This window comes from Chanos chanos, chromosome 5, assembly GCF_902362185.1.
Source record: "Chanos chanos chromosome 5, fChaCha1.1, whole genome shotgun sequence".
NCBI classification, from domain to species: Eukaryota; Metazoa; Chordata; class Actinopteri; order Gonorynchiformes; family Chanidae; genus Chanos; species Chanos chanos.
Genome location: NC_044499.1, coordinates 33,805,869 through 34,094,226, shown reverse-complemented (window position 1 = coordinate 34,094,226; position 288,358 = coordinate 33,805,869). Strand labels below are relative to the sequence as shown.

General features: G+C 39.5%; 11 protein-coding genes across 14 annotated transcripts in view; 5 read left to right on the top strand and 6 right to left on the bottom strand.

The window, feature by feature from the left end:
* The window catches only part of LOC115811530 (A disintegrin and metalloproteinase with thrombospondin motifs 20), an 81,157-nt gene extending 68,121 nt beyond the window's left edge, over positions 1-13,036 (bottom strand). The window contains exons 1-3 of the mRNA XM_030773772.1: positions 12,946-13,036; positions 12,278-12,636; positions 8,003-8,168 (exon numbers count right to left, since the gene is read on the bottom strand). Of these exons, the coding sequence (XP_030629632.1) occupies positions 8,003-8,168; positions 12,278-12,636; positions 12,946-13,036 (616 nt within the window). The remainder of the gene's footprint in view (positions 1-8,002; positions 8,169-12,277; positions 12,637-12,945) is intronic.
* Positions 13,037-45,459: 32,423 nt separating this feature from the next.
* irak4 (interleukin-1 receptor-associated kinase 4) lies at positions 45,460-52,562 on the top strand. Its single transcript, XM_030773891.1, has 11 exons — positions 45,460-45,623; positions 45,755-45,900; positions 46,082-46,243; positions 46,424-46,584; positions 46,729-46,793; positions 47,283-47,397; positions 47,612-47,721; positions 48,102-48,288; positions 48,712-48,774; positions 49,523-49,681; positions 52,468-52,562. Exons 1-11 carry the CDS (start codon positions 45,460-45,462, stop codon positions 52,537-52,539), a joined length of 1,404 nt encoding a protein of 467 aa, XP_030629751.1. The 3' UTR covers positions 52,540-52,562.
* Positions 51,993-59,744, bottom strand: twf1a (twinfilin actin-binding protein 1a). Of its 2 annotated transcripts, XM_030773893.1 has the most exons (10): positions 59,692-59,744; positions 58,646-58,723; positions 57,958-58,136; positions 57,217-57,312; positions 56,733-56,856; positions 55,716-55,741; positions 55,151-55,276; positions 54,806-54,956; positions 54,559-54,680; positions 51,993-54,100 (listed from the first exon to the last, which is right to left on the bottom strand). In XM_030773893.1, exons 1-10 carry the CDS (start codon positions 59,714-59,716, stop codon positions 53,930-53,932), a joined length of 1,098 nt encoding a protein of 365 aa, XP_030629753.1. In that variant the 5' UTR covers positions 59,717-59,744; the 3' UTR covers positions 51,993-53,929. The 2 variants fall into 2 exon arrangements, with proteins under 2 accessions (XP_030629753.1, XP_030629754.1); XM_030773894.1 differs by lacking the exon at positions 55,716-55,741 and having other exon boundaries at positions 56,752-56,856.
* A 3,184-nt stretch (positions 59,745-62,928) lies between these two features.
* Positions 62,929-99,955, top strand: tmem117 (transmembrane protein 117). Its single transcript, XM_030775878.1, has 7 exons — positions 62,929-63,208; positions 78,767-78,899; positions 91,235-91,334; positions 92,902-92,999; positions 94,926-95,085; positions 97,945-98,074; positions 99,306-99,955. Exons 1-7 carry the CDS (start codon positions 62,929-62,931, stop codon positions 99,953-99,955), a joined length of 1,551 nt encoding a protein of 516 aa, XP_030631738.1.
* Positions 99,956-107,260: 7,305 nt separating this feature from the next.
* nell2a (neural EGFL like 2a) lies at positions 107,261-167,879 on the bottom strand. 2 transcript variants are annotated; one of them, XM_030773967.1, is made up of 20 exons: positions 167,800-167,879; positions 167,364-167,492; positions 159,826-159,976; positions 157,385-157,558; positions 156,915-157,011; positions 153,788-153,860; positions 153,605-153,687; positions 152,841-152,969; positions 151,306-151,408; positions 148,825-148,916; positions 147,508-147,610; positions 146,941-147,069; positions 138,505-138,630; positions 129,987-130,109; positions 129,190-129,285; positions 118,487-118,627; positions 116,280-116,473; positions 114,326-114,502; positions 108,214-108,438; positions 107,261-107,467 (listed from the first exon to the last, which is right to left on the bottom strand). In XM_030773967.1, exons 1-20 carry the CDS (start codon positions 167,849-167,851, stop codon positions 107,426-107,428), a joined length of 2,439 nt encoding a protein of 812 aa, XP_030629827.1. In that variant the 5' UTR covers positions 167,852-167,879; the 3' UTR covers positions 107,261-107,425. The 2 variants fall into 2 exon arrangements, with proteins under 2 accessions (XP_030629827.1, XP_030629828.1); XM_030773968.1 differs by having other exon boundaries at positions 167,364-167,486; positions 167,800-167,851.
* Positions 167,880-179,009: 11,130 nt separating this feature from the next.
* On the top strand, positions 179,010-187,750 carry unk (unk zinc finger). Its single transcript, XM_030775254.1, has 15 exons — positions 179,010-179,161; positions 179,711-179,920; positions 180,660-180,836; positions 181,098-181,231; positions 181,363-181,498; positions 181,763-181,880; positions 182,061-182,145; positions 182,489-182,709; positions 182,845-182,907; positions 183,056-183,239; positions 183,373-183,474; positions 184,315-184,494; positions 185,123-185,289; positions 185,433-185,693; positions 187,441-187,750. The coding sequence occupies exons 1-15, from the start codon at positions 179,010-179,012 to the stop codon at positions 187,597-187,599; spliced, it is 2,349 nt and encodes a 782-aa protein (XP_030631114.1). The 3' UTR covers positions 187,600-187,750.
* A 2,093-nt stretch (positions 187,751-189,843) lies between these two features.
* unc13d (unc-13 homolog D (C. elegans)) lies at positions 189,844-202,288 on the bottom strand. Its single transcript, XM_030774898.1, has 34 exons — positions 202,226-202,288; positions 201,449-201,493; positions 201,284-201,334; positions 201,110-201,166; positions 200,745-200,852; positions 200,344-200,403; positions 200,170-200,236; positions 199,698-199,878; positions 199,290-199,334; positions 198,734-198,805; positions 198,539-198,608; positions 198,298-198,402; positions 197,836-197,928; positions 197,141-197,241; positions 196,895-197,012; positions 196,526-196,647; positions 196,249-196,339; positions 195,944-196,000; positions 195,747-195,844; positions 195,588-195,639; positions 195,249-195,379; positions 194,874-194,994; positions 194,538-194,690; positions 194,053-194,148; positions 193,639-193,845; positions 192,953-193,027; positions 192,763-192,842; positions 192,264-192,369; positions 192,022-192,093; positions 191,694-191,777; positions 191,452-191,572; positions 190,933-191,056; positions 190,322-190,521; positions 189,844-189,947 (listed from the first exon to the last, which is right to left on the bottom strand). Exons 1-34 carry the CDS (start codon positions 202,286-202,288, stop codon positions 189,844-189,846), a joined length of 3,330 nt encoding a protein of 1,109 aa, XP_030630758.1.
* A 1,678-nt stretch (positions 202,289-203,966) lies between these two features.
* wbp2 (WW domain binding protein 2) lies at positions 203,967-209,241 on the top strand. Of its 2 annotated transcripts, none has more exons than XM_030773836.1 (8): positions 203,967-204,133; positions 204,929-205,037; positions 205,479-205,614; positions 205,847-205,939; positions 206,235-206,381; positions 206,539-206,655; positions 207,563-207,639; positions 208,322-209,241. In XM_030773836.1, exons 1-8 carry the CDS (start codon positions 204,075-204,077, stop codon positions 208,367-208,369), a joined length of 786 nt encoding a protein of 261 aa, XP_030629696.1. In that variant the 5' UTR covers positions 203,967-204,074; the 3' UTR covers positions 208,370-209,241. The 2 variants fall into 2 exon arrangements, with proteins under 2 accessions (XP_030629696.1, XP_030629695.1); XM_030773835.1 differs by having other exon boundaries at positions 206,536-206,655.
* Positions 209,242-209,420: 179 nt separating this feature from the next.
* Positions 209,421-212,513, bottom strand: trim65 (tripartite motif containing 65). Its single transcript, XM_030775466.1, has 6 exons — positions 212,088-212,513; positions 211,867-211,962; positions 211,150-211,380; positions 210,619-210,787; positions 210,439-210,528; positions 209,421-210,300 (listed from the first exon to the last, which is right to left on the bottom strand). Exons 1-6 carry the CDS (start codon positions 212,511-212,513, stop codon positions 209,762-209,764), a joined length of 1,551 nt encoding a protein of 516 aa, XP_030631326.1. The 3' UTR covers positions 209,421-209,761.
* Positions 212,514-213,147: 634 nt separating this feature from the next.
* mrpl38 (mitochondrial ribosomal protein L38) lies at positions 213,148-217,759 on the top strand. Its single transcript, XM_030773927.1, is given in 10 exon segments — positions 213,148-213,204; positions 213,207-213,234; positions 213,419-213,607; positions 213,849-213,980; positions 214,484-214,686; positions 214,887-214,959; positions 215,232-215,277; positions 216,002-216,160; positions 216,292-216,428; positions 217,105-217,759. Coding segments are annotated over 10 exon segments (1,161 nt in total). The 3' UTR covers positions 217,242-217,759.
* Positions 217,760-218,125: 366 nt separating this feature from the next.
* Positions 218,126-232,446, bottom strand: fdxr (ferredoxin reductase). Its single transcript, XM_030773281.1, has 12 exons — positions 231,516-232,446; positions 231,047-231,153; positions 229,459-229,554; positions 228,530-228,652; positions 228,287-228,397; positions 225,608-225,712; positions 225,170-225,277; positions 224,045-224,126; positions 223,200-223,381; positions 222,374-222,545; positions 221,774-221,947; positions 218,126-219,058 (listed from the first exon to the last, which is right to left on the bottom strand). Exons 1-12 carry the CDS (start codon positions 231,595-231,597, stop codon positions 218,928-218,930), a joined length of 1,473 nt encoding a protein of 490 aa, XP_030629141.1. The 5' UTR covers positions 231,598-232,446; the 3' UTR covers positions 218,126-218,927.
* Between the last annotated feature and the right edge of the window lie 55,912 nt (positions 232,447-288,358).

The window sequence follows — 288,358 nt, the reverse complement described above, 5'->3', positions numbered from 1 at the left end:
GTAAACTAGACTCTCGATAAATTTTACGAGACCACATGTTAGGTGATGGAAACATCGAAGTACAACTGGGCAATTTTATAATTCATTGAAAAAAAAAAACAACAACATTATGAATGACTATTGAAACAAAAACTCAAAGGGAGATCGAAAAAGATTTATAACACCAGGAACTGAATCAAGCTGCAAAAGCTGAATAATCATCAAATGTTGAGATGCAAAACCTGAAATGCACTTCTTTTTCCTACTCACAAGAAGCATCAGCACCAGACAACTAACAATAGCCAACAACGATTTCATCACTGGGCTAATTAACATTCTTTTACAATGGCCTACTGAGACAAAAAGAACTATGCCACTTGGGTGCCAATTACACTGACAGCCTACCTTACATAAAGCACAGGTAGCCTATCTCTTACCCTCGTAAAAGGTCAGACTGCTATAGCACTTTAATTGACAGTACAACACGTCAAGGAGAAAATTATCCAGACTTGCAATTATGTGCAATCTATGGCTAGACATAGAAAAATGATACTATACTAATTGCAGCAATGAATGTTTACAATGTAAGGAGACTGAAAAACCTTAAAACTTGCTGTCTTCTTCTTCTCTCTCTCTCTCTCTCTCTCTCTCCCTCTCACACACACACACACACACACTCACATACACACACACGCACGCATGCACACACACTCATGCACGCACACTCACATTCCAGACAGAGATTGGTATTGTCCAGACCTGGTTCACAGCAGGTGGAGACTGTGAGTACCAGGTCTGTTTGGTGGAATCACTTCCCTCTGAGAAGAGTTTGAAAACAATGACGCAAGCACCCCCTGACCTTAGCCCCTCTGGTCTGCTATGGCACAAACGCCATGTAAAAGCTCTCTCCCATTTCTTTCAAATGAGGGAAATCACTTGGCAAAGCATCTCAGCACACTACAAGACTGAGTTTATATCCCTAAAACAATACTGCTTTCAACAGTAGCGGTACAGTAGCACTCAACCCACTTCAGTTGTAACCGTGAAGAAGGCTACTAATATTGAATAATATCCAATGAGATATCTACCTATTTTGAGTCATTTGAAACTTAATCACACCACACAACCATGCCAACCTATTTGCACTTAAAACTGTCAAAAATACACAAGTTCAATGCTGAAATGTTTCACATCAGTTCTGGTATCAGTATCAGTATTTAACCCACAGAGCAAATATGGCTTTGGGAGGGCATTTAAGAGGTTAAGTGGGAGAGGGGAAGCTGAGACAGTGATTAATGATCACTGACAACATGCAAACACAAGGTTTCGACTAGGTTACAGGTAGTGACTCTTCACCTGTCATCACCTGTCATGTGAGACCATTCAGTATACGGCCTGTCGCGACACTGGGTCCAAAATACTATGAGACAAAATGCCACTATAACACAGGGAGCAATAAATAGCTGCAGGAACTGTGACTGAAATTTGCCCCCAAATTCTGTACAGTGAGTTCACTAGGTCTGCACCTATGTCAGCGAAGTACCTTCAGCAATGACTGAAATCTAAATTTTGCCTTGTGCAGTCAGCTCATTTATCAAGGGGAGGTCAGAGTGACAACACATGGACCAGTTTGTATTATCCTTGCCAAATATGACACTAAACTACCAAACACTGTAACAATCCAGTTACAGAAAAGGGTGGCCACAGTTCAATGTCTTTCTCAAGGATCTTTAAGTGATGATGTCTGCAGTACATCTGTTAGCAGATCAATGGTGTTTAAAGTAGGCAAAAAAAAAATCACTCAGGAGATTCTGTGGCAACATGTTTATTGGTCTGACAAAACTAGTGGATCTTTTTTGTTGTTGCTGAAGGTTCAAATTCAAAGCACATGAAGCAAAAGGATGACATCCGTGTTATGAAGCGTGGTAATGGTGGCATCGTTTCATGGGTACTCTTCTCTCGATAACAGAGATTAATGCACCTCTCAGAATAAAAGTGGAATTCGGTGCAGTAAACTACAGAAAAAAAATTCCTTGCTGACCTCTTAAAAGAGCTAAGAACTCTCCTTTTTCCATGACAGCAAATCAAAGGACACAACCAAAGCTATACATGACTTGAATATTGTAGTTTGTGGACACTCTGCCTCACTGAAATGCATGAAAGTTGTCCGACTGTTTCATATAAATAAAAGTTGAGTTCAAAGTTCAACTGTATGAAATGACTGAGCTGTGGTGATTATGAAGGAGAAAATCCACAAATCGCTTGTAAGAGAAATGAGTGGAATTCCGTTCACCTTCCTAACTGGCCAATTCCTTGACATATCTGATGTCAGTGTTAGTGAGCACTCGAGTATTCTGACTGGTAGATAGACCTTTATGTTCTATAAACAGATAAGCATCCTCACACTTTGTCAATCAAGCTCCTTTGTGGATCTTTTGAATGGTTTAAAGGGAAAGCTGAAGATCTTCTTGTCTTTGAAATCCACTGGCATCTTTTCACCAAAAAGTGCAATAAATTAAAAAGTGAGAAAGCGAGTGTTGACACATTCAGCTCTGTTCATAAGGCTCTTCCAATCAATATCTGTACTGAATATAACATTGAGAGGAAATATGAAAGCCAGAAGAGAACTTGAGGCCATAAATAAAGAGCATCGTCACAACATTATGAGTACAAAATATTCATTGGAGTTGTTGGCAACAAGTATTTTTAATGAGGGTACTGCAAAGCACCTAGGTGAGGCCCTTTTAAGGCAGAGGGATAAACTAGCAGTTAAAAAGGAGGGTCCTAAACTCTTGGAAATATGACACAAAAGGTTGCATCCTATAACGCAATGCAATGAGTGACCCCAAAACAAAAGGGGAGGGTCAGGTCAAAATCAAACGACCGCTCCTATTCACTAACATGAAAGGCTCCGGAACTGTCAGCAATTGGCCAACTCGGTCCGGGGGCTGGACAACGTGAGAGGGCATTTTCCATGTAAACGAACCTATTGAGGTCAACTTGCTCTGGAAGCAAATCCTGTCCTAGAAATTCCCACAGAAAGCGTGTTTGGAGGACGACCTCAGTGAGGTAGCAGAGACATCAAGGCGCGGCTGTCACCACTGTCATCACTGTCTGGGAGTGTCTATGACTGATGACTTACCCAACCACCAAGGCACTTATCAACAGTGTGTCTAAACCAGTAACAGGAAAATACAGAGGTGTCTGTTAGTGTTATCAGTTCAGCCTGAAATATTAGGTTTGATCATTATAATGGATCTGTCTCAATAAAAATGCAGGAGAGATATCTATAGTACGAGTGAGTAGGTATTGCAATTGGCAAAGTTAGCTCAATTGGCACTGAAAATTTCTGACGAAATAGACTCCCTGAAAATCGAAAGTACACACCAAACAGGTTCTGCCTGGTTCTGTTTAGTGCCTTTGTAAGGTAAAGAGAACTCTGTTACCCCTTGTTAACCAGACACACACATATACATTCTCATACATTCCAACTCAAAGATGCACTGAACTGTGTAAAGAATCCACCCCTATCTTAAGCTGCCCTCATCCTTCTACCTATCTTCACTTCAACGCAACAAAGAGATTAGCATGTTCACCAAAAAAGAGATAACCTTTAGTGTAATTCTTTAGGATCTGTGGGCTTGTGTTCTCAGTCTGCTGGGCCTGTTTGCTGCTATTAAATGCTTTTAAAGCAATGCTGGCATGATGAGATCCATAGCTTTTAAAAGTTAATCAGCCACTCAACAGCCCCTGATGGTGCGTCTATCAAAGGCAGTGGCCAAAACCACCCAAGGTGTCTGATATAAAAGTGGTCTATATAAAGTGATGGAGGTTGCAGTAGATACCAGATATACATTAATGGGTTTGGCCCTACATCAGCATATAGAATTCATATTTAAGGGGTCTCATATCACCACAGACGGAATCCATGAAGAAAACCTTCCAATTTCACCTAAATGCAATGTGTGCAAAATACTGCTGAAGCACTTCTACCAGAGAGGCGATAACTGGTAAAAGAGGCTCTAAGACAGCTAACTTCATAGAGGTCAAGATGTGCACTGAAGCATTCACTTTAAAAGCCTTTCATATTGGAACATGTCATTCAACACAAGCACTATGGATGAGGCAAAGTGAGACATATATGTTAACAGATTGCTGAGGAACTGCCACATGACCAAAAGTGACAGTTTTCCTCACCAAGAAGTCCTGAAAGTTTAAAACTGTAAATTAACATCTAAATTCAACTAGCTATGGCATTATAAAAGGTAACTGTATTTGCGCACAATGGTCAATATGTGCAGTATTATTACACTGCAATTAGATTCTAGGAAGGTTAGTAATAAACCGTATTAGTATTGAAAAGGCTAAAACTGAGGTCTTATATATGAGGGGCATATTCTTTGATCCCTCAGAGAAGATTTCTGTAGAGTTCTGCAGTGGTGTTGGGATGATTCCACCTAGCACCCCAAACACAGGGAAGCAATGAAGGGTGTTGGGATCCAGTGTATGATGCCTAATGTCAACCTTTCTACAACCTAGAATGCTTAGTGCCTATTGTGTTACTCCATGGTGGGGCAGGTGAAGTCACTTCTGGGATGCACTAGCACACAGAGGGCAAGGGTTATGGTAATGGTATGCTCCTCCATCTTTCATTGTTCTGCCTGCACTTCCAGCAAATGTTAGAAAAGTGAAGGCAAAGAAATCATACAGGCAATATACAGTATGCAAAAGTGCTAACTGCTATAAAAAAAAAAACAGGCTGAATATTAAATATCTTTCTCACTGAACTTTATCTCAGGGATGCTATCTTAGTGATACAATTTATTTGTGTACTGATGCCATCCATTTCAAAAGAGCTCGCTCTCGCTCTCTCTCTCTCTCCCCCTTTCTCTTTCTCTCTCTCTGTGTTTTACAGGAAAAAAACATGTGAAAATGACTTTCAGAATGAGACAAAGCAGCAAAAAATAAGACAAAAAGGATCCTTCAAATGAACACAAGAGAATTACTGCCAGCCAAGGCCACCAAAAGCCGTTTGGCATTTTCGTGCATTCTGACCAACTGGGACAGTTGGCAGGTTGAGCGTGCACTCTGCTTCTCTTTCCCCCCTCCTCCCTCTTCCCCCTTTCCCTCCTTCTTTCACTCTCTCAGCAATCAAACTCCAGCCAGAAAACTTTGATTTAAGACAAGACTCCTCTTTCAGAAAGGGGCACATAAAGAGTGAAGAGCATGGACCATGAGATCACTGACCCTTCACAAAGAGCGCTTTCATGCTTCCCCCACAAACCTGGTACGGACAGTTGAAGAAACAGAAATCTACTTCCTACTATGGGTCAGGTTTGTTAGCCATGCATAACTTTGATCGAGGTTAGACCATTCTTTACCATGTTGTGAAAAAACGTGTAATAGTGATAAATCTTAAGTAAAAGGCAAGACACAGTGATGGAAAAAAAAACTTGGTTTTTAAAGCCAAAAATAAATTATTGAGCCAACAGCATTTCTCATTGTGTTGGGCTCTATGCTCTATGAGAGGTGCATCTCTGTACATTGCTTCCTTTGTGCACTGGGAAATCATGCAATGTATGCTGTGAACTACACTGAGAGCACTCCTGGGCATGAAATGTTTGTGGTAGACTTCTATATCAAGACTCACCTCCAAGGTACAAATATTAAACAAGGAGTAAACCAACATCAGACCATTTTTTCGAGATATTCTTCATAATGATTGCAAGAATCCTGCAAAAGTTAGCTTTGTCTCCTTAAGACTGACAAATAGGTTCTGATTCCTGTCTACCAAAAACATACATATCCAAGAATTTTTCTCTCTGTCAACAATCATCCTTGAGGGCCACGTACTGTCCAGGCTCACTGTAATAAAGCGCTAGGCAGGTCCTCATCTCAGCAGGCTGGGTGCACGGTGCAAGCGTGCCACCTCCCCACTGCCCAGCATGGACCCAGCGTGCTGTCAGTCTCATGTGCTTAAAAGTCTGGCATCAAGCACTGGCGTGAATTCAGAGTGAGGATACAGGAGGGACAGCACACTGTCTGTTCAGAATTAAGGTATGTATGTTTTTTTTTTTTTTTTTCTACACGTGATCCCTAAGCACAACAACAAACAAGCAACACCCAGGTAAAGGGGAGCCAGTCAGAAATAATGAGACAGATGTACGCATGGACTCTTTTGACTGTCTTTTAGATGGATTAGCCTGAAAACAGATAGTTGGGGTGGCTCCATTTAGTTTTGTTTCTCCAAGCAAGAGGAGAAGGGCACTTGAATTTATGACTGATGACACCAACCTATTCCTTGAGACAGATCCATGTTAGTGAGATCTACAATATTTCAGGCATTCAAGCATATACTGACTACTGGAGATATCTAAAGTACTTTAAGTAAGCATTGTTCAAATGCTGTATAGCCTGCTCTTTCCAGATATTTCAGATAAACCTCTGTTTCCTCTGGTTCACTCTCTCCCTGCAGGAGGAAACTAGCTCTGATAATAGTCCCTGGATCTTTCAAAAAGGTCATATTATACATAATGCATGCAGTTTCTATGTTGCTTTTTGAGCAGGTGAATGAGCAACTACCATAGCGGCAGGACCTACTAAGCAGACACTAGCAGGTCTCACATGTTGCAGTTCTAAGACGAGCAGAAGCAGTCGCATACCCTTCAAAGTATGTGTTTATCTCAGTATCTGTTGGAGCACTGCTCTTATCTGATAGAGGTCGGAACCCACCGCCTAGGACACTGCCAGGTTCATCTCTTTTAATCCTCTTTCATTGTCTGGCTGCTACTCTTTGATGCTGCCAGCCGGGCCTTCCTCTCCTCTCCTTATATTCTATAAAACAGAAAAATCCACCAGTACCATATATTTGTCTCATTTCTAGACGTTTGCCTCTCTCCCTGTGTTCTTTTTAAACTTCTGAAAGTTTCAGAAAACTTAAAATAAGAAAAGAAAGAAACCTAGTGTTGATGTTGAAAAGACCCAGAACTTTGGGACAAAAAAAAAATGCACCATCAAAGATCGTGGGCTAGGCTATGCATTTTAAGAAACTCCACCCCCATGGTCTATACAGGCGGCACAATTCAAAAGCTTGAAAAGCTCCACAAAGAGACAATCCAGATTGTTTTGTACCACACACAGACTCCCACAGTGAATGGAGAGCATATTAAGAAGATATCAGGCTGGCCCATGGGGTCACTCAAACCACTCTCCACTCTAATGTGGACAATAGACTCAGTGGGGACCACAATGGCTGAGTTCAGACAACAAGCAAATGAAGCAGCCTGCACATAGCAGATTTATAGCAAACTAAACAAAGGCCGCCCACAGGGACCGCCATGAGTGATCCTTTAGGTTTCTATGAAGGTGAACTCTGCAGGGTCACCACCCCTTAGGTGAGGCCTCTCCACTACCAAAAAGGCCCAGGTCATAAAAATTGAAACGCAAAGAAAGGATTAAAAAAAAAAGCCTAGTTAAAAGCAATGCCACTATTTTCTTCAGGGAAAACTTAAATGCCATATTTTTTCCACTCTAACTTGTTAACGCTTAAAAAACTGTTTCTCTGAATGCCAGCAGTCCTGGAAAAGTTTCGCTTTCATTAAAGGAAGAATTTCAACGATCTCTCATTACGCTCAAATCCTCTGGCTGATATTGCTGCCAAGGCTCGTGCCAGCATAAAGTCCGTGGATTTGTGCAACTTCTACCTACCACGTCTATATAGATAAATGAGTCCAGATCAGATGAAGATCAGACAAGGCCTGAAAACAGCTCATAGGTTAAAACCATTTCACTATAATGACACTAAAAATAAAAAAATGGGCCATCATTGATGAAGTCAACTGACAAAGCACCACTGAACTTTGCAAAACATCTGAACCTATTTTTACGATTCTGTTTCTCAATAACCATATTATATCAGGAGCTTTTTCTGTAACACATTTACAACAGCACAGTATAGACAGTGCTGGATATTAGCAGCTTAAAATTGTTCGGTATGTATTATTGAAGTTAATTCAGCCCTTACCTGCAGCTGCACAGGGTTGAGGGTGAGCGCTATGATGGCCCATCCCACGTCTGTCATGGCGGTAAACCAGATGAGGTTTGTTATGCTCTTCCTCAAACTCCTCACCATCTGCTTTCATTAAAGGCTCCAAGAAATATTCTCCAGTGTGGGTCGTAAATGTTCCAATCTGCAGGTCAAGGAACACACAGAAATATTCAAATGAGAGAAGAGAGCATTGTCAACAGTATCAAAATGGCAGAAGATTGGTCAAGATTCACTTAGATCTCAGCTGACTGAACTCCACAACCTTATGTGATTGCCGTGGAAACCTGGCTAAATAAGAATCTAAATTATAAGGATAAAAGATCTGAGAACTTCCTTTGAGTCTTCTCTGATCTGTGTCAGGTTGTTGCGTGTTGAGCGTGTTAGAGAAACAAGGAGTTGACTGTAAAAAGAGAAAAGTGTGACAACTAAGATCAGTATCATGTCAAACAGGATCAAAACTGAGTTGCATTTTCCACGGAAATGGCAATGACTATGTCACATTCCTGAATGTACTTGTGGAGAAACTAAAACAATGGTTAGAGAGTAGAAAATATCCCTCGAAGCACAAAAGAATATTATTACAAACAATTTTTGGCCGATGGAAATAAAAGATGTTTAGTGGAAATATAGTTTAAAGGCACTTCTGGGTGGTAAAGGGAGAAAATTAACATCAAGCTTGCACAAGCAAAATCCTCTGTCACTATCCTTACGTCAATCAAAAAGTGCGTCATGGGCCTGGTATTCTGTCTATGCTGAAAAAGAGTGCTATGAATGTCATCTCCCACACCATGACTATATGACATTTATTCAGTCCAAATTCCTCCTTTTATTACTTATCAATGAGTCTGTCATTGTTCTGATGTTGCCCAATGCTCACATACCCATATATCCTTTGTGCTATTATTTGTGTACCTTGTGTGATGACTAGAAGCTGTCTTTGTAGTGCGGTATTATCATGTCACTAAACTATACCCACACTGTTTGAAAAGCATCATGAAAGTTCCACATATTGACAAGGTTTCTCTGCTTAGAGTGGCATTTCGCTGGAAAACTTACATCATGGCAAGAAATCAGAGGAATGCAAACATTGTTCTGCTCAGCACGTCTCCCAATAAAGCTGCTTAGCTCAACCTGTGCTCACTCAGCACCTCTGTACAATGGTGTTTATTTGGTAATTTCATATGGACAACTTGACAGGATATTGTATTCTGGAATGCTGTCTGATGAGGGATATTTCCGTGACTAACTCAAAAATTAAGGAGAATTTGTCAAAGGAATATAACCGGATGCACCCTTGGGGATGGAAAGATGACATAACTAATGCCGGCAGTACACGAGTATGGAAAAATAAAAACAAAAAGTCCTCTCCCTCAGTGTGCTTGGATCCTATTGAGATTGACAGCCAAGCATGCCTCACTCTCGTGGAACATAGTGGAGAAAATAGGGAGTTACTCTGCCCTGCCTGGGGCACTGACAAATAAGCTTGGAGAAAGTTATTCAGGTCCCTGCTTGACGGTCTTTGGGGGAAAAAAATGGGTAGGTTCAATAGGGAGTGAATGAGTGGACAAAGCTGGCATGAAAGCAGCCTTTGGATTATGATAGGGTCCTGTTACAATGCATCCCAGTATGGTATGATAGTGAGCTATCACATACAAGGCCATCAGCAAACATTTTGTGCTCAAGGACGTTATTATATTAGGATGCAGAACGGCTTGTTCAGCTAGTGGTCAGATCTCTGATGTCAATGTCTGAGAGACTGTTTAGTTTACAGTGTTAGTTGTGCCATCAGATGTACTTTAGATTCACTAATCAATCCATTATGAATCATTAAAAAACAAACATGGTGCAATAACACCAATTTTTCAATTACAAGTTTCTGTAGTGAAGAAAGAAAATGCTTAATGTGCAAAGCCAAGGACCTCTTTATTGCATGCTGAGAACAGTAACCTCAGAGTCGGCATGAGAGTTCAATTTTTTATCTGTTGCTCAGTATCAGGAACAGAATTTGAACGAGTGATGGCCGCTGTTCGGTATTAAGTGCTGAAATGTATTTTTGACCGCAACCCCACCGAAAGGAATTTTCTCAAATTAGAGAAGCTTCATAAATAAAGAAACCCTCCTGACTCCAGCAGAAGTCACTGTCGTGGATACACTATGCTATATATACACTGGAAATATATAAATCCCTGCATTCAAACAGAGTATGCAGTCAGCCGTCTGCTCTTTACATAGATGTCCATCACTTTGCTGCTATGACCCGTGATGCATCAAAGATATCTTTCCCATGCAAGCAGCCAGTAAATGTATAGTTAACCACATAGTTACCAACCCTACTTTTGTCCACAAGAGATCTGCCTGAAAAGATCCTAACCATAGTCATTCACCATAGTTGTTTGTTTTTAACAGATAATTTAAGAGCAAACCTCCTTCTTTAATTAGAAAGGCTGAAAGTAGGGGAGCCTATCATGGCAGAGACACATCCTTTACACCCAAAGTTCTCAATCGCTTCCTTGACAACTCTGTACCATTCAGCAGTTCTGTTATATGGTACCACTGTATACCATATAAAAATAATTTAGAGCCTCATGACTCGCTGAATATTTTGATTAACCAGATTAATGGTGGAATTGTACAAATATGCCACCTACGAAGAGGTCCGGAAAGCCCTGCAATTCCTGAGCATTGTGTTAGCCTCCCCACCTATGCTGTGCAACTTAATTATCTCCCAATCTCCGAAGAGCAGTGGCTTTTATGACTAAACCACCAATATAATCATCAGTTGGGTAACAGATTTAATCATATGTCTTTAAATCTGACAAGAAAAAGATCTCCACTTTGATTTAACCCTTATCATTCATAAAATACACCACGTATACCATGTTCCCTTTCTTTCTAACTTGCCAAATGACCCCATGATTTATGGCTTGATGACTGCCTAATGGCCTAATCACACTGAAATGAGCGTGACTATTAGGACTCCATGTACAAAAGCGACACTTTTATAACCCAATAGCCTAAAGCAAAGGGAGGGTGCACCGCTCCCATTTTCCTGTCAGTTTCCCATGAATGATCATACAGCTAAGACAACTAATTAACAAATGTACGGATGCAAACAGGTCACGAGGTCCACCTCTGAAGGCTTCATCAAAGCAAGGTCAGAGCTCGCTCTCTGATGGCCAATTAATTAGAAGCCTGGTGCATCTGCCTCACTGACATTTCAAAACCATTGGAGACATTAAGCTTACAAGAATGCTCCAAAAGGAAAGGATGGATTACATTGGCAAAGTTAAATGGAAATGAGATATGCTAGTGGCATGTATGAGCTATGACACACGTTCTTAACAGCGCATTCAATCCGGAGGCCCCTGTTCATACTCCCCTTCAAAGTGTGCGTATCTTAAAATAAGCGTGAGGTCACAGATAGCACACTTTCAGTCACAGATACCATACGACACTGTATATCTACCAAGTGTTGTTAAGGCTAGCTTTCCGTCTGTATAGTACAGAGACGATGTCTAAGTCAAACTAGAAATGAATAGCTACACTCTTTCCCTGTCCTCAGTCAAGTAACCTTATCTGAACTGTGATGTCATCCTTTCAACTCTGTCTGTGTCACTCACTGAATACTATGGGCCATACCCAAATTACCGTCTAATAACAGTGAATGTTAGATCACACACTACAGATTAAAAAAACAAAAAAAAAACAAAACTTGGATTATGCTGATGAGTGAATAGTGTACTCCTACAATGACTCAGACCTTCTTGATCTGAATGACTACAGATTAGGGCACACTCTCAGATTAATGACCTCATCAATGGGGTAACCCAGACAAGAAAAAAAAAAAGAAAAAGCCTGTAAATTCTGATTCTCCACGAGCATTCCTAGCCTGTTGCCGACTAAAACACCCAGAGCAATGCACTTCCCATCACTAATTCCAAGCATTTAAGTGTCCACTCAGTCATTCTCTTTAGACATGTCTACCTTTCGCATGGCCTTCATTCACAAAACTCAGACTAGGCAAATATTTACAGAAACCAACCCATGGACTTCAGCTAATACTGCAAAGAGCTGTCCAACTGGCACAGATCATCCTTATGAAACGTCATTTAGAGTGACACAACACAGTCTCCGCACGCTGGCATGGACAAGGCAAGGTTTGGGAGTAGCTGCTGTGTTATCAGCGACAGATCTGTTACTGAGAGTTCATAAACTACCTCTACGTTTTAAAGACATAAGTCATATACTTACCAGCCCAGTGCACAGACTGAAGATTGCCGGATATTCACGTTTTGCGTTGACATGCCCGCTAAAAAAACAGTGCCGCATGTCACTGAGGTCTCGATGAGAGTCATTCAGGTTACTGCTCTCCGCTCCTAAGTGTGTCACCGTATACGAAGGGGCGATAAATCCCGAGTCAGCTGTTAAATTGAGATGAAAGCGTTCTCCGAACGCGTCGATTCTGTAGTGAGCCCGTAAACCCGAAATTTCGGTATCCACACTTCTCCGTTTCCGTCTGTAGTGCCGGTTGTGAGGGAAGGATTCTCCAAAATCATTTATGCGAAGTGGCGTTACAATTTCGTAAGATGACAATTGTTTAATGAAACCCTCTAGGAGGCAAATGAGAGAAATACATTAGAAAAGTTTGTTCTGCGACATCTTGATTTTCATAATGAGTTTCAAATGAAAACCACACTAAGTAGATATATGTGATTAATATAAATTCAGAGTTTTTCTTTTATATATATATATATATATATATATATATATATATATATATATATACATATACATATATACTCCACAGATTTAAGTAATCGGCCCCCTCTGTGAATTATCAATAGCGCCAAATCACCAGTACTTGATAATCTTCCAAATTTTCTGCAAGCAGTAGCCGCACAGCTCAGGAAGATAATTACCTTGCTTGGGATGCAATCGATATGCTAGCGAGTTCCGCACGAGTGCTGAGAGATGACACGTTAGTCCAACCAGCCAGATTGCAAACTGCATGATTTCCTCCGCAAAGAAGCCCCAGCTCTCTTCCCCAGGGCAGTACCTTCTCAGGCGGCTCTCCCCCTCCTTCTCCCGGCTTGTCAGCAACAGGTCGTGGGATCTGCGGAGGCTCTCTGCAGCGCAAGACTTGCAAAGTGCACTGGCCTCATCGCATTACAGAACATGCATCCGCTACACCCTGTAAACACGAAGCTTACTATTTACAATACATTCCCAAAGAAATGGTGCCTATGTGTGCTACCTCTAGGGCAGAGGAGGGACTGGTGCCAACTAAACTTTTTTTTTCACTAAGCCATCCATAGGACACCCCCTCTACTCAAAGCTCTCGCCAACCTCAGACACAAGAAACGCCCCTGAGTCTCGGAGCCAATAACGAGTTAGCTCGACCATCGCACATCTCAGCGCTTACTTATTCTGGTCTTGAAGAGACGTTTTTAGGTGTAAGAAGCAAGCAGTGGGAGGCCGTGCATCCAAAACTACAACTCATGTAAACTTCCCAATCATCTTTCAAAAAACGTTGTGACTGCGCTGTATATGGTACCTAATGGTCATTGCCATGACACAAATTGTCGTCTCTCCTGAACAGTGTCTAAGTTTGTCGTGAAGTGGTCCCACAAGCTGAATGCAATGCCTGCTGATAATACAGATGAGAAAGAGTGTAAGAACTCATGGTTTCGCAGAGTAGAGCAAGGCAGTTTCAAATTACGTGAAGTAGAATAAATTGAATCAAAATAAATGTATTAAATTTATACGAAAAGAAAACAATGGAATTAAAATATAATGATAAAATAATCAACTGGATGGATGCATCAGCATGGCTGAAACAAGTGAAATGCCCTGCAAAGAATGTTGGCCGCAAAACTTAAAAATGTCAGTGACCGCATATGACATCTGACGAACAACACGTTTCTGTTTTGGCATACGATGACAATAATATTTAAATACTGTCAGGGAAGTCTACTGCAGACACTGATTTGAGGGTTTTCATTTACTCAGAGAGATATTGAAACAAATGGTTATGGAACAGTCATGCAATTTTACTGTGACTCTTAACTCCTGGTAAGCATTCTTTTATATCACATTTTTCTTTCAATATGCTAAGCCAGAAATCTTTAGAACTATTACATTAATGGGGCTTTGTAGCTAGAAGTCAAGAATGCCATAATTCAAAGTAATAACCAAAACAAACAAACAAACAAACAAAAAACCACGTAAAACTAAATTGGCTTAATCCCACCGTTTTGGGGGTCTAGCCTAATGTGCTATGGTCTGTTATGTGACAGAATAATAAAAACGCTGTAGTAAAGAACTCATTACTTGCACAAGTCGCACTTTCATAGCACTTCATAAAAATGAATCTCTCACATAATTCATATTCACTCTCAGGAAAAATGCTTGTCTAAACTCTTTTGTAAGAACATCAGCTGATGTTTTCTGAGATTGCATGCTTACTTTCACTTCTGTACTGATGTGTAATACTTTTACATCAAGCTTATCTAAAGTAATTTTAAAACCAGCCCATTTCTTTTACTCTTGCTTTGATGGGAGGTTCACTACCTGCAGCCCATTCAAGTTGTAAAATCATTATTTCAGGTTCAGTCTGTTTGATTAAACAGGCACAATACCCCATTTATCTTCGTTATTCGGCTGATTCAGGTTTCTCCTCAATGCTGCATCATACAGCTGGCATTCAGCTCCTCATATGCTGTCTACAAAACTTCATGTATAGCAACATACCATAAATTTTGCAATATTAGATTACCGAATTGTAACAAAACATCACACAACACAGGTTAGCAAGAGAGATAAAAGAACCGCTCTTCCAGAAATGTGTGCCTTTTCCTGTATGCTCTAATGAGTTCTTATGGCATGGACTTAGTTATTCATTATTTAGATCTACGAAAGATCAATTGTTAATCAAATGAAGCAGTGCAGTACTGTGTTCATTCCTGCTCTGATGGTGCCTCTCACGTGCAACTAAAACTAAACCGGTTTTTGTTTGTTTATTTGTTGTTAACTACATTCATATTCCTCTATGCAGGTGCCAAAGATGCTGTCCAGCCAACCCTTGACTTGTTCAGCTCTCAGAAGTTTTATGCTCCCCTACTGTCTTAATAAATGAGCATAGCATCCACAGATGCAGTAAATTCCTGTTAATTTTGTACATATGCACAGGTTCATTTGAACAATGTCTGATGACATTTAAGGGAAACTCATCACTTCCAGATTTAAGCACCAACATGAGTCCAATCGTTACTCCTGGAACTGCCCAGAAAATTCCCATTGGACCTTCAGAGATAACCCACAAGATTATAGGATTTGGATCGTGACCAAAGCTCTAACTGACTAAAGCCTATTTGTGAGTAATATTTTTCACTTCTTTGATCCAACTAAAACAAAAGACACAACAACCCTAATCCTTGCAAGGTTCATTAGGGAGATTACACGGTAGATGTTAAACGTGTCTGAGTGGCACTTCTTCAACAGTAGCAACTGCATCTCCTCCTTTACATTTCTTTCTTTCTTTCTTTCTTTCTTTCTTTCTTTCTTTCTTTCTTTCTTTCTTTCTTTCTTCATAAGCAAATAATAAGAAGTTGTGCCCTTGGCCACCTTTAAATTGTCTGCATGCAGAGGTCGTTGTAATCATTTCTGAACTGATTGAATGACAATGACATGAACAAAGTGTCTTTTTGTGCCTACGAGCTGCACATGATTAGGGTTTTGTTGTTGTATGACGGAAAACCCTTGAGCTTCCGTCTTCCTGTCAGGCCCCTTGACCCAAGGACCCCATGGTGACCCCAGAACATTCCTGGGCAGGACCACTGGAGGAAGAGACAGAGCAGTGGGAAAGGTGAAGTTTCTGTGAGGACTGTGACTGCGAGCACCTGTGAAATGCTGAGTAGCCTTCTGGTTTTAGATCAGATGTCACTCACATCACCTCTAAGACCAGGCTAACTGAATGGCACGTAATGAGAAGTACTTTTAATGTGGGTGACCTCATTACAGAAGCATTAAATGACTGAGCTGATTATAAATTAAGGCATTTTATTTTTGCATGCTGATAATTACACCTGTTATCATGCATGACATCAACTTCATGTTTGCATTTACAAGCCATATTTCCTCATTTTATCTTATCATAGCGGCATACGGCACTGATGCTGACCTGTTTTTTTTTTTTTTGCCTGTTTGTTTGTCTATTAATGTCACTGATACACTTTATGTTTTGTTAGTCTTTAAGATATGAATACATGTGCTTTACTTTTGTGAAACGTCTATGTCTGTAGCAACACAACTTGAATGTAGTGCTGATTCCACATGAGTAGAAGCACTACCACTGGAAGAGTAAACATTAGTAATTATTAATTACACAGCAAAGATTCTTGTGTAAAGAATTTATAGACTTTGATGCATTCCAGCGGTTCAGTAGTAGTTACAGTATGTTAAGAGAATCAAATCCGGCAGTGTGAATGTTAGAGGGCGTACGGTTTGATTTTAGGTGATAATAATTCATGCTTTGAAGCGACAGGTACTATCAGATGTACCTTGCAATACATCTTGGCTTAATTTGGTTTTCAGAGAAGACAAACCATGAATATGTCTATGTCTTTTTCTTTTAGGGTCTCCTGTCTAGAAAGAAAAGTGCGCTTCTAATGAATCTTCAGCCCTACTCTCACATTCTCCAACGCTGAGGAAACTTGTTGAAAGCTATCTAAAGTTTTGAAAAAAAAGAAAAAATATTGAGGCACCCCTAATAGCCTGTTGGAATGAACTTGTTAGGAAATTTGCCCCTGAACCTTGCAAGCAGTTTGAATAGTGTGTTCAAATTTCAGTTCTAGCCTTTCTTTCTTGCTTTTCATCTTTTAAACTGAGTTAATCATTAACCCAGCTCAGTGTGACAGCACTGCTATATAGTACCCAGATATGTGATTTATGAAGCTAGTGCTGCAAAAAAGACAGGTGAATTTATCCTTTTTAAACCCAGAAAACAGCCTATAACACTCCCAGTGGTGTCACTCAAGAGAAACCCAAAGACAGATCTTTGTAGTATCTGGCATTTCTCATCCAGTGACTGGGAAAGTTCACACGAGAGTACAGTTTTAATCTAACTTCTGATCTAATGCAGATGTAATTCAATTAGCAGGCCCTTTTTCAAGGGAAAACAGTATCACCTGTGGTACATGAATGGCAGTGTTGGCCATATGCCACAGAGGCTGGAGATCTGAGGAGCATGAAGACCTGCTCAGTAATTCCTACTGTACTGCATGACTAAAGGGTGCAGTGGGAGCCTTTCAACTGGCAGTCTGTTGATTTATCTCCAGGCGGGAGTGACCCCCACTATCTTCCCACAGCTTGAGCAGGGCTCGTCCTTGAACGTTCCAACAGGTACACTCCCCTCCCAGGTACGGGTCAGTGGGTTTGAACTTGGTGGTCGTAACAGTGATCTATACTCAGAGATACGGATCAATAACAAACGACGCAAAATACTCACACTAATGTTCGAAGTGAATGCAAAGAAGACTAAGCTTCACGTGAATTATAAGTCATATAATTTGATTATGTCTTATGGTATATGTCTCATGTAATGTCACAGAAATATTTTAAGGTACTGAGGGTTTGGACCATCCACAATTGTTACTAAAGCTAATTAATTAAATGAATTAATAAAGTGTATTAATTGTTAATAAAGTTATTTTAAACTGAAAATATTGATTGAAGAATTTAAATGTACATATGTATTTGAGAAGTGCATTTTACACTCCTCATTCAGCAGTCATATACTGTACACTTTACATAACACCCATATTTATTTATAAATTATTAGGTTAACATTTTATTTAGAAATATTATACACCTCACATGTTTTGTTATATTCAGGAATAATATGAACTTTGTATTTTGTATTGAGGAGCAGTCTGATAATGACCTTGTATTCTTTCTGAGATGTTTGCACAGAATATGGGGAGTTTGTGACAAAGGAGACAATCTGTTATCAAACTGTGGCTCTTTTACTCCTTTTATTCTTATGAGAAAACGGGGGATAGGAGACAATCCTCTGCTCTTCGTATAATTTTGAACTTACTATATGTTCAGGAGTTTGTTCAGCAATATTTTTATATTATTATTATCTTGAGACCAGCTGAGGAGAATAAAAAAACACTCATTGATTGAGTCAGTACTTGAGTTGATTGAGTTGACTTTTGAATGTTATTGATGCTAAAAAAGAAAAAGAGGAAGAACATAAATATGCACACTTCTGCACTGCTTTGCATTCCGTCACTTTTGTTGATCGTTTTCATCGCAACTATTGGGAAACAAGAATGTTGTGTAAATACTTGACACAGTTTTCACAAAGAGTATTCAGCAAGAGAATTTTTTCTGATATAGTCACAAATTGACAAATTTGGAGGAACAAATCCATGACAACGTTCAGACTTAGGCCTCCATTTAGCACACAGTGCACAAAAAAATCCCTTCTCACTGCACATAAAACAATCAATCACACTCTGCATTCACTTAGTGAAATTACTCCTTTACTTCAAGCTTAGCAGCAATCGATAGTCTGCGCTCTCTTAATTCAATTGCTTCCTGACTTGAGTAACTGCACAACTATGTATCACCAGAAAAGAGCTGCGATGAGGAAAGCAACAAGACGACAGAAAAGGATCCCTAAAGAAAATACTCTGTTACCCAAGGAGAGGTTAAGGGCAGGTGATGTCCATCCCCCAGTCATGGCCCCCAACCCCCTTACTCACTCAGGTGCCTAGTTTCTCATGGTGTGTGATCAAGGCTTTTGGTCACCTGAGACCTGTGTTGGCTTGCTCACCAGATTAAGCCCCTCTCAGCTTCCGCCCCCTTTTCTCCATACTGAAGCTTGGTAAACTGCAAATTCCGTGGCCCTTAAAACACAGCAGCTTGTCAGTCCTCTTCCTGCCTGACGGAGACGCGCATTGTTAGTTTTAGCCCTGGAGACAGCTTTTAAAGAACACTGTCAAAACAGCTCTTGCAAATTCTCACCAGGCTTTGTCCTCTACAATTCCAGTACAACATTGTGCAAAAAATTCTACAATATAAAACAGCACTTGAAACAGCTGGTCTATAGATACATATCCTAGTTGCCTTAAAATGTATTTATCTAATGCTTTTTTTTTTGTTTGTTTGTTTCTAATTTATAATCCTGTCATTTCCTGTATATACACAGAAGGGATGAGTTGAATGACTCAAAAAGAAAGGTGGAATGGGCTCTTATTCATCATTGTGTTGTGGACCAAATAAATTACAGGCAACAACTTGTTGAGAGAGCCATTAATATTAAAGCCTTTACAGGAGGCACTGGTTCTTTCAGAAGAACTGTCAAAAGCTAATATGAGGCCACAATATTATCTACTCCTCAGTTATTTTTCAAGATTAATGGACAATAGGGGCTCTTGAAGTTAAAGCAGTTCCAAGTTTCTATAAAACGAGACTAAATTCACTGATTTGGCACTCCTTAACAGTCTGTGGGACTGGCCTTTTTTAAGCCCAGAGGGGGGAAAAAATGTGGTTGCACCTTATTCTGTTCTGATGACAAAAATCATCCTCATGTAATGGAATGCTGAGTGCTTTTCAAGAACCTTTAACTGTGACTGTCCTGAAATGGAGTATTTAATATTGTAAAAATCAGTGCTTATGCAGCACATTCAAATTATACCATTTCCCCACTCCTTGCCTGTCTTTTCTTAATCCAAGCAAAACTTGTTCCATATGTGTGTGGAACTTCTAAGAGGGTTGACCTGGAAAAAAAGCCCCATTGAATTAAGCCTTTCCTTTCCAAATATGCAAACTCCAGTTGGACCATTTATTGCTGTACTGGTCTTCTGTGTCCAGTTACTTTTGCTGAAAAGTTTTCAGTGAAGTCATCCTCTGGTCACCCAGTCAGCTACATCAGGAAAATAGTGAGCAGAGTTTTATGAGACAAACCGCTTTGGAAGAGATGGACAAGAAATTGCAGTGGTCACAACATGGAAATTTCTCTGAATGAAACTGACACTTTGTAAAGTATTCTTCAAAGGAGTCTTACCCTTTATGGTAATGATAAACCATGGGATGGGTTCCATGCCGAGGGAAATGTGACTGGGAGCAGTGTACTGCACGTTGGACATACCAAACGGCTCAACACCCAGCATGCAGTTAGCCACATAACCCATGTGTATGCTTCTTATCAGGTTTCATTGAGAGAGAGAGAGAGAGAGAGAGAGAGAGAGAGAGAGAGAGAGATCTGGGCATCAGCTGTCCAATTCACAGGCAATTAACAAACTTCCAAACCCCCTACACTTTATCCCAGATCTATCCAGGGTATATGGACCCTAAAGGCCTTCACTGAGGAAGTTTCTTACAACGACTTATATGTGTTATAGTTGACTTGTCACTGAATATCTGCCGGATTTCATTGTCTGTGAATTTGTTATCCTTGTTTTGCAGTCATGTGATAGCAAACAGCGTATATAAGGTTTTTAAAAGGCTATGTCAGAGATCCTCCCATGTCCCATGAGAAATATAGGCATTTTAAGTAACTGTGTCGTTTCTAGTGCTGTGTCCATTTTATACCATAAAACGAAAATGTCCTGTGGGTTCACTATCCCTCACATTCTCAATTGGCAATATTTGTAGACTGTGCAACTGTGTATAGTTCCGTTTTCAAAGGACAGACAGAGAAATTTATCATTTGTTGCTCAACACAAAGACAAAAAAAGCACAGAGTGTTTAATTTGAGGAGCTGTTTTCCGGAGCTGGTTGTCTGGTATCACATATTACACTAATCCCAAAGCAATAAGTGTCGTGCCTGGAGCCCAGAGACAGCTGCACAGCTTTTGGGTTATTAACAGCTGTGGACTTTTAGCTCAGCTGACTCATCACATCTGATGACAGTTCAACAGGGGGTCCCCGTTTTTTTTCCAAGCATTTTTAGTGTCCACAATATCACGAAAGTGGAGCCGTCAAGGATGATCTCATGCGTACAGCCCAGCTTCATTTTGCCATTGTCATTTGTGATTTTCAGGGGGAAAGAGGTCTAATGAATGTGCCAGAATAGCCTTTCATGTTCTGATGGCAAAATAACTAGGTGTAGGTTTGCTGTGGGCTTCCTCACAGAGTTTCCACTCTTATGATTATACTGTGTGTTCCAGACAACCCCTTCATGTTTTTTATGCATATTCCCTCTCTCTCTCTCTCTCTCTCTCTCTCTCTCTCTCCCTCTCTCTCTTTCTCCCTCCCTTTCTCTTTCTTTGTGCTTCCTTGTTATCTCTCCTCCTCAGTAATATCTCCCTCGCTCTCCCTTGCCTTTTCACAGTAGGTCAGGGCACACAAGTGGTGTTTGGACATGCTTCTGTTTGAAAGGAGTGAGCTGGCAGTGTGTATTTCCTCTTGGCTAACAGTTTTCTTGGTGTCAGATAAAGACAACAGCTGAAATGAGATATATAGATTGTTACGATTAGTTTTATGAATTTTTTTTTCATAAAATCAACTGCAGGCTCGGTTCTTGAAAGTTAGAGAACCTTTAAATCCAACAAGTACTACCATAAAACAAATCTTACCACTCCACAAGACTAGATTCATTTACACAGGCCTGCTGTAAAACATGCAAACACTGTGTTTTAGGGGTATTTAAAAGAAAACATTCAGATAAGTGTTATGTCTTAAAAAGCACTAACCCTAGATATAAACGTTGTCCCACTGACTGGTCATGTTCTGAGCCGAAGAGAAAGCAGAGGAATGCTTGTTAATGCCCCGAAGCCGACTGGCGAGACAACTGCTGCACTATTTGTGAACTGAAACAAAAATAACGACATAGAGTATTGGGTAGGATTGAAACAGAGTGTCCAGTGAGAACTAGAATGAGAGACTTGGTCCATTAAGAGGTCACAGACGTCACAAACTGTAGCTAATAGAATGCCCCAGAGCCCTGTGTCTGAGCACTGAGAGCCCTTCCTAATTGGCTCTATGGGCCACACAGAGGTCGAGTTCGAAAATCTTGTCTTCTTCTTGCAAAATGAAGAGGCTAAAGAAAGTAAACAAGTGGATTTGCCCTTGGGCTGCTGTGGGTGCCTGAGTTGCCATGTAATTTATATAAAATGTCTCCCAAGAAGCAAAGTCAATATATAGGAGTTAATCCAGACATTGTGCAATAAGGCTCCCTGCTTAGTTACACTATATTAAAATGTTTGGGAGTAGTTTTTTTTTTTTTTTAACTTTTGCTGAACCTCATTGGTAAAGATGAATGACAGAGCCACAAACAGACACCGAGAGGCAGAATTGACCTGATTCAGGTCAGAGTTTAGTAAGACACAAGGTTGATGAAAGCTTGACTTGTGTCTGCAACAGTTTAGCATGAGAAGATTTAAAGAGAGAAGATTCAGGTGAGAGGAAGACCTTTACTGCAACCTCTCAGTGAGAATGCAACTGACATCTTTGATTATGTAGACAGGAGCCACGGCCCTTTGAGGGTAAAAAGACACTGCTTTTTGCTTATCTTGATGGAAGCTGAAAAGAATCTAACACACACCACATCTTGAATCATTTCCAAGCTTATTATGTCTTATTTGCATTGCCCAGGAAGAATCCACACAAATAGAGAAGTTCTTGCTTAACTGTTGGCTTTGGAAACGGCTGATTCATCACTGTGTGTGTCTCATAAAGTCTCCACAGGCTAGAAGAAAAGTAAAAAGCTCTGTGGTGTAGAATGCAAATTAATGGGATGGTGGTGAACCTGGAAAAAGTGCAAAATGCTGACTCACCTCTAGACGACACAAAGACTCACTGAAGTCAGCTTTACATTCCCACGTCAAAGGTTAGATGGGGTGCCCCAGATAAAGTGTAGGAGGACCCTTTTTCATTTACTTAAGCTATTATGAAATCAATGCCTTGCTATTTAAATTTTTGTAGTTTCCTCAAACATCAACCTTAAATTGATTTTAAGGGTAAAAATTTTTAGCATGTTTGTTTGAAATACACTTCAGAGTTTAACAATGACTTTTTCCTGTCGTTTGCAAATATTGGAAGAAGTAATTAGATCAATATTTACATTTTTTTTCTTGATGCGTGTTTATTAATATTTCTTGATTCATCAACACTTGTTTAGAGAAACAAGATTTTATTACCAAAGCACAATGCCAAATCCAATCAGTGAAATGAGCCCTGGCAAACCATACCCAAACTCATGTTCCAACATAGCAAAATAAACCAGAACAAACAAAAAAATAAAAAGGTATTGTTTACAACTGATATCATTTTGGCAAATCAAGATACCAAAGCAACATACCAAAGTTTGCATACTCCAGTGGAACCTCTCTGCCTCAAGACTTGAGAACATTACAGCAAGCCATTTCTTATAAACACAAATGCCATCTAATTCAACTACCTACTGAGATTTGCTTCAATATTAAACTTATTCCTATGTTTGTATATGCTAAGGAAAGGTGCACCTCTCGGATTTTTTTTTCTTGCAGTTCTTGCAGACCTTAAAGGTGGTTGGATGTAACTGAAACAACCACAGAAATGAAAAATAAGCTCCAGAAGAACCCAATCTCTAACTTTAAAACAAAGATCAATCCCCAAACCCAAAAACCCCAATCAAACTCAAACACTGGGAGCAAACAAATCCACTCTCCTTCCCCCAGTCAAACAGAGTAGACTCGAGCAAACCCAACCCTGTCCATCTCCTAATGGCAGGATTATTCAGCTAATCCGCTCAGAGGTGTTGGGCATTCCTCTACCATGCTATCCTTCCTCTCCCTTCAAGGCAACTGTCACACAGAGGTCAGTGTGACCAGGGTGTTCCTTGATGCAGACCTGTACCATCCATGGAACATGGCAGTTCTCAGAACCTCTGTACAGATAACACAACTTTTGCCGATAAAATCATGCTAAAATTGGATAGCGAATATTTTGGTGATAAGACCCTTTGAAATTTCACGCCATATTGTGGCAGTCACTTTGTTTGGTACCTGTTCAGTATCTTTTTCTCCACTTCTGCTCTGACAGGAGGTATTACACATGTTACATTTCTGGAAAATATCCAGAATTTTCAGCCACAAGTCCAAGATTCACATCAAGGAGGATCAGTTCTCTTCACACACTGAATCAAGTGTGATCAAAGAGTACAAGCTTTTTGTGAATATTTTTAGATAGTTCCTGGGCGTAGACTCCTTATAGCAATAGGAGAAGTTTGTATTGCATTTATGTGGTGTGTATATCCCCTATATGGGCAGACCTGTGTTAGCAACAGGTCTCTAAGGAGTATTTGATCACATTACAGGGTCTGTGTGTATGCATGTGCAACATATGTGTGTGATTTAGTACTAGTGAAACAAAGCCAAGAGAAAACTTGATATTATCATCGTGTTGCAGCCGACTAGACTATGTCTCAGGGCCCTGCTTCAAAAGCTGCAACATCAGCTCAACATATCTGTACTGAATTATGCTTCTGCATTAGTGAGTGCATTAAAAAATACACCAATTTTCCATACTATTCAAACCGTAACTGATACACCAAACACTACATTTGCCATCATTACAAACAGATAATGTATAGAATTTAAGATTATGGAGCTAGCACAAGATCAACTAGGTACATATCAGTATACAGTATATTTTTACCCTAGCTGACAGCACTAAAAAGAGCTAGTATTGATCATTAAAGTGAGTAACTAATCCTCCCACTTATAAGAGTGCATCATGTCACGGTAACTGTAGAAATGAACTGTGGTCTACCCCAGAGTTCCTGACCAAAAAAAAAAAAAAAATTTGAAAAAGGGAGGGGCAAGCAGTCCCCAGAGCTGCTTCAAATCCCAAACTGTGTAAATCCAATGGCATGAATCCACAAGGCGTTTCAGAGGACGGTGTCGGGCGGGGGGATTAACCTCGGCCCAGGTGGTCTTCATTTGCACCCCCATCTGGAGGATACGTGCTTCAGATGCCCTCCTTTTGCACCCCTCTTGGTTCTGTTCTCCTGTAGCCACTGCTGCACCTTGGCTTCATTTACCTATGCACTACAGCAGTCTCCACCTGAGCTCCCGGCTCATAAAAACATGTTGAATCTCTATTTACATTCACCATGGCCTGCGTCGTATTAGGCCCTGTCACCAAAGGATTACACATCTTCTGCTGCAGCTGTGAAATCAACCCCCCCCTCCTCCCTCAAAGACAAAACACAAGGGAAGAAAAAGATAAGCAAATAAAGGACAAATGTGGCCACGCTGTCTTTTCATTTATGTTTCACATTGACTATCGGGAAAGGCCTACATGGTTAAGTAGTTAAGTAAGCAGTGCACTGATTATTTTGCTCATCCTGTTTAACACTAAATGTTGGTAATAGTCTGCCATTCTGTTATTTGTGATATTAATATAATAGTTTAACAAATAATGTTAATTCATAAATAAATAACACATAACCTATTCACTGAATAATTCACTGAATTATTATGAGCCTAGTTCAGTAAATTAATAGACTGCTAATGTAGTGATTTCAGTTCAGCTCAGATGAAGTGGTTCTGGCTGTGCTCTGTGCTACCATACAGCACTAAACAGTAGATTTGACAGAGACTTTGTTCTGGGGCAAAACTAGACTTAAGTGCCAGTGATGGGGATCTGAGGCAGGGTTTGATCAAAGGCAGGTTACTGGCACCTGGTGTTAGTTCCTCAGCAGGATGAAAGAAACGGGCACCCTTAACAGTGACATCTCTTCCAGAGAGAGTGAACTGGAGCCTCCACGGCCTGTGTTGGCACAACAAATGTAGGGTGTAAGGACATGCACACACAAACACACACACACACACATACACACACACACAAAGATGCTCACACTTAGATGAAGCATTGACATGAGAGTGAATGTGCTCAGAATTAGAAGAAGAAGAAGAAGAAGAAGAAGTAACTTACATAAATTGTATTCAAATTCAAAAGGACACTCTATAGCAACACCCTGATGTCTTAGCTGTTGGAAAAGTCGTGTATGTTTAAGTGGGATAGAAGAGTTGGAAAGTTATCACGGGAACTAAGATTGGAAAAAAACTGCTTTGAAGGTGAAGCATAATACTACTTGCTTCCTATGAGAAATCAGTGAAAAATCTTCAATGGTCCATTTAAACAGAATTAACGGCCTGTACAGGTTGGCGCACAATTACAATTCAAACTATAAGTGCATTTGTGCTGTAAGAAGGTTTATACCCAGCCAAGCGAAGCTAGTGGATATTTTATGGAATAGACTGATAAAATGTCCTGAGCAATCTCATGGCAAAGCGATTTACTTCCACATATTCAAGTTTCTGATTTAGACTAATGAAGGAAAGGCCGTGCAAGTCTGTCGAAGATCCGAAGTATGCGCGTCCTGACACCACCGAGCTAATTAGAAAAGAAGCTATCATGGGAGTGTCAGAGGAAGACATGGGTTTGTGAGGAGCTTAAATTTAAGACCTATAGGTTGGCCTTTTACTGTAAACTAGCAATACGCATTTTCAAATACTGGACACAGCCATGGATTCCAAAGAGAAACAAAAGAAAGAGTCAGTGACAACAACTAAACAAGGTGTTTCATGGAAAGTCTAAGCAGGGGTATTTTTTTTAACAAGTTATTGTTGTGAATGACAGGGCTTTGAGTATTCTTCAGCTGTGATGAGCCCATACAGTGCAATTCTGACACGCCAAGACCACCCAACAACCCCTTTCTGAGGGGAAGTCTATTCAGACTTCACGCCTATTCAAGAGACCTGTCTGTCTTCCTCCACGGGTGTCTCAGTACAATTGCCAACCAATGCACTGTGGTCCCAGGAGCAAGGGAGGTGGGGGCCCACAGAGGATGCTGTTGCCGCCAGTGGTGACCCGCATGCAAAACCCAAGCCATGACCCAGGGAGCCTGGGTAAGAGTAGCATGGCCGTGCAGACAGGAGATAGGAGTTGGGCCCACCTGAGTGGAGCTGCACGTGTCTGCTTTGGATTACTGGTAGAGATGCTGGGGCCCACAATGTGGCTCAAATTAGGGAAAGCCACGGCGCAGAGGGAAAGGAAATTGATTCCGATAGCACACATAGGGAGGAATGACTTAATTATTCATGATTCTTCTGTTTCAGAGCACCCCCTAGTTACACAGAATAAGACATGCTGAGTAATCATACAGATTTAGATTCCTAGCATTTCACTGGACACACTCCGCCCCCCCCCCCCCCCCCCCCCCCACTGTTGTAACAGAATTGTGCTGTACATTGCAGAGAGTACACACACTATTTGCTGTGCATGTTCCCAAATATACGTTCAGGATGTGGAATATTGAAATCAACTGTAAGGACAGTAAAGTTATCTTCATTTAATCTTATGTCATTTGTGTAATTGAACTATTATCTCATTGACCTAATACTGTGGTTGGCGAATCTGTGCCTGTTTAATGGATATAAAATGAGCTTTAATTCTATTTTATCGGACACATTTAATGAGGAAATTTAACACTGTATCCTGTCCCCGGGGAAAAACTTAGCTAATAAAAGGCTTCCCTCTCCTTGACATGGAAGGACCCAGGGCGCAATGGGTGACCAAGATCTTATCTGAAATAACTCACAGGAAGGAACAAAGACTTGTCCAACTAAGCAGGCGTGTGCGCACGCGCGTGCACGCACACACACACACACACACACACACACACACACACACACACAAACACACACACAAACTTTGTTCTAGGGCTGATAAGCGTCCTTGCGATACGGCAGACAACCTAACAGCAAAGTCAGGGATTTTCTACCCTAAATTAAGAAGAGTCAGAACCTATATACATTCTCTGAGGGACATCCCTACTGCTTGTTCATTCGGCTCAAGTTTCGTGGACTGAATGCCTGTTCTTGGCTTGTGTGGTGTCCCTAAGCCATGCCTAAAGATACAATGGATCTCCAAGTAGCTGAAATACATTTCTGAAAAGCACCTTCCCTCTTGGGAGGAATCCTTCAGTGCAGAGACTAGCAGCTAGATCTCAGCAGGCCATCGAACGAGCTTCAGAATGCTGATAAGCTGGGTCGTTCCCCTCCCCTCCCCTTGGTTCATATTTTTGTGGAGGTCCATTGACTTTCTCCCTTTTCAGGCCCACTCTAATCCTTTTGCTCTGTGTCCTCGCAGGCTCTCCACAGAAGAGCCATTATTCAGGGCCTTATTACTCCGCTGCTTGCAGCTTATCTCCTTCCTGGTGACAGTCTTTTCAAGCCTACACTTAATGACTTGGGGAAGCTCACATGCTCGACTTCCCAGGGCTCCAAGAACTGGTGATGTCAGCAAGCTAGAGGGGGGGACTGAAAAAAAGGATTCGGCCAAGGAGGTCCCACTGCGCTATGGGCTCCAAGATTCCTCTCAGCTCTGTCAGAGATGTGGCCCATTTGGACTTCAGGGAAACCCGGCCCTGTAATGTTTGGTACTGCCTACTGGTTCTGCTGGCATTCCACAACCAGTACCAAAGTCAAAATTATTCATGTTGACATCAGAAATATGGTTTGTCTGCTGCAGGGTAAACATTCAGTAGAGGCTATTGGCATGCACAGTTGAAACCTATTTGCAGAATTCTATTGCTATCCAAATTCTTGCTACTCTTATCTCAGTCTCCCTGTCAACCCTGGGTTTTACTGCCTTGACAATGACGGCTTTATAAGCTTCAATGAAAATGCAGGAAAACGTAAAGAAGTCTTAAGTTTATTTAGCAAATGTGTTTCTTTCTTTCTTTCTTTCTTTCTTTTTCCTATGTGATACACAAACACCTGCTACTTGAAGGAGTTAGATTTGGTTTGGTTTTTTCAGCCTAGGGGTGAGACTGAATATTCTGAAGGTGTGTCATCAAGGGTGTGCTATTTATGCTGTTCTTTCTGAGATTTTCCAGTCTCATCTTCAGATAGAAGAGTAAACACAGCCAATCCACCAGGTAATATCTGTACATGTCTTCCCTTGCATGGGCTAAAAGAGAACATGGTGCAGGTGTCACATTTGGATAGTATACAAGGGCCAACCCTGAGGGAAATGCTAGTGTATTGTGTTTCTTTTCCAACTGTAAACCACTGATGTCCTGGGAAAACACGCAAGATTGGTCCAATTAAATGAGTAATGGCTTTAGTGAAGCTATTTACAGCAAGGAGAGCAGGGGACATGCATGCCCTGAAGGACTGTTCAGCCCAACTGTGCTCCATCTGCTTTGTCTTAAGCAGAGTGAGAAAATGGCATCTTAGCAGTGCAGGAAACAATGGGGACACAAACGTTATCCTCACCTGATGCTTGCTGAAGCTTTGTTTGTTTTTTCAGCTGCAACAGTTCAATTAAATGACAAGAAAGAAAGACAGGTCGGAAAGAAAGAGAAGAGAGAGAAGACTGAAGATGAGGCAAACTGAAAGGCTTACGAAAAATGTTATCACTGCTAAATTATACTGAACTGTGACAGGGCTGAGGTAAATGTGGAAGAGGACACACTGCATAAAGTCCCTGGCACTTCATTGAACACTTTAACAACACAGTTTAACAGCACTGAAAGGCAGGAGGATTATAGAAAGGTACTAATTGGCCATCAAATTTGGTGGAAGTCCATTGAAGGAGGGCTTTATGGCCTTTGTCAGCTTATACAAACTACCTTGCCTGCTTTAGAATGTGTGAGTGCTGCATTTTAGAGCTATTAGTTCAGTCATGTGCATCAGTGAATTCATTTACAAGCGGCTCAGCACAGTAAAAGCTTTACATGTCAAATTAGCTTCTTAGACCTTGAGGGTTTTTCCAATACTCTAGACGACAATTTAATGAGTCGAATAATACATTGCACTGTAGTTCAAACATTTCCACTGATAGAGAGACAAATACAATAAACAAAATGTCTTTGTCACTGACTTTATAGTCATAGTCATAATCTTCAAACACAATAGCTTCCATGTATAAGAATGAAACAGAGTGGAAGAGCTGAGACAAGCCGCTGTACAGGACAGGCTATGGAAGATTAACAAAGAACAAAGTCTAAGCCAACAAGGAAAGATTTGTTTTCAATCTTACTAAGTCATCCTTCAGAAGATAACATAAATTTTCTGAATAATTCCAAGAGTTCTAGGGCAAAAAAAATGTTCTGTATTACCTAAGGAACATCCATTTGAACTCTGATAAAGACCATGTGCTTATGAATTCTGACAAGTCAAATAAACTATTAAAATAGTATTGTTTCATGTTATTCATATGTTGTCCTCAAAGAGGAAGGAAGAAAGAGAGAGGAAAGAGACCAGTGGAAAACTTCTGACATCTAGGGAGAGGTAATTATTGGATTTAGATAAGGGGGAAATTCCACCCCATGCTGGATTAAAAAAAAAAGAGAGAGAGAAAAAAACTTTTGCTCCATGGACGTCCCCCTCAGCTACGAGCGTTGCATGCAAAGATTACATCATTTATTCCGTCTCACTCAAAAAAGCATAAATATACTTTATAAAAAGCTATATAACACTGCCTGGGGACACACTATGGAAAATGGTCTTCAGTTTTGTTTTGCTTTTTCCCTTTGTTTTTTTTTTTGTTTGTTTTTTTTTGTTTTTGTTTTTTTGAGTCAGAGAGTCCAGGACAACCATACAATAAGCATCCTCAGATTTGTAAACTATTTCAAACCAGTCTACAAAGCCACATTTCCATCTGTAGTTAAGCCTCTCTCTGTCTGTGAGTGTCTTGTTGACACCGACCTACCCTATTTCCATACGAGTATTCGTATTGTGAGCCACAAATCTGAAAGGGATGAATGACTTCTCAAAGCATCTCAACCAGGGCACAGTCAGAGGGACCACCTGCAGAAACTGTGGCATTATTTTGCTTCTCTTAAATACTTTTCATGAGGACAAGAGTGGACCTCACGTGTGCTTTGAACAAATGAATCAAATTGAGTCTAGAATTTGGAATATTTTAAAAATCTCTTACACTCATAACAGATGACATTTTCTTGTTTTCAGCTCATTTTAGTTGTGGCTATTGTTGTTGTTGTTGTTGTTGCAAACCCATCTCATTTTGGGATTCACTGAAAAATGAAGCTATTTGTTGTTGTCAAGCTGTTTTTCTGCAGATAACTATTTTTTTCCCCAAGGAAAATCAAATCAAAACATAAAACTAAACAGAACTAAACATGTGGGTGGTATGCTGTCTTTTTATTACATTCAGTCCCAGGGAAAAAGCCCTCTGTTGTCAGACAAACTGCCCTGTGCATACATGCCACGACTGCTTTCAGAATGAGCCCTTTGTGACTGAGCCCTCTCCTTTAGGTGAAACACACCAAGGTTTGAACAAGACAGATATGCAAGCAGGTACTCTCTAAAAGAATTCAGCTTCCTTTGGAAGAGGACCAGAGCTTGAGAAGAAGTCTAAAAACATTATTTTCTTAATTTCTGAAGAAATCACATGTCATAACTACAAGTGATATACGGTGTGTGTGTTGTATGAAAAAATTCATTACTTAGTGATGAGAAATGGTGAAAAAGTTCCTCCACATCACGTAAATGGTGGGTATATTAGTTTAGTCTCTTCTTTTTTGTTTCTTGGTCTGAGTATTTTTAACAGGTAAAAATTCTTTCCACAGCCCAATGTCTGTGTAATGCAAACAAATGGAGTCAGGGGACTGATGAGTAAGTTTTTAAGCTGTGTTTAGTATAGGGGGCTATCTCTCACCGACCGAGAAACACACGGAGAACAAAGGGTAGAAAGTGATCTTTGACCTCTCCCTATGAGCTTGAGAGGATTGTAGAGGTCATATGGTAATGACACCTTCTCAGACATCAAGAGAAATTATCCTCTTTATCTGCAGACAGCACCCCTAAACATGCATGGTCACACAACGCGCACACACACACACACACACACACACACAAACACACACGCAGATACACACATGCATGCACTCACATACACACATTCATACGAATGCCTTACAAATCCCCAACCATTTGTATGGGCCTCAAATATCCACTGGCCTCATAAAAACTTTATATTGGTATCATAAACATATGTCATTACACAATGCTAACCATCATAAGCTCAAAGTAAAATCTAATCCTTGAGTTCAAAAGCAAAACAAATCCTTTGTAAATGCTTAGTGAGTACCTATGAAAAAAGGGGGCAATATCAGATCCTTACTGAAAGATTACAGCAACAACTGACAATAGTTAATAATACTCTGCATCATTCAGTTTATGAAAATGTAAAATGACAAGATCATAATAAGTGGGTAATAAGAGCTCATGGGGCCTGAGAACAGGTCTAATGACACCTTACAGTGGTAGCTCGGAGAACTAGACTTCTTCCAAGTGGAAACAAGCGACATCTGAGACTTTAGTGGTCAGGGAGGGCTTAAGGAAATATTCTCCAGTATCTTACACTCAGATCTGGCTGCAGCCAACTCCATAATGACCAGGAGAGACCTCTTACTACGTAGACAGTAAATAGAAACCCCTTTTCTGAAGATCCTCCAGCTGATAGCATCTATACACTTTTACAGGAATAATGGGAGATAGGGGCACAGCCCAGGGCAATGTGTATGGAGTTAAGAGAGAGAGAGCAAGAGAGAGAGAGAGAGAGAGAGAGAGAGAGAGAGAGAGAGAGAGGGCAACTTTAAGTGATATGTCCACAGACTGCGTTCCTCTCCAGCTGAAGATGACTGACCATTCCATTACATATCTTTGTCATGCCTCTGAGGTACTGAGATATAACAGAGGAAGAAAGTTTGTTTATTTAATATAATTGCAACCACATCCAGGGATTCCTCTAAAATATGACATTGAAACAACAAAAGGAGTGCAAATAATACTGCGGCTCAACTATGTTCATTAAAAAAAAGAGAGAGAAAAAATCTACATGCCCCACTACTACTATCCCCTCCTTCCAATCTTTCATTGAAACTCTCATTGAAACATAATGTAAATCCATTTGAAAGATATTTGTGTTTAAAAAAATTGCATTTGTATGTTCTATTACTTTTAGCCGCAACAAATTTCCATGTGTTAGGTCTGGAATAGCTAAGCATGCGACCAAATTATTGGGCTGAATGCTTTTAAGTTCAATCACCATCTTTGGAGTGGAGGGAAGATTGCTACACAGCATAATTGAAGAGTACATCAAAAGGAAGCCAGAAAGGGTCCCAGAACTGTCAGCCCAGTACACAGACTGTTCTCCAAATATGAGTGCAAGACTGCCAGGAAATATGCACAGGCTGGGCCCATAGATTACAGGTCTTTTATTATGATCCCAAAAGACTACGGATGAAACATGAGAAGCAGGGTTTTGGAAAGAAAAGAAGTCCTCGGTAATCCAGATTAGGAGTTGTGATTAAACACCATAGAATATATCACAACAATTTCATATGATTTAAATCCATTTTAGTCTTATTTTGAGTTGCTCTTCTTTACAAAATGTAATAAAGAGTTTCTTTTCCTTGATAGAATCCTTTAAAACACGGCTGTGGGTAGAGAGAGTAGCTGACTTTTAAAATTACAAGTTCTTTTTTATCCAATATACAAGGCCATTATTTACATTTAATTACCCGCACATTGATAAAAAATTATTTGAAGATGTTCCTCTAATACAAATAGTTTAGATTAAGTTTATTAATCAAACACCCAATAAAACATAATTTGCCTTTCCTCTAGCAGTACTGATTTAATTGTATCCTTGTATCCTGATATCAAAGACCTAAACTATACACATTTAAAAACATATAAGTAAAACACCACAATATAATATGTTATTACCAATGAGCAATCTAATAAGTGTTTGAAATATCATTAAGATTCACACCCACCCAATCAGCAAATCAGGAAACACGAGTTGGGTGTAGTCTAGTGGAATAATCTTTGAAAAGACATCAACTGTACCACTTACACATCAACCATTTCAGTCCTAATGACTTTGGATGTATATATCTCTATTGGCCTATACATTGACCTCTGACACAGTGGGGATGTTCTCAGTGGGGTTGCCTTCAGCCATCTGCATAGCTACAGTTCCAGCCTGTGCTGGTTTCTATTCAATTGCCCATGGGTTTCCCGACAGAATTCCAGTATATTTAGGCAGAGAAACAAGCAGCAGTCTACACAAGAATGACTCAGCGACTCTGGGCACTTGCTTGCCTTTGTAAGCGGTGCAAATGTTGTTAACGATACCACACAAGCCACTTTGTTGTTTGGGAGCGCGGGAGACATGTGGCTCAGGCCTGAGTGGACGGTTGGCCTTTGCTGAGCATTGTATTTGGCTATGTGAAAGGCCATCACAGTTTTTCTATCACACAGACAGATGGAGAGGTGGGTGGCCAAACTCTCCAGCTTCAGATTTTTGTCATTTGAAATAAGAACTGCTAAAAATGACCATACAGGTTGTCAGTTAGTACAGTCATGCGGTTTGTTCGATAGCCAGAGCTCAGCTACACCTATATTTCAAATGATGTTAATAGTTAATTAGTTCCCTAAAATCTATTTGGGTATTTGGTTTACATGAGGGAAAATCATGCTGAAAGTTCTGTTGAATAAAACGTGAATCAAGCTGTGAGGCAGATTGGTTTGTCAGCTTTTTGGTCTCTCACCAATTGTCTGCAAGCTTTGTGTACTGTTCTCAATGTCTGGCCTCATTTCTCAGAAATACTTCAGAGGTACTGCTGATTCTGAAATTAGTGGTAACTTGTGACACATGGATTAATGGTCATTTGGTTGAACGATTGCCGTCATTAGGTTAGATTAGTGCACCAGTTGGTGAGAGACCTCCGTGGTAAGAACTCCTGAGTCAATATAAATCCAAAGCTGCTTTGAACTACTTTCTAAAATTAGACTCCCTAGCACAACAAAATCTATGTTCCAAGAGTTAAAAGTCATACTTAGTCAGCATCTTGATACCCTGCCATTGTGGGGACTAACGGTATAGTGGTCAAGAATATTATAGAAATCCTCTCCAGGGATTTGGTCCTCAGTGACATCATCTTTAATCATGACCTTCTGAATCATGAGTCACAGCAGGCAACAATCACTTTAAAGGTAATAACTGCTGATTCAATGCTCTTGAAACCATCTTTAAGATGGTACAGTACTTCCATTTCTGTGTCAATTTTATTCAATGTCCATTTACACAGTTTTCCCAGTTAGAGGATTCTGAGGTCCCCTAAACTTAATAACCCCACTACATTGCAGTCAATCTAATAGTGTGTTGTACTTTGAAAGCCCAGTCCCATTTTCATAAGTCCAAACTGGTTTACATAGATGAGTGAAGGATAAAAAAAAACACTCTGAGTCATACTATTGTCAAAAGGTAAACACCCTGCCTCCAGCACTTTTGTTATCTGCATGTGGGGGACTCAATAGTACAGAACCGCTTTGAAATTTTCCACAGAGGCTGCAGGGAACTCAAACGTTACCAGTCCAAGTTCCCACAGGCCATTTACTTCGCTGGGAGGAACCAAGACAGTGTCTTGGACAATGTGTCTTTTCAGACTAACACTGCTTATATGACAATGAAAGGATCAAATCCACTGGAGAGGAAAACAGTTCAGAGGAAAGAGTGAATAACATTAAGGGAAGTCCAACCATACAAAATGTGAGAACGATCATTTCAAGCTATCTATTCAGACCATGACTGATCATTTTTGAATCAAGCTTTTAATAAATCACTACGCTGTGTAGGAACCTTACTACAGAAACACTAATTTAAAAACACAAACATACTCTGACATTTTACTCGATGCATTAATACCAGTTACAAACGCATATAGCGATAATAGCTTCTTTACTAACTAAACTTTCTCATCTTATTGCATTTCATCCTCAAGGCAAAAACTGAAAATAATACAAGATGACTATAAACTGGTAATGGGACATTACAATTGGAGTCCTCCTTCTTCAAAACCAGTCCAAAAAGACATTTTGACCGTCTCTTGAAACTATATTAAGACATCCCGGTATTAAGCCTTAAGTCCTACAAACAGGCACAAAGAATCAATATTAACCAGTATTCACCCCTGAGAAAAAAACTTCACCCCTGAGAAAAAGTGAGCATACATCAGCATGATTACTGGCCCACCATAGTGTTTGAAGCCAATACCTCTGCTGACCTGGTCCTGGTCTATAAATCCAATGACCAGCAATCTGACTTTACTTTGGTGTCCATCTGTTTGTCTCTGTGTTTATTAGTAGTGTGAGCTTAAGAGTGCCGAATGAAAAAGAAAACATCGGGGTACTTTTGTGAGGTCAGGATTAGAACTGACAAACTCTGGATTACAGCATCCCCGCTGAGAAATGGGGGGGGGGGGGGGGGGGGGGGGGGGTGTAACGCAGGCCCCCCTTCACCTTCGGCCCCAAATCAGAAAAGCATCAATTGCAGGGGTTGCGTACCATCAATGATTTGCTTAAGAAGATCAGAAAGGCCTTTAGGTGATCAAAGGTCACTACTGAAGATAAAAAGCCCACCTCCCCAATTCCCTTGGATTACAAACAAGACTATATCCTGTTTGTTTGAGACTTCACAAAAGAAATCAGTTCCTCTCAAAACAAGCATTGAAAAGTCTGCTCCTCCTTTATACTGGTTCCAATAAGTGCAAGGTCACGTTATCGAACCCTGACTGTGTTGCCAGGGGTTTTTCAATTAATGCACTGATCTGTGCAACAATACAGTTCACCATTTTTACTGCATGTGATGACCACAAGCAGGCAGCATGTTCACAGTTTAATTCAGTGATTAGTGCAGGAGATAATCCCAGTTCAGCGTCTTTCAGACAAATGCTTAGACAGTCCAGGAAAACCACCTGTTTCAGTTTCAGTTCTGGCAAATGAGCAAAGAAGGTTGAAAAAGTTTTTTTGAAGGGAAAGCTAGATTTGTAATAATGTGACAGTTGAAAATTTCAGTCAAAAGTGGAATTTTTTTTTGTTTAGGATTTTTTCCTTCACCTGCTGGACCACAGCATCTTCCTTTTCATTGGTTAACAAACATACTTGTGGTCCTGTAGTTTCTCTCCTTATCCTCTGATGTTCTCTGACAGGAAACTAGCCACAAAGCATTCAAATAATGACATAAAACTAAAACAAATCGATCAAGCACCAATTCAGTGTGTGGAATTGTTCACTAAAATACCCCAGGGATGAAGAAAGCATATAATGGAATCTTTAAAAGCTGTTTTATTGCGTTTTACTGGTTGCTTGATGCAGACATTAAAATGAATGAAGTTCTAATATAGATATATGAAAAATCCAATTCTGAAATTATTAAGAACAGTTAAGTCATTAAGTCAAACTTTCACTGGGCAGATAGTTTCTCTGGGGAACAGCACAACTGAGGACTATGAGACTTCCTCTGTCTTATTTATAAAGCAGTATACCCAGAAGAATTCAAATGAGTGTTAGGCATGTGTTAAATTACGTGAAAATTCTGCACACCCCATGTGCACCTGCCTGCGTTAATCCTTGCAAATGTGTCTGGCTTTTTACTGACGTTTGTCTTTGAACAAAATGTCCAGTCTTTGTGGTCATAATAACTTTGCTCTCCCTGTATCCTTCTAAGAAATGGACTGCAATTATGGATTCATAGCCAATTTAGTGCAGCCTAATATCAGCAAAGCAAATAAAGTGTTGTTGGTAAATCTGGAATGTTTTTACAAGCTTACTCCATCATCCTCATTTCGATCTGTTTATTGAGTGAGGAAAGAACGGAAAGTCACTATGGCATTTTCACACTTGTACTTTAACAAGTATGGGTTGGAAGAAAAGTCAGCAGACACAGAGACTCTCTGAAAAGTAAATTGATGACCTCTTCATTGCTACTTACTGTCAAATTATATTCAAATCAGAAACTGTAACTGCACATGTAAGGGATAGCATCATGCCGTCACTCAAACAGGAATGGGCTCATTTCACGGCTCTCTCTTGAAGAGGTGTGAGGAAACACAGGCTCAGCCTAGTAAACAGCTGCTCCAGATGTCCCTCCAGACAAGTAAAGAGCTTGGCACGGTGTGGATCAAGGCAAGGAAAGCAGTGTTGCAGGACAGCTCAAGCTGGTTTTACTTTGAGCCTCTGCTTACCTTAAAGTGGGCAACCTACCCAAAAAGTGCTTAACATTCGTGATCAATTCCAAACCTTTCCCTTATGTTTAGCTGCAAAGCTTGTTAGTTAATGCAAGCTGACAGTCTCAAAAAGATAGTGTAGCCAATAGTATATTTACAGGGCAAATGAAGATGCCAAATAATCACTACCTTTAAATTAAATTAACGTCATACTCACAAGATCAGTAAACAGATTAGAATAATCAGTTTAATTAGACAAAGCAAACAGAGTTAGGGAAACTGTTGAGGAAGCAAAATGAAGGGTGTTCAAACAATTCTGCTGATAAAGCAGTTCAAGGTTAAATGTACCTGCCAAACTAAAGGAAACACCAGCATAAAGTGAATTAGTAGGGCAGTGGGCTACCACAGACCACAAGAATAGTGACTCCATGTCTTGGAATAGATTCTACAATGCTTGGAACTCTGTTCTAAAAATGTGACATTATGCTTCAACAAGAAATTCCATCATTTGAAGTTTTATTTATGTTGGCAGTAAACCGCTGTAACTTTGCCCTCTAAGGGGTCGAGTGGATGTAAGCCATGCCAGGAAAATGCATCTAATACCATTACATAGCCACCAGAGCCCTTCACCTTGGGTAACAAGCACAGAGGCCTCAAGGTTTCTTTTTGGTATGCCCCACACATGCACTTCTCTACTTCTCAAGAACAGGGCAAAGGGCGATTCATCTAATCATATGACTTTTTTCCACTGCTCAGTAGACCAGCGCTTGTGCTCTTTACACCACTTTACTTGCCAATGCGCATTCTTAAGTGTGATAATCAGTTGCTGTCCGGCAGTATCCATGTGAATTGTTATAATCTAAATTGTTCTTAATTATATCGCTTGCTCACATTCTAGATTGATATATGTGATCAACTGACCCAGTGCTGCTTGTCAGTTCTGCCTCGAATCTAAAACCAACGGACAGACATCACAGTCTGAGAGTATGCACTGCTGAATACATTTGGCCATGACTGTTGATGTCTTTCTCTCAGTCTTCCATGCAACGTCACCTTATGTTGCTTTTCCACTGTATGGTACCAGCTCAACTTGACCCTACTCGCTTTTTGGTGCCTGGTACCTCGTTTATTTTCCACTGCAGTTATCACCCCCTCAATGTAGCTGGTGATGCCTCAAGAAACTGTCGTGACATCATCTTCAGCACGACAAACTATGGAGAATACTGAAGGGATGGTGTTCTCGGTATGTGGCTTTTTGTCACAGCAAGGAGACAATTTTTGTTTCAGAATCATTCAGTGAACAGAAAATTTGCAGCCGCTATAGTAGCTTGGCATTTTTAAAAATGGCGGGTTTGTGCAAGATGTCCGAGGATATCCTGTGTCGGGTGTCACGTAATAGTGACAATTCTCTCTGCAGTGTTTTCGTGTCACGTTTTGGTACTGACTGAGTTCGCCTGGAACCACAACGGAGTAGATACGAAAAATAGTACCAGGCACCAGGTACTAGGTCCTAGATTTGGCAAATGGAAGACTGAAAAAGGCAAGCAGTGTCAAGTTGAGTAGAGCCGGTACCATGTACTGGAAAAGCTACATCAGCCTCAGTTTCTTGTGAATTTTCAGTATGTTTAGCAGTCTTTCTTTGTGAAGCACCCGTCAAATGTGCCCCAACCACCAGGCCTCTTGTAATGGTAATGGGAAAATGGTATTGGGACAAAGTAATGGAAAACTGGCCATGTACAGCATATTTTTGAGACTAAACATAATTGAATGCTAATTGCTTAAACACACCTGTGTGAAATAAACTACTTTCGCAGTACATTGTATACCTCATTTATCAAAGTTCAGTTTCTTTAAGTCTGCAGATACCTCTAGCTTGGTCTGTATGTATTGTATGCTTTTTTTTTTAATAAAACCTGTGGTCTGATTATAGCATTGACAGCACTGACAACAAAAGAATGTTGGGCTATTAGATTAGTAAAGCTGTCAGATATGCAATAGTTGGACTGCACAAATCCACTTACTACAGCCTCTTTCATAGGTGTATGTAAGGACAAGTAATTACATGTGTTTTGGAAAGTTACCTGAAAGTGTGAAAGAACTGGGGACATCCCAGCAATGGACAACAAAACATTTTTCTATGATTACAAATTTCTCACACACATTCACACATCCATGCATGTACACATGTGCTTATGTGAGCACGCAAGCACTTGTAACACCCCCTGCACACACACACGCGCGCACACACACACACACACATACACATATCACACACATATACATAGAAAAATCCCACACACACACTTTAATAAGAGGCAATATTCAGATACAGCTACAGTTTCATCAATACAACAAACATTTCTAGAGTGTTTTCTCAGTGGAATCTCGCTAGCTCTCATATAACATGTCAGAAACCACTCATACAGAAAAACAGAGTGTTCTGTAATCCATTAATATGTCTACATTTGTGAAATTACTCTTCGAATGATGTTTAGCCAGACTTATACTGATTGATCCATGCTTCATGTTTTTGCTATTTTTTAATTCAAAAGACTGGTCCACTAACATCTTGAATATTTTACTTACTTACATACCTTTACTTACCAAGCTGAGTCTATGAATTTCACAGGTGAAAACATACATTTTGGATGTGTGATCACGTCCTGAGGTGAGAGGACCACATGCTCTGAGCTGCAGCCTGTATTTCTGTTGACAGGAGTATTCCTAAAAGTCACTGCTGCCCTCCACATGTTGTCATAGAAACTGCAATGGCTAAAACGAAAAAAGATAACATACTCAAGTCATCATTTAATGGATTCTCCAGAGGATAATAAAAAAAATTGTGGTGTTATTAAATTGTTAAAAAGCCTTTTTTTTTGTTAGTTTTTTAAAACACACATGCATAAAAATGATCATACGGCTTCTATAAAGCGTTGCAAATGTTTTGTTTGTGCAATCAAAGAAACGGTTAATATAAAATAATGACCATAAAATCTGTTTTCCAAATATTAGCTTGACTAAGATTCTTACCATGTGCATCAAGTTTACTTGAAAAGATTCCCACAGCAGGACAACTAAACATTTGGAAACAACGTGAATTATATTTTAATGAAAAATATAACTACAGTTCCAAAATCTCTCTACATTTGATGAATTCAGATCCACTCTAGTGTAAATCCATTCTCCTTTGGTCATTTTGTTTGAGTTAGCTGTGTTTGTTTTGTAAATGTTTATAGTTATGCTTAGCTTGATCAATGTTTGTATTGTATATAGTTTTTGCAACCCTCTTGGCTAAGTTTCCCATACCATTGAGACTGTCCACTTTCCTGAGTGAGATGAAAATGACACAAGACACAATGGGACAGTGTAGCCAAGTATAATAATGAAGTGAAGATTGAGTGTTTTGCAAAAGTGCATTGTTTACTCCACTATTTACCATACAGAATCTGCATGCAGGCTGAGTCTACAGTTCCTTCAGTCTGTGAACTAGAGAAGACAGAGAGAATAGCCCCCCTGGTGTGAACCCTGTATGTCTGTCTGTAAGAGGGGAAACAGCTTGTATAGGAGGATAGCCTGCATCCGGGGGCCATAATACCAGAGACCTCTTCTCATGGTACATCACTACTCCATCTCTCCATCTCTCTCTCTCTCTCTCTCTCTCTCTCTCTCTCTTTCTCCTCTCCTAAACTTCCCTTTTCATGATCGATTTTTCATTTAACAAAGGCTCTTTGAATGGAAACACAGAATTTTGGCCAAACCATTGAGCTATTACATCAACCTGAGGGACTTGTGCAGCCTAGCAACATGAAACTGAATTCCATGAAGTTGCCTCTGATGCTTCATAGTTACGCCAACTGAATAACATATACTTAACGGACTTCAATAGATCTGATCACATTTAAAACTATGTGCCTGGTATATACTAGAAAAATGAAAAATTAGACATATATCCTAAGGCTTGTACATATGACAATATAGCCTAGCAACTCTCCTCTTTAATTGGGCCTTGCAATGTCCAGTCCTGACCCATCCCCACGTCCCTTCTTCTTCTTCTTCCTCTTCTTTTTTTTTTTTTTTTTTCAGTGGTCATGCCCTCACATGACTTGTTACGACCAGTTCCGAGAGCCAACTGTTTTCCTGACCATGATTTAACTTAATCTGGCATATCTTTCCTCTCTCTGTTGTTCTCTCTCAGCAGGGGGGTTTCCTCCTCTTTTTCTCTCTTCCCTCTCTCTATTTCTCTCCGCCTCTCTCATTGTGTGCTTCCTTTGCCCTACTGCTTTCTCTCTTGCTTGCCCTCTTTGCATTTTTGGGAGTCTATGGCTATTTTATATTTACGTCCTTTTTTGTTCTGGTATTTTATTCCCATCTCTATCTTCTCCTTTCCCTCCCCACTATAAGTAAATATTCTACACAAAGACACACAAGCAAAACAACAAACACACATGTGGGCGCGCACACACACACACACACACACACACACACAAATACAGAATATGTGAATGCAGTCCTTCTCTGTGAGGCTTGAAAGAAAATTAATGACTTCAAAGAGGCTGTGTGTGCAGGTGTGAGGCCTGCTCGACAAAAAGAGAACTAATCTGAGGGCTGCTTGTCAGCCGCACGCCCCTGTCAAACATGCAAGTCTTTTGAAGGTCAGCACAACCCACAAGGCAATATCTTTGCCACTTATACATCACACACACTCTCTGACAACTTTAGGCACGCTCTGCTCTGTTTCTCACTCATTCACACAGATATTTGCCCAGACACACACACACACACACACAGAGAGAGAGAGAGAGAGAGAGAGAGAGAGAGAGAGAGAGAGTGTTAAAAACTAAAGCCAAAAAAAAAAAACTTTTCTTGTTGAAGAAAACAGACCCAGAGCAAAGTACTCATAAGTATAATGTGTTTGTTAGGACCTCTCTCCGACACAGACTTGGCAAGCACTCCATATTAAGGCGCACCCTCTCTGTTAATGCTTAAAATTAAAATGATTATAAACAGACTTTTTATCTCTGTATTTACACTTGTATGGCTGGACCAGTTAACTTGATCCATATGCTAGCCTTTGACAGAAAACCCATATGGAGTTTCTTAAGCGTTTTCGTAAGTAATTAGAGATGCTGACACCCAATAACAATGCTAACAGATGCCACAGTGTCATTTGTTGTTTTTAGTGGATTGGATCTTGCATAGGAAATAATAATCCTCATGGAAACATTCCTCATTATTGTCAGCCGTGTTTTGTTTTTGTTTTTGTAGTTTGTTAAGCAGTATGGATTGTACATCACAAAGACTTAAGAGGGGGTGGATTCTGTCCATAAAACAAATACCTGATAAATATTCTGATGTATCTATATTCTTATAGATATCCTTACATGCTTATATCTTTAAGCTGAGGAAAAAGATAAAACAAGCCAAGACTGCAACTTCATCTTGTCAGTTCTTTGTGGATGCAACATATGGATTTATTTTTGAAACACACAATTGTAAACTCAACCACAGAGCCAGTGTGCCTCTCAAAGATTCCAGGTGTTAACTGAAATATATGACTACAATGAATCACACCACACAGACATTATTCTCAGGTAACACCACACACAAGGAGCGCACATTTAATGTAACTTTCTTGTTATAGAGGCATGGACCATTGTCATGTAAAGGTTGACACCACTGTCATAGTGTTTGACCTGTGCGTGATCTGTGATAGGATGGTGTGTAGTATCCTGTACTGCAAGGTTTTATTTCCTCTGTGTACTATATATTCTCTGTAAACCTGGGTGATGAGTATTTTTAACTCTGGTCCTTGCACCCACTGTCATGGAGCCTCTTTTTGCAGGTGGACTTAACACAGATAAAGCCCTGGAAGTTCTCAAATTGACATCTAGATAAAATAGAGAACTTGAACCCAGTCCTCAAAAACTTAACTCGTTCCAGAGACCAAAAAAAAAAAACCATGACCTGTATAAAATAAGATATTTTATTCCAATTTGCTCTGGTCTCAATCACATGGGGCCTCAGTCCCCTCTTTTCCTCCTTTCTCTGGCCATTAGAAACTAGCATGTGGAACAAATCACCCTCTTCCTCCAAACACACTCACGCACCAAGCCAGACTCCTAATATTCCCAAACACAAATAGAGACTATGAGGCCCTAAACAAGTCAAGTGTGCCTAATAAAGACAGAAAATGATGTATTAGTCTTGCTGAGTTCCAAGAGGTGATTAATTTACTGCTGCGAAGAGAACATGCAGCACTCTGACCTGGTTACTAAAGCCAAGCTATTGATAATGAGTGAAAGCCAGACCTCACTACTTAACTCGAGTTGCTGCTTTTAATCCAGGATTAACAAGCGTGTGTATGTAATCTCTTGTACTGTTGTTCGTTTTAAGACGCTGTGACACTGCTCCTGAGGTGGGTCAGTCAAGACGATTCTGTGCCAGCACATCCATTTACTGTGGTAGGCTCTATTAGATGTATTTAGAGGAGAGCACCAAAAGAGGGCACTGTGGTGTAGGATAACTTGAGATCCTATATATTTGTATTGCTAGTAACTGCATCATCTGCAGGACAGAACAAGTTTGAATGGCCATGTCTCGGAGTTTCAGCACATAACATCTCAGTTGTACTTCTTTGCGTTTGCATCACAAATCCACTCTCCTATGTCTTTCAAAAAACTTCAACGCAAATTTAGCAAGCGATTTGCTCGGTTCTCCAGATTACAAACACCAGCTTCAGCTATTCCTTCCCTATTCTGCACTCACTTTAGTTTCACAAATGCCAGATATTCCTGTTTGTGGAAAACTACGGGGATAATGGCCGTTCAGTACCCACCTTGTGATGTTGAACGGCCATTGGCCTGTAAATCAAACACTGATACTAATCCTAACAAGTCGTAAAGACAACGAATAAGGCAAGCGAATAAAATGTTTGAGATATAAGAGAGAGAGGAAGGGAAAAAACATTTGGTTTGAAATGAGGCTTCCAGCTCTACTTTCGATATGTAATTTTCGGTCCGTCATTCCCGTCGTTAACTCAATTATTTGTAGTAGCTCGTGAAATTCTGTTTAGCCTGTTATCGCAAAACCTCAGAGTATGCCCTTAAGAGCCTACTTCCGTATTTGGTCTTGAGGGCAGTTGTAAAGGCTGTACGCTGTATTTCGAAAGTACCATTTGAGCCGACAAAAAATTAAAGGGTAAAATTATGTCAGTTTTAAGGAAGTTACTCAATTTCAGAAAACACGTAAGTTTCCCAACCGTGTTAGAGCAGCGTAAACCAAGATCGAAGTTCATTGTTCATTTCACTGTTTCATTTTCATAAACGTTGGTGTGTGAGTTAAGTTGTCATAACAAAGTAGGATATCACATGTACCAACACCCCGATCCGCTATGAGTAACGTTGTAATTACATCCAGTACATTTGTGCGGCATCTCTCCCGCTCCACACTTCGCAAATTAGCAGATTTCCTGGATCCAGGTGATACATGGAAGAGGGTTTTGGAGGAAATACACAAACCATCGGGCGAACCTCGGTACACCCAGCTTCATCTAAGGTAGCAGTTGTTAATTTCGAATTGAATTCAGCTGAGCCCCGATGCTATCTACATCACCTGTATCCAAGTACAGTACTTGATTTGTGGCAGGGTTTTCACGAATGTTCTCAATGTGTCTCTTACGTACATAGACGGTTTGAGGGATTGGTGGCTCAAGGGAAAAGTCCTACGATTGAGCTGCTGTATGACTGGGGGACTACCAACTGCACTGTGGGAGAACTTGTAGACATTCTCTTGAAACACCAGTTGTTTGCCCCAGCAAGTGTCTTACTGCCAGGTAAATGTATCTTTCTAAAAGAAAAGTTAGAGCCTTAAAGTTCAGAGGGTTAATAAGCATAGCAAGCATAAGCGGACAATGCTCCAAGTGCTTGTCTGTATATTCCTCTCAATGGAGGGCTCATCTGTATGTACATACAATTTATAACATACATTTTCATGACCCTGTCACATTCAATTAGATGTATGTACAAACCACAAAGCAAAGGTGCATCATGCTTCTCCGAGCCACCAGGAGACGGCGCAGCACCCAGGACCACTGGTTCTACAAAAAGGAGAGGAAGAGACACCTCTACCTGACAGCACCACAGATCCAGAGGAGCACTCAGAGCTTAGTGACACGGGTGATTACAAAGTTATTTGATCTCCAGAATCCATCAGTGGAAGAAAAAAAAAAAAAAACACGAAAGAGAAAAGTGAAAGACGGGAAAATGAAGCTATCAATTTCAGTCACCAAATGTAAACCGTTCCCACAGCACTGTGTGCATTTACACACAATCTCAGGTCTGCCCTTTTGTTTTCAGGATTTCTTAGGTTTACCTATCAGGAGCTAATGAAGATTACTGGGAACTGGGATGAACGGCCAGTATCACAGGGAGGATGCAGACTCGGAGAGGGTGGCTTTGGAATTGTGTTTAAAGGCATCCGCAGAGATACATACGTAGCGGTGAAGAAACTCCATGCAGTACGTGTTGACTCCCTGTTGTCTTAGATGTGACCTTACAGTGAATGTGATTTATAGTTAGAGGGAAATGTCTTCACAGAATCATTTCAGTGAGGAGAGTGAGAAAATATTCCTGTCATTTATACTTGTGTCTCTGTTTTTCAGATGGATGACATCTCTCCTGAGGAACTAAAGAATCAGTTCAGTCAAGAGATTCAGACCCTGATGGCGTATGACTTTATTTTTGATCTTTTATTAACTTCTATAATCCACTAGTAAACTTGAGCAAACTTGTAACTGCGGATATATTAAGCTTTGCGGAGTCTAAGACAGAGAATCTCTTTAAAGAACTGCACTGGAAATTAATTGCATTAGGAACCCAAATTTCATTGAGTGAACTAATGGTGAATTTATATAAAGTACAGTATAGTCATAGCAAGGCCTTTCAGACTTATCAAAAGTTAACAGGTTTGAGAACCTTGTCTTTGTGCGTCATCGTGCCTCAAATGTCAGGATTATTTTAGTCATTGCTTCAGGTTATTTACACAGTGAAAACAGAGCCATATATATCTGATGTAGGCTAAAACAAATATAACAGAGCATAACATCATCACTGATACTGTTGTTATAGCCTTTTTATGTGGTTCACCATTTGTGAGTGTTAGTAAGGTCTAATTTGCTGGAAACCCTTGTTGTTTTGATGTGTCGTTTCCCCATAGATTGAAACATGAGAATCTGGTTAATATGGTCGGGTTCTCTAGCGATGGACAACATCCTTGCTTAGTGTATGCTTACATGCCCAATGGCTCATTGCTCGATCGCCTTGCCTGTCTGGTAAGAAAGGCTCACAGTAGAGTTTAACAAAAATTTGATTATTAAAATTCAAATTAAAGCAAAATGATGATCAATCAATAATAAGTATCTGAAATTATTTCACTAGACTGCTCACCTTCTTGTTTTTGTTTCATTTCTGTCTTGATTTTGAATTTGAATTCAAGTGTCATTTGAATACAGATGTGGTCAAAGTCTCATTATAATGTCTTTGAAGGAGGGAAGCCCACCTCTGTCTTGGCGTAAAAGGTGTGAAATTGCTGTGGGAACAGCAAAGGGCTTGGAATACCTACATTGCAACCACCATGTGCATCGTGATGTGAAGAGGTTCTGATCCATGCCTATTTATGTCTGTCCTTTCTGTCTAACTAGTACCAGAACTGAATTGTTACTGGATTCCATTCCAGATTCCACTGTTCAGAGTTACAGGAAATCTTACATTTCAGCGGCTTCAAATAGATTCACAGTTCCAAATGTTGCATAATGCCTTAAGTTGCTCTATCAGAAAGGACAGTTTGAAGATGGAAAAATAAAAAATAAATTAGATTTGGAAAGTCACTGAGTTTGTACACAGCGCAAATTTACTTCTATGAACCCAGATCCTAGTCTTGTTCTGGTGACTGTAAAATCATTTAAAGACCATTTTAGCTAAACAGAACACCCAAAATTAATTTATTTTAAATCAATATCCCTGTTTCGCTTAACAGTGGAAACATCTTGCTGGACAAAATGTTTGTCCCAAAGATCTCAGATTTTGGTTTGACCCGCGCCTCAGCCAAACGCTCCTCTTCAACTGTGATGACAGAGAGAATCGTTGGGACCACAGCTTACATGGCACCAGAGGCTCTGAGAGGGGAGATCACCCCTAAATCTGATATCTTCAGTTTCGGAGTGGTACGTTCTTCTTCGCTTTAGTTTTGCAATCGGCTCCGTTTTCAGCAGACATAATACATACATGCAAGTAAGATTTCCTATTTATATCTTACAAGAAAACTAAAAGGAAAAAAAAAGTCTGTGGTAAAGTGGCTTGACGAAAAATGGAGGTTGTACAGCAAAATAATATCCCAGCATGTACTTTTACACTAGAGGTGTTTTAACTGGTAGTGTTTCTTTTTGAAATCAGCTTCAGCACAAACTGTTAGCATTCCAGAAGCACTAAGGCTGTCGGCAGTTCTTGTTTTGACCACTGGATTGAATATTTTATGACCTTTAACAGAAACATTGATCATACGTCTCACTGAAGCATTAAAAATTTGTCACATTTTGTTCTTCTCATTATGTGAAGTGTATTAACTGCCAGCTTTCTGACATTTGTAGGTGTTGTTAGAAATAATATCTGGCCTCCCACCCGTGGATGAAAACCGTGATCCACAGCTCCTGGTCAGTATCACTCAATGATTGACTTGGGTTTTTTTTTTTGCTTGATTTTTTGTTTGTTTTGTTTTGTTTTGTTTTTAATCTTCCATGGACAACACAGGGACATATCCCAATTTACATTCAGAGCTCTGGTAAAAATGACTTCAGGTTACATCACTAGGCAATAAAAAGACATGGTAAACATGGTCTTATCCCTGTAGAGTCAGGTCCAGTGCAGATAGCGTGTTTGAACACTCATGCTTAATGAAGCCCTCTAGACAGAGGTTCAGTTTCTGTAGTATGGGTTCAACTAGTGTCCAGCTACTACATGAATGTAATGTAAAAAACTCGAGACAAGAATGTCGGGTAAATGAGAACATATGAAAATGAGTCTTAGCTTAGGCTACACATGTTGTAGGAATAATGCAAAATGCCTATTCAATTCTTGCTCAACCAGAATTCTGGATATGAGGATGTTCTCAGATTGTTTCTGGGTTACAGACCAATGAGAAAATGTCAGCTCACTTCAGAATCTGTCCACTAATACATAACAATACCTTTCACCCAACGTCTGACGTCTGACCACTGCTGTGTTGTATTGTGGCGGGGGTTCAAATGTCAGAATTGTATAGCGCCCATGAGAGTTCTCTGTTGAAGAAACAAAAGAAGTTGGCCCATTTTGAATAAACTCTTCATTTATACTGTTAAGTACAATGACTTTTGACCATATCAGCTGACTGATACTTTTCTGCCCTTTTTCATACCTTCACAGATGGAGATGAGGGATGAAATAGATGAAGAAGAGATGTCTCTGGAGGAGTTTGTTGATAAGAAAATGGGGGACTGGAACTTTACAGCCATAGAAAAGATTTACAGTGTTGCCAGCCAATGTCTGAATGACAAGAAGAACAGAAGACCACTCATAAAAGAGGTGTGTGCTCATTTGTAGTCATAAGCTGTAATTGTACATCTGTTTTGTGTGTGTGTGTGTGTGTGTGTGTGTGTGTGTGTAAGTAAGTAACAGGAGGAATGTATGTAATTCAGTCATTCAAACTGAGCAGGTGACAGAGCACAATCATAATTTAAGGCCTCATCCTGACATGTTGTGTGGAAACGTTTTATTCACAGGTGTTAGTGGAACTGAATGGTGTTATCACCCTTGTCTTGCCAGTGGAGGAGAGCTAAGACCTGGAGACTGCACAATTTTTTTATAATCAGATTCTTGAAGATGTATTTGCTTGTTTATTGCATAAACTTGTTTTTAGTCGTAACCTTTGTTCTCAAACCCCTTAATGTTTATATGAATGATCTGTATAATTTTTATACAGATTTTTAGAAGAAACTTTTGACCAAAAAACTCTTAAAGGATCTGACCAGAATTTTTATGAAACTGCTCCGTAGAAGCCTGTAGCTTATAGGATCTAGCCATCCTGGTACTTACACAGGATCAGTGCAAAGAAACCAACAAGATTTTAACTACTTTATCAGTCCTGTATCGGTCCTGTAGCAAACTTTGTGCTGTATTTTGCTATACAGTCTGCCCTCCTTATCCTTGGGTTCTGCATCCGAAGATTTAACCAACCACAGATCGAAAATATTAGGGAAAAAAATACAGAAAGTCCCGAAAGGCAAAGCTTGAATTTGCAGCGTGCCGAGCACTACGCTGAATCCAAGCAAATGAAGTGCTGTGTATGCACACCCTAGCCTCCTTTAATTTTACAGATCCTCAGACTCCCTCCAGCACTCGTTGTCCGAGCATTGTTTGCCTCGCATCTCGTTCGTTTGCTACGTGTGTTTTAAAACATTTATATTTTCTCTATTTATAATTGGATTTTATATACGTACTTGTACTTTAGATATTCTGTGTTTTATTCCATGTATTTCTGTTTTAAGTCATCGAAAGTAATCCGTAAGTGTTGAAAGAAAGAACAGGTTATGTTGTTGCTGATGTGCATGTACTATGTAGTTGGGCCTACGATGGTTGTGTCTGTACTGAACATGTACGGACTTTTTTTCATGTCATTATTCCCAAAACAATGCAGTATAACAAATATTTACATAGCACTTACATTGTATTCTATATTATAAGTAATCTGTAGATGAATTAAAGTATACGGGAGGATGTGCATAGGTTACGTGCAAATACTACGCTATTTCATATAAGGGATTTGAGCATCCATGGATTTTGGTACCTGCGGGAAGTCCTGGAGCTAATCCCCCGTGGATACAGAGGGCCGACTGTATTTGAATAGGAAGTTTGATAGCTTGGACTGTGATGCTCTTTTATTGTGACCAGATACACACTAAGGTCAAAGATCAAAACTAAAGATCAAACAAATAACCTACTGACACACAAACAAACAGGAAGGAGTCTAAATTGCATATATGCTCTACTGACTCTTGGGTTTTCTGTGTTCTCTACTGTTTCAAATAAATAGCAGATGTAGCAATAAACTGCCTGTACCCCATCATCTTTTCCTGAACACTAATTTTCTTTCCTGCTGTTATCAGACAACCGCGTCCCTAGGTCAAATTCAGTATTATAATTCCATTTTTAGTTATTATAATTTCATTTGTACTACACTGAGAGGGCTATATGTTATTAAACAAGTATAAATTTAACTTTAAATTCAGTTTTTATCTATGGGAGTTGTCTGATAAGTGTTTAAACTAACTGACTGACCAGGGCTGCCTTTAGTATTATTGTACTGAAGTATGCCTTGCTTGCTGTTGTAGCTTTTTCTGCCAATTGTATAAAATTTGTCTCTAAAAACAAGGCTTATCTATCTTTCTGCCCATGTTTCTACCCAGAGCTGATGTCTTTTTGCTCAGAGCATTAAATGGATCTTTACAAACATAATTTTATTCCGAATCTGAACATCCGGTTCCAATTTTTCAATGGCTTCTAAATATAAACCCCCCCCCCGTACAATGAGGTTTGAAAATTGGTATGGAATTATAGGTCCAGTTCAGTACCAGTGGATATAACTGGTTTACTGTTACTGAGTCACTGATTAAATGACTGAGCACCAGCACTTGCTTTAAACAAAAATGTTTACTATTAGAGGTCCTCCGGGCATTTGTTGAAGGTCAATAAATACTGATGAATGTACTGAATGTACAGTACAGTACGACTGTACTGAGGGATATATTCCAGTTATTAATCAGCCCAAAACAGTTAAGATTTTACTTTTTTATTTTCCTTTTAAAAAAAAAAATCTGCTTCACAGAGAAAAGCGTTCTTTGGGCCACCCTTCTGACAACAGTTTACACCACCACAAACACAATTCTATTTGTGTGAAGAAAGGCATTGCCTTACACAGCATGAATGTTAGTTCAAAATATGGTTGTTCTTGTGGATCAGTAGATGCGTGTGTCTGTTGTGGCCCATACTTTGACAATAAGTTAGCATCTTTGACTTTTCACTCCAAGTAGGCTTCCACCTGGAGAGCTGCACTAAATACAGGATTTTTCTCAAGGCCTATGCAAACATTCTGACTTAGTACTCCACTCCAATAGCACTGACTAAGCTCTTTAATTATTTATGTTAGATTCAAGGCTTACTTTAAGTGTTTGAACGATCTGCTCCATTTCTCTTCCATGGTACAATTTCCTTGTTCCATCTTTGTTACTTAAGTTTTCACCGGACATACTTGGTCTACACTAGCCAAGGAAACATCCTTTCAGATCTATATGGAACTCATGAAGCTTCCAAAGGTACAGGAATTGTCAACAGTCAAGAGTCTTACGGCAGAACTGATTCCTGTAACATATCAAATACATATTTGACCGTGGATTGGTTGCATTAGGACCTTCATTAAAAATCCTGAGAGTGCAGCTCTACAAGAGGACACACGCAATTCACATTACAATGCATATACTCTGTGTACCCATTCCTCTCATGCATTAGCCATTGCATGTGTCAGTGATTCAGAAAGCAAGTGATTTTTCAATGGAAATGATTGGTTCTCTTTCAATTCATGCAATGGCCACCGATACTGATGCGCAATCATAACAGACAAGACCTTATTGAACAAAGAGAACACCTATGTACAGCACTTGCATAGAAAAATAAGTTTCTTGGCAAATGGGAATACATGTAAACCACCATTCTATCAAAAATTATTGTTTTGTTTTGTTTTGTGTTGTTGAAAAGAAAGTGTTAAAAGGAGTAATGAGGAGTGAACACACCTCTTTGAAAACTGTTCGTATAGCTGTGCTGGCTGGGATTAAGACATTTGTTTGTAACTTAGGCCTCATGTGTCTGGTTAAAATATGTATATAAAAAAAAAAATATTTCAAAAGCAACTGGAATGAAAGAAAGACAAACAAAAGGGTGGGAATACAAAGTGGATCTCTCATCTTTTCCCTTTTCACGTTTGTTCACACTCCTGCTTTAGTTTTAGATTTCAGTCCTGGCAATGTAACAGTGTAAAAAAACAAACAAACAAAAAAAAAACCCACACCTAATAATATTTAATTCTGCAAACATTCATATCCCTACTGAACTATATATTTTGACACTAATAAACAGGGAAAAATGATGTCATGAACCACTTATGATGCCCAAAACATGACCTTTTTGTGTATGTTTTGTACACAGTATGTGTACGGATGGGTAACCCCGCCCCCAGGAGAGCAGGGGTTTATACAGGTTTTGCTCCAATCCTTGATTCAACTAATCTGAGTGCTGAGTAAAATGCTGAATCATGGGATTTGGTGTGTAAAAACAGTCAGACCAATCAGCTGAGCAGCTCTCCTGGAGGGAGGGTCCTTACCTGACGAATAATCCATAAAAATGATTTATAACAACGTTGTGCCGCATTAATGAAGAATATACACCTACTTCATGAGGGGTTTGTGGATTGCACAGTGTATTCATTTTAACAAGTAACCTGGTCCTATACTTTAAATAATTAAGGGAACTCTCTCTTGACTCTGATTCATAAATAGCCTACCGTGCACTGTCAATTAAGCTACAAATGGAAACATATCCGAAGAAGAAACGGTTTGTGTCTTCCGAGGTGTGCATAGTTCAGAATGAGGAAGTTGGTGCCAATATAGGGAAGGGGGAAAAAAAATTACACGCTGACTTTGTTTCAATTGAGCTCTGTCTTAATTTTTCCGGGCTGTTCCGCTGCCGAGAGCAGACTGAGGCAGGAGTTGTTCATCTTTTCACCTAATCGTCACCGTTGTCCTCTTCCCCGGGGGGTCTGGTGATCCGTCGCCCACCCCTCTTCCCTGCTGGACCCTTGGGCTTTGCAAACGCTTGTTTGTGCGCGTGCTGCTTGGGATGGACTTCTTCATACAGGAAGTCAGCGGTCAGCTCATCTCCATTGTCTATTTCCAACTGTTGAGATCCAAGACAGTGGTCAGGGGGAGGAATTTTACAGTCAATGAGTGCAACAGCTCATTTAGGAATGATCAAATGAGCTTCAAATGAGGCAAATTAAAATATTACATCAAATGTGTAACAGCAACACGACCAAACCATTAAAAAGTCCAGTGGTGGTTTGCGTTCAGAGAAGCAAAACGTGTCACTGGGTAAGGCACATCAGTTTCTGACAAGGAATCTAAAATTAAGTTGTTGCAAGTAGCTACAAACAAATATCAGTGAGAATGCATAATAATCCCAGTGAAAAAAAATGGCTAACTGAAAATAAAATATCTGCTATATACATCTAATTTAAAGTGTGACTTTTTAGACTTAATCTGAATGTAGTCTGTTTTAGAAATATCTGACCCTTGTATGACTACCTTAATAATTTAACAGCAGCTGCACCATTACCAACTTTTTAACATTGTTACCTTTTTCTCTATTTCCATTTGTAGTTGACTCTCCACCATGTCTATCAGTGGGCTTTTGCAGCTAGAGTACAGCATCCTCTCTTTGATACTGCAGTTGTAGCCAGGCATGGAATAGATGAAGACTGTAACATGAAACGATTACACATTTATAACGCTGATGTGACAGACAACAGGTTAAACAGCACTGGAAATCTATGCATGTGAGACCTTGTACAAATAAAGTAGCGGTAAACAGAAGTCACTTTACCTATAGACTCCAGGTAGTCACCCTCATGTGAGTGCTTATAGAGGAAGAAATGGTAGCGTGCAGCATCTTTGGGAATCCTCTTGGGTAAATCTTTTACCTCTGTAGCATCAGTGTTGGACAAAATAATGAGCTCTTGCTCAAAATTGATTTCCTGTTGACAAATGTTAACAACAGCATTGGCAAAACTGTTTTGTGGCAAGCAAACATCACAAAATTCATTTTATTTGAGTATATACAATATACACAATTGCATTACTATACAGCAGAACTATCAAAAGCAGAGTCATTCACTATAGTTTTAAGATCCTAACAGGTCTACAGTTATAGGACATGTATGTGGCTTACAAGCTGAACGTAGTTAAATTTTTTGTCTCTGAACTTCTGAAGTGCCTCCATGGCATCAGCATGCAAAGGAAATGCCACGCCCTGAAGGGTTTGATGCTTGGTGTCCACACTGATGTCAGTCTGAACCTGTGGACAACACAGCATTCATTGAAGTCCCAGGAACTGCAAGGCTGGTCTAGTATAATTTGACAGTTTGATTGTACTGACTTGTATACGTGTTTCCTGTTAGATATGACTTTTTCATGACCATGTGTCTGACGCATTTTGCCGTCACTAAAAATAAATTAGGAACAGTAACCAAAAGAATTGTTTGACTTCAACAAGGTTTACTCAGATTCTGCTTTTAGGGGCAGGTTCCTAGTTCCTCAAAATGGCAAGCTGCAAAGCAACAGTTCAGTAGCTAATGCTAGCCTGCTACATCAAAGCAGTTGTGATTTAATTTGTTGGGTTCAATCACAGCTCCGCTGGGTGTTAAATAAACATAAACCAAAAGCCTCTTTTCTGATATTCAGATTAACACTGCATTTTCTCTTCTCAACAGCTGACCATGACACATTAATGCAACCCGCCCACTTCCTGTTTGTATTTTCCCTTTCCCCTATAGGCTGTTTATGGGACTGGTCTTAAAACCATGCCACTGAGTACATTTCCTTTTATGGTCTGAAAATGAAACCGGCTGTATTCCCACATATCATCTACAGCTCTTTATGGTTTAAATAACCAAGGGGAAAAAACTAAAAAAAAAATCAAACTTTGGTCTAAATGTTAGAAGCTTTGACCACTTTGGTGAAGTAGTCAGTGCTGGCTCTGTATATGATAAGACCATGCACAGGTAAATTCTTAGGGGTTGAGAGACTAGCACATATATTTGAATCGACTCTTATTTGACCTTCACTGTTGACTGAAAGTGATAGCATTTAAAGCACTATAGACCAAAGAGTGCTCTCCAGTGAACTACTCTGGTAACACCTGGAATGTGCTCTACTTGTGGAATAAGTAAATGAACCTAAAAAGTCACTCAGCGTCCGTTTTCGAGGGTGTTCAAGCACACACTCCCGTCCAGGTCACTGAATCATAGCTGCCCTTTCATCAGATGAGAATACAGATATCTCCAGGCCACAGTACAGTCATTATTATTATTATTATTATTATTTTGAAGTGCAAACTCCTTAAGCCAAATAATTCTGTGGCACAGGGAAGAAATGATCCAAAGTCATTTAAATAACAAAACTCTTGAAGATGTTCAATGTGATAGCTTAAAAAAAAAAAACTGTAGGTAATCATCAATTATTGAGAATCATATAAGACGTCAACACAAGCCTGATGTTTTCTTCGCACTGAACCACTGAGAAACTGCAATGAGCAATTCAGCTTTCATATTCTAGGCTCAGGTCATTCAACCTGACAATATAAATCATACATACTTTACAAATCATTTTCCATGTATATTCCATTTGTATTACTCTCAAATATCAATTATTTTTCTCCCATCAAAGCTGAAAAGATACACCCCTATTGTGATCAATCAGTTGCAGACAACAGGATTTTGCTGTACAAGGTCCATCCATTTTAGATAAAAGACAAATGATAACTGTGTATACCTCATTAAGTTTGATCTGTCTGAGCTCTTCCTCAGCAGCAGTCAGTGGCTGAGGGGCAGCCCGTGAGGTCAGGTACTTCCTGTAGCCACTCAGCGATACATCATCCTAAAGAGAGCAATCAGGACCAGAGTATGACTCTCCAAATTTCAGGCTTTATATACAACCAACAGAACACACAGCAGAGACCTCAGCTGACTACTCCATAAGTATTCCTGTTTCATGTCTGTCTGTCCTCTGTGACTAAGTCAGTTCCAAGAGAGGATTTTTATGAAACAGAAGAACCAGAAGAATCAGAATTAAGCACTATGCACTGGCTCCTCGCGGTCCAGTCTTTATAAAAATTATATATAAAAAAAGAAACCTGCAAGCAAACTTAAGGTGTTTTGTACATTTATCTTAACTCATTCATCCCAAGTGTGAATGTACTGTTCAAATGCAAATCTTGTTTGAATTGAATGTGCATACCTTGACATTGCCAAATATCTCATCCTTAATGTGGCCACCGCCAAACTCCTTCCTCAGCGTTGCTCTCGTAGCAGCATAGAGCATCTTATGTCGCACCTGTTATGTGTAAATAACGATACATTCAAAACTGATGGACTAATACAAGTATAAGCACACTTTAAAGGTCATCATCTAAATCACAGATTCAAAGAAATGAAGCTCTAATACCCATCAGAGGAGAAAGTTACTCTAAAACATTTTCTCTTTTACATTCAGCCAAATTTGTTTTGACTGACTAAGAGCCTTTTTAAAGTAGCTCACAGCTCAATTTGTAGGCGGGTACTACATGCAACCCTGCATTGTCCTGGCATGCCTAGACCTGTCACATCTTTGGACTGAGGGAGGAATGTTTAGCTCCAGCTTGTCAATCTGATGGCTGCCTGAGGAATCTTGCTTTGCTCTACAACCAATCACTGAAAGCACTGGGTGCACCAGTACTTTTCCTTTCCCACTGAACACAAAGACAAATACAAACTACTTTTCATTGGACTTCAGCAGACAGAAACCTTTTTATCCATAAATGACTGCCACCTTTAAAGCTAAATACGCTCCAGTACTAATGAAATATTAAGCATAATCAGACAAACTCCTAATAAAGAACTTTATGATATAAATGCGCTAATGAGTTACACAAAGCCAGTTTGTGTTCAAGGAAACAATGCACTGCGCTTCTGTTATGCTGTAGATCACTGAATGTCTCACAGGTGAGTTATCAGGCGACCAGAAAATGAAGATCCACTCATATCCCTGATTGTTGGAGGAGTCCAGCCTGTACAGGATGTAGCATGGCATGTCTTTCTCCAGCAGAGGTAGGACAAGGGAGTCATACTCTTGGTCCCAGTTCTGACCAGCCTCCTTGGTCTCACCAAGTACAAGCTGTTCTGTAACAGATGAGGAATAAACATTAAGACTGCAAATAGAATACCTGTGTTCTTGTTCTGTTACGAAAAAGGATCCTAAGCTTAACAGATTTTGTGAATAGACTGAACTCCAAGTTTCCAAACCTTCTTATAAGAAAATGAGTACCAATGTTTATTACAACTACGCAAACAAAAACTTGAAAAACAGACTCAGTCTTTTAAGCCATCGGTCAAGACATTATGCATTCACTTAGGTGAAGAATAAGGTGGGAAAATTTCATTATGATAGATCAACAAGTGGTCTTATTTTACCAAACTGCCAATGAATCTACATGATATGAGACCACATAACAAAAAATGAATATCACATAAAACTAGACAGATACACTCTGTAGCCTATACAACCCAGTGTTCCAACAAAAAGTATAGTTAATCTAACATACAAATATTTGTTTACATCAGACAAATACTACTGCAACTGACACAATGTAAACATACATCTTGGAGGACACAGGATGAGGCAGCCTTACCATTGTCGATCACAATCTTCAGGAGTCTGTAATCTCCATTCCTGGCACTGGCAAATATGTCTTTGACCTCCCCAGCAGCTACAAAAATAACATTCATTAACTGCACTGCTGGCACTTGCAGTTCAATTCTTTGCCATACTGCCTCCGATTTATGATATTGCTGTCAGTATTAAGGTTTGTTTTTACGTTTATAAGAGCTCATTATTTACCGTGACCACTTTCCACATCTGCATCTAATAAAATAAACAAAGTCTGTCCAAAATAACGAAAGCCTTCCGTGTCCACAGGTGATCAAGACGGCTTGCACTGTAGGCCTTCACCTACGTCAAAAAGGCAACGGAATGCAAACGGACACTGCTACAGCTTATCGCCGAGAACTGGATACAGATGGGTCCTCTATCTCAAGCGCATTAACAGCTTTAACTACCATATCTACCTTTTTACCTGGGACTACGGTGCTTTGATTAAATCACTCGCACAGGTCCTACTGAGCACTGTGCACTACTGTGCACCAACTAGCGAGCTGTGCGAACGATGAAGGCGTTGCCCGAACCAACACCTTGCATTTGCAATTCGAAGTATCGCAGTTTTCACCACAATACTGCTCAACCACTAATAGCACAGATCGAAACGGGTAATCTAAGCAGCCTTGCTTGTCTGCTTAGCAATACCGACGAACATAATGAATGACTGAAGTGTCAAACTGTGGGGTTATATTTAAGAATGAACATTTTACATTGTGACCGGCACATCAATTTGAGAGCAACCACTACCTCTCATAAGTATGTTTTTTTCATACGTTTCATAAGCATAAATAACTTGCTGATGGAGCTATTTGAAACATGACAGCAGGTTTACAACGAATAAATTAATCAGAGACACCGGGATTTCAGAGCTTGTGGAAATACACAGCTAGCTAGCAACTGAAACAGCTGTTTCTCATTGATTTATTTTCATGAATAGGTTAGACTTCAAGGATTAAGGTCTCGCCGAAATTCGCATACGAGGTTTAACAACTCAGAGATTTGGAACAAAAACGCATTTACCTTGAATACCCGTCTGATGGGACATTACTTCTTCGGATCCTGTAGCTGATATTCGAAGGCATAAAGAGTCAGGAAGGAGGAAATGAGATTAGCTACAGTAACATGACTTGGCCCTGTTGTGTGACGTCATTTCGCAATCGGCGGAAGACTGTGTCGAAGTGCGCATGTGCTCACAAATCTGTGTAAGTGCGTCTCACCTGATATCTGTAGTCTAACGAAGAAAATGGGATTTGTCTGTTTTATTTTGGCTCTGTTTTTTGTTTTGTCAAGTACATTCACAGCTCTTTGATAAACAGGGAACAGATCCTGATATGTGACATTTCTCATGCAATGTTAAAAAGACACAACTCTTAATATTTTCGCACGAGAGCAGTGTCTTATTTTGAATTTTAATACGGTTAATATTGTATACATTCAGCTCTCAGAGTAGCCCACTATATACCCCCAGTAATTGTCTTTGACTCTTGTAATATTTTCATAATGTGAAAGATACATAACTAAATTTAAGACCGGGCTGGTTAACACAAAATAGAGAAAAGAGTTGGCTAAGTGAATGCTAGTTTAAACCGTCTATAATCCCCACAAAATCACAAATATCAGTGGCTGTTCTGTCATGATGAGGCAAAATGGATACTCAGATACTCAGACAGGTTACTGTGTGCTCAACAGTCATGCCAGCAGTTTTTCTGTACATGTAAAATCCTTGGCTGATGCTGCCTGCTCAAAAATGATTATTCAGAGACTGCTACTACATAACTCTAAATAACGTTTATTGTCATATTACCCCCACTCTGCTCAGGCCAACTGTTAGTTTACATTTTGAAATGATAATGTTAATCAAATAACTAAACTGTCTAAATTACAGTTAATAAAACATATAGCATTTCTTGCCAATGTTTCCTGTCTCATTTCATTACAATTCAGTTTCCTTAAATTCATTGCAGAATTCATCTCTCTCTCTCTCTCTCTCTCTCTCTCTCTCTCTATGTGTGTGTGTGTGTGTGTGAGAGAGAGAGAGAGAGAGAGAGACAGAGAGTGAGTGAGTGTTTGTGTGTATTCACAATTTCGATGAATGTAATGATAGCAAAGCTTTCCGGGATAAAGTATAGGCTGTTTTAAATTATAGGCTGTGATGCAAACTTCTTTGTAATATGTCCTTCAGCGGGCTTTGGCTCAGAAATCAAGTTTTACTTGTTTGTTCACATGTATTTGTGTATTTATTTTTAATTGTTTATTTAGTCTCTGAAAGTCTTATTAAGTGCCTCCTGGTTTTTGTATGATTGTAATTGGATGTTTCCCTCATAAAGCGGCGAGGGAACGTCGCCGCCACTGGATAGCACTATCCGTTTGTTACATTACACTGCACCGATGGTATGCGCCCGCCTTGGGGACAGTAGAGCATCCATCACTCTCGCTCACAGCAGCTACGAGAACAGCGCGACATTCCACCGTGCTGACAAAGCAGAGCAGCGCAGACTCAGCCCCAGCGCTGTATGGACACACAGCGCAATGGTCGAGGATTTGAGGGTGTCTCAGTCTTAGCAACAACAGGTTCCGTGGCTAATCCTGCCTCCTCCTATTCTCCTCCTAAATACGATAAGAGCACCGCTCTTTGCTCGCTTGGCTTGATGAATCTGAGGAGATACGTGTGGGAGCGCGGGGCTATTTGTCCAGAAAGAGCGATTTGAGAAACGACAGCTCATCAGCGTGGAGCAGGTAGTGCGTGTGTGCGTGAACGTGTCTCAGAAAGGGTTGTGCATCTGAGATTGTGTTCGCGTTATTTCTCAGATGTTTTTGGTAAACATTCATTCTTTACTACCGATCGAGACATGATAGAGGAACTGTCTTGTTTAATCACATGATTTTAAGTATCACTTTAGCAGTTATGGGGGAGAAAGCGTAAGGAGATGTGAATAAAAACAAGTGGCATATGAGAAAGGATATTTCGGAGGAAGAGAAAGCATGCTTTGATAATGGCATCAAAGCTTTAATTTAAAAGCGAACCATTTTACAATTGCACTACGTAGCCTATAGCTTTGGGAAATGATGGAAGTTTCCAGAAGAGCAAAACCATCACGATATTGAAAAGCATTTTCTTCAGTGTTTGGGAGGATGTCTTTTCTCAGTGGTTATTAATAGCTTTCAAGAGTAGTGGAAATCTTAAGGTGGTCCAGAGAAAAACGTGTGTGAGGGGAACAGAAGCAATAAATTCAATCAACAGCCTACACCCATGTCAGAGAGTCTCAGTAAGAACATTCACTTTCTCTCTATTACTGTGCTGATTCAGCACTGTGAAAAAATAGCAGTCATTTACAACAGTTTATACCAGAGTAAACACAGGACAGAGTGTCTTATATAGCAGCACAGCTTTTTCGAGCAGTTGCTATTCTGGGAGTCCTACATAATTTCACATTCCCATACTGAAAATTTTGGGAAACTGTTCGCAGTAACATTACAGACACAGAGGTGGTTTCACTTCAGCTCTTAATTTCAAAATACAGGAGGGTGGATCACGTGGATTTTCTCCATGTAGGCTTCCCTGGCTGAGAGTAAATGCAGTCATCATGCCGTTCCCCTGGAGGTGCTTGTTTACGTTTACTATTAAGTGTGTCAATGAGGAGCAGATCTGAGAGCAGATCTGAGCAGAGTGAGAGGTAGATACTGGGTGAGAAGATAAAGTATTTGAAGAGAAGATATCTCTGAGGTGAGCTCCCAGGAGATCCTGTTTTGCAATGCAGTGTTGTTGCACTTGGTGCATCATAGCAGTGGCTTTGGCTGTAGTGTTTTGTAACTGTTTTATTAAAGTACCATTTGAAACTGAATGTCATGTATAATTAACAGTTTTCTTCAATTTGATGTCTGTACATCTGTGTAATTTAGCCATATCCTGTAATGACATTTATAGTTTTGAAAGTTGTAGCTCTTGCTTTGCACTATTAATGGTGTAATCATAATGAGTTTCTGTATTATTTACGCTCTCAGTCCAGACAGATTTTGGTGTGTTCTCGTATTAAAAATCCGGCTGTCTGAGCGTTTTTTTTTTGTTTCGTTTTTTTTCAAATTATAATCCAGATACCCCCTAGCACTGTTTGCTTTTGTTGTATAATCCCAGTCTGTCCAGTAATTACTGACACTTCTGTCCCATAATCTCAGTTGGCAAGTACTTGCTCTTTGTTTGGCAAATACTTGTTGTTCATCTTTCTTTGTTTGTGTGTTTGTTTAGGGAGGGCTATGAGGATGGAAATCGATGCCCGTTTTCGCTATTACTTCCAGCACCCATGGTCCCGTCTTGTGGTGGCCTACCTGGTCACCTTCTTCAATTTCCTCATCTTTGCAGAGGACCCAGTCTCACATAGTCAGACAGAGGCACACATGATTGTAGTGGGCAACTGCTTCTCCTTTGTGGTGAACAAGTACCCAGGCGGTGGCTGGAATGTTCTGAAAGTGCTTATGTGGCTGCTGGCTATCATCACTGGTCTGTTTGCCGGAAAGTTCCTATTCCACCGACGTCTGTTTGGTACGTGCAACATTCATGCTTGTTTGTTTGATTTGTCTCGAGTTTTTTAAGAAGATCTGTTGCTTTGTGGTTTTGGTGTCATGTGTGCATTTAGCTGGGGTTGTGAAATTGAGATGTCACACGTGCTGGAGCTCATGTTTATATACACATGCTCATACACACACATATGCACACATGTGCATCCACATGCACACACACACACATATACACACACAGTGTTTCTGATATTCTATTTGTCACCACTGTCACTCAAATATGACATAGCAGAAGTTGACATATTGAGGTCACAATAGGACAAGGGTTGTCCCACACTTTCCCTACACTAAAACCCTTTTACCCATGTAATGATCCCCCATCAGGCATCTCATTCGTTGCCCTGACCCCTCCCCCCGTGATACATTAACCCTCTAAGACAATAACACCCTTCAGGCACTCACCACATACCTATAAACTCCAACACATTGCACCAATACATATTGCTCCCATACCTCCCTGTTAATACTCCGCACTCCTCCTGTCCTGTCCTCAGACTTTAGCTGTTTCTGGTGGTTCTTCATTCCCATTGGTTATTAACTTCATTTGCAGTTTTCGTAGTTCTGATGCTGTCTGTTCCTCTAATTTCTTGTAATGTTTTTTAACCAGTTACCACCCATGATTCCTTTTCTGTCACTGTAAACGGAGAGATTTGGCAGACGATACCTTAGAGAGGGGGAGTACAGTAAATGGCTATAATTAGGCGGATCATGGTCATGTGTCTTTCCGGAGTGCCTTCATCGAGCTGAAATAAAAGTGGGGTGCGGGGTGCGGGGGGGCGCATTCTTGGGATGTGCTCAACGTAATTATAGCAGAGTGCCATCTTTTCCAGGCACACATAGAGAGTGACTAGGCTCCTGTGTCGCTTATCATAATAAACCACCTTCACATGTCACTCAGCTCTGTTTATTCAGCTCCACTCTCACTGCACTAATTTTATAGAGCTCTTCCCGTTCAGCTCAACATTTGGAGCCGGTAGTCAATTCTTCAGCTCATATTTATTTCTTTGGAAACATTTGATATGAAGTTTTCGAACCCAAAATAGGCTTAAACAAAGTAATTCCTGCAGGAAATACGCAGTGACAATGGCAAAGATTTTTTTCAGCTTACAGGCCCGGCGAGGCTTAGACAGAGGCTTACGATGGCTTTGTTTGGGCTCTTAGTAACTCTTTTTGTATTTTATTTGGTAGAACTACGATTAAAGCATAACAGAACATGAGATTTGTTATGAACAATTTGTTCTGAATTAGCTGGTTACCATTTCACTGATGAATGACTTCTAACCAGAATCTGCCAATGAATCCTTGTTGAAGTTTTGGACCAGCTCCAGGCCTTTCCTGAAATGATATAAATTATAAAAATTGTCTTTGTTATTCAACTGCATGGATTGCTCTGGTTCAGGGATTGTTCAGTCTCTCCATGTGTTTTAAATGAAACAGAAGTAATGGTCACCACTCCTGTAGTGTAGAAATGCTAGATTTAGGTCAGTGAACCTACAGTGAAGGGCCATCAACAGTGGCAAGAGAACAGAAAATGCAGTGCAGTCAGGTGATGGTTAATATCAAAATGCTGTTCAAAACAGAGAGCCAGTGAAGCAGATGGTGCATGTCAGATGGAGAGGGAGAGAGAGAGAGAGAGAGAGAGAGAGAGAGGCAAAAAGAGAGGCAAAAAGACACAAAAGAGCAACGCTGAAAGAGTCAACATGAAAAAGAGAGGGGACAGAAGGCTGAGCAGAATTTGACAAAACATTTCTCAGTAGTGTTACATAATCCTAAAATGCAGCGGTGGCAGCGGAGTGGCAAAGTGCCCCTGCTCCTTCTCCCTCCTGAGAAATGTCATTCATAATGTATCCTTAACAACAAGAATATGCCTGCCTCTACATCCTAGAGCTGAACTCAAAGCCCTCTACTAGTTAAGCAGTTTTTACTCCCCAGCTATGCACTTCAGCCAACTTGCTCTAGGTTGGGCCTCCTTATGCAATATGTCAATTATGTATTATAAATGAATAAACATGACGTTATAAGCACCGTACCTGGGCTGATCAAAAGCTTACAGGGGCTATCTGCTGTGTAACGGCTGCTGTGAGTCATGAAAGAATGCTTTTGTGTAACCCACAGCATTCCTGGTATTTGGCTTTGGTCGCTAGTCGACCATGCGCCAAATTGCGAATAAATAAATGCAGAGATTTGTTGCAGGGCTGCTTGACACATTGGCTTCTTCATTTCATGATGACCTAGAAAAATCAAATGTGTACAACCACTCAGTTTTATGGCAAATTACTCCATGATTTGCCTCCGGCTTTGTCTCCTCTCGCTCTCTCTCTAGCTGTGAATGTGTGGTTGAAGGCATGCATGCATCAAATGTTTACAAACTTGTGAGAGACTGCATGACAACCCAAATATTAACCTTCACACTGTTACTATATGTACAAATCTCTCTGGGTTTTGAGAACATTAGTGTAATCACACCTTGCATCCGTCACAAAGATTATCTGTATTTCTGTAGAGATGTTTAGAGTACACATTTGTGAAATAAAAACAGCCCGTAGAATGGCTGTTTGCTCAAAGTGTTTTGACATCTTGTGTTGGATTGTTACACTGGTTTGTTTTCACCAGTGTCACATTCTTTTGTGGTCATACAAGGCTGATGCATTGTGGTCCAGCTGTGTGTCATAATGAAGAGATGGAGCAAACCTGTCCTCTTCCAGTTCTGTGACACAGACATCAATTCCTCTCACAAATGTTCTCTGACTCTGTGGGGGTGGGGGGCTGGTGTTTTGACCCCTCCAGAGTATAGCGCAGTGCTAAGAGGATGACTGATGATAACTGACAGGCTGTGTGTGTGTGTGTGTGTGTGTGTCTGTGGGAGGAGGGGTTAAGATTGCCCTCCAGATCTGTGGTTAACCCATGAGTTCATGTCCCCGTGTTATTCAAGTCTATCAGCTCTCTTCAACAGAGCACTCTGCAGAGGTGGCATGCCTCCTAGCTGCATTGCATTCACCCCTCCTGTTATTTCAGGCCAACTTTTTTTCAGAGAAATTTTTGTCCTTTGGACCGGCTTTGTCTGTGGTGCTTGTGAGAGAAAGTGATTGAGAACAATGAGGTATTGGAATGCCTTTTTGAATACTGATGGTGGATAACACCGTGAAACAATGCTGCTGTTATTGATCTGAAAGAGTTGTGTGTTCTCTGGGTCTCTAGTTGCTGATTTTTTGTTGAATACTTCCTGTAAATTCACCGATTCAAGTGACTCGTGTGATTACCACCTGTGACATTACATATGAACTTCGTTAACATTTGTGAATGTTTGTGCATAAACTCTTTTTAATATCACACTTTACAGATTGTAGTTGCATTTAACTTTATTCTAGCAAAATTGTACCATGTATGTATGTTTGATTTTGATTTGTTTCACTGTGTGCATATGTAGGGCATTTTAGCTTGTCATGACCTAAAATATATGGATAAAGTTTCCCAAAGGAGATATCAGAGCAAGACTGGCATAAATAGCGAATGAATCTCATGAGAATGGAAAGTAGGTTTCCCACCAAATTCAGTTGGTGAATAAGACCACGGCCCAACCTGATGAAAAGAGGATTAACACATACTACTAAAAACATCCCCTTCTTTGGTATATGTACAGTATAAAAATGTCTTATTGTTGGCATAATATATAAATAAGGATATTGTGTATTTTCCTACCAGGATCTAACCGTGTGATTTAATCCAGGACATCCTGTAGTTTTCACTTGAGTAATGTCTTCCATTTCTTGGCCTTAATTGCTGACTAGTGAACTGTTGAATGGACCTCAGGTTCCCTGTGGTCCCTGTACGGGTTCCCCTTTGTCCGATATTCTTCTCTCTGTTTCACAGTTCTTGCCCTGGGCGATACCATCTGTGTTCTGTCACATTCTGTTACTGTGGTGCTGTATGGGCAGAATGCATGAGTTTGTTTTGGGTGATTTTCCAAATGTGTATGTAGGGCCTTTTCTCCCTAACTCTTAACGTTCTCTGTGTTTCTGTGTGGTATGTGTCGATGTTGAGAAAACTGTGTGTATTTTATACACAAGAGTGCTGAGAACTTTCTCTTGGCTTTATTTGGCTTTATTTGAGGATGTGATTGTGTCTTTTGATATAAAAGATTAATTGATCCTCTTCACTAAAAATGACCTTATCCTAACATATATTTTCCACTACTATGGACAAAATCTACAGCTGAATAAAGACCCACCTGCATCAAAAGACCTCATACTCTTCTTGTGATCATACTGTGAGAAAATTAATTTAGGGTAGGGTTTCCTTACCCAGTCTACACAGCACTCTCTCCTGCAAATTTTTGTGTCAAATTGTTTGTGCTTCTAGGCGCATACCTGCTTTAGATGATCTGCTGCTTGGAGTAGTTGTGAGAACTTGAGTTAAAAAAAAAAAAAGGTGAGAGAAAAAGGAACACAGATTTATGGGTACTCTCCCTGTCTGCTGTATTTCTGATCACTAGAGGGCGACATCAGAGCAAACACTCACACCGTTATGGTACTCCAACCATGACTAGCACTTGATTAACATAAACTAATTACATTCAAAGAAACTTTGTTGTATTTGAACTGATCAGTTCAGGTCTGGTGAGTGTGAATGCGCTGAAAAACACTGAACAAATGACATGATAGATAACAACATTGTGAATGAAAGTGAAAGACAACGTTGTTTAGAAAAGAAAACTCCCAGCATTTATAAGCATATTAGCTTCACATAAATGTGGTAAAACAGTGATTTGTTGCTTCTAATTGAAAATATACACCACAGCCAAAGTGCTCTCATGTACTTTCTCAAAATAAGACTCACAGGCATTCTAATGTGAAAACAGCATAATTATTGAGCTTATTCAGTATACTCAGTATCACTGGTCCATAAGTTAACTTGAACTGTCAACTGTGATGTTTGGCAACATGGTGCAGGCACTTTTCTTTCATTTTATACTGTACACAGTGTATTGCCAGATTCACTTAGCTTATTTAGCTTCACTTAGCTGCTTTTTTTCACCCCCCAATCCCCCCCCCCCCCCCCCCCCCCAACCAATTAAACATGTTTCTGTTTGATTAGAGAGAGATACTGTTGTTGTTTCTTTTGTGGTTTTTTGCCTTGTAACACCTGGCCTGATCATAGGTCCTCTCAGAATAGATGTGTGTAAGATGTAATAGAATCTTCTGTAGCCCACTGACATATTAACATGTGTAAAACTGCAGTGACTTATTGGTTAAACCATTTTAGGCTTCCAGTAGAGTATAGCTCATCCTTTTGTAGTTCTAATCGTATCTGTAACAATAATTTGATAATAATATACAAAGACATGAGCTATTTTGTGGTGACATTTCAAATGTCATTTGTATCCATATGAATTCAAGTATTTTTGAATTCACATGTAATTTTGTAAGACATTAAAAAAAAAAAAAAAACATCAAACAGCCAGTTTTGCTAAGGTCAGTAAGCAAAGCAAACAGAATAATGAGGAAATTGGCTTGTTGGTTTTTGTAAGATAAACATTGTAGCTGTTATTTGCTCTCATTCAAATTTTAGTGTATGTTCTGATCGAATACACACGCACACACACACACGAGCACACAGATGGACGCACACTGTGTTAGCTGTACATGCTCTTGTCTCTCAGAGGAAATGGATTCACTTGTGATTAATCATTAGGACTCACGGTTGCTGTGGCTACGCTCTCTAGAGACACAGCCTGGCCATGTTGGCTATTCTCTGGCGGCACTGAAACCTGCCTCTGATAAGACATGATGAATGAGAGCACACAGACACTTTTTCCCAGAGATCCTGGTATAGCTATGACTGTGCGGCGTTTGGGCAGCCTTACTAGGCTGGAGGTCCCAGAAGGCTTGTATGTAATGCAGTTTGGGCCTTTGCCATATGTTACCTACAATATGCTCCTCAAACAGAGATGAATGTGTTAAATGTTTATGGAGATTCTTTTTATACAGACGCAAGGCTCTGTGACACAAGTGTCAGTTTGTGAAAGAATGTTAAATCAATGTTAAATTTGAAAGAAATGTTTTTTTTTAAGATTCATGGTTTTGCTCATTTGAACTGTGAAAATTTAGTAACATGTAAAATAAAAAAAAAAAGTTGAGAAAAAAGGAAAAGGTAGGATATCCTCATCTTGTCTTATCTTACAATGTTTTTATGTGGAAAATTTAGTTTAGTGTTATTTATAAAAGATCCGAAAGGAAGAAAACATTAAAAAAAACATTTCTACAAGAATGAAAAAAACAAGAAACGGATCATTAGTACACCGACAGCAGTAGCCAGCAACAACGTGATTAATGATTTATGTGACATTTCTGTGCTACATATTGGACATCAAAATATTTGAACATTGAGTGTGGATTTTCCACCCTGTAACTTGTTGTTGCTATCTCTGATTCAGGCATATGTCCTAGGTCACTGTTATGTGATAATAGTGTGCCAGATGGAAAGAAAGTAAATCTGTTGATAATGATGTTAATATTTGCAGCAATTCCTCCTTTAGTTGTGTTGTTTTCATCCCAGTATGGCCTGCCTTTTATTGTGGTAGTTGGTAATCAGAGAATAGATAGCAATGCTAATAATGAATGATGTCAAAACAGAAATAAGGGTCTTGAACAGTTACAATCCAAATGAGTGAGCAAGCTTTAAGCACAAATGTGTTGATTTCCTCTCGAAGACTTTCCCTTGAATTTCCCAGCGAATAATGGAGCTTGACTATGTTCTCACCAATTCTCAGCTGAAAAGTACTTTTGAAATCCTTAGAACCACAGCTTTAAGTGCAGGTAAGCCTTTGGCATAAAAATAGATTTTTTTACTCATTTCTTTTTGTCCACAGTGATTATCCACACCACACTATGTATCGTGTTCACTTTTCAGCTAGGGACAGATTGGTTTTTTTTTTGTCTTCTCATACCTCCACTCCTACTCTCCTATTTTGCCTGCAGCACAATGCTGTGTTTCCTGTCCTCAGGGCCTGCAGGCTTCTTTGGAACCTGTCACTAGCCAGGATAAAGAGAATTGGATCTAGGCAGCAACTCAAGCTGCACAAAGCCTCCAGGAACTGGTAAGCAGCATAGAGCGAATCTGCATTGTCCATTGTCACCATCCCATGATCACGCATGATGACGAGCGTCACGATCATGATGTGATATGGCGCGAAGGATACAACGAACACCAACAGGGCTGCTGTGATCAGCAACAAAGGCTTTTCCGTGAACTTCTTTCCACCTCTAGGCAAGGTTCTGAGCACCCTGACGATACTAGCGTAGAAAGTCAGGATCACAATAAAGGGCAGCAGAAAGCCAATGAGTGTTCGTAGCAGAACGAGACATTTCACGTAGGATATGGGACCCTGGATATTGTCCATGCAGGCAGTGACGTTTTCCGGACGTGTAAAGGCGAAAGTGACAAAAAGATCGGGGATGGAACCTAACAGAAGCAGGGCCCATGCGAAGCCGGCACAGAGTTTGGCTTTGCCTGTATCCCACCAGCGTAACGAGGCTAAGGGGTACACGGTGCCTGCGTACCGGTCAAAGCTTATCAGCATAAGGAACAGGATGCTACCATACACGTTGATGTTGAAGACAACCTTCTTGAGCTGGCAGAAGATATTGATGCTGGAAGGTGGCAGGCGCTTGAGGTTGAAATAGATGGTGAAGGGCAATAGGACCAGCCACGCTGAGTCACACACTGCCAGATTGAGCAGGAAGATGGTGCCAGTCGTGCCCGTGCGACGGAAACATGTGTAGTTTAGGATGGCCGCCATGTTTCCTACAACCCCTACAGGCACAGTGATGGTAAACAGCACCAACAGCACATAACAATACCACTGCCCATCTTGGAGCTGGCCGCAGAAAGCAGTGGAGTGGTTCAGATAATTCAGGAAAGGTTCTTCAGTTCCTGTATGTGGTTATATGGAAATATGTCAGGGCAGACAAGGCAGGAACTAATCTCCAGTTTTCATAAAGCACACTTTTACTCCAGCTTAATCAAATGCACTGTTTAGTGTGTTAAAACATACATTTCTGACAAACATTTTAGAAAAGAAAATTCATCCGCTGACTTCGAAGCAATGCTTCAAAGTAACGAGTAACGAGAACCTTCATAGAAATGTAGTGGAGTGAAAAGTACAAAATTTGTATTTCAAATGTAGTGGAGTAAAAGTCATAAGTTTCCAATAAATAAATAAATAAATAAATAAATAACACTCAAGTAAAAGTACTCGAAAATGTACTTAAGTACAGTACTCATTAATGTATACATTAATATGTACATTCGATACTGTCCACCCCTGAGTGTCCATGATTATGGTCAGGATGGCTTCAAGAAGAGGCCTTAGTAACTTAACAGTGCGTGGGAAATGGGTCATCTCTCACAGTAGTCTAGACTCTAGAGAATTACAAGTGCTGTTTCATGAACAAAATACTCTTAATTGATGACATAATTAGAAAAGAGCAACTGTATGAAAAAAACTTTATCTAGGCTTATTATTTCTACATGTTAATGTAGAACACTTACAGGCGGAGTGTGGTGTAAAAAAAAAAAACATTTGCAGGTCAGTCAGCCACAAAATTTCAACCAAGGCCACAACCCCTCATTAGAATTAGAGACTGATATTTCAACAGAGTAGAAAACCAGACTGCTCATCAGACTCACACCTCAGAAAATGCATTTACAAGACTAGTAGTTCAGTAAACACATTCAGTGGACCACCAAGCAGTTGATACAAGCATGTGGTCAGCTTAATTGTCCTCAACCATAATCTGTCTTTTGCCATTTCCTGACAAACAGCAGATACATGTATGGCTAAGTAAAAAGCTCTGTTGACTCTGTTGACTGTAGCTGTGCTCTGGCTACAAAGGCCTGGGGTCATTCAATGAAGTTGTTGCTGGCATTTTCTTGGCATGCTTTGGGTTGACTCATTTTCTTAATAGGTCAGTTCAGTGTTAATGGCTGTTTATTGTGACGGGTGACAAGCCCCAGTGCATTTTACAGGAGATCTATTCTGGGACAGCTGTCAAAAATAAAAGCATTACCCCTACAGATCAACTGTCGTCACTGATGGGCATAACATTGATGCTAGCTATAATTTGCTGTTCTTCAAAGACATCAGATCCAAACAGCCAGCCATTAATGGATGCCTTGGAAAGACGCCTGAAGCCACGTCTTCTGCCTCTTTCAAGGAGGTCTGAATCGTTTTTCCTCACACATGAAAAAAATGTTCCCACAGTTTGCTGACGGACCTCAGACACTCAGACCCAGCTGCAGGATTCTGATGTAACTAACCACGCTGGCTTCTCACGGTTGTCTGGTGTCTCTGTTAAACAGTACTCTTTCCTTTGTGTTCTATGTGTACTTTTCATACAGTTACCAATGAAATAGCCATCGCTGCCCTTAGCTGAATTGATATTCTTCTTGTAATCACTTGAGGATATAGCATATGGATATTAATAGCTGGTGCTCTGTTGCATGTGCAAATATCTCAAAAACAAACCTATCCTGAAATTCTGAGGGCATGTTCAGAAAAACTTGCCGGTGTCTCCGGGAAATCCCCTTATAATTACTGTAAACCAGATGTTCCATTACTTCTACTTTCCCAGTCATGGCAGTGAATGTTTATATACAAATAAGCTCATCGTGACCTCATGAAAAGATCTTGACAAGGTTGCAACACCCATTCAGTAGCTTCAGTCGATATTTTGAAACAAATTTGCAAGATTGGCACAATGAAAATATACACTGATAATTACATTATTCTATGAAAATTATACAGCAGAAAACTCTACACCTGTCTAGTAACATACAGATCCACAATTGTTCTCACTGTCTGTGTTGGTTTTATAGTAAAGCCAGTAGTTCAGTGGAAAATATGTAGACCCACAATACCATATCTGCAAAGTTTACACAAATTTCCAGTATTACTGATCTGGCGTAATAGATTTTAACAAACTGTTTTTGCCTCATTCAGTGTAGCCTCATTAGTTTGACTTCTGACTCCCCTTTTTTTGTTCTTATTTCACAACATTTCAACCATTTCTGTAGTTTGAATTGGGGGAAAATGATTCCCTGCATTTGGTTTACGCCTTAATATTTTCTCTTTATGCTCGTGTCACATAATTATTATCATCTAATTGAGAACAAACAGCTTCACTTTCTGTGTAATTTTTACATTTTGTAGTATGAATTGTTGATCATCCCAAAAAACAATGCTAGCTCGCAGGAGTGTTTTCATTCACATTCACTCAAACTGTCGGTTTTACATAGTTTTAATGACAAAATGTTTCATCTGTTAAAAAAAAGGATCTGATATTAAAATTGTAATAGTCCACATCAAACTCTCAAACATCACCATCTTGAGCAATAAACTGAATTTCATTAACAGGGATGGCTATGCAGGTGTAGATTATGCAGACATCTGCATTAGTCTGCATTAGTTTCAGAACCATTAAAAAAAAAAAACATAAAATCTGAAAGATTGTGCTTTAATTTGTTCTTTGTTCAGCAGACAACAAAGATATGACTATACACTGAAGTATATTATGATGAGTCTTTTTTGTGAAAGGGTGTGTAGAGTTCATTGCTTACCCATTTTGTAGCGAGATTCATTGATGAAGAGAGGCATCGTGCTGGTAGCATATGGTCCTGTGATTCTTCTCTGTCAAACAACTCACTGTATCTCATCAATCACGGAGGGCGTCGCCACTGTCCGAGTGTTTGTGTGGGTACTCTTGGTACTGATGTGTATGCTGTTAAGAAGGTTTTGAATGTGTGTGTGTGTGTGTGTGTGTGTGTGTGTTTGTGTGTGTTTAAGGAAATTCTCTACTTTAGAACAGGATGTTATGCCCCTACATGCCTCACTAAATGCTTGTCATTGAAAGTGGGCCGTCACCCACTTTCTGTCATTCAGATGTGTGGCTGTTTACCTCAGACACTTTTCTCTCCTTTTTTCTTTTTCTTTTTCCTAACAGATGTGTGTGTAGTTTTAACAAATATTCCACCACTAGATGGAGGTGTCTCATAACTTTAAGAACTATCAATTTTTTTTTTTATGTGTTTGTGTGTGTGTGTGTGTGTGTGTGTGTGTGTGTGCACGCGCATGTGTGCATGTGTGTTTGTGTGAGTGTGTGATCAGTAACTGTTGCTGAAATACAGAAAGGGAGAGTATAACATATCCAACAGTCAAGATTATTACGTATATCAAACAAGAACCAGTACAATTAAGACAGTAGTCACACCTTCACAGCACACTAGCAGTAAATGGTACACATTAAACATTTATATATTAGTTTTTACAGATAAAATGTCAGTTTGAATCCATCTCAGAGGCCACTGACTATACAGGCTACTCCTCACAGACATGTCTTTTAAGGCATGAAACAATCTGGGTATGAGGGCTTTGTTTCATGAACACTTCAACCTAATTATTTAGATTGCTCCACCATTCATGACCTCTGCTGTTTTTCTTTCTATTTTTGCCTCAGAGTCAAATTACTGTGCGAGAACTCGCTGTTAGAGCATGAGATTGATTCAGATAACTCCATATCTGCTCTGAATACGTAATTGTGCCTTCCTCATCTCCCCTGACTTGATTAAACTGGGAGAAAATTCTATTCTTTCTAACTCTTACAAAGTACCCCCTGACATTTACAAACCAGCAGCGCTATAAGGACAACGGTGACCAGAATAGTAATCCACCCATGCAAATCCACTTCCTTTTTATAAAATGTGACATGTTTGCTCAAGACTAATATCTAATAAAGGTCCATTAATTTAGCCACATTACTGTCACGGCATGTTACGGTCTTCTCATACTATTGAAAAATTATGAAATGCTATTCAAAGATACCTTTAGGGAGTACATGATAGATTTTGGATGGCTCTGCTACAAAATTACTGTTATTATATGTATGCATTATTTTATGGTGTAATTGGACTTGACTTGACAGGATAAATATTTAATAATTTCAACACCACCATTTGAAGGTATATATCTGCTTTTATGGAGAGACAAAAGGTAAGCTATACAGTTTTTTTTTTTTTTAATTCATTCAAAAGGTATCAGAAAAACGAAGTGGTTTTAGAAGAACTTTTAATGCGCTACAGTTGTCGAGAAGATTGAGACAAAGATATTTATGTCAGCCACTGGAGCTGCTAATTTAGTTGCTAGGTGCTTTGTTACATTAGTATGCATTAACATGCTTATTTCTCTCTCTGCTGATAGACCAGCAATGTTCTCTGCCATATTCTGCCTTTCGCATCTGATGCCTCCATCACTCTGATGGTCTAGCTTTGTTTTATTGTCAGTTTGATATTGTTACTGTTAATCTATGAAAAGACAGAGTTTTGTCTAAACAATGTGGCAAAGATCACATTGTTCTTCAGCAACTAGCTAAGAGAGGATCTAATTGAATTTGCCCAAATCCAGTTCCATCATATTCATCATAAGTATGGATGTGTACTTGGACAGATTAGATCATTTGAAGTGCCTCTATTTATACGACTGCTCTCAACCTGAACGCCGTTAGCCAATGTGCTTAACACTGACAGATGACGGTTGCTGACCTGTTTTTTTCTTAAGCGAGTGTTTGTTTTAGTGGAACTGCCGTCTGGCTGCTGCTCTGAGTTATGGCCTGTGTGAGTTTTTCCTGATGTGGCTGTCTTGCCATCAGCGTAACACAGTCAGCCCATTTATTTCCCCATGCCTGTGGCTGGGGGCTTGTCTGACATGTTACTGTACGGTGGCTCTCTCTCCCTCAGCCGTCACCAGCTGTAAACTCAGGGCTTCACAGCAAGATAGCAGCTACGCTCAGTGTTACACAGAAATAACTGTGATATTCTGTTGATGGTAGAAATAAGTTCCTGAGGCTGATATTCATTCATTCATTTATTCGTTTGTACTTTGTCGAGTCAGTGAGTCCCAGATAGATACAAACTTCTCATGTATCACACTAAGGCCTGAAGAAATATTTTTATGATAGGTACTGCCAGTAGAGTGGTATGAATAGCTTATAAATGATAATATGATAGGTACTGCCAGTAGAGTGGTATGAAGAGTTTATAAATGTTTATATGATATGTACTGCCAGTAGAGTGGTATGAATAGTTTATAAATTATTATATGATAGGTACTGCCAATAGGGTGGTATGAATAGTTTATAAATGTTTATAAGATATTTACTGCCAACAGAGTGGTATGAATAGTTTATAAGTGTTTATAAGATAGGTACTGCCAACAGTGGTATGAATAGTTTATAAATGTTTATAAGATAGGGTACTGCCAGTAGAGTGGTATGAAGAGTTTATAAATGTTTCTGTGATAGGTACTGCCAACAGAGTGGTATGAATAGTTTATAAATGTTTATAAGATAGGTACTGCCAGTAGAGTGGTATGAATAGTTTATAAATGTTTATATGATAGGAACTGCCAATAGAGTGATATAAATAGTTTATAAATGTTCATATGATAGGCACTGCCAATGGAGTGATATTAATAGTTTATAAATGTTTACATGATAGGTACTGCCAACAGAGTGGTATGAATAGTTTATAAATGTTTTTATGATAGGTACTGCCAACAGAGTGGTATGAATAGTTTATATCAACTCCTAAAATAGCATCTGCTGATATGACAGAAAGTGAGGAACTGTTCAGGACAACTGAACTGTTTAACCTTTTTAGGAGGAATTTTTCTCTCAAGATAGCTCTGTTTGAACAAACCTTATGTACTACCCAGACTAAGCAAGTTGTCTCTGAGTTTCCTGAAACATGTGCCTGGGGGAGGGACTGTTTTGTTATTGAAAAGTTATCCTCCCTGAGCTTACAGTAATCTCCCCTGGGTTATATCATTAGCATTAGCCCTTGCCTAAGCCTTGCTCTTAGCCCAGCTACACTGAAAAAAACCTGAGAAAGTACAAAGACAGTCACTGTCTCTTAACGGTACGTGGAGGCGCCTTGAGCATCTTAAACCTCAACCGAAATGAAAAGCCTTGTTTAAGTAATTTTCTGGCATTGATAAGAGTTCAGCTTAGATAATTTCCAGTTATGGCATATATTCTTTGTGTTTTTAGGAATGTGACATTTCTGTACTTTATTGTCTATGGGAGTTTTTTCTCTGACTTTACATTTATTTTAAGGTTGGCTCTTTAGGTGGTACATCACCGCCATTTTTCAGCTTGTCAAACAGAATGAAATAGCCCGATGAATAGCCTCAGTGCTTAAAAACAATTGCCATGTTCACTTATCTTGGTTGAAACCCCACTGCTGAAGGCGTGTACAGTCAATAAGGTCCAAATGGTTTGGTGTGACGCAATGTGCACAGGTTTGTATCATTTCAGGGTTGATCTATGCTGCATAATTGAACTGATTTGCATGAATGAACTTAATTACTTTGGGTGCCAACAAGGCCTTTCCTGTCATGTAAGTGCAGGATGTATATCAGCAGATTTGGCTTTTCTGACTTTTAGGAGTTTGCTCTCCTGATTTAAGATCACTCGGGCTGTGGTTAAGTCTCAAGTGACAAAAATATTTCTGTAAAATAATGATTTGACGTCCCTTTCCCATCTATGTCCAGGGTAGCTGTGCCACCTGCTACTCTGCATTTCTGTCATTTTCAGGGCAGTTTGAGGGCATTTTCCTTTCCTCTCATGAATGTGATTTGTGTGACTAGGCTCAGTTGAAAGAGATAGCCTGTCTTTTGCCTCCGGAAAAAAAAAACCCTGCTTTTTCCTAGCAGGACACAGATGAATAATCAACTACATTGAGATATTTGACTTCCAGCTGAGGGAGCTATGAGAAGTTTTCTGTGCTTTTCAAAAGTCATACATGAAAAGCCTGTCAATAGAGCCTTTTTTTCCCTTTTAATTTTTAATTTATTTTTGACTCGCAGGCTCTTTAGCTCTAAATTTTTAAACAAATTAGGAGAGGTTAATGTGTGAAGTTTCGTTCTAAGCTATACAGCAGAGAATCATACTTGAATTCTTTGCCTAGTTCAGGTTCTTCATGTGAACTTTTTGCTAGCTCAAAGTTGCTGAAATTTTGAATATTTAAAGGCCTAAGTTTTTGCCTTAGCACTATGGTGAAAAAAACATACATGAAAACCTTTGCAGTTTGCAAATTCAACTAAAAATATGTGGCACTTCAGTGGTACATACATTAATGTGGAGCATTATCATAATATACATTCAGTCTAACGCCTGAAATAGGTAGCACAAGTGACACACAAAGTGTGTGATTTAGAGCTGCTGTCCCAGAAGCATTCAAAAAAACAGTCTCCATACAACCCAGATTGGAATGGGTCAGGATAAAAAAGCAAAGCTCCCAAGACGGCTTGAAGAGAACAATGAGAGAATCTCTAAGGAGATTCTGGTATTAACAAGTCCACAGCAGCCTTTCATCTTCCCAGTCCAAATCTATAGGGTATCTCAGACACATCGACTCTATATGCTACATTAGATTTAACGAGCACTTAACAATCCTCTCTTTCTCCTTTCAGGTCGATTCCTGCGTCTGAAGATGTTCCGCGAGGACCACGGCTCCTGGATGACTATGTTCTTCAGCACCATCCTTTTTCTCTTCATCTTCTCCCACATCTACAACCTCCTCTTGCTGATGACAGGGGGCATGGGGTGAGGTTCCTTTCATCGTTTTTTCCTTCTTCCTTTGTTCGTTTTTCTCATTCTTGTCTGGGATTGATTGATTGGGATGTCTTGCTTGAGTGGAGACGCCCTCTCCCTCCAATCAATCAGCGTGGCAACTGGAGTCAGGAGGCAGACAGTCCGAACAATCATCATCAGTTTCACTATATTTTGTAGTGCCATTAAATGAGGAGAAGCCAAGAGTGAGCAAATGCGTTTGTTTAGAGTAAACAGCAACAGGAGCTTAAAAAAAAGGAGAATCCACATTTCTTTGCCTCCAGATTATGAGTCACGACGGCCACCTGTCATACTGTAGATTCCTTTTCACACATCACTTGCTCTTGATTTTAATTGTGCATTGTCTTTCTAGTCATAGGGTCTCCTTGAGCTGATATACTTCACAGTCCAGATTTTATTGTTGCCTTGCTTTGATGAATTGAGTTTCTCTGAAATTCATTAGCTAATAGCTCAATAAACTGTTTTTTTTTTCATGGGGTGGTGTCCTCAACCTCTTGTTTATAGGACATTGTTGGGATTTATTTGTTGTTTTCTTTGTCCGGACAGTAGATCCTAAACCTGCAAACCTGCACTGCAAATTGTCAGTGGCCATTTAGACCTGTGTGTCAAGAGACAAAATGAATGGTCCACTTAAAATGCCTGGCTTCTTATTGCAGCTCTAAGCCAAAAAACTGTAAATAATCTCAAATTAATGTCCTCTGTTTTTGTTCACGCGATAGATTTTTCATGTCTCCCTCAGAGTGAATAGGTCTGGCTATTATGGATCCTCTACATCCTCTCAAGGTCATTTGGTGCTGAAAAGAAATCTCATCCTGTTAAAATGCCTGCACTAGGTCTGATATTTGTTTCAAAAGGTCTTGTCATAGGCCAACTGAGCTGAAAACAAATGGTAGAGTCTCAAGCTACTCAATGTTTCCCAGCACACAAAAAAAATAGTTCTGCCATTATGTGGTTTGCACTTTTTTTTCTCCAGATGTACCCTCTAAAAATGTTGCATATAGGAGGTTTGATAGACACTGGTCTCTGAGTCGGATGTATTAGAGCTTCAATAGAACTGATATGAGAAACATCCTAGTCCACCCTAAGGACCGAACTGGGGAATTGTAATTTACAACAAGTGGTTCCTCCCTCTGGCCCTTGTGTTTACCATATGTTGACAAGACTGTGCAGAAGCCAAGCCCAGAGGAGCTGTGGCCACAACCACCCCCCCCACCTTTTTTCTTTTTTTACAGAGTTAGGGAAATAGTTTTGTGTGAACTGCTCATCCGTCACAGCGACCTGAATCACGACACTGACATCCATCATATCTGAACAGGAAATGCATCACTGAGTGTCACTGGCCCATGTGGCCCATGGTGACAGGAAATTTCTGTGATTGAGAGTGCACAGGGATGGTGTAAAGGTTTACTGTGTGTTGCTCTTAAATGTCCTACTGGACAAGCCCCTGGATATTTTAATATTGGAGTTGATTTTTTGAAGGTATATGTACTTACAACAAGCCTGTCTTGTATGTCATTGCCTTTTAATGGACCTTTCAGGATGATGTTGAACTCTGCTCTGTTCCTGACCATTACTTCAACACAGCAAACACCACTTCAAACTGTAATTTCTCTTTAAACAACATAGATGTAAATATATACAATTATTCAAAATATAGAAGTTCACATTATATCTGTAAATTGTATCTATACATACAACATTGTTTGTTTGCAGGCTTGGCTCTCTGTGTTTGACAAAAAGTGTCACTTCTGACAGAGTAGAAAAGATGTGAGGTTTGTGTAATTCTCATTAGCACTTTTTGGAACAAATAGGTGGCGCTGTTGTACAGGGAGTGGCCGCACCACTGAGCAATGAGCCATGATTATTAAGTCCTGTCCTATCTCTTGTCCCTGTTGCAAAGCTGTGTTTTCTTCAGCCTCACAGTGTCTCTTTTTTCTGACATGTTCTTTTTTTCCCCCTCACTCATGTTGTCAGTGTGAGGACTCCGGCTCTGCCATGGACCATCAGTGTTTACATCTGTTTTGACAGCAGACCTGTGAGAGTCTTACACACTCTACAGGGACAGGATATACAGCAGAATGAATAGTGGAACAAACTGCAACAGAAACCACAAAGAGAGAGAGAGAAAGAAAGAAAAAGATAATGACAAAGGGAGGACGGAGAAAGGGGAGTTGGAAATCAAAAATGTGTATATCTGTATGACGTGAGAGAGACACAAGTAGAGAAGGAAAAAGAGAACAGACATACAGCAAAACAAAAGAGAAAATGATTAGTGTTTTCTTTGTATTTCAGACAAGCTGGCTGTTGGAGTGAAAATCAGGTCTGTCTTTACAACACACATGTCGTCCTCTGAAGCTGAGACAAGTTGCTCTCTTTTTCTCGGTGATTTTTTTTCTTTGTGAATGTGCACTGTGTAAATCTGCACTGTAGCCAGTGATCATGACCAACATAGGCTGACCAGCATAAGCAGTGATGATGACCAACATATTGCTTGTCCTTCATCAGGACATCGTGTTATTGTCATAACTAGCCTATGTGAGAAAAGAATGTATGTCTATATTTCGCTCAGAACAGTGGAGCAGGATGCTATGAAACTTCTCCTGAAACACTAGTGCACTGATAAAACTGTGACAAATTGCTTTCTTACTTTTACAGCACTGACTTGGGGCCATTTTAAATTGATGCAAAGCCCGTTTTTTTCCCTAATATGTTTGAGATTTTAGGCAATGAGAAGAAGTCAAAGAGTAAATCTAAAAATCGAAAATGAGTTAACAATGGTACTCATTATTATTAGTCCCAGAATGTTTACTATTAAAAAAAAATCACCATTTAATCTTCCCTCCTTTCTCACAATACTTGCCATACGCGCACACACACACACGCACACACACACCAGAGATCTCTCTTAGTGATTATCTCATTTGGAACACCTGCATATACACCATTCAGACTCTCAATTGGGAAAAAAATACAAAAATTTAAAAAAATGATTTATCACTGGCTTATTTGTCTGACGCTGCAAGGTTGCGTATGACCACGCGTCTCGCTCCGTCTGTCTTTGAAATGTGTCTTTGTCTGTTTTGGATACGTGCATGTGTTTCTTTGATTGCGTTTGTGTGTGTCTCAGTGTGTCTGGGTCTGTGTCTGTGACAGTGTCACCTTTTGTGACAGAGGGGGGTTGTCTCTCACCTGCTGTCTCTCTGCTTAGACTCCATCTGTTGCCTCTCATTCCATCTCATTGATATTCTTTTATCTTCTCTGACCTCTCAGAATTCAGGGCCCTCTATTCAGAGCACATTATATTCCCCATTCAGGACTACCCCCCCCCCCCCCCACCAAAAAAAAACCCCACCTTCATAGTTCAATGTACATACATACAGCGATTCCTGAAATTTCTCTGTCCCTGATTCTTATTACTTAACTAGGACTAAACTTTTATCACTGAAGGGCAGAGTTTGGATACGCTATTGAAAGAGTGCTGGAACTCATTTATAAATGAGAAACATTTGGTGTTTGCTGATAAACATACATCATCATCACAACATTTTTTGTTAAAATTGACAGTGTTGTCTGTTACACACATCAGACCGAATGCACCGTGTTTTTTGGGTTTTTTTTTTTGTCAGCATGCGTATTTGCTGTATATTTGCCACAGTTTTTCAAGGGCTTTCCTAAAATAGCAGTTACATATCTGTGGGGTGTTTGTTTATGGGTCAGCGGGAGACGGGGGACCAGTTGAATGGAAAACCCAATCCCAGTCAAACCCCGTCCGTCAAGGACGGTGTAATCTGGCAACATCACACTTGTTAGCTGAGCTCACATCTGGGTCATTTGCATTTTAATGCACCTGTCAGATTAAGAACATGTTTTTAGAGGGTTAGGGAGGAGAGAGATATGAAAGAGAGAGAGAGAGAGAGAAAGAGAGAGAAAGAGAGAAGAGCCTGGCTGCACAGGGAGTCTGTCACAGTTGCTCCACTCTACCTGCCCACCTCCCCCCTCGATCTCGCCAACCGCCGGTTCTGACATCTAAAGGCACCATTATGGGCATAAATCACCCACTAATTAAGCAATGTTATTTAATTAAGAGCGCCTGGCGTGTGGAAATCTCATTAATCATGCCCATTTTAGAGAGAGTCATCGTCTGCGGGTGAGGTGGGGGGGTTGGTGGTGGTGGGAGGTGGGTAGCTGTCTGCTGGGACACGGAGCCACAGCTGCAGGGAGAGAATGGGAAGAAGAGAAAGGGGGAGGGGAACATTTCCTTTGTCCCCAGTACCCACAGTTTGGGCGGGGGGGGGGGGGCACGAAAATAGGGCAAGGCGATGCATCTAGAGACCCATGAGCCGTTTAAAGCAGGGATAACAAGGCAGTCCCTGTTAAAATGTGTTCCCCCTCTGTTCTCCTCCATACCCACAACTGCCAGCTCAGTCTCTCTCCTGAGAGGAGTAATTCCACCAGGAGCATGCCCACAGATTACAATAGGGTTATGAAAAGGGCTGTTACGGTATTTACGTTCATCTGCCACACAAAGGCACTGTGAATGGAGAGCTCTCCCAGTGACTGCACAGGCAACAGGGAGAGGTCTGCACTTGGTTTATTTGAAAATGTCCTCTCTTCATTCATCCGTGTCTCTGAGCATGTAAAGAAACAAACTCACGCCTAAACCACACAGTCCCATATGAAACTGATATTGAATATTGTGTCTCATCTTCTCTTTCTTCTCTCTCTTTTACTCTATCTCCCTCCCTCTCTATTTCTCTCTGTTCCTCTACCCTTCTCTCTCTCCTTTCTCATTCATTCCCTCTTTCTCTCACTCCTTCTCTGTCTCTCTCTGGCCCCATACACTATCTCTTTACCCCCCCCCTCTCTCTCTGTCTTTCTCACCCATACACATATAAAATCATAAAAGACATGACCTATTGGTGTCTCAGAATTGATGTCATGTTGATGGTAACAGAGATCAGGGCTGGGATTTTTAAGTTGTTGTGTTTAGGGTCTCACACAGGATCAATACACGATGCTTGAGAAAATAAACAATGTCTGTCCTCAGCACATTACATCGACCCCACAGACCAGGCGAGCAGGAAAGGTCAAACACAAAGGTCAGACAGTGGGATCCAAAGCACTGATCTAGAGTCAGCATCCGCCATCTGAAGTCTTAATTATACCTCTTACAAAGTAAAAGGTCTCACTGACTTTAGATCAAGACTTTGAGGCTATTTCTACCAGTACTGCATCACCATTAGATGCATCAGCTAACTGGGGCAAGGGGAGGGGAAAGGGGGTATATAGAGTAGAGGTTGGATCTGCTGCACTCTCACAGGTCAGTCCCAAGTGATTAGAGCAAGACATTGGATAAGCGCTGTTATTGTGACAACTCTAGCACTCTCCAGGGAGCTGCAGACACACCAGCCAGAGTTATGAATACACTATGTATACTTGGCTATATGGCTGACATACATACATACATGTATAGATTTTCTCTTGAGGATTGGAGAGCTATCACCTGTGTGCAAGCAAAGGCATATAAGGCTTTTTTTTTTTGTGTATTTCCAATTTGTGCGTTTGTGTGTGTAGGAGAAGAGAAAGGGCAAGAAAGAGAGCGTGTGTATGCATTTTCTTGTTCGGTAAATCTCTCCGCCTCATTGTGGTTCATTAGCATACTTGAGAGCAACTCAGTGTTGTTTTGATATTGCACACTTTTTTTTTGTTGTTGTTGTTGTTGTTGTTTTTTTGTTTGTTTGTTTGTTTTTTTACCAGCACACTACTATAAATTATACTGTTTTTGCTCCACAGCCGTCAGCTTTACATAAAATATGAGTCATGAAACTCAACTTGACATTTTTAAACACTGCACTCACGTCTGAGCCAAGTCTCCCAGAGGGAGATCAACAACAAAACTCCATTTAATGAGAATTTTGCTTGAGCAAGAGTAAATGTGATTACTTCGTCTGTAATTGCGTATCATAAACAACATCAAATACTTCTTTCCATATACTTGCCTGTTAAATTTTGTTAATTTTTGGAACAGCCCATGAGGAAAATATCGCCTGAAATGCAAATATTGGTGTGAAATAGCTACATTATTCAGTGAACACTTCCTATGCTGCACTCCAGCTTCCTTCTCATTACCTAAGAGAGAAGGAGCTAAAATGTTGAGGGGTTTAGAGACCAAATTTAGCATTAAAAGAATACTGACTGCGCTAAAAGCATGGTGGCCCAACTAACTCATTCCAGCTGAATGAGGAAGAGGATCGTACACAATCCAAAGGGCCAAGGACAGCAACGATAGCACCGTTTTAATAGAGTGAGGACGTGATGGCAAGAACAGTGGCAAAAGGACACCTTACTCTATTGAATGAGAGAAGATTATATAGAGCGTTTATGTGATTAAAACATTTGTACCTTGACTCGGGGCCAAATTAACAGATCACCAAAAAGACTACTACTTCAGTGGCTAAGATGATGCTCAACAAAAATTCACACCAAAAAGGACCAGATGTGGGCATGGAGTCTGTCAGACATTGAGGTCACTTCAAATAAAGGACAGTGTGGGTTGTCATGGTGCCTCTCACAATATTGCAACCGGTGGAGAAAAATGATGTGTAAAAGCTAAATGAAGGTTTTATAAACCACAGGGGGTTTTCAGAAGAGGGGGGAGTGTTGGACCACCACAGCAGGTCTGTGTTCTTCAGTCGGAGCTTTGACACCCTGTGACACAGCTTGAAGGCTGGGCTGGCCGGTGAAGGCTGCCAGTGTGTTACATACATATTCATGCTCATGACTTCAAAACCTGGAGGCTCAGGGGCTTTTATTGCAGCACAAGTTTACTGCAGTTGTTTGTATTCAAATGTGTTGCACAGCAAGAACGTACTCTTAGGAGTGGTTCTAGGATTTTTTTTTTTTTTTTTTTTCAGCTGGTCACCAAGGGAGTACAATGGTAGTTACAGGATTGCCACCAAAGCTGAAAATGTACTGCATATGTGGAATAGTCCAATGAAATGCAAATTTCAGAAAGAGCAAGCTAACAAATCAATGTATGTATAAATCAATAAATATTATATGATTTGTACTTGTGAGGCAATACCCAGACCTTACATCAAAAGTAGTATCCAGGAAGAAAGAGCTAAATAAAGCCAGTGTGATAAAGTTATGATTCATTAAAATAAGCATTAAAAGCAAATTTAAAATGTACAAAAGTGTAACTGTTGCCCAAGATTCTGAAATAGCCAATTATTGTAGGGCTCTTGCCCTGCAATCCTGATTTTTAAAGGAGACTGGTCTGCTTTTATCGTGCAACGTGATTTGAATGGCTCATCTTGTTTACCGTGACCGGTATCTCCTCTACCGGTATTGGTATCTGATGTAATATTTCAACCTGGTTCCTCTATCTCACTGCTCTCAGCGAGTTTACAGGGCTTCTCCACCAAGAAGAAGCTCAGAATGTCTGTTTGCCTTTTAGACATGTCTTTCTTCCTTCAAAATGAAAAAAAAAGAAAAGCGAAACAGAATCACACAAACATTTAACATCTCTTTGGTGGTCAACAGCAAAAAATGCCCATGTTCAAGCAACATTACGAGCTACAGTAGCTTGTGAGCCTAGCGTGTAGGTAGACAGAGCTGAACTTCAAACCGTTAACAGCTGTTAAGTGGATACGACATGGTTGACAAGTCATCTCCTGCTAAGTATTGCATTAGCTTCTAAGAAAATAGCAGCACTTCATGTAGAAGACTTACCTGATATTGTGCAGTGAGTGATTGTGCAATCATGTTGTAGGACTTTGCCGTGTGTCTGACAAAACGCTGAATCTAATTCTTGAGTAAAAAAAAACCCCAAACCATTCCGTGTCTACATGTAGGTTTAGGCCTACGCAGTATAGCCTAAAGCAACATCATGATTACACTGCATTTGCAAGGAAAAAATCCTTTGACTAGTCACTGTATCAACACTGTTAGAAAGGCACTGGAAATAGAATTTGTTGTGGGTTGATTCGTTATGACAGAAAAAGTAGATACTTTGGTAAACATTTGAAAGTGGTACCAAGAACTCTGGGGGCATCCTGGCCCCCCGCAGACCTGCCCCTATGCAACTAAAAATAATTACTACTGTAATCACTGCAAGCTTTCAAGGCTGAGAGAGAGAAACCCAGCATGTGATCTGTTCCTTCAGCAAACCAGGACAAAGCATGTGGACTAAATAAGTCTATGTTTCTTTGTTTCTTGCATTCCATCTCAGGGCATGTGTGCTTAGTGCTGGTGACCCCATTTCTTCAAGTCTACGACTCCTTCCCTGATATAAGGTACCATTTTTCATGCAATAGACTATGATGAATTAACAAACAGGACATGGGGAAAGCTATATCTCTTGGTCTCGAGGACAGGGGGAACTGGGGGCTGTGTGTGTGTGTGTGTGTGTGTGTGTGTGTGTGTGTGTGTGTTTGGGGGGGGGGGGGCATAGCAGTGGCTTTGTGCATTTCTTTGAGCTCAAGCTCCTGCGCTTCCATAGGCTGGCAAACAGTTTTTGAACTTTAATTTCAGTGGGCTAATTGCCTGACTACGGTAATTTCTCATTATTTGATGAATGATGCATTCCTCAGTGATGAATAGCGACAGCAGGTTCCTCTTCACTAGGCCTAATTTGTACTCCAGGGTCACGGAGCAACGATCCCTTTCCCTGGAAAGCATCCTCAATCTGTCCTCTCTCAGCTTTATCATTACGGTACCTTGGTGAATTAAAACGATTGTGATGTGTGCAAGGGGAGGAAGGCTGGGTTGTTTTTGTCAGCGTTATTTTGACCCTGTCTTTCAGTAGGAGAGAATGATTGACAGGACTGAAACTAAGGTGGTAAAAGTGACCCTCTGTCTTCACTTAGCGCCCTACGCTGTGCATGAAACAAATTCACCGTCACGACTCAAGAGACGAGAGGTTGTTGCTTGGTGACGTTATTTTAACTGTGCAGAGCAGAGGTTGGCAGTCTAACAAGGTTAAATGAGGTAAACACCAAATAAAAAAATAAAAAGTGAGCACAGCTACATATTTTGAGGTGTTGCCAGGCTTCTCACTTTCACTGGTGTCATGGCAACTGGGGCCATGCTGATGTGGGCATTTTAAGGACAAAGGTGTTACCATAGCAGTGGGCACAAAGACGATACAGGTAGCAGAGACATGTTCCAGGCAGTCCTAAGATTGTTAGGTCATTATGTCCTGAGCAGCCCAGGAATTTGATTGAATTGATTTAACTAATGAATGTCTTAATGATTAAATCTGGTTCTGGGAAATGTGGTCATGATTAGGTTATGAAACCAAAAATATTACTTCACAAAAAAAAAAAAAAAAACATCTTCGTCAATAACATTAGAGCACAGACAGTCTGACCACACACTGAGAGCAGAGCTACAATACCCATAACTACTGTTTCCAGGCCAACTGGTTAGTGTTAGTTCAAATAATTTAAACCAAGCTTAAGTGAGAGGCGATCCTGAATCAGTTTGGAAATGACTGGCTACCCTGATTCAGTGGGGCATGGCTTCACACTGACTGCTGTAAAAAGCTCATCATGTTGCCCAGTGGGCAGTGTGTGCGGGCGCTGTACAGGCTTCTATTTGAGCCTTCAGAGCCATTCAGTGTTGATTATTCATGGAGCCCCTTTACTGATGTTCCAGCACACTGAACTCCTCTTCTCATTAGGTCACCCGCCTTGCAGGCCATTAAAATTTCAGTGATCATGAATAAGTCAGAAAGGACCACTGCCTTTAATCACTCTCTCTGTGTGTGTGTGTGTGTGAGAGAGAGAGAGAGAGAGAGAGAGAGAGAGAGTGAGAACCTTCTCCATTCCTTTCCTTTTGGAATAAACCCTTACCCCTGACAATCCCTCCCTGTGAACAAACTTCACCATTTCGGAAAAACACTGTTTGCCCAATTAGACACCGAAAGAGGAGGACCGTTTGCTTTGATATGAGCCACTGGTGATTTAGTGTTGCACGGAAGCCTGACAGAGTTTTCAGAGATATCGATTAAAAATTCCACAGTAAGTAAACGACTCCCTGCGGGATCTCCGTGGCAACTGGACCCCATCCAAGCCGCGGTGCATTACACTGACTTTACGCAGATATAAATCCCCATTCTAATCAAGGGGGCTTTATTTGCGGGTAAGGCAAGGTGATTTGTTAGCATGCGCCTCACATTTTCATTAATGACGGCCTGTCAAGAAGCCTTAATGAATGGAATATTGACGTAAAATTATTTATTATGCGCTGGCAATGCAGCCCTCTAATGAACAAACATACAGACATAAAGTATTTCTCAGATAAGGATGTGGATGAACGCAACAAAAAAAAAAAAAAAAAGAATGCGTTGCCATTAGGATTTCATGAATAATAGGCTACATGCAAATCCACCTCTTCCATTTCGTCTTTGAATATCGCGTAGATTTGGCAATTTGAAAGTAATACGAGTTAATGGCTAGAGGAAGGGAGGAGCAATTAGCATTCATTAAGATGAAAGCTTGTTAAACCTGTCTGTACTGACTAATAGGATAATGTGATTACCGCAGCACCATTTGTAATGAGAGCAAAAAGCCCGGGTGGCTGTATTTAGCACTCTTCAAGAGAGTTGGGCCTCATGACCGACTGTGTCTGTGCTTACAGCATATATTTAAAATACTTAGACAACTTAAACAAGCAGAATTTTCTTTCTTGTATAAATATGTGTGCATATATTAGAGAGAGAGAGAGGGAGAGAGAGTAGCGGTATGTTTAACGTTGGACAGTAGTGAATATTTTGTGAATATTCTTCCCAATTTCAAATGGTTTGTGTGAATTCTGTTCAGGTTGTAAGGCTTGTATGTGACATATATTCCCATATCATTAACATTATTCAAAACAGGTCATGTGAGAGAGACTATCAGACACAGAAATTAAAACTTTGCACCACTACACAAAGCCCTCTGATTGTCTTGTTTTCAACTACCATTTTACCATTCATTCCCACTGTTATCTGGCAAGAAGAGGTGTGGTAGTTTTGAACTAGTTACTAGTTGATATACACTTGGCCAGAGAAAACAGACAGACTGTTGTGGCTGGCACAGTCAACTCCCGTTTCTCCAAATCTGAAACTGGAGCTTTAGTTTACACCAGACTGGCCCAGATTCTTACCCACTCATCCTTGAGATGATGCATGGCCGTGGACCCTTAACAGATGAGACTCACAGAGGTCAGAATGATGGCTATTAAGAATATATGTCATTTTTCATCCAAGCAAACAGTACGTTGTGTGTCATGAATCACCTCTATACTCCAGATTTGTAGCATAGCACATGAAAAATCAAGAGAAAAATAGGTTGTTCTGATCACCCAATTGTGGTAACATTACGAATTGAGGACGCATTAAGCATGCGTTAACCAGAGCTAATTTTAAAGCCTTGATGGAAATTAAAACTCTTTTTTTATTATTCAAATGATTTCCTAGGTTGTCTTTTTAGGTGTTAACATAAGTAATCACTGTAATATTCTGAACAATTTAAATTCATCCTGTAATTTGGTTGTAATTTTAGGCTCATCGCTTGTGTATTTGGTGGATAACAGTCAAGTGCTTATAAAAAATGTCAGCAGATTTCCAAATTGAAACAAATTACACAACGACACAAATCTTCATGAAAAATTGTACACATCAGCAATACAAAATGGTCTACTTGTGAGCAATATTATATTGTAATGGGTTCTTTCTTGTTATTTGTTCAGCAATAGAGTCAATCTCAGATATTTATTATTGTAATTACTTTTCTGGAATGTGTTTGCTTTTCACTCTAATTGATGTTTTAATTAGAAACGACGAACAACATATTTTCGGATAACGAGTGACTTTGTTGCCTCGTTGTCGGTCGGCTTAGCACAGTAGTGGCATTTTCGTCATAGACACGTGCAGGGAGTCAGCCCAGGTTAAGCACTACATCCGTCATTATCAGGGTACTTGTTCCAAACTAATGGTTATCACAAACACAGATTCTAATGCTAGGGAAAAGCTAGGGAAGTGGATTGCGACTGAGAGAATGTCAAGTAAGATAAAGCCATGTCTGACTCATTCCAGGTAAAGCATTCACACTTCTTGTTTACAGAGGCAGATTGAAATTGATCTGTTCTGACAGCTACCATCATGACACTTAGCAGTGGAGCTGTGGTAACCCTTTCTCTCTCTCTCTCTCTCTCTCTCTCTCTCTCTCTCTCTCTCTCTCTCTCTCTCTTTCTCTTTCTCTCTCTCTCTCTGTCTCTGGCTTTCCTCCTCCTTCCTTTCTGTTTGTTTTTTCTTTTTACAGACCTCATATGGTGACCGAGTACATGGGCATTAGGAATGAGAGCTTTATGAAGATTGCAGCCGTTGGCACATGGATGGGCGACTTTGTCACAGCATGGATGGTTAGAAAATAACCAATACTTATGACACCGTTTTGTCCACTTAGGACAACCCTCTGAAGCGCGCAGAACCTTGAATGATTTTAGAGACCTCGCTTCTTAACCTGTGCAGAATGACACTGAGAAAGTGGAGTTCATCTCCTCCGGTGTGTGTGTGTTTACTCATGTTTCATCATATGTTTGATTGTCAAACCTTTCCCTGGAGTAATTTTAACGGTTCAAATTATCAGACATAACAATTCATACTTATTTAAACAGCTTCTTATGCAATATATCAAAATGATAAACAAATTTCCAAATAATTGCATCAAATGTGCAAATTTAAATGTCAGATGAAAGGCTAGAGTCAGAAGGTCACTAACAAGCACAGATCGGCAGGAGGTCAGAGCTATGATGAGCCAAATATCACAAACAGTGCGTACAAATCACAGGAATGTAAAATGAGCAGTAGAAATACCTGTAACTGTGTGGAAAGAGCATAATCTATATTCTAAATCTTTAAAATACAGTACTAATACTGGTGTATTCTCACCTGCTACACTGTGTAGCCTACACATCAGAAATGTCCTGCTGTGGGAAATGGCCTGATATTACATGGTTGTGTTCCCAGATACCTTTCAAGTACGCATTGATTTTGTTTTAACAGACTAGATTGACAGGTCACGAGTTTGTGACATTCAGGCTGAAGGGAGCAAAATGACAAGCCCCCCGTGCTCAGGGCGTATATTAGTATTCTGCTATACATGCGCGAGGGAGAGAACGGGCAGTGGATGCAACGAAGTGCTGAATCGTAACGTTACGGCAAGCTTTTTTACATTCCATTAATTCGACAAGGCACCTTCCGAGATGACCTCCATGTCTCCTCAACACACACTCTTTTTTTGTTTGCTTATTTGGAGAAGGAGGATGTGTCTTTGTCCTCAGACAGGTGTCTGTTTTGAGACGCTTTTGAGACAAATTTTTTCCTACCTCAGCTTGTTTTTAGCTGGAAGGGTTTTTTTTGTTTGTTTTTTTTGGGGGGAGTGAGGGGGGGGGGTGATTGGGCTTCGGCCTTAGAGAGATGAGCAGTCTACTGACAGAATAACCTTGCTCGATTGTGACACCTGATGACGTTGATTTGCATAGTGGTGCATTAAATGCCGGATCTGCATGAGAGGGAGCGCGTTCTCTTTAATTACCATTAATGATCGGCTTCGAAATTGTTCCCCAGACACTTTACAACAGTCGAGGCATGTGGGACACGAGCTTTAACAAGGGCAGGTGGGCAAATAAGCATGTAGTTATTTAGAACTTTAATACTGATGGATTGACACAAGGGAAAATTTAAGGTAGTCTAAAAAGTACAAGTTTTTGACCCTAACATATATATATATACACACACACACACACACACACACACACACACATTTTTTCCAGCTCAATGTCTGTTGTGCTTACTCCTTTATGGAGAAGCAGTCAAGTATGAAATTAAGGATTCACATTATTTTCTATATTTGCTTTGCGTAATTCAGACGTATGAATACAATGTAAATATAGTATGTGTGTTATTTTATTGATGCTTTGTTCTCAGGTGACTGACATGATGCTTCAGGACCAGCATTACCCAGACTGGGGAAAGGCAGCCAGGAGGTTTTGGAAACAGGGGAACAACAGGATAGTGCTTTTCTGGTTGGTAATCAACAGCATGTTTTTATAATTGCTGGTGTCTTTGTGTTTACAGTTGCTCTTTTTATGTATGTAAAGCCTTTGGATCAGAGCCATTTAAAGACTATCTGTATTTGTGTGTGTGTGTGTGTGTGTGTGTGTGTGTGTGTGTGTGTGTGTGTGTGTGAGCATGTGTGTCAGCTGTAAGACATTTGTCTTGGTTAAGACAGAACCTATTAATGGTCTGTGTTGTGTACTCACTACTATTTGCATTTCCTGGCTGCAGTACCTGGTCTGTTTAGCACACAGGGTTTTGCTCATGAGGAACCTCTTAGCCATGATCCTCTGTAGGGTTGCCCATGGTCAATAGCACAGTTAATCTCCCTCAACTCTATGTCAGTACCTATAATTAGTGGAACAAGAAAGGCAAAATCAATCAGCATTCCAAGGTCAGCATGCTTGCCTGACCCCAGTTTTCCCCCTTACAACACAAGCTAACCTGCATATGGCTGTACCACAAACCGGGAACAGTCATTAAGAGTCAGTTCTGGATATGAAGTAATAATACTGACTTTAAGGGATTTGAAAAGGCATTGGATATAAAAAATTAATACAGAATCCACTAGACCCTGAACATGTTGAGACCACTCTAATGTGAATGGAAGAGAGTCCTTAACCTGCTAAGCTGAGATCCCTATACAGGTTGAAACATGTCATGTTTAGTTTTGCAAGTCTCTCCTAGCATTTGCTAGCATTTCAAAATGTCCTTACCATTTTCAGCCTTGTTTGTTACGACATTCTCTAAATGGAGACTGTATTTTATAACATTTTCACCACATATGGCATTTCAATTTGATAATACTTATTCTCATACCTACAAATTGTTTTAAAAGAAAACTGAAATGAATGAGCTGTTTTTGGTCAGAACATTAGAAATTCTTTAGTCTGCTCAGCTTTTTATGTGCCGTTTTTAGTTCTCTTTAGACCATCCGTTTCCCTCTGTTCTCTGAAATATGTGTACATGTCTCCAACTCTGATTAATCTGACAGACCAAAATTCTAATTTATTTTAACCAGAGTAATCAAACTCCACGCAAGGTGCTTGAAAAAAAGCAGTTTTGCACACATAGTATTTGTGTGGTTCTTTGGAGTATCATTTTAGCATTGGCTGCTACCTTTAAACTTTGATAAGACTTTTAAAACCCATACAATATTTTAAGCAGACATATTTAATAAATCTTCTGCAGTTCTCTTACCTTTGTTAATACAGCAGCCTTGACATGAACAGTTCATTGCAATAGACAGACCATCATCTGAAACAATGGGAAAACTGAGTGAAAGTGTGGAGAAGGATATTTCCTGTGTGTCTGACGGAGGATTCCACAAATAGGAGATCACGGATATCAATACCGAGGATACTTTGAGAAAAGAAATTGTCTGCAGAGAGTGCAGAAGCATGGTTGCATGTATAAATTATGAGTTAATTTCCAAGTACTTTAGTATTTGTAGCAATACCAACTACTGATAGGACTGGCAAAATACTTGGTCTGGACTTTCTTTTTACAGTCTATTCCTGATTGTTTCTCTTGTTAGAAATGAGTTATTTATTAGTGGATCAAAGAAGGAGATCAAGAACAAAGGCTTCTGAAAGGGAACAAAGAGTGTTGAAACTCCAAATCCAGCACCAAACGAACACAAGTTTCTTTTAACATTTTGAAAAGCGGTTGGTAATTTTTCACTGTGCTCACTAAAAATTAGATTTTACATTGAAGCCTACAAGCAACTCCATTAGCATAACAGAATATCGATACAAAACATGGCCTAACATGCCCAGTTTCTCCTAATGACAGTAGAAATGAGCCATTAAGGTTTAGTCTGTTGTGTTGTTGCTCTAGGATAGAGACAGACACATGCTGGAATAGTCTCATTCGGTTCCTCTGTTCTCCCTTAGGACAGTTCTAATTTCCCTGACGTCTGTGGTGGTTCTGGTCATCAGCACTGACTGGATCAGCTGGGACAACTTGAACCGTGGTTTCTTGCCCAGTGATGAGGTCTCAAGAGCGTTCCTGGCCTCCTTCATCTTAGTCTTTGACCTGCTCATTGTCATGCAGGTAGGGCTCTCCCGATTGGCTAATTAAATTTGGCCTCCCCCCCACCCCCAGCACAGTCACATGAGCACTGCAGGCACTTAGGAGTGGGAAGGTTTTGATCGTCACATCCCAGCGGACTACCTCTGCTCCCTCCCACTTGTCTCTGTGTAGTTCTTTGTGTGCTGATGCACACCCGGATTTGTGTCTATGTTTTACTCTTTTGTTTTTTTTGTTTTCCAAAATCCTTTTTTTTCCCTCTCTTCTTTTTGATTTTTGTTTAATGTTCTCCTGCCAAGGGCTGTGCATCAGTATAGAGTGTGTCATTGAGCTCATGAATATGCAAATACCATCTGAGTGGTATTGTCTACTAAAAGCATGCTTAACAGTGTTTAATGAGGGGTATGCTATTATTCTGAGCCAACTAAAACGAAGAGCTCTTCTTCAAACCCACATTAACGTAGACTGCTGCTCCTCAATCTTAACCCCCAGAGGCCCATAAAGCTGCATGTTTTAGATCTCTCCCTACTCTAAAACACCTGACTGAACTCCACAGCTAATTGACAAAACCCTTCATCAGGTGATACAGGTGTATTAGAGTGAGGGGAGACTGAGAAAAGGCAGGGCTTGGGTCCTCCAAGGGCAGGAATAGGAAACACTAGTGTTGAGTAGTACCGCCGAAAATCATTTTAGTGTATTACTGTGCAATTATATATTTAGTAGTATTGTCAGTTGACACAATTATTAACCAGTATTACTGGCATATTTTTTTTTTAAACTTCACCTATTTCATGTAAGTCAGGCTTTATTTATGTTTGATAAGAACAGCCTCGTCCACAGTGACACATCACCTTTCCTATGCATTCATCTCCATTATTCATACCCTTTCACTGTTTCACTGTAACACATGCGATGACACAATCAACCACATGTCTCAATTCTGCACCATATCCTAGGCTTCTTTTAGATAAGCCTGACTCAGAGTGTAATTTCTCATTTGCTGGCTGGTGTACAGCAAACATGTTTATTACTTTTATTTATGTTTTCAATTAGCTCTTGCCTCCACAGCCGGAATCTCCCACTTTCCATTCGTGCTTAGCAGAGTCAATAAAATTACGCACAGGCTTCTGGAATCAAAATGGCTGCATTCACCTTCACCTGCGCTTGCACCGTGTGATGGTTGATCTCTCAGGTTTTTGTGACTGACTGATATTTTATTCACCAGTTAATTAACTTTCCCTGTGTATGACCCTAGCCATTTTGGCTCCCCCAGCTGCTGTCTCATTGTAGATTTACAAGGCCCTTTCATGTGGTATTTCTCTCTCTCTCTCTCTCTCTCCCTCTTCGTTTTATTTGCTAATTTACAGTTACTGTTCTTTGCAAGAGCTATTAGCTGACATGAACTAGTGCTTTCTTTAATCACTTTGTTTAGCTTTCTTTATTAGCTGTTAATCCTCTGAAAGCAAAATCAAGTTTGTATATCCCTCATCTAAATGGTCAAATATTTGTATGTTTTCTTCCATAGTGTTTGATATGTACACAAGGTCTCTCTCTCTCTCTCAAGCACTGGAGTCTCTCTCCTTGTCCAAGTGTGGCTGGCTGTAGCTACACCTTTAAACAGGATCCATTTAAAAGCTCATAAAAACAGAGAATACATGATGTAGTCATCTAAGGTTAAACATGCTATTTATTATTTCTCTATCTATCTATCTATCTATCTATCTATCTATCTATCTATCTATCTATCTATCTATCTATCTATCTATCTATCTATCTATCTATCTATCTATCTATCTATCTATCTATCTATGCCTGTCGTCTCTCTCGCTCTCTCTCTTTCTCTCTCTCTCTCTCTGTCTATCTAATATTCCTGTGTCATTGTATACCCACAAGGGTGAATATGTCAGGGCCATTTCTGATATTCTTACTTACAGAGACAAGCAAAAGTTATTGTTTAGTCATCTTGAGACATGTTCAGTTCTTGATGTTTTACATAAATTGTTTAAAGTTATTATTGAATTTTATTTATTTTCACCCTTCTGGTAAAATACTCTAGAGACTAGTTGGAAGCGTTATAGGAGATTTCAGATTTTTTCATTACTTATGCTTTGTGACATGAGAAACCCTCTGAGTCCACATGCTTGGAACTTTCATAAACAGACAGTCCTGCCTTTGAGCTGTAGTAAATGTCAAGTAGTCTGCTACACTGAAGTCCATCAATACCGCTATTACTGGAGAACTATATGACATCTTGAGTCCACTGAGAAATGTTTCTTTCTCTCTCTCTCTCTCTCTTTCTCTCTCTCTCTCTCTCTCTCTCTCTCACTCTCTTATGTGACTTCCCCTACCAAACTGGGGTGTTCTGAAACTCAAGATACGATCTTCTCAAATCAAGACATCAGAATAAGACCGACTTGATAGTGATGTCTGGATAAACAACACGTTGGATTTATAATCCTAGTTCGCAAATCTATTGCGTGAAAAAATTCTATTCCTTATCCAAACCCTATTATTAACCATTCAGTGCTTTTTTTTATTACACAGCTAACTTTGTGGCATGTTAAATAATGGGGTTTGTTTCTTCACCAAAATGTGTTGAATTTTTAGATCTGTCCACACATCAATATTTCATGTTTGTTTCATAAGAGACAAGCTGAGAGCAGACTGAACAAGAATTCTACAATATCTACAACATCTTTTATTGATAATGACTGTAATAAAACATAACATGGTCATTTTCAATGGATTACTGTATGACTTGTCATACATAATCCTGCACCAAAGGGTACAATAGAGCTTAAATAAAATGGAAAACACTGCAATCACTATCTTCATAACAGTAAGTACTGCATCTTGAAATGCTTTTTCTTTCTTTACCTTAAGGATTGGGAGTTTCCCCATTTCATGGGAGATCTCGACATGAACTTGCCAGGGATGCCCACTACCCATGTGAAATTGAAGCTTCCAGTTTGTAAGAGGATCTTTAAGGAGGAGTATCACATTCACATCACTGGTATGGGTCAAGAGAATCACGTAACTGTTTGCATTCAAAGTCTAATACATTCAGTCATTGTCATGGTGAGGTAACATTTGATAGTTTCCACCCCATAGTTGTCTCAAGTTATATGACATTAGCTTTCTTATCTGGCCAAAAATTAAAACACATTTAACTTATTAAACACTGGTCATTTGCGTGTGCAATGGTGCTTACAGCTAAGCCTTGAAGGTCCCTTGGTAGACAGTGTGAATCTGTCCATTATCGTAAATGTACTGCATTACATAATTGCAGTAGTCAAGTATTCTTGTATCAGTTAAGTATCAGTGTATTCTAAAAATAAACACATGTATGTTTCCCCAGGTTAATTTCCCACATTTCTTGATTCTAAATCATTTTCATGTATTTAAGCATATACTGGTTCTCACATTTTCGTATTTAGTTGTCTTTTGCATGACAAGCCAGAGGACACAGGGAAACATGGAGTCTAAGAATCAACAGTCCTGAAAGCCACTATGCTGCCTTTGCCTCACTTCATTTTGTGTTATAATGGTTGTCTTGGGGATAGCTGAGTGTTCCCGCATGGAGCATTAAACTGCTTGCACACTCGACAGTTTGCATTACCCGTTAACGCTAATGTTCTTGCATGGCTATTTGGAATTATGGGATCAATCTTACAAGAAGAGACTTATGAAGAGTTAGTCTATTAATCAAGAAGCTCATATTTCCAGATATCACCATCTGCTTCTATAAACTTTGAGTCTTATTCTAAAGCCTCATTGACCAGAAAGGTTTTTGATGAGCAAAAGATGATGTTCTAGACTAAAATGACGAAAATGCTCACAGTACACATGTGTTGCACCTGAGTCATTTTGAGTCTTGGTAATATATGTAATGAAAACCATTTTGAAAACCTTACTGCTTTTTGTGAGCTGTGAACATTTTGAAAAACTCACTTTGTTCATGTGTCTATCTATGTCTGTGTTCATACTGATTATTACATAGTACTTTCTGAATAACTACATGACCCTAAAATTTCCCAAAGTCACCAGAACAGACATTATGAGTGAAACTGACCAACTGATACGACCCTATATGTCTGCCTCATTAAAACTTTATTTTATTTATTGGTCTTGTTAGAGGTCAGTATCATTGTTAGATCGGGGCATAGTATGTCTGAATAAATGAGATCAGTTTAACAGCTAGAATTTTATCACTGCTGTATTACATCTTCCTTATTCCATCACAGGTAAATGGTTCAATTACGGCATTATTTTCTTGGTCCTAATTCTGGACCTGAACATGTGGAAGAACCAGATATTCTACAAGCCATATGAGTATGGCCAGTATGTAGGTCCCGGCCAGAAGATCTACACAGTGGAGGAGCCGGACACGCTCAGTGACTTCAACCGCAGCACGCTGACTTGGGAGTGGCGTTCTACCAATGTGGACCCACGCACCAATTGCACCTATGTGGAACAGGACATGTTTCTGCATAGCCGTTATGTGGGTGCTAGTTTGGATGTCAAGTGCCTGGCCTTCATCCCCAGCCTGGCCGCCTTTGTGCTCTTTGGCTTCTTCATCTGGCTCTTCGGACGTTTCCAGGACAGTGAGACCTTCCCGGAAAACGTGGACAAGACTTACGAACGCATCAAGCGCAAGTCACCCTCTGACCCTGGTGTTACACCCGAGGAGGTGCACGTCTCAATGAGTGAGACGCTCAAGAAGGATAGCACACCCATGCTCCTCCTAGTGGACACCCACAATTTTGGCACCTCCAACAACTCCATCTCACCCATCTCTACTGAGACACAAGAGACACATTCCAGCGTGGCTGCTGACAATCCTGCAGCAAAGGAACCTACGGTTTCCTTTGATGTTAGCAAATTGTCACCATGATCTGTGAGCAGAAATGAAAAATCTAGGAATGAGATGTCTGAGTCAGCATAGAGTCGGTTGTTGTTCCTCAAGTCATTCCTCGCCTTGGTAGTGCCTTTAGGACTAGCTAGGGCAGTTATGGCTAAGTCCCAGATTCCCACTTTGTGAACAACCAAAATGGGAATGGGGACCTTAGAAGCTGGCTTGTGGAGCTTTTGATCGGAAAAGAGACATGTCATGGGAACTCTGAAGTAACAAAATATCTCAAATTGCCTGTTTTGTTGTTTTCTTTTGTTTGAATTTACATTTTGATAAGAAACTTATATGTCCCCTTTATAGCCCTAAACTTGTGAAACTACAAACTTGGTTCCACATTCTCCCAAACTGGAAAAGGATATGTGTTTTAACGGTGCTTTACATTTTACTTTTTGTATATTAAAGATGTCTTTTCTATTGATATATTTTGGTGCCTACCTGGAGAAAAACATTTATACTCTAAATGCATGGCAAAATAGTCATGGTTATTTTGTTTTACACTATTCCAATCAAAGGCGTGCCTTGAATATTTTAGTCCATACATAGGCGCTATAGCTGTCAGCAGCCTGTTAGGACAAAGATGTCGTAATATATGCCCATCAATTATTAAATGTATTTAATTATTCTAGCTCATATAATTTAAAAATGCATATGGACCCTTTTAGACACAGATGCAGTTCTAATCCTCATTTCTGACCTCGAATAAAATTATTTTCCTCTGATATCACACCAGTTTATTAAAAGCAGGATACTGAACACATTTGCACAAAGTATTATAGTCATTTGAAATGTGTTAGCATGTGATTTGCATGTATGTGTTGTTCCTGGTGAAGAGACAACACTGATTGCTGTTTACAAATAATACTTATTATCAAGAGACAAAAATTTCACATTGCACCGTACAAAATCAATAGCTTCATAGTATTTGGTTTATTTCATAAAACTCCTCACTTAATCAGTTCATTCTGAATCCTTTCATGGTTGAATGGGCAAATGTCTTGAAAATTAACACCCATTAACATTGCTAATTATTTCTGAGCATATATGCAGCAAGGATATAACAAAAACATGCAACCACTCATCCAGTGTTTGAACGTTAATGGAGAAGCTTATGGTGTCCAATGCTTATGACTTACAGGTTCATTACCATTTCATTGCTGTGGTGGCTAATTATGGTCTGGACTCAAACAACCAAAGTTACAGAGAAATGAATAGACATCCTCCCCTGCCTAATAGCTTTGGCTTTTTAATGATTGCATTACAAAATGGCCTCTCTGGCTGAGAGGCTGTGGAACTTTACACATCACTGTCTCATTATGTTTTCCTCACAGTGTTATTCTAGTGTTATTTCCTCTTCAGTAAGAGTTATTGAAAATGTGGTGTCACTTCAGACATCAATTTAGAGAGAGAAAGACATTTTTTACTTTAATGTAATCTTAAATTGTTTTTTGGTCTCATGCCATGAGTCACCACTCCACAATTTCCTTTTTCATATATACTTTCATTGTTATTTATTGCTTTATTTAATATTCTGACTCTTTACTTGTGATGTAAAATGTCATAAATATACAAATAATTGGTTGTCCCTTTCTCTCCTCAAACTAAATATTTCTGCTCCCTCCATAAAGTAGTTTCTAACAATCTGATGGTAAGTCGCAGTCTCCAATTCTTTGTCAGTCCAGATTTGAATTGTGAGGGCTGCATTCTGGAAAATCATTCTTAGTGAAATTAGACTGAAAGAATTTCAAATAGGCTGTGATTAGAGAAGCACTATACAGCCATGAACTGGACTGTTATACTCACTTATATTGTAGTTAGTGAGTCTCAACCTTTTGTCATGAAATCAGTGCTTTTATGTGTCTCTTAATATGTTTGGAGGAAGTAGGGTAGATTTCTGTTCAGATTCTGCAAACAGGTGAAGTAGTGGATGGAAGTCACTGACTTGTGCGTGCGTGTGTGTCTGTGTGTGTGTGTGTGTTTGAGTGTGAGTTTGACATACCATATGAACATGATAAGGTATGACAGTTTACAGCTTGTATATTATTGTATCTGACACAAAGATAAACTTTTGCACACAAAGTGTAACGTGTTTTATTACTTTTCAAAGGATCAGTTGATTTCACAAAGCCATTCACCACTGTGCAACAGATCATAACAATATATTTCATTTAAAAACTTGGTGTGATTGTCCAGTGTAAATTATTTGTAATATATTGTATTACCATTACAATGAATGTCCTCAAAGCTGTTTTTACGAGTGATCAGAGAGTTGCTTTCATTTACTGATCTTTTGCCTCCTCTTGTTGTGTGTGTGTGTAATTATAATATTTTATTAAATAAGTGTGAGTAATTTACATGTCAAAATTGTTATCAATAAATTACATTTTGCTACTTGCTTATCAGTAATCGGCAGTGTTTGCTACCTTAGTGACAGAGTTTTGACTTGTTGTTGGTTTTGATAATTCGGATAAATATGTTTATCTTGATACAACCTCTGGTTTAAATTTCAAATAGCTAAGATCCACATTTTGTTGCTAAGCAACTCTTTAGTGCCAGCTTTATCTAGCTGAAAATTAAGTCATTAGGGATGAGTAAAAATATTAAAAAAAAAAAAAAAATTCCATGAAGGACATTCGTAACATTTCTATAAGATGAAAAATTATTCTAATTCATAGAGCTGGGTAAAAAGTTATTAATTGTGCCAGTTACAGTGAGTCATAATGCTTTGGTTAGTACCTGTCATGTATGCTTTATCTGTACATAGGTACATAGTGATACATGGTAGTAGTTAAATAGTCCTAAATTGCTCAGCCCTGATTTTGCTGTTTAAAGACCTGACCCCAGCTGCACTATGGTGTCAATCACACTGATAAAGGAAGAACTGGAAATGTATGTAGTCAATCTCTATTTCTGTATTCGTTTTTAAGGTTATTCCAAATGTGCCGATTAAATGGGCTTTGAAATGGGAATGTTGCAATAGAAGTAGTCTACAAATCTTCAGTCGGAAAAATCTGTGTGTTACACAGAACTCAGATAAGGAAAATTTATTTATTTCTGTCAGAGACTTATTGCATAACCGCAGCTGAATCCTCCCCATGTCTGTTATTGCAAGAAATGAGGTATTGATTTCTTTTTATCACACAGTGAGGGGGAAAACCATCAAGGCAACAGTGAGGGAAAAAATAATGCTGTAGATAGATTAAAAACTGTATAATGCCCATTGTGCCAAAAATTAGATGCACATTTAAAAACAGCAATAGCTCGCTACTCTGTTCTACAGCTGGGAATGTTATGACAATAAAATTATTGTCATAAAATGGTCTGGTTGCTAATAAAGCATCGCTAGTAAGTAGTGCTGCAATGTACGTAACAACAGAATGAGTTTGTTTACCCTGTGACTTACCCATGTTCTGGTTGTGTAAGACTGAAGGTAGACGACAAACACAGAGGGATTTGCACCCAGTAAGTTCAGAAATTAAACAGATGGGAGGAATGCATTGAGAGGAGATAAACAGAAGGAACAGAATGCTGTTTCATCTTCATATATTCATGAATACATACTCTGTATAAATCTTTTTTCCCCCACAGTTTGCTTGAATAGAAACTTAATTTGACCTATGAACTTACAGACACCTTAGTTGTCTCTGGATACAAAGCGAATTATTCTCTGACAGATGTGCGCGTTCGAGTTTCCCTGGATCAGTCACGGTGCCATTCCTTTTTTTCTCCTGTCTGCGGGATCTTAGTATTATCTGACGCCTCAGCTTGTCACTCTCCTGACAGATTTTGAACTGTGTGAAACCCTTTGAATCTGTCAATTCTCTATCATGAGTGTTCCTGGGAGACCTGAGCCAAAAGATGGTTTTCATCAGCTGTAACAGTGGAGGGGGATATGATTCATTTTGAATTCCTATACAGTCCCTGACACTCAAAACAGTGGCGCAGACCACCAGGACAAATCCCTGGGTAGAACCAGTCATTCACTCGGAAAGACAAAGCCTCAGGAGCTTTGAGATGCTCTTTTCTTCAAACTCTCTCAACCTTCTGTCCCCCTGATGTTTTGCTCACTCAAGAGAAAGATGAGACTGTCCATTTTTATCAACTAAGCCACAGGGAAACTGGACTAGTATCGCATCACATTCAGAAAGCCAAAAAAAAACAACCTTCATAAAACCACTACACAGTTAAGGTGCTTAAAGATGAACTATGCAAGGTTTTTAGAGTCTACATGATAACATTTCAATATGATTGGTTGAAAACAGTAGTAGCCTTTCATAACATTTATAAACAGATGACAAAATGTCTCAAATTCTGTTCCGTAATGATCTATGTCAGGTAATAATTACACCTTGTCCAGCTTGGCCTTGCAATGTCAGCACATTCTGAATTGCACAAGTCAATTTTAGGCCACTTCAAATAGTTTTACTTTTTGTTTGTGAGAGCAAAGAAAGACACTGGTGACAAGCAAACATTGGCTGTTCAGTAGTTGTGTAGTTCAGGATGTATTCCTTAGGACTGACATAGATGCCAGATCATATAAGTCACCGAAACATCATGGGAGATACAGGAACGTCAAAATGCCACAATAAACAACTGACTTATTTTGATGTCAAATATAAGAAAATGTTTGGAAAAATGCAGGGAGAGCCACAGCAAATGCATCATGTATAATCCAATCTGGCCCTGTTTCAACTTTATCAGGTATATGCTTTTACCTTTAGCAAATATTGGGACTGGGCTTTATCTGTAATTGATTGGAGAGGCAATAATGTGGGCTCCCTGTTGGTCGAGACATCTGTTGCCACAGGCTACTCTCCCCAATTGAAAATTGAACATTTAAGAGCCAGCTGGACAACCACCATGCCTGCTGTGACACCACTTTTGTGCTACTGGCAAGTGGCCACCATCATAGAGGAGTTGCAAAGCAAAGCTATGCCAGATGGTGTCCTTGCCAAACCTGTCCCATACACCCAGGGCCACATCCCTACAGCATTCTTCTGTCACTGAGGTACCTGGAACCATTACAAAAAACACTCTAAATTTATCTCTAAATTTCCATCTATGTTTAGTAGCATGAGTTACTGTTAAGATGCGGATGCGCTGATTACAGATTTACAGATCTGCTCAAATGCAAAAGAAACCAAGAGGAAACTTGCCATTTTGAAGGTGGAAGGAGGTTGTAATGATCATTCATTTTTAACTGTCATATGATAGTCTGATAACAGTTGAACAGTTGTCAGCTCTGAGCTCAGCCAAGCATAACCCACTGATGGGGACATGTGAATGGTCCATAGGTCAATAAATCCATAAATGAGCTCTTGATGAATTTTGACTGAGATGAAGGGGAGTTTTTTTTCCTTCCACATCTGTGTCACTCAGCGAATAATCTTTCAAATCAGCACAAGTTGTATCAGCACAACACTATCCAGGAGAGTGGAACGATTAAAGTAGGTTTTTGAACTGCTGCTCAATCCCACCATGAAACTGGAGAAGACTAAACACCAAAGCATGGGAGATAAGTGTGAGTTCTGAGAAAGGCACTTTGGTACATAGATTTCCAACTCTGAGAACTAGTGTCCATTCCAGAAAATACATGAGTGCATCTGTGCCTTTAGACAAATAGCTATTACAGTTTTCATTCAAAAATGTACTCTTAAATTAGTTATCTTTCAGACTTGAGCAATTCAAAGTAATGAGATTTTATAAAAGTGAGAAAATATTCTAGATATTGAGTTGTAGATTCACACTGAACCTAAGTTTAAACTGACAGCTCCGATCTAAAGTGTCTGATCTTGAGTGTATCGCTCCATGTAAAATAAGTCTCTGTTCAGATTCCTGTAAAAAGATTTCCATAGCACGACCGAGGCCCACGTAGCAAAATGAAAGTCAGTGCTCTCCAAATGACCTCAGACTGCATAGCAGAGCTTTGTTTCTGAATATGGATGAGGACACTGTGTTGCTTTTGCCGGAAATGTTCTTACGTTCTACTCCTTGTTCAGGAATTTGCTTAATATTCATGTGAAATTCATGCATACAAAAAGAAGCAGAGTTCACAAGGAAAGCATAAATCCACAAATATCTCCACAAAATGTAATCCTACTGCCAAGGTTAAGGTTCAGTAATAGTATCGTGTTGCAAAATATTTACAACTTTAAAAAGGTAAAATTAACGTGATCTTACTACAAACACAAACATTGTGGCAAGATTTTCTTTTGGTCACCATGTGGACTCACAAATTGTGATTCTATGTATTAAAAAAATTAGGTAAAATCCAGTTTCCCCACTGTTTACTATTTCTATAAAACTATACATGAGCAAAGAAGCCCCTCTGACCTCAAACTGTGATCTGCTGCAATACCTTGGAAATATAACTGTATCTGACTGCTAACAGTAAGTTCACAGCACAGCATGGGTCTAGGTCTACCTGGTTGAGCGCCTCATTGTAGCAAATCAGGCACATAAATGTATAATCGAATAGAAAGGTCAGACACAGAGGTGGCTGTGTTTTTGTGTATGTTTTGAACTGAAACTTACTATTCTGTGTTCTTATTCCACACAAAAATAAAAGTCTGAAAATATCTAGAGTGGACCTTATACAGTATGTCAACCGAGGGTCTCTCTTTGGACACTTATGCCTTTAATATTGAGACCTGTATTATATAACCTCACCCAACATGACCTAATTAGTCTCCAAGCTTCAGCGTTAATAGGGTTAAGGCTGCCACAATTTCCCTACTGGCCTCAGTAATTAAGCCTACATGAATCTGTAATAATATGCAACGGGTTACACACAAAACAAGCTGAAGCAGCAGCAATGTATATTAGCTTATTAATTATTAATCCGACTGTTCTGATTGCACAGAATACTTCACAAAATCTGTAAAGACCTGGAATTGTAAAATTTTGATGTTTAAAAATCATAAGGACAAAGCAACACAAGCGTTAATGGAAATGGGGGGTACTTTATTTTCACTATTACACAAGAGCAAGCCATATAATAATTTAAAATGAGCCATTAGGGAAAAAGGAAAAAAAAACAAAGAAAGAAAGTGCTACAGAATCACAAAATATTGACGACTTCCATAAAGTGATAAAGAAAAGTTCCGATATCGCTCGCTATCTAGGGCTGCTATTTCCTTTTTCCATGTTCAAAGAGTTAAAAATTCAGAGCATATGTAACATCCAGGATAGTCATGCCAGTATGTTGGTTTATAATTTTTTTTTTTTTTTTTTTTTTTTACAGAGTCATATTTTGGATGAGTTGGTGCTCTTCAATGCACAATGCTCCACATCCAGCCGCAAAAATGAACAGAGGTGAGTTGTTGATCATCAGCGTCATGGAATACACATTTTTGCATTTGGTATAAAGAAGTAGTTTTGGGGAGAGGGTGGGAAGGGTGAGTTTCTTTAGAATGAACAAGACTGTACAAATGCCTTCAGAGCTCCTGCTAGCAGCTAAAGGCACATGGGATCCACTGAACAGCAGATGTGTCCATTCTAAAAAGAAAGAGAAAAGAAGTTAAGTTTTGGGTTGTGGATGTATTTATTTATTTATTTTTCCCAAAAGTCTGAGACATGTTCAACAAGAGTGTTGTGTGACTTTAAAAAAGGAACAAATGAAAAATATCCATGACAACCCTAATCGTCGAAAGTCTTAATCACAAGTTATTTTGGGTTAGCAGGGAAAGACAAATAAGGGAAATGAGAATATAGAGAGGGAACTGAGGGAAACCATCTACACATAATATTAGACAGCTATACTAAACACTGTGGCCTGTTCTGATGTGTGTTACTTTGATCGCTTTGGTTACTTTTGATTAACTTTACTTTTAATTGATTGATTGATTGGTTGAGTGATCCTGAAACAGCGTCATATATCTGGAAAATCCTCCTGAAAAAGGATTAGAGGTATGGCCTCAGGCAGTGTGTTTTGCTTACGTGAAGAACTGAATGTCATTTAACAGTTCCCTCAGATCCACCATTCACTGATGGAGGATTATAAATGTAATTGGTCCATGAGAATACAAATACAGTGAAACAGACCTAACTTCAGTCAAAGTACAAACAAGTGGACCATGCTCAATGTGTTCTTGCAATAAACTAAACAGAAGATTTTGTATCATTTCTATCTCTTTCCTCTTTTCGTGACCAAAATTTCATTTCTGACTCTATATCAGAATGCACAGACTTCAAATCTCTTGTAAGATAAGTATGGTACGGCCGTTAGGTTTGAAGTCATGTACCTTGCACTGGCAGAGGGTGCACGTAGTGCCGTGTTTGACCCAGGAGGAGCCACTCAGGCGGGTGATGCCGTGCTCATCGGTGCACGTTTTGGTGATGTCATTGCGGATGGTGTCAGCTAGACAGGGGTCAGAGATGCATCGCGGACAGCACTCCCCCTCCGGCACTAGCGTAAACTCACAGTCCACGGGCGGGCAGGAGAGAGGCCAGCAGTCCACCTCACCTTGCTGTAGGAGAGAGTGAAGATAAGGGGCAATTTTTAATTCAAGGGAGACTCCTCTCAGTATGAATCTAACCGGAACGAAATCCTGCATATCGGTGTTAGGAATAAAAAAAAAAAGTTGCAGGTAGGATTTCAAAAGCTTGTATTTCTAAACACCAAAATCCCTTTTTCATAATACTGAGATAAATGTAGCTTTTCACAACATATGTGCATTGGAACAAAACTATTAACCTTTAGTAGGCTATTAAGTTTCCCCGATCACTTTCATTTTTATTAGTATTAAATAAAACACCGAAAGTGTGGCAGCAGGATGAAGTCACAAAAATGCACAACTTATTATACAACTCAGAATACTCATAGTTAAGCTCTGAAGGTGAACATTGTACAAGAAAGGCCAAGAGAACAGACTTCAACAAGCAAAGTCACCATCTGTACCTAGATATTTCTGGCATGCACCATTTTGTATTTCCACATTAATCATGGAAAACCCTTGGCAGAAAGACCCTTATTGGATTTCTCAAGCTATTTCAATAAACCTGCGAAATACAGGTCATATATTTTAGCCAACTTTATAGATCTTGGCTGAGCTGCGATTTAGTTCAGCACGACCTACTTCTGCTAACATTTTCATTTTTTGCACTGGTTAGTAGTAACTCTTCCCCAGCACACAGGAGACATACACAGTTACACGCACTCAAATGCAGACACAGAAAAAAAGACCATATACACTGACACACAAGCACAAAAACCCACTTAGGGGACTCAGATATTTCTAAAGAGCCTGTACTCAGAATGCTTCTTACCGCTGACGTCTAAATTTGATCTACATGTATGAAAAAAGACACTCAAAGATGTTTCAATATCTAAAAGGCCTAAGATCCTAAAAGCAGGCTATTAAAGAAGTAATTAAATTATTTTTGATGTTGCTGCATATCCAAATGATAGCTCAAGGAGGCTATTTAGTGTCATGATCATCAACAGTAAGAGTACACATTAGAGTTGGAACTTTCTTGAGGGATTACGGGTGTGTGTGTGAGTGTACGCGTGTGTGTTTGCGTGTGTGTGTGTGTTTCTGTGTGTGTGTGTGTGTTTGTGTTTCTGTGTCTATGTGTGTGTGCATGCAGAGCTGCTCATTTAGGCTTAAATTATGCAGTAAAATATTGTAATCTACATCTGATCTGATATTTTGTGATCATTATAAATACACATGGTTGGTATTCAGAATAACAAAGTAAAAGTGTTTCATTACTGTGCTTAAGTAGTATATTGGTGCATTTGAAATCTGACTGATATCAACAATACGAGCAGCTTTCACTTTCTACATGACTACATCTATAAAGAAACTATAAACTTTCAACTCCAATTCATTTCTATTGATAGCTGTTTTTACATGTGTCTTTTGCACAGTCGGTCATAAGCCACTGTTGACTGAACGCTGGTGTGAATACCACTACTTGCAGGGTATGTTAAGCATTGCTGCAGTAGGATCAAACTGATATTTATGAATCAAGATTTTCAAATGATAAACTAGGGATGTAACAAGCTGCAATAATTTGAGATAACTACAACTCAGTTGTTGTCCCTCCAATGCACTGTACATTCATAGGTTAGGACTAAAACATTTCTCCTTGTTTTGCCATCTCTCAACATTAAAGCTTGATACTTTAAGATTTTGACACAAATTGCTTTTTTAATGCATGACTTACACTTTTTCTAGAATCATTATTTTATGGTTGTATCTTTACGTTACCTCAAGTATAATATCTGAATATTTTTACCACTTCTGTTGCTATTGGTTTCCTTTGCCATTATCTAAGCAAAGATATTAAACTCGTACTTTGCGTTTATGCAGGATTTGAATTGATTTGAATTTAACTACTGTTGAACTCGTATTAACTACACAAACAAAGGATTTACTGAATGAAAGACATACAAATGCTATCGAGGTCAACTAGTCACTGGAATTCTCAAATCAGCCTTCCTCAAGTATTACACATCTTTATCTAATATCATACGGTATTTCTTTAAAATACATAAATAAAGAGGCAACGTACACATGACCCGGACCAAGTGTTTGTCTCACCGTGCATTTCAGCTGAGCTGAAGAAGAGTGTTCCCTAAACAGGTTTGTACTGTTCAGCCTTGTACAGGAAGGCCGGTGGAAAGAGGCAGACAGTAGGTCGATAAGCTGGGTTCTGGCCTTTCTGTAAGCATGAGTTTTCAAGGACAAATGCTCGAGATTTTAGTGTTTGTGGCTGCCTTTATATAATGCATTAGAATGTACTGGATCTCAGTTAAGCAGTGCACAAAAGAAGACAGCAATCCAAATCTGAGTAAGAATGGTGAAACTCAGAAGACCTGAGAAGACCTGAGAAGACTTAGTTATGTCACACCATAACTTATACTGTAATAGGATTTTTTTTTTTTATAATTGTTCTGTTTTGTTTTTCACCAAATGCCCTTGACGGGCAAGAATGATCTCCATTGTATCAAACTATATCTGCACTGATGGCAGAGAAACTCCACAGTAATTAGCCTGTAAAATGAAAATAATGTATATATCATTCAAGACCTTCAGCTTTTAGAACTGTTGATATTTTATGTTCATATTCGGGTCATAAGTCTTATGCACACTATGCACCTGCCAGTTTTCGCTCAAACAAAATTAAACCAATTAAAAGTCAACTTATTAATTTCATGATTCTAAACTACAACATTTTTTGGTAAAACAGATATGGATTTGGTGTGGATCAACAGCAGCATTCCTAAGAAATGTCCATTAAGATGTCTGTCATTACTGTGTTCACTAGCATGTCTGTCTTCATGTACAGCACATGGATATGGGAGCTTACTGTGTAATCATATCTAGTATAAAATTCAAAACAACATGCTAAATCTCTTCTTTTTTTTTTCTTTTTTTTTGCTGTTCTCAAAGATCAGTGACAATCACAAAGAAGTTTGGTAAATACATGTGATGAAAAGATAATTCTCTAAAATAAAATTGCTTTTTTGTTTCTGGTCTCTATCTGCTGTCCATTATACTACAATATTCCCTCACAAAGCCCCAAAACAGTGTCATCTATGCCATCAGAAAATGCACATAGTCCTAATTTAACTGACAAAACCAGGAAAGTGAAATGGAAATTAAAAAGAAAACATGCAATTAAACAGTTAATGCACTTAAATAGTTCGCTACACAGGGCTTATATAGGATACTATATATTTACTTAAACAGTGACTAGGCCTAAATATCTGATGTCATAACATTTCACCGTGTGAAGTCATGCAGTTACATAACTTGTTATGCATTCATTGTTTTCAAGACAGATTATCAAAAAATATCTCAAGCCTTCAGGTAAATCCTACCATCGAGACATTAACAATTATTTTATATCTGACAAAACATGGCCCTACCTCAGCCCAATCAATAAGACACGCTGTAAGCAACAACTATGCATTTCCAGCAGTTACCTAGTATTTCTTCTGTAAGAATTGGAATATCTCCTATGCCTAAACTCATGTGAAATAAGGGTGGGATGCAAAGTGTGGCTCCAGGTTTCTGTTGTATCTTAGTGCTTAGAGTAACCAACACACCTAATTGCCTTGAAAGTCATTATCTCGACTAAAAGTTCATCTTAATATCCTGTATACACAAAGTGGGAGTGGGGTGACGGTTTCTCATTAAATTGGTTCTCATTAAATTAAGTTCTCATTAAACTGTGCGCTTTAAACTGATTGGAAGGTTACTGGCTTATAAGCAACAACAATGAAATGGTATCATTCTTTGTTATGTAATCTTCTCTTAAACTTTTTCTTTGATTTGAGACTTAGGACACTTGCAATAACATTATGTCAGAGTTCATTGGATCAGAGATAGGAAAGGGAATATAGCATATTTAGCCAGGTGTAAGTGGCTTTGTAGTTTGTTTGTTTTTTCTTCCATAATGGACTCTGAACTGAACTAAGGTACCAGCCTCTACAGGAATTGAAAGAAATATCCTGTATAGTCCTCTAGCCTTTACTTTGTACAGTAAAAGAGGATGTCTGTTCAGAAATAATGTTTTACATGAATGCTAGCCATTCTTTCTTCAGGTCATTCTTAACCAAATGATCAAGCCACTTTAATATGAATCATGAAGTCACCAGTTATTAGGGCATTTATTTAATTCTGTGTCTTTCATTCATTCACTCCCTCTTGTTTTCTCATTTGCCTTCCTTGTCTTCTCCTGTCTCTTCTTATCTCATCTTTCTGTCCAACTTGTCTCTTTTCTGCCCCTCCTGTTCTCCTTTCTAATACATTCTTCCCTCCTCTACGCCTCCTTCTCCTCATCTTGAATTCCCAATACTTTTTCTTCTATGCACCTTATCTTGTCTGTATCCTTTACTTTCTTTTCCTCTCTCCATCTCATGCCTCTTCTCTCCTCCCCCTTCCATCTCCTCCCTTTCTCTCCTTTTCATCTTTTACCTCTCATCTCATTTCACTGCCCATCCTCTGAAGTCCTGTCACTGTGGAAAGAGAAACCCTTTCCTCTAGCACTGCTTCACATTTCTTCTACCACTGCCATCTACCACAACCCATCGCTCACCTTCTTAAACCTTACACCTTCCCCCACGAATACAAAGCATATCAGTATCACCCTGGTTACACCTTACATGTCTCTTTATTCTCATTAGTCCAGAGCCCAAAGATAGGCTTGTGATGTCTAGAGAAACACCTCCTGTGGGTTCATCAAATTAGCTTGGAGTAAGACCCCGCACGCTTCCAGAGGGTGGGGTTAAGTTGGCAATCGACAGCAAAGATGATTTGTGGGGAAACGCCGATTGCGGTTGCTCCAAGTGTCATTTTCCTCCATGAAACAAGAGCGCAGCCTGAATGCTAAATGTGACATTTGCATTTGATGAACATATGGATGGAGATGGGGGAAGAAGAGCTAAAATGGGTACGCCGTGGGAGAGGTGGACTCATGTCATGTTGAAAAAGACATCCCCCCAGGAACATGTTACTATATTTCTCACACAGCAGGAGGCCTGAAAGATGGAGTGAGATTGATGGAATGTGGAGATGACTGAAGTCATCACTGACAGAGTGGTGTTTTTTTTTTTATCCTTCCACAGAGAAAAGGTTCAGAAAAGTTGTTCCAGAGGGTAGTGTGTTTGTTTGTCATTCAGGGACGTTTGAAAGAAGTTTTTCCTCCACTGTAATTTCGTGCTAGAAATAAGCATTAGAAGGTCTTCCACAAAGCATCAGTTCATGCTTGTCTTTTTGAGCTCAGTATTTTCCAGCCCTGCATCATTCATGACATATTCCATACACATCACTACACACTCTAGTCCTCAGGGACCACCTCAGACATGTCACCTCTTTATTCTACTACAGCTCCTCAATCCCACATTCAACACTTAAAACGTAGAATCAGAAGCACTGTTTTCTTTTCTTTTTTTTTGAGAAAAGAACAAATGTGAAAACACGGAAAAGGGGTTGAAAACTCTGTGCTATACACAGACATCTGTGAACATCCATGATGAAGACCATAAGGGAGCATTGGATGCCTCATGTACCCAGAAGTGGAGAGGCAGTGGAAGTGTGATGGTTTGAGAACTGGTTTAATAACTGGAGAGTTGTGAATTTAAAACCCTGCTGATAGGCCATTGAGCAAGTTTGAGGTTAAACCCAACCAAAGTTGCTTGAGTGGTGTGTGAACTCTGGCATACACATTAACAGCTGTAAACTGCATTAAAATATCAGTAAAATACACTCCACTGTATATTGCTACTGACACTCACTGCCAAGCACATGATTGTTCTACATGTCCAAAATATGATGTGATCCTGACCCTAATGCTAGATACATGTAAATGTTAGGTCGTGTGGTGCTTGTACTCTTCTCTCACCACACACTGGCACTGTTGACAGTTCTCCACCCAGGTGTCTCCACTGCTGTAGGTGAGCAGCCCGTTTTGGTGCAGGCACTGGCTGCTAAGGCGTGGATCACACTCAGGACAGCAGAACAGGTCCACAGTGGGATTTTCACAGTCACACACCATCCGACGACACATCACCTGACCCGTCTGCCCAGAGAGACAGAAAGACCACACTTGAAATTAAAATGAAAGGAAAGATAAAAAGAAAAGAAAAAAGGCACTGATGCTGAGAATAGAGGCTGAGGGTGTATCTGTGAATGAACAGATGGCGGAACAAATTCTCCGCCTACCTCCCTAAAAACATGATTTTCTGCACTCTGAATCTTAGCCCCGTAATTAACATCAACCATTTCATACTGAGCAATCTTTCCGTATACTGTAGTTCACAGCGTAAATACTGTATCTAATAAATTTATTATAAAACAGTCCTGATTTGAAGCTTAAAATTCAAACATACTGAATATACTTGCTAACCTTGGCCATCCAAGAACTCTTCAAGGTCACAGTTTCAACAGGGTGAAAATTGTGTTTCGCCACACAAACACTCAATTACATGTTTATTCCTCTGTTCATTCAACCGCCAAATGCCTGATTTTGACTGACAGCTTCTTCATTTTCGAATCAATTAAAACAAGTCCTTTAATATGAAATGAATTGCACTGTCCTTCATGATGAAATGAATAATTGGAAGGATGATTATTTAATATCCAAAACTCATTTTCTCTTCCATTTCAAGACGCAAGGAAAGCTTTTAATGATGGGCTTAATTACTAACGTGACCATTAAAGTAATGAAGGTCAGTCTTTTTAATTGTTAAACACTTTAAGGTGTGGTTAATGCAAAGCACTGATCAGCTACTGAACACCAAGCTAAAACTGCATGAAAGAGAAAGAGAGTTGAGGTCCAAAGTGATGCTATATTTACACTACTGACTTATTTTTACATCACTGATTTCTGTGAGTTGTCAACGAGACATTGAATATAAACTCAGTTAACACTACCAATGATCATCAAGGAAGTAATGTCTTGAATGTGGAAGCTTCTGCTATTTATGTGTGAGAGGGATCCTTTTCTCTTGTCCTGTGCATTACTGGGAAACCTCTTAGCGCAGTTAAATTCTAAAAAAAAAAAACTGGCAAGTGACCACTGCCACTTTAAACATTAATTCACTATCAGTAAAAATGCAAATGTATGGACTACCAGGATATAGAAGTGGAACGTTTGTGGCAAAATAAACTTTGATGTGAGGACACTGGACATACAGAGGTCTGAAGACACCTAGCTATTTGTCTGTAAGCATAACCATCACCTTTTACATACTGACATGTTTCAATAGAAATAACCATCACTTTTTACATACTGACATGTTTCAATAGAAAGCTGCTTAGATCTTCCCATTTAGCTTTGGCAAAACTACAGAACTTAAGGAATAACTGACAAAAGCACTAACTTGGGAGTGATGATGTACCCCCCTCATTTTATACCCTTGTTGTAACGTCAGCACTCATCAGTGGCAACCTTTCAAGTATTTAGACTACCATTGGGGCCAAAACTTTCAACATGTGTTTTTAACAATTTGGAAAAAAGAGAAATGTCAAATCACTATTAAAGCAAAATCTACTCTTCATATCAAAGAAACTCTTTGATGAACATGAAACTCAAGGTATATTCCATAAATATACTGAAAGTATTAGTAAATAGTTGTTTTATGTTAACAAAACCTTTTCAGGTATGTTTTGCTTATTTAACTGAAAATTACCAACAGGAAATCAGATACTACTCAGAAAACTGAAAAAGCCAAAGTCTCCCGAAACCTTTCACAGGCAGTGTAATATAATTTGGATGAAAATAGGAATCAGATATTATGTCTGCTGTGCAGTTATGATAGATTTTCATGTCATATTTTCCATCATCCCCACCATACCTGGCATGAGCAAACGGAGCATCTATCATTCTCAAGCACCCAGATCTGCCCATTGTGCTTGACTTTGTTGTCATGGATACAGTCGCCGGTGCAGTTGTGCCCGTGGGGGCACCTGCAGTCGTAACCACCGTCCAGGTTAAAGCACACAGTGTCTGCATTACAGGTATGTCTACCAGTCTTACACTCATCAATATCTAAAAAACAGAATGAGAGAGAGAGAGAAAAAAATCATTGTGAAATAATATGACAGTTTGCTTGTTTCTCTTCAAAACCAACAGGCATATGAAAGAGTGCGCAAATGCTCCAGTTCAATCAAATGTCAAGTTACAAAAGTACAATCCAAATGCATCTTTGAAGGAATCATCACCTCCCAGAAAACCTGTTCAAATGCTTTGTTATCCAGTACAACAATATTTTCTTCTGAATCCACGAAAAGTGACAGCTTTTTTTTCTGCAAAGAATTTGAGTGCCACTGCCAGTAAGGATGCCAGCACAGTATCTTTGATTTTGACTCCTGTCACAATCAAGTTGGCACTCATTTCAGAACATTCCAGGAGCACGGCAGAGTCAGCTATCACCCGCCTAAAGTATGGGAAAATGTCACAGTGATGATTCTTGCCTTTAAGCACAGCTATTAGGCTATTACAAATCTCTGTCCTCTGAGATAACCTGAGATAAAGAAGAAAACGTTGCTTGAAAATGTTCTTCACCCCTAGTGCTCAGGGGGCAGAGTAGAGGTGTGTGTGTGTGTGTGTGTGAGTGTGTATATATATATATATATATATATATATATATATATATATATATATACACATATGTATAGTACACACAGGTTGAGCATCCCTAATCCAAAAATCTGAAATCTGAAATGCTCCAAAATCCGAAACTTTTGAGCGCCAATGTGACGCCACAAGTGGAAGATTCTACACCTGACCTCACTTGCCCATGTGAGGCTCTGACGCTCTGTTGGCATCTCATTATGTGTATTCAAATACAGTCATGCGCTGCATAACAATGTTTTAGTCAATGACGGACCGCATATACAATGGTAGTCCCATAAGACTATAATCGAGCTGAAAAATTCTTATCGTCTAGTGACATCGTAGCCGTCATAACATCATAACTCGCATGTTTGTGGTGATGCTGGTGTAAACAAACCTACTGCATTGCTAGTCATACAAAGTATAGCACATACAATTATGTACAGTACTTAATACTTGATAATGATAACAAACAACCATGTTACTGGTTTATGAAGCCTATATACTGTACTTTACTTTTTAATCATTATTTTAGAGTATAGTCTTTCACCTTATAAAGTTTACAGTAAAACAGTATCCGGCGTTACACCAGCAGCAGCCTCATACATCCCATGTGTACTGCGTCTCTGTACAGGTTTGTAGCCTAGGGGCAATAGGCTACACCACATAGCCTAGGTGTGTAGTAGGCTATACCATCTAGGTTTGCGTAAGTATACTCTACGATGTTCGCACAATGACAAAATCGCCTAACAACGCATTTCTCAGATTGTATCCCCATCATTAAGCGACGCATGACCGTATTCGAAAATCCGAAAAAATCCAAAATCCGAAACACTTCTGGTCCCAGGCATTTCAGATAAGGGATAATCAACCTGTATGTGTGTGTATATATATATATATATATATATATATATACACATACATATATGTGTGTACGTGTGTGTGTGTGTGATAGAACATCTTCTGAGTGAAAGACAGACAGAGACAAAGAGAGAGAAAGACACACACACACACAGACAGAGACAGAGAGACAGTGAAGAAGAATGAGAGCGAGAGGGAGAGAGGGATGTACAAGAGGTCGAGAGACTCTGAGTCCCTGATGAGACATTTGAGAAAAATATGACATGTAACAGGGTTTAGCAGGTTCAAAACAACCTAAGGCTTAGCCCTGCTGGTTTGCCCTTGACTAGAGCATGCAGCTGCTTCAGGGGACGCTGAATCAAAGTAACCTTTCTGCCTCTCTCTGTCCCCCAGCCCCAGGATACTGAGGGAAGATCATTTGTTCTCATTGTAGATCTTCTCTCCTAATAACTGACACCTATGCAAACAACGCATTTAATACAGGCACTGTCACATTGTGTGTGTGTGTGTGTGTGTGTGTGTGTGTGTGTCTGTGTGTGTGTTAGTCAGGGTGATATTACTGTGTAGACACAAGCATTGTCCCACCTTCACAGGATTCACCATTGGTGGCAAAAATCCCGTTGTCGTGGTAGCCATCTCGGCACTCGCAGTGGTACCAGCCTGGAAGGTTGACACAAGTGGCTCGACTGTCGCACTCCACAAAGCCTTCTGAACACTCATTAATATCTGAGAGAGGGACAGAAAGCGATGAGTAAGTTTAGAAATGCCTCTACCAAAAGATGCCACCAGTAGCAGACCTATCTGACTATTCAGACCTCCTCTCAGTTTGAATCATCTACAGTGTGGTCAGAATGATACAAATAGAAAGGATACGGAAGGACAGGCTTGGAATTAAATTTTAAAAAAGTTAAACAACCAATCTGGGTTTCTTGTTAATGAGTCTAACTGAGAAATGAGAAAATTCTTCAGTGGTTATTGTCCCACACGATAAAATGGGTGATTTAGCTCTACCTCCAACCATGTTTTACTAAACTAAAACAACACCTCAATTAACTGTCTAATTATCACTAATTAAACTGGCAACTGGCACACTGTGTACCTCCCTCTTAAGAGAATTACTGCCCCTAGTTTCCTTTGACAATAAGACCCTAAAACAGATTCATTTGTGTTAATTGTCTAATGACTGTTGAGAACTGAACCAGCAGCTATTGAAGTATCAGGTCAAGAGAGCTTCAATATTTCAGTTTCCACTGAACAATGTTACTCTGAACCAAAAATAATGCAACCTAATTGATTAAACAGTTATACTGATCATATGAGGATAAACACAGAAACATCCAGTGGCTATTGTCACTTTTTTTTTTCAAAAGCACACTTTTACAACACTTACACAGCTGATTTTTTTTTATAAGATTTGTTCTTTGCATTAACTTTAGAGCTTACACATGAGCTGAGTAGGATAAGTCAATGCCGTGGAGATGCTTATCAATGCAGTGGGGAACCATAACCTCTCAGTAATCATCTGAACGAATGACGCACGGCTCAGGCTCACTCACTCTACACGGACACATCCATATGACATGGTTATAATACCCCCGTGGTATAATTTTGTACATTATCTTTTATCCTCGAGGCTAAAAAACATCACTGCGTCATTTGCCTCCTCTAAACCAATTACACCCGGACTCAGCACACCACAAAATTGCAACTCATTTCTCATGAGGGGAATGGGGCCAAATTCAATATCTTCTGAAACTACAGGATTTATGATTTTGGGGGGGGGGGGGGGGGGGGGGGGGGGGGGGAGGGTAGTAATATTTAAAATAATATTTAATTAGACAGCGGTGGACAGATGAGGGAGGATAAGCTGGTGATTACACTGGGAAGGGGGGCAAACATGGCAACCGAGGGGGTTTTACAATGATTAAATATCTCCATATAGTCACTGATGGCTTCTTTCTCATTCACTCCAATGTATTATCAAGGTCCAGTCATTATGAAAATGACTCCATTCACTTGTCGGCCTGCCGTGGCAGACGAGGGCTCCAATCGAGGCGAAAACTAATTTTAGCCCGTCACATGAGGAAAAAGGATTAAGATCTATTGGCTAATGAGGCGGCGGTCATTTTTTTAAAAAAAATCATCCTGATCAGACACCGGTCATACATCACTGAAACAGTTGGAAACAAAAATCCTCACGCTGGGATCTCGTAATATCTGAGTGATACAGCTTAGATTGAGGTATCTGTAAATATGTGTAATTCAAGGCATCACCAAGAGCAAATTTAGTGTTCAGAAAAATCACAAACTTCAAGTCTGTCTTCAAAAGATCAACATGTGGCCTAGAGTAACACAGTTTGTCCTAAAAAAAAGCTTGCTTCTAAACATCTATTTTCAACCAGTTTATTTTTATAAGGGACCTTCTGTAAAATGTATTGTTATCTGTTTATTCAGGTCAATCATTTTCATCACTATTCTTTCATTTGTTTTTTCTTTCTTTTTTTTTGTCAAAGTGTACACCATCTATGATTGCCTAAGGAACTCCATGGGCTTTGAGAAAAAGCTTACAAACTCAATCCATGACACTTTATTATTCACGAAACACAATCTCAGTAGACAAGCTTCTCTTTATCCACTCAGAGAAGGAGTGAACTAGAAAACAACGAAAATGACTTCTTTTTTTTCTTTTTTTTTTAAAAGAATGTTCTCTCGCTTCAATAGGGTGAAATCTCTTATGCTTTTTGTAGCTGGTGAATTTTCAGTTGGCGGAGCAGACAGGCTTTGAAATTGAAAAGCTGTCTGGCCAGTATGCCCACTTCTCAGTATAAAGCAGTCTGAATCTGCTGATACTCCCCCCTGCCTGCATGAGACCGCCGTCAAGAAAAACAGAGAGGCATGTCCTTTCCTTACTATTTATAATAACTCCGCCACCATGAAATATTAAATATGTACAGACACAAACTATTTCCAGCTTTGTCATTCATGCTTTGGTCTGACGCAAACGATAAAAATGGACTAGGTGTTCAAATATTTTAGTGCCAGAACTCAAATCCAACTGATGAGTTAATGCTGTTCTGTGAGTTGATGATTTTCTTAGGGATGGCCTGAGCTGCTCTCAGAATAGCTCCTGTGAGAGAGAACTCATGCCATTTGTAACCTTGACCTTCTACGACCTTCTAAGCAGATTGTGAAATAGCGTGAAAGACAAATAACTACAACGATTATGTTTTTCTTTTCTTTCCAATTTGAAATGACAAAAAATATTCTGGAAAAATCTGAGAGCACAAATAACACTGTTCAACACCATATTCTCACATACAGAAAACTACATCTCATTTTTTACTGAAGTATAAAAAAAAAATATTTGCAATGAAGCACAGTCAAACGATGAACACCTTTTCACCATGTCAAATACGAAAGTCAAAGTTTTGGGACATTTCTTTTTAATCAAGGTAACAGAATGTCAAATCTCATACTACACAGACATTCATTTACAACCAAATCAGTCAAACGCTCTCCCGGACCCTGAGTAGGATATTTTATGTCGACAACACAAAAGTTTACCCGCTGAAATTCCAAGTCTAGGTTTAAAAGCAATGGTAATCTAATTTTACTGAACCTTTACACAAACACCTTTTTTTAGCCTGCACCTCTCCACGCATTGGGCCAAAGTCATCTGCTTTTCAGCATTAAGCACTGCAAAGTCCTAGAAGATGATCTCTGAGTCTGCACTGACAAAGAGAGTCAGAATGCTGCCTTACGCGTACATACAAATCTCAATATACAGTAGTCAGAATGCTTCCACTTCTGCTCAGCAATGCCATAGACTGCTTAATAGGTGAAGGGAAACCTGAATGAAAATAAACTAGAGACGAGAGAGAGAGAGTATGAAGACTGAGGATAAAGGAGATGGTCACAGCTCTGTTGTTATCTTGAACGACAAGCTAGAAACAAAGGCTTTATTAAAGATGTTCTCTGAGGACAAGGGATATGTGTGTCTTCCCTCGCTCTGCTTGTTATGGAAGCCCTCTTTCGACACGGGTGGGTGTAGGGGTTACCTCTCCCCTCACTTGAGTGACAGACAGTTCCTGAAGGCCAGCGAGCAGTTCTGTGAAATGAAGTCTCACTAGCATTTCAGAACACGCAACATTTCCATTGTAAATGCAATCGTTTCGGTTTTTGAGGCACCTTCTGCAAGGCCTTGTTAACTGACTCTGGTTCTGGTTCACATTCAGTGCTTCTAAAGTGAGGCGAAGTGAAATAAATGTGTAGTGTAAAATTCTAAACACAACCAAAACAGTCCCTCAGTCAGTTCCTCATTAAATGAGAAACTCATAAAGCTGTATTTAACAGGCTTGATTAAGCATACCATAACAGCTCTTTTACAAGTATGCTTCAATGCATTCTGGGTGAGAGTAATATAGAAATGATCACACAGTAATTAAGCAAAAACATACTTTCCAAATAACCCAGAGCTATGCTACATGCATCACTGCAGGTCCCATCTAATATTATATACAATTACAGAGTAAATATAACTTAAACTGTACAATGTAAACAGCTAATACACTGTAATACCATATTGTATTTAGTCTGTACATTTCAAAGAGACAACATGTGCTTATGCAATAATAATACATTAGTGCAGTTGTTTTTAAGGAGCAGTGCATACGTGTCTGAAAAAGAAAGGAGAGAAGAATATATATATAGGTACTGCTGTATGAATACAGAGTATATCCAGCTATGTATCAATCACTTTTGCATGTAAATATTATGCTGCTGTAGTGACGCAGCTGTGTTTTCCAGCTTCTTGTTGCATGAAAGATGTATGCTTAACTCATTGTAAATATCTCCCACCAACAAAAACGATACTCTTAACTCATTGTAAATATCTTCCACCAGCAAAAACATAAGGCTAACTCTTTCTTTCTCCACATCATGAGAGAAGATTAGTCCCTGCTGGTCCTCGGAGATGTGCCATTTACCCATAACAAGCAGCTTCTGAGAAACAACTCCAACTGCCACTAAGAGGGCTAATTAAGAGCTACTAATTAAGCGTGATGGAGGGCCTGCATCACAAGACTCTAAATAAGTAATGAAGACATGATCACTGCGCTTAAGCGGCCATGCCGGGGTTCATGGGGCATGCAGCCTCAGGCCAGAGTCTTCAAAACGGTGGCAACAGACCATTCTGAAGAAATGCATAGTGATTGGCTAGAGAGTAAGGCACCGTCTGAAACATTCACATAAATATACATATATCACGTCAAATATTCACAGTCACACTGTAAGTATATGGGAACTATAGCACCGCAATGCCCTTCCATATAATCAGCTGTTCACATTACTGAAACCAAAATGTGTAAGATATCTGATAAAAATCCGTACAAAAATGAGGTGACTGATGGTTTGAAATATAGACATATAATCATCTTGACTCTTCACAAAAAAGAGATAAAGACATTCTTCCCTTTTGCCTCTACTGGAACGTGCATTTACTCACAGGAAAAGCAGATCAACTAAATGGATATTTAATGAGAAACATTTCTGTTCTCAGAATTTCACTAATGGACTGCAGCATAATATAACAGATAATCTCTCAAATCATTTTGACATCAAGTGCTAAATAAAAAATTTAAAAAAAAATCCCTATTGTACAGCTCTCTGATTTTCTCTGTAATTAAATGTTCAAAAAAAAAAAATTCAAAAGACATTTTTGAACCATCAGCGCATTCTCTTTGAACCAGTCAAATGGAAAACCAAAACCATTTCTTAACCAGCAAATGTCAGAACCACTGCATTTCTAGTGCAGCACTGAATTACCCATTACTCTATTCATCTGAAGAAGCTGTCTCAGCAGAGAGACTTTAAAGAAAAGCATAAGGAAAGGCTAATGTGCTTTCTTTAATCTGTTTCTATTTCATGAGATCAGCGTATCAGTGTATGCTTGACTAATCAGATTACATAATATGCCTCACACACAAGACTATCTGGGATTATCTGTATATTACCAGAGGGATGTCAAAATGTCCTCTAAATTCTCTGTTGCAGCATTTGTGTGATATCATATAAAAGGCATTTAAAGGGAAAGTTCACCTTTTTAGGTTATAACCCACATAGCCGTCAGCGCCAAAGACAGCTCTTCAAACACATACTTGGATTTAATTTTGACTTATTTTATTTATTAACACCAAAACACTTAATATCTGTAATGACCTAAAAAACAAACAAACATTGATTTACTGTGCCATTAATGGGTGCAACTGAGTCTGTACAAAATTGCCACATAAACAGATTTTTGACTGTCAACTAGAGGAAAAAACCCAAAGATCTATGATCTGCAGGTGCAGGGTTTTGGGAGTGATGTGAAATGGTCTTGTTGCTGCTCTCATTAGTTTTTACAGCAGAGGTGATGAAGGGGTGTTTTCTACTGCTGGTCTCTAAGGTGCAATGCAAAGCTATTCTCACTTGGTCAGTCACATACTAATATACTGACAGAACCTCACAATGTAAACGACAACAAAAAGCAGCAGAAGTGAATCCCAGTCTATTGAAATAACAGATCAGAAAAATCATACTAAAAGACAATTAATGTCTACCCCTACTTTCCCCACTGCTGGTCTGTGTTTGAATTTGCTATATCTAGCATCAGGGGTCATGCACCATACACCAGTAAAACAAGACCGTCTGCACTGTCTCACCACTAATTATCTCCATGGGAACTGATGTTTTGCTGGCTCTGTGTTTCTGTCATTTCTCCTCAGTGTCATTGGACCCCAACAATTCTTTCTATCTTTATTTGTGCGCTATTTTTATTTCTGTTCCCATTCCGCCGTGCCCTTCCAAGAGAGTAAATTTATGTGCACGTCTCCTCTGTCAAAACTCTAAATAGAGCTAACAAATGTCACATGTCAAAGTGTATGTACTTAAACACTTGGTACTTGTTTTTCACATAATTTCATTCAAACTTCATCTTAGAGAGTCCTATTCTACATCAGAGGAGGAAAAAGAATGGAACCAGTATTTGGTGAAGAAAAAGAGAGAGTGTGTGTATCACCAGAGTGTGTTTACACAGGCAAAAAACTTTCTCTCTCTCTCCCTCACACACACACACACACACACACACACACACACACAAATGCATTGATATATCTCCTCCACTAATGTAGCATCAATATTTCTTATACTCATTCCTGGAGGAGTTACTCCTCTATTTGTTGCTGTGATGAGAAAGGCTGAGAGGCGAATAAAAAGGTGTCCCTATGCTTTAGCTACATCCTTCATCTACTCATAACCACGGAAACGATCGCCCCAGGCAACCATTAGTCATCATTAGCTTCTGATCAATCTGTAGTTAATCAGCTTGGAACAAAAAAAAAACACCAAAAAAACAAAAGGACACAAAAAAAAGAAGAAGGTGAGCAAAAAAAAAAAGAGAGAATAGATAAATGCCAAAATAAACCGGTGACTGAACAGAAATAAGATAATGATCTCTAAAGTAAATAAATAAATAATTAAAAATTAAACACAACCCTTTCTCTAACATACTAATAGCATAAAGTGAGACACTACTTGCTGGATTTTAACCAAATATCTTTTTAATGCTGTCTGATGGCTCTACAGATACTGGTCACAGCACAGTAGAGAGCATTAAAACACAATGCAAAAGCATTTAACATCCACTGTTCTCAGTGTTCATTTACTGCATTCAGCTATCCCGTGAGTCCTCAGTCTAAAGTCTTGAATAAAGCATTAAGCCATAGTAGAGGCCACACTGACAGTCACTGCACTGTGGCAAATGCTCTTTGCTTGCGTCGCTCTAGACGGTGAACAGAGATGATGTCATTGTGCTATCTTAGCTCCTCCCAGAGAGCACGGTAACGCCTACATGTGGTGGAGTCTCTTGGGCACTCGCTGTCTTTCCTGCCTCACTAACTCTCTTCAAGTTCTCTCTTTTCTCTATCCATCTGTCGCTCAAACTGTGGCCTTGTTTCCTCTCCCCTCTTCTTTTTGCTTTCTCCCAATGTGATAATCTCCTCTCTCTTTCTGGCATCTGTCATTGCCTCTCTCTTTTCTCTCTCTCTATTTCTCTCTCTCTCTCTCTCTCCCGCTCTCTCTCCTCCTACCCTCCCTCTTCTCTTTCTCTCGTTCTCCTTCCCTCCCTCCCTCCATCACTTTTTTTCCTGTGTCTCCTCAGCTGTCACTGGCCAGTCAGAACATCCCATGAGCACACCTAAAAGATGCTGCAAGAAGCAAGAGTGTGAAAGCTTTTCCATGTTCAGTGAAACCTCTCTCTTTCTCTCTCTCTCGCTCTGTCTCTCTCGCTCTCTCTCTCTATCCCTCTTTCTTTCTCTTATTCTTCTCATTCTTTACATTTCTTTGGTGCTTTTATACTCTCCTACCCTAAACTTTCACCTACCCCCATGTCTCTCCTCCTCCCTCTCTCTCTCACAGTCTCCTGAGTTCACCCTGCAACAACTCTCTCTCTCTCTCTCTCTCTCTCTCTCTCTCTCTCTCTCTCTCACGCTCTCTAGTTTAGTGTATGTCTATGTTCACCACTTTGAACTGCAGCAGAACTGACCAGAGTTTGCCAGAAGGGAGAACACATGAAAGGAAGGGGTTGTCTTAGACAAACCCTGCACTGAAACTGTAACTTGGAGAGGGATCATATGAAAGAGTTGCGTCTTCTCTGCTTTGTGAAACAGCCGGTGGCAGCTCATATGAAAAAGTAGAAGCCTGAAAACACTCTTGTGTTTGAACAAAACAAGCAAACTTGTGAAAGATTAGCTATGACTTCCACACATACAGCCAAGAGATCAAGAGCCTCTATGCATGTTGTGTACACATGTTAGCAAAAAACACTGTATTAATGAGACATCAGTCTAAATCACTTTAGTTAATTATGGCACAATTAAGAAAACAAAAAATGCTATTAAAAATTAATATCACCATCCTGTTGGACTTAAAAGTTGCTTTATGCGTGCAATAACAATACCATCTTTATGCACTGCAACAAATATCAAAAACATTTTCAGATGTCGGCATAGAAGTGATCTGTCGACATCATCAAAAATTTTGACAAGTTTAATCACAGACCACTAACTGTTTAAAATATTGTAGACACAGCAAAATGAGACTAAATTACATTAAAAGAATGAACCCCACAAAGAAATATGATTCAGATTTCTTGACATTTGCTATATAGTTTAGTCTCACTGCTTTTGAGAAATGACCTGTCTGTTCTGAAAGAGTACTCAATTTGAAGTCTGACATTTTGCAAATTAAAAATAAAAAGGACCAAGTGTAATTACATTATATTAAGGTTGAGTGAAGACAGGAACTGTCATAAAGTAGACAGGTTCATAGACAGAGAGGACCCCTGCCTTATCCCAACGGATAGAGGCAGCACCCCCCCAACCGCTGCCCCCCCCCCCCCAACTCGCCCCAAACACACACACCCCACCCCCCACCTCCCTGCAGAATAAGGCCACACACATACACACAGGCAGGGACCCTCCCTCTCCCTTGTGTCTGCACACATGGGTCTCCCCACTGAGAGTGCATATTCATGCATATATATATATATATATATATATATATATATATATATATATATATATACCACAAGTACCACCAAACCTTTTGAACCTGTGGCTCAGAGAGAGAGGGAGAGAGAGGGAGAGAGAGAGAGAGAGAGAGAGAGGAAAAAAGAGAGACAGGAAGCCTATGTAAGCTTGCACATAGTTCCTCTGTAAATGCATTTGTAAATGTCTGTCATTCCAAAATGTTCACTGTCTGAATTACAATCAAGCTTGGTGATTAACAGTTGGGAACGCGCAGACCAAAAATAGCTTAAGCCGCAGGCCAGGCATAATGACAGCTTCCCCTCATTCTCAGAATATACAGAGACAGTGAGGTTCCACAGCTCAGCAAAACATCTGTTTGTTTGTTTTGTCTTCAGGGTCTGACAGTTCTACATGAAAAAAAAGAAAAGAAAAGAAAAGAAAAACAGTCTTGGAAAAAAAAAACAGTTTCTTAAAAAAAAAGAGAGCGAGAGAGAGAGAGAGAAAAAACTCAAAAAAGTTGTTGACAAAATAAGCATTCTATCTAAAGCTATGTCTAGAACATCTCTTTGGAAAGATACAGTGACAGACTCATAGCAGCATCCATGAGCAATGACTTTCCTGAGTGAATGATCTGGAGGAGGCTGTAAAGAAAAGCAATTGAGTTTCAATCAGGCGCCAGGCAGGGACGCATCGTAAAGGATCCTTTATGTGTAATCAATACGAACAGAGATGAGTGGAATGTCTCCACATAAAGACAAACCTTGCAGACCAAAATCCCTGATATCTATTCACTTCGTCCCTGTACGCTTCTAACTCAAAAACATACAACACATGAGCAGGTTTTAATTTACAACAGTGGAAACCAGCGCTGGGGACAACAGGACTAATCTCTGTGAGTATTGCTACACTGTATCATATTGTGGGATTCGATTAGAACACCTACTGTGATTCCATTTCATTTTGATTAAAACGCCAGTGCAATTCGGTCCCTCCTAGTCCAATTTATCATAGAATTGGACAAGGGAGAACAGTAACAACTTCATTACAGCTAGTCCATAAAAACATCCACAAAACGCATTGGTTGGCGAATGAACTGACTTTGCTGTACAATAACATGATGACCAGGAGAGAATCCACCTGCCAAATGGCTGAAATTTCCGTGAATGTTTTTTTTTTTTTTTATGTCATCTTTTATGTTTCATTTGAAGCACGAATCCATATTTCGTTTCTTTAACTGTGAACATACAGGGTGCCAATGTTTGAAGCGAGATGAATGATCTGGATCAAAAATATTTCACTTGTGATGGCACTGTAGCCGTGAAAACTTCAAGCTCACTTCAAGCTCAGTTTCTTTTTTAATGTTTTGAATCTTGAACTTTTTTATCTTAAAAAAATTCTCTCAGATACTGACTACAAGTAGCAACTGAGAAAAATATTGAAAGGGGCAGTGAAAATCAACACAAGACACTATACACAAGTCCAGTACAGCATCGACTGCACATTTACTGCATACATTACAGTGAACCAATTCATATCCATAATCGGCATGGAGGCCCATTGTCCCATTACACATATGTATAACTATATGCCAACAGATACCTACAAGAGTATGGACTTCACATTAGCCATACAACAGCCTCAAATGACTTTCATTAATAATTCATAAGTCTAAACTATTGTAAATTTTCTAGAAATGCTGTAGTGAGTACAGCAGTGTCTTACCTGTCTCACATGTCTTGCCAGTGAAGCCCTGCGGACAGATACAGGTGTTTGGAGAAGCACATGTCCCTCCATTTTGACACAGTCCTTCACACAGAGCTAGGGGTCAAATAAAGGGCAGCATTGAGCACCAACTTCAGAGACTCAGATAGAAAGGCACCAATTCAAAGCACATCATCAGTCAGACAGTAAACCAATAGATGGAACAAAGGTAAGTGCTTTGATGCATTAATCACATGGTACTGCTCTTTGGAGGTTTTTTTGCTGATGAATATAGAATGTTGATGCTTCAAAACTGTGCCTAATGAAATGTTTATGATATATATAGTACGTGGGCTGCAGGGGAAAAAATGAATGAATTTTGTTTTGCATATTCCATCAAAATGGTTCTACCTCATTTTAATTGCAAAAAAGGGTTATATTTTCCAGGAGAAAATATTGCTTGCATCGAGTCAAATCAAATTCATTAAAATTCTGACTCACTCAAAGTTAAATTCAATAACAAATCATTAAAATGCTCTCCAAAAAGGTGCAAAAAGGTATGGAGGACACACAGCACATTAGAGCTTAGACGTCGATGAATGTGACGGATACGAATGAAGGTTGCGGAAACAAATTGGGCGGGGGGGGGGGGGGGTGGCAGATAACAAACAAAACTGAAGAGATGGACACCGTTATTGTGGACAATAAGAAATAAAATGCCAATGGGTCAAGAATAAACAAATGGATGACAAACGATGTTTGTTGAAGGTGGACACCACTGAAGAGGACCCTGATATTCTGCCTGAGTCATGCCTCACCTCTGCAGATGGTGCCGTTACCGGTATAGCCTGGCTTACAGGAGCAGCTGTGACCTCCCACGGTGTTGAAGCAGAGAGCGTTCTCATCGCAGCTGTGCAGACCTGACACGCATTCATCATGCTCTGAAACAGAGAGAGGCCAGACATCATGCTAAGAGCAATTCTCACCAAAAAAAAAAAAAAAAAAGAGAAAAAATGCAGCCTTGAACGCAGATGAGGAAATAATAAAAACGAACGCATAAATCAAGGCCAAACCTTTTTTTTTTTTTTTTTAGATTGAGACAAAAGAGATAACAGCTATCAACACGAGAAGTGATGAAGGAAATGAAAACGCAGAGCAATTTTGATATGCACTTTAGAGCCAACTCTCAAAGACACACGCGCGCGCACACACACACACACACACACACACCAGGAGTACTGTGTCTAGAAAGCTGAAGATGCAATTTTATGTTTGCCCTCCAACTGCCCATGGACACAGAGGGAAATCTTTATCCACCAGGGAATTGTGGAATAAATCTATTCTATTTGGAGTTCTGCAGACTTCTCAAAAATGTTGCTTTCTGAATCATTTTTGAGTTTTGGCCCTGTTTCTGTATAAAATAAATAAACTTTCTTTCCAGGCTTTTGGCAAAAAACAGAAGCTTCATGTCATGGAGCAACCTTTCACCACAACACTTCTTCCAGATTAATACAATGAATAAATAAGGCACAAAAAATGGAGAACAAGGTGAACTGGTTGTTCTGTTTCATGTATGTGTTATACCAGGGGTTTTCAACCTTTTTCGACATGTGTTCCCTCCCCCCCACTTTGTCTAGGTTTGAGGTAGCGCCCCTGCTCCCCTTGCTTTTTCATTGTACTTTCCGATTTGCGCCCAAAAATCTCCTAATCTTGTGTCCCCCTTGACAGGTCCTCGCGCACCCCCAGGAGGGCAGGCCCCACAGGTTGAAAACCCCTGTGTTATACTGTATTAAAATTCATAACTCGAGGAAGGTACGCATTCAGAGCTGTCAGTGTTTCAATTGTAGCTCATCACATATATTACCCACATAATCAAGCAGATAATAAGGTATATATTATTCAAACATACATTATTATAGCTTTTCTTAGCAGTGACCTGAATGCTGATTTGATATATGGTGAACTTTCTTTTTTTCTTTTTTCACATCACAACACACCTCAGGACAACTGATCAAGAAGTTCTTCTCTCCTGTCACAAAACAGAGGGTGAGCAACACCCGAAGATATATATTTTTTTCTTGAAGACATGAAACCAAAAAAAAAAAAAGCAGAACTGTTTTTCACCACCTACATAACACCTATGAAAAGCATCAAACGATTCCAGGGCTGGCTGATCTGACATTCTCTTTGGTTATATTTTTGGCGTGTATCTGATTTGTGTAGCAGGGGTCCAGACATAGACTCATGTAGGTGGCACTATCCAAGGTGTGTGAATCATTAGCGTCTGAGAGGTTCCTGTCTGAATACTCTTAGAAAATGCATCCACAAACTCCAAAATAGATTTCATTACTTTTGTTACAAATCGGAGGAATAGATGTAAACATTGCTGTAAAGTCAGTTTATATGATTAGACAAGGAATGAATCCTTCACCTCTGATTAGTTCAGCTAACCTCTCCAGACATTAACAATATTGTTACTTGCAATTCCAAGCCTGAATCCAAAATATTGGTTTGTATTCCTTTACTCTTCAAGATCTGTACAGCAGGCACAGACAAATAATTAGTGTATTGACGTTGGAAAATTTGGCCAGGTCAGTGCCTTTACTCTTGGTTTCCTAAACTGATCTGCAATACTGTCCTCCTGGTTTGGAATCAGAATCCCAATTCAGCTCCACCACATTCCATTAGGAGATGCGCAGAAAAAATCGATTTCTTTTTGTCATCTCCACAGGCGTTATGTCACTTGAGAAAGGCTTCCGCTCATACAAATTGAGACTGACATTTTGATGATCTCCTAGGAGCGTGCAACACATGCGACTGTTCACACCCCCTCTATACGTCTCGCACTTCTTTGCTTGAAATTAATACAAGCATCAAAATCCCCTCCATTATAACCGCGCTCGACGCAAAATCGAAATGGAATGCCGAAAAAAAGAAAGGGAGTAGAGGGAGAGAGAAAAAATGACTCAAGGTCACATCTGTGACCGCGGCTGCTGGACCTGAGCGCGGGGTGCCATCAGTTAGAAATCGATTCGGATCTCTCTGTGTGTCTGCACAGTCTCCTCCTGCCACTCAAACACAGGGCCCCGCACTTCTTCCATTGCATCTGTCGTTCATGCTCCAGACAGATAAACAATCAATTATGTACAGGCAGTCACCAGGGACGTCTGTTTTCTGCATTCCCCACCCCTTTTAACAAGAGCTTCCTGTTAAGAGATGGCAGCTAGAGCTAGACCTGAGCTTGCCATGCAAAAATGAAAAGAGGGTGGTAATTTGGACAAATCCTGTTTATCTATGGATTAAATAACGCAAGACAGGCTAGGGAACCTTTCAGTTCTTTTTAAAATGGAGGGGAGAGTCAAAACATGTTCATCGCCTGTGCTGTTGTTTCATAAGCTGGTTTGACAAGCTGTAAGGCACAAGCAATATGTTGTTAAAACATGTTGACACTGTCTGTATAGAAAGAAGACTTGTAAAACCCTCTGCCTTACCTTCCCAAATGATATTCCAGAAAATGTAATGTGCTAAGAAATTAGCATGAAGCAAACAGGCTAAGAAGAAACAGAATCCATTTACCCCAACACTCAGTGTCAACAAAGAGCTGTGACTATAAATCTCTTTCAACACTGAATAGTCACCAGGGCCTTCATCTCATTTTCTCTGAAGCAAGAACCTTTTGAGCATGAGAACATTGCCAAAAGAGCTGCTACTGAAAGACAGAGAGAAGTACAAAAAAAATTCATTCTGTTCAGACTCTCTGAGGCACCCTACAGTTGGTCTCTTTAATCATGGCTATTCGAAACTCCATGCACCTTGGCAGAGGCAGCAAGGTTTGTTATCACAGTATTAAAGGCACTGCACACACCTCAGGACAGACCTCCTGTAATAACATTCAAAGGGTAAACGTGACTAGCGCAGTTGCTTTCAGGGATTAGGGGTTAATCTTTCTGAACGGAGAGCACCTGAGGCTCCCCCTCACAGAGGCAGAGTGATGTGAATCTTGACCTTCATGTTCAAGGAGAAAATGGCAGGCTTATGGATAACAAGACAGACTGGATCCTAAAGGCAGAACTTTGGCTCCTTAGTATTTTGAATCAATAAAAATAGCCGTAAAAAGGATCGGCAGCTGTAGTTAATGCTAACAAGCTCAGCACTGGTCTTGTAAAATGCAAGTTATGTTACATATGATAGGATAATGGACTACTCCGTACGATGTGACGCGTAATGCAATGGTCTTTCAACTTCACAGTCCTCTTTGTCTAAATTAGAACCCTGATTACAATTAATAACTTGATCATTTGTCATCCAAACTCCCCAGAATGCAATAACTAACAGATCAGTACATTGGAAAAGCAGACTTTCCCAATGCAGGAGGTGGTCTAGTTCATAATAGGTTCATATTTCCATATTTCAGAACAGTGTGGATACAATCTGGACAATCAGGCAGCTATACATAAAAACATGCAACAAATATCTGGAGGTGAAGTTCCCGGCTCTAGAGATAGAGCTATGTTTTTCCATAAACATGTTTGAATGTATGCGTTCACTGTATCTGTTACGGTAAACACCCCCACAGTGATGTGCTCTAGCATTGGCTATGTTAATCAAGAAAAGCAAAGTGTGTGTGTGCATGCTACAGTTTGTCTATGCTACTGTCTTGTCAAAAACGTGCATGTCCTGTCGACCCAATGCTGACAACATAAAATGTGAAACAATAAAAACAGAATTTCACAGAACCATTTCAGTCTGACAAAAGGTTTTTTTAAGATAATAAGCAAGAACATGAGATGCAAAAACAGATATGTCCCCAAAGTTTAAATGTTAGTTTCAAATATGAAATCACCAGTGTGGTCAGAATCATGTTCTGATCTTGCGTATACAATTCCAAAAATCAAACTGAAATAACTGGTCTAACTGAAGTTTATCATCAGCACTAGTTAAAAATGGGGTGTGTAGAACAATATCTACAGGCTCCCACAAGGTGTGTAACCCCTCTTTAAATTTTTATCGACTTGCATAATGTCCATCTTCTGTAAGTCCACCAAGCCAGTTAGCTAATGGAATGTAAACTAGTGACTGCTAAGCATCAGTCTACATCACATCCAGTCACGCCTGCCTATGTGTGCAAAACTCATACAGTTACACAATTCTGCTGGATTATGGTGTTGCTTTAAACATTCACTTGGAAAAAAGATGCTGTAACCATAATTATAATCTCAACTACTCCTGCAGAGACCAGCTGTGAGGGATAAATCAAAGCATTATCAATATAACTACATTATCTCAGTCACATGGGGAAAGAAAACAAACTGCTGTGGTTTGCAATCTACACTTAATTGCTTCAGTGCCAGGGGAAAAGAAAGGAGAATCTCACACTTCATCAGATGACGGTGTACTTAAAAGAAAACTAGGATAAAGTACAACAGGACTCATGCTTTCTAGAGCAACTGTGTGTCTGAGACCACTTGGGGGATGGACAGTCCCTCATGGTTTTTCCTACAAACCAAACAGATGTCTGCTCCACATTAATTACTACACCTGTGGCAACAACAGCGATTACACAGAGTAGAGGCAAACAGTCTGGACTGAAGCAAGTCTTTGTGAGCGAGAGGCATGTTCCCAGTATTCTTTTCAAAGTACAACACGCCCAGGAGTTTGAGCTTCCATCTAATTAGATACTGGATGGGTGGTAGTGGTCCAGTCATCCTACGGACTTCCTGTGATTTAGCCTCAGCCTGGCAAAAATGCTACAACACTGGACTCTCCTCTTCCTTTCTGAAGTCTGAGAAATTAATGGACTCGAAACAGAAATATCTTCGTCCTGAAAAATGTGATGAAGCAGAACATATTCTAGGGAGGTAAACTAGGGAGTGCAACAGACAAGTATCACATGTGCATGTGTATGTATGTTATGCATATTATATATACATATATATATATATCTGTGTGTGTGTGTATGTATGTATACATATATACCTGTGTGTGTGTGTGTGTGTGTGTGTGTGTTAGAAATAAACAGTTTTACAATGGGAACTGGTCCTAAGGAAAGAGGAACTGATAATGACAGTGCTTAAGAGGATAAAGGCAGATAAAAAAAAATCTTTCACTTACATTCAGGGAATCAGAAGAGACTTGAATTTATTGATAAGATAATGTTGATTGACCAAGTTAGAAAGGCTGTTTGAGAGTTAGGGGCATATGTTAATCCAAAGAGGGAGATAAAGGTTAAATCTTTGTTCAGAGGTAATGGTGAATGGAGTCCATTTTGGATTAAAAAAAGACCTAAGAAAAGAACTGCAATGGTTAGCAGTTAGTGTCAATAGAAAATGATCATTGAGACCAACAGTATATTAACTGCATTGAAAAGGAGACTTTTGGGTTGCCAAGTCATAGACTGATCACAAATAAATGGTAGGAGCATCCAGCAGCAGAGAGAGCAGCTTCATATTGCATGAAGTTATTAGTATAGACTGGAGTGTGCGCAGGTAAGCCTGTTATTTTAGACAGCTGCTCCCAGCAGTATTCACAAGGCGGGGTTGCTGGGCATACCACGATGCTCTGTGGTTAAAAGAAGCTATCCAAGTTTTGAGAGAGGGAGCCTGGAAGTCATTAAAATATGTACCTTTGTAGAAGAAGACAAAGGGTAAGGGACAGGACATGAGTTGAAAGGGTCATGACTACATTGAAATATATAATAATAGCAATAATATATAATATTGAAAGGAGAAAACTGCACCGTGTACATTTATATCAAATGTAATGAGTAATACCTCTACAATGTTACAGTGTCATAAATGTCGCAGCTAATCAAGAGTGAATTAACATGAATAGAAAAAGGAAACAACGCTGCTTTTGTTTATTTTTTTTTTCTCTTATGAATCTGACGTTATCATCCACAGAATGTTGTTTGTATTTCAGTATAAATGACACAGACATTGTTTGCTGTTCCAATGGAAAATACCATAGCTATATTAATGACAGATTTTAATGGAGTTGTTTTTCCAAAGGCTATTTGATAATTGCAGCTGTTTGCTCCACCTTTGCAATTTTTTTTCCTAATGGAAAAGTTGAAACAGCAGTGAAAACTTTACTGACTTTGTAGAATATGTTAATGTACAGGGACATAGAGAGGGGTCAGTAAGTTTAGGTATTATATGTAGTGGTATGTCATTTTCAGTCTAAACACTCATTTGATTTTTCATATTGGAAAACAGAGCAATGAAACTAGTGGTTTTATATCGATGCATGCAGGGACAATGATTACACATGTACGCAGCTGCATTTTAATAACTCAGATGGGAGATGACAGGCACTTGACTGTTGCAAGCATCTCCTACAGAAAAGCCATTAGAGAGGGCTGAGAGAAAGTGCACCTTAATCACATAAATTGACTTTTATAGGGAGATACATAACGGAGTGTAGCTGACTCAAGCTTGCAGGCATTTTAATAGTGATTTATGTCCAAGTGCCCCAGTAGAATTTAATCCATTGGGTTTCAATATTCATCTACGGGGTGTTTGAGAAATGAAATGATAAAATAGTTTATCTTGTCTCTGGATGAGAGCTAAGCAATAAGCAGTAGGATACACTTTTGCACCAACTAATTCATGTTTTATGCGATATACTCTTCGAATCAAAGTCCAAGTCAATAAAGTTTCCTTAGGGAATGCTGAATAGAGATACTTCTGTATTCAATGTTCAGTCTATTTCCTTTCATTACATCACCTCTGTAGTCGTTATAGCAGACTCATCAAGAATTTCGGCTTGAACCAGGCCCTTGGTAATGCTATACATTCAATCCACTGAAGCAGAGGATGAGAAATAAAGAGCAGATTGAGATGTATTATATCCAGTATGTTCATGAATAAAGATGAATGAAGAGCTTGAGTGTGTGAAAGGGCATGTATGGACAATGAAGAATGGTTCATATTGCCTGAACTACAGGTCCTAAACTGAATAAAGATCAAATATTTGATGTACCAATTATCTGAAGTATGCAAAAATCAAGATAGCTAAGCTAAATGAACTAGTTCTCAAAAGAAGAGAATATTGAACAACCAGAGGAGCATGTTGAGCTCTTTCAACAAATATCGTATGAGGATTATTGAAATGCAATGTGTAACGAGTAAATACTCTGAAGAGATTAAAAAGGTAGTGACCCGACAAACACAACTACAAAGTCAGTTTTGTTGCATTAGCGGATCTTGAAAACATTCTTAAAGCCCAAATGTGCAAGGGGTGGGGAAAGTACAGGCTAGAAATTCTCTGGCACAAAGGTGCCAGCTTGTGCATGCAGCTACATCTGCTGAGTTAAACAGCATTAGTGAGGATGGCTTTTTTAATTACAGAATGGGACGCAGTGTATTGTGCAGCTTCTTCCACAGTGCACAGGGACTTAAGGCCGCGTCTCGTGTTGTAATCGACAGTCAGCAGGCTTTACAGCAGAGGATGGGCTTCAAAATATAAATAAGATCCTGTTCCTTTCACCCTACAGCTCAGACGTGGTATTACAAGTACAAACTAAAAGGTCCTAGAAAATGTCTATGACTGAAAAGAGTGTAATGTAATATAGGGATATGTAATAAAGGAATAAAAACAAAGAATTTGAACTAACTATAATGTTAACAAATAAAAGGTTCTCTTACAAACCTTCTACAAGTTGTCACAAGTTCAGATGGGTTAGTGTCACCTTTCCTTCCATGCAACGTTATAGAAGACATCAAGGCGATTGCACACGTCTTGTGAGACTAAATCAAATCAGCTTTGCCGAGATCAAGGACACTTCACTTTCAGAACTATTTCATTATGATTATAAAGGCAACGGAGACTGAAAAGACTGGAGAAATGGAGACAAAGAAAAAAACATGCGCATACAGCAGTCACGCAAAACCCCACTGTTCCAATCTGAAGGAAAAACACAGCCCTGAGCATAGAATGTAATGTGTGCATGGTTCAAGAGTGTCATTGTGTCCTTCTCCAATCTGAGAATCTAATAAAATGCCAGCTGAGAGAAAAGTCTGTCCCACAGCCACAGTGATGAATGCTTGTATACAATCAAAAAACAAATTCTCCTTCCACTCCTTTTGAATTAAGTTGTGACTATCTGCTGACTGAACACACAAACATCAACCAAGCATGAAATCATAAAAACGCAGAGAAGCCATGCATACGCTTTCAAATCAGTATATGTATATCAGTGAACTGTCAAAGTAGTGATGCATTTCTGTCAGAAGAAATGAGATTTAAATATTCCTGCCATAAACGAGAGCTTCCTGCTGATGAGAATGACTTCCCAGCAAATGAAAACATGCCAAAGGCACTAGCAGTGGCCCTCACCTGTGCAAGAGTAGTCGTCGATGCGGATGTAACCCGTGTGGCAGATACACATGAAAGAGCCAGGTGTATTGACACACATGGTGTTCTCCCTGCAGTAGTGTTTCCCCTCTGCGCACTCGTCAATATCTGCAACGATAAGACACAGCCATGCTCTCAGGACTTCTGCATTAAAAATAAGGGAGAAAAGAAAGAAAAAGAAAATCTGACCAAGGACATATCCGGTGAATCTCTGCAGATACTACAAATCTATGTGTGTGTGTGGGGGGGGGGGGGGGGGGGGGGGTGTAGAGGGGGGGGGGGTTCATGTCTTCTCTAAACACAGTTTTAATGTCATTCAGTGTCACTGAATTTATACAGAATTTTGACCGTTGTCCTGAGGAATGAATCTGGTGCAGAAGGCTTGTCTCTTTTCTTTTTAAAGTGCTGCAAACAAACATCTCAAATTAACACACTAACACTCGTAATAGAGTTCAAATTGCCTGTTTTATCTGTTTCATTACATACTTGTGCCTGTAAACCCATTTCCCCATAGACTGTAGCACACACAGTGACTTTACTACATATGATTCTGCTGAGGACCTTGTGACCCTTCCCACAATGTTCAGCCTACAAATTATCATTTTATTTTTACAGCAAGGGCAAGCAAAACTCCTGCTCTGTGGCTGAATTCCTGCAAGGCTTTGTTTCAAACCTAATCTAAAGCCAATGACTCCTATATAAGGAGCGCTTCACGACCTTGAGAGGGTGAGTCGGACATGTTTGTGTTGGGCTGAAGAAAACACATGCATACAAATTTTAATAAAACAGGCTTTGGAGTGAGGTTTAGATGCTATTAACTTCTCAGCGCTAGAACTGCAAGGTACTTGAAAATTCTCAATCTTTTTAACTAATGTCACAATGCAATGTCCTTGTTGGTACTCTGCTTACTTCATACAGATGTTATGATTCAGTTTTAAAGGAATGAGACACACACTTGAGATACACATGTCTGGCCATCACCCCCAATCTTACCATTCTTCCATTCTCCTCACACTTTGTTCTTTTTTGTTTTGTTTTTTTTAAGTGCTTTATTCCTTAGCTTGCTGGCACCTCAGATGGCCTCTTCCATTCAATACTGAATGCTTTTAACAAACACCATGGAGGGATTATAAAGCTTGCCCATGAAAGCAAATATATCCTTCGGCTAATTAACACCAATCCTATGACTTCAAGAGCCAAAGAATGTGAGAGGGAAGAGGACAAAAAAACCCCCCAAAAAAACGATTTCAACGACCTCCTCCGCCAGAGCATTAACCTTGAACAAAGACCTCAACTGACTGTCCTGATTTCATTTGGCTGAAAGAGCTGCAGCCTAGCAAGTGCCAGGAAACCATCAGTCTTCTTCACAGCGACAGCAGTTGTGTCACACTAGGAAAATGTTCTCCTCCATTATGGTTTGCGGATTACAGGGTTTCCGATCCCAACGTTCAAACTATCAGACAAGAGAAACCATCTCCATCTCCATTAACGCACTCAATTTTCTCCATTGACACGTCACAAATGCAGCCACACGTGACAAGCACCACAAATGAGGTCAGAGAAATCAATGGACGACTCTTATCTTGCAGATAATAAACAGTCTGGGTAGAGCCGTTTGCACAACGAGATAAAATAATGGAAACTGATTTCTTTTCTTCCTTCAGTCAAAAGAAATCAATCAAAGTTGAGAGTTGTCAGAGGAAGGACAAACCCACCATCAGTGTCTAATTAGTCGCACTGTATCTGAATGTCTGCAGGGGAGTAAACAAATGAAAAACAGGAAGAAAGTTGTGAGATATCACTCATGCTTGAGCTTTATGTCAAAAACAACATAACAGCCATTTTCAAAACAATAACTACAACTCAAATTTTTATCCACAATCAAAACTGTTTATCACAACGTACGCAAGGAAATTCATTTAGCATATTCTAAGAACGTTATTTTATTTTATTTTTTTCATTTCAATTAATTAATCAATTTTAATTTTTTGTTGTAGCAAGATGACAGCATGGTTGGCCCTACATGGTTGACAAAGGTTGCGATGTCTAGTTGTAGTTCTCGGGGAGTGACTAGTGGATTACTTCAGGAGAAGGCTGGTTTTGCACAGGTGGTTTTTGAGACAGTAAGGTAATTGTCATAAAATGAGTTACCTCAATAGCGTGATTATCGATAAATATTCTTGCCACTGTTAACACAGTATGCCATTACTCTTATCACACATGAAGAGTAAAACAGTGGCGAGGTAGAGAAAGCAGTTTCCCTGCGCTGTCAGTCAGTCTCTTCCATTGTGATTCCCTTTTTCCCTATCTGTCATTCCCAGTGCAGTCTGGGACCGGCGAGATAACAGGCTGACTCCATGTTCGACAGGCCCTGGCAGCTGAAAACTCCTAATTCATTTGAACCTGAGTTACAGCTGATTATCTGAAACAGGGTGGTTTCCGAACTAACTCAAGTACAACGAACACAACACAAATGATCTTGTTTATAAGGAGTAAATGAGTTAAATGAATTTATGCCAAGCAGGTAAGTGAGGAGACACCAAAGCAGGGTAAAGGTAATTGGAATGCAACTTTAGTGTCGAGCTTTATCTGACGGTTGGTGATGTGATGTAAACTCTCCCCAGAAAGAGGAATTAACTTGGGAGGGTCAACTGAACAAAACATAATCTGCGACTCATAACCTGTAGGGACAACAGCTATGTAACAACAACATCTGCTTTTGTGAAGCAGAGTTCTAGGGTGGAGAAAGGAAACTTGAAAGGAAACATAAATTTTTAAACGTTCTAATTTCACACTTCTTGTATTTTAAAGGCTTATATTCACCATTCCTCCATACACACTGGTTCACATTACATTATTCAGAGATGTGATAAAAGAGAGTTTCATATCTTCAATTCAAACAGGACTGCCAAGCCGACAATGGAAAACACAGCTCATTCTTTTGTGCTACTCTTTAAGCTCTTGTCCACTTGGCTTGAGCCTTAAATTAGAGTTATTTCACAGCTATAATGGGTTTCTGTCTTAAAAGGCAGACATCTGACTGTTAAAGTGCCTCAACACTTTAGCAAATTAGATTTTGCTACCTTGTTGGCTTCAAACACAGCAGGTGAAGTTCTTTTTTTTTTTTTTTTTGAAGGGAGGGGGGGGGGTGCAGAACTGGGAAACGTTTTACTTCAGTTCAGGACATTAACATCTTTGCAACGCTGGTTTTAACAGACAGCAAGAGAAAGCGTCTTGAATAATTAGCAAAATTTGGCAAAGTGACAAACAAAGGTGAGAGGACACATCCTCTGAAAAATAAAAAAAAAAATAGTCACTCTTGCCTCATTACACCATCCTCACAGGTAATAAATCATTCTACGGTACGTGATGCGTCTATTCGCTACCTGTGAAAGGAACAATGCTCTGAATAAATTTACCAGCTACACACAGAGAGACAATGGGCTATGACAGGCCAGATTAATGCTAATTCATTTTAGTTTGCCTTGTAAATGGCTTGCTTATGCAGGAAGAAAGCACCCAAGAATACTAAGAGAGCTAGAAGTCGGAGAAAAGTGGCTCAACAATTGGCCCTCATTTATCACAAGGAGTCGTGCAGCCATGGTTGATGTTCATCAATCACCATTTACTCTAGATCCCGGCGAGGGATGGGGGAGAAGTCAGAACAGGGAATAGTGAGGACCAGAGTGAACGAGCACAGTTGAATTACAAGCCCCGTTGCCTGTTTGGATGTTTAAATGCGGTGTTACTAAGTTCTGTTCATCTGTAAATCTGCCTATTTGTCCATCCATCAGTCTGTTCATCTCTCCAACGATTACCAGAGAGAAAGAGAAAAAAAAAAGCTTTGTTGTGTACATGCTGCTGTTATGGCTGAGTTTTTCCTCATTCTGACTGATATGGAGACTGTCAGCTCGTTCTCTGTGGTGCAGACAATCATACTTGAAGATAGATGCTTGCCAGGTCACCGCAAGCTGCCTCTGAGTCAGGTCAGACCACTCACCTGCCAACAAATCGCTAGCCGAGCTCATCTCGACAGTAATTGCATTTGGGATTCTTCAGAGCCTGTTCAGTCAATGCCAATTAGCCCCTTCCCACCTTGTGACATTTCCCTCTCATGGCAAATAAAAGAAAATAATGCTTATCGAGATGGCAGTACAGTACAGAGTGGTCTTACTGCAAGAAAATAGGGAGTCCTGTGTACCAAGATGATCAAGCCCCATTGCACGTACTATCTTCTTATTATGTTCACCCAGTCCATTATACCACAGTATGAATTATAGGACTATAATAGGAATTGTATATAGAGACGCACCACGTATGCTAAGATGAAAATGCTATGCATTTTCCAGTGTAAAATTAACTAGTTTGGACCCTGTGGTGCACTGATTCTTCTCGGTAAAATGTGCTCTGTGTAAAAAGAAATTTTAGATAAATATAAATCTTGCTACAGTAGTCAGAAAACCTCATGTACTTTAAAGACACTCTGTCTAATTCCACTGTTTTTCCTGTTTGATGTTGGGAACTAAGGCATACCCTCCTGAAGGCCAGGCTATGGTGGGCAGACCAGGGGCTATACCAAGCATAGTGTGAAGAGTCATACCACTGAGCCTTTAGGTTCATTCCCTCATCATGTAAAGTAGTATGTGCTTTAAAATATATTCCCCACAGATTTTGAGATTAAAAAAAAAAAGATCAATACTGTTTTCCAAAAAGTTTCTAATGGTACAACTGAAAATCCATCAGGAAACCTTTAAAGCTTCCTGAAACTATCTAGAATGTCTTTACCAATATTACAGATCCAGTTGTAATTAAATACTCACTCATTCACTATCTATGCCGCTTATCCTGATTAGGGTGGCACGGGGGTGCTAGAGCCTATCCCAGAATTCATTAGGCAAAAGGAGGGGAAACACCCTAGACAGGCTGCCAGTCCACTGCAGTAATTTAATAATATTAACCTTTTTTCCATTGTGGACATTGGGGTTTGTTCTACACTGAGATGTAGCCTATTCATTCTTCATTATTCATACTCCATTACTTTTCTAATAGAGATATTTAATACATTCTATAAGCTGTCCGGAAGCTGTGTTGAAAAATATATCTTCTCCTTGACTGGTTTCTGTGGAGGGAGAAATTAGGCCCCCTGTTTTTCTGTCAGACAGAGCAGCACTCTACCAGTGCACAGTATCCCCCCGAGCCTCCTCGTACTGTTGCCGGATAAAACTTTTAAAGGGGTCTGATCTCATAGTCATGGCTGGAATCTATTTTTAAACACAGTGATGACATAGGACTGCTTAATGAACTTGGTGCCTCTCGAAAAGCTCCCTGAAATCTCCAAATTTATAACGAGCAAACCACAAAAGTAAATGAGATTTTTTTTTTCCCCCCTTGGCAAACATTCTCTAACAGCTTTGTCATCTTATCTTTTTTTCAATTGTCGGTTTGTTTTAGCTGTTTAAAGAGCAGTGGATTTCACTGAGTCAGCTCCAGATTTTCGACATTTGATTTCTGATTACTAAACTGCACGTACTTAGAAAATGAAGTGTCCAATAGCACAGCTCTTTGAACATAACAGAGATTTTTTTTTTTCCAACAGAATTTTTTGAACAATCCGAGCTATCCTATGATGGATCTCCAACTAATGATCACATCGGTGAAGTGTTATCTTCCAAAGACAATACACTCTTGCATGTTTAAGGTTATGAAAGGATACATATCCATTCCCGAGCTCTTAAGCTAAACAAAGAGCAGGTTTTAAGCAAATGTTTGATAGCGTCAGACTATGGCTAGAGCATCGAAGCAGGAAATATTCACATCAAGAATGTTCACAAGTCTGATTACACACTTGTGCTTGTGAGATTTACAATCTAAAATATAATTAAAATATAGTCTAATTGCTTCTTACACAGATTATACGTCAAATAAAAAAACAGAGAAATCGTGAGTCTTGTTTCAGTTGTCCGTTTTTTTGTCTCGAAGATTTTTTAATTAACTCAGGTCGCCTGGGATGTAGGTGGGGTACATTAACAGTGGCCATCACAACCCTCTCCCGTATCCAACCTTTGTTTTTGTGTCAATGATCAGCAACAACAAGGTGAGAGATCAGCTTCCACTGAATGAGCTTAGAGGCAATGCTAAGAATGTTGATGTCTAAATCTTGGTATTTTGTTTGCCTTTTGTTGTGTTTTAATTATGTATATGAAACATTTAAGACCTGGGGGCTCCAGAGCCTGTACCGCTACGGGCCTGGTGTTGTGGGGCTACACCAAAAAGTCGAAAATCTCGAGAGCACAAGTGTATTATTAACATCAATTTCGCCAAAGGCCATCATCTGTCTTCTATCACTTGAGAAAAAGGAATGTACAGATATTTATGTATTTATGTAACAAGCCATGTACACTTCCAAACATGTCATTCTGTCCAAATGGTCTATTCAAAATTCAGACTGCATGTATTGTCATGGTTCCATTCAGTTTCCATTATTTTTTTACAGTTTTCTTAAGGTTAACGCTTTTGATCTGGAAGTGAAATTCTAAAGAAGACAGCAGTGATTCAAGTAGTTTCTTGTCATTGTTGCTTGTATAATCAATTCTATGAAAAGAACGCTCTATCCAAACTTCAACAGTCTTATTGTAACCTACAAAATAAACATTAAATGTCTGTATCAAAATTTGTAAGTGGTTTTGGGTTCATGGCTGGGAGTAAGTTAAGTAGTACAGAAAACATAAAGAGATCTTTTTTTTCTTCCAAAAAGCAACCACAAGGGAAAAAAAAAAACAAATGAGAACTCGTTACAAGGGAGGATACGGTTGCCTTAATGAATAGCAGGTTTTATATTTATATTTTCACAAATTCAGGTGCTCCATCTGACATACTTAATCTAATGTCCTGAGGATTTAGGGAAATGGCCACTAATGATTCAGGTCTGTCTATCTACAAAGTGAAGGAAACAGCCAAATGGCCAGAGGGGAGCTATTTTAACCTACAAGGACTGCATTAATTTTAAAATGGTGTAGTGGTTGGGAGAGGATGGAGGGGCTGATAGAATCTTTAATTATGCAGATATTCTGAGGCTGTGTAATTACCTGGCCAACTATTAACAAGATGCATGTTAAAAAAAAAAAAAAAAGAAAGCTAGAAAAAAAAAATACGAGGACTGGCCCGAGCCGATCGTACGTGTCTCCCACTGAGTTATTTTTGGTTGTCAGATATGAACAGGTTTCATTAGAAAATCCTACTGATCCTTTCGAAGGTGACAGCAGAGAGCAGCTTGTGAAACAGCAGCAGAATTCATTTGCAGCACAAAAAAGTAGGGCAGGCACAGGAGAGACTGGTGAGATCCTGAAGGTAAAAGAAACAGTGTACAGTGCAGGTAGAGAGAACACTGATCTATTCCAATTGAGTGTGTTCGTCGTCCAATTAAACTGCCAATGCTGTAATGATGCAAATGTATGTCATCTCTTTGGATCAAAATCACAGAAGGTACTAGCTGTGAAAACATGGCGAGAAGTCACGCAAGACAATCCATCCATGTTACAATGGTTGAGAAGTAAAAGCGTGGTTATGTGTTAGACACAAGTCCAACTTGACAAGGGAAGTAGCATTAAATTGAAATCTAGGCACATTTTGAAGTGCACATAAAGAACGAATTACTAAAGAATGTTTAAGTATTTAAGCCAATAACATTGAGGGGGGCGGGGGGTGGGGGGGGGGGGCTGTGTATGAGAAATGCAGGGAAATATGCGATTTGAAAATACGCATCTTTGTTTATTATTGTATTTTTATTGAAATAGGAGTCAAATGCGTCTTCATTCAGTGCTTTTGGCAGTGTGACACACAGCTTTCATTTGCATAGAGTGGAACTCCAGAAGTTCAATAAAACGAAAGACACCCTCATAATCTCTTCTCAAAATGGAGATGAGACAATCAATCAAATGCTGTTAGGCTAAGTTTCTGGCACGAACAGTGACACTACTATGCCTGGATGCAATCAGTAATAAACGGTCTTAACGATGATGAATGCTGGGTCTTGTCATTTATAGGTCAGGAAATAATGGGAACTGATAAAATACTGCCGATGTTAGTCATGTTAGGAGCCAAAATCCAGACTTTGTCTGAGGAAATACAATTAAAATAGTGTCTTCTGTGGGAATTGAAAAGGGCTGATTCATAGGGAAGCCAAAATGATTCAGACTTAGGCAAACACCACACAACACATCACAAAAACACATATTTAAAGAAACATGACACAGTCTACCGAGAACATGCGAAGTAAGTCGATGTATATACACCCAAATCCTGTATAATACATCTAAATTCCTTAAACCCGTCAATCATTTTAACTATGTATTAGATTTTGACAACACTATCTCATTTGCATTGGTAAAAAGGGGATTTATTGAGACAGAGCTTCAGTACCTTCACAATAGGCGTTGTCATCACGGAGAGGGCGGAAGCCATCCTTACAGCTACACACACTACCAGCCTCCAGATTCACACAGTCTGAATGCTCCGTGCAGCTGTTGCCCTCTGCGCAGAAGTCATGGCCTTTGGGTCCAAAAGCACAAGCTGTGTCAGGCATTTTGAAAACTGACCAAGTATCTTTGTGAGTTAACATCTCACAGCTACTACTTTTGTTGTCAGTGGTGGAGTGTGATTCTATCTGAGGTAGTTTGCAGTGGTGTGACATATATTTTTAGGTTGCAACACACAAACTCGATCACAGACAGGAGTTAACAATTGACCTAATTAGGAGAGCAAAGCTTATTAAATATGTTGAACAATTGCGCCACAGAATTTGCAAGGTCAGAGTTTTGGTAAAACGTTATTCAGTGTTGCTATAATGAGCAAATTAATTAACCATTTTAGCTATAACAGGCTTACGATATTAAAATGTAGTACAAGTTTTCATGTGTACAAATTTGGGTGGTCATGAGACTAATAGCTATGAAGTCGCATTAATGGCAATACGCTCATATCCAGTACCTCTGCAGACTTTACAGCATCTGTCAGAGAGGGTGATCTGTTCAGACTCTGGGCAGTTGAGCTCTGGGCAGCCGCTGCTCAACTCGCGATGCATAGTCTGATCCTGTAAGAAAGGAAAAAAAGAAAGAATGAAAAAAACGCAAACATCTTACTAACTGACCTGTGTTGGAATAAAATATCATTTATTGAACACATATCATTAATATCATGCATTTAAAATTGATGTTATGATAATTTATTGAACAAACATCTTTAAGAGTACTATTATTCATTTAAAATGTCATTGCTGTAATTTATTGAACAAGTACAACTGATAGCATTCATGTAGAAAATACCATTAATTCATTTACTAAATGTTGTTAGTATTATTTCATGGTTTTATATAGTTCCTTCATTTTAAATTACACAAGGAGCAAATATCATCCTCCATGCCAAGGCAGGGCAAAACAACAAGGGAAAAAACTTCTCTGGAGTAACTCTTGCTCTAGCTGGATCTAATGCCATTTTTCAGGTTTGGTTTTCTATTTCTTTTCAAACATAGTTGACTCTGGTATGGGGACATCAGAGACAAACAAAAGTACATTCAACCTCATAAAACAGAGAGCACGCAGTACCACACACCCGTGTGAATGGCAAGAATATGAATTAGATAGAGACAGTAATATCTACTAGTGCACGTGTAAAAGGTGTATCTCCGGGTCTGCAGTTGTTTCTGGATAATATCACTGTGTTTACTGCCAAGCTTGTTCTAGCTTCTGTCTTTGTTTCAACACAAACAATAACCAGAACCCTGTAAATGAACCCCATCAAGAACTGTAAATCGATAATTCGTACTTACCATATTCACACGAACACATTCACTATTCTCTAATGACTCTCGTTACAAATAACACATTTTCTATATTTACCAATAAACTACTTTCAACCTCATTATCATGTGATCTTGATGGAATGCAACATTTACAAATGTTTCTTTTTTTCACCACAATCCAAGTACCCAACCATTGCCATCTATCAGGGCATGTGAGTGACATTTACAGCGGGGCAACAAGAAAAGCAGTCTTGCTGAGGTCAGTGAATTAATGCAAGATTTGATGGCCAAGAATTCCATTATTCATTTAAAAGATGAATTAGACTGCCTTTTCTGCACGGAAGCAAAAACAGTGAGCGAGTGAGAGAGTGAGTGAGTGAGTGAGTGAAAACCGCGTCTAATGGCACCTATTGCTGTCAAAGCGCTTTTCATTTTTGTGTCTGAGATCTTTATATTTTATCAAACACTTAATTTAAAAATGATGCTGGTTTCTTGAGATCACCTACCCTGCACTCAAACAGGATACACCTGCCGCTGGAGTCGTGCACAGCTCTCTTCTCCTTCTCCAGCACCTCCCTCCCATTGAAAAGGCAAATGGCTGAAAAGAGACGGGCAGTTGTGTTAGCCAGGGAACCTGGATGTTTTCTAAATGATTTGACAAGCCATAAACCCTATCGTTCTAATGCTATGGCACAGCAGGCAGCAGGTTGGACATCATGGCTATAATTTTAACAGAACAATGGTAAAGGCAAGGATGATAATCATTGTTTGAAGCAGTACACTTAAATTCAAGACTCTCAGTGTCAGTGTGAGTGAACTGGCATAAACTAACAATTGCATGTAGAAAACAAATACATGAAAACATCATTGTGAAAAGTCTACGACCTGACTTTATGAAATAAATGTAAAAAAAGAAAGAAAGAAAAGAAAGGAAAGAAAAGAAAACATATGTGAAATAATCATAAAGACAGCAGTGGTCATGACAGTTAAAATTCATGTGCCAAGATGGATACCAGAAAATCCCCTTGCAAAAAAAAAGTGTATATAGAAGTTTTAATATGCATCAAACTCTTTTACTTAGAACCACCAAAACAAGTGCTCACAAAGTATAAAATGAGTGGTTGTTAAGTGTGACAAGCAAAGATAATTCAAACAAAACAAATATTTGTTTATAGCAATATTGCAGTCATCAAAACGTGTGTGTGTGTGCGTGTGTGTGTGTTTGTGTGTTTAGTCGTAACTCCGCGGAGACAGCATGTGTGGTGATAAGAGACTGATTTAAAAAAGGGAGGCTCCATAGCCAAGGCACTCCACACTGAAAGCCATGCTCAACTAATTAGCTCTCTGTCTACGTCTGTAAGACACTAAAAGCTGAGATATGAGGTATGCAGCTGAGTTGGAGCATTTATGTAGAACACACTTACGTAACATGGTGATATTTTAAAATTCTTAAAGAGCTCCAAGCCCCTGTTGCCAGTTTTAGTCTCACGGGTAATAAGTGTTTACTTAATGAATAAAACACAAAGATTTACATCCTTATCCCTGATAGTTTAAATGAACGCATTATTAATGTATTAACTGGGTATATGTCCACAGCTGTAAATATGTTGTGAAGGATTTGAAACATCGGTCCTCAATGTAGAGGACATGGTTGCTACTTGGTTTTTAATACAGCTAGGTCATTAACACTGCACAGTTATCGAGAAAAAACATTCATCACTGATACTTCAAATAAGCCTCAAATTATTTAGATCCAAAATACAATTTAGTTGTGCCAGTGCACTCATTAAAGGACTAAGTAAAGCAATTCTCTGGAAGCGACTCTGAGCTTCCAAGAAACTGAGAAGATAAGAACCACTGAACTGAAAATACAAAGGCAAGTAATGTTAATAACTCAGTGAAGGTCTTGTAAATTGTGGTTGAAAAGCTCAAGCTTTTTGTAGATATGTGATGAAAAGGAATTCTTGATCTAAAACGAAAGCACAGATCTGTCTAAACAGCAAATGATGAAACATATAGACATTTATCTTTACTATTGTTGTTGTTGTTATTTCTTTTTTGTGCTCTGAGAAAAATATGATGTCAGTGCAGCGAGAGCTGTCAACCATAGTGCTTTTTTTAAACTTGAAAGTTTTGTATCTTCATAAAGATGAAAATAGAATTCTTTTGAAAACTTTTTCTAAGAGTTTTCTTTCCCTTTTATAAAGTGCACCTCCATAAAGCCTCTCTAGCACTGTCATCAATGTCAGGACATGGATACGAGGGTAATCATTCAGACTTTAATGCTCAACAAGTTGGAAAAACATATTTACAGTGATGTAATATTGCCTGCATCACATGATGACAGGCTAAGTATCACACTTATAATATAAGCATGCCATGATAAATTGTAATATCATATTAAACATGTCCTGTTCTAACTGTTTGTGTTAAGTTCTAACAGCTGTCATGTCAGTTGTATCATGGGATTGGTAATACAGACAATGTATCACAAGTTGTTTTTTTCTGTTTTTTGAAATTTTTCAGTTTATATTTATTTTACCATGCATCCACACAGCCACATTCAAACTGCTCCCCAGTGTGTGTGTGTGTGTGTGCTTGTACGTATGTGTGTGTATGTGTGTGTATGTGTGCGTGTGCGCGCACATGTGTGTGTGTGTGTGTGTGTGTGTATGCGTGTGTGTGTGTGTCTTTGCGTCTATATTTGTTACCACCTAGTATTAAATAATTTATTCATCTATGTATATGCAATGGATGACATCTCCAGGGGCACACTGGGGGATGTAGCTAAGCAACGGCAAGATGTGGTCAGTCGTCAGGCAACCCTTGCGGAGGTGTACTGTGAAGTGCTACAGTGGGAGTGTGAAGAGAGAAAACACAAATGCTGGCAGTAAGATTGTGTGTGTGTGTGTGTGTGTGTGTGTCTGTGTCTGTGTCTGTGTGTCTGTGTGTAGGAAGGTGTGATGTGAGATGATGGATATACTCACACTGGCACTCCTTACAGCATGCCCCATCTACATAGGTGGGGGCTGTACCATCTGGACACTCAGGAGGAGGGCATGAAATGGTTTCACACTGGACTGTACCATTCTAAGAAATAAGGAAATTAATTTTATCCAGCTCATTCAAAATGTAATTATTCATACTTATACCTAAAGTAGACAACATACCCATTCCAAAGCATGGGTTCTCAGCCCTCCATAACCTCACTAGTACAAACATGGTACAGGAACAAAAAATACAAAACCTATGTTTATAGTCAGTGTCGCAGTTAATGAGTCAGAATTTCTTCGCTGAAACCCTCTGACATTACACATTAATATCACAAAATTCCTTCTTCCCTCTTTGTGCTTTTTACAGTAAACAGTTAAAAGATTTCATGTTGGCCTCTGCATGGTGTCTACTGATAGATTGTGTGAGGCATATAGAGGACTTGAGCCAGTTTGCACCATTTTGAGTCACCTTTAACTCTGTGATATAAGTCCTCTCATTCCCAAAACTATCATCCTGAACAGCGAAAGGAACAGAGCTAACTGTCTTAATAAGACAATAACCTTTGTGCTTGACATCCATAATGCATCGGATACTGACATGAAACTCACTCACTCACTCGTTTTCAAAGCTGCTTATCCTAATTAGGGTCGTGGGGGGTGCTGGAGCCTATCCCAGCATTCACTGGGCGAAAGCCGTGGAAAAACCCTGGACAGGTTGCCAGTCCATCGCAGGGCAGACACACAGACAAACACACTCACATTCATACGTAAGGGCAATTTAGTGTCTCCAATTCAGACACACTCACATTCATACGTAAGGGCAATTTAGTGTCTCCAATTCACCTAACCTGCATGTCTTTGGACTGTGGGAGAAAACTGGAGTTCCCAGAGGAAACCCACGCAGAGAACATGCAAACTCCATGCAGAAAGGACCCTGGCCACCCGGCCAAGAATCAAACCAGAGCTCTTCTTGCTGTGAGGCGAAAGTGCTACCCACTGCACCACCGTAACATGAAACTAACAATTATAATTGTTTATAATTATCACCAGTCTCTAGGTTCACATGTAGCAGATTTAATGAAACATTATGTGGGTATCATATATTCAGCTTATATATCTACGTCCTTAAAGTGAGAACACTATTTGCACACATAACATTTTGGTGTGAAAAGTGGCTGTACAAGTGAGAGCAGTCTGTCATTTAAACAGATACACCACTGCACCTGTCTTACTAATATTTACTGTCTATGGTGTGTGAAATGACTATCAAAGTTAGTTTCTTGAATATCAAGCTGTTTTATGTGCAATATAGTGAAATACGTTATTAATGTTTGATTTTCTTTGTTAGTGTGCCCGTAACTCGAAATGGAATCATTTTGATTCAGTTAATTATTTCCTGAACATTGATTTAATTGATCTAGAAAGACAGAAATGATCCTTGAAGGCAGATAATGCATTAGTAAGAGAAAACATGGATTTTTTTTTGGGGGGGGGGGGGGGGGAGGTTCTGTCGGTCCTTGTAGGCCTACCGTGCACGTGCAGTTCCTGCAGCCATCTGTCCAGTGCTGGTCCTGACGGTAAATCGTTCCCTTCACATTACACGTCCGTTCACAATAGCAGCTATCCAGCCCATTCATCTTCTCCTCAGCTAGGGCCAGCTGCTCTCAACATCCACCAAGAACAAAAAGACCAAAAACAGGAGGGAGTAAATGCCACTGGGTGGGACCCTAGCATAGCGTCTGTAATCCCTTTTTGTCAATAGGAATCACATTAACCACAGCTGCAACAGTGTAATGTACCACAGGCTGGTCCCAAAGAGACACAGAAACACTGGGGAAGAGCAAATCACATTCCATTCCCTCCGTTAATATTTTTTCTCAAATAATTATGCGTATTCAATCACGGTATGCCATAATTTAATGTCCTGAGAGATGATTTAATTAATATGGTAATATTTCTACAGATGGTATTCTTAGTAAACAAATCAAAAGCTAACAGAAGACTAGGACTCAAATTCATGTTTCAGCTTTACACAAATGTAGGCTGTCAAAAAATGAGAGTGATGGAGACACATCCTGAAAGGATAGATGGTCTTTGAAGTGTTGACGAAGGCTGTCACGGTAACATCAAGCACCACGCTGTTTGTGTTTCACTGTCATATGATTAAAACAAAAACAACGACAAAAAGAGCTCAAACAATGAATAAATTATCTCACACAATATTTTTCTGGTTCTACATCCTTTATAGTCAACGAGCCTGTTGCATATGTAAGTGTTAAAAAAGAACTGGTACCTTGCTGGATGTTTTTGCCAAGATGTCTTGCAATTCCATAATCTTCTGCACGAGTCCATGGAAATCATTGCAGGTTGGACAGGCTAAAAATGATAGATATTCCACGTTAATGTAGGACAGAGCCTTTATAAAGCAAAATGGCATGGTTAAAATAGGACGGACTGGTCATGTCAGTATGCTTACTGCGGTTGAGATCTGGACACTGGGAGATGTAACCTTGTGGCATCATAAGAAGATGAACATCCTGCATAACCCCCTGTGGATATAGACAAAAGGGAATCTTATATACATGCTAATTAATCAACTGCAACCACATTACGTAAAGACCTTAGGGATATTTTTTCCATATTTGATATTCATCGCACATTGCACAAATCATTTTTCCATAAAGTAATCTAACTGTACTGAAATCTATTTTTTTTTTTTTACTTTTTCTTTTTAAATTAAATTTTCAGAAAGTAGAGTCAAGATATATCAGCATATGACATCTTTTATTTATCCATTTACATTTCCGTTATTTGAACATCTGTTAAGTAAAGGCTGTTTTTATGTATAGGTTTTTCACAGCCTTAAGGCATAGGTTTCATGCGTTTTAGGCACACACTGTCAGTGTGTACATGCTTTACATGAAATGTAGAAGACTTCATGTGTCATTTACATGTCCAGATATATGCTCTGGTACATGTTCCACATATATGGCTAGATATCATACATAAGCCAGCTATAACACAGACCTGCCTTCACTCATCCACTATATGTTGCTTTCAGGAGTAAAGCACACAACACATTTTGAAAGGGGTCCATAACAAAAGCAAAACCAAAACCACTTCTCTTGGGTTTTCTCTTGAGAAAGAGGCACCTGCCAAGGGAGCTACAGGCTCAGTAACCACTAAAACCACTGGCCACTAGCACAGTAGCCAGCATGGCTTTTGAAGCTCAGGTAGTCCACTGTAATGGCAATTACTGAGCTTGGCTGACTCAAGATTTTGAATGGAAAAGTAGTAGAAATAAAAAAACAAAACAACAAAAAACATGTAATTAAATATCAACTAAATTATCTCAAAATGCTTTATGGGATGGGCAGTGTTCAGCGGTTTTATCTTACACTACACAACATCTCAGGCTGTATGGCTCCCTGTTCCTGTCCCCTCAAACAAAGTTCTGCAAGGCCCTAATGAATAATGTAGAGGACAATTTAACATTTTTCTGCAAATTATATTAGATTACTATGTAGGTACATATATTAATTAAAGGTCTTTTGTGTTCATTTCCAACATGAAAAATTCACAACACAATTAAAACTGATATTCCATGCAAATCGGTGCATCCATTTGGCAAGGTGAGGTCTGCACTTTTGCAGAGGGGGTTTATGACCTCTCTGACTAGGTAGTCATCTCCCTGCATGCCAGTAATTGGACATAATATGATCCCCAGTGAACCAATGGCACGGGAGGCATGAACATAATAACAGCTCCTGCTTTCTTCCAAGCTGCCTTGATACACATAAAGATTAGATACAGATTGAATTTGTCTCATAGATCCCTTTAATTTGATAGTCTTCTGTCCTCTGGACACGTCGCACACCGAGGGCCTTACATATAGATGCTCTGTAGCCATGGCAACCGCACCCATTTCATTCCTTGAGTGCTTGTATTTTCCTCCTCCCGCAGGAGTGGAACAGCACAACTTAGAAAAGATTGTTTTTGAAATTGTCTCGCTACTTCAATTTAGAGACCATAAATTCAAATCCAGCTAAACTCTGACAACAGTTCATGGCAACCACCGGCAAAGATTGAGGGAGACTACGCAAGCAACCTGATTCTCAAGGCACAATTTAGGATTGCTTCAACTCAGAGGAAACAAAGGTTACATGGGCAATGATCATTTGGACCGGAGTAAACAAGTGTGGTCAAGAGCAAATTCATTTCAGCAGCAAACGGTGGATCACTAAAGTATCCATGCACTGCCATTCATCAGTTCCTTAAAACTGTAAAACAGCACCGATTTATGTAATACGAATCAGTAACAGGATGACTTTTATCATAGAAATGATCAAACAACTATGAGGTATGCAAAACATCTTTAAGTGATGATGTTGTGCTTAAACGGGAAGTGACTCTGTTTCTACTTAACTCCAAACAGTGACTGAGGGAGTTTTCTGAACAAGGAAATCAGCTTGGAAACAGTGAGCTTATGTCCCAGTGTCTTCAGAGAGGGCAGCTATGGCACGTGGGGGGGTGGGGGGGTCCACCTGTGAGCTTCTCTCAAACTCATGCTCATGATGGAATTATGAATTATGCACATGTCTGCAGAAACACTAAGAGATGTTGGTGGTACTAAATGCAGGTGGAAATACTATTTTTGAAATGTGCTATAGTTTTGTTATGCAAGAGTCACACCTTGAGTCTATAACAGAGTAAACAAGGTATCTTTTGAATGGTGGAAAAGCGCAGTAACCTGTGATGCTACTGGGCAGACCAGAGAAGAAAGAAAAGTGAGCAAGTTTTAATGCCGTGCATTTCTGTGAGACAGTTGCCCCATCCTACTAAAATTTGAATTGTGTTGCACCAAATAATTAGTGATGTTTGAACAACAGTTTAATGGATTTGATGATCTTTTGAAATTTCCTGTTTATGGTCAAGGGTGAAACATTAAGCTAAATACAGAGACGAAAACAGAAGTTAAAAACGGCTTTATCCCTCAAATTGTTCTGGGTTGATTCACAGCATTGAAGCTACGTGGAAAAATTACAATCTATATAATAATAATATATCTATATAATTTAAGTGCAAATTGAAGTATTTTCTGTTTCCTTTTAACTGAAATGTCAAGTTATGCACACTAATCTGAGTCTCAGTTAGGAGCAAATGACGTCAGTGATCTCCTTCATCTGTAAATTAAGGCAGGAGGAATTGAAGAACCTAGGGCGACACTTCAGCATTCTGGAGACTCTAACACTTTGCAAGCACACAATTATGCCACGTCGGTCTGTTTGAATGAGTTTAATTTATCACTCCAGGAGGGGAGCCTCTGAGAGAAGACTGTCATTTCATTTGCGATAAATAAATGACGGTTTTCACGAACAAATACGCAAGAACTCATAATTTCTTCTGTGTTGTGAGACAACACATGGTGGTATTCTGTTTATGTTCAGGAGAAATAATACAGTTGTTCCAAGTAAAACTCGCTACTTGGTATTGATAGCAATTATAAGGTTTACGTGGCAATGGCAAACAGATTGGTGCAAAATCGTTTTGCCCTGGATATAGGACATGGAAGGAGATTCAGTGGGAAGAAATATTAACAGTACCTTATAAAAACCATGTGCACTATTCCTTTGTCCAAGCCAAAATGATGCATTTCGAGGGATGTCCATGGAGGGCACCTCCACCACTCTCTCATAGATTCTAGAGTGCCAGAGCAGGGTGTAGAATATTAATCACTGCAGCAGCAATTACCATTCAGATTCTGACCATCCCTCAAGCCATTTGCAAAGCATCAGTGCCATCTCTCAAGCCATTCACAATGTTTAGTGCCGAAACAAAACAAATTCAGGCAAAAAAATTCAAGCGAATTCACCACTGATAAAATAACACTGAGAGAGCGTTGAATTAGCACGAAGATTTAGTAACAAGTCCACAGGGGCTAATATATACACTCTTAATTTAGTAATAAAATATTAATTTAATACTGCTGAATTTGGTGTATAGGTCAAAGATCAATACAAGATGACAGTAGTTTAAAACAACTTCACGTGTTGGTATCTTCAGCATTGTGTACCTGTTGCAGTCCACATATAGGGTGATGTGGGAAGCACTGACTGTCACTGAGACTTTGTGCCATTGGCCATCCGCCAACGTATAGGGAAAGATCTCAGTGTGGGCCTGTTGGCTCCTGGTGCGAAAGTGGAGACGAACCTCATTTTTCTGCCCGCTGCTCTCCAGCTCTAAGAATCTAAAAATGAAAAAGATAGCCTGAGTCATACTTCAACCATGAACAATACTAAACAAGGGGGGAAAATGTAGAGAACTACACAATACAACTATACTAAAGCATTTTAAGTCCACTGTGTGACAATTTCTAACCAGTGAATTTGCTGGTGAATGCACACCACTAAAAACAACAGAAAAGAACATAAACACAGAAAGGTATGACAAAAACAAGTGCTACCACATATGCGGTACTAAAGATGTCAGGTTTGTTTTTGTTTGGTTTTGTTTTTTTTCTTTAAGTGCTATAGTTAATCATAAAATATCACCTGCCAAAGACTCATGTTGTCATGTTGGATCAAGTAACATCCATGATATTTAAAATAATAGTTATTTTGTATAATTACTTAGGTGTTTGCTCATACGAAATATTTTTGTCTTTGGGTCACAGGAATGAAAATGTGCTGCTTTAAAGTGAGGTTATATGAAATAATATAATGTTCAACAGAGCTTCACTGTGCCAAACAGTATGTAACAAGATAGACACTGAGACAGAAACTCCACAGTGAACAGTGCATGCTTTTAATGGCAAACACAAAGATTCACTAAAAGTCACCCAACCATTGTTACTCTGCTGAATTACTCTATTGAGGTCTATTGAGATTCACTGGGTGGACTGACACTAATGGAAAAAAGCTGCCAACATAGTCATCAAATGTTGCAAAAACAACTGTTCTCCTGACACACAGACTTCTTCTTTTTCTTCTCTTTTTTTAAGAGATGGCACTTGAAAGTGTTATATGAAAAAAGCAATTACAGATAAATGGCTGTTGATTTATCTACTAACTAGACATAATTAGTTATTTTTCTCTCTCCTTGCAGTTTCAAGCAATGCTAATCTTGCAAAAAGGGAGGACTATCAATATCTATTGGTGCCTCACATAGAGTACAGTGTGACATAGACAGTTCCAGAATGTTAATCAGCACTGCATACAATGTAATTAAAATCCCTCAAGGTCTCCGCTCTGTACTGACTTCAGTGAACACGGTTCCTTCAAAACATTAAACACCAGGGTAATTTAAAATCAGAATCCACAGCTGTGTAGAAATCTTATATCATATTCAATGCAGTACAGTAAGAATAACTAAGGTCACAGCTCAGCATTCATTTCCAGCAGCTACAACATCAGGCAATCAGCCACAAAAGAATGAATGATGTTGTATAACAGATTACGTTTTCAGATGCATTAAAGCTTCTGGATTTTGTCTCTGGTTTTCTTTAATTTTCTATAATTTAAGCAGTAACTGCTGCTCCTTGTAGTATGACTGAATATCCTGTCTAAAATGCTTGCCAGTCTTACAGAGGCTACAGTGGAACCTGAGATAGAATAAAACCCAGTGAACTTGCTCTTCACACTTGGAGTACAGTGCTATTTTATGACCACAGAGGAAAATCTTGGGCAAAGCAAAGGATCTGTTAACAATGGGGGTACAGGCAGACACAGGTGAACTCTAGATGTTTTCAGTCTGAATGGTTGCACCGCACAACACAATTTTATGACTTCTCCGAAGTAGCAATATTTCCTTGTGCTAGCAAGGACATGTCCAATCAACCTTTTGGAAACACTGTCCAGTACCATTTCTTGATGAGCAAAGCTGCACAAATCCTGCACAGTAGCTTTAAAGAAGAATCAAAGTTACATGCCAGCAAGAGACCAATGGTACAAACAAAAAACACTTCCCTCATTCAAAAGATCTTGGACCCACTGCTCCACTGTAAACAATTGTTTTGTGTATTGTAAGCTTAAATATTCTTTTCTTGTGTAGTTTCAAGCTACTGTACTCGGCCTGAACTTTTGCTGGGTGCAGTAAAACATATTTTCACTTCAACTCTGTATGTACTTGGTACTTTGCCAACACTACATGATGCAACCATTTAGTCTGAGAGAGCAGAGCAGATGAAAGTAACTGAAGGAGAGCAGAGCAGATCAAAGTGTCCTGCAGTAAAATTTAAACCAATATAGTTCCAAACAAGCCAGTTCTACGCTTCATCTGGTCTTCAGGGAAGCCTTTTATTCTAGCCTCTCTATGACACACCTGGCTCTACTAATTAGATACTCAGGATTTCACTCAATCAGCTGTGTTTGAATAGAGATGCAATGGAATTCCTTTAGAGTTTTGAGATGGGCTTGGCTGCTCAATACAAACTCTAAATACAGTAATGATAACTTTCATTACATTTACAAGAAACAACTGTGTTGTTAGTTCAGAGATAAAAAGCCAAACGAGTACCTTTGATCAGCACGATGGATGGAGAGGATAACTCCGGAATTGAGCCTTTCTTGTTTCAGAATGGCCATTAGAGTAAACTCGCTTTTGTTCCTCAGCTTTGCAAACATCTGCTCAGCAACGACATCAGAGGCCTTCACGTCTCTGGACGCTCCTGCAAAGACATGCGTAGGAACACTTGAGCCACTAGCATTAAGAGCCCTAAAAATTCAGACAGAATAATATGAAACAAATCACAGTGACCGATGCTCTGTATAATTGGTTATTTACAATAGATTAGGTCTGACCTTGATGAAGGCCTATGCTTTCAAAATACACACACGTACGCACACACATTCACATACACGCACGCACACATGCAAACACACAAATTGAACCCACTGATGCAATAAATGGTTCATCCATAAATATTGTCTTGGCCGATCATTGACTGTGTTACGCGGCTTATGTAAGTTGGAAACTTTTTCCTTCGGTAAAACTTTTCCATAAATCTAAAACCAAATCTCAAAAGGCTTCCTAAATTTAAGCAATTTTATTCAAGCCCATTGAAATGTACCACACACAACATTCAGAATTTACAGAGGATATTGCAGTTTCACTAAACAGCTGAGCATACATAAATATTAACAACCACAGCAAGCATGCATGAATAATGTTCACAATCCTTACCATATCCTTACATTTCCATTCAAATATTAATGCCCGTAAATGACAGAAAGCATCAACACAGCAGCTGAATTAAGTGCTCCCATCTGGGCCATGTTACTGCAAATGCATGCACACTTAAAAATGCACAGTACAATTTCTGTGATGGAATTTTGTAATGCAATAAAAAACTATGCAGTGATGTATGGGCAACCAAACCAGCGTAAAACAATGGCTACCCAATACCAAATGTACAAGCCTTTCTTGGTTTGTTTGTTTTTTTTGCAACATAATGTGACAGGTGAGCATCTTTCTCAGAACCAGTGATTTCAGTCATAGACAGCTATCTATTCCATATGAGCAACACTCTCTGTTTCCACAGATACTGGACTGATGCTAAAACCTATCCCTGATGCTAAAACACGTGAGGTAAGAATGATTAATCATTATCTAAAAGACTGGCATCAATAACTCATTTTATTGGCTCTGACCGTCCGCGAGACGCTCGGTAACGAATAGGAAATGACTGTCAGGAAGTTTCTCACACAGGAAGACTGAAAGCGGAGGGACTTTGCCAGTTGTCGCGCAGCTTTTGTTCCTCTCCCCTAATGCACCCTTGTTCCCCCATCCTCTCAACAGACGTCTATGCCACTTTAATGGAGGCATCAATAAATGATGACGTTTCTCTGAAGTGATCACTTCAAAGGTTCCACTCGTAGCTCAGGGAAGCCATGACACAGTTTTGCATTCCAGGCAGTCAGCAAACGGCAACGCTTTCTTGGCAGAAACATTTTCAACTTCCAGCTGGTGAGAGTAGCCAATTAACACAATGAAAACTCAAAACATTAACAAGACAGTGACGAAACCTGGCAGAGAAAGAAAGGGAAAGCTCGGCTTACTCCTGCTGTGATAAATGCACGCATTCTGGAGGTCTGAGACTGAGGACAGGCAGCGAGGGAACTGCTCTGCCATTAGCTTCCAGCCAATGCCTTCTGCCCCAAAGAGACACATTTTAAATCATTTCTGTCAAAACACAAATGTAGTCTGGTGCCATACTATCAAATAGAAAAATTGACCCTATACACTATCCACTGGGAAATATCTGCAACATACAAGTCAAAACAGTTTATTCATAACTAAAACCAAGCATATTATATATTTTAGTTCTTGCAATATTTAATATCTTATACAGTATAAGAGTCATTCAAAATGAATGTAGTGCTGAAATGCAACAGACTTAAATATTGAAGTAATATCACTAAGGATCTCAAGAGTAAAGTGTTATTTTTGATAACTGGTGGTCTTTCATAGAGCTGTGTCTCCAGTTACACAGATGGCCTTATCCTTGTCAGTCTAGTTTCAGACACCTACTTGGCAGGCATGAGTCACAAGGAAAGAAGGCCCAGCGCAGCAGGGTGAGGGACAGTCTCAATGTGCCCGTCTGCCCTAAGAGCATCAGCTCTGGGTTGCTGGTGGTTTGATCTCCCCAGCACCACAGGCTCTCTGTGGGGGAGAATAGGACCAGCTTGACTGATGAGACTTGCCAAGGCCCTTCCTATCTGCATCAAAAAGCAAGTGTATCCATGGAGACAGCCCCTCCCACAGGGTCCAAGCTTCTCCAGCACAGAAGGCCTAAGAGGATGCTCAATTATCTCAGTAGTACATCAAAAAAAAAAAAAAAAAAAGAAAGAAAAGAAAAAAAAGGCAAAATGGCAACATGAATGGAAACCCCCTCTTTCTTTCTTCAGTGGGAGTCAGTCTCACCACAGCTAAATCAATAGCCTGCCTGCAAAAGCCATCAGCTGATTTCATATTGGCAAGTGTCTGTAGGAGGGTGACCACCTGCTCTGACCAGCCAATTCTCATACATCACAGAGACAAGGTGGAGATAATGTGTGCCGGGCATGCAAATACAGTGTTCATTGCATGCTGCTTACAGTATTTCTTAGTTGGTCAAGCAGAGCCATACATAAATGAACCATGAAATCTAATGAGTGTAAATGTCATAGAGCAAAAATGAATGTTCAGTACTTAAAGAGTCAGTCTTTCAATTACTTGTACCAGTTAAATAGGAACACAACCTTACACCACTCTCAGGAGTTTAGAATTCCTTTGTAGCAGCAGAAAAGTAATATTTTATAGCCATATTAAAATTAACTTGCCTCCAGCAAACAATATCACAGAGAATTGAATAAAATTGTTTTCTATTAAAATTAATATTGCACCATTCTGTAACATGGGGTATGTTTGTTTTTTTATACTTGCAAGAGATATTATGATGTGTGAGCAGCCAAAGCAGTCTACATTAGCTCACTTAATGGTGAGCAAAATGAGAACAAGAGCCTTTTGGGGAAAGTAAATTCATACAGAGGTAAAAGTCCAAAAAACGTCCCTCAGAGAGAGAAGGCCTTGAGACATGACTTTCAGTCTCATTATTTTCCTTGGGAAACAATTCTTTGGGCAACAGACTAAATGTCTAATCTTATCCTCGGGACATGCTTTTAATGATGTAACACAATGCAGTGGATTTAATAGTCAATACCAATACTAATTTACAAAAAGTCTAGAAAAACAGGGGTTTTTTTCTTTTCTCTCTTTCTTTCTTTTTTCTTTTTTTTTTTTTGTTTGTTTTGTCTTTTCTGAAGCACTAGCATTTTATCATTGTACAGCAATGATCAGCCTTCCTGACAGAATGATGCTGTTCACTGTCTCATAGTATAATGTTTGGATATGGCTGGCCCTGATGCAGCTAATTTATATCTCCCAAGTGTCGACTGACTAGCCCTGGCTACAACACTCAGGATTGCTTGGGCTTCAAATTAAATGGTCGACCAACTCTTATGAGCCCTTAAATAATCCTTTTCCTTGACCAGATATCTGAAATCAACATGTATTCAGTCAAGGTTTTGTTTTAATCTTGCATAAAGAGGGAAACAAAGGGCTCAAGTCCTGTTAAATATATAAGATGCATTAAGACATGTCCTATTCTCTCACAGTTTTGCTTTGATGGCAGAGCCTGTTTGTATCTGATTACAATAAAAATCTTGAGAATGTAGGCAGACAATGTCTTTTGTTAAGCAGACAAGTTATGAAAAAATGTACGTAAAATTGTGACAGTAAAAATAAGAGTCTCAAATGATAAAGGAGCACGTCTGCATTGTCCTGATGCCTTGAATACACAAAGATGAGTTCGAACCACACTAAACTTTTCTTCTCTATGATGTAAGGAGCAAAACTTTCTTCAAAGGCAAACTGACAGTATTCTGCTGGCAATGAGAGTTACAGTCTCCCTCTATGTGTAACAAACTTGTGATCCCTAAGTGTATGGTGATAACACTCAGAACTTAAATAAAAAAAAACATTTCAGTGTTATTTGAGAACAGTCACATGATTGGTTTGATTGCGTATTTACGCCTATTCATCAAATGCATCCCTCTGAAATGCTGACCCAGAGCATCTTTGGTATTTTGATGCCACATAAACAGATGAAGAGAAAAGCTTGTATTTCTGTGAACTCTCACTGCAGAGCAATGCTGGCACAATTCATAACGATTACATGCACACTCCTCTTCAACGCAAAGCCAGAGATCTGCGTGGGATGATTTCTTTACAGCCCACTCAGCGGCAGTATGTTAATGAAAAAACTCTCAACGCATTCTCCAAACTTCTATTTGCTGGCTCTAGCATAACAGCCCAGTGTTAAGGCAATCGACTGTTCTGTGTAGCCATTCTTCTGGAACAAATACAGCTCTGCGCCAAGGGCACCTCAAAATTCTGCTGGGACGGCACTTTGTCCCAACGGCTTCCAATCGGCTTTGCTCGGGCGGCTGGTGGCCATGTGACATTGAGTGTTTTGAGGGGATGTCATTCTGGAGTCCTCTACAGACTACGCATGAGGACGCTGACCTTAGAAATGCAGACACAAGGTAACAGGTTCACCTGGAATTTTTAAAATGAATAAATGCCATGATAATACACTTTCCCAAATGCTACCAAAAGTGTTCCCTGCAGGGTCTTAGTCTACAGTAGATGGAAACAGGAGGAGCTGATAGTGTCTGTACTTAGACACTGACATTAGACATTGAAAGGTATAAAGTGTTCATCCCCAATCACTTTACTTCACTTTCCAAATCTGTGGTTATCATGATTCCTTTATCACTCTTCTATGTTGGCAACATAGAAGCAAAAGCTAAATGTGTGTAACCGTCAAAGGTGCGTTGGTATTCAATGCAACTCATTCTGTGTATTCAACACCTATAATGGCAGGGATATTGAACCAGATACAGTGAGTGGCCGGTTAGTCCAATGAGAGCTGCCAAATTGGACCCACTTGAGTGAGCGAACTGCCAAATGCATTTAATTACTGTTAAGCTTACGATCTATTTCATATTAGGAAATAGGGTTTTGCACTCACAGAAATCCTCAGTTTTCTTTTTTTGAGGTGCTTTAAACACACACACGCGTGCACACACACACACACACACACACACACACAGGCCTATCTGGCAGTTCTCATCCTCAACTAAGGATCAAGGTATTCTCCTTTTTTGTGTTGATTCCACCTGCCCCAATTAGGTGAGGCTGATATAGCCTGGGGCATTCCAATTTCAGCATATCCCTAAGGCCCTGCTAATGCCAGTCACTGAGGCTCTCTCAGGTACCTTCAAAAAGGATGCTGCCTTTGCTGTTTCAGAGTGTGTGAGTGTGGGCGTGTGAATGTGGCTGGGGTGGGAGAGTTCGTACAAAAGTGTGTGTATGAGTGGTCATATTGAACAGTGAGGGTTTAAGCATGTGTGTGATTATGCGTGTGTGTGTGTGTGTGTGTGTGTGTGTGAGAAAGAGAGAGAGTGAGAGAGAAACAGTGAGAGAGAGAGAGAAAGAAGGAGAGAGAGAGAGAGAAAGCTAAGAGGGTTAGGGAAGGAAAGAAAGAAAGAAAGAAAGAAAGAAAGAAAGAAAGAAAGAAAGAAAGAAAGAAAGAAAGAAAGTATGTATGTATGTTTTTATTCCCGATCCCCTGATCCTACAGTATCTCTGTCTCCCCTTTGGACAGTGCCTCTAAATTCCCGCTAACGAGGGCTACAATGTCAATCTGCTACCGTAGGCACTGCAGAATCCACTACATCTAAACCTAGCAGAAGACTAGCCTGTCGCTGAGGAGAGCATCTTTTCAGGGAGACATCCTATATGACTGATGCCAGCACAGACCACTATAAATACCACACTGCTCTCTGCTTGGTAATTGAATGTTCTTATACTCCACTCAGATGTAATAAGAGCCACACTGATAGAGCAGCACTATGAATTCTAAAGTCATGCCTGCATTTGGTGAGATCTACAGGCAAACTGGGACAAAGCTGCAGGTTGGTATAGATAAAATGATATATGGGGAAAAGAGCTGACCCACAGAAGGAGTTGGTAGGAATGTGATACAGCAAAGGATCTGAGAAATAACTACTTCCGAGGCAATGACTGCTACATTTTTACAACAGCTAAGGCATGCTGCCATTCCTGGTTATTCCTAAGAACAAAGAAAAAAAGCCAGATCAATAAACATGTCTGAAACATGAATAAGCATACCCGCTATTTGGTGTATGAAGAAAAGGACAAGCAACAACTCTTTTTTTTTCAAGTTTTATTATATTTACTATATGTTTGTACGGTAAAGACATTCAGTTATTTTGTACCATAACAACTAAATAGCTTTCTATTTAGAAAACCTCCAAGTTCTACCAGTAATGTTTTCCCTACGGTATGTCAGACAGCTGAGCTGATATAACATTTTTACATCATTCCGAACAATGTGGTACCATAGACATTCAGGAACCCTAAGGTCTCAGCATTAACACATACAAAAACATGTTCTCCGTATCAGACCACGGTAAGCTTTTTTTTTTATCTCTTAAAGAGCTTCTTCAGGATGGGCATTCACATTTGTTTGCTTCCCATTTGTGAAGCCAAGGAGCTTAAAGAATTACTTAAAACAAGAGCCAGACTGTCATTAAAACCTGTGACAAGCACTCAAGTTTAATTATCAGACATTGTACAGTGCAACTGTCAGTGAGGTGACAAAAAATCAAATCTCTGAAAATGACAAAGAAAGAGCAATAAAGGGGAGATTGGGATGGATGGATGGATGGATGGATGGGTGGGTGGGTGGATGGATGGATGGATGGAATTCTTGTGTCTCCTGAGGTTTCATTAACCTCAAACCCAACAGTCGTAACCGGCAGAAACGTCAACAGCAGCGCAAACCATTTCAAAATGAACATAGGCATTTCAGTATATCCAAAGCGATAGTATAAGGACTAGTGCGATAAAAGCCAATGATCTGTATTATTTCAGGATGTGCATGCTCCGCTTCATTCGTAAACAGCGCCCTTTGTTTCAATCCTGGCGCTGGGGGATACGTGGAGCCCCCCCGCTGAGAAAGAGTAACCCAAACATGTTGCCTGCACTATAAAGTAGTCTAGTTAACAGGTCACAGTTCAAGAAAAGCTTAAAGCATAGTGCAAAACACTGATGGGTTTGTCTGCGCAAATGTTTTCAGTGTAGTGTCAAAAATAATAGCCTATATATAGTTATGGCCATCCATGTAAATGTGGTAATCGTACCTTTTCGTACGTATAAATAAACTCGAGATAATCGAGATAACTCGAGCTATTTTCATAAAAATTATGTATTTTCACAGGGTGTTCACGCTGTTAAATGACTGGACGAAGATACCGTATCTGATGAGAATATTTCAGGACATGTTCGCGAATTCCACCAAAACTAACACAAATGCGTGGGCTTCAACGCTGTACTTCTAATATGAGAACTGCCGCAAGAAAAACATGCACATGTCGTGTTTAAAAATTAAGCATATTTAAAATTGTGTAGGGGTGTGTTACTGATACCTTGGAAATAGAAGGCTCTAGATTCATCGTGGAAACCTTGGACTTGAGAAACTCCCTCAAAGCTTTCGCCAGGCGTCAAATCATTGAAAACGTTGATACGTACAGCAGGATCAACCCCGAAACCTAAAACTTGGGAAGACAATATCAAAGACACAGAATGCAAGGCTGTTTGCCTCCTTGCTGTTTCAAAATGAGCCTAAGTTTACGTAAAAACATCTTATTGTTGAAGCAAAAAGATTACGTTAAAGCATCTTTATTGTTCAATAAAAAAAAAAACGTTTTTGCCATAACAATAAGGTACAAGGTATATTGATTATTAAATTGTAGTTATTTCGGCAAGGCGTCTCTCTGCATAAGACAGCATTTAACAGACGGTTTAACTGCATTTTGATACATCGTAAATTTAATTATCACATATTTTAAACAGGTTTCTTACCTGAACAAACGTTAAATAACCCTACGGCAACAAATAGCTTTAATAATCCCATTGTGAATTCAAAATTAGTCCATGTTTTGGTACCCCTCCAAAAGAAAAAATATATAGAATCACATGCGAATGATAAGAGGATTCCAACGCGGTATCATGTATTCCGGGATATCGTGTAAGGCATAAGAACTTTAAACACCACAGAGAAATAATCAAAAATTGACCAAATTAGTTATCCCTCTTGAAACAGTCGCTAGCTCTTCGCATACACCCACTCCTTATGTCCGTGGCACAGGTAGGCAGAGAACAGATGTGATATAATGTGAACTGCAGCAGATTCTCCTGTCCTGTCCCCTGTCTCACCAGCGCAGTGGAAGTAAACTGCTGGTGAGTTATCGAGAAGACGGAGAGCGAGGACTGAACAGAAAAAATCCCCCTGGTGGTCAGTCCGTGTTTTGTCTCGAACTATACACTCCATCAACGTGCTCGAGAACATAAACGCACGGGTGTACACGGGTTACGTTTTATAAACAAAGCGAGGATCTGCAGCATTTAACTAACTTTGAAGTATCAACAAGAAACAGAATTTCACAATCTTGTACAACAAACCCGTAATAAATGTATTCTCACTCCATTAAATTATTACGAAACAAAAGCTTTAAACTTTTCAGCTGTTTTGATTTCAACATACGTTTGGAAACACATTGTTAGTTTCAAAACTACAAGTTGCAGCCAGACCCCGTACACAACGGCTGCCAAGGATCCTATGCACAGTTCAGCCAGATGCTACAGAGTTAATATGTGCTCCATTGCGTATGGGGAGAAGTAATGGGAAACTGAAACTGAAGGATCTGTCGATACTAAACAAATAAGCCTGGAGAAACTTGAATATCACAGTTGTTCAGAGATGTATTCATTCTTTCAAGATGTGGCAGTATGTGATTATATATGGTTCAAAGTGCAAAAGAAAAGAAAAGTCTTCCTTTTGACAGAGATGTGGTCACTCCGTTATATTAAGATCTGCTTCGTTTAATGGAATTAAATATTTTCTGCCCACGTTACAGCAGCATCTGTTGCCTGCTGATGAACATTTCATTACATTGCCATTCCAAGAGAGAGGCATTCAGTCTGTTTGGCACACATACCCTCCATTTCATCCAGAGTGAGAAACAATGAAACGATTTGATAAGGCCTCTGTGCTCTTCACACATACAAAGTTTGAAATGTCATTATAAGTGCTTTGGCATGTTAAACCTCACAAAACATGGTGCTAAAAATCGTTTTTTTATTACCAGAATTATACAATTATTACCTGAATACGTAATGAATATGTGCTGCGAAGTTCAATGGTTCTTACACATAATAAAAAGTGTTCTGAGCAAATTTAAACAGCACAGTTCTGGGAAACATAAGGCAATGAAGCAGCCCAGATACCAGACAAGTGTGATTAAGTGAATTAATGAGACATACTGGCATCCTCATTAGACTTCTCAAACTGCTGATTACAATTCTTTGAATTCAGCAAAAATAACGTCTCAAAGTTCAATATGTCTCCATTCACGGAAACTTGGTGCCAGCTTGGCTCAATAGCCTTTTCTCTAAAAGCTGTGAGATAACTCAGCAGTGGATGTTACTTTGTCATTGAGCTTAGCTCTTAATTTAGTTCCTTTTCTCCCTGAGGGAATCCAGATCTCTTCTTCTCGTGTTTGTTTATTCACTCCTTTGTCCTTCATAGGAGCACTTTCCATTTGAAACAGAACCAAGTCCTCCTGCCAGTTACCAATTTCTCCACGAAATGCCAGGAACGTCCTGTATCCTAAGACTTTGAACAATGAGTGGCGTCAGAAGATCTTGCCAAATGGATATTGAGACCATAATTCACAAGGAGCCCACTCTGAAGTGGACTCACTAAAATAGTGTGGTTAGACCCTCTTTTTGGATCCAAGGGAAAAACCTCAGTTGGTCATATGTTTTGGTTGGCAGCCCTAAGAGAGAAGAAAAAACCTTATCAAGCAGCCAACAGCTTTTCAGGAGTCAGTCCCAGCCCCTCTGCTGGGATGGCTTAACGACACAATTAATTCCACAGAATATCATACACACACACACACACACACACACACACACAAAAAGAAAAAAACAAAAGAAAAAGTAAAAGAATGTCAACCAGCTGACAGACAAACAAAACAAGCTCATTTCACAAGACTGGAGGGAAATTAGAAGTTGCTGGTAGGAAACTGATTCCCAGTCTTGTGTTCAGCCAAAGGATTGTGGGTGTTCAATCAAAAACAACCAGTCTCAAACTCCCACATTACAACATTGTGTAAACTCAAATTCCACACTACCTACACATCTGCTTAACAGTCACACATAGGAAAGATTATTTGAGAAACCAATTTGTTATCAATGCATTAAAGGTACTGCTGTTAATTTGAAGTAACGTATCGGTCACTGTCAATTTAGTAAATGTATTGTTTTTATTTAGATTTTTTTTCTACATGGCATGATATCCCATTATGCTGGTTAACATGTATATTAATTTACATTAATTTATACAATATTTGCCTTTTTTGTCTCCTGTTTTGATTTGAATGAAATGTTCTGGCTACATAAATAAACTAAATATGATTTACAAGACAAATATTTGTCTGCACACCTTAAAGATGTGCAGAGGTTCAAAATATATTTCAGTGTGTTTACACAAGCATTGTACTCATGTCAGACATGTAGACATATACTATATCAGAGGTATAGTGTGACCAAAATATAAATCAATGTTCCAAGTATCCCTTCAAAACAAACTATACTGTCATACATGTAATTAACTATCTGCAAAATGCATGTGGAATTAGGTTCATGTACATGTCCTGGCATCTAACACACTGGCATTCAACTGTGCCACTGCTGTCAGAGAGAGACAGTGGCAGCACTCTAAATGTGTCTGTGTGCCAGGGCAGTGCATCTGCTCTATGAAACAATATCCAATTTTCTGTCTGTTATTCTTAGCCTCTTTCATCTGCGACTGAATTTCACACAATGGAATTACAATGCACTTCACACAAGATTTTTTCACTTTTTTTTTTTTAAAGTGCTACCGGGAAAATAAAATCATCCTCACATTGATTTGAAGCCAAGAGCAAAAGTGGTACAATTTGGACAGAGGCCATTCAGAACAAATTTCCTTGGTTGGGGAAGACTTGAACATTGAAATGTTATAGGCTTTAGTGCACAGAGAAAAGAGACAGGACCATTTAGGGGATATGATTGTTCTGTTTTCTCTGAATCAAACTGGAAAGCCCACCAAATGTCTGTGCTGGTTCAAACTCTTATATATAAATATGAGACAACAAAGTAGCTTTTGAAAAATATTTTCTTTGTACGCAGCCTCAAAGTGTCTCCATGGATTTAGATGAAAAATGGACTGGAAACAGGAGGTAAGAGGTAGCCTACCTATTGCTGAAAAAAGAAGAAAAAAGTGTGCTCATCACCCATGTCACACTAACGCACTCTAAGCATTTTTTTCCTATGTGATGGCAATGGCTAACCATTAACCTACTTTCAGAGTCTTATAGTTTAATGACTAGAATGGCTATCACTGACCTAAATAAAATAATTTTCTTCTTCATGGCCATACTTAGCAAATATCAAATAAAGGAAGAAAGATCAAATCACTGGTTGTCTTAAACTGATGCATGAATCACTGCAGCCAACCGTTCTGATGTAAACTTCCAAAACGCCTTTAGATGTTTAACTTGAGTTTGGACCGCATCCCCAATAAAAATAAGTGAGAGTAATGCTATGGGTTGTGTGATTTTCAACATATCTCTCGTTGAAATTATCTCTGATGAAAACATCAAAATATTTAGATTTGAAGAAAGAAAAGCTGTTTCAGACATCACTCTGATTCATACAATTTCACTTACAGAGACTTATGCACTACCAGATCTCTCTAAGCACCAGATAAGTTGAAACATGGAAGACATTAACGTAGCAAAATGCTAATTAAAAGAACTACAACACAGAAGAGAGTTCGAGAAAAAAGGATACCCCACCCCCTACCACCACCACCAAAAATGACAACAACCCAGATATTGGACCTCAAGCAGAAAGAAATGACATTTTTAAAGCTTACATATGAAGTTATGTTGCTATAGGTGACTTCACACATGAAGTGAACATCATTCCCAGGGACTCTAATGGAATGAAGTTGAAAAGATGGCAACATCCTCTGGGAACATTTAGTTTTGAATCAAGCCATGCTCTTTCAGACACCGAGTTTAAAGGTCACAGAATTGAGTTATACATTTAATTAGAAATCTCATAGATGAGCTCAATGTCATGCTTCACCAAATGTTAAATGATTTGCTTACAAAACGTTTTACTTATTAATAAAGAGGAAAGGATCAGAGAGCACATAGCCATTGATCCATGAGACACAGTGTGCATTGCTCAGTAAGGCCTCAGTACACGACAGAGACCAACAAAGGAGAGTTTACTTAAATCTAATGCACATGTTTTAGAGGCCTACAGCTTCCTTCATACCTCAGCTTAAAGGAGGACGTGAGAGGCATGTCTTTTTAACTGTACCTTGTAAATATCTCATAAATCTTACCATATTAAAATACTGGGGGACAACTTAAGTTCTCTTGTGAGATATAAAATGTCACTCGCTTCATCATGGGTCATTGCAGAAAACAGGAAATTAATGTTTTCACTATTTGATCCAATACATTGCTTACATCTAGTGGCAAAAATTGGTATTTATTTTCTAAAAACAACAACAGCAACAAAAAACTCCTCCAAATTTAGAACATTTTAACCTCACAGTAGGGTTAAGTATTGTTATCTTAATCCAACTAAAATAAAAGGCTAAGATAAAAATGATAATGTGTGGGCTGAGAAATCTGGAAATAAATAAAAAAGATTAAAAAAAACAAAAGAAAGAAAGAAATGTGTTGTGCTTGATCCATTTCCTAAAACAAGTGTCTCAAATACAAAACAGATTTCACAATATACGGGGTATAGTTTGTTTGCTGTCAAAGTCGGTTATGGATGATGTTATCAAGGCAACTGATTTCACCGATGATTGGTGAGACTGAGACTGGCTCACACTGACCTTGGCACACAACAGACCACGCTCTAGAGCAGTGTTTCCCCATCCTGCACCTAGCCTTGAGGTTCTTAGTACTGAACTCCTTGAATCTCCTCCTGAAATAACATAGGCCTACCTGACCTAATTCAACAGTTATCTGCTTATTTAACTCATTTTTACAAAAGTAAGCCTTTGTTTGGTCTAAGTAATATTAGAACAAGGATAAACTTAAAATATGAGGAGCTGCGAGTCTGCAGGGGTAGGATCGGCAACCACAATAGTGCCCCTGTCAAATTTCGTTAATTCCCGTATACTTTCCGAATACACACGAGGTGAAAAGGCAGTAAATTGTAAAATCAACTAGGAGGGCGCTATTGTCACATATTTTAAAGTGACGATTCTGTTCCTATTAGGAAGCACGGGGTGGCAGGCTGGAATATGTCTGCGCGAATATGAATGATCATAGACTCACTATATTTCTGGCCTTTTACTTTTGCTGACGTAAGGCTTTACTTGTATTCTAAGGTTTATGTTTATGATGACGATAATATGCCATTGATATAGCTTTTCTCTTTTGGAAGTGATCAGCTCGTTTATTTTTCCGTGTTTGGCAAACGATACGTTGGGAGCGTGTCATGGTATTTGGCCAGTGTCTTTGAGGGAATATGTAACCTTAAGCTACAGTATCTTTGGCCAGTTGTCACCCAGCTAAATCAGCTTTGAGCGATGCTGTAGCACCATGCCTGCGAAAGACCCGCTCATTGAAACACTTAAAGGTGGGTTGCTGTTCTTCAAATGAATCAATTCTTAGCTTACGTGATAGATGTGAAATTACGACAGGTTTACGTAGGACGTATGCTTATAATTATTTTCCCGATTGTTGATCAATTGAAGAACGTGTTACTGTTGCGCCAGGGCAATTTCGGTAAAGCCCCGGATTCGTTTTCGAGCGCCCGGTGTAATTAAGTGTTGCTGTTGGCTGCTGCTGATTCCTGGGAACCAAGAAGGAGATGTAAACTGTCATCAATATGTTGGAGGCTAATTACATGTTCCTTCTTTTCCATGTTCCATCCTTTTCATTAAATAGGCGGTGAGTTTTTACAGATAGTTCGATGACACTGTAGTTAATTTATCTGTCTGGTGAAATAAGTGATCTCAGTTTGAGATGCCATAACACACCCATTCGTTACTCATTTTAAAAAAAGGTACTCCTGTTGTGATGAGGTATGCGTCTACGAGCTCCTCCTGGCTCTCCCCAAAGCTGTTGATAACTTAATGAATAAGCCTTTTTTTTTCCTTGTTGTTATCAAACCCACTGATAGCTCTGACCTGAAAGTTTTCAAATGATCCAAATTAACCCAAACAGTATTGCATAAAGTTATTGTTCTGTCTGGACAGAACAGTAACTCTCTCCTAAAGCAAAACTGCTCCACTAAGAATTGATAACTTAATAATAACTTAATAATGTGTTTCATCAAAGCACACTTGTAATTGTATCTTTTAATTGTGTTTCACAGTGTGTATCCTAAACCTGCAGACAGGGGGTCCTGTTGATGATTCCAGTCCTCACCTGGTTTCATGCTGTGAACTGCTGGAGCTCATTCTGCGAAAAGGACTACTGCGTGAGTTGCCAGTGTAGATTTATCACGAACGCAGTTCACTCACCTTTCCACAGAACAAAAACATTCTCACAAAAATGTCATTTATTCTTTAGTATTATGTGCTGATAAGAAATTTCCCTTTGGTTGTATTTGTCCTACAGAGCCTCTCCTAAGCTTGGCACAAAGAGATTATTGGCATTGTTTTGAGCAGCTCCTCCAACAGGACGTTTGCGGCAAGTGAGTCATACGAATGAAAAAAGACGTAACTCGTTAACCTGAGTGAACCTGTAGATTACTGGACACACAGTCACACATTTAAAGTTCTTGCTAATGGTGTCTGATTGAACCCAAAACCTTGTCTCTTTTTACTCTGTTGCTTATTTTTAATTCTCTGAAGACTGACTGATGTCTCTTTGGCGGTGGAGCAGACCTCTGCCTGTCCAAAGCTGCTGACAGCACAGGGCCGCGGTCGCTTTTTCCTCAGGTTAACACTGACCCGAAGAAATCTGGGAAATGTAGTCAAGCACATGTTGCATACACCTAGAATAATGGAGGTCAGTAACCAATCTCCAATTTTTGCTTGTTTTGGTTTGTTTTTAAATACATAAATACAAACCACTGACAATTTCTCCCATTCACATGTAGTGGTACAATCCTGATATTGCTATACTAAGGCATGATGAATTTGTGGGTGAGTATATTTTATTGTGTCTCAAAACAACTGGTGTCAGATGCCTAAAGTCTAAATAGCTAAATACATTTTCTCTTATTCCCACCCAGAACCCTTTCTCTCACTGTTGCTGGTTCTATCTGAAATGGAGTTCAGACTCACTCTTGAGGTATGTTCTTTTTCTTTATTTCTGGTATGGATAATGATTGTTCAATATTTACCACTCAATATCTTTCAATGCAGAACTGCAGCTTCCTGGATGAGAGTTGGCTTCTGCCGGTAAGGGTTTCAGTACATAATGAACTTTCATACATTGAATATACATTGAATGGCTGTGGGGACTTGAGTGAAGTCAAATTTGTGGTGGGGTTTTTGCCTGCGCTCTTAGGTTTGTGAAATGTATGAGGTCGTACCGTGTCGGGAGCTGGGCATGATACTCAGGTGCAGTGTGTTTGTTATTCTGTCGCCAGTCTGGTCTGTGTAATACGTCTTCTTTATAAATATGTTTTATGCAGAGGTTCTGCAAAACCTCTTAAGAATACATCAGTGTCCATATTTATCATGACAGAGACCACATCACATTTAAAATTGTTGTCAATTATTATTATCATATTTTGTGAAAAATGTGCCATCATCGCTATGTATTGCAGCATACATTATAAAACAAATGCTTAAAATGTCGTTTTCCTCTTGACTGTGGTGTAGGTACCTTGGTGGGCGTGTCTTTGTGCTTGATCTGTTGCAAGGAAGTCAAGCTCAGCTGGATATGTTTGTCCAACCAGGTGATATCATTGATGAAATCAATGGTGTGTCACTCAGAAATGCCAGAAATGGGCAGGTGAGCTAATCTCTATGAAAGGTTTATTCCCAGACAAAAAAATCCCCCTACAGCATTTTCTAGGAAAGTACATTAGAGGTGCAGTGTTTCTTATTATATAAATTGAAAGTACAGTGTGCTTTTGTAATTCCCATAGATACAAGTGTTTGTTTAGTGACTCAAGTTACTGCATTATGCAATCTCTCCCTTGTTTGAATTAAAGTCATAGGTTTCAGTTCTGTTTATATACTATATGGTCCATATAGGCAGGTGTTGTACTCTCAAGGCTGAAGGGACAGCCTCTGTCTCTGCGTTTGTTGCGCTGGAGAAGGGAGGATGGGACGGTGTATCGGCCTCTGATCAAACTTTTACGGGAACTAAAGCAAGAGAACCCTGGCCTACAGTTCAGCTCGAGCCGACCTGCTCCACAGCCGAGCCAAACGCAGAAGCAGGAGCAGTCACAGCTACTCAGAGAGGGCAGGCAAGTGCCAAGAATCTCTCAGGGCAGTTTGTTGAGGATCCTTAGGTTTAAAACTGTGTTAGTGAGCAGTTATTAAGATAAATTTGTACCTCTATATACATCCACATGTAGGAGGTTTATGAGGCATTCCCATGTGTTGATATTTGTTTACTTGATCTCTCCAAATAGAATACTGTACGTTGTGAAATTCCTGGGAAAGGCAAACATTGGAATGGTAAATAATGCATAAATGTAAAAGTTATTTTTAAGTGTGTTATTCAGTGTTTTATCTGTCTTTGATTCAAAGGTTAAGAGGTGCTTTTACTTGTAGTATATGATGTATTTTGTAACATATATATATATATATATATATATATACATAGTTACATTATACATCATGTCTTATGACTTTATGTGTTTGTTTTATGTACCACTTTTGTTCCTCCTTGTTTCAGTATGGAGGCAAGGAGGTGTTGCAACATGGAATCCCTTTGGTCTTAGATAGGAGGCAGACAAGGAAGGTACGCTTGGGAATCTAATCATTAGTTTTAAGAGAAGAAAAACTTTCCATGTACTAAAAACCTAAGTTCATTTTAATGTTTCATGTGCACATGGTTATCAAGTGCATGTGCTCAAGCTTTGTAGAGCTTTCTGTGGAGGGATCTGTATGAGGGTTCTTTGTGGAGCCCTGTTGTGTGGATGGTTCTTTTTTGCGAATTCCTTATGCGCGTGGAATAGAATTCTGTTGGAAGATTCTGTGACAAGTTTCTTGTTGTTTTTTTCTATTTTCTGTTGACATGCTTACAGGAAGTACTTCTTGATCTGAAAGAAACTCACCTGACCTGCACTGACAAAACCAGTAATGTAGTGAGTGTCAGATGTTGGTGTACAAGTTTTGCATTTTACAGCATTATATAGGTTTTCTACTTTGGATTAAACAATGTGTATATTCTGTAATGGTTTTATCAGGAACTGTTCCAGCACCACTATCCAGAAATCTCTTGTGTGGGGAGGTATAGCCAACCAGACTACACCATCTTCGCTTTCTGTGTGGCGTAAGGATCAGAATGCATTGCCTTGTTTGATCAGTATATTCCAGAATCATTACTTGAGTACAAACACTAAATTCTAAGTTTTTATTTTTAGAATTTCGTTTTTAAAAATCAGTTTTTTATTTAGATTAAAAGTTTAAATTCCATAATTTTTAAATGATATAATTTCTATTTTAATTGCATTTTCACTACTCTTACAATAGAGAAACTGCTGTTACATTATGCGCTTTCTGCCCTTGCAATTTTATGGTCATGATATTATCAAGCATTTCTGCATTCCACTAGCCCTTGTCGTTTCTTAAATTTGACTTGATAGTACTGGTTCAGATTATAGCTGAGCCTGTGATTGGCTGTTTCAGGGATACTATGGAGACAGTTCAGCCAGCTGGCTTCTGCTGTGTGGTTCTGCAGGCCAGCTCTGCACAAGAGTGTGAAGAGATAGTAAACCGCATAGGTGAGTCCACGTGCTTAACAAAGATCTGTTGGTTCATGTTTTATACTTTTCTTAAAACATATTCATATTTTACATGACATCTTTTTTTTTCTCTGCAGCCGTTGGTTTCAAGCACACAGAATGGTTTGTTTGATAAAACACAACGCCAACTGGAAATACTGAGAAGGTTAAAATTTTTGACCCTGAGTTTAGTGAAGTACAATGTTTACATTTTTAATTTGTTTTACCATATCTAAAAATATTTATTATATTTTAATTATGTGTTTGTTTAATAAATTAATTTTAAATAGAGGCATTCCTTTGATTGGTTGTCATCACTGTTGTCATTATTTTATACATATTGAATGAACTATCAGATAGGAAAAGAAACATGTAGTGAAACGTAACATTTATTGTCCAACATATTTGCAAATTATTGTATACAAAATGATTATATATCTGTCATATATATATTTAAAAGAAAGTAAATGAACTATGAAGGGCCCTAGTAGAGGTCATTGCTACAGAGGGCTAACAAACTGCTGCAGATTGTGCCCATGGTGGCGATTTGCATGAAGAGTCTGAAAAACAGCCATATATCACAATATTTCTATTGAATACAAGGCATATTAGGGTGCATGTGAACCACAGAAGACAATATTTTATAGAGTAATGTCTGTCACAGATAAAATTATTTCATATACAAATTAAAACACAGCCAACATTTTCTAGATGAAAGGGTTCACTGTAAGTATTTTTCAGCTTTGTACAGCATGCACTAAGTTGAGCTAACAGTGCACACTCTAAGTATTTTTCCTTAAATGCATACAATAACAGATTAGGGTTGGTAAGCCATCGTGTACACGTTGACAGCCCTACGTTGTTATTGTTGATATCGTAAACAAGAGCTCAACGGGGCTTTGATTTTGAAATTCACTCTTTTGGCGGCCATCTTTAAAAACACAGCTTCCGTTATCACGATCGCCCGTCCCGGAATTTCCTGCTTATTTTAATATGCGCAAGCGCACACTGTAAAAGAATGCGGACTTTAGGGTTCATATACATGAAAACTGTTTGATGGATGTTATGTGATAAATATGTCGAAAGCACCAGTGCAGCAAAGTTCATCTTCGGGGGTCACATCTGCCCTTGGACCTTCTTCGTCGTCCTCGTCCTCGCCTTCAGCAGGCGGCTCGACGTCTCCCGCTAACGTACTGCACGCACAGCCAGAAAAACCACAACACTACACGTACGTAGTTCAAACACACCCTCACGTTTACCGATACGCTGAGATTCACCTGGCGCTCTTATACAATTTAAAGGAATTTAGCCTTCTAGTGACCCAGCTCTCACCAGATTTGATGATCATGGACTCCAACCTTTAAGACATGAACCATAATGATAATAGGGGCCTACTCAGGAATCCGTCCTGAATTACCCCGTGTTTGAATTACTGAAGATGTTTACAAGTAATGTCTCACATGTCCATTTTAGATGTAAACAAATACTAGTTGGTGGTGGACAATTCGCATTTGAAGAATACTACGTTAAATTAAGTAGCTGAATTAGCAGCAGCTTATTTATCAAAGCTAAGTATGAATGCACACTGTAACAAAGTGGAAATGCACTTTAAGTGCATATTAACAATCATTCTCCACACCATCAACGCGTTTTTTAAAAGGTATTGACTCTCAACATGCCTCAGAAGACAAGCATAATAAGTGAAGACATAAATAATTCTCTCTCTCTCTCTCTCTCTCTCTCTCTCTCTTTCTCTCTTCCTCTCATTCACTCTCAGTTATCTAAAGGAGTTTAGGACAGAGCAGTGTCCTTTGTTTGTGCAGCATAAATGCACTCAGCATCGCCCCTTTACCTGCTTCCACTGGCATTTTCTGAATCAACGTCGTCGACGTCCCATCCGCCGTCGTGATGGCACCTTTAACTACAGCCCAGATGTTTACTGCACTAAATATGATGAAGGCACCGGCAGCTGCCCTGACGGAGACGAGTAAGTGCTTTTGATCAGAGAGCATGAGTATGAGGGTAGAAATATTAATAATGATGGTATAATAGCTTTGTTATTTTAATGGCAGAATCGGATAGACTGTGTTGGAATCAGCTCTTAAGACCTCTCTTTCTGTAAAGCGGGAGAGGTTCACTTGCTCTGCTGTTGACTTTGTAAATGATGTTTGGGTTATCACAAAACAAGTGTGTACTGACTCTCTCCATTTTTCTTGGATTATCAGGGATGTTTATCTTGCTAGTTCAGGGCTCAGTAATTTCAGCGTGTAGGCTAGTGGCCATCTGAGTGAAAATTCACACTTTTACAACATGCGACTTAGGCAAAGTGGTACTTGCTGGTGGTATTTGAGGTGGTGTCATCAATTATGTATCAGGTCATTCCTGAATAGAATACCCTCTGCTCACTCATACTGTAGGTGTTGTCAACTTTTGTTTCATGTGATGTCGGAGGGAGAAATATCCTAGAAGAGAAGTTGCACACTATAAATGTTTTACCGCTGTAGTGTATAGATATATTAGGCCATGAACCAAATGAATCAAATTGCTCATGAATCAAATTGCTCTTGTTTGGACTTCCTCACTATGTGCATCCTGTGTTCCTGTACAGTGCCTCATTGTATATTGTATATTAGCAGATTCTATAGTATTTGATTGTTGCTGTTGTTGGGTTTTTTATTTTTTTGTATGTTTGTGCGTCTGTTTGTGTGCTGTTTGTGTGCTGTTAGTTGTCCGTTTCTGCACCGGACAGCAGGAGACACGGAGCGACGGTATCACCTACGCTACTACAAGACCGGCTCCTGCATTCACGAGACTGATGCCAAAGGTCACTGCAGTAAAAACGGCCCTCACTGCGCTTTTGCCCACGGCTCTCACGACCTCCGCTGCCCTGTCTATGACATCAGGTACACCACGTGTCTCTCAACTCGCTCTTTTTCTCAGAGCAATTCGTGAATTTACTCTTAAAGAGGAAAATGATGTGCGTATTCTGTACCGATGACTGGATTTTAAAAAGCGTGCACCTGTAGAGGGATGGTAAGGCTGTAAGAGTCACTTCAAAATTTTATTATACAAAAGAATTGGTTGGAAAAGAGATATATAGTACCATAATTGTACGTTGTATGTGAGCAGGTTTAGGCTGAATCGGGGTGGTTATGTGTTGTCAGGGAGGTGCAGGCTTTGGAGGCCCAGGTGGGCAGCGGTGCAGCGGAGGGGACAGGAGGAGGGGAGGGCCAGGCGGGTCAGGTGGCCAGTACCGCCCTTATCGAGAAGATACTGAGCGAAGAGCCACGATGGCACGGTAGGTCCACGCTCTCCCCTCACCTACACCATATTACACTGCATTACACTGACTCTGTGAACCTCTGTCACGGACTCTGTGAACCTCTGGTCTCGTCTCAGTGGGTTTTTCTTTTCTCTCTGTCTGTTTAGATAACAGCTATGTTCTGACCCATTACAAGACCGAGCTTTGCAAAAAGCCGCCACGTCTTTGTCGTCAGGGTTACGCCTGCCCGTATTATCACAACAGCAAGGATCGTCGACGTAGCCCTCACAAGCATAAGTACAGGTAAATAAATACGACGCTGAATAGGATCTAACGGAACACAGTCACTTTTCTTTTCGTTTAAACATTTCACGTGTTTACTGGACTGTTTCAGGCTGTTGTTTTTTATGCATTCCCTTGGGATCTCTCACATCTTGTCCAGTGAGATGTGTGGTCGAAGGAAGAATTTGAAGTCATTTGTATACTCCAGATGTTTTGACTAGTCATTGTGTTGTCTCATGTCTGTACATTCATGTACGCTCTATGACAAACACTCTCTGTGCACAGAGCTTTACCGTGTCCTGCGGTGAAACACAGCGATGAGTGGGGTGACCCCAGCAAGTGTGAAGGCGGAGAGAGCTGCCAGTACTGCCACACACGCACCGAACAGCAGTTTCACCCAGAGGTACTGACACATGGCTCACACCGTAACTCTGCCAAAATGCCTATGTTAAATGGAAGTAGCTTGTAAATAGAACCTGAAACTGAATAGCTGATAAATTCTGCTCTCTTACACAGTGTGGTCTGTTTTCTTCTGGTTACTGGGAGATATTTATTTGTGTATTCTCATTTGTTTCCTCCCCAGATCTACAAATCCACCAAGTGTAATGATATGCAGCAGTGTGGCAGCTGCCCTAGAGGGCCCTTCTGTGCTTTTGCTCATCAAGAGAGTAAGAAAACATGTTCAGCACTCTAACACAATATTTATTCACTGTCAACAACATATCATCTCTGTCATTGGCTTTCTGAATCTCTTACACTTCTTCACCCAGTAAACAGCTGTTTACCCCAGAATAGGTTTAATTAAATATCCGCTGACACATTTATTAATTTACTCACTTTGAACAATGTGCTGCTTATGTAGAGTGTCATGTGGACTGTCAGCTGCTTTGTCAGCTGTGGAATGATGCTCAGATGGTGTGTGTGTGTGTGTTTGTTTGTGTGTGTGTGTGTGTTTATTTGAAGTAAACGTTCACATGGAACGTGTATTGACATTTGTGTTCTCTCTCACAGAGGCAGTACTAAGTGAGGAACAACCAGGCTCTCCTCTTCCCGCAAACACAGCGGACGATGGGACCCAGCGGAGCCCCACCAGCGCTGGACCCTGTCCAACAGAACAAAGCCTGTTGGGAAGGGTGGTGTATGAGGAGTCCCCCAACCTAGACGCCCCTCTTTCTCCATGGGCTGCAGAAGGGGGTTATGGGAAAGCTCCCGGCTTTGAGAGGGAGGACCAGGTGCGGCGCTCTGAGGTCATAGCTAAAAGCTATAGGCGATTTGCGACTATTAAAACGTTTGTTCATTTCACTTACACATTATTTTTCTGCCACACTAACAGCCCTGCCATTTTGCCTTTCTGATTTACTATATAGGCCAAACAGAAATCTTTTGCAATGGATCACAGTAGAGAAACACCCTCTGTGCACAATAGACAGGTACTTTAACCACCACTTTTGACTCTTTTTATCTGAAACAGATAAACAAACGGTACTTTTTGCACTATGTAGGTACTTTTTTATCCATTTGATTAATTATTTTTATTTAATGTTAATTGGTTTTCTTTCTTTGTTTGGATTTTTCTAGGACTTATCGGTGTTTTTACCAGTGGGTAGTCCGCTAAGTTTATCATCCAGCGTGCCCTCCAGCCTCGCGGCCACACCCCCCAGCCCTGCCCCACCTGGTCCTGCTCCCCTTGGCACTTCGTCTGGCATGAATGCCAACGCTTTGCCCTTCTACCCTACCAGTGACACCGTAGAGTCTGTAGTGGGTGGGTATTTCAACTGAGTGTGAGTGCTACTGAATGACAGTGCGTTTATTCATTTATGTGTGTGGAACAAGATGCAGGCGGCTGTGTTTTTTTGTAACGACATTTGGATGGACGGATGTTTTGTGTTGTACAGAATCCGCTCTGGACGATCTGGACTTGAATGACTTTGGTGTGTCTGCTTTAGAGAAGAGTCTGGAGAGCAGCTCCGTCCTGCCAAGCGTGGGACTGATGCTGGGTCAGTGTCCCACCTACGCACACTGTCCTCATAATACCACGACCACAGCACATTAACACACATCCTTCAAATAATACACACATAATACACTCCGTCACCACAAACATGCCATTACCATAGCACAGTAACACACATGTCCTTCAAATAACACACACCATCACCACAGACATGTCGTTACCACAACACAATAACGCACACCATCACCATAAACATGCCATTACCACAACACAATAACGCACACCATCACCATAAACATGTCATTACCACAATACAATAACACCCACTATCACCATAAACATGTCATTACCACAACACAATAACACACACCATCACCATAAACATGTCATTACCACAACACAATAACGCACACCATCACCACAGACATGTCGTTACCACAATACAATAACACCCACTATCACCATAAACATGTCATTACCACAACACAATAACACACACCATCACCATAAACATGCCATTACCACAACACAATAACACACACTATCACCATAAACATGTCATTACCACAACACAATAGCACACACTATCTCCATAAACATGTCATTACCACAACACAATAACACACAACACATCTCCCACAACACCACCCATGTCCTAGAAACAACACACATTGCTGCATTGCTCCACACACCTGTTTGTACACACCAGAATACAACAACTCTAATTCTGCCTGGACAATAATAATAATATACATAGCACTTCTTCACGCCGTTATTAAACCCTTAAAATCATCGTTAAGTATTTAGTTGGACTGTCTGTTATGTAATGCTGACTCAGCGTTGTTGAATGTTGAGTGAATGCTTATTTTTGTCACTGATACAGGAGGGAGCCAACTTCAGAGTTCAGCACCAGTAAACATCCCTGGATCCCTTAGCAGTTCCTCTCCTTTCAGGTCCCCCTCCCCATCTCCACCAATCAGAGCTCACCCTTTCCTGTCCACCCAACTATCACAGCCTAGCCAATCAGAGAGCAGCTTTTTGGGGCATTCACATGGTTCCTTAGGTTTGTGCTTTTTTTGTTTTAATTAAAACACTGTCTAGCAAGAGTGAGATTTCACTTACTCCCAATGAGCAAAGTACAGTGCATCAGTTGACGGCAAAACCTGATTTTGCCAACTTTTCATGCAAGTTTTTGGAGCTGCAAAGAGCAAATAGCAAACAATGAAATGATGTGCCAGATACTAAGTTATGTCTTGTTTAGATTTATAATTCACATTTAGATAGGAAAGAAGAAATATGGAAATAACAATCAGGTTTTCAAATACATTCTGACTTGAATAAGATGCTAACATATTCATATTCTTTGAATGAGAATGAGAGTGGTGCACTTAACCTGTCTTCTTGTTCATTTAGGGATATTCCATAGTTACACCGGTATCTTGTCATCAGTATTTTGTAAACTGGAGATTAGGATCCATTATATATTTTGGGATTCAATTCTCTTGGCACTAATGTGCGTTTTTTCTGCTTTAATGCCAAACAGCAGCAATATTTGTTTGCATGCATCTGTGTGTGTGTGTGTGTGTGTGTGTGTGTGTCTGTCTGTCTGTCTGTCTGTCTGTCTGTCTGTCTGTCTGTCTGTCTCCCTCTGTGTGTGTATGTGTCTCTGTGTGTATGTGTGTGTGTTTCAGGTCTGAATGGCATGAGCAGCAGTATTTGGGAGAGTTCCCCAGGCACTCCACCAGCCTTGCTATCTACAGGAGCCTCATACGCGGAGGCTGCTCGCCTCAAACAGGAGGTTGAGGAGGCGCACAGAGTCTTAAAACACTGGGACCACAGCTGGAGACAGATGGCTCAGGTCAGCCTAGAGCACAGTGCACCTGTGTCTGTGCTTACATCTGTAATGATTCACATACACATCTAGTATTTCTGAAGCAGCAGTAAGTAATACACACTGGGTATACCTGTCTCACACGTGCTGCTGCGCTGTGTTTGGTGCAGTCGTGGGCCGTGCTGAAGGCGGATGCAGAGGAGTCCCGTATGCTGGCGAGACGTTTGGGTATGGAGGCAGAGCGGACGCGACAGGCGGAGGAGGAAGCGCAGCGGCAGGCAAATCTCCTGGAGGAGGCGCTAGAGAGCTTACGCAGCGCAGAAAACCCCCACTTACAACTCCATCACCTCCAACTCATGCACCGCCTGCCCCTGGACTCTATCTGTAGCCTACAAGCCCAGGTCTGCACGTGCCTACGCACTGTGGAGCAGGTAACACACACACACACACACACACATACATTTATATACACATACATACATAAGCACACAATAAACAGACGTGGCCGACAATATTGGTACCCTTGTGTTATTAAAATAACGCAGCATTCCACCTGAAAAGTGTTGAAATTGAAAGTTCTTTTATTATCCATACATGTCTGTCTTTGGTTTGCAGTGGTACAAGACAAAAAAGATTTGAGACATTCTAAAGATGTACTAAAAGAAATTTTAAATAGCTTGGACAAAATTATTGGTACCCTTTAGAAGTTGTAAGAACTAATTGCATTGTAGTGATACTTTAAGCAGACCATTCTGTTTTAATTAGTAACACAGGTGTTTTCAATCTTATAATCACTCATGAAGCCAATTTAAAAGAGGAAAATTACACACTATCACATTGAACATGGAAAACAGAGGGAAAAGCAGAGAGTGGTCTGAGGAGATTAGAGAAAAGGTAATAGCCAAGCATGGTCAACATAAAGGTTGTAAGATCATCTCCAAAGAGCTTGATGTTCCTGTGACCACTGTTGCCAATATTATTAAGAAGTTTAAGGCCCGTGGGACTGTAGCCAACATCGCTGGACGCGGTCGCAAGAGGACAGTTGGCCCAAAATTGAACGGAAAGATTTTTCAAATGGTCAAGAAAGAACCGAGGAAAACTTCAAAACAGATCCAAGCTGGTTTTCAAGTACAAGGTACGACAGTTTCAAATTGCACCATCCGTCGCTGTCTGAATGAAAATGAACTCAGAAGACCCCACTTCTGAAAGGGAGGCACAAAAAAGCCAGGCTGGACCAAAATGCATGTTGACAAGCCACAGTCCTTCTGGGAGAATGTGCTTTGGACAGATGAAACAAAATTAGAGCTTTTTAGTAAATCACACCAACTCTGTGTTCACAGAACACAAAATGAAGCTTTCAAAGAAAAGAGTACCATGCCTACCGTGAAACATGGAGGAGGCTCAGTGATGTTTTGGGGGTGCTTTGCTGCCTCAGGCACTGGGAGCACAATGAAATGAGAGGACTATTGAGGCATTTTGGAGCGAAACATACAGCCTAGTGTCAGAAAGCTGTGTCTTAGTCACAGGTCATGGGTCTTCCAGCAGAATAATGAACCAAAACATACATCAAAAAGCAACCAAGAAAGGATGAGAAGAAAACATTGGACTGCTCTGAAGTGGCCTGCTATGAGTCCTGATCTGAATCCCATTGAAGATCTGTGGAAAGAGCTTGCAGTTGGGAGGTGGCACCCAAACCTGAGAGACCTGGAGCAGTTTGTTCAAGAGGATTGGGCCAAATTACCAGTGTAGAGGTGTAGAAATCTTATTCGGAGTTACAGACAGCGTTTGATTGCAGTTATTGCCTCCAAATATTGTGCTACAAATTATTAAGGGTATCGATATTTTTGTCCATGCCATTTTCATTTGTTTTATTATTTTAAATATGTTAACTCATAAATCAAAAGCAAAAGCACATTTTTTTTGTCCTGTTCAGTTTGAAATGAAGAATGATGGATACCATGTGCCTCAGTCAGTTTCAACTGAATTCAGAGAAAATTGATTTTTTTTTTTTTAAAAGGTGGAAGGGTACCAATATTTTCGGCTACGTCTGTAGAAGCCTGTGTGTGCACCACTGCTTAAAACACATATTCAGCAAATGCGCTGTCGTACATTAACTGTTTGTAAACACGTGTATGTATTGAGTGCTGTGGAATGTGTAATTCCTTCTGTCTCTGTCAGGCTGTATTCAGAAAGCAGCATTTGTGCTGCGTGTCGTGCGACGAGGTGGGTTCTGTGACGTTGCCATGTCAACACGGGCTTCAGTGTGAACGCTGTGCAGGTTCCTCAGAGTGCCCACTGTGTACTGAACACCAGCAGAGCCTGGGTTTACCCTCCTGACTCAACACATCTTCTCCTCCCCATGTCTCACCCAGGACCCACTCCCCTGCACTTCCACCCACCTGCCCCACACACTGGGCTAGGGTCCGACCCTCTGACCCCTCAACAGCTCCTGTACCCTCAGCTACCTGAGAAAGGCAGAAGTCACCATGTTTCTTTGACTTTGTATAAGTGCAATTTTTGCACCTTTTATTTTGTTTTCAAAATGAATGGTTAAATCAAAAAATGTATCCTCACTGTTTCTTTGTGTTTGTTTTTTTTCAGTTGGCTTTATTGGCTTTTTTATTTAGAGAAAGACAAAAAAAAAAACACTTCACCATTTCATTGCATTCTCATGATTTAGCTCTGCTCAGAGTGAACTAAATCGTGTGAACCATCTGTTACTTGCTCTTAAGAGAGGAACAGGTTTAGCCACTCCCAGCCTGTATCTGATTGGTCATCTGCTTCCCTGTCTGTATCTGATTGGTGAATCTGCTTTCAGACACCAGAGTTTTGAGTTCATGCTTACTGATCAACCTGTTCCAGATTATGGTGCTATGTCTCCCATGCGAAATGATAGTGATTGCTATACTATTTTTAAATTATACACACCTACAGTGCACACACAATTACACACACAAAACAGTTATATAAATGTGCGTTAGACAGGGTATATTATCTTTATTGTCCAAACAGAATGTGTAATTCTCTCTGAATGTTTCAGAAAGTGTACTCATCCTGAACACAGCCTGTGTTCCCCCTTTACCATAAATAAGCTAGAGATAAGATTTTTTTTTTTAATGACCCTCTGTAGATCCTTTATTTCTCCCAATACCAGTTTCTAGGGTTTTCCACAGACGCATAATGCCTTTCTTTCTGAGGCAAAATGGACAAAACTGATGAAGTTTTCCTACTGACTCTGCTCAACTATCTCAGGTTTTTCTATCAGTGTTTTTAACAAGAACTGGAATAAGGGATCACAGCCAAATATGCTCAGTCATTTATATACCAAATTATTTACTCCAATTTTTGTATTATTTTTTTCCCCACTTGAAATATTGCTTGTTAAAACTGAAAGTTAAAAAAAAAAACAGTTGTTTTCAAAACAACGGGCCTTTTTCACCTCCTATTATTTTTGATATTTCAGTTAAACAGATATGAAAGTATAGGATAATGCAATTGAGTATTCTCTTTGTGTACTGTCTGTACACGCAAATACAGACAGAAACTGTGTGTTTGTTTGAATGGTCTATATGTAGGTTACCAGCTCATTTTCAGCTCATTACAATGCTCAGTATCAAGAGACATAACGTAAGGGGATTCCTTACTTGAAAACATGTGAAGGTATCTCATCTAGAGTGAAATTTTAAACATCAGTGAACATGTCAGTCTTTGGTGACTGAGAAGGAGACCCGAGACTGTGTAATAAGGGGGCATTCTGCTTATAAAGGTTTTTTTGGTTGTTTGATGAGCACACTGGGTCTAGACTGCCTCAGTCTGGATTTTATACTGGTACCATAGCACTCCAGATCTCTTCTGATTATTGGTTTTCATTGTTGAGTAACACTGTGACATCACCAGCTCTACAGTGTTTCATTAGAGTGTTTCATGCTGGTTTTGTACAGTACAATAAACAAATGTATATTTTTGGATGAAACTGTGGTCTTGTGTCGTATTTTGAACTTTAAAACGCATATCATCTTAGCTTTTCTTGCTATCCCATATCATAACTTTACAGTGAAGCTAAAAAGCAACTTTCTATTCTTTCACACATTGTGTTTGAGAAAAATGCAGCAAATAGACTGATGAAATTTGACTTTATTACATGTGTCATTTCCCAGTAGTTCATTGTTCTTTTTTACTTTTTCATGACAAGACTCTTTTCAGTGTCATCATCTGCCTCATGTCTCTCTTTCAGCATTACCTGGAGACACACTAGACTTCAAACTTAAGCCAGTGGATCTAAGTATTTACAACATACTTATAACTTTTAAGTTAAGATAGAAAGATAGATTGATAGGGCAGACATGTAGAAGGTCAGAGTGATTAATCAATCAATAAATATTTAGAAACGGAGGAATTAACAGCATTTTGTGAATGCTTTTCAGAAATATTGTAATAGATAAACATTATCATTGACTCAAGGTCAACAAAATGACCAGTAATTGAACTGTGACAGTAACTGAGTTAGGAAGATTATAAGAGAGAGAGAGAGAGAGAGAGAGAGAGATTCCACACACTCTTTGCTCATCATGGTTTCGTTCTTCAGATTTCCTGAGATTTTTTCTCTTTTTGTCTGCGCTGCTTGACAAAGGCCTGAGCCTCACGGTCACCTTTTCTGTTCTCCAGCAGCTTCAGGATGGAGTCACCTGCAAGCCAACCCAACACACAGCAAACACCACACACAGAGATGGCTCAGTGCCTCTAAATATCACACGTGCAATTTCCTGCCGTTTCGTATAAAAACACATGACCATTAAACAGATCCATTTTTATGGTAAAAGTTTCAGTATTTCAGTAAATAGTGGTAAGAGAATCAAGAACCTCCTAAAAAATTACCTCTTACTTCCCTTTTATTATTCTGAGAGTGTGTAATGCATGTGAGCATTCATTGTGTTGGTAGAGATTTGAGGAATTGTTCCTTACACATGTGCTCTGGTCTTAAATATTCATTTGTTAACGTTATTTGAGAAAATCTTATAGGGAGCGATAATGAGTATATTTTAGACAGAGGGGGCCATACTGTTGGGTTTGGGGTGCATCAGGGGCAGGCGGATTTGGGCAGGAACAGGGTCCACATTTCCTCCTCCGCTGATTCCGGGCACAGACTTCAAAGAGAGGAAGGCCTCTCCCTCAAAATCATCACTCTGCAACATGTCGTGGTCCAGCACGCTCACCAACAGACACGCCCCTGCCATCTGGCACTGTTCCAATGACACAAGACTGCCAACCGGAGGACATAGCAAGAATTACACCCACAACAAAAAACACGCACATACAGCCACAGTCAGTCAGACACGTCAAAACACAACTGTTATGATGTAAACACTTATTTAAAGAGATTTTCAGGGCACCAGAAATTCAAATAGAAACAGCCCCCAAAGGTGCTAATTTCAGACTTAAGACTGAAAGACAAGGCCCAACAGACCAGTTATGTCATTGTAAAGTAAAGTATAAAAAGCTCATTACGAACAGCGTTTTTTGATTTTAAAGAATAAAATATCATTCATATTTGTTACCAGAATAAATACATATGGAAAAGGAATAAATGCATAACCTTGTTAAAGGCAAATATCAAAATAAGCCCTTTCTGTTATGGATTTAAATGAGAACAGTTTCAAGACTGTCACATACAATTCAAAGCTTTCCTCAAACAGTGGGTTGAGGTCACGGTTCTTGATTTTGGTGCTACGTGGTTCCACCTCGGGGAATGTATGTCTAGGCTCCAAAGACAGAAGAACAAATGGGTCACTGGAACCTGTAAAGAACCCACAGTAACACAGTCTCAGATTTCATCCCCATCATCCTAATTACATTCCTTCAGTATTTTCAAAAGAGTGTTAATACTTTGCTGAGGTTACATAGGAGTATAAATGTCAAACATTAAAGCCCTCACTCTTTTTTACACTGTAAATGACGAAATATCCAGTTTCTTCATGTCTGTAAATCTGACATACATTTAAATGAACAATGTTTCCTGTGACTCCTAGAACAATCTCCCCTAAAAACCAGTTACATAATAAGCTCTGACTTCTATATAAGACATCTGCTTTACAAATGTTGGTGTGAAGTAGTCTGTGTGGATGCTCAGGTCATGACATTAACGCTAGAAAAGAGTAATGCAAGAAAATTTATTTTCCTAAGACATCTCACCGTTGGAGTCCAGGGGAAGTAGATTAACAGCATTTAAAACCTCCACGTGGAGACGCTGATCAGCGCGTTTGTAGGAGGTGATGAGTGTGACTGCTCCATATTTCTCACCACTATACACTTTCTGTTTAAAGAACACGAGCATACTTCAGAAAATCCGACATGCTATAATCATGAAAACACACACACAGACACACACACAGACACACACATACACACACACGACATGCATCACCTGTTCTCACCTGTTCCCACACTTTCTTTTCAAAAAACTTTTCAATCAGTTGATGACATGTCATTGAGCTCTGTGTCAGATGTGCCTTAAGAATCTGAGATGGACAAAGAGAGCAGTTATGTGGAAATACATATTGTTTTGGGTGGAGGATTATTTCTGATTAAATTCTAACACCGCTCCTGTCAAAATGCAAGAAAATTTATATATGGAATTATGAATGAATGAATGAACTGAAGATTAACTGAATTTGTATTAATTTCTGTTCTTTTGGAAATGGACAGTTTTGAGGATAGGAGTATTAGCAGAGTTATGAAAGGCAACATCTGTATTTGACTGACCTTATACTCATCTGTGTGTAATGTCTCAAGAGGAAGTCCATTGCCCTCTGCATGAAAACATTGCTCAAGACACTGCAAAAGACAGAATATGGAACACAGACTCTACTGTCATAGGGTTCAGATTACTGTGATGGAATGTGAATGAAAATGTACGGTATCAGATCACACCACAAAACAGTAAGGAGTGAAAATTCAAAGGAAAGTATTGATGATGCCATGAAAGTGTGGACAGGCAGACTAACTTGAAGTGTGTATTGTAGTCTCTGAAAGTACACAAGATTGCCATCTTCCTGTTGAGAGATCTGGTGCAGAATCTTCACCGAATTTGTCCACAGGGGAGTCAACAAGCTGGAGATGGATTAAAAAAAAAATGGGTTGATTGATAAATACATAAATAAATGAAACAGATTTCTTCTCATTGCATTTCTGATAATTACTTCATCCAGCAATAGTGCTGTGAGGATTAGTGCAAAAAGCCACATCGACATGATAAAATGATAAACAAAAGCTGTGAAACAGGAAATGAATGATAAAGTCATGGTCTCCCACAACATGTCTGAGACTAGCTATGATGCAGCCCTGCAGGATTCCATATTAAGCAGTGCAACATCTGCTAATGGTGGTGTGGACTTCTATAGTTACTGGCTATACTGTTGGAATACACTCAGGTAGCATTAATGCTTGAAACGAGATAAAACATACACACAAAATAAGACTAAACAGGCAGTCAGAAATATGTACCTGTTGAAGTTCTCCTGAACTAGGTTCTCATTCATGTACTGTAGTTCTCGCTCCAGATAACGCATTAAGGGAACCACGGCCTAATCCACATGGGGAGAGGAGAGGAAAAATGCGATGCATTCTGCAGTCAACAAGACTGGACATTTACTATTGACAGAAAATGACAAAACTTTTAAGTGATGTATCTTACATCCTCTGTCGACCTGGAAGGCAGTCTGTGTCGGGATGCCATGCTGCGAACATGAGTCTCAATATCTGTATGCAGCTAAAGAGAGAGAGAAAGAAAGAAAGAAAGAAAGAAAGAAAGAAAGAAAGAAAGAAAGAAAGAAGGAAAGAGAGAGAGAAGGAGGGAGGAAGGAGGTTGTAATACTGCTAGGCAGTCATGGTAACGTATTGCATAACATATGTGTTTAACTGAAGTTACAAAATAGTACGTGATAAATTGAGAGCAGAAATATTGTTCTTCATTTCTGTCACTAATGCGCTCTGTATATTGGCACTAAAAAGTCTATCACAGTGCTCACATAACCAAACAGCCACTTAGACTGAGACTCAGTCTAAGTTTGATGTCTACACAAAACTCCAGACTCTCTCAGTTTGGCAGATGTCTATATAAAACTCCAGAGGCAGTAGATGCTGAGTCAGGGGAGAGAAGGAGGACAGAAGTGCTTAACACAGCACGCCGTTCATCCAGATTGGTGCCATATGCCTCTGACTGTAGTGGTTAGTGCAGTTACAATAACACAGTATGTTGTATGTCTTGAATCTAACCTTACACAGGCTGACTCACACCGGCTCAAAGGGTCGCCCTGAAGCTGTCAGTGTGTGCATGCGTGTGTGTGTGTGTGTGTGTGTGTACTGTCAGCTGCCCTCTACCTTCTTTCCGAGCGTGTCCACAGCAGAGCGGATCTCCCGAGTCAGAACCGCCTGGGTGTGCTGCAGCTGAGAGGGAAGTGTATTTTGGAACTGAGTGTCTCCGATCACGTGACGCGTGCGTTCCCGGAGACTTGTCCAGTTCAGCCGCTGAGGCAAATGGGTCAGCACAGAACGCAAGTGCTCCAAATCATTCACCACCACACACAGCTAGAGAGAGGGAGAGAGAGAGCATTAATCTGTACTTATTTTAAAACAGACAAAACAAATGTAGCTGTGTATGATAATATTCAGGATAATATCCAGTCTTGTCAAGTCATTTTTGAAAATATGTTACAAGAGTAATAACATATAACAAGTATAAACTCGTCATTTACTAGACAAACATTGTGCTTTCCTTGAGCTCCTCTCCCTCACCATATTAATGGCGCTGTCAGGGTCCGAGTCCTGTGAGAGTTCTCTCACTCGACGCTTCAATGTGTGGCAGTATGTTACCGCAATTTTACAAATGTCCTATTATCACACACACACAGCAAACACAGACAGACACACACACACACAAACCACATGTGAATATACAAAAATAACACACGTACACATACACACCCACACACACACACACACGTGCGCGCACACACACACACACACACACACACACCACATGTGAACGTACAAAAATAGCACAGACTTTAAATGGTTAAATGACCAAAGTATCCTTCCTTTTGCACTGTATGAAAACACATGTAGGCTGTGTGGTCCTCAGAGCATATACTACAGATGGACTCAGCTCAACACTTATACATGCTGTTTCATTAATTAATTCATTAATTCATTAATTATTCACACTGTCTGCATATGTGTGTGGTTTTGACTGTGATACACTACAGACTATCCGATCTCACCTCTGTCAGTTTGACCATGAGCATGAAACCCTCCTCTGGGTCTGGCCAACCCAATTGCTCCCACAGCTGACAAATGGGCTGCAGGCAGGCAGCCAGGTCCACTGCTGAGGAACTGTGTTTTATGGGAACCATTCCACTCTGCAGAGGCTGCAACTGTGGATGGATAGATAGATACATGGAGAGAGACAGATTCTAAATTTCAGTACTTCCTACTTTCAGTTTGTAAACCAACTTTGCTATTGTGAAATTTTAAGTAAGAGATTCTATGCTGTTTTACATTGTTGAATATATTGTGTGTGTGTGTGGCAGTATGTGATAGTGTAGTGGATGCCATACTTGGTCCACTTGCACTGCCTTCTCCACTCTCTCCATGGTGGTGCTGAAAGCTTTGTTGAGCCAGTAAGGCAAGGCTTCACGAAAGTCCTCATGGAAATGAATGAGCTGAAGGCCTTTCCCCCTAACCAACAATGAGAAAAGACAGAGCTTTTCTCAACATCAATTTCCCCTTTGGACATATTCACTTATGTGTGTGTTTGTGTGTGTGACAGAGTAACAGAGAGAGAGAGACAGAGAGAGAGAGAAAGAAAGAGTGCGTATATACATGCATGCCTGTGTGTGCACACGCGCTTGTATATGGGTCTGTGTGTGGGTGTTGATGCAGGATAAAAGTGTGAGTGGTAAAGGATAGTTCAATCAGAGTTTACCACTGACCTCTTTTGTAAGAAGGCCTTTTCTTTGTGAATGGCCTGCAGACTCAGGTATACAGGAAACAGACTGTTAGCCAGAGACTGGTCCATCTGATTCTCCAGCTGAGCAAGTGTGGACCGCAACTCCTCAGCCAGCTACAAACACACTCACACACACACACACACACACACACGTTACAGACCAAAATGAGAGTAAACAGCACTGCCTGAAACACATGAACCTTTTCAAGTCTGTCAAAACACAAAGCTTTAAAAAATAAATATGGAGTTTCTGATCAAAAAATGACATATTAGTGGATTTCGCTTAATACTAATGTTCACAAGGACATTTGGTGCTACTCACCACCTCATCCAGCTTTTGGTAGACAACAGTAAACACGTCCAACTGTACGGCACTGAAAATGCAACACAGAGTTCTGAACTGTGACTGACAGCAGGGAAATGGGGTTACTACCTCAATAAAGGGATTCATAGTCATTCACATGCTCTCTCTGGCCCATACCTGACAAAAACTCTGTTCCAAACATCTTTAGTTTGACGGATGTCCTCCTGCACTTCCCCAATCAGCCGTGACAGTGCATTAACAGTTTCTGTCAGCTCCTGCCATAGAAGAGCAAGAAATCAGCTTGTGCATTTTAGTCATTTGTTAAACAAAAAGCCATTTTAAAGGTTATGTGTTGACTATAACATTTTATTTACCTTGGTCATGGGCTGGTGCAAGCCTTTCTTGATGTTAAACCACTCTTGTGTACCAGTCTGTTGAAAAAAAGCGCATTTGTAGTGTGTGTAATCACTAGTAAACCTCTAAAAAAGTACAGTGAAAATTCTTGAAAATGGCTTGACAGTTGTGTCTTTTTGTGGGCTGATGTGTTTTCCAGCGAAACAATGTGATTTCAAAGTAAGTGTAAAAACTTGTCATATAACCTCTAGGCAGATAAACTGATAAGCGTTTTAGGCAGGATGTTGCATCACTAATTTTGTGGTACCAATATTACATTTCTTACCAGCAGTGCATCTATGACCTCCTCATTTAAGGCAAACTGAGCAGGGTTAAGCTTCTGAAATGCCCGAGTCTTACAAATCTGAACCAGAACTCTACCAAAAACATAAAAACACACACATACGCACGCACACACGCACATGCACACGCACACGCACACAGACACACACACACACACACACACACACACAAAGATGCTTAAACCAGAGCGAACAGCATATATGAAAAATCTTATTTTAAAGCCACATGAGAGGTAGAGAGTGAGACAAAAAGAGTGGTACCTCAGCAGGGTGTGAAGGCGTGGTGTTTTTTCGGGTGTTGGTGGAAAAATGTCTCTGTATTTGGATACCAGACACAGACCATACTGGAGAAAGCCATGCAGAGAATCCCCCAGCTCTTGTTTCTACACACACACAAAAAAACCCTGCTCTTAGTACTTAGTACTAAGTCTTGCCTCCACATACCACGGATACGTGATGAGTAATAATGATATTGCAAGATGATGTAGATTGCACATCCTTACAGAAATAACAGACAACATTGCTAAATGTTTCCACAAAAACAAGTAAAAACAGACTGATGAGACTTAGCAGACAGCTAAGAGTTAGCAGGACCAATATCAATACTGGGTCATCAGCACCTCTGCTCACCTGCTGGTACGGAAGCTCTTGCTGGTCCCAGTGATATTCTATACTGGTAAGCTGCTGAAATAGTACTGTAGAGTCCACCTCCAAACTCTGGTAGAGCTTACTATAGGCCACCCACTTCCTGTATACACACAAACACAAAGAGAGAGAGAGAGAGAGAGAGAGAGAGAGAGAGAGAGAGAGAGGGCTTTTAACAGAGACATCAACTTCTGATGTGTAGTTAAGTTAAAGACTGATGATTGAACTCACGCAAGGTCTTGAAGAAAAGGGGAGATATCATTCTGAGTGGCATAAAACTCCAACAGACTTGTCCCCTCTCCACATAACTCTCCCTTCCATGGGCTACTGCCCTGAGGACAGAGAAAAGAGAGGAAATTAATATATGTTTGTAGAAAGAGAGAGAGTGAGAGACAAAGAGAATTATTTGTCTGAATGTTGAATATTGGAAATAACAGAATATGGCAAACTGTCCCTCTAATGTTCTCTGCATTTCGTTTCACCAGTGTATGTTACTGGAAGAAAAAAAGATCACTGGACACATCATCCTTCCTTCCAAGATGTGCGTATGTGCCTAAGAAACAGCCCAACAGTGTTTCACTCAAAGGCACTAAGCTCACCAAACCCAATCAATACAACCCAACACTAAGCCCAATCAATACAACCCAACACTAAACCCAATCAATGCAACGCAACACTAAATCCAATCAATACAACCCAACACTAAACCCAATCAATACAACCCAACACCAAACCAAATCAATGCCAGCCAATACTAAACCCAGTTGATGCATTCAATGCTCCAGTGTGGCAGTAACACACCAGTCAGAAAGCATTGTGGTCTCCACGCAAAACTCAACCAAGTACCCACATGTATTGACAAAGGAAGTGGTACCCTGGCATGTGGATAGGCAGGCATGAGGAACAGAAAGAGGGTTACGCCTTACCTGCTGCTTTGAGATGTGGGCATGGACAAACTGCTGCAGAATCCCACAGTAATTCACATACGGACTCCGACCAGCACTAAGCGTCTCGTCTCTCTGTCAATCACAAATACAGTGAGCTAGATGTGTCTAAAACAGAAAGTAGCTTTCAAAGACAAATCAAGCTGGAGGATTTTGTGTTTCACTAACAGCATCTAAACATATGAAAATATATTAGGATTAAATAAGGATTGTTCCAGAATCTCTAAAATAGTGATACAATTGTCCTAGCAAATTCACCAGTCTTAAATGAACTGTTATAGTGTCACTTTTTTTCTGTGTTTGTGCCAAAATCTGTGTGACCTTAATCTGTGTGTGTGTGGGTGTGTGTGTGTGTGGGTGTGTGTGTGTGCGCGTGTGTGTGTGTTTGTGTGTGTGCGTGTGTACATGTGTGTATAGAGTATAATAGAGGATGACAGCTCTTACATCTCTGTGGATGAATTTAAGCTGTAAGTGACACTGGCCTCTGTCAGGGTATGTTTCAGTGCGAGGTTCCAGGATGTACCACTTGTCCTCCGTACAGTGCAGGTCCTGAGCAGAGACAAAGCCAGACTCACAGAATCAGTGCTATTCACCAGTCTGAACAATTCTGGTCCGCAGTGAGGTTAAGGAGAGAAGGCTCACACTAATATTTTACAGACTGCATGTCAGAAATAAGCAAACATACCTTAAGCTTGAGAACAACGCTCCCTAAAAAGTCATCTTGGCCTTTTTCCTTTTTGGCATCCTTGATCATTCTGCAAGAAAATGATCATTAATACAAAATTGCTCAGTCTTATTTAAAAAAAAAAAAAAAAAAGAACAGGAAAAAAGGTGCGGCATGTTTGTTTGTTGGTGTGTCTCTGATTCATTGCATTCATACCTCTTTATGCCATGGAAATTAGCACGGAATTCCTCAAGCTTCTGTGTGAGTGATACCTCCTCATCTTTATCCCTGTGAGACAAAGATTCCCATCTCAGACCAAAGTGACAATGAGGACCTAGTTCAGTAGTCCAGTGCAATCTTGGGGAACTACTATGAAATTGTGGAGGGTACACATGATGGATGAGGCTAGCATGTTTTCTGGCAGCTAATACCATAAAAGGGAGTTTTAAAAAATGGTTGAGCTAACACAATATTGAGAAGATTGTACAAAACACAGCCAGTTAGTAAGATATCGGCTGCTCATGTAAGACAAGTGAGTTAGCATCGTACGAGGAAGCCAATATTACATGGAAGTCATACAAAAATTAGACTGATGTATTATTGCTGAGAACTGAAAGAGTCGAAGTTAAAAGGAAGAATTCTTTTAACTTCTAGCACAGTCTTTCTTGCTTAATCACTATATTACAGATACTTTGTTTTATTTGGTCATTATTGAACTCTATGAAAGGAATTGCTTATCTAGGGAGGTAACGCTATGAAACAACCTACTCACCACATTTCCATGTGGAAATTTGCATCAGCCATATCTTCAAATCTCCTAATTTAATGAAATTGGGAGGAAAAAAAATACAAGCTAAAATATTTGTATTTTCATGAAACATGTTTTTGTGTTACGTTGGAGTCCAGTTAAGGCCATGACACTCAGTTCAGTAATACCAAAAGACAAGCATACCAAATCCTCTTGGGGCTCTCAAATTTGGTTCTTAAGGTTAATAAGATGTATAAAATGGTGATTAAAAAATGACACACACAGTGTTAAGGTTTTGACCCCAATCAACACTTCAGAATAAAACTGGACAATGAGTAATAAACTAATTAAATGTATAATTAAGATTACCCTGACAAATGCCTTTGAGGAAAATGTTTGAAAAAAGGGAGGAGCCGTGCACATAACCCTTACAGAATAAAGGTCTGATCCCAAACAGGATTGAGAGTCTGTTTCTTTATGTCTGTCTCGAAGACTGCTTCATCTTCTGCGGCACCCTTCACCACAGCCTTCGAGGGTTTCAGCTGAGAGGGTTTGTGTTGATTGGCCTTCTCACTTTGTAGGATGGTGAGCAGACAGTAAGGATCGCTGAAACCTTATAGAAAAGAAATTAGTCAACGTTTAGAGTTAAATACAGAGTGCAACAGAATTCATCATAGAATAACAAGTGAAGCCTTACAACAAAGGATAATAGAGATTAACTCTTCATTGTATCCCCTGATACTGTCTCTCCTGAAAAAGACAGACTTTAATGAAAAAGACCACTGTAATAATGCCATTAGTTGGAAAGTAAATGAGGTGGAGATACTATGAAGAGCTTCTGTGCCAGCTAGATAGAAGTGAGCATTTGCATATGTATTGTTCTTTGTCTGATTAAAATACATACCACTTATATCCTTTCCCAGAATTCCCTTGGCCTCCTTCACTGTGACCATTAAACAATACTCTGGGGGCTGTTCACAGAAGAGACAACACTCAGACTCAGAAATATGTGAGCTTACAAACAGCTTATATGTATAATACTCCCTATGATAACTTTCATTTACTGTACTCATCTCACCTGTGCACTTTGTGCTTTCTCAAACAAGCCTTCGTGCTCTTCCTCAGTCATACGGAAGGCCTTAAGAGAAAAAGAGAGAGAAAAAGAGAGAGAGAGTGAGAGTGAGAGAGAGCAGGAAATGTATGATAACACTGTGAAAAGAATGATAGAAATGGGACAGAGGGCTGTGATATCTGTATTCCAACTTCAGCTATGCTTGGGCAAATGTCACATCATCCTACATGATACTGTAAGCATGAGTAAAACACTGATAATTACAGCGAAAACTATCTAAATAACGGTCTGGAAAATAAGGGATTAAACACAGGTCACAGGACCATGTGCCAAAAAGGATGTGTGTGCAAGTGTGTGTGAGTGTGTGTGTGAATGTGTGAGTGTGTGCATGTGTGTCCTTAACTTACCTCTCTGATGTACTGATGTAACTCACTCTCAGTGTATTCCTTGCTGGCCACTGGCTTTCCCAGTCTGTGAGTGATAGTGTACAGAAGCTCCTTATAAAGTGGCTTGAGCTGTGGAAGATAATGCTTATTAATAACTCACACCTACATACTTCTATTCCACAGAACGTATCGTACATTACTGTGACATTTTCAGTGAACTTCACTTAAGTCTCTAATTGTTTTTGTGTAAGGTTTTTGTATTAGTATTTCAGGTTTGAAACGGACTCCAGGTGAAGGCAAGGTATAACGAACCCATCCTTTTATCCAGCTTTTTGTAGCCCCCCCTGGCCCCTGGTAAAAAATTGTGTGTGTTGTTATGTGCTCACCTCCTGTTCTTTGTGCCATCGTTCTCTTTCCTCTGGGTTTTCAGAGTCCTTCAGGTCCTTAAAGGTGGAAAAGTTAAAACTGCTTTTACTGGTGCTGCTTTTATACCAACCATTCCGTGGGAAGTCACTAAATGAAAGTGAATGTACTCAGCCAGAAATTGCACATCTCTTTACCTTTCGTTCTTTCACTCGCCTGGTCATCCCCAATTTGCGTGCAGGGGAGCTCTAGAAAAGGATTTTTTTGTATGTATGTGATTTTTTGTAAAATCTACATTGAAAAAAAGGCATAAAGAGAAAGGCTTTGGCGGTGTGAAAAGCAGTGGAGTAAAGCCTGGGTACCTGTCTCGGCCGGTTCCGTGCTGATCCATGCCCCACTGAATGAGGCTATGTGAACCAAACACATATGATAACATCAGAAGAAAAATGACACAGAACTGTGATACTGCACATGAAATGAGCAAAACCATAGTTTGTCCTTCTCTCATTATTGTGACTGACCGGCATTCAGCACTCTTGTGATGAGGTGTAATTGACATATGAATCACAAATATTAATTCACTTATGAAACAATTTTATGCAAATGTGTGAGTGATGGTAAGATGGTTTTCTCTACTTCTCTATACTACTTCCTCATTGATGACACTCAGGAAATTTCTCATAATGGTCATAGGTTTAGCTACTTTCACTTCTGACCCAGAAAGAAGTCCAGAAGGAACCATGAGGTCCATACTGTAACTGCACCAGAGCTGGGGGTTTTTTGACTGCCCCCATTAGGTGAAAGTAATGGTTTTCAAACAGTCAAAAACAAAAACAAACAAAAAAAGAGAGCTGACAACAACTTCAATATCTAAGAGGTTGTTCAATTACTTTGAATATATTGATTATAACAGGTGTATGAAAATGATTCTGATATGTCAAGTAAAGTAAAATAATTAAAGCTATGAGGAATATTTTAGTGTACAGCTTTTACACATCTGTTGTGGCATCACAACACCAGTAAATGGCCCAGTCATCTTCTCAACAATTAGGCAAAGTAAAACGAATGAGTGAGTGAACCCAATTAGAAAGCACTATTCATCTGAGTAAAAATGAATACATAATTACTTCTGTACTTGCCTCTTCAGGTGGGAGAAGCAATTTGTCTCCTGATGAGGTCACCCCATCATGGACAGGTACCATGATTTGGCAAGTCAGTCGCACAACACCGCCAACCAGTTTAGGCCAACAGTTTTCTTCACTTTACCCCAAAACACTGTTTGTGATCCCAGCAGTAGCCAGCAATCCTCTTGTTTGCTGAGGGTGTTCGGGTGCCTTAGTTTTGTCCGTTTGAATAAAGATTCTACGAAGTTCTGTCAAATACCCTCAAGTGAAAACTGGAGTCTTACTTCTCGAGAATGGTGTTGAAGACAACCGTGCGTAATACAGAGCAAAGCTGTATGCTTCAACAGCCTACGGAAGTCACCGCTTCCTGTCAAAGGTTGGACTGTGACTTATAACTGTTTTTTCTCTCTTTGTCTCTCTGTCTCTCTCTATCTCTCTCTTTTTTTTTCTCCCTTCTCACTTATTAACCTTCACCTTATGAAGATGACAGTAGATCGGCTCCAGTAATGAACTGTAGTCATCATTTTTTCCAATGTGCTGTCTTTATGCCTGTAAATTCATCTCTTTTTCCAGTCCAGTGTCTTGATTCCTGTAAGGTTCCTTGAACCACGCAGTATTTATAGAATCAACAGACTTGCTCTGTCTCAGACTATGAAGACTATCATCTAAGGCTTCTTTGCCATTTAGTTTTCCTGCATTAGTGTCTGACATGAAACTGCAGCAAAACAATTTTCTACTACTCTAGTGAGCCAGATAAAGGAAGGCAATAAATGTAAATATTGTGCATTTGCATTTAGAAAAGGAAAAACCTCAGACATGTAGGGTGAAGTAACTGAGCGCTCTCACATTCCACAACACAGGGGTGAAGTCCAGCCTCCTGCACGATGGCAATGAACCATGTGTATTCAGCACATTTGCTTTAGGGCAAATGTAAATCTTAGTTCCAACTGCCAACATACTCACAACAAAGACTGTGACTAAACACGCAAACATTACTTAAAGACATATGGGATGCAGTGAGAAAAATTAATGAATACCGAAGACATTTATGTTTTTCCGAATTCATTCAGGAGGTGTTAGCAAGACTGATATTCAGAGAATAGCAATAAACAACTCAGACATTCATACACCAAAAGAAAACTAAACAAATCTGCTACACTTAATCTGAAAAACAACAACAAAACACAGCATGTAACAGATCATTGCCACCTTGATATTGCATTTAACCTGAGAATACATCACTGATACAGATATTGATGAGAAAGACTATGATGAAACAAAAACAGTGCACGTAATGGTTTTCCAGTTGGCACAGATTTGGCCTATCTCAGGGCAAAGATGCTCTTAAACTGGGATAATTTAATTTCCTCACTAAATTGAGGAGTATTCTAGCATGCAAGATATAATAAACAGGTAAAGTGGAGAGAGATTTTGTAGTCCATTTATTTTGGTAACTTATTCCTGGTAAATACACCTCTGATTAGACTGTAAATAAGTACTACACAGGGCTCACGAAATACACGAGTTTAACGTCTGAAAAAAAAAAATCAAAAGTATCTACTAAATAGTAAGATTACTTCACAGTTGGATCGTGTTATTTCAGACAGCCCCTTCTGTCACGAGAACCCAGTTTAAACAGAAGCTTCGGGAAACGCCTCATTTTAACTAACAATCTACGTCATGAAGGGGGCGTCACGTACTCCGGAAGTGCAGGTGCATTCGAGAACAGCATTCAATAGTGACGCCTCTGGTTGGAGACTGGGTACAACCAATGGCCTGAGGATAGTTATATGGTCCTGTTGCTCAATAAGGCGTGGAAGATTTGACATACCCCTTATATTCACTGAAAAACTGAGACCACGCAATGGCTCTGAACAAGAATAATTCTGAATCAGGAGGCGTCATCATCAACAACAGCGAAAGGTAACCAGATCAGCTAACGGAGCGGTGCAAGCATACTGCGCCACCCGCCAGCTAGCCTCTCTCTCTCTCTCTCTCTCTCTCTCTCTCTCTCTCTCTCATATTTAAGTTAAGCAATTAAAAGAACGCACGAAAATAACATATTTTACGAGCGACTTGTAAATGCAACAGCCCAACAAGTGGAGAGTCGTTTGTTTGTGTCAGCAACTGAATGGGTGATTGAATGTTGTTGTACGCCTTGTAACATGTTTTCAGCTGGTATATTCTGACTGTTGTGTAATTATGAAGCTTTTTGTCATGATGTTGTGACTGCATGCCAGGCCATCATAATTAATAGCTGGCACATCTAGCTACATTATCGGCGAATTTCGTTTACCAAGTATCGATATGGCGCATTTCAAGTACACCCTCTTTTTAAGAATACGATTGTCACGTTGTTTATTATTGGTCCCGCTACTGGTGAACCAAACTAGGTTACATCCAATCTGTAAAGCTAGGCAGTAGTAACCTGAAAATAAGCCTCTTAAGTATGTTTTCAGCTTCTTTGGGTACCATTAAGAGAGTTGCACAATGCTTAGTTATCTCACTGGCTAATATTAGAACGGCGATGATCTCATCCAGAGCACTGTAAAACAGAAATACTGACCGAATAAGACCGAACTGTACCGTAGTTTAACACAGCACGTGCCAGCATGCTGAGATGTTTCCATGTTCCGCTGTCTGTGGGAGATGAGCTTCATTTGGCATTTCTGCCTCGTAAGGAATCTAACAGCTAATGAATGATGTGTCTGTCAACAGCGTGTTGATGTCCTATGAAAATGTGGAACTTGTCTTCAGTGATGCAGACGGCCTGCCAGAGCCCTTTAGGAAGAGCAAGAAGGGAAGTGTCTACCTAACCCCATACCGGGTAAGTTTAGTCATTTAACAGGCACACTGCAGAAAATGTGGACAAGAAAGAGCAGCTCAGAATTTCCTAAATAATAAATCTCTATTTCATTAAGATTGATCTGACAGTTTCCTTGCATGCAGTGCTGGTCCACAGCTGGCTCAACAAATATTTCAGCTGCTCTGAAGCTTTAGGATGAAGTAAATGTGAAGCAACTAACCAACTGCTCCCAAAAGTGACTGCTATAGCTTTAGTATAGTTTCTTATCCTCTCTTGACATATGTACAGCTGGAAACGTTTTTTTAAAAAACACATTATGATGTGATTGTAATAATATACTTAATGCAGAGAGTCTCTGTTCAGTCATGTGTCTCTGAAGGTAGATGCACACAGGCAGTCTTTAAGTGACTATAAACCGTATAAGGAAATGTTTCGAAATCTTTTCTATTGATTCTCTTGCAGGTCATCTTTCTGGCTAAAGGGAAGGATGCTCTGCAGTCCTTCATGATGCCTTTCTACCTAATGAAGGGATGTGAGGTCAAACAGCCAGTGCTGGGAGCCAATTATATCAAAGGCACAATATCAGCTGAGCCAGGGGGTAAGAGAGCAGCAACACAAAAGCAAACAAACAAAAACAATGGAGGTCATCAGTGAAACTTAAGATGTAAGAAATTGTCGGTGCATAACATTTCAGAAACAAAAAATCATTATGTGATCAGTTGGTCGGAAATGCAGCATTAGACAAATGCAATGGTTAATAGCTTGTAGGTGCTGTTGAACTTTCAGACTAATTTCTGAATCATCTCTGCCTTCTGTCTTTTTTGCTTTAGGTGGATGGGAGGGATCTGCTACCTTTAAACTGATCTTCATTGCCGGGGGAGCTATTGAGTTTGGACAGTATATGCTACAGGTTGCAGCACAGGGTAAGTACATGAATGCCAGACATGGCCAAGTAGCATGTTATTATCTTAGTTTAAAATTGAGTTTTACTCATCTGCGTTCTTAAGATTTAGATCCTTGATCACACAGACATTTAAAGTTGCCAGCATTGCTGATCACTGCAGATTTTACATTCCTGTACATTTGGGTCCTACTGCACTGAGTTTGTGTCGGTATAGAAGAGATGAAGCATCACTGTGTTTTGGTATTGGTTCTTGTAGATGGTTTATGATTTTTCTTTTCCATATCTTTTAATGATGGAAACTGTAACATTGTCAGTGTCCAGAGGCCAGCCGGTTGCTGGGAACTTTGGTTGTCCTTACATGGCAAATGGAGCGTATGCTTACCCACCACCTCCGGCACCTAACGGCATGTACTCCGCCGGACCCCCACCAGGCTACTCCTACCCAGCACCACCACCTCCAGGTAAAGAATCACTAGTAAGGAAAGTCAAAACACAATCACAAACAAATATAAATCAGAGCTATATGATCTATAAAATAGAGCATGTTTATGACATAATGAACTGTACACTGTGATGTAAATGAGTGATGTTCATTGTGTTGTTTTGAATTTTCAGCAGGATTCTACCCCAATCCTCCAACTTTTGATGGTCCAGCAGCATACATGCCCCCTCCCCCATACTCAGAACCACTAGGCCAGTCTCCTCCCGACCTGGACATGCCCAGAACCCCCGCAGGTACCGATCCAGCTCTCCGCTCTCACTGTAACCTGCAATAAATGTTCTTATTGGTCTCTTACCATCACAGTCATTGCTGTGTTTCTATTAAATGACCATACAATAAAGATTGATTTGCTGTTTTGGTGAGGGCTCATGAAAAGACAGTGTATGAAAGACTTCTACAAAAGCTCAAGCTAGCACATCTACAATTGTAATTGGGGCCAGGGTTGTGTTTGTGGCCTAAAGGAATCGTAATAGAGTCCTTTATTTAAGTCACTGGTCACTATATCTGCAGCCAGGTTCATCTTTTGATATCATATCTCACTAGGTTTTCAATTCAGGCTTCTACTGAGTGACGGTAGAGATTGAGGTCAGTTATCAGCCCACTCAAATATTTTTTTGTGTCAGTCTGAGCCCTAGCAGTAACCACATCTAGCACTTACCTCAAATGCTGGTTTTAGTTGGGGTAAGTGCAGGGGAAAAAAGGTCTACAGCATGTTTGCCTCTCTATGTTATCACATTTGTTTTAACCAAGCCGGTGTGATACTATCAGTGAGAAAGATATGACCAGCAAAACATAGTTAATCAGACTGTGAAAATTTTACAGTTATTCCGGTCTTTTGTTATAGTTTTGTGGAATAATATGGTTAGGAGATTTGTAAGCTGGTGTTTTCATGAGCAAAATAATATATAATATATAATTTAATATAATGTATAATAATATATAGCATTCTGGATAATGATTTGGCCAACAAGATATTCAATGATTACGCTCTGTAATGGATTGTCATTCAAGAGGTGCATAACATACAGGTGTTCCAGTACCCTCGTGAAAAACACGTTTGCTATTCGTTCCCCTCTGTAATGAAACACCAGACTGACTTCTTTGTTACATTCCTGTTGTCCCTTGCTGTCTGTTTTTCAGCGGAGGCTAAGGCAGCAGAGGCAGCCGCCAGTGCAAGTGCAGCCACGCTCTCTCCATCGCATGTGTACCTACCAGAGGTGAGCATGCAGGTTCAGTGTAATCTGTTTTTGTTACTGTAGAAACTCACACACGTACTGCAGCCAGTCTGTGCATGTCACTGCATAACGTGACACTTTTGTTTCCATCAGTAACACTGGAGGATAGGTTCGTTCTGTTTGTTCTAAAAACCTTTTTCCCACTCTGCCTTTTGCTAAACACGATACACCAGGCTCCCTAGCATTTACAGAAAGAAACATGTTTCCACGTGAAGTTCAAGCACTGGTGTTTTCTCCAAAGGAACCAAATTTGTCCTATAATCAACAAGTGCTTATTCATTTTGCACTCATTGATTTTAGTGCTAAAACTGGCACAGTAACCATGGTTTTGCTTGTTTTTCTCTTCTACTTCATAAATCTATATAAAGCACACACCTCAACTGTGTAAGTTACTTCTGATCAGAACGAATCCAGATTTTGGTTTATATCAAATGGTTTATATGAGATTGTCAGTGAATTTGAATAGCCCTGGTTTATATGATTCTGTACTCGTACACCAATGACTTTCAAAGCTCTGGAAACTCAGTTATACCATGGGAGAACAGGACTCGAGAACAGTCAGTATTATAAAGAACATAGCCATGAGTGCAGAGTATGCTGTCCACTCGATACCTCCCCTCTGGTAATCATATGAGACATATCCACGTGTCTGTTTTTCTTCCAGGACAAGCCTCCACCCTACTCTCCTCCTGAGGACAAGAAGAACCAGTAGATGGCACCTCAGCAGAACCCCTACACTTTCCTCTCTGTTATTCTGTCCTTCTCTCACACGCCAATCACATTATCCATCAGACCCTGACCCTAACCAGCGAACACGACATGTATGAGATTGGCCTTTAGGCTGGAAGGATCCCTGGAGATTGACCAGTTAAGAGCAGAGACCAGGAAGAGGAAGGAGGCGGAAGAACTGACTAGATCAATTGTTTCAGAGGTTGTAGATGTGAGGTACCACAGTCGTATTGCAAGACTGTTTTAACAGCAGGGACCAGTGGTGAGTAGCGATAGCAGTAATGACTGTATTGACTGTTTGAGCAATTACATGCACCTGTGAAATGTTCTGAATCAAATGTGTAGAAAATGTACAGTTGATGATTTTATATAGATGGATTAAATGAGAAGATGGATACGTAGACACATTCCAAAAGAACAGCCGATCTCTGATGTATCCCTAATCCCAGATGAAGTGATTTGGCTGATAATACCAGATTTAAGATTTACTGTATTCTTTGCTGCAGCCTGTTTGTTTTGTCACATACGTCTAAAACTCAGATCAGTAAAAACATGTCCTCCGTGGTCTTGTCAGATTTTCAGATGTGTCATTCTCCTGGTATTAAGCAAAATAAGCTAGATCAAAGTAATTTCATCTCGGCGATCCGCAACAGCATCTGTCTAGTAGCATGAAGCAGTCGCAGACTAATTTTGCACTTTAATATAAACCGTCATCTCCTTTTCTCTCTATCTATAAATTATTTCTGTCTGTAATGTTTAATTTATCAACTAATTTATTTGAATAGCAAAATGTCAGACCAGTGAAGCATGGTGTCTATTAAAAAAGTATGACGTGTAATTTGTTTTAATAAAGTATGAGTCCATGTCAACTTGTCACTGTTTATTTCATGGTCATTATGGTGGATTTTAAAACACTGATGATTACAGGTTTATGTTCAGATCCAAAGTGATAGGGTTAAGGTATAGTTTAAAGGTATCTTCACTCAACAGTCATGTGTGTCTTCCAATGATTCTCTGTTTTTTTTTTTTTTCCACGTAAAGTTAACACTGTGGAATCTTGTGCAAATTCACAGCGTACCATGCCATTGTGGTCCTTCAGTTTTGTCTGGATCTCCTGACTGTTAGACCACAATGTCAGCAGCGGTCACTATATTTCATTTAACAGCACTATTCCACTCCCACTGTGCACAGGGACTCATTCCACCTTGGGGAGGGTGAGGGGTTATAGGAGGAGGGGCTGTGTGAGGTTAAACTGAAGCCTGCCTGGTGCAGCCCAGTGCTGACTCTTTCTGCACCAGCTGTAGGAGGCTTCTTCATATGTACCATGGAAGGGTTGGCTCTGAAGCTGGGGTTGGGCAGGGAGGGGGCATCTGGGTCAGGCAGGGCAGAGAGTGATGCTCACTCCTTCCCCTATCCAACAGGCGGGGAACAGCTCACGTGAAAAAGCGCAGTGGAAGGCGTGGAGGCGCTGTTGGCCTTCTCCATAGTAAGTGAGAGTTCCTTCTTCGCAATCGAGCAGCATGCCAATTCGCAGGGGTAACGTCTGCAGCTGCAGCTGACCTGTGACAGACTCCCTGCGGCCGGCATGCCAAGCACTCAACTGTCGCTCATCCAGCTGAAGGCTCCAAGACAGCTCGTTCATGCCCACCATACAGCGCTTGCCCTTCTCCTTGCGTGGAATGGTCTGATATGTCACCCCCAAGTACGCCCACGGCTTGGACACTTCCATCTCCCAGTAGTGACGGCCGTGAGTGAAGCCGTTGGAACACAACACCTGCCAGGTGTGGTCGAAGCGGGACTCGTGGGTGGGAACTGGGCGGGGCCCAGAGGTGAGATGCTCCGCCCTCCTGTTGTTCTGTGACAGACGCAGGTGTGCATTGGCTGTGTAAGGGTCAAAGGTCAAGGCACAGCGATCTATATAAAGAGAGAAAAAAACGCATTCAAAGATGTGCAGCACAACGGCAACTAAATGAGAAAACACTTTTTGGCGGGGATTAATTATACGGTATGTGTCCACAGGGCATGAAATATTGTGATTGTGTGGTTACTTACATGCACTGAGGCCCTCTTTGCCTGTAGGGTAAGAAGGCATCGCAGGACTGGGAACAACAGCCAGCACAGGCCGCTTCTCCTGGGGAGAGCCTGTGACATAACAAGAGTCACACACCACCTGAGTACAAGCACTAAAACATCTCTCATGTATGGTCTTTAAAGACTCGACTCTCTCCATACCTTCTTTCTCCTGACCAACGGCCATGCAAACGGCCTTCTCCAGATCTTCGGATACTAGCTTGGATATTCGGGACAGGATATCTGTAACCCCAGTTAGTCTCTCCTGCAAGTTTGATGTCACGTCGACAGGAATGTCTTTCATCTGCGGCACCTCTTCCAACCTTGACTCCTGTATACAACCAAATACAGTTAGAGCAACATCTTATCTGTCCTTCAGTTTCCTTGTCAGAACAAAAAAGGTCACTATTTGTTTAAAGTCACTCATTGCGCTAGCATATGTTAAAACTCATCTTAAGAGATGAAGGACTGTGGTTCATGATTTACAATTTTAATACTGGCATAGTTCAGTTCATTAGGTCACAGGTTAGAGAAATTCACTACTCACCGTGTGCATGTGCAATCATGGAGATTCTATTCTCTAACGGATTTTGAATTAGCACCTCCACATTATAGTACCACCAACATACATTCAAATATGAAATATTTATGGTCATCTCTACCTCACAGAAAAAAGTCTAGAGTCTTTGAGACCTGAATGAACTGGCTGTGAGGCAGGGCACAAAGGCTGGCAATCCGCTCGTGGCTCTGTCTAAGCTGCTCAGCTTTCTCCTCTAGGGTATGGAGTCGCTCCTCCGCCTGAGACAGAGTTGACTCCTGCTCTTGTGCTATGTAATGTTGTGTGGACTCCTGCTTCTCTTCAATCACCTTCAGCAAATGGCAGAACTTAGCATTTACCCACTGAGACGTCTGCTCCAGGGACACCTGCGATAGAGAGAGAGAGAGAGAGAGAGTGAGAGAGAGAGGATGTAGTGACATTCTTAGCCCATGACAATTACCCATTGTGATTCATTACCGCGATAAAGCCAGCACATCTGAAGTTAACAAAGCTAACACAGATGATTTTCCTAGTGGGTTTGATTAGGTGTTGTCTAATTTATGCTGTCAGACACTTCCTGACACGTACCATACTGAGGACTGTGTCAATGAATTGATTTTGGTTCACAGGCATAGATTTTGATTAATATGTGATGCAAAAGTAGCTAGGACAGTTCAGGTACAGATGGAAATTCCCATGACAGGTTTGAAATGTATCAAACTAATCCCTTTAATAAAGTCCACTATCCCTGTTGAATCAGGTGTATGCATTCCTTAAGTAAACATGTATTTAGCCATTTGTATGGGGGGAAAATCTGTAGTTACATTTACCCTATTGCTTCATTTGAGTGTTAAAGATTAAGATCTATTTACCTTGGCTTTGGCAATGTTCTCTCTCATCTCCTGGATACTCTTCTCTGTCTCCTCCTCTTGTCTCCTGATCTCCCCGCACTTTTTCATCAACTCAGTCTGTCCAAAAAAAAAAAAAAATATATATATATATATATATATATATATATATATATATATATATATATATCTAAGTCAGCATGTTGTGTACGTGTCTGAAGAATGCACGTACTGAAGTTACATACCTCTCTGATATTCCTCTCGTCTTCCACCAGAACTTTGTCGTGGTTCTTACACTCCACCACAGCACACTGGCAGCAGACACACATACGATCATTGTTACAGTAATAGATTAGAGGTTTCTGATGTCGCTCGCAGAGTTTATCGGGCACAGCGCTAGTGTTGCCTACTTGATCTGGAGGAGTGGCTCTCGCTGCGTGACTGTTCTTGGTTATTTCGGTAATATGGCATAAAGATACGTTGCGTTTCAACGCGGGTCTGGTTTCAAAATTCTCATTGCAGAAGGGGCACTGTGGTCCAATTCCATCCTTTTCCTTGGCGTCCCAGTGTGCAGAGATGCAGTCCTTACAAAAGGTGTGACCGCAGGGTATGGTCACTGGCACTTTAAATCCCTCCAGGCAGATGGAGCAATTCAGATGGGTTAACTCCATTCTCCAACCTTATCTGTTCTACCAAAAAATGATAATTAGAGGAAAGGTCGTGGACTGATTAAAATCGACCCATAAAGCTAAGTGTCTAACGTCTTGTTTCAGTTCATGTTAGCTAAAAAAAGAGCATATACAATTGTCTGATGCAAAAATCATCAATAACGTTTGATCATTGTCACGAAATATAGAGCTGCACCCCAGACTTTATAAAACCATAACATCGCGTTACAGGCTTAAACAAACAATACAGATTGCAGAAAAGTCCACATTGTTATCAGTAAAGGTTCATGATTAGCAAGCTAGCTGCACTTCGATAGATGGCTAACAGGTCACAGCTACAGATCTGTAATTTATTTTTGACATTATAACAAGCTAGCTCTGAGAGGCATTTAACACAGAAATGCAAAGACGAACACAGTTTAGCTGTATATTTCCTCCACACCAACGAAATCAGTTATGCTAGAACATTATACATATTTACCAGCCTATATGTCTTTGGGTGTAGATCGGCGCACTGTAAAAAAAAATAATCCTTCCCAAAATTACAGTTTATATGGACTACAGTGACGTATTGCGCACAAATGTTGTACGCACTGCACATTTACGCTTACGTCACCCACTGTAAAGCATTTTCAAAATGGCGCTGCGGACAGTGTGGAGGACTGTTATCCGTTCAGGGACAGAATTGGGGTCGGCAATAATGTAAGGGGGATTCGAACCACAGGTAGGTCACTTCAAATACGTGATGCACTTACCAAGATGTTGGTGCAACACATAAACTGTCAAGGAACAGTGGACGCTGCAGGAAGCACAAATCATGGGGGCATGTCAGATGTAGAGCCTTGTGGTTAACAGGTCGATGTTACCTCTAACAAAATAAATGTGACATTCCTGTCCTTTATCCACAGCTGTTCTGTGTCATCGGGCTGCCCCTTTGGGTCCTATGCCAAATGAGGACATAGACTGGAAAAACTTGGAAACCCTTGAAAAATACCGCAGCTATACACGTTACCTAAAGACTGCTGAAGAAGCTAACAGCAATCCCGTGTGGTGGAGGACGTACGGGCAATACATTGAACAAGAAAAAGGGGACAATGGTACACATCCGGCTGGTAGATATGTTGCTAGTTGTAAATGTTGAGTAGTGTCCGATTTTAGTATCTATGTGAGTTACACGTACACGAGAGCGAAAGGTACCCAAACTTATTATGAGGAATAGAGCTTTATGTATATGAACTGTAAATGTATCTTTGAGATGGTGGAGAATATTCAGTATATTTATGTATTTATGAGGCTTTTGCTAGCTGAGGCACTCGTGAATTTTGTCTTTGTGTTTAGCACATGAGCGAGTGAATATTGGTCTTCCACATTGCCGGCCATCCCGAACTAAAGAAGCAAGAGACCGAAAGAAGCAGGTGAAAGAGAACAGATGTAATCCAGAATTGGAGAGAGCAGCCCGATTGCGTAACTGTGAGTAACTGTGTTTCACTGTTTGACATTGAGCATCCCTAGTTATTATAATTGCACATAGGTGCATACAGTCCACTGGTGACAATACCCTGTCACTCACAGTTTCATTCAACCAGAGCCTAACCTGCAGTGATATATAAATCACAATGAATTAAATGGAGACTGAGAGGGAAAATGTCCAAAAACATTGAGCTAATCTAAATTCTGTCTCAGGATTCTGTCTTTTGCAAAATTGAACACAAAGTTTTGCCTCACTTTGCATAAAAGCATCAGCTAAATGAATAAATGTATATGTAAACACAAGGGAAATTAATATTCAGAGTAATATGATTGTAAAGTAGGACTTATCTTAGTGATATTAATCCCAGAACATTCCATTTTATTTGTGGCAACATATCTGTTCCAAATATATTTAATTTGTCAGATTTAAAGAGGACAGCTCAGTTGCGCAGCTCAAGTACGCTATCCTCATACTTCATGAACGCATTTCTGTTTCTGTTTAGTTCGAATCCCCCTGGAGCGAGTGAGGGCAGAATGGGAGGTGACGAGTGGACCTTATCATATCCAGAGACTGGCGGAACACTACGGCGTTTACCGGGACCTCTTTCCTATGGCTTATTTTGTGCCTCGGATTATGCTTCGTGTCACATACGGCGATGACAACAGCGCTGCTGTGCATTTTGGCAACCATTTAACACCTAGTAAGGTGAGATTCGACTCTCGTCATTTTGTCGTCAGTGCACTCGTGTTTTTTCCCTCTCTAAGGGCAGCGTTGATTGCCAAAGATAGTGGTAGTGCTTGTCTGAGGGATTTGTCTAAAAACTTGTCTGTCTAAGCTATTATTAAAAGAAATAGTTACAGCTTGTCACATCTGTCTAAACCCATTTTTGATTTTTACCATGTCAGGCTGCAGCCTTGCCGCAGGTGAGCTTTACAGCAGAAGACGACTCTCTGTGGACACTCCTGCTCACCAGTCCAGGTAAAAAGCCCCATGAAAATGTTTATCTTCTAAGAATGTAACAGAATTGTTTGTCCTAGTTGGCTGATGAGCTGTGTTGTTGTTTTTATTGTTATTATTATTATTATTATTATTATTCTTAACTGTGACTTGATTTTGAGCCACAGAAGTACACCACTAGATGGCGATGTGTACAAACAGAATGAAGCAAATTCTGGGATTATTTCCTTGGAGTGTGGATGAATGATTTTGTTTTATTGTGATTGAATTTCAGTGCTGCTTATTTCTTACAGATGAACATTTAGAAGATGGGGAACAGGAGTATGTACACTGGCTAGTGTGAGTATTTACATATTTTAATATGAGTACAATATGATTTGGGGTTTCAGCCATAAAATTCTGTGACCTTTATGATGACTGTTTGTTGCAACTTTTACTGGTTTTGTGCAAAGTTTCAATTTTTTTATGCTTCAAGACAGTTCGAATGTCATGGTAGATTAACTTCACTGCCATTGATGTCTTCGCAGTTTCAGTCTAGTTGAACTCGGTTGATTCAGTTTTGGTACATTCTTTTATACTTCTTTCTAGAAGCATAAGCTCTTGAAGGACCTTTGTTCTGAAACGTGCCATGAGCTCTGAATCTAAACATGAACAAATAGTAGAAGAGAGAATTTAGCGCATCCAGGACTCAGACTGTCGAGTCTGCTACCTTTGGGAAGTCACAGGGGAAGCCACTGTGGGTGTAGGGCTGTAAGATTGAATCTAAACTAGTGGGCAGATCAAAAGTGAAAGGAGTTTAATCATTACAGCCAGATGGTTGTGACAGAGAGATCATTAGGCCATTAGCGATAGGCTTTTATTATAGCTGTGCTTCCCAGCTGGCTAGACAAATACTTTATTTGGCAAACACATTGTTTATGGTAACATGGAAGGAAAGGGATAAAGTGAGTATCACTGTTATCACATAGTTTTAAACTGCTGTAATCTGTTTTTTTTTTTTCCCAGAAAAAAAAAAATGAGCTAATATATTTGACTGGAGTGTTTTTCCCATCTTAAATGACAGAGGGAATATCCCTGGCAGTGCTGTCCAATCTGGAGAGGAAGTCTGTAATTACTTCCCTCCATTACCTCCGAAGGGAACGGGATTTCACCGCTACATTTTCATCCTTTTCAAACAAGAAGCTAGTGTTGATTTTGGAGCGGACCGCCGACCCTCTCCTTGGTATTAACAGTCCATTTTTGTACAGTCTGATCTGTTTTTGAAAACAAAACAGAAACAAATGCCATTGCCCTTCCTGAGGCTGATGTGGGAATAAACATAGTAATGGATGTTCTCTTTCCCACAATGCACAGCCACAGTCTGAGAGAACGCACCTTCAGCACACTGCAGTTCTATAGGAAGCATCAGGAAGTGTTAACACCTGCTGGCTTGGCTTTCTTCCAGTGTCAATGGGATGAGTCAGTCACACAGACTTTCCACACATTGCTCCGTAAGTTCAGCTGTTTTCACGCTGTGTGACCCATTTCACCACATAACGCATTGTGGCTCATTGTAAAAGTAGTCACTCTGTAATATCCTTGTTGAACGATTTAGCTACTTGCCTTTGGACTCCGGTACTTCCTGTTAAGGAATGAAATTGCTCTCTCATTACTTTTCACGTTCAGTTGAATGAATACAGACGTTGAATATAAAATGGAGTTTAAGAACATTCTAGGTCAGTGTAGTCTAGGATCAGTCTAGGTCTGTTCAGTTAGAATACAGAGTTTATTTAGGAGAAATAACATTTGTGTAGAGGAGGATAAAAGACCCACACATGTTTCAGTATTCAGTGTAATAAAAATCACAGAGCGGTTGTGAGGGGGAAAAAGTAGTCATATTTCTTTGTAGTCACAATGCAAATTATTCAGATTTTCTTGAAATAATGGAGTAGAAAACAGACATTTTTTGTCAATGGTTAGTTTCACATACATTGCAGATGGTAAGTTTATGTAGCCAAAGAATTTCGTAATTGTGAACAATAGAAATATAACTGAATATGGTTTCAGCATCAGGCCAGCAAGATCAAGATCAAGAATTTGAGCCCCTTCAAATGTTATGTCTGGATTTTTTTTTACCTTAGAAACAGACACCACCTTCAATACTATCTACTCTTGTGTTCTCCACAGACATGAAAGAACCTGTGTTTGAGTATGACAGACCTCCTGTGTATCACCCTCCCCAAAAGAAGTATCCCCATCGCCAACCCCTCCGATATCTTGACCGTTACAGGAACGGACACAAACAGACCTTCGGAATTTACTGAAGTCGCATCAAATCTACAAATCCATACTTGTGTAATTGTATAGTACTTTCTGATAAATGCAAGAATATCATGAAACTCCTTGCGTAAACAGTGTTTTGTAGAATAAGAGGTGTTCAGTTTTTGGTTCTACTGCAAGCCACATTTAGAACCTTTGTCCTTTTCAAGGGAATATAACTTTCTGTTGAAAAAGTGAAGGCAAGGTGATTTTTTTTTTTTACCATGGTTAGTTAAAACTAAGCTCAATGTAACAGCAGAAAGTGTTGACCTCTGTTTTAACCAATCTTCTGTTAGTACTGCCGACGCATTATAGAAGTGAAAAGATAAATAATTAAGATAAAACTCTGGCTAAATCTACAAAACACAAAACATTCAGAATGACCTAAGTGAAAGATGTGAATTCCAAGATCAAAAGTTGTTATCGTGCCCAACCAAACCTTATTGCTCAACTGGTTTACAAAAGAGATCTAGAGATTTAAAAGAAAGCCTTTCACTATAAATGGCCAAGCACTTCCTGAAAATCTGTGGTTTCTCTGGTTTGTTTATAACCTGACAATCAGGGTTGGGAACCTAACATGCATGAGGGCAGGCCACTGGAAAGTCTACAGCCTGACAATGTATGACAATACAAAGAGCTCTGAATTGCTGGTCAAACAATGCATAACCTTCTGAAAAAATTATAGGACTGGATTTCACACACCTTACATGTGATTTCCCCAATATACACAAGGTTGATGCAATCTAGTACGAAACCAAAAATGTCTTTCTCTTTCATCTCTTATCATTTTCTGGCTGTACACCAAGGTTGGAACAGCCATATTATCATCAAAGATGAATGAAACAAAAAACAGAAAGTAACCGAGTTTTTTTTTTTTTTTTGCCAGACTCATTCTTACTTTAAGGAGAGAGTACATATGGTTACAGATGGCTACAGACATTTCATGACATCACTGAGGCAAATTACATGAACACAGAGGCTCACTGCTCAATTTATACCACACAGTCACTTTTGACTAGCTAAACAAAATATTTTGGCTCTCAGTTCAACCAAGAGTCTTGTGTTTATCAGCTGGTGAGTTCAGAATTCCTGATCAGAGGGAAACATGAACAGGCTTCTTAGAAAAGGATCAGAAAAAAAGAAATGCACATAGATGCTTTGATCTTGGATTCATGATGCAGACAGTGTAATAAATATGCAGATAAAGAAATACATGTAGAAGAACATATTTAGAAAATATTCTGAAGTCATTTTTGCTATATCAAAACACAAATCATTAAGGTTGTAATGGCTAATGTTTTTATTTTCAGTTGTGATTTCACAATGACATATTCAAATACATTGTTCAGTCAGACTGACTCCCAGTGTTCCATATGTCTGAATTCTAGCACATAATATAACATCAGCTCTCCGTGTTGCACATGATTGTATTATCACATTTGTGATTATCTTTAGTTTTATTAGTCATTACTGTCCTTTGGTCTATCTACTCTTTTGACAGTGGCCAAATCTCAGTGGTCAAACAGGTTTGCTGCTCTCACCGAAATAAGAGTAGCTCAAGTTTTCTCTTGTTACCCAGTAGTTTTCAAAATCAGTGAATCCCGGCAGTCCGTCTGTCCTGGCATGGTCAGGTTTAGCAGCAGGCACTACTGACTGTTAGTATGTGGGTTTTGGCGTCCAGAGCTGCATCTTCAGGACCAAGCAACTGAAAGCATCTCTTTCACATCCAGCAGCTTTTCTCTGGGTTTACCATTCACCTCTCCCCTCCTTACCTCCTCCGTGTTTATCTTCTCCCACTCAGGGAATGAAACTACTCGTACACCTGCTCAAAAAACACATATGGTTCTTATCAGATCACATGACAAGCTGTTAGAACAAGCTTGAGCTTAGTGCAATATTCCTTCAAGCATTACTCTGTCATATCTGATGTATAAAGTGGATTAGGTAACTACTGGCCATATAGATGAAACACAGGAAAATCAAAATCACAGGTGTTCTTGTATGTGATAACTTTGCCACAAGTGTTAAATGCAGAATCACATCCGGGGAAACATGAATCTTGATGCAGACAACTTTCACTACGCACTTTGCTTTTGGCCTCAGGTGACACTTAAGTGACAGATCATACGTGTGTTTTTATGAGTAGTTATATAGAGAAACACAGATGTTTGGAACTCCCTTCTCAAGCATTGTTATTGGAGTTGCTATACCTGTGTTTGAAAGTAGGTGGCTTAATCTTGTCTCTTTCATAACATAACTTTTACAGTTTTAAGAAACTCCTTAGTTTAATCATTACAGCCAGACGGTCGGGACAGAGAGAGGTCAGTAGGTCATTAGCGAAAGGCTTTTATTATATCTGTGCTTCCCAGCTGGCTAGACAAATACTTTATTTGGCAAACACATTCTTTGGGGTAAGATGCAAGGAAAGAAATAAAGTGAGCATCACTGTTTTTTCCACAAGTGCCAGAAATGAGTAGTTATCACATGGTTTCAAACAGCTGTATTCTTTTTTTTTTCCCCCCCAGAAAAAAAAATGAGCTAAAATATTTGACTGGAGTGTTTTGCCCATCTTAAATGACAGAGGGAATATCCCTGGCAGTGCTGTCCAATCTGGAGAGGAAGTCTGTCATTATTTCCCTCCTTTCCTCCGAAGGGAACGGGATTTCACCGCTACATCTTCATGCTTTTCAAACAAGAAGCTAGTGCTATGTTTGGAACTCTCTTCTGAGGTATTATTATTGGAGTTCCTATACCTTTGTTTGAACATACGCGTCTTTTCTCTTCCATAACATCACTTTTACAGTTTTAAGAAACTGCTTATTGTTACTGCTAAACTTTTATGCTCTGGCATTCTACTGTAGGCATCCTGTCCATCTAGCTGTTTGGTTTGTTCCTTTTGTTCTCATTAGGTGTTTTTTGGATTCCTTTGCCTTTATTGATGTCCTGTTGACTGAGGTGTAATGGACTGTAGTATCTTAAAGGCATTTATTTTTGAACTCACGTGTTTTATGTTTGTTTCCACAACTTCTCTAGGTATGCGGAGAAAACTAAACAGGTATTGCCTGATAAGCTCGATGGACAGTAAATCCCACAACCTGGTGTAATATTTTTTAAGTTCAGCGTTTAATTAATTAATTTGGCTGTACATTCTTTAGTACTGATCTCAATTCAATGACTATATGCTAACAGAAATTCTACTTTTTGAAAGCAAAGTCTTTACTGTTTCATATTGCCAGCCCGTGGCCTAGGCTACTACATGTTGTTTCAACAAAGAACAGGAAAAGAAATAGTTAACATAATTTTCTCCAGAGGCAAACATGAAAATACTTGCCATGCTTTCTCTTGGCATATGATACAAATAAAAATATCTGCTACATAACCTCTGCCACAGTTTTCTTAAAAGATTTTAGTTCAGCTCTCCGCAAAATGAAAAACCATATTTTTTGGAAGATACTCTAGATTTCTTGGTGAATGCAGGACTTACAAATTTGGTCAAAGATGTCCTTGGGAATGCACCCAAAAAAACTCTTTATGACTCCCTGAGAAACTTCTTGAAATAAACATGCCACCACAGATATGCATGTCATCACTATCTTTGTCCATAATTTATACTAACCAAGTGCAGGGAAAACCACAGTCCCCACAACTCATCTAGACATGCCTAGCGACAGGGCCTAAGTCTGCCTTTCGCACGAGAGCAGACTTTTAAAGAGCTAACTTTTAAACTTCCACTTTGGAAATACAGGAATCTTAGCGCCTGTATTAAAACTCACTAGAATTGTGATCAGGCATGAGATTATCAACCAATAACTAAAACATACGAGCCACATGTATACAGGTAGGGTTTTACAAGATAGCAATTTCAAAAGCAAGTAACCTATTACCTATTATACTCCCAGTTAGAAAAAATAATCTTTTAGAATACCAAAGGCAACTAAAAGAGGTGCTCTGAGGTGAAACTGTAAAGTAAATGCTTCAGAGTAAAACTGCTGTATTCCAAACCTAATTGGCACAAAAGAGCCACCAGACACCAGGAAATATTGTCTTTTTTTGAAGCCGCACTGTGTAAAATAAAAACAATGAAACCAAAAGCTTAAAATTCTACAAACCACAATATTCTGCTTTTACTTGATTTCAGACATCTCAGCACCAATGACTTATGACAATGACAAATTTCATTCCGTGAGGATAAAAGATTTTACATTTTAGCTATGATCACGCTGGTTATCCAGGGACTGACAGTTCTTCTTTGTCTACCAATATAGATGAAGCTCTTTATGTCTTCTCTAACTACCAGCAGAATTCTTTGTCTACCAACAGAGATGAGGGTCTGGATGTCTTCTCTAACTACCAGCAGAATGACTGTGTCCTATTTACCATACGATAACATCTTACTGTAAACAGAACCTGCACGCAATATGCACTGCACTAAATATGTGGCCTTAGAAACTCTGTTTACTATGTGTTTGGAAGCAGAGAGATGGTTTTGTTAAGAGTGACACTCAAACAAAGTGGAGCTTGTTCTGTGAAGCAGTACCTCGTGAGCCCAACAAGGCGCTAATCGCTCCTGAACCTGCTTTACTGACAGACAGGTCGAGAACTCCGGACTCCATGTCTTGCAGCAGCGTGCGAGCTGTATCAAAACTGTCGTTCATCGTCGTGGCGATGACTCCTGTTGGTCCCCGCTTCACCCAGCCACTGCAGTATAAACCTAAAGAGAGGAAATTCCATCCAAGGCGTTTCAGAACAGCGTACAGCATTTTTATGTCATCTATATAAATGTTGCGGACAAATAAAATATATTTCAAAATCATTTTTTCATGTGAGCATTTGATAGTGCTCAGTTGTGTCACTACTCGGGGAGATGAAGCTAAGGATACGATAACAGTAAATAAGAACATACAATGTGCTTTATATCCATGCAGAGAGTTGAGAATAAGTTTTAGAAATTGATTTTGTTCTGCAGATGTGTTTTTATCAGTATAATTTATTGCAGATTTGCTTGCTGATTTTCCTTAGCATCTGTCCTCCATAAAATCCGTTACCTCCAGCTGCAGATAAAAGTATTCCCTTTAGAAATATCTTTGACTACAGGAAATGCGATTTCCAGAAGATATTCTCAGCTGCATGATCTCACCGGATGTGTCCTGGACTCGTCCCAGATTGTTGGGGAGAATGGCTCTCTTGAGGTCAAAGGGCACAGAGGAGTCAATGGGCAGGCTCTTGTAGCCTATACTGCTGATAATCATGCCACACTCCACATCCTCTACCTGACCTGTGGTCACTGCACGAGCAGCATCTCCAGATCCCTGTCACATGCCACAAATCCACATACACAAACAAGTCAGCATGATTCATTGCTCTCTTATATACTCAGGATGTAACACAAACGCTCAATGTACTCTAACCCTGACAACTCAGATTAAGATGATAAGAAGAGGAAGAAGAAAAGTTTATGTATATTTATGGTCTCAAAGAGCTTTACTAAGTTATGCCTTCCATTGTTCAGAGGAGCAACAAAAAAACCTTCAACAATTCAAGCAACATGAAAAGAATGTTTCTCTATTTAATGAAAATGATTGCTGGTTCCCAACACAGCATTTCTTCCCCAGTTGAAACTCTTACAACTTTTTTTCCCTTTACACCACAATTATCTGTGATCTGTGATCATGAATGATGTGGTCACCCCCTCATGATGGAAACATCCGAAGAGATTTCACAACACAACGTAGTATCAGGTGATAGTCCATGCACAGAAGAGGGTCTTATTCATCTGATTCTGCTTGTAACCACACAGGCCCCTGATTCACCATGACTGTGAAGGTTAATCATCCCAGCTACTGCCAGGCCACTGTGGCCAAGAAGGGATTCCATTCAAGTTCAATCCTGATTTCTATCTTTTTCATGTAAACCATAGATGTGTTGTGAAAAACAGAGAGAAAATGGCCTCCCACACTGCTCACCTCTAACTTGTTCACAGCCAACCGGATGGCTGCTGCCCTGGCTCCATCTGGACCTGCGAGCACCTCAACAGGGCTTCGCAGGAACCGGAAGCCCCAGCGCTTTCTCGCATCTGTCTCTTCTTTGGCCTCTTTTACTGCCTTTAACATCAGCTCAGTTAGTCTCTTCCTTGGCCTGGGGAGGTCTTCACAAACAACCAAACACACGCACACGTACACACGCACATGCACACACGCAAACGTGTCATGGAAATCTAGGTGTGGGCAAAAGTGCTTTGGGGGATTTTTCCTGATTTTTCCAAACACGCCTTGTCATTGCATTATTTCTTTAACAATCTCATGCGTTTCCTGTTACTCTGCAGGGTTTCACATTCCATTTTCTGTAAAGTGAATGAATTCTTGCCTTTCCGCATCTGTCCTCATCAGACATGTATAAAGTGGCTTTATTGCTTCAGGCTATCTGGGTTAAAACCAATGGTTTCAGATTTCTAAAAACAACAGGGCTCAATTACCTACTCATGATGCTTAAACTATTTTAGGCTCAAGGATTATGTCAGGGACACTGTGATGGACAGCAATGCTGTTATCAGTTAGACCAAGGACTTCCTGATAACAAACTGAACCACAAAAACACAAACTGTGGGTCTTGAAAAAAATGAAAACAGACAATGTGGGGCAACATGTCTGGTGGAGGACAGCACTATCTCCACTGCTGGAGAAAAAAAAACCCTCTCTCAGGCAGCGTCATGAGCTTTCTATTCATTTCACACAATGAAAGCAGGAAAACGTAATGTTTTATGATTGACAGCTTCTTTACAAACTGATCCTCGTACCACGTGTTTTCTTACCTTTGAGTGTGTCTGATATGCCCTCGAAATCAGACGCCAGCATCTCCGTTCTCGTGTCTGGCAGGTTGAGCATCTCTCGCAGCTCCTGGCAGTGAGAATGAGGTGGGCGGACAGACTGACACAGTAATCTTGCTCGACTGGCTTGATTATCGTTTTTTTTTTTTTTTTCCCCCATAATCTGACAAACAGCTTTCGCAGCAGTGGAAATTACCTCAAGCTAATTTCATAACTGTGTGTGAGCATTCTTGTGTCTCTCTTCAGACAACATCCAGACAAAATTCACAAACATATATACACTGTGTTGTAAGCACAGCACATTGGTGAAATATGATGACATAATGCCAGAAGAGCTCTCAACAAGTATTCATTCATTTATTCATTTTCTAAGCCACTTATCTTAATTAGGTCGGGGGGGGGGGGCTATCCCAGTGTTCACTGGGCGCAAAGCAGGGAAACACACTGGATAGGTCACCAGTCCATCATAGTAAATAAGTATGAATAAATTTTAATACAAATAATAATAAAAAAAAATCATTTTTGGGGGTCCAGTAGAGCGGAATGTTCGTCTCAGACTGGTCAGGATGTTTGTCTGAAACGTACAGTTGGAAAAGAACAGGCTTCTCATGCACCTGAATGGAGCTCAATGTTATATTTTAGAAAGCATGTTTCAGCTTGGGCATTCCCACTGGGCGACTTTCCGACGTTAATAAACTACATGACACATGATATTTTACTGATTTATTGATTTATTTTTTGCTTACCACTAGAAAGCATTCTTCCTACGGACTAACACAAATACACAGCAGAGGCCCCTTTCTTTTTTTTTTTTTTCTTAGTCCAGTAGACTGGAATGTCCCTTTTTAAGACTGGATCAAGTACAAAAAAGGGGAACTTCCTTGACTAGAATCCATTTTTCTCCCTGTAGAACCGGCTTTCCTCACGCTCTCAGTCTGTTTACACTTGAACTCACATTATTTTTTTCCTACAGCTGCTGCCAATAGCTATTGCCTTAACCCAAAACTAAACAAGCACTTAAAATATGCTGTGACTACGCTAGGTTCCTTTCACTTCCAAATAAACAAAGACAGAATTAAGACAGAATTATAAACAGAGGAGAGCAAAGGCAAACTTTATGGTACAGGCCACCTGAAGTGGACCGCGACGCCCAACAACCAGGACTCTCCGCACTTTGCTGGCCTCCAGCGCCTGCAGTGCACTCTGGGTAATATCTGTCTTTCGGCAGAGGAGTGACATATCACGATGTTTGTTCATGGCTTGTTATTTGATGATAAATGACCCAAGATACAACACACTCTAAAGCAGATGGTGACAAAATCATCTCTATTATTGGAAAGGATGGTCTTGTAGTATAGCCTTTACAAAGGACAATAATGCATGGATTTACTATGCATTTCAAATGCATGTCTGCATTACTTGGTATTATGACTGTCCTATGACATACTATTCCTATGACAAGTCTATGACAATTAAAATGTGTTTATGTGTACTAAACAGATTGAAGTGATTTCTGTGTGGTGTAGATGTAAAAGTTAAACACATCACCTTCAGAATATCCAACGGAGAAAGGAGAACCCTGGCCACATCCAGAGCCACATTGCCTTGACCCAAAATGACCACCGTTTCACAACTAAGATCTGGCTGCAGCTGGTATGAAAACAAAGAGAAGTCATTAGGACTTGTAAAGAGAGAATTCCTACTCTCACATGTTAATCATAAAGCATCATGAAAAAATTCCACACAGAATGCTTTTTCTCTCATTTACACAACATATAATGGATATGAGGTGGCACGGTGGCACAGTGGGTAGTGCTGTCGCCTCACAGCAAGAACGTCTTGGGTTCGATTCCTGTCTGTGTGGAGTTTGCATGTTCTCCCCATGTCTGTGTGGGTTTCCTCCCATAGTCCAAAGACATGCAGGTTAGGTGAATTGGAGACACTAAATTGCTCCTAGGTATGACTGTGTGTCTGAGTGCGTTTGTCTGTCTGTCTGCCCTGTGATGGACTGGTGACCTGTCCAGGGTGTTTCCCTGCCTTTCGCCCTATGAGCACTGGTATAGGCTCCAGCAGCACCCCCCCCCCCCCCCCAACGACCCTAATTAGGATAAGCGAGTGAGATAATGGATATGGACTGAGAATTCAACAGCTAATTATTACTGTAAAGGAAAAAGATTTTTTTAAACAATATGACACTGAACTGCATTGTATGAGAGAAATGGATGGATTCCAAATAATTGCAAAAAATATGACAACTGTTTCCAGTTACATAAGAACAACTTCTGGGTCTCGGCTGTCTCTTCTCATGTCATCATGCAGAATTAGCTTGTCTAAACCTGTCCCTTAGATATACCTAAAATAACTCCTTAGTGTTGTCTGAAAGAATGAGAAAAATGACACAGATAGAAAATCTTCTACCCTGGCTTCACCGGCTGCTGATAAACTTGGTGTCTTTAGGAGTGCTATCTTTAGAAACTGAGGGATGGTGTGACTTTCTACACTAAGTTTTGAACAAACTTCTCAAATTACATTGTACACCAGAGTGACACTGGAGTAAAAGGATGCTTGAAAATATTAATCACTGTCTTAAAATGACACTTTTTCTGTAGAAAGTTTATTGGCACTTCCTGACAGGTTACTGCTTCTGTTGTGAATATGTTGTTGTTTCGGTACCTCAACCATAATTGCATGCAAAACATGGAACATTTTAAATTAAGCTATTAAGACAACTCCATTCACATCCTTAAGTTAAAATTTGAAAGAATTTACACTTTCCCAAGCATATTTTGCCTACAAGTATTCCTCTTTTACTGAATAATCCCATAATAACAGAGAAATATCATTTTTTTAGCTCAGTTTTTTACCCCTACACATTACTGCAATTTTACAATGTACCTGAGCTTCTATTACGACTTTGTAAACAACTTGTATTTGCATAACAAGATACTCATATAAAGGCAAAACGAAAAGCCAGTACCTATGAGTAATATGTTTACATAACAACAATCTGCAAAGAGTAGGGGTTGCAGATAGGTCTCACAATGTTCTTGTTCAACAAACTCTGAATGAGGGTCTTGACTTGCTCATACCAGGAGAGAAGCAAGCAGAAGTATCTGTTGGTGCACATGAATTTTACCCAACAATGGCAAAGGGTGTTACAGTCATGGGGTGTACTGGAGAAGCCCCTCAGGCTGACTAAAAAAGTTCCACTAATATTTTTTTGCAATGAGGCATAAGCCTCTTGCATTTCTCATAGGGACAAGGGTGGCTATGTGAATTGAGCAGACTTAAACTTACTCATTCTTTCCTATAGACTGAACCCTATGGCTACCTGCACTTGCTGGGCTCCTTGAGCAGAGAAATGGATGGAGATGGACTACATGCAGTTCTCTCTGCAAGGGTCCCTAAACTAGGACTGGAAGTCACTGGTCTTGGCTCTGCCTTGAGTTGACAACCAGGGACACCCATAATACCATGCAAAGAAAACTGTGGGTTTAAACAGACTGCCTGGCAATAGGATATTTCCAAAAAGAACAACCTCTAATGTTGCCTAAAGACAGAGTGAACCACAATCCACTCTTTGCTGCAAGCAGCTCTGCGGAAACCTGCAGAGGACAGGTACTGGCTGTTGCAAGGCTGAGCTCTGACGCAAAACCTACCCTCCCAGTTTGTGTAGTACAGACCAGGCACAGGCCCCCTGAAAAAGCTCAGCTCCAAACCTTACCAGCCATCCGGACTTTGGATGAATGGAACGAGGCATCACCATGCCAGACAGTTTTTGATTGCATTTGCTAGTGACATTCCTGTCTATAAAGCCTCAAACTGCTTCTTAATGAAGATGGGAAGATGGATTACAAAAAATTCTTATAAACCAGGATGTCCATATTTGGGAGGGACCCTCCCACGCACCAACCTTCAACTCTCAAAACCCAGATAAGACGCATCCAAACCCACTGGCTGCCTTCAACTTTAGCCACTTGCGTGGCTATAAAATGGGTGTGTACCATGTATTTGCAGGTACTGTCCAAAGAACCCTTCCAAAACTGTGATGTCCAGAAACAATACATGAAACACTAAAAGACAGCCCAGAAGTACAGTTTTACAAACGGAATTCCCGCCTACAGTTGCCTGCTTGACATCAGCAGGGCATGGAGCCAAACACTGTTACCCGGTCATAAACTGCTACACATTAAAACAGGGAATAGGGAAATCCCATATCCAACCTCTCTTGTTGCAAGGCAGTCCATTGTACCATCCCACAAAGTCTTTGGCTGAGTAAACACCAGCCAAGTCCTCTCCTGTAACTCCCATTTTCCGGTTGCCCTCTGCTCCATAGCTCTACAAAACACATAAAAGTATTAAGACAAAATGATGATAGGAATGAAAGATTGAATGAATGAACGGCTCATACCAGTGTGTGTGTGTTTTTGCGTGTGTATAAATTATAAGAGTAGTTACACAGCTTCTCACCAAGACAACAGCATGGTAAGCCTGTTGGAGCTCCTGTACGCTCACATCCTTGCCCACGTTCACATTGCCATAGAAACTACAGCGGTCATGCTGGGCTGTTTGAGTAAATGTATTTATAACATTCTGAAAAAAAAAAAAAAAAACCCACACATATGATAACCAGGAGTAAACACAGGTCTGAATGAGCCAGACCTCTTCTCTGCTGATGCCCTCTTGACCTTCACCTGAGGGTCAACAAACATGAGAAGCATTTTGCTGATGACTTCTCAACCTTTGACTAAGAACCACAAAGAGCACTCTGCCACTGTTTACATACACTGGCATCTAAAGTGTATCTTTTAAATGGTTAAGAGACTGAATTTAAAAGGATTAAAATGACTTATTTTAAAATAAGCAAGGAAGCCATTAAAAAATATCTTAGGACAATCACAGATAATTCACTACTACCATGAGATCCCTTCTTCTCGTTAGTCTGCATGGGTGAAAATTATAAACATGCCCTAACTGGCGACATTGGGATGTACTGCTCGCCTAGCCAGACTGCTTTCACTTTAACTTAATCCCAGTACTGATTAGAGGCTTGTATTCTCTGATACTGGTTAATATTCAACTACTGTTCACTAAGAGGTAATGTAACTATAAACTCTTTTACAGCACTTCATGTACATACAGGCACCATGTAAAGCGATCATCAAGGTATTGTAGCATAGAGGAATTTGTGTTAAATGGTGTTGCTAATGTTGTGCTGTCTCCAACTTAATCATGTGTTGACAGCTTTAGTAAAAACAAAGTATTGTGTCTGTGTCTGTATGTGCTTTGTTTTTGGTTTTTTTTTTGTTGTTGTTTTTTGCTGAGACATGTTAGTTTGTCACTAGCTTCTCCCACTGTGTCTGTTCATCTTTACGAAACGTAATCCGTATGGCACTGACCTTGACCTCTGGATGGTCAGGTGCGACCCCAAATCGCACAAGCCCAAAGGGAACAGGGAGACGCTCATAAAGGTCCACCTGGACATCAGTGCGACTCTATAACAAAGTATTCAATAAGGAAAAAGTCATACAAACACATAAACACACAAAGACATTAAGACATCACTAAACCACTAAGCATTAAAACAAAACATGATAAAAGCTTTATAACCAGATGTAAGGCAAACAAAGCCATAACCACATAATGACATAAACTCATTAAGACATAAATACATGAAAACATAAACACACATACACAAAAAAAATGCATACCACGCCTAAGCATAGCCTACAGATAGATTTCACAACAAGCACGAACAGGTATGTTGCAACATTAAACCAAACATAATGCACTTTCACCCAGAGTCTGACAGGATGTTGATTAATCCAGATTGAGTTTCACAACTCTGCTATGGTGAGTCAAACGTGGAGCCTATTACTCCTGAAACCAACTGAGCCTAGGTGGAAATCAGGTAATATAGTACAGTTGCTTACTATCAATGCTGTATACTGATCCTGAGCTAAGACAAGTCAATAAAAACAGCCTAGGACTATGCAACAAGGATCAAATTACAACATAAAGATAACATCTGTACTGTACACAAAACTCTAATGCAGTTTGTTTAATAGCTTGTGTACATAACTTTTTAAAAGAAACTGTGTCACTGCGTGGGCAGAAAAGATAGAGACACCTTTTCATTTCAGGTAACAACTCAATGTGCTGTCCTGTTCATTAGCAGGGTGAGGCCCCTCTGCAAACAAAAAAAACACCTTGTCTAAAGTACAAAACAAATGTGAACTCAACGTTCAAGAAGGGCGGCACAGATTTCTCAAACTCCATTCTCAGATGTTTTGGTTTTTTTTTTTTTTTTTACCTAGCCTATTTTCTAGGAAACTGAAAGATACCGTAGTATCACAACAATCGTAAAGGACTGTCATAAAGTATGTTTTGCAGATATTATATATGAGGGACACAAACTGTCATGAGTTTGAGTTTTTGATTTCTGCAGAAGTTATTAACCTGTGCAGCACTGTTGAGGCAAGCCACAGTATGATGTCTACACCCTCTGACTATTTTCCCATAGCATTTCATTCAGGATTTAATACCTTTCTTTTGCTGCCTGCAAACCAAACAATGCCTCTCTCTAGGCAACCCTGTATGATCATGGCACGGCTAAGCTCTGTGAAATCCTATGAGTTAAGCTCTCTGTTAATGGCTTTCTGCTTAGTAAGAAATTCTGTGCAAGGTCTCTCAAATAATTTCAAACGTTTGGCCTTTTTCTGTTTTTGCTCCCCAATCTCAAGAGTTCCAAAAATCTTACAAGAGTCTCAAGATGTGAGAAGAACAAATTACCCATCCAAAAAGCTTTCACAATGTCGCATTTTATCAACGCAGAGAGTCACAGACACAGAGCATCTCTGTACCTTCTCCTTAATTAAAAAAACCAGATGTACGCCTACTTTGGCCTTGGTACAGTAACATTTCATTGACATCACATGACTTGACTACTGATGGGAAGACAGCATCCAAAATGCGTGGTATGCGTACCTTCAGGAGATGCTGGGCTGTGTAGAATCCTGCAGGGCCCGCACCTACAATACACACCTTCAGACAGGTGCTAGTCGCTGAGGCCAACTTTCGCACTGAAGTGAAGACTTTCAGAGAAGTATATGTTAAAGACATAACTAACAATGCCATTGTTCATGTTTCAAATGAATGCACCGAATGTAGCAAAACAGTGTGCTTTAACACATTGTTCCAGATTGAAAAGAGGAAGCAGTTATTGAATCTCGAACACTGTCTACACTTTCAATTTTCATTTTTCTCAGATACCAACAACAGTTAATTGAGAAAGAGAAAATCGAGAGCGCGAGCCCTTACTAACTTTGAAAAGGTTCAACAACTTTACGATATTATACATCAAGTTTAGTAAATGAGGATGACTATAGTGTAGTGCATGTAGTGTAAATACAAAATTGATCATGCAACCTGTCCTTAACGCAAAAAATAGACTTACCATTGACGCTGGACGTCCCCATGCATTGTTGAACCAGCAGACATCTCTGGATAGCTGCAAAGTGCATTTTCATGTTTCTCATCTTTACAAAATAAAGGAGCTGTCCGTCCGCACTAAAAAATCCACATTCCGTCCACTTTTGAAATGAATATTAAGCTGCTTATCGGCAACTTGAGCTTCGATCTTTTGTTAGCTGCTGCCATGCATTACTGAGGTCGATAATATTATTGGCCAAAAAAATTTAATGACTTCAAGTTTAACAACACTTGCTTCTGCATGTGAAAGCGATGGGGTCACATACAACATCTGCTTTCGCCGGTCACAAATCTCTACAGTTTCTCTCTCTCATGCCAATTGCAAGAAATCTTGAACTTGTTACTCCAACTTGCTTAAGTTTACGGGACAGTGCATAGCTGCTGTCTTTTCATTATCAAGGATGAATCCACAAACATTAGACGGATAATTTGCGCAATAAAGCAAACACCGCTGAGACTTTAGGGGAGGTTATAAGCAATTTGTAAGAAAAAGACGTTTCGCGCACATCGCAATTTCCACATCGCTGCATCAAACACTTTGAGGCTGTTTATGCTAATTTACAACATACAAGAGAACTGCTACATAACTCAAGCGATGTGTTCCTTATTGTGCATCATAAAAGCGTTCCGTAGAGATTGCCAATCTTCCTATTGTGGTTCCGCCCTCGCATCGTTTGTCCGTTCGCAATCGGCGAGGACAATGTGGATTGTAGAATAATAAGAAAACGAATGCACAAAATCTCAAATTCCGATTTAAATTCGCCTGTTTAATCTCATGCATTTGTAATATGGCCCTTGCTGAATTCGTGATCTTACACCCAAGGTTGAACCTTAACGTCGGTCTTAATTCTCAGTCTCTCGTTGTTCCAGTAAATAAGATGTGCTGCACAATTTATTTCTTTCCACAAGGTCAGTTCATGGAAATTAGAACCTGAATCGTTCGAGTGCATAAAGAGTTGAAATTTGCGTCATCGAAATCTCTGAAGGACTTTGCAACGTGCGGCATTGATAGATACTCAAGGTTTGCTGCAGGTCAGGGTACGTTGTGATAATAGTTGATGTAGTAATACGCCTACACTGGTACTCTGGATAGTATCACCAAAGATCGATAAACCATCCACTCAAGAGTGATAACATATGTTACTCAGAAACATGATGGCATTTCATCATTACACCCAATTTTTCTTTTTATTGTGGCTTATGTTTCTTTTCTGGCAGCCAGCTGAAATTAACAAAATGATCTCTCAGCAAAGCAATTCTACAGCTGAAGACATTTGCCTCACATATCCAGCTTTTACTTTATTGTAAATGTTAGATATATCCTTTGAGTTCAAAAAGTCCTGGGGGGATTTCAGAAAGCGGGTTTAGTGAAAACTCTGAGTTAGTTAACTCAGAGCAAGTAGTAAACCCCCTCAAAGAAGAGACCTATGGTTTTGTTTTGGTGGGAGAACGGAGCCATATGGCTTTTCTGTTAGGAGGTTTACTACTTATTACTACTTGCCCCCACTCCCCCACCCAGCCCCCTTCAGATGTCTTTGTTAAGACAAGTTTTAGGTAGTCAAACCACTGTCAAGGCAGAAGGGGTTGCATAATAGAGCACTGAAGAGCGATAAAACATGGTCTGTGTGGCCTATATTATAACCCTTCACACAGTGTTTACTGGAAACTTCATAGTCATTTATTTTTCATTGTTGAAAATGAATCCATTGAGCATGTGAGCCATGATGTGAGTTTAACATTAACAAGGCAATTGTAGCCGATCGATTAAAGTTAAGAGCAATTTGTCTAAGCCTCAGTACTGTAGTATACTACCATTAGTGCAAACCTTAGACCAACACATTGTTTTGTTCATTCAGCTGAAGAAGTTAAGAGTGATTTTTTTAAATTATTATTTTTATTATGACTGCAAAATGCAAAACCGTATTTACCTATTTTTTTTTTTTTTTTTAAAAAAGGAAGTATACATTGCTATACCATTTTTAAATCCTTCCTCCAACTTTGTATAAGAAGTGCTAGATTCAAATCCTGATCTTTAAATCATATTTATTTTTAAATTTACTGGCAAAGTGCGATCGTTTCATGAATAATCAATTCAAAGCGACAGTTCCAGTTCAAATTGAATGTGTCAGCTGGAACTGAAAAAAGTGGCAAGTGAACATAAATTACATTTATTTTAGCTGTGAGTGGAAAACTGAGAAAGTGTCGTTAATATTCTCATAAAGGTACTTTTACAATTCAATAGAACATTTTACATCATCAAAGCTTGCATAACCATATGTTTTCTATAATGAAAATATATATACAAAGAAAATAATAATAATACAATATTGTCATGAAAATATTTGTGCATTTATATGTATTTACAAGTATTTACATCAATTCACATATCTGATTCAGAAATGATCATTTTGATCATGTAATTTACATATGTATGTACAAATGCATTGCACTGTGACCATCACAGAGGTCAGAGTTATTAAACAAAGTAACAGTGCAAGTGAGGTGTTTTCCTGAAAGTAGAGTGACAGATGCTACAAACATATTCACAAAACATAATGCAAAAATAATTTCTCACATGCTGCCATCAGCACCTATTGATCTGGACTAGGCAAACCCACACCTCTTTTCATTTCATCCCTCTCCTTGATATTTTGACTAACTGGCTGCTGCTTTGCAATCTCTGACTGTTCTGAATGATTCATTGTCAGATTTTCACAAAGAAATAGAATGTTCACAAAGTCAAAATTCAACCCATTCATCTAAGTTCAGTCAATAAACTCCAGGTTTGTCGATTATGAGTGGTGGTACAGCATTTCTCTCTCGAAATTTGTTTTTCTGTGTTCACGTCTCTTTGCCATGAAGAAGTCCAAGGCAAAAATACTTATGCAGACAATAATCACACATACAACTCCCACAATGCTCATCTTGTGATCTAGAAGGGGGACAAGGGAAAGATTATATAAGACATCATTCATCACATTTTGCAATCCTTAGTAGATGGCTGCTACCCTCAACACAGGTTCAAAGTAGTTCTCAGTTTCTTTTTCTTTTCTGGAAGTCCACTCAGCAAAAACAGAGCTGAGTAAAGCTATTCTGAGTTTCACATCCCCGTGAAAGTAAAATTGAATATAATAAAAGCATACACAGCAAGATAAAGCAGAAATGGCCTGTCAAATCACTCAGTTATTGAATTATTCATTTCCGTTCTCCATACTGGATTTCTTTTGCACAAACCCATAACGTATGTCAAATGTACAGTGTGTTCCCAACAACACAATCCTCAATAAGTCTGAGGGTCTGAATAATGATGTGAATTATAATGTATGAAGAAAAAAAGTTAAAAACATAATTACCCTTTAGATTGTTAAGATTCTTCAAAGCATCCGGACTTCGTTGTGAGGAAAGTCTAGGGGTTGAAGTTGTTTCTGCCAAGTTGGGAGGTGAAGTTGGTTCTGCCAAACATGGAAAATATATCAGCTGAAAAGAGCCATAAAAATGGCGTTTTGTTCACTAAAAAGCAAATAACTTATATGAACAGAAATTAAATTACACTTACCTTTATCTTTAAAAGTCACACGGAAAGGCTGGGATTCTAGCTGATCACATTCTGTTTGTATCCAAAGTGTATAAATCCCATTGGTGAGAATAGGGAGACTGTCAGTAATTTCCTTCACAGTGCTGTCACATACGTAACCAGGCTTGTTTTGTGAATATGCATCACCACACTTAAATTCAAAGATAGCTGTAGAGTTCTTCTTCCATTTATAAGACTGAAGAGGACAAGGAGTCCCTGTTTCAGAGTAATCAGCGGTGCATCTTAGGGTGACAGGATTACCCTGGGTTCCAATCTGATCCTCACATTTCAAAATGATACCTCCTAAAATGACACAAAATAAATATTCACTCTTAAATGAACATTAGACAGCTTGCACTGTCCACACAGTCATACATTTAAAAAAAATCATACATAGATATGAGTAAAAGCATTTCTTCCTACCAAACACTGAGAATCCCATCAGAACATGGTGAATGATCACACATTGGAGAAGCAGTTTCATTGTGTCCTCACAGTTTTTCACAGAGACACTGAGAGAAAAGACAGGTTATTAGAGGTGTACTCAACAGTCCATCTTATTTTGTTACAACAAAGGAACCGATCCAAATCACTACTCCACCTCCTTTCCTCACATAACAATGACTGTTTGTGTATTCCAGGTTTATTATTCACCTCATTCTAATAATGATGACCTTTCAAAAAAGAGTATGCAAATGAAGTTTCTTATAATTGCAATTATTAAGAGTGTATGAATATTCTGTTCTTATCTTGTAATTGCACAAAATTAACAATGTGATCATGCATGTTTGTTCTAGATAAACATGTAAAATCATACGCATGGATTGCATAAACATAAATTTACTGTAAACCCTGTAATTTCAATGACTAAAATCAGATGTCACTTCGTACAGTATTTGAGTCACATATCATAAAATCAAGAACCTGAAGAGATGAAACTCTCAGCATATGTTCTGCAGCGTAAGTGCAGAGCTACGTTATTTATAAGACACGAAGAGGACACAAAAGAAGTGTGTCACTTTATCATGTAGCATATTTTATCAACAATAAATCTTGCTAGCGTAAGTGCTTACAATATGTAAATAAAGTAGTGGGTTAAATAAAAAACGGAATCATCATGGTTCTTACAGTATGTAAATAAAATAAAAGGTTACACAAACAGAATTATCCGTTAGGAGCATAATCATTTCATGATCAAGTTAATTAAGACACTTTGCAATGGTCAATGTTATTCATGTGTTGGTAAGCATATGTAAGTATGTGTAAGTATATGTGTATTTTACAAGTGGATACACTTACAGATGGTTAAGCGCTGTCCCGCGTGCTCAATCTTTGTCTAACGCTAAAACAGCTGCCAGTTCGTATATGTACTGAAGCAACCCTCCCCTGAGCCAAAGAGATCGGAGCCTTGCAAATATCCTTTCACTTTCATTGTGAGTCAGAAAATTTTCCACTTCGTTGAAAATTACTTTGCGGATTACAATTGTTAATCGGTCTCTCAGCACAAAGGAAATACATTATGACCGCTGGGCATTGACGGCAGTTTGATGTGGTCGCTCGTTGTATTAGAACCAGCCTCTGGAACTGTTCAGAAACAGTCTACATCTCCGTCATAGTGCAACATAATTTTCTTTCTTCCTTTCTTCCTTCCTTTCTTTCTTTTTTTCTTTCTTTCTTTCTCCCCTCCTTTCTTTCCTTCTTTCTTTGCTCTGGTAAGAATGTGTCTGAGAGGACAAAACGCTTTGAGTTTGCAGCAGCATTACAGTCGCGATAAGAAACCATGTCACTTCAGGGAAGCGTCTCAGTAACGTTACGCATGAGTGAAACCTACCTGAAGTGTTTATAATAGGATCACATACACTGGCTGCGTTGCAGTATTGTCGCTCTCTTGTGCAAAATGACAGAAATGGTTTTATTGAAGTGATCAACCACTGTAGCATGTGGGCAGTGTTTAACTTGGCAACAGCATAACACTCTCCAAGTGTCACCTGCTGTGAACAGTACTAATTGTGTTGATTAAGAAGATATTTGTTAAATACTTTATTTATATTTTATCCCTTTTATTAATCATTCATGTGCACTAGCATGTGTCTACATAATTTAAGTTTATTGAGTTAAGGTTTTTTAATTGTTGCTTCAGATTTTCAGTTTATGTTTGGATATAACAGAGGGTTTTTGTTAACATACACAAGTAAAAGATATCATTTAATCCCAGTTATAGCACAAAGGAATGAAAGCTTTGCTATGAGATTACCATTGTAGCCAAGAAAGTGAATTCATCTATCCATCTGTGAGTAGTACAGTATGCAGCTGGCAGTCTGTAGGGGGATGAGGGGGAATGCCATCCCCTTTGTTAGCAAAATGACCAAAATGTATCCCCCTTGCTGACCTGCCATCTCCCTCTGTAGAGTAATGTCAGTAACCATTGGGCCATCCCCCCTAATGAAAATAACAAATCACTTACTGACAGTATGTGTGATTGTAGATCAATGTGGGGCTGCATATACAGTCTGGTTTAGGACTATCAAAAACCCTGGAGACTCAAAGATAAACAGAATAACTGTCTTCAGATGGCTGAATTATCTCTGACCTTTCAAGACATTAATTTGTTTGTTATTATATTATCCTGGTATCCAAGATTAGAACCCTGAGGAATCCTGCAGCACTTCACTGGACTGGCCTATGTCATTTTTGTTTGTTTGCTTGTTGGTTATCCATCCAGGATAATCAACAGAATTCCTACAGGACTTTTGTGGATAATGTCTAACAACCCAGGTGGGACTGAAATTTGAATCCATATACATTATAGCTACTCTCAAACCACTGGCCATTGCCCTCAGTTTTGAAAAGACCTGTATATAAAAGTATTATATTACATTTTTAATGTGTCAGTTTTGATTGCAATTTATAAACCTGATTTTCCAGAAGCTCTCAGGTGAGGTATTTCTTGATGAGTTCTCTGGGAAAATCAATGTGTTATGCAAAATAAATAGAAGAAAATAACTGTATGCAAATATTTACACGTATTAAATATATATAAAACATTTGTACTGAAAACATGTGTGCTTTCCTCAAATCATTTATGCTAACTCATTAAATATTGCTAAATAAATATTTTTATAACTATCCCTTCAGCTGGCTAATGACTAAAATTGCTATTGTCTTGAAGAACTTTTTTTTCGTTGTTGTGACAAGAGCATAACAAGAAACATGAACTACCATGTATAAAATGCCCAAGGTATAAATTCTAAATTGCAGATCACTCACTCACTCTCTCACTGTCTAAGCCGCTTATCCTGATTAGGGTCACGGGGGGTGCTGGAGCCTATCCCAGCGCTCATAGGGCAAAAGGCAGGGAATCACCCTGGACAGGCTGCCAGTCCATCACAGGGCAGATAAACACACTCACATTCATACCATAGGGGCAATTTAGTGTCTCCAATTCATCTAACCTGCATGTCTTTGGACTGTGGGAGGAAACCCACGCAGACATGGGGAGCACATGCAAACTCCACACAGAAAGGACCCTGGAGGTGAACCCAAGACCTTCTTGCTGTGAGGCGACAGCACTGCCCACTGCGCCACCCACTTGCAAATCAAATGTACATAATAACAGATAAGGTGGAATCATGTCATGAATGATCCCAGCCAACGAACTGAGTGTGGAGGTGGGGATCATACCTATTTTGGCCATGTGGGGTAAAAAACAACTTCTAAAATGCAGGCAGAATATTCACATTACCCCATTTTTGCACAACGTTTTCTATTGTGCAAAATGAAATTATAAAAAAAGTAAAAACTATTCAAAAAGAGGAGGGCACACGCCATTTGAGAGAAAAACTCATGGATTTATTTAACGCAAAATACATGTTACAAATAAGATGCTGAGTAACCCTGGAAAATCAGTAAAGTCAGCAGTTTAATGTGCATGTATGAGTGCAGATGGTGTATGTAATGGTGCACAAAGGAGAAGGATAAGAGACCAACTAAACACAGTGAGGTTGCGCCTACCCCTAACCAAACAAACAAACCCAAAAAAACAAATAAACCCAGGCGACCTTTTATAGGCGTGCAGGCGCCCCAACTCAGGTGAGCTGCTAATCAAGGTAAATCAAAGGGGCAAATTGACATTATCCAAACAGAAACAAAAATATATGATGAACATTAGGGTCGTCACACTTTTGTGAAGAGAAACACATCATCACTTGCAAGGCAAAAAGTTCTTTTTGCTTCTTGCAGAACCCCACAGTGATGAAAAGACTTTTTTGCACATCCTCAGGAAGGTGTTCTGAGTCCATATAACAGGTTTAGTGTCAATATATCAAAGCATTACTGAGATATGCCCTCACTTCCTGTTTGGCAGCACCGATTTCAATTGGCACTGACGGAGGAACGGTTTCGAAATTAAAAATCCATCTGTTAACTTTTGTGAGGCTTGGTCTGAAGATCATCTGTGCCAAATTTGGTGAAGACTGGGCAAACTTTGTGGCCTGTGAAAAAATTTTAAACATTTCAATACAATCCAATATGGCAGCCACATCAATTAGGCTGATATGACGAGTTTCCATGTCTCGGCCTTGGGACCTCCCACGGTATCACCACATACATGAATCAGTTATTTAAGGCAAACACATTAACAGTCATCAGCCAAAACACATTTTTCCTTATTGCAGTGTCCCCCAGTGGTAAAATGACACAGAATTTTTTGTGCTCCCTCAGAACTTCGCTGTTGAATACCATTGCTGAACAGGAAATGGCAACATGTCCAGACCACAGGATCAAAAAAGGCATGACTTTAAATGGCAATCAAAGCTATGAAGAGTAATGACCAAAAATATGTTTTTTCTTATTATAGCACCCAGAGTTGCAAAATGGGGCGATTTTTTCTGAACTCCCTTTCGGCAGAGTCTTGAGTCAGCCCACCAAGTTTGGTGTCGATACATCAAAGCATTGCTGAAATATAAGTCACTTCCATTTTGGTGACTTTTCCACCGATTTTGATTGGCAGTGATGGTTTCGGTTTCGAAAACTGAAAATCATCTGAACCAATTTTGGGGAAGATTGGACAAACTTTGTGGCCTGTGAAAACTTTTTGAACTTTTTCGGAAAATCCAATATGGTGGAAAGCCAAATATGGCGGAAATTGACGACATGGGGTTCTTTGAACTTGGCTTGACCCAAGGAACCTAATGGCACCTCATGTTTGAATACGGTTCAAAAGTTACTTGCAGTAACGCACCTCAGACTTTGACCCACTGGTGGCGCCAGAGTGCTCGAGGCGCAGACATAAAACTTGGTAAAAAGAATCAGGGGCCTGTCCCCAATCAGTGTGCCAAATGTCACATCAAACTGTTGGTGAGTTATGGCCGTACTTCCTGTTTGGTGGCTCTGTCGCCATTTTCAATTGACTGTAATAGACAAACACTTTTGTCTCCACCTTGGGATCTCCCAAGATACAACAACACACAAGAATTACTTTTTTAAGGTAAGCACATATAAAGTTAATACGAAAAACGCATTTTTGCTTATTGCAGCACACCCCCGCTTATCCTGATTAGGGTTGTGGGGGGTGCTGGAGCCTATCCCAGCACTCATAGGGCGAGAGGCAGGGAATCACCCTGGACAGGTCACCAGTCCATTGCAGGGCAGACAGACAGACAAACACACTCACACTCATACCTAGGGGCAATTTAGTGTCTCCAATTCACATAACCTGCATGTCTTTGGACTGTGGGAGGAAACCCACTGAGACACGGGGTGAACATGCAAACTCCATGCAGAAAGGACCCTGTCTGCCCGACCGGGAAACGAACCTGAGCCCTTCTTGCTGTGAGGCGTCTTCTGACTGTTCTACACAGTTCAGAGTTTCTCACTGTAACAGAATATTAACAACAAAAATAAAAAATCAATCAGTATGGACAACTTTGATCTACAGATTCGTGGATCATAAACATTGTCTAGCGGCTGTCTGTCATCCAGCGGTTGCTTGTTCTCCACATCGGAGCATCTGGTACTGTTACATCTCATGAAGATGAAAACAGCAAAAATAATCATGCAGAGAATAACTGCACCCACAATTCCAATGATGATCATGGAATGACCTAGAAGATGACAAGGGTTGGATTGTGTTAGACATCATACATCACATTTTGTACTTTCAGTAACTCTGAAATCCTTATTAGATATCTTCTTTGACTTTTAACATAGTTCAAATTTATTTAGAGCCCAATACCACCGCTTACAGTCTCAAAGGGCTTTACATGCTCACAACAAACAAAACAGGATGGCACCCCCGACTTAATCATCATTAGCAGGCAAGAAAAAACCCCACAAAAACCCAGGAAAAATGGGGAAAAAATGGAAAAACAGGGAAAAAATGAAAGAAATCTTGAGAAGGACCACAGAGAGAGGAGACCCCTTCATGGCCAGACAGGTGAACAATAGGTGCCAACCCAGTGGGCAATTACAAGTAACACAATCATAATGCAAAAGAAAACACACTAGCAACAAAATAAAGACAACAAGAGCAGGATGAGGGGGGCAGCGATGAGGAAGAGGCTGACAGGGAGGGATGAAGAGGACGGAGGGGAGCGGAGCAAACCTGTGAAGAAGACAGCCACACTCACACAAGGCATGCATACTCAAGCATATGAGACACACACACACAGAAGATGAGGGGAGAAAAGGAGAACATTAGTGGAGTACCAGCACTTAATGAAGTGAGAAAGAATAAAGTGCATAAATGCAACACAGTAAACCTAATGGCTGCGGAAGGCACAGGACAAGCAGGGTCATGCAGGGCCAGGAATCACAGGGCAGGGGGACAAAGTCAAACCGCTGACCTAAAGATGAAAGCCACATCTTGTAAACTTATAAACTTGTACAGTCTTGTAAACAATGGCAAACTGAACATAATTTCCAGTTTGCTCTCCACTTTTCCTTGTTCCAGTGATATTCACATTTGGATGATACACAGACAACAACCACTTCTTAGGACATGTTAGAGAGAACAAAACGGTGGAGACAAAAAGTAGAGGGGACAGAGAGAGTAGAATGAAATTGTGAGAGACATCTAAACCAGCAGAAACTAAACTATGACAGGAGAGCCTACAGGCAGAGACTGAGCCTCCCTCAATGGTCAAATCAAATTTATACTATCCATAGGTTAGAGAAAACAGATAAGTCTTTAGCTTGGTTTTAAAGGTATAAAGAGCATTTGCCTCCTTAATTTCTGTAAGTAGACCACTCCAGAGGAAGGGAGAGTGGTAGGAAAAGGCTCAGTAGCCAATTAATGAAGGCGGATAGGTAGGACGGCACAAGCCCATGTAGAATTTTATATGTCAATAAGAGGACCTTAAAATCTGGCCTTGCATGAATTGGGAGCCAATGGAGGGAAGCCAAGACAGGTGTAATGTGGTCAAACTTCCTTGTTCTGGTCAGGATTCTGGCAGCAGCATTCTGGACCAGCTGAAGACTTTTGGTATTAGAGGCAGGCAGACCAGAGTACAGAACATTGCAGTAATTGAGGTGAGATGTGACAAATGTGTGAACAACAGGGGTGTAATGGTATGCAAGTCGTGGTTTGGTACGTACCTCAGTTTTGAAGTCACAGTTCGGCATGGTTTCGGGACAGTGAAAAAAGACATGCAAAACATGAAATTTCTTTTAATTTATTATGAAATTACTTGTAAACTTATAAATTTGTACAATCTTGTAAACAATGGCAAACTGGCCATAATTAGATATTCACATCTGGATGATGCACTGGTATGGCAGCTATTACTGTACTCTTAACCCTATTACTAGGACATATTTCACATAGCATACAGGTATTTTAAGTACACCAAAAAAAAAAAAAAAAAAAAAAAAAAAAAACCTTTGTCTTGTATTTCTGTTTGTAAAAGTATTCCAGGGGCGCAATGCGAAAGGGCAATTTGACGCTCAGTCTTATTATGATCTCTGTTGAAGGTATTAGAAATCCGACTGATGCACCAATTGTAAGTCGCTTTGGAAAAAAGCGTCTGCCAAATAACTAAATTGTAAATTGTAAATTGTACACAGTGATGGCATTTGTTATGTTTGTCCACTACTGACTTTTCTCTTGTAAGGACAGCCTTTGGAAAATGCCTAAATTAGTCGATAGAAAAATAGATGTTAATGGCAGTCCTAGCAGCAATTACGTAGTTATATTGAAGAAGAACATTTTTTATAATAGGAATCAAAAAGGTAAATTCATAAAAATAAAACAAGGATGTGTCAGTTTAAAATACTGATGTCAGCACATTCTCAGCGTCAATGTCATCGATAATGTCGACTAATCGCAGCAGTGTTACTGTAGGCTTCCAGACGGCGAAACACCTCGCGAATTTTGCCTTACCACTTTTCGCTCTGGAGGAGTGGTTGGGAAAACAGCAAGCAAGTTTGGCTATCCTGGTATTAGCAGTTATGTTCGAGTGCTTCAATGAAGGTCTACAGTGGTCTATTCGCCCCAACCAGAATCGTTGAGAGTTTCTTCTATTGTTCTGGCCCTGACTAAGTTCGTGTAATGTGTACACAAAAATTCTTGTTGATGTAGACACAAATGGTTGCCCATACATGTTTTAATCATATACATGTTTTCATGCGACATGTAGCCTTTGGCCTCCAACATCTTGGTCAGACTTTTTTTTGTTACTCCCGCCTCTCTAGAGAATGTCACATAGCAAACACATCACGTGCTAAACTGACTGGTTTTAATGTGGTTCTCAATTGCATAAAGTTGGGAATTTGCCATCTCAATTTGATTTGCATCTTACAGCAACATACTCTTACTTTTTATGCTGGAATTATTACAAAATAGACATTTTGTTGGAGTACTGAAGCTGGATGATGTAATTCAATCGTTTTAATAGGATTCTCACGTGAACAGAAAAATTGTATGATATATGCCTGGTACCCAATATCTGGCATTTGTGCAGCAACAACCTGAAGAAAACTTCTTTCTGAACTTCTGTCTGAAAAAATGAATGTGTCCTCAAAAAGAATGAAAAGTTTAAGCTTTATTAATGTTGGGTCCCTGTATTGACTACTGCACACAAGGTATGAACTGCAATCAGTTTTTCTGGTACCTTATTCCCTTCTTTTGTCCCTACATGTTGTTAGTTGGTTATCTATTGGATATCCATATCAATACTTTTTATCCATTCTTGCACTAGCTCTAAAAATAAGGAGTCACAAATATTTGAGGTCATCATGATAAATTTATATTTAATAGTTGTTTGTGATTATTTTTTATGCTCATCAGGTAAAAGCATGTGAATGAGTTAATACATGTTGTGTTTTATTTGTGGGGTTTTGCTCCCTCTACTGCCTTGAGTTTCCAACCAAACTACAGGAAGACTAAATCACTGTGGGAGTGGCTGACAAGGACATGTAGCAGATTCATGCACAAGAATTTAAAAGAATTTAAATGTATTCACCGATTCATATCGTTTACACAAATGAGCACAAATTACATCTATTTTAACTGCGAGTGGAACACTGAGAAAGTGTTGTTAATATTTTCGTAAAGAAACTCTTAAAATTCAAACAGAAAATTTTACATTACCACTGTTTGCATAAGCATATATTTTCTATAATGTGCAAATAATATAAAAAAATAAAATATTGATATGAAAATATTTGTCCTTGACATAGATTTTTGTATGTATTTACAAGTATTTACGTTAATTCACATGTTTGATTTGGAAATAGTCATTTTGAACATGTAATGGGTATATGCATACACATATGTAATGCACTGTGACCATCACAGAGGTCAGAATTATTAAACAAAGTAACAGCAGATGTGTTTCCCTGAAAGTAGATTGACAGACACCACAAACATATTTACAAAACATAATGCATAAAAAATTGTCATACATGTGCCATCACCACATATTGATCCCAGACTGAAGTAACCCACACCTCTTTTCATTTCATGCCTCTCCTGAACTCTTTGCTACATTTTCACATTTTGACTGATTGCCCATCTTCACACTGTTCTGAACAGTTCAATGTTGGATTTCACAGTGAAAAAGAACATTTCACAAAGTTGAAAAAATTCACCCATTTATGTCTGTTCAGTCAATAAACTGCAGGTTTGTCTATTATGATTGGCACTAAAGCAGCTCCATCTCATATGCTGTCTGTGATTATTGCATCTTTTTACCATGAAGAACCCCAAGGCGATAATGATCGTGCAGAGAATAACTGCACCTACAACTCCACCAATGATGTTGGAATGATCTAGAAGGGGAGAAGGGTGGGATTGTGTTAGACATCATACATCACATTTGTACTTTCAGTAACTCTGCAACCTTTATTAGATGTTCTCTATGACTTTTAAAATAGCTTCAGAGTAGTTCTGTATTTCTGCACTGTCCTTCTTCTCTGGCAGTTTAGTCAGTTAGGCAGTTTGCTGAATAAAGCAGTTTTGAGTTTCATATCCCGGTGAAAGTAAAACTGAGTTAAATTAATGTTTGCATAACTCATCGTAGCAGACATGTCATGTACATATCATTCAGCTCTGCTCTCCACACTGATTTTCTTCTGCACAAACCCATAAAACTGTTCAGATGTACAATGTTTCCCCACAACACAGTCCTACAATTAGCTCGAATGAACAAAACAAAAACCTTAAGATTTCAGAAAGAAAACACACTTACTTGGATTGTTCTTCTCACTACCATCACACTTCTTATTTGTGCAGTCCTTATCAGTACCATTTATACTGCGTATTTCTAGAGCTGAAAAGAGGAGAAAAAAATCCAGCTGAAAATAAACATGTGGATGGGAGTCTTGATGGTGCAGCTTATAAGAACAGTAATAAAAGTGCACTTATGCTGCCCGTGATTGTCACACTGATGTTGCTGGATTTTCTTAGACCACACCATGATTGTATAAAAAACTAAAAAGTGTCCACTACCACATACTGAGCAGGGCACCTGATGACCTTGAATGTACATTGAGAATTGCTCTCTACTTAAGCTCTGCCCTACTTTTTCGCGGTTTAGTCAGGTAAAATGAGGCTGAGTGAAGCCATTATGAGTTTCACATCCCAGTGAAAGTAAATTTCAGCAAAACAAAAGCATGCATAACAGGTATGGCCTTTCACATTACTCAGTTATTGGATTATTCAGTTCTGCTCTCCACACTTATTGTCTTCTGCACAAACCCATTAAACAGTTCAGATGTACAGTGTCTTCCCATACCACAGTCCAACAATTTGCTCAAAGGAGTAAAACAACAGTCTTAACATTAGAGAGAGAAAAGGCATTTCCATTTACCATTCCCCCTCCCATCACTCTTCTCATCTCCATGATACTTATTTTCACTATGTTCATGGGGGGGGTTTCAGAGCTGAAAAGAGAAGAAAAAAACTCCAGTTTAAAAATAAACATGTGAATGAGAGTTTGGATAGTCCGGTCTATAAGAACAGTAATAAACGCACTACATGTCACTTTCACACTGAGGTCACAAGGTCCTCCTAGATTACACCGTGATCGTATAAAAAAAAAACAGAAAAGTGATAGGCAAAAAAAGAGTCTCCAAAGACTGTAATGCACAGCTCTCTGTCTGTTCTCTGTTACGCTTAGCTCTCCTTTTTGGCAATGTGGTAAATTTAAACAAAGCTGTCTATAGCCATTCTGAAATTTCACAACTGAGTGAAAGTAAAACTGAGCATCAAAGTATACATAACTCAATCTAGCAAGAATGAGAGACTTCTCAGTTATTGAATTATTCAGCTCTGCTATGCGCACTGGATTTCTTTAGCGCAATCCCATTATACGATTTATATGTAGAATATCTCCCCTCAACACAATCCTCAGTAACTTGTCTGAGCAATTGAAACCCTGAATTCCTGATCTCATTATAATCTATGGACAAAAGAAAAGTTTAAACAGTTGAAAATAGACATGAGGATGGGGTCCTGCATTTAAAACAATTGAGTACCTGTTATATTCACCCTGAAACGGTCAGATGTCCTTTGATCACACTCTGCTTGGACCCAAAGCTGATAAATCCCCTCAGTGAGATCTGGAAGAGTGTCAGTGAATTTCGTGACAGTGCTGTTACAGTCATAACCAGGTTTGTTTTGGGCAGATGCATTCTTGCAATGAAATGTAAAGATGTCGGTAGAGTTCTTCTTCCATTTATACTGCACAAAACGACAGGGGGAAGATACTTCAGGGTAACTGGCAGTGCACCTCAGGGTGATATTACCCTGGGCTCCATTCTGATCTTCACATTTCAGAGTGATTATTCCTACAATGACAAAAAATCAAAGAGAAAATCATTAAAAAAATGCATAAAATTACATGACCCACACCGTGATAATAAATTAAAAAATACTTAAATGTAAGTGAAAGCATTCGTTCCTACCGTACACGCAGAATCCCGTCAGAACACAGTGAATGATCAGACATTGGACAAGCAGTTTCATGGTGTTCACAGAGATCGGGAAAAACGGGCAGGTTATTGCTGAGAGATACTGAAGCAGACCAAACGGCTCATCTTATCGGACTGCAGAAAACAAAAGCAGCTGATCAAGATCAACAGTCCAACCCCTCTCATCAAGAACAGTGATATTTTTCCCCCTGGTTTATCATTAACAAAACGCCAGGCAAAACGCCATTTTTAAGAGTAAAATTTTCATTACTTCTTTTTCTTTCACTGCGTTTGCATATTTTACCAACTGTAAAAAATGTTTTCATCATCTGTTTGACAGCCTCTTGGAAAAGATTATCTAAGTAAACTTTCTCGTTTTGAACGATTTCTTAACGTGCTCTGTTCCTATCTTGTAACTGCACAAAATTAGAAGATATCATTATGCATGTTTGCTCAGGATAAATATGTATATTCATATGTATAGACTATATAACCTTAAAAGCAGTGTAATTCAAAGTTCAGTGCATAGTAGATACACTTACAGACTGCCAGCACTCTTCCGCGCGCTCAGTCTTTCTCACTCTTTTGCTCTCTCGATAAACAGTTTGCTTGTTATTGTAGCTTACCCGGCGAATCACAAAGCCGTCCCCTAATCCAAACTGATTAGACCTATGCAAAAATTCTTTCACTTTCATTATCAGTCAGTAAAAGTTCCACTTTAGTCAACATCATGTAGAAGATTACAGGTCTTTATCCCGTTGTCTCTGCATGATTCGTTAAGTATGTATACCAACTCTGGCACTGAAGCCTGAAGAACAAGATATGTCTGAGGGGCACCGATTTTGAGGTGCCTGTTCAGAGAAGGACACCGCAGAGCCGAGCGAACATTGGACCTGCTTGCCTCTACTGGCCAGTCTGGTCCTATTCACCTGCCTTTGATCAAAGACAACATGGTATCCTCAGAAATCGGTACACACACCGAGTGTTCTTGCCCTGGAAATGGGTTCACGTACCGAATTGGGAGAGAGAAGAAGAGGGAAAAAAGCACAAAACGGCCTCAAACGCGCAACGGTCTGAGCAGGGGGCGGCGGATTAAATTGGTGAACCACCACCACACGCTTTCCGCGAGGTTCTCATGTTTAAATCTGTTTTGTACCTTTTGTTCTCCCAAATAATTCACGCGCACATTTTAGACACCGATTCTACTACCTACTACCTGCGCTATCAGGCACAGGTTTACTATCGGTTATAGTTAGGGTGAGGGTTTGGATCGGGGTTAGGGTTAAGGTTCGGTGTAGCTTCTCTTTGACGCCTCCAACCCCCCCCCTCCCCACCCCCCCCCCCCCCCCCCCCCCCCCCCCCCCCCCCCCCCCCCCCCCCCCCCCCCCCCCCCCCCCCGCCGAGATTCAGATTCACTTGCTCACCAGTGTTGTACGATCATCGGAGATTTAATCTTTAATCTTTTAATTTTAGTTCTTCAACTGGAGGGCGCAGTAACTCTAATTTCGTGTTAGGCTCAGAGGGCCAGCATAGGGACATTGATACTTTCACAGCACCCAGTTCCCACCTCACTAACGTGTAACATTTTTTCATACAATATGAAAGCAAGAGGAAGTTTCTTTTCATTGATTGATCTGGTTATGTTTCAGCGAATTTTTTACTTTGGTCTTAAATTGTTAGAGGTGGTCTCATTTGGTCTTTGCTAAATCCTCGGCGTACGCGCACTCACAACGTATTTTGTTTCGCACATGCGTCGAATGGCGGTTTATTTCGGATTTACATGGCCAATGTGGTACTTAAAAATAACTACCTCCGCAAAGAAAGAAAGAAGATGAAGAAAGTACCCATCTCTAGCGGGCCAAGAGGGGCATAATTGCTATTCTAAATGATTACTTATATTGTCTGTTATTGTACTGAAGTTATCAGTGTTGCATTTATATCTGTTTTTATTAATGGATTTATTACAGCCAACACACTCAGTAGAGTGAAATGAAATGAATGAATGAAGGAATGAGAACGAGTGAACAAACCAGACTTGACAGTGTATGTAACTTGCTACAAAAATTGTAGTGTTTTAAAATGTCCAGACTGTGATAGATCTGATTTAAATGTAATACTGTGCCTCATTTCAGGCTCAGGGAGAAAACTTGGCCGACAGAGGATGTGTTAATTATTCCACTCATGATCATTCTGTCTCCAGAGGGAGAACTGAGGTGCTGATGGGGGATGAAGTGAGACAGTGACCCGACAAAAACAACCTATTGTTGTAGTTCAGGGAGACAGCTGAAGTGATGAAAATATTGGTGAAATAAACCTAGTCAAATCCCAGGCAACATCCAGGTAATGACGTTAGCAGCTAGCAGAGGCTAGCTGCTACGCTGACCTATAATCCCCCAGCTCTGATAAGTTGAAGTGGAGAGTGCCTGAGACGGAGGCTTAATACCCGTATAAAATTTAGTCATTGGTCCTATGTATGTTATCACATCAGTGATGATAAAATCACAACAAATCAATACATATTAAAATGCATATTAATGCATACTAAAACTGACAAATAATTCACATTAAAAGGCCACAAACCTGGGAGAACTAATATTTTAACACAGCACAACTTTTTTTGTAATTTCAAGGGACATGTGCTAACCAAAGGCATGATCTAAGCAATAGATGTGATAGAGTGAATCAAGACGTCATGACATTACAAAAAAAAGTTACTGACCACCTGAGGTTCACTATTTACTTTTTCTTTAAGCTTTCACTCCATAGGTTAATGTTTAAAGAAAGCCATGCTTTACTGCATGATAAAGGCCCATTGTTGAAAAACGTATATTCTGGAGATTTGCAAACTCATATGAAAAGTACAAGGACTGTTTTCTGTCTGCATAAGTTTAGTCCCTCTTCACATGGTCAGATGGTACTCCGTAATTTTTTTTTTCTTACCATGAAGTCATCCGAGGGCAAAATGTAGAGACAGATAAGGATCACTGCTGTTGTTCCAGTAACTGACTTGCAGTCATCTAGACTGTAATATGAAACTAGAAAATTCTGTAAGACACCTACATCATGGCCTATACTATACAGATATCTGCTGAAATTACTCTTAAGTCTTCAAATAAGATGATATTTCTCTGTAAAACAATAGACAAATCTACATTTAGAGTACCTTTGAGAGTCACAGTGAGAGGCTCTCAATGTCTTAGATCACAATGTGTTTGCAACTCAAGCTGTTATATCCTTTGAGTAACATTTCCAATGTCTGTCAATTTCTTGACAATTCTGGTATAATCATACCACAACTTTGTGCATAAGTACAATGAAACAGAAATTCAGTTGCAGAATAAATTGTCTTCAGTCTATATGCTTGAAAACCAATGCTTTCTACATACTCAGCTGTAAATAACAAGGTCACAGGTTCAACTCCAGGTTAGAAAATCTTGAAGCGCACCCAGCACCTTGAGGGGACAAGAGGGGGCTTTGCCCCTTTACCTGTATTTTCTGCCTCTCCCGCCAGTTTAAGTTTTACGCACCTTATAGAAATATGGCAAAAACAACAAAAATTTGGCCGAGATACAACTGTCATAGAGACGACATTAACAAAACACCTCCCTTGAAGTTTTCTCCCCTAAATTATTTGAAGCTTGTTATCTGAGCCAGTCTCTTTTCCCACTGCACAAACAATGGTTCAGTGTTGCTGGCTTATCATGGTTGTGAATAGAACTTTCAGCCCTAATTCCTTTTTTTCCATTATAGCAATCTGCAGAATGGAAACAAAAGGGAAATGAAGTATTGGTTAATGAGAGAGAGAGAGAGAGAGAGAGAGAGAGAGAGCTGCATGGCATGAGCAGAAAGATGTGATCATCTTTTTTTTTTCTTACTTAATGACCCTGATGCTTTCAGCTGTTACTTTGTTGAGTTTACCAGTCATCTCTCAGTGACTAGAATCGTTCATAAATTCATAAATTATTTTGCGTCCTGTAGTCCTGCATTCCAAGTGCTCCGATTCCCTAAATTGTGTTTAATACCGGCTTCACCACTGCTGTGAAATAAATGTATTATTTCATTTTGAAACAGTAGTCTTGTGTAGTTGTTATTTAGCCTTTCAGAGGCTGTTGCATGGTTAAATCAATGAATCTCATTAAACCTACCACCTACCAATTTTAAGTGGCGACCTGGCAATCTGCCCCAAATGTTCCTGTTTCATATCATGACCTTCATACACAAACACATGGAAAGGGTAGGGAACGGTTTGCACTGGTCAACACGCCACTATATTACCAACCCGCAGGATGAAAAAAAATGCAGAAATAGGCATAGTGGGATGATAACCTACTGTTTTACTGTTTAAGAAGATTTGCCCCCTAGCCATTTTAACAGCCCCCTCAGTCACTTCATCCTGGCGCCAGACAAATCTTGAAGACTTAGAAAAATGTCAAAAAACAAATGTAACTAAAAAGCAGAATGTAACTGAACATGTGCAGGAACACACACAGAAATCTGGCTAACACAGTTCTTATAGTCTTGTTCCCAAAATCTCACCAGGACACTGTCAATGATTACATTATGGAGAAGAAATCAAATGGCGTCGTTAATTTGTTTCAGACACTGCTAGAAAACAGAAAATTTATTCTTGTGGACAACATAAAAAGGCCACTTTAATCTGGAAACACAGAATCTTATAGGGAGTGATTATGTCACCAGTCCAGTCGTTCTTAGTCACTTTACACACAGAGTTTGGACAGGAAAAATAGTCAAGTGGTCTATCCAACATATTGCTGTCCCAGGAGCTATCCCTTAATGTTGGTGTCTGAAACAACAGCTGGGTAAATGCTGCCAGAAAGCCTGACTCATTTCCACTTCCTCACTCTGACTGTGTAGATGAAATTGGTTCCTGTCTGTGTCTGTCTGTCTTTCTTTCTACAACACAATTATGACAAGAAAATCATGTCACTTCAGGGAAGCGTCTCAGTTTTACATTATGCATGAAAGAGACAGACCTAAAGCATTTATAACAGGACTGTGTATACTTGCTGTATTATTGCTTTCTTTTACAAAATGACAGGAATGGTTTTCTTGAAATGATCAACCACTGTAGCATGTGGGCAATGTTTAACTGGGCAACAGCACAACACTTTCCAAGTGTCACTTACTGTGAACAATACTAATTGTGTTGATTAAGAGGTTCATTGCTAAATACTTTATTTATTTTTATCCCTGTTTTTTTTTTTTCCTTTTTAAATCATTCGTGCACACTACCATGCATCTACATAATTTCAGTTCATTGTACTTCAAAAGTTAGGGTTTTTTAATTGTTGCTTTAGATTTTCACTTTACCCTTCAAATGTTTGGATAAAGAAGAGGGTCTTTGTTAACCTGCATAAGCAAAACATATACGTTAATCAAAAGCGTGTGTAAGGAATGTAGTTAAAGGAATGTTAGCTTAGTTTTGTGATTACCATTGTAGGCAAGAAAATAAATTCATCCATCCATTTGCAAGTGGTACAGTATATGTGATTGTGAAGCACTGTGGGGCTGCATATACAGTCTAGTTTAGGACCACAAAAAACCCAGGAGACTCAAAGATAAACAGAATAGTTGTCTTCAGAGGACCAAATTATCTGTGCCCATTCAAGCACATTTACTTCTATGTGGATTTACTGGGAAGTGGATAATGCCCTTCCTGGGGGCAGGGAAAAACCAGTGGAAAGACTGTGGAAAATCCACAAACATGTAGTGTCCTAACAAATCATCATCATCATCTGCTCCTCCAGCCCTGATGGAGGAGCAGCATCATACTCGTACCTTTTACTTTTTAAGAGGAAATCATTACAAAACAGGCAATTTTGTAGGAGTACTAAGGCTACACAAGGTAATTCATTTATTTCAGCAGGATTCCTGCTTAAATAAAAAGACATGATGGTATTTGCCTGGTACCCAATATTTGACATTTGGGCTGCAACACCCTGACAGAAACATCTGTCTAAAAAAAAATGAGTGTGTCTATAAAAAGAATGAAAAATTAAAGCCTTACTAATATTGGGTCCCTGTATTGACTACAATGACTTCTGCACAAAAAGTATGAACTGCAATCAGCTTTTCTGCCGCTTTATTCCCTACATGTTGTTAGTTGGTTATCTATTGGTTATCTATATCAGTACTTTTTATCCATTCTTACATGAGCTTTGTGCTTAGAAACAAGGAGTCACAAGCATTTTTGTATGTATTTACAAGTAATTCCGTTAATTCACATGTTTGATTTGGAAATAGTCATTTTGAACATGTAATGGGTATATGCATACACATATGTAATGCACTGTGACCATCACAGAGGTCAGAATTATTAAACAAAGTAACAGCAGATGTGTTTTCCCTGAAGGTAAATTGACAGACACCACAAACATATTTACAAAACATAATGCATAAATAACTTTTCATACATGTGCCATCACCACATATTGATCCCAGACTGAAGTAACCCACACCTCTTTTCATTTCATGCCTCTCCTGAACTCTTTGCTACATTTTCACATTTTGACTGATTACCCATCTTCACACTGTTTTGAACAGTTCAATGTCGGATTTTCACAGTGAAAAAGAACATTTCACAAAGTTAAAAAATTCACCCATTTATGTCTGTTCAGTCAATGAACTGCAGGTTTGTCTATTATGATTGGTACTAAAGCAGCTCCATCTCATATGCTGTCTGTGATTATTGCATCTTTTTACCATGAAGAACCCCAAGGCGATAATGATCATGCAGAGAATAACTGCACCCACAACTCCACCGATGATGTTGGAATGATCTAGAAGGGGAGAAGGGTGGGATTGTGTTAGACATCATACATCACATTTGTACTTTCAATAGCTCTGTAACGCTTATTAGATGTCCTCTATGACTTTTAAAATAGCTTCAGAGTGGTTCTGTATTTCTGCACTGTCCTTGTTCTCTGGTGGTTTAGTCAATTAGAACAAAGCTGAATAAAGCAGTTTTGAGTTTCATATCCTGGTGAAAGTAAAACTGAGCTAAATTAATGTTCGCATAATTCATCATAGCAGAGATGTCATGTACATATCATTCAGCTCTGCTCTCCACACTGATTTTCTTCTGCACAAACCCATAAAACAGTTCAGATGTACAATGTTTTCCCACAACACAGTCCTACAATTAGTTTGAATGAACAAAACAAAAAACTTAAGATTTCAGAAAGAAAACACACTTACTTGAACTGTACTTCTTATTTTTACTTATTTTTGGAGCTGAAAAGAGGAGAAAAAAATCCAGCTGAAAATAAACATGTGGATGGGAGTCTTGATGGTGCAGCTTATAAGAACAGTAATAAAAGTGCACTTATGCTGCCCGTGATTGTCACACTGATGTTGCTGGATTTTCTTAGACCACACCATGATTGTATAAAAAACTAAAAAGTGTCCACTGCCACATACTGAGCAGGGCACCTGATGACCTTGAATGCACATTGAGAATTGCTCTCTACTTAAGCTCTGTCCTACTTTTTTGCAGTTTATTCAGATAAAATGAGGCTGAGTGAAACCATTTTGAGTTTCACATCCCAGTGAAAGTAAATTTCAGCAAAACAAAAGCATGCATAACTTGACATAACAGGTATGGCCTGTCACATTACTCAGTTATTGGATTATTCAGTTCTGCTCTCCACGCTTATTGTCTTCTGCACAAACCCATAAAACAGTTCAGATGTACAGTGTCTTCCCATACCACAGTCCAACAATTTGCTCAAAGGAGTAAAACAACAGTCTTAACATTAGAGAGAGAAAAGGCATTTCCATTTACCATTCCCCCTCCCATCACTCTTCTCATCTCCATGATACTTATTTTCACTATGTTCATGGGGGGGTTTCAGAGCTGAAAAGAGAAGAAAAAAACTCCAGTTTAAAAATAAACATGTGGATGAGAGTCTTGATAGTCCAGTCTATAAGAACAGTAATAAAAGTGATACCTGTGACTGTCACACTGAATTTGCAAGATTTTCTCAATGATTGTACAAAAAAGCATATTCTCTGTTATGCTTTGCCCTCCTTTTTGGCAATGTGGTAAATGTAAACAAAGTTGAATATAGCCATTCTCAGTTTTCACCAAATGAAAGTAAAAGTGAACATAAAAGTATACATAACTCAATCTAGCAAATAGTTAGACTTCTCAGTTGTTGAATTATTTAGTTCTGCTATGTGCACTGGATTTCTTCAGCACAATCCCATTATACAGTTCATATGTAGAATATCTCCCTCAACACAGTCCTCAGTAACTTGTCTGAGCAATTGAAACCCTGAAGTTCTGATCTCATTATAATCTATAAACAACAGAAAAATTAAAACAGTTGAAAATGGACATGAGGATAGGGCCCTGCAATTAAAGCAGTTGAGTACCTGTTATATTCACCCTGAAAGGGTCAGATGTCCCTTGATCACACTTTGCTTGGACCCAAAGCTGATAAATCCCCTCTGTGAGATCTGGAAGAGTGTCAGTGAATTCCATGACAATGTTGTTACAGTCATAACCAGGTTTGTTTTGGGCAGATGCATTCTTGCAATGAAATGTAAAGATGTCGGTAGAGTTCTTCTTCCATTTATACTGCACCAAACGACAGGGGGAAGATACTTCAGGGTAACTGGCAGTGCACCTCAGGGTGATATTACCCTGGGCTCCATTCTGATCTTCACATTTCAGAGTGATTTTTCCTGCAATCACAAAAATCAAAGAGAAAATCATAAACAAAGTGCATAAAATTACATGACCCACACCGTTATGGTAAATTTAAAAAATACTTAATGTAAGTGAAAGCATTCGTTCCTACCGTACACGCAGAATCCCGTCAGAACACAGTGAATGAGCACATATTGGACAAGCAGTTTCATGGTGTTCACAGAGATCGGGGAAAACGGACAGGTTATTGCGCTATTGCTGAGAGAATCTGAAGCAGACCAAAGGACTCATCTTATCGGACTTCAGAAAATAAAAGAAACGAATTAAGATAGCCAGTCAATCTCCTCTCATCAAGAACAGTGATATTTCTTTCCTAGTTTATTATTAACCACGTTCAATGTTTCCCCGGTCTTCGTCATCTGTTTGACAGCCTCTTGGAAAAGATTATGTAAATAAACTTCATAGTAATTAACAATTTCTTGTAAGTGAACCTGTTATTGCACAAAATTAAAAGATACGATGTATGTTTGTCCGGGATATATACAGTATGTACAATCGTATGGATGGACTGTATAAACTTAAATGTAGTGTAATGCAGAGTTCGGCACATAGTAAATACACTTACAGACTGCCATCGCTCCTCCGTACGCTGTGTCTTTTTCTCTCTCTCTCTTGCTCTCTTGCTTAACGTCTAGTTAGGTATTGTAGCCTAGTACGTATTGTGGCGAATCATTGCCAACCCTGCCCAGAGCCAAACTGATTGGATCAATGCAAATATCCTTTCACTTTCATTATTAGTCAGAAAAAGTTCTACTTTAGTCAACATTATGTTGCAGACTGTCAGTCCATTTGCCAGGATTATGGAATTTGGCCGCCCTGCTGGCCACTCTGTGTATTGTTATGCCTTGTGCCTTTGTTTGTTTTGGTTTTGCCATGTGCTTCTGTTTGTCCGTGCATACTCCTGTCCCTGCCCCCCACCTGATCCCTATTATTACCTGGTTTGTTTCCTCCAATAGTCTGTCTCTACTGTTAATTGTTCTGTGCATTTAAGTCCTGTGTTTGTGCCTGTTTCTTGTCAGGTTGTGACCTTAAATTCTTTCTGCCAGTCAGTGTGGGTTGCCTTCTGTGAGTTGTAAGCTTGACTGTTTACCTTGACTTGTTTTTGCCTACCGTTTTGGATTTGGTTGCCCTGTGGATCTCTGGCTTTGACCTTGTTTGTACCCTGTTTTTGACTACTCTTTTGCCAAACGATTTGGTTTTGGATTAGACCTTGGACTGGACACTGTTTTGAGATTGCCGCCTGTTTTTTTTTTTTTAAATAAAGAATTTAAACCTAATTCTACCCAGTGGGTCTGCGATTGGGTCTTGGTCTCCCAAAATCTCACAGCAGACCACTCTGACCACTCAAGCCTGATGTACTGACGATTTTGTGATTGTTCAAAGGACACCGCAGAGCCAAAATGCACGTAGGACTTGCGCGCCCCTATTAAATAGCCAGTCTGGTCTTAGTCACCTGGTTTTTGGCCACAGATTGAGGGTAAATGGAAAGCTTGCACTTTGTTAGTGTACACTCCAAAAAATGAAAACAGATGTTTGTATATTTAGAGCCAATAAATCAAGCTGAAATAACTTGAATCTGTGAATTTCCACATATTACTTAATGTTATAGTCGAAAGAGCATAATTAAGCCATTAGTTCAACCAACTAAAACCACGTAAAACGCACTAGAATTAATTATTTTTTATCCAAGTCTCATGGATGTCCCTACCATTAGGAGATTGCAGTTTCAGCAACCGTGCGAAAAACACTGGATGGAAAGAAACGGTAAGAGTTCATTCCAGTAAGGCAGCTTACATTTGATGCACCTGAGACTTGGTTTTCAATTGTTAGTGCATGCCTATAAATCCAGGTTTGTTGGGGTTTTTCAGGTGGTTCCCATTTAAATGACAAAGAATCTGTCATTAGGTTCATATTTACATGTTTATTGAATGAGCCACTTATGCCTAATGCCACTGTGCACTTGTGCCACTTATGTGTGTGATGTAAACGTGAGTCTATTTATTCTGTGATTTTTGAAAATACAATTCTTCTGCTGGCTGCATGGTGGTGCAGAGGGTAGCGCTATCGCCTCACAGCAAGAAGGTCCCAGGGCTGATTCCCAGTCGGGCGACAAGGGTGGACTTTGGATGTTCTCCCTGTGTATGTCCTGTCCAGGGTATTTTGCCAAATGAATGCTGGGATAGGCTCCAGCACCCCCGCTACCCCAAGACAAGCAGCTTTGAAAATGAATGAACGCTGCAAACATTGGTTGTCATGATTAAGTAGGCTGTACATGGTTTCAGTTAAGTCTTCAGTTTTAGTATTTGAGTTAATGCAATATTAGATTTTTGTTAAATCCACATTCAAACTGGATCACTGACAGCTGTAGTAATTACCTACTCAAATAAGTCAAGTTTGTCTAACTTGATCACATTAAACTGAAGTTACCGCAGTAAGTTACATTCATTTGATCTGTCTCAATTTTGTTAGATCAACAAAATTACTTAACTTTGAACATGATTTATTTTTGTGGAAAAAAAAACTTTCCACAATTAAATTAAGTAGATGTAACATTTTTTTTTTTTTTTCAGGCTGGTACTAAAAAATAACGAATGAACAAAAGATAAGGGAGAAAGTGCCCATCTCTAACAGGCAGGGCATAATTACTATCCTATATGATACTTATATTGTCTGAAGTACAGTGTTGCATTTATATCTGTTTTTATTAATGAATTTATTTCAGCCAATATGATACTCAGTGAAAGAATGAACCAGGCTTAGCAGGTCGGGAAGCGCAGAATTAGAAACCTGAATGCTACGAATATTTTACAAAGTAATGTATCACATCTACTACTTGTTTTCAATCCTCACACATCCCAGCCATAACAAAAGCGCATGGTCCATCACAACAACAACAAAGGCACATGTGGTTTTGACAGAAAACCATGAGGAGAGGCACCACTGTCTCATTTCTTCTTGTATATGCTCTTCACCTGGATAACCCAACAGGTGTGAGGAACACCTTTGTCTTCATGCTGGAGGTGATGTTGAACTTGGGCCAGCATAAGTCCCAATTAAGCTGCGGGTCCTGGAAAAAAATGCACTTTTGAGCTACAATGTCCTTTTTCCCTGTATTTGTTATTTTTGTGTGCAGTGCAGGTGGTGTGTCACACCGATGTCTTCAGCTTGGCCTTAACAGTCAGTTGATTTTACTTTGTATGTACTGGTGATGGCTTCACTGTTTCATGTACAATGGTACATACAATGGTATGTTGTAGTCATTTGTTGCTGACATTGTTAAAATGTTCAACTAAAATACAGTTGTAAATTGACTGGCTCAATGAATTGATTGAAATGATGTAAAACTGTGCTTTAATTTAACTGCTCTTGTCAAAAGAGCTAGTTTGGAGATTTAATTTTATAAAGACTGGAAAGGAAGACAAGATGTTAAAGAACTCTTTAAGGAGTGTGAGTGAAACAGGTTTATGCAGTCTTACGTTTGAAGCCAAATTCACAATCTAGCAAGTTTGAGTTTTCCAAAAAAGAATACTGACAAAGCAGTCAGTAAATGTTTATTGTTGTTGGCCTTAATTTTTCTCTCCTTCTTTTTACGTAAGTGTCATTATGTGTTTAGAATTCATTGTATTGAATGTTAGTCATGAAAAATAGTCCCTGTGAAGTAGCTCAAGTCATTACAACTTAAAGAAATTAGTGACCACAACAATTTTCATTCTTCCATTAACTTAATGTCTGAGTAACACAAAGATTTCAGGTATACTTGATGATCATTTTACTTTAATTACTTAACACAAAGTTCATTTACTTTGTTTTGAAATGGGTTTCCTATTTTTTTTTTTTTAGCAAAATTAACTTGGCAGGGACTTGGCAGTGTATGTGCTTGCTACAAGAAAATTTGTGGTGCTTAACATTTCCAAACTGTGATGATTTCCATTTCCATACACCTGATTTAAATGAAATACCGTGCATAATTTACAGCTCAGAGAGAAAACTACTGGCTGAAAGAGGATGCGTTAATTATCCCAATAGTGACCATTCTGTCCCCACAGGGAGAACTGGGGTGTTGGTGGGCGATATAATCATTGAGAAAAATATTTCCTATGGCCTTTGTAATTTTTGCTTGTTTGTTTGTTGGTTATCCATCCAGGATGATCAACAGAATTCCTACAGGAATTTTGTGCATAATGTCTAATAACCCAGGTAGAACTTTGGATCCATATACATTTTAGCTACTCTTAAACCATTGGCTATTGCTCTGTTTTGAGAAGACCACTATCTAAAGGTATTAAGATTATACTCTTAATACTTTTAATTTGTCAGTTTTGATTGCAATTTTTATTTACCTGATTTTCCAGAAGCTCTCAGGTGAGCTATTTCTTGGTAGGTTCTTTGTTAAAACAAACGTGTTATGCAAAATAAACGGAGGAAAAATGATTGCATGCAAATATTCACAAATACACAATACATATATACCGAAAACATAATCTGTGCTTTCCTCAAAACCATTTATGCTGATTTATTAAATATTGCTAAATAAATATTACTATAATTCTTCCTTCAGCTGGCTAATCCCTAAAATTGCTGTTCTCTTGAAGAACTCAACAGGTCATTAAGTTTATTTTATGTTTGTTTTATTTATTTTTTTCATTATTTCTGATGAAAGTATTAAACATGTGCATAGTGTTACACCATTTTAAACTCTTGTTACAACCATGTATACAAAACCCCAGGTATAAATTCTAAATTGTAAGTCATATTTACATTATAATAACAGGTGTACTGGAACTGAGAGGGGAGAGTGAAGACAGAACATACCCACTGTGGCCATATGAGGTAAAAAAAACTTCTAAAATGCAAGCAGAATATTCACACCCCATTTTTGCACAATGTTTTCTACTGTGCAAAATGAAATGATAATTAAAGTAGTTGCCAAAATAGTTTAGTCCTTGACAGAGTTTTTGTGTGTATTTACAAGTTATTCACATTTTCATATTGTTTAATCAGAAGTTACCATTTTATACATGTTACAAGGAACCAGTTACTGATATGCAATGCACTGTAAACATCACAAGGGTCAATATTATTAATCAAAGTAACAGTGGAAATGTTTACCTGAAAGTAAAGTCACAGAGACCACAAACATTTACAAAACACAATGCAAAAATAACGTCTCATACACTGCCATCACCAACTATTGATCCAAGGTAAACTACCTCTTTTCATTTCATCCCTCTCCTAAACTGTTTGCTATATTTTCATATTTTGACTGACTGGCAGCTGCCTCCCATTTTCTGACTGTTCTACACAATTCAGAGTTTCTCACTGTAACAAGATAGTAACAAAGTCAAAAATTAATAAGAAGTGTAGACTTTGATTCACATAATTGTGTATCATAAACATGGTCCAGCAGCTGTCTGTCACCCAGTGGTTGCTTGTTCTCTACACTGGAGCGTCTGGTGCTGTTATACCTTATTGCCATGAAGAAGCCCAAGGCAAAAATACTACTGCAGAGAAAAATCACACATACAACTCCACCAATGATCATGGAATGATCTAGAAGGGGACAAGAGTGGGATTGTGTTAGACATCATACATAACATTTGTACTTTCAATAACTCTGCAACGCTTATTAGATATCCTTTATGACTTTTAACATAGCTTCAGAGCAGCTCTGTATTTCTGCACTGATTATCACCCATGATTGTCACACTGATGTTGCTGGTTTTTCTTAGACCATGCCATGCTTGTATAAAAAACTAAAAAGTGTCCACTGCCACATACTGAGCAGGGCTCCTGATGACCTTGAATGTACATTGAGAATTGCTCTCTACTTAAGCTCTGCCCTACTTTTTCGCAGTTTATTCAGATAAAATGAGGCTGAGTGAAGCCATTTTAAGTTTCACATCCCAGTGAAAGTAAATCTCAGAAAAACAAAAGCATACATAACTTGACGTAACAGGTATGGCCTTTCACATTACTCAGTTATTGGATTATTCAGTTCTGCTCTCCACGCTTATTGTCTTCTGCACAAACCCATAAAACAGTTCAGATGTACAGTGTCTCCCCAAACCACAGTCCAACAATTTGCTCAAAGGAGTAAAACAACAGTCTTAACATTAGAGAGAGAAAAGGCATTTCCATTTACCATTCCCCCTCCCATCACTCTTCTCATCTCCATGATACTTATTTTCACTATGTTCATGGGGGGGTTTCAGAGCTGAAAAGAGAAGAAAAAAACTCCAGTTTAAAAATAAACATGTGGATAAGAGTATTGATAGTCCAGTCTATAAGAACAGTAATAAAAGTGATACCTGTGACTGTCACACTGAAGTTGCAAGATTTTCTCAATGATTGTACAAAAAATGGAAAAATTGCCACTGTGATATAGTGAAACGAGTCTCCAAAGACTATAATGCACATTGAGAGAAGGTCTCTGCCTATTCTCTGTTATGCTTTGCCCTCTTTTTTGGCAATGTGGTAAATGTAAACAAAGTTGAATATAGCCATTCTCAGTTTTCACCAAATGAAAGTAAAAGTGAACATAAAAGTATACATAACTCAATCTAGCAAATAAGTTAGACTTCTCAGGTGTTGAATTATTTAGTTCTGCTATGTGCACTGGATTTCTTCAGCACAATCCCATTATACAGTTCATATGTAGAATATCTCCCTCAACACAGTCCTCAGTAACTTGTCTGAGCAATTGAAACCCTGAAGTTCTGATCTCATTATAATCTATAAACAACAGAAAAATTAAAACAGTTGAAAATAGACATGAGGATAGGGCCCTGCAATTAAAGCAGTTGAGTACCTGTTATATTCACCCTGAAACGGTTAGATGTCCCTTGATCACACTTTGCTTGGACCCAAAGCTGATAAATCCCCTCTGTGAGATTTGGAAGAGTGTCAGTGAATTCCATGACAATGTTGTTACAGTCATAACCAGGTTTGTTTTGGGCAGATGCATTCTTGCAATGAAATGTAAAGATGTCGGCAGAGATGTTCTTCCATTTATACCACACAAAACGACAGGGGGAAGATACTTCAGGGTAACTGGCAGTGCACCTCAGGGTGATATTACCCTGGGCTCCATTCTGATCTTCACATTTCAGAGTGATTTTTCCTGCAATCACAAAAATCAAAGAGAAAATCATAAAAAAATGCATAAAATTACATGACCCACACCGTGATGGTAAATTAAAAAAATACTTAAATGTAAGTGAAAGCATTCGTTCCTACCGTACACGCAGAATCCCGTCAGAACACAGTGAATGAGCACATATTGGACAAGCAGTTTCATGGTGTCCTCACAGTTGTTCACAAAGATCGGGGAAAACGGGCAGGTTATTGCTGAGAAGTACTGAAGCAGACCAAACGGCTCATCTTATCGGGCTGCAGAAAACAATAGCAGCTGATCAAGATCATCTCCACTCCCTTTCATCAATAATAATGATACTCCTTTCCTGGTTTATTATTAACCACGTTATAGTACTGTTTCTCCGGTCTGTGTAAAGTCAGCTTTGGCTACTGAAACTTGCGAAGTCAAAATGCCCTTTTGAGTTACTTTCATTACTTTTTTTTCCTTCATTGCGTTTGCGCATTTACTTATTTTAAAAAATGTTTTTCTCAACTGTTTGACAGCCTCTTGGAAAAGAATATGTAACTTCCTCGTCTTTAACGATTTCTCGTAAGTGCTGTGTTTTTATCGTGTAATTGCACACAGTTAACAATATGATTACCCATATTCATACTGGAGGAACATGTATAATCATATATATGGATTGTTTTAACTTAAATGTAGTATAGCCTACCGCAGAGCTGAGTACATAGTAAATACTCACAGACTGTCATCGCTCTTACTCGCGCTCACTCTTTCTCTCCCAGCCTTTCTTTTTCACCCTCGAGCTCTCTCGCTAAACAGGTTGGTAGTTAGTGAACCTGTGTATTGTGAGGAATCACTGACAACCTTCCCCTGGCCTGAACTAAACTGATAGGACCTACGCAAATATCCTTTCACTTTAATCCTTTCACTTTAATCACAGAGAACCCGCCCAGAGATCTGCTCTACGAAGCGAGCGAAGTGGCTTATCCCAGTAGTTTCCGGTTAAATCAACTCAGAGTAAGTAGTGAACCTCCTAATATAAGAGCTTTATTGCTTTATTTTGCTGGGAGAATAAAGCAATTGGGCTCTTCTATTCGGCGGTTTACTGCTTACTCTGAGTAAATTGAACCAGAGGCTACCTTTACCTCGCTTCGTAGTACAGGGCTCAGTTCCTCACTTTATTCACAGAGTTTTGACAGGAGAAATAGTTATGAACAACATATTAATAATAACGGCTTTGCCGTTCCAAGTTCGACTCTGTGAATGCCTAAGTCTGATGCAACAGCTCGCGTCTGCACTTCTTACGAGTGAATGCTATAACAAAACCTTACTCATTTCTGCTTCCTCAAACTGACTCTGTAGATGAAGTTGGTTCCTTTTTGTGTCTGGTTCTGTGTCCATGCTACATCTGTGAAAAAGTGACTGGCTTCTGTCACCTTTTCACGTGTGGCAGCTATGTCCCGTATTAGTCAAAATTGCTTCGATTCTTATCTTTCCGGTGCAGAGATCCCGTCGTGAGTCTCGCTTTTGTCTAGGTATGACTTATTATTGTCCTGCTTTTTGTGTCTGTGTTTGGTGTTCCTGTTGATATATTCAGTTCATACGCTAGGAAACTTGTAGGGGATTGGGTGCCTTTTTAATTGATCAAGTTTTGTCCTGTTTATGTTTGTTTAGGGTGTGGGGGTAGTTTGATGATTTTTTTTCCCCTGAAGGTTATGTAGACTACTTGTCTTTCCCTTACCAGTTAGCTGGGTTTTGTTTGTTGTTTTGGCCTTTGCCCTTCCCTGAAGTTGCGCATTATTCCCCAAGAGTTGTTAATAAAATGTTTGCATCATTTTAAAAATGTTTGGATCTCTGTTGCTAGAGCAGGAGAGGGATGGCCAGTATTATTTATGTACAGCTCTACCCTAGACAGGGCTGTAACAAATACCGTGTTAATATTCTTTCTCTTTCTTTCTTTCTTTCTTTCTTTCTTTCTTCTTTCAGTGGAACCTTAAATTTAGACCACATATTAAGATCATATTACAAATCAATAACCCCTAGCAATTCTGATGATATGTTTAGTATCCTGCTGACCTCATTTAATTGCTTACCCTCTCTGTCAGATACTGTCAAGTACTGTAAAACTTCAGTACTAACCCTCTACTGTAATTCTATGTGCCAAACACAGGTAATCTTTGACTTACTGCTGTGGTTTGCTGGTGCCTCAACAACTTTACATAATATTCATTTGAATTGAGAAAAGCAGCTGCTGTACCCGAGGATTTAGAAAGTAGGGAATTGAGGGGAACGTCTCGTAGCACTCAATGCATGACAGGTGGCAGAGCTGGAGTTAAAACTGAGCTCTCTTTTTCCCCTCAGGTGGGTTATTAAAAGCAAACAATGCACAGCTCACTGTAAGTACATAATGGAGCTGCACCCATCAGCAGCAGTGAAAAGTACTGACAATAGATGTCCGGCAGCTTCAGATATGATTGTATTCTGTTCTACTCTTGCTGTGACCTGACAAACAGGTGAACTCCTTCTTCATCACAACACTTGAGCCAAAAGTTCTGATTTTCTAACCATTTAGTCCAGTGTTTGATGAGTGAATTTACAACAAAGAGAGTGCATGACAAGTATCACTGAACTACATGGCAATGCAAAAGCACTGAAGTGGCATATTAGCAAATTTAGAGTAGAGAAACACAGAAAAGTCTGACTTATTCTGACTAAGAAACATTGAGCAAATCATTTATCTCAGTATCAACCCAAAATGCACATCTTGTTAAGAGTCTAAGCAAATTTTGATGTTATTAAACTGATACACATGCACATTTGTACCACAAACAGATGCCAGAAAACTGCATGAGGAATAAAGCAAGAGCTGCTCTTTGCTGTCTTATTGAGCCTGAATGTCTTTATTAAATCACATTACCTCAGTGAAGTGCTACATGACTACATGAAAGGAACTAAGCTGCCTAGGGGGGGCATAATACACCCAATAAGAACATGTGGTAAAAATTATTGTAGTACCCAAACCTACAAACCAAACTTGTCCACCACAGGTTTGGAGGTCTAGACAGACCTTTCATCATTGTGAATATTGCTCACGATAGTAAACCCACAAACACTTACAGGGGAGATTTTTTTTTTTTACCTAAACCATAGCAGAATAATTAGTACTGACTGGGTGCCCATGAAGGGGACAGTAAAATGGAGTGGAAGAACTGCCTTAGCAGAAACAAAGAGATACTTTAACCTCTTTCAAATCTCGGTATTTCAGGAAGGATTTCTAAAGAGACTACTTTCCTTACTGGATGTTAAAACTGAGGATTTCCCAGTGTAATCAACATGTTTTGTGACATAGCCTGTCCCTTAACAACATGTCAACTTGCTTGTCTTCTAAATACAAAAATCACTGTTTCTTCTTTTAAGAAAAGAGCAATGCTAGAACGTCAGTTTGGTGTTGCAAAAATGTGAAATTCATGTCAGGAATCCAGCACGTCCTGGAACTCAGCCAAATTCACTGTCCTTGTCTGCTTCTCCATTATCACAGACCCTGTGGTGATGGAGTTACTGGCATGATTTGGAACTTAAAGGACCTTGGTTCTCCACCACTAATCAACTGGAACATAGGAAACCATTCCAGCCTTCTGGAATGAAGAGATGTTATTTGTTAAAATTTAGATATTAAACACAATATGTCATAAAAAAGCCCCATGTGCATGGTTCCACTTTTCATATCACATTGCTCAGTACCTCTGTCAAAGTAACTATCCTCTTTCGAGACATCGGTGTATATATGTGGGTTGAGTCACAAACAGGAACTTTGTCATTTAGTGTTATGATATCATCACAACATAGGAAAGAGTATGTGTATCCACTTGGGCAATGTTTTTACACTTTAAATCTTTAGGCTAAAGTAATTTCAGGCCTGGGTGCTGTATAGGTATAGAATGCTAAATACTCATCAGTTGTGAACATGACCCTTGGAATTACCTCAAGAGATCACTCTGAAGTGTACCTTAGTACAAAACAGGAGTAGTGAGTAACAAATTAAAGCTAGCTTGTTACAAATAGTAGTGTAATGAAGAACTTGTGCTGTATGTCAACTATATAAACAACTCTCACTTTCTATTTGACAACATTTACAAGGAAGTTATGTATATTTTTTATCCAAATATTTGTGTAATGGCAACTATCACTGCTTGTTTCATTTGGCACGATTAATCAAAAGTTTGTCTCTCTCCCACTCCCTGAGAAAGTTCCTAAACCTTGATGGAATATTGTAGTTCTGAAAACTTGAGCAAATAAAAAAATACATATTTAAATATAGATTTGTCTTCCTTCTTATTTAGAAAGACTGAGCTGTTACTTTCACATTTAGTTCATAATTCTTAAATTTATAACATGTTCATATATATAATACATATGTTGTAATGACTTTTATGTAATGTACCACAATAATGATTTTTTTCTCTCTGAAAGTGACCTAGTGTGTAAAGAATCTCAGAGGGGAATTATTTTGTTATCTTGAGTGAAATTCTCCAGGCCGTTAATGTCAAAAGTTAGTGGCTTCCTTAACACACACACACACACACACTCTGTCAGGTGTGCAGTGGAGCTGGACCCAAATGCAAGACACAGTGATCGTGGTAACAAAAAAGGAGGCCTTTACTTACAAAAAGTAGACAAATAAACAGGTGCAAACAGGAACCAAAACTGGATACAAACAGTGCAGCCAAACAGTGTCTTCAAATGAACACAAACAACGATAGACAAAGGACAGGTCAAACATAAGGGCTTAAATACAAAACGAGAACCAAACTGGAGGAACATGATTGGAAGACATTAACAGGGGTAAAACGAGGTTAATAAATGGAATAAACAGAATCAGGTGAGGGGTGGAGACACAGAACAGGAGCACAACTTTTTCAAAACAAAAGTCCAAAACAAGATGCAGGTTGTGACAGACACATACACAATGAAAATTTCCATTGAAAAATATGCTTCAGGGAATTTTCCTGATCATTACCTACCAGACTGGTCCAGGCAAATCTCCAAAAATCTCACACTGAGGCGTTTTCTGAACTCCACAAACAGTTTCATTTTTGTAAAATAAGTGAAATTACACTTTACCATATCTGTCCTTCACCACACAAGGCTGAAGCAACTTTACAAAAAAGATACCCACGTGTTACTGTGTCAAACTTTGCCTTTACAGTATGAAAGACTGAATTTAAGCTATCATCTAAAGCCTGATGTATGTTTACAAATAATCTCTTTAGGTAATTCATTGCTTAATGAAATGCACTGCATGACATAACTTGAGATTAATTTTTTCTCATGGGAATGCTGACATTTCAAAACTGCCTGCATAAAGGCATGAGCTGCTCTGTGTGTGTGTGAGTGTGCGTGTGAGTGTGTGTGCAAGTGTGTGGGGGGGGAGGCTGAGTATCTGTGAGCAAATGTATATATTTTCTGCTCTTACATTAACAGACTACAAGAGCTGCAGTGTTTTGAGTGCTCAAAGCAATGTACAGTATGTGGGAGTTTAAATTGCTGTGGGTGGGACTATATGGGATAAACTGTAAAATGACTGCAGGCATGTTCCCACAGTTAGAGACGTCAAGGATCAGGCAATCGTGATGTGGTTTCTGTAGTGATGTTATAATTTGCTCAGGACTAAAACAAGTTCTTCCAAACAACAAACCTGTCTCCATTTTGGTTTTGGTAACTTGTCTGACAAGCAACTGAACCTCTTTATTTTTTCCATTCACCTATTGTGTACCCTGCACTCAGTCAATCAAAAACAACAATAAAGGAGGCATTTCATAAATAGGTGTTTCTGGACTATTATGTTTGTGTGTGTGTGTGTGTGTGTGTGCGTTTTATGGTTTGTTGTTTTGTTTTTCTGATCTGATCATTTGCTTGGCTGTTAGGGACCAATGTAGGTGAAGAATAGTATTAACCTATATATACAGTATATATAAAACTATTCATTTCTATATATAATTTATGTACATATAAAACTATAGTATGTAAAACTGTTCAGTTGTGAATAGTGGGGTGGTAGATCCAAGCCCTGATTTGGTGAAGTGATGGGGAAAGCAGACAACCAGTCCTGTGGGGTGCAATGGCCTGCTCCACAAGGCAGCCAGGGCCAGAGGTGAGTCTGCTGGTGCAGCCAGAGAAGACCAGCTCTCATCCACCCTACATTTCCACCACTCTCTCAAATAGTACATTGGTTACAGCCCTTGGGAAATATTTAAGGCTCAGCTAGAGTCAGTGATGTGATTCAACAGAGACGATGGGTGTTGCAGCTGGGCCTCGGGAAGGTGTTTGAAGCCCTTTCTGACATCTGACCCAAGGCTCACTGACAGCTTCCTGGACTCTGGTCAGCACTGCAGCATTGCTTTGGCGTCATCACGTCACATTAACCGTCAGCGGTTTCCTGTGAGCTATCGCTGGGGGCAAAAGGAGAGAAATTGGGAGTTCTGGCTGCTGAGTTTGCACAGCTGGCTTGACAAGAAAAAGAATCATTACTCTAAGGCTTCTCATGAAGCTGCTGATATATATTGGGATATATAATGAGACTGGGCTTATGTAAGTCAAACCACAGCGCACCTGCGCGAACCATGTGGCATACGTTGACCCCTGAATAAACATAAACAACCCCTGAAAGTTTCAATCTGCTCACATCCTCAGTTCGCTGTTACGTATCATTTGAAGTAGACGTGTTTTTCTGACGTGTCATAAAAATGGTCAATTCAAAAATCAAGCAACGCAATAATTTGAAATTTATGGTGAAATTGAACAAAACGGCCACCAATCTTTTTTTATGCTACCTGAAGTTTGTGGGGAAGAATGCATGTCATGTGCATGTGTGTTCGAGTGGCACAAGAGATTTTGTGACAGTCGAAAGGATGTCGAAGATGATGAACGTTGAGGACGCCCATGCATGTCAGGAATTGACATTTCAAAATAACAAATCGTTCCAAATGACCAACGACTGATTGATTGCAGAATGATTGCAGAAATGGGCTGTTATTAAACAGTTATTATTAGTTATTAAACTGATATTGAACAATTATTAAAGCTGAATTACAGCAGTAGTCTCATTGTTTAATAACCAGACCTTGTATAGTATCACAACCCTCTGCAAAATTACACTGTTGACATAGTGCATGTAGTCTACTGTAATGACCTCATCCTCCCACTGGTTCCACTCTCCATTTGGGGTTCTTTGTAGCCAGTCTGTTGATCACTGCTTTGATCTCATCAGTTATTTGATTATCTGTCGCACCTGTATCTGTTCTATTTCACCTAGTTCACACCTGCTGTCTGACCATTTAACTTTGTTTGTTCAAATACCTCTGTCTTTTCAGTTCTAGTTTCCAAAGTCTTAATTAAGATTAAACTATGTCACACTGATGAAAGTTTGCAAGGTATCTGTCTGTTTTGCTCCACTAAAGCATCAGGAATCCTTGTTCAGTGATCCCGTCTGCAAGTTTTGCCATTCTATAGAACTATATTTTCTGGTGTATCTAGCTCCTGTCTGTACCCTGGTCTACTCCTTTGTGAAAACAAACCTCTTGGGTTGCACATGCATCCAGTCTCCCACAATTTCCCTGGTACTTTGTCACAAAGTCACCAACAGGCAGGACAGAAGTGCAGAGATGCAGGGTTTATTAAACATACTGAAGGTACAAAAACTAACTTCTGCAAAAGAGTATCAAACAAAACAAACAGACAGGGCAAGACACAGAACTGGGAAAGGCAAATAACAAAAGGGAAGACTAGAGTAGCAAAAGAACAAGATACGGATAGAGTGCCGGATCAGAACAATCTCACAAAGTAGTGCTCAGAATACACATATGGCAAGTGTAGACTTCGCAGTAAACCAGTGATGCTGACCGCTCAGGGGCTGCCATCGACGGGAGAGGAAACGAGGTCGTTACATACCTATTTCATGTATCAGCTGAACACATCTCCAGTTTTCAGTATGCTAATTCAAATAGAGAATAGGCACAAAGATAAACAAGGATATATATAGTGTTTCTCTCTCTCTCTCCATATATATTGCAGTGCGATAAAATGAAATTAAGAGTTATCTGCACATTGTAAAGCAGGAAAGCTGTGTGAATTTCTGTGTACATGGAAGACTGTTGTAATGTGTGCGGGAGCTTAAGAGGAAGACAGACAAGCAAATGTGGTTGTCATCAGACAGCAGGATATAATGTTGCAAGGCCAACAAACCCTCCTTGTTATGGAAGATCTATGACCTCCGGTTAAGTTTTTCAAGAAACTGCATGAAGTACACTCAGTGCAATATGAGCTGATACCTTATCTTAATAGCCCAAGTTGATGCCAGTGCCCTGAAATACTGCTGAGTGAGTTAAAACATTTGAATTACAAGCATACATGTTACTTCCTCACAGTCATATGCACTTGTGGTGAGGGCAATAAGGGGAGGATGGAGAAAGGACCGACCACGCAACCTGGGATCACACAGAAGATATCTTCGGATACAATCGATTTTATTCTCTCTCTCCTTTACTTACATGCAGAGGTGGACAAAGTAAACAACTCCATTACTTGAGTAAAAGTATAGATACTCCTGGTCAAATATTACTCCAATAAAAGTAAAAGTTGTTCAGTTCAATTTTTACTTGAGTTAAAGTACTGGAGTACTTGCTTTTAAAAATACTTAAGTATTCAAAAGTACATTTTCTTTTTAATGTCATCGCATTGTTGTATTGTTGCAACAATGCATTTAATGACTCTGAAACAACCTACTGAATGCACTGACTTGCTTGTAGAACCTGTAGAATAAAAAGCTTGTGGAATATGCTACAAAGCCTAGGCCTATAGAAACACAGTTGAACCAAATGCTTCCTCTATGAAAGACAGTGTATAGCTTCAGTTAAACAGGCACTAGGTTAACTCAGATTGGCCTTAAAAGGATAAACACGTCATAATGTTGTAGGCTAGGTTAATTTTACTTGTCCTACATTGTCTGAAATGTGAAACAGCTGGATGACCATCGTCACCGCTTGATTCCCGCCCCCCTCGTCTTATTGGGACCGGGGTCCTACGTGAATCCGCTGACCTTACAAATATTACTGTGTTTACCTGACAAGATTAAAACATATATTTCTGAAAGGATTTTTGTCAGTAACGTTAACTCGGCATTTTCGCTAGCTAACAATTAGTATGCGTCAGCAGTGGATTCACACAGGACCCGGTGTTATGCCCCAAATGGTTTTCAAGCCAACTGGTTTCCGTACGTGTTCACACACTGTGTCAACAGTAGAAATTGTGGTCTGCCTCTGTCACCAGATTCGTCACACATTCACAAACATATAAATCGCAATTTTCAAGTCACATCTCATATCTACTGTGGCAAATGATTGTAAGTGTTAGGCGAACACAGCGCGCGAACGCATACGGGAAGCAATTAGCTTGGAAACCAGTTGATTTCAAAAATCTCAGACATGGACTTAAGATATGGCCATTGTAGCTCTGGTGAGGAAACTTTATCTTTATCATCTTTATCTTCCATTGTAGTAGCCATCAGTAAGACCGCCAAATTCAGTTGCTAAAAAATGCAGTATGCACTTGACTGACAGCATTGGAGCAGTTTACTGTGATTGGTTTTTCCCCTGTGATGAACACAATATATCGCATTTTAGAAAAGAAAATTCGTCCGCTGACTTCAAAGCTATGCGTTAAAGTAACGAGTAACGAGAACCTTCATAGAAATGTAGTGGAGTGAAAAGTACAATATTTGTATTTCAAATGTAGTGGAGTAAAAGTTTCCAAAAAAAAACAAAAACACTCAAGTAAAGTACAGATACTCGAAAAATGTACTTAAGTACAGTACCCAAGTAAATGTACGTCGTTACTGTCCACGCCTGCTTACATGTAGCACTGAGCAATTATACGTCGTCATTCCACTTTTATATTTGACATCACAAAAGGAACGTATTACACATAATACATGCGAACAACAAACAAAACATCATCATAAACCATATAATATTGGGAACATGTCATTTGAACAAATTATATTTTACAACTTAACAAACAATATAACAAATATTATAACTGACTTGTAACTGAACACCCCCACTTATTCTCATCATCTCAAGCCACATTTACCATGAATGTACATTTTAGTTTCCAAAGAAAAACATTTTAAATTTAACCCTTTTAATCCTTGCTACAGGTTTTGTCAATATGTCTGCAACCATGTCTTCTGATGGGCAGTAAACAATGTCTGTTTTACCCTTATTTGGTGCATGTTTGGACCTCTGTCTGTTCACTGAGTTCTTACTCAGTGCAACGGCCCTCTGATTGCCTCCATGGATCTTGGTGCAACTGTAAACTTTATTATCCATGCCATTTAACAGTTTAGTTAGATACAGGCTTTCCTGAGTAGTGGTTGCTAGACTGATGTATTCAGCTTCACATGTAGACAGTGCCACTTTCAGTTGCTTCTTTGACTTCCAGGAAATAACAGGGCCTTGTTTGGTCAGGCAAAAACTAGTGCTACGTCTGTCTTCCAAAGAAGATTCCCAGTCAGATTCATTGGATGCTATTAGATTCAAGTCTTCATCAGTTTTCTTGAAGCACAACTTGTTGTTAATAGTACCCTTCAAGTATATCAAGTATCTGTTGTCCTCCAATTTTAGCCCACAAGGTTTAGATCTAGGAAATTTGATATTCCAAACTTTTCAAGTATTTTTAGAATGGATTCTGATTCATTTTGTTTTCCTCCCCCTTTTGTTCAAACTGAATGCCCAAGAAGTATAATATTTTTCCCAGATCCTTCATGTTAAATTGGGAATTCCTGGTGTTTTTTAATCTGTTGAGCAAATCATTATTGCTGGCTGCAATGATTAAATCATCCACCCAGATGATTACAACAGTTGTCTCATTGCCTATCTGTTTTCTGTACACACAGTGGTCGGATAGATTTTTCAAGTTTTTCTGTTCTAAGTGGTCAGGTCGAAGTTTGTAACAGTTTCTCCCAGATTGTTTCAGACAGTAAAAGGATTTCTGTAACTTACATACTAGTTTCTCCCTTGTCTCTGATGTCTTTTCAAAACCCTTTAGTTGTTCTAAGAAAATTTCTGTGTCTATTGGAGCATGTAAGTATGCTGTTTTGACATCCATCTGATGAACAATGAGATCTTTTGCACTGCTACCTGCACCAATGCCTGTACTGAAGTAATGCTTGCTGTTGGGGCAAACGTCTCATGGTAGTCTATGCCTTCTATCTATTTGTATCCCTTAGCAAAGTGTCTAGCTTTAAAGATTTTTTCCCTCCTTCAGCATTTTCTTTAATGACAGTATAGACCCATCTAAGTCCCCCCCCTCCCACTATATTCATACCCTCAGGTAAAGAAGTCAGTTCAAATGTCTTATTTTCTTTAAGTGAACTGAATTCTTTCCTCATAGCGTGTTCCCATCAGGGCACCTTGGGTGACATCAAGGCTTCTCTATAGGTTTGGGGAATTCCACGTACCGCCCTATAACAATCAACACTTGCATGTGTCACATCATCAACTTCAAAATCTGGTAGGTAATCATTAAATATTTTGGAGCTCTTTTATCTTTTCTTGGGCAGTGCTTGTTTTGAACATGACTAGATTTTGAATCTGCACTGTTTGTGTTCTCATCTAGGGCTTTCTGTAATTTCATCATGTTATGACATGTCTGTATTGTCTGTGTTCCCATTCTTTTCAGTCCCATCTAGGACCTGATTCTCTGTGCTATCCTCACTTTCTGGCACATCAACACTCTTCTCACTACCAGGCTTTCTGCCTTCGTGTTCCTGTATTTCTGAATCATATTCATCAGTTTGTGTCTGTTCTTCAACACTGTTCTTTCTAATGAATTTTCACCAGCAAGTGTTGATTGTTATAGGGCGGTACGTGGAATTCCCCAAACCTATAGAGAAGCCTTGATGTCACCCAAGGTGCCCTGATGGGAACACGCTATGAGGAAAGAATTCAGTTCACTTAAAAAAAATAAGACATTTGAACTGACTTCTTTACCTGAGGGTAGGAATATAGTGGGAGGGGAGGGCTTAGATGGGTCTATACTGTCATTAAAGAAAATGCTGAAGGAGGGAAAAACCAGTCTGTACTTTGACACCTCTTCTGTACGTGTGTTGTAGATCAGGTAAGCCGGGCTGTTCTTACTGTACCTCACAAATGTTCCTTTCTCACCTCTGGGGTCCAGTTTCTTATGATCATGTTTGTATGTATAACAATCTGATCTAAACACCCACATTTTTGATAGATTCTTCCTGGTAGCATGAAATATGGGGTATTTGTAGTCTTGTTATTGTAACATCTGTTACGAATATGAGCAGCTTTTTGAACTGCATTAGGCCACAATACCTTTTGTAATCCCTTATGTAATAACAGACACCTCCCCATTTCAAGGAGGGTCCTCCACTGTCACTCAGCTGCACCATTTTGATGGGGAGAGTAAAGGGATGATGTCTCATGCCTTATACCTTTATCCCTTAAAAGTGACTGAAAAGTACTGCCTGTGTATTCTTTGCCATCGTCTGATCTGATGGACTTGACTCTACTGTACGGTGCACTGTCTGCCAGGAACTTTTGTTGTGTCACTCTTATTTTTAAGGAAGTAAACAGACACTGCCCCTGAAAAAATCATCTGTAAATAAAATCGCATACTTGTATCCATCTAGACCAGTTGGCTCAATGGGTTCTGCTTAGTCAGTGTGCATCAACTCCAGAGGTGCATTAGCTTTGGCATCAGGTTTCCTGTTTCTGTTGTTGGTGAATTTTCTCTCAGTGCAGATGCTGCAGTCTACTTTGGTGTTACCTGTGATCTTCATACCCTCTACCAAACTGGGTAATTTAAACACACCATCAGTGTCCCAGAATCTCATGCCATGTTTTGACATCACAAGTTAAATTTACTCCGTCACTGGACATCATATCATTACCTGAATCATCAGAACATTGTTCATTGTTATTTACCATTTTCAGGTAGCACAGACTCTCATGCTCCTCTGTGAGGAAAACAGTCCCGTCCTTGAGCATAAGTTCATTCTGTCCCTCCTGGAAGATCACTTTGGCTTCATCAGTAGTGATTGCTTTTGCAGAGACTATGCTCTGTGAATACAATGATATGAATAAGGCTTTTCTCAGTATGATCTTGACACTTCCTTTTAAGTCCCGTAGAAATACCTCCGCATCACCACGTTTCAACGCTACATCGTTCATCCTGGTTCTGTCAGCTGGCTCCATATGATGCAACTTTGGATTAAAAGTCTCATCAAATCTCATGAATTTATTTTTCTCCATTACGACAAGGGATGTTGCTCCAAAATCTACCATTAGTCCATTTTCTTTTCATATTGTTCGGGCGGAAACTCTAACCTTGAATACAAATGTTTCTTCTTCCACACAATCTTGTGTTTCTGCAGTTTGTTTTGAGTCATCTTTATACTTGGTTTTTCTCCTGCATGTCTCATCGCTGTGTGCTGAGCTTCTATGGAAGCTGCACCACTTAATGGCTCCTTTTCAACGGCACTCTCTTGCAATATGGCCGCGATTCCTGCATCTGTAGCAGGTCACAGATGATGTCCACTTTCATTACATTGTCCAATTTTGTTTTCGTGACGAACTTTTGTCTCTTCATAGCTTCTTAGTTTACATTTGAACTGGGTAAGTGTTAAGTCCTTGCTGCTCTGTGTCATATGTATAGCGAAAGGTTTGTATGATTCTGGAAGGCTCTTCAGAATCATGGCTGTTATCGGCCCATCGCTTTACTTCCTTTGCATTTCTTATGGATATTACTGCCTTTTCAGCTTGGATGATGCCAGGCACACATTCTTTACACTGTCTGTTGTGATGTTAGTTATGTGTAGAAGGCAATAGCTCTCAATAAAAGGATCATGCAGAAGATATCTTTGGATACAATCGATTTTATTATCTCCCTTACCTACATGCAACACTGAATTATTTAGTCATCATTCCACTTGTAGTCGATGTCACAGAAGGAATTATTACACGTATTACAATAGGCTACATGTGGACAACCAAAAAACGTGGTCGTAAACCATATAATATTGGAACATATAATGAACAAATTCTCACAACTCACCAAATATGACTGAGGGACACTTAACACAGGGAATTACACCCCAGGAGATACTGTCCCAAGAACCTCGACTGTTGTTTTGGAAAGGATAAGGCACATAGACCTGATACTGATACAAGACAGAGACGTGTTTCAAAATAAACCAAGGGTTTTATTGAAATAATCAAGTTATTCAAATGGGCTGGGGTTGGAGCTGCTGAGGAGAAAAGAAAATAAATAGCCAAATGAAGGTTATTGAGACCCGAGAATAAGGGGAATAAAAACAGCACTTTTACAAATTTGGATAGTAAAGCCTTAATACAAAATCTAAACTGAGCTGAGGCCACTTGGAGAGGCAGACTACACTGAGGGGTACCCAGGAGTGCTACCACTTACTCACCTCAGGTGCAACACAGCAATCCTCACAGTGAAAAAAAATGGTGCAACCTACATTCATGTCCCAGTGCTTTTACTCACATGCGTCAAGTGTAGGGACCTCACCATGGGTGCCTAACCCCCCCAACAGTGTAAGCCAGGGTGACGTCAGAGCCAACTGTTATATTTTGGTCTGTACAATTTCTCAATCCCTGAAAATAACACAGTAACAATAAAGAGTAGCATATAAGACGGCCTACCACATATACAGTTTAAATGTTATTGAACACAAATATAAAACATTGCTTGTTATGACCTCATTCTTAGGAGTTTAAACATTTGCATTGATTGTATTCTGACTGCATCCTTACCCAAGGCCCCAAAATCCAAATTTCAGGCACAATTTTAAGAGGTCATGACTGAAATGAGGTTACATAAGATAATAACAAAATTATGAATTATTCAATGCAAAGTCCTATTGACAAAGTACAGTATGAGATTAACATCATACATCAAAACACTTAGACTGATCACTGTTGAACTTTATGTTTCAGAGAGCTTGTTAAGAGAGTGTGAATGAAATCATTTCTTACAGACATGCACCAGTGATGCCATCGGAGCACAGTAGGTGGGCATAAGTGGAGTAAAAGCTTCCTCACAGATTTCCTCAGATTAAAAGAGAGAAAACACAGAGGCCATTGTTAGTAAAGACAGCCAATAGTCCATCTTATTTGGTTACGGAGTCTGACTAGAGACACTGAAATCCTCTCAGTCACCCAAAAGAAAGTATGGGAAAGTAATAACTGTATTATTTATATATATTATTTGTAAAAAACAAAACAAAAACAAAAAAACCCCAACATTTTTGTTTTTGTTTATTATATAATCATATGATATTTTAATTTTACACCCATTAATCTAAACACACATCCATAACAGAAGTCAAAAAGTCAGAAAACTCATAGCTTTAAGTGTCAAATTAGGTGAGATAAAGCAAATGTAAATGTCTGTGATTACACGCACACACAGAGTGAACAATGAATTTGTCCTCTGCATTTAACCCACCCAACACACCAGTAGTGTACACACACACCAGACACAGGAGCAGTGGGCAGCATTCCTTGCACCCAGGGAGCATTGCTCAAGGGCACACAGCCGTGGATGTTGGTCCTGGGAATCAAACCAGCAACCCTCTGGTCACGAGGCCTGGTTCTCTAGCCTTTAGACCACGGCTGCCCAAATCATTCAATGTCAAGGTTAGCTTAGCAAAGACCTGACACAGACACTCTTTTTCTCTATGTGTGTACCATTTACACACAGGAAGGGAAAACACTTTGTTAACTTGACTTATGATTAAATTAGGTGTAACGACCTCGTCTCCTCCCTCGCCGGTTTCAGTCATTCACCGATCAGCGTCGCCGGTTTACTAATCAGTATGAGAGTAAATTTCTGTGATATTGGCCTGTTGGATGCTCAGGTGGCGCAGGAAAAAAGCTACTACTGAATCCCCACAGACCTGAGTTTGATTCCCAGTAGCTGTACTTCCACATGAAGACAGTTGGTGGTGGGAAGCTGGCAGCGGTTTATCTCTCTCTTGTGGCTCCTGTGGATTGGTTGTCAGGTTAGTGGTGGTTGGATCTGAGGGGGCATGGTGTGAACCTCTGTGTGCTTTAGATTTATAGTGTTGTAACAACTAGTATAAAAAGCTATTAAAAGTACAGCAGAATACCATAAAATGTGCATTTACACATGAATTTGCATGTCATCTAATAAACCTTATTTGCATACAAGACTGTAAAAATCTGCATACAAGGCTGCAAAAAGAGTAATATATCAGAGTAAATTAGAGTAATATATTCATTGACAGTTACAATACATTACTGTTTATACATTTCATAGTACTTTACTGGCAACTAAGTTGCCATTAGAATTAGTGTAAAATATACAGGAATTTTTACAGTGTAATTGTATTGCAATCTTTTATGCAATGCATAAAAAATCCAATTGAAATTAATAGTAATCATGTTTTCAAGAATTACGAGAAATCGCTTCAAAAGGTTTTTTTTTTTTTCAGAAACACATTATGCCTTTAAGGAAGGGTATATCCATGTGTAGGTGAGTTAGCCTCTCTCCTACTGCTGGTCTATCTGCTCCCAGCAAGCAGCAAGAAGGCACTGACAATAAGCACAGCAGAGGATGTTGAAAGTAAAACTCTCTCTCTTCTTTTATAGAAGCATTTCTGATATGTATTTAATTCACCGTGTCTATTTCCATGTCTGATTTGATGCTGAACCACATCAGCTGCTTAGAGCTTCTTCTCAGAGGAAAAATCCATAGGTCTCCTTCGTTAATTACAGATTCAGGAAAATATATAATGTACTCAAGAAGGACAGTTGAAGTTTGATAACTGTTTCATTTAATGTGTCATTTAATAACAACCTGTCTGGTTTCTGTTTTAGTATCCATTTTAGTCTTGTCGTATGGAGGAGTATATCTGCCAGAGAGAGGAGCAAGTCCTATACTTAGGGGTGCCAAAGAAGAAAGACTGACACTGTCTACATCCTCATTGATGAGTAGATGATCCTTTATCAAGCTAGTTGCTCAGCAGGTGTTGGAGATATGTGCTGATGTTAGAGATAAATTTCTGATTGGTCCGTGGTCCTATTTTTAAAAGCCACATCAGTAACATCTGCAACTTAGTATCACATCTGTAATATCGCTTAGGTTCATGACACACTGACTGACGCTGACAGTGAGAAACACATATATGCTTTTGTGTTAGCTACACTGGACAATTGTAATGGTCTTTATGTGGCCTATCCAAGACCACTGTTACACTTGTGAAAGATAGAGTAACTTGATCTTAGTGGGTACATCTCTGTGTAATTTGTGCATGCCATAACTGGTCTTGTGGTTACGAAATCCTGCCAAGTGTTTGTTTGTGAGGTTAAATAATAATTAAAACTTGTTTAACATGCGTATCTTTGGGGGGGCATTCAGCTCTGTGCTTCAGATTTCATGAGAGCCAGCTCTTTTACATCATTTTATCAGAGGTGGGATGGTAACACAGACCAATTTTAGCCACTGTATTAGTATCGTAAAACCTTTATCAACAACGATTAGAGTGGATTTGTTATCAAGATGCATGCACACTTTCAAAAAGTTGTTGTATTGGACAGTGAAAAAGGGAAACCAGATTGTAGAGGGACCAAGAGGGAACCTCTGCTCTGAAACTGCTTGGCAGGGTCTGATTAAAGTGAGGCTTTCTTTTGCATGTTCTCTGCGTCTGAAGAAGAGGCCAGTGGCCGTTAACACAGCTCCAAACACAAAAGAATCAAGGCAAAGAGCACTGGGAACAGTAAGATAAAATACAAGCAAAATGAATCTAGATTGAGATATGTCTTGTACCTTTTTTTTTAATTCTGGACGATTGTTTAGAAACTGATTTAGAAGGCCAAGCAGGTGGATTCATGAAGGACATGTGTATTTGAAACAGTCTTAATGTCAGGAAGGACCATGGAGCAGGACAAGTGCGCCATAACAGAAGGTTCTTTTAATGACAAGAGGAGTCAGGTACAAACTGAGTTACCAGGGGACTAGGACTAGACACAAACAGGACAGAATGAACACATGGGACACTTGGTTATGGTAATGGGATACCAGGGGACCAAGCTGAATCGAGAACTTTGACAATCATGAGGCGGCTTAGAAAACACATGGAGAGTGTGGACTTCACAGGGAGACGCTCCAACAGTGGGGATTAAATAGGGAGAGGAATCAGAGTGAAAGCAGGTGAGAGGGATGAGTGATCAGGCTGGTGATTAGTAAACTGGCAACGCTGAGCGCTGAACGGCTGAGACCGACGAGGGAGGAGACGAGGTCGTTACACCTAATTTAATCATATTTAATCGTTAGACTAGACAAACTGTCAATACATAGACATTTAATCGTCAAATAACAATAATAAAAATGTGTTAAGCAACACAATTCAGTCACGAACAAAGCAAAAGCCTTTTCAAAATTGAAAAATGGCCATTCCAAAAAGCCTGTCTGAGCAGTTGGAGTTCTGAGGGCTTAATTCTGTCTGATTCCTGACCCTGCCAAGTGCATGAAAGGCCATTATTATCATTCTTAATGACCGCATGAGGAAACAGATAGAAGAGCACTGTGTGAGACTGGGTCCAGTCAATATGAGAAACGCTGAACACTAGTATCATACAAGCAAATTCCAGGCAAATTTAATCTTCTTTAACATTTTATGTCCTCAAATTCAACTCTGTTACGTATATTATACAGTGGCGTCTTTACCACTACAGTTTTCTGGACAGTGGGTCTGCAAAGCAGACATCAGGCATTCCATCTCCAGATTTTTACCACTCAGGTGTCACTCAGAGGTCGACAACAAAAGGATGAAAGCATCATACATGTCTGGGCAAGCACAGAGGGTTTGGCTGTTTGGCTCTAAAGAAGTTACTCTGGAAACCCATACTCTTAGTGTGGCAGGGTGAGAAATGTGCAATTATGAACTTGAGGAAGAAATCCTGAGAGAATGCAAGTTAACAAGTTAAAACAAATGCAGCTGACTGCCCAACGTACCTGATATTGGAAAAAAAGAATCACTTAATCCAGATCACTTAATAGCAACAGCTAGTATACAATTAACATTTTTTCCACTTGTTCATTTTCAGTGTACTTTCACTTGATGCCAACATGCTAAACATGTTCAAATCAAAACAATATTGTTGTTTTCAGTAGAAGTCACTTGATTTAACTAAAAATACAGCTGAGACATATCCTGGCAAAGATTCAAGTAAATTTGTGACCTTTGTATAGTCCTACAGAGGTCTGATTATTTGATCTCCTTTTCCCATCCCAGTCTTTAAAAATCATCAAAAGTGGAATGTGAACGCTAATATAACAGTTCCAGTGATACATCCTTTAATTCAAAATACTACAAGTTTTTTTTTTTTACCTTAAAATTTAAGTTAATAACATCTTAATAACATCTAACCTCTAATCTAGTATATGTATAGTGACATTTTTTATAACATTCACATACATTTTTTCATAACATTAAGCTAACTATATCACGATCCTGGTTTTTTTTTCCCCTGTTGCTAACATAACTGATTAAACTCTAATTAAAACTGAAGTTGTCATTTTCTTTTTGTTTTCTCAATCTGTATGCTAATAAGTTCAAAGCATTCAAATAACTACCCTAATGCTTGTGTTTAATGAGAGATTTTTTTTTAAAGTGTTTCATGTAATGGAGTGTCTAATGGTGCTCTTATTGACTATATTTTGCATAATACATTACTCCTCCTTACTTTTTACATTCATTTGGAAACTGCTCAGTTTATTGTTAGAATTCACTCCCTTTGTTATAGTCCAGCTCTGCTTGTTTTTGTTTAGAGGAAGAAAGCAGAATAATTTGTCTTCTGTTCAAAGGCTTAAATTTTCCACATAACTGCAGGGATGTCTTCATTATCACTGAGCTCAAAATATTTTGTTATAACTTCAGCAGTGTTCTGTTTAAAATCATTATCATGCAAATGGCAATGATGTGCTCACTAGGATGAGTCTTCTTTTCCTCACTAAGTAGTTATAAATACTAAAACTGGAGTGTGAATGCTAATGTGATAGTTACAGTGTTATTTCAAACCTGTTATTACCCTTTCACTCTAAACACATTCAACCAAAAAAAAAAAAATTAATCCAATCAAGGATATGTATTGTGTGGTGGAGGGACAGGTAAATTCTCAGGAGGACTTTTTCAAGAGTGGACCACTGATGAGATGAAGAGTTCTGGATTCCAAAACCATGCTTTGTTCATAGGTAGGCTATTTACATTTTTAGAGTTTTATAGTTTTATACACACACATAATTGTGGCTTAACATTTTTTTTTCAGATTCTCGTTTGATATGGAGTAGATAACAAATTAAAATCAACTGCTCTGCCTTCTGTTTTAGTGTAAGAGTTCCTCTAGTGGTCAGATAGTGGAACTACACCCCACTTCCCTATTTCTGCTTGTAAGATAACGCCCAGTCAAATCTTGCTAAAAGTGAAAAGGGAATTAAGATGTGAGGAGTCACAGTTCCAATATTCTGTCATTTAAAATTATGGTATCATATTTTGTGTGAATGATTCATGTCAGAAATACACCTATGGCAACTTTTGCTCAGTTGTTGAAAACATTGTGGTAGGTAACCGGTCAAACTGGTTCCCCTCTCTTTGTGTGAGCAAAACAAATGAGAATATATGTCATTTAACTTAATGCACTGTGACATATATCATGGAGAGAAAAAAAGACCAGACAGATTTTAGATAAAACAACGAATGAGTTACCTTTAGTTGTAGTTTTCTTTGTCAACTTGCCATACTTTTTGGAGTTGGCTGACAGCAGTAAGGTTGGCATAGAAACAGTTAAGTGTGGGAGGAGGGAACAGGAGTGTCAGTAGTTTTGTCTGTAAATGCAGCTGACACTATATGAAAGCTCAGAAAATCTTTCGTGACACAACTTGATTTCTCCCACGGATTTGCACAGAAATATGAACATGTTAGAAATAGTGACCTCAGAGGTAGGTCTAAAGTTTGGTCATGCCGAACAGAAATATAATAATTAGGAATGTAATATTTATGAGGCTTCATCCTTCAGAAATTCAACCTCTGCTTTTAGCTCTTTGCAACTTTACACAGGCATCACCAAATTTACATGAACTCTGAACTCTGTGTGACCCCTCTGTGATATTCATGGAATATATGAAGTCAAACTAATTTGCAGTCATATTGCAAAGTGACTTCAGGCAGGTTGTGAGTGTGCCCCTCAGAGACAGACTGACAGAGAGGCAGACATCTGTAAAATACTAGCTGAAGTGAAAGTGTATAGTTAAAGTTCAAGATACAGTTACACGTATCCACATGTCCCCAGTGTCCTTTTTACACAAAGTATAAACCCAAAAGAGATACCATTCACAGCAAACTATCATTTAAATATATTTAAGCAATGAATTCAAGACTATTTGTCTGAATTTTCACCAAATTGTAACATGCTGGGAAACTCAGGTATTACAAATAAATATGTATAAATGTCTAGTAGCTTGTTTTTGGTTTCCCTTTATATACCTACCCACGGTCTTCTCTTTTTTTTCCGTCTGTTCCTGTTTTCTAACACTTTCAATGAGAAGAATGGCCTATTTGAGATACACACTGTGAGCTGTGGCAGTTGGTTTCTTATCTGAAGGATTAATCTGTGGTTATTCATATGGTTTCTTGTGAAGAGGTTCCTTATTTGAGATGTCTAAAATCTAAAATCTGATTCTTAAAAATCCCTGTAATCCCCCCTTTCAAAGGTTTCAAAAGTCTCATCTAAATCTATAGCTTCATGGTACGTGTTATTTTACTCTAAATATTATGTGAAAGCAAGAGAAGCACGCAAAATCTTTCAAATTATGTTTCTCCTTTTGAAGTTTTTATTTATAAGTATCATAAATACTTACAGTTTAATTACTTGTAATCTTAATGAGGCATGAGGGTAAATGGTTGCAGGAACCATTCAGTCAGACAAAAAAACCAAAATCACTTATGTGCATGTGCACCATGCAGATAATGTGCAGTCCATCAGCACGTCTTGGCCGACAGTAAAGTAGCCCTTAGTTTTCAGATCATGCCTTTTTTCTGCAACCTACAATTTCCCTCAGCAGCCTCAGAAGCAGCAGGGTGCCGCTCATCATCTCTCTCTCTCTCTCTCTCTCTCTCTCTCTCTCGTCTGAGAGAGTCCATGCTTTTGCCTCTCCACCTTCATATGCTTGCTCTCAACCCTCACAGACAAAGGGCTATTTCAGGACTTACTGATGTGTATAAAAGCAATGCAAAGCGACATGAGAGCAGATCTTCTACAAGCTATCAAATTGTCTTTTGGGCCACCGCTGTGCCTCTGCTGTCACAACTCAGCAAGAAGTCTCAGTAACAGTTTTCAGTGTCATATCAGAATTGCGTGACCAGTGCAGAATGACTCACTATAATGTGTTGAAGTCACCACAATCAATCTTCATTCTTATGTAATTTTTTAATCATGTCTGGTAGGTTCTTGAGATACCATACAATCACAAATTTACCATTAATTTTAACAGCACATAGGAGATAGGAGACACACGTATGTGAATGATATTTGTCTACAAAAGAAAGGGTTTGGTCTATAATTTTTTAACTTTAAGAGATGGTCACACATTTAAGAAGGCTTTCTCTTGTTCATGGTCACAGTGCTGGGCAAACGGCAGGTGAGCCAGTGGTGCTACGTGGCAGTATACCTCTGCAGCAGCTGGTGGCCGTTGTTCGAAGGTGCATCAGCAGTGGTCAGTGAAAGGACAGAGGCAGTAGAACCAGGACCCCTCCTGATACTGACTCAACATCAGTAATGACCTAACTAGGCTTCAAACCAACAACATCTTCCACTCCTCATATGAAACTATGGCAAGCTAAGGCAAAGGCCTCTGCTGTGATCTATTGTGTTGTTTAAAACTAAAAAGGAAAATAATAATAAAATAACAGCAACTGAAATGTATAATGAGGGTCCAGGGCTCTAAAAAGTCCATATTAGACTGTTATAGAACTTTTTTGGTTATTGTCTTCAAGAAAATGGAAAAGGAGATGACGTAAAGATAATATGATTTTCGGATATATCACATATTATTGTGATAATATGTCACTTATTCTGCATTGTCCCATATAGTCATAAGTCAACCATTCCTTACAGTTTTGCAGTTGTCAACACAGTCAGTTCATTTTACAATTGCCTCTGCACTGATCCACCGGATGGGCTTTTTTTGAAGATTGCTTACACGTTGCTTACATTGCTGGTTAAATTTTGTCCAGTTTAACGTCGTTATAAGCTTCAATCAACCACCTGCACTTAATAAGAAATCATAAAATACTAACAGAACTGAACTGAACTGAACTGAAAACAGATCTTTCTGTATTTGTATCTGTGTGTTCATATATGTAATCATAGCAATAAAATATACTGGAGTATATCCTAGGAGTTTTCAGTTCAGCTTTAGGTGGTTCTACAGGACAGTTGTGAAGTAGACCATCTTGGTCAGTATCCCAGGAGGGCCTTTCTGGGGTCACTGTCAAATCTGTCCCACCTCTCTCGGCCAGTCCCCTCTTTTCTCTGGGCTTAATGTGGCTGTGAGCAGGAGCCCAGTCAGCCAATTACCCGCAGAGAAGTATCACAAGCTCAAAATAACATCATGCGTTTGTTCTGGCCTTTCCTGACGCCAGGCTAGCCATGGCAACTAGACTCCTCTGATGACACAACCCGCTGTCTTCAAACATTCCTTTTTTATTAACATCAAAGAGCCATGGCTTCCCTGTCTCTGACTGCATTCTGTTAGCACAGCTAACACACCCTTCCCCGTGGAAAGAAGACACACACACTGAGACACACAGACACACACACTCACACACAGACACACACACATACACACGTACACAAAGTGACACACATATTTTCTGAATATATTTCATTTTCTAAATTCAGACGCACACTCAAACACTTCTAGCAGTGGCTCTTGCCTCCTGTGGAGAGCAGTAGATAGTAATGCACTGCAAACATAATTCATATTTGAGTTTTTCAGAATGCATAAACATGTACACACATGAACATGTACACAATACATCAGATTTTCTTGTTTCCAGTCCTCCATTTCATCTCTCTCTCTATCTCTCTCTGGTCCTTTTACGTGTCTCCTGATAGAAGGGTGATACAAGGGCTGAAAGCTGATTGAATGTGTGTGTGTGTGTGTGTGTGTGTGTGAGAGAGAGAGAGAGAGGAAGAGAGAGAGAGAGAGAGAGAGAGAGAGAGAGAGAGAGAGAGAGGGAGGGTGAGTTTCCATGTGTGTCTGTTTTTCTCTGCCTCTGTGTGCGTACATGCTCTGACGTAAAACAGACAAATTAAATCCAATCCACAGTATCTACCACAGTGGAGCTCCACAAAGACCCTCCACTGGCCACCTGGAGTATGTTTATCCACCATACAACCCACACACACTTAAAGACCTTCCTGTTCAAAATAAGACTCACATAGAGATGACAGAGGATTAAATACAAATGAGCCAAACACAGGCAGAGTCACTGTCACTAACAGAAAACTTTGTACGCATTTGTTTTTCGGCTAAGAGAGATAATTTCCCTTTCAGAGTAGCAAGAGGCAATGAATATAGACAAAATATTGGAAACACTACATGGAAACAGCACAGATATAAGGCCAGTCACAGAGATGAGTCACATGACGATCAAAGCTAATTCTTAATTTGTGTCATTTCTAAAACAGGTCTGACAGTCAACAGTTTCATACATGTGCTTTGAAAGCAACATGAAGTATGAGTATCAAAGACACCAAATAGTCAGTGTCCAAATTGCAGATGTGTCGGACAAAAATCTGACAGAAACCCAAGTGTTAAAAAGCAAAACAGCATATGCCAAACAACCAAAATCTGAATTAAAAA

Excerpts from the sequence above, each read along its gene's own strand:
- irak4 (XM_030773891.1), top strand. The coding sequence starts at position 45,460 with ATGAGTAACGTTGTAATTACATCCAGTACATTTGTGCGGCATCTCTCC. Across the intron at positions 45,624-45,754 it reads TACACCCAGCTTCATCTAAG|ACGGTTTGAGGGATTGGTGG; the intron begins GTAGCAGTTGTT and ends TTACGTACATAG. Across the intron at positions 48,289-48,711 it reads ATATCTTCAGTTTCGGAGTG|GTGTTGTTAGAAATAATATC; the intron begins GTACGTTCTTCT and ends TGACATTTGTAG.
- twf1a (XM_030773893.1), bottom strand. The coding sequence starts at position 59,716 with ATGTCCCATCAGACGGGTATTCAAG. Across the intron at positions 58,724-59,691 it reads CCATCAGACGGGTATTCAAG|CTGCTGGGGAGGTCAAAGAC; the intron begins GTAAATGCGTTT and ends TTATTTTTGTAG. Across the intron at positions 54,681-54,805 it reads TGACTACCTGGAGTCTATAG|TCTTCATCTATTCCATGCCT; the intron begins GTAAAGTGACTT and ends TTCATGTTACAG.
- tmem117 (XM_030775878.1), top strand. The coding sequence starts at position 62,929 with ATGGAAATCGATGCCCGTTTTCGCTATTACTTCCAGCACCCATGGTCC. Across the intron at positions 91,335-92,901 it reads ACTTTGTCACAGCATGGATG|GTGACTGACATGATGCTTCA; the intron begins GTTAGAAAATAA and ends CTTTGTTCTCAG. Across the intron at positions 95,086-97,944 it reads ACCTGCTCATTGTCATGCAG|GATTGGGAGTTTCCCCATTT; the intron begins GTAGGGCTCTCC and ends CTTTACCTTAAG.
- nell2a (XM_030773967.1), bottom strand. The coding sequence starts at position 167,851 with ATGGGATTATTAAAGCTATTTGTTGCCGTAGGGTTATTTAACGTTTGT. Across the intron at positions 157,559-159,825 it reads ATCCATCGTGCTGATCAAAG|ATTCTTAGAGCTGGAGAGCA; the intron begins GTACTCGTTTGG and ends TTTCATTTTTAG. Across the intron at positions 153,688-153,787 it reads GTGTCCAGATCTCAACCGCA|CCTGTCCAACCTGCAATGAT; the intron begins GTAAGCATACTG and ends TATCATTTTTAG.
- unk (XM_030775254.1), top strand. The coding sequence starts at position 179,010 with ATGTCGAAAGCACCAGTGCAGCAAAGTTCATCTTCGGGGGTCACATCT. Across the intron at positions 179,162-179,710 it reads GAAAAACCACAACACTACAC|TTATCTAAAGGAGTTTAGGA; the intron begins GTACGTAGTTCA and ends ATTCACTCTCAG. Across the intron at positions 183,475-184,314 it reads AAGCGTGGGACTGATGCTGG|GAGGGAGCCAACTTCAGAGT; the intron begins GTCAGTGTCCCA and ends TCACTGATACAG.
- unc13d (XM_030774898.1), bottom strand. The coding sequence starts at position 202,288 with ATGGTACCTGTCCATGATGGGGTGACCTCATCAGGAGACAAATTGCTT. Across the intron at positions 198,609-198,733 it reads AATTTCCATGGCATAAAGAG|AATGATCAAGGATGCCAAAA; the intron begins GTATGAATGCAA and ends ATTTTCTTGCAG. Across the intron at positions 195,845-195,943 it reads TGCACCAGCCCATGACCAAG|GAGCTGACAGAAACTGTTAA; the intron begins GTAAATAAAATG and ends CTTCTATGGCAG.
- wbp2 (XM_030773835.1), top strand. The coding sequence starts at position 204,075 with ATGGCTCTGAACAAGAATAATTCTGAATCAGGAGGCGTCATCATCAAC. Across the intron at positions 205,940-206,234 it reads GCTACAGGTTGCAGCACAGG|TGTCCAGAGGCCAGCCGGTT; the intron begins GTAAGTACATGA and ends TAACATTGTCAG. Across the intron at positions 206,382-206,535 it reads CCCAGCACCACCACCTCCAG|CAGGATTCTACCCCAATCCT; the intron begins GTAAAGAATCAC and ends TTGAATTTTCAG.
- trim65 (XM_030775466.1), bottom strand. The coding sequence starts at position 212,513 with ATGGAGTTAACCCATCTGAATTGCTCCATCTGCCTGGAGGGATTTAAA. Across the intron at positions 211,963-212,087 it reads ACGAGAGGAATATCAGAGAG|ACTGAGTTGATGAAAAAGTG; the intron begins GTATGTAACTTC and ends TTTTTTGGACAG. Across the intron at positions 211,381-211,866 it reads AGAACATTGCCAAAGCCAAG|GTGTCCCTGGAGCAGACGTC; the intron begins GTAAATAGATCT and ends TCTCTATCGCAG.
- fdxr (XM_030773281.1), bottom strand. The coding sequence starts at position 231,597 with ATGAGAAACATGAAAATGCACTTTGCAGCTATCCAGAGATGTCTGCTG. Across the intron at positions 225,713-228,286 it reads ATGGACTGCCTTGCAACAAG|CAGCTGCAGCCAGATCTTAG; the intron begins AGAGGTTGGATA and ends TTGTTTTCATAC. Across the intron at positions 224,127-225,169 it reads TGGCCTGTACCATAAAGTTT|CTGCGAGAGATGCTCAACCT; the intron begins GCCTTTGCTCTC and ends CACTGCCAGGAG.